Genomic DNA, 288358 nt, shown 5'->3' on the forward strand with positions numbered 1-288358 from the left:
ATCATAGGTATTCACACATCATGGCCATTGTGGTGTCATAGCCATTTTGATGTCATAGACATTGTAACGTCATAGCCATTATAATGTCGTAGCCATTGCAATGTCATAGCAATTGTGATTTCATAGCAATTGTAATGTCATAGCCATTGTGATGACATTGCCATTGTGACATCACTGCGACTGTATTATCATATATATTATAATATCAAAGCCACTGTACTTTCATAGACATTGAAACATCATTTCCATGGACGTTATTGCTATCGTGACGTCAAAGACGTTGTGACCTCAGAGCCACTATAATGTCACAGCCATTGTAAAACCATAGGCACTATAATGTCATCGATGTAGTAGAGTCATTGCTACTGTATTGTCATAGCCATGGTGACGTCATAGCAACTGTAACATCGTAGACATTGTGAACTTATAGCCATTTTCAAGACATAACCACTGTGACATCAGTCATTTTATCGTCATTGCGATTGTGATGACATAGCAGTTGAAATGTCATAGCCACAGTAGTGTAATAACCATTGTGACGTCATTGCCATTGTAATGTCATAGGCATTGTGCCATGTTGGCCACTGTAACCTCATAGCCACTTTAATCTCACAGCCATTGAAACGTCGTAGCATTTGTAAGGTCATATATATGGTAAAGTAATAATATTTGTAATATCATAGCCATTGTGTCGGCATAGACATTTTCAATATAACCATCATCACATCATAGTCATCATAACATCATAGCCACTGTAACATCATAGCCCTTGTGATATCATAGTCATTGTGAAGTCATCAATTTTGACTTCATAGAAATTGTGATGTCATAGCCATTGTAATGTTATAGCCATAATGGCATAGACATTTTGACATCGTAGGCACAACATCTATTGTAGAGTCATAGCTCTTGTAATATCTTAGATATTGTAATGTCTTAGCCAGTGTAACATCGCATCCACAGTAATGAAATAGCAACTCTAGTGTCATACCATTGTGCCTTCATTGGCATTGTGACATCATAGCCATTGTAATCTCACAGCCACTTTAAAGTCATAGCCAATGAAATGTCACAGCTACTATAATGCCACAGGCACTGTACCATCATAGCCACAATAAGGTGATAGACATTGTAACATCATTTCCTTTGTGACATCATATCCATCATAAAATCGTAGCCATTGTGAGGTCATAGCAACTATAATGTCACAGCCATTGTAAAATCATTGGCACCCTAATGACATAGACATAGTTAGGTCAGTGCAAATGTAATGTCATAAATATTTTGACGTCATAGCCATTCAAATGTCATAGCCATTGTGATGTCATAGCCATTGTGATGGCATAGCCACTGTGACATGACAGTGAGTATCACATCACATATATTGTAATGTCATAACCACTGTATTTTCATAGACATTGTAACGACATTGCGGTTGACTTCATAGCCATCATGACGTCATAGATATTGTGACGTCATAGCCCCTATAATATCAGAGCCATTGTTACATGATAGGCACTATAATGTCATAGATATAGTAAAGTCATTGCCACTGTCTTGTCATAGCCGTTGTGATGTCATAGCCATTGTGACGTCGTAGCCCTTGTGACGTCGTAGCCATTGTAACATCATAGCCCTTGTGGGATCATAGTCATTGTGAAGTCATATCAATTGTGACTTCATAGCAACTGTAAGGTCATAGCCATTGTAATGTTATAGCCATGATAGCATAGCCATTGTGACATCATAGCCACTATAACATCACATCACTTTTAAAGTCATAGCTCTGGTAAAGTCATAGCTATTGTAATGTCATAGCCATTATAACATCGCATCCATAGTAATGGCATAGCAACTCTAGTGTCTTAACCATTGTGCCTTCATACCCATTGTGACATCATAGCCATTGTAACCGCACAGCCAGTTTAATGTCACAGCCAAAGAAATGTCACAGCTACTATAATGCCACAGGAATGGTACCGTCATAGCTACAATAAGGTGATAGGCATTGTAACGTCATTGCCTTTCTGCCATCATATCCATTGTAAAATCGTAGCCATTGTGAGATCATAACCACTATAATGTCACAGCCATTGCAATATCATTGGCACCATAATGACATAGACATAGTTAAGTCACTGCAAATTTAAAGTCATAGACATTTTGACATCATAGACATTCAAACATCATGGCCATTGTGATGTCATAGCCATTTTGATGTCATAGACATTGTAACGTCATAGCCACTATAATGTCACAGCCATTGTGAAACCATAGGCACTATAATGTCATCGATGTACGAGAGTCATTGCCACAGTATAGTCATAGCCGTTGTGATGTCATAGCCATTGTGATGTCGTAACCATTGTAACATCATAGCCTTTGTGGTATCATAGTCATTGTGAAGTCATATCAATTGTGATTTCATAGCAATTGTGATGTCATAGCCATTGTAATGTTATAGCCATAATAGCATAGCCATCGTGACATCATAGCCACTATAACATCATATCTCTTTTAAAGTCATAGCTCGTGTAAAGCCATAGCTATTGTAATGTCATAGCCATTATAACATCGCATCCATAGTAATGGCATAGCAACTCTAGTGTCATAAACATTATGCCTTCATACCCATTGTGACATCATAGCCATTGTAACCTCACAGCCACTTTAATGTCACAGCCAACGAAATGTCACAGCTACTATAATGCCACAGGCATTGTATCGTCATAGCTACAAGAAGGTGATAGGCATTGTAACGTCATTGCCTTTCTGACATCATATCCATCGTAAAAATCATAGCCATTATGAGATCATAACCACTATAATGTCACAGCCATTGTAACATCATTGGTACCATAATGACATAGACATAGTTAAGTCACTGCAAATTTAAAGTCATAGGCAATTTGACATCATAGATATTCAAACATCATGGCCATTGTGATGTCATAGACATTTTAAAGGCATATCCATTGTTACATCATAGCCTTTGAAAGCTATGTCATAGCCTTTGTAAGATCCTAGTCACGATAATGTCACTGCCATGGAAAGGTCATATCCATTGCACCATCATAGTTCTTTTAACATCATATTCGTTTTGATGTCATAGCTATTGAAATGCTATAGCCACTCTAGTGTAATAACCATTGTGACGTCATAGCCATTGTCATGTCATAGGCATTGTGACGTCATAGCCATTGTAACCTCATAGCCACTTGAATGTCATAGCCATTGAAACGTCGTAACCTTTGTAATGACTTATACATTGTAAAGTTATAGCCTTTGTAATATCCTAGCCATTGTGTCAGCATAGTCATTGTCATCATAGCCATCGTCAAGTCATGGCCATCATAACATCAGAGCCATAGTAACGTCAGAGCTACTGTGACGTCATAATCACTATGATGTCATAGCCTATGTAAAGTCAGAGTCACAATAATGTCACAGACATTTTAACGTCATAGCCATTGTGTCCTCGTAGCCATTGTGACATCATAGCCACTGTAACATCATAGCCCTTGTGATATCATAGTCATTGTGTAGTCATATCAATTGTGACTTCATAGTAATTGTGATGTCATTGCCATCATGATGTTACAGCCATTGTGACGTCATAGCCACTATAATGTCAAAGCCATTGTAGTATCTTAGGCATTATAATGTAATAGACATAGTAAAGTCAAACCCACTGTATTGTCACAGCCATTGTGAGGTCATTTCAATTGTGACATCATAGCAATTGTAACATCATAGCCCTTGTGATATCATAGTCATTGTGAAGCCTTATCAATTGTGACTTCATAGCAATTGTGCTGTCATAGCCACTATAATATCATATCCATTGTAGAGTCATAGCTATTGTAACATCATAGCTACTGTAATGTCATAGCCATTGAAACATCATATCCGTAGTAATGGCCTAGCCACGCTAGTGTCATAACCATTGTGCCTTCATGCCCATTGTGACATCATAGCCATTGTAAACTCATAGCCACTTTAATGTCACAGCCATTGAGACGTCATAGCTAGTATAATTCCACAGGTATTGTACCGTCATAGCCACCATGTTATAGACATTGAAACGTCATTGCCTTTGTGACATCATAGCCATCGTGAAATCATGGCCATTGTGATGTCATAAGCACTAAAATGTCACACCCATTGTAACATCATAAGGAACATAACGCAAAGACATAGTTAAGTCATTGCAAATGTAATGTCATAGCCATTGTGACCTCATAGTCATTGTGATGTCATAGCCATTTTGATGTCATAGCCATTGTGATGGCGTAGCCATTGTGACGTCATAACCATCGTAACCTCAGAACAATTGTAACATCATAGCCACTGTGATGGCATAGCCATTGTAACTTCGTAGACTTTGTGATGTCATAGCCATTGTGACGTCATAGCAGTTGTGACATCATAGCCCTTGTGGTATCATAGTCATTGTGAAGTCATATCAATTGTGACTTCATACCAATTGTGATGTCTTAGCCCTTGGAATGTTATAGCCATAATGGCATAGACATTTAGACATCATAGCCACTATAACATCTATTGTAGAGTCATAGCTATTGTAATATCTTAGATATTGTAATGTCTTAGCCAGTGTAACATCGCATCCATAGTAATGAAATAGCAACTCTAGTGTCATACCATTGTGCCTTCATATCCATTGTGACATCATAGCCATTGTAATCTCACAGCCACTTTAATGTCACAGCCAATGAAATGTCACAGCTACTATAATGCCACAGGCACTGTACCATCATCCCCACAATAAGGTGATACACATTGTAACGTCATTTCCTTTGTGACATCATATCCATCATAAAATCGTACCCATTGTGAGGTCATAGCAACTATAATGTCACAGCCATTGTAAAATCATTGGCACCATAATGACATAGACATAGTTAGGTCACTGCAAATGTAATGTCATATACATTTTGACATCATAGCCATTCAAATGTCATAGCCATTGTGATGTCATAGCCATTGTGATAACATAGCCATTGTAATGTCATAGCCATTGTGATGGCATAGCCATTGTGACATCCCAGTGATTATAATATCACATATATTGTAATGTCATAGCCACAGTAGTTTCATAGACATTGTAACATCATTGCCGTTGACGTAATAGCCACCATGAGGTCATAGATATTGCGACGTCATACCCCTAAAATGTCACAGCCATTGTTACATGATAGGCACTATAATGTCATAGATATAGTAAAGTCATTGCCACTGTGTTGTCATAGCCATTGTGATGCCATAGCCATTGTGACATCGTAGCCATTGTGATGTCGTAACCATTGTAACATCATAGCCTTTGTGGTATCATAGTCATTGTGAAGTCATATCAATTGTGATTTCATAGCAATTGTGATGTCATAGCCATTGTAATGTTATAGCCATAATAGCATAGCCATCGTGACATCATAGCCACTATAACATCATATCTCTTTTAAAGTCATAGCTCGTGTAAAGCCATAGCTATTGTAATGTCATAGCCATTATAACATCGCATCCATAGTAATGGCATAGCAACTCTAGTGTCATAAACATTATGCCTTCATACCCATTGTGACATCATAGCCATTGTAACCTCACAGCCACTTTAATGTCACAGCCAACGAGATGTCACAGCTACTATAATGCCACAAGCATTGTATCGTCATAGCTACAAGAAGGTGATAGGCATTGTAACGTCATTGCCTTTCTGACATCATATCCATCGTAAAAATCATAGCCATTATGAGATCATAACCACTATAATGTCACAGCCATTGTAACATCATTGGCACCATAATGACATAGACATAGTTAAGTCACTGCAAATTTAAAGTCATAGGCATTTTGACATCATAGACATTCAAACATCATGGCCATTGTGATGTCATAGACATTTTAAAGGCATATCCATTGTTACATCATAGCCTTCGAAAGCTATGTCATAGCCTTTGTAAGATCCTAGTCACGATAATGTCACTGCCATGGAAAGGTCATATCCATTGCACCATCATAGTTCTTTTAACATCATATTCGTTTTGATGTCATAGCTATTGAATTGCTATAGCCACTCTAGTGTAATAACCATTGTGACGTCATAGCCATTGTCATGTCATAGGCATTGTGACGTCATAGCCATTGTAACCTCATAGCCACTTGAATGTCATAGCCATTGAAACGTCGTAACCTTTGTAACGACTTATACATTGTAAAGTTATAGCCTTTGTAATATCCTAGCCATTGTGTTGGCATAGTCATTGTCATCATAGCCATCGTCAAGTCATGGCTATCATAACATCAGAGCCATAGTAACGTCATAGCTACTGTGACGTCATAATCACTATGATGTCATAGCCTATGTAAAGTCAGAGTCACAATAATGTCACAGACATTTTACCGTCATAGCCATTGTGTCCTCGTAGCCATTGTGACATCATAGCCACTGTAACATTATAGCCCTTGTGATATAGTCATTGTGTAGTCATATCAATTGTGACTTCATAGTAATTGTGATGTCATTGCCATCATGACGTTACAGCCATTGTGACATCATAGCCACTATAATGTCAAAGCCATTGTAATATCTTAGGCATTATAATGTAATAGACATAGTAGAGTCGTACCCACTGTATTGTCACAGCCATTGTGAAGTCGTAGCAATTGTGACATCATAGCAATTGTAACATCACAGCCCTTGTGATATCATAGTCATTGTGAGGCCTTATCAATTGTGACTTCATAGCAATTGTGCTGTCATAGCCACTATAATATCATATCCATTGTAGAGTCATAGCTATTGTAACATCATAGCTACTGTAATGTCATAGCCATTGAAACATCATATCCGTAGTAATGGCCTAGCCACGCTAGTGTCATAACCATTGTGCCTTCATACCCATTGTGACATCATAGCCATTGTAAACTCATAGCCACTTTAATGTCACAGCCATTGAGACGTCATAGCTACTATAATTCCACAGGTATTTTACCGTCATAGCCACAATGTTATAGACATTGAAACGTCATTGCCTTTGTGACATCATAGCCATCGTGAAATCATGGCCATTGTGACGTCATAAGCACTAAAATGTCACACCCATTGTAACATCATAAGGAACATAATGCAAAGACATAGTTAAGTCATTGCAAATGTAATGTCATAGCCATTGTGATGTCATAGCCATTGTGATGTCATAGCCATTTTGATGGCATAGCCATTGTGATGGCGTAGCCATTGTGACGTCATACCCATCGTAACCTCAGAACAATTGTAACATCATAGCCACTGTGATGGCATAGCCATTATAACTTTGTAGACTTTGTGATGTCATAGCCATTGTGACGTCATAGCAGTTGTAACATCATAGCCCTTGTGGTATCATAGTCATTGTGAAGTCATATCAATTGTGACTTCATACCAATTGTGATGTCTTAGCCCTTGGAATGTTATAGCCATAATGGCATAGACATTTAGACATCATAGCCACTATAACATCTATTGTAGAGTCATAGCTATTGTAATACCTTAGATATTGTAATGTCTTAGCCAGTGTAACATCGCATCCATAGTAATGAAATAGCAACTCTAGTGTCATACCATTGTGCCTTCATATCCATTGTGACATCATAGCCATTGTAATCTCACAGCCACTTTAATGTCACAGCCAATGAAATGTCACAGCTACTATAATGCCACAGGCACTGTACCATCATCCCCACAATAAGGTGATACACATTGTAACGTCATTTCCTTTGTGACATCATATCCATCATAAAATCGTACCCATTGTGAGGTCATAGCAACTATAATGTCACAGCCATTGTAAAATCATTGGCACCATAATTACATAGACATAGTTAGGTCACTGCAAATGTAATGTCATATACATTTTGACATCATAGCCATTCAAATGTCATAGCCATTGTGATGTCATAGCCATTGTGATAACATAGCCATTGTAATGTCATAGCCATTGTGATGGCATAGCCATTGTGACATCCCAGTGATTATAATATCACATATATTGTAATGTCATAGCCACAGTAGTTTCATAGACATTGTAACGTCATTGCCGTTGACGTAATAGCCACCATGAGGTCATAGATATTGCGATGTCATACCCCTAAAATGTCACAGCCATTGTTACATGATAGGCACTATAATGTCATAGATATAGTAAAGTCATTGCCACTGTGTTGTCACAGCCGTTGTGATGCCATAGCCATTGTGACATCGTAGCCATTGTGTTGTCGTAACCATTGTAACATCATAGCCTTAGTGGTATCACAGTCATTGTGAAGTCATATCAATTGTGATTTCATAGCAATTGTGATGTCATAGCCATTGTAATGTTATAGCCATGATAGCATAGCCATTGCGACATCATAGCCACTATAACATCATATCTCTTTTAAAGTCATAGCTCTTGTAAACTCATAGCTATTGTAATGTCATAGCCATTATAACATCGCATCCATAGTAATGGCATAGCAACTCTAGTGTCATAACCATTGTGCCTTCATACCCATTGTGACATCATAGCCATTGTAACCGCACAGCCAGTTTAATGTCACAGCCAAAGAAATGTCACAGCTACTATAATGCCACAGGCATTGTACCATCATAGCTACAATAAGGTGATAGGCATTGTAACGTCATTGCCTTTCTGACATCATATCCATCGAAAAATCGTAGTCATTGTGAGATCATAACCACTATAATGTCACAGCCATTGTAACATCATTGGCACCATAATGACGTAGACATAGTTAAGTCACTGCAAATTTAAAGTCATAGGCATTTTGACATCATAGGTATTCACACATCATGGCCATTGTGGTGTCATAGCCATTTTGATGTCATAGACATTGTAACGTCATAGCCATTATGATGTCGTAGCCATTGCAATGTCATAGCCATTGTGATATCATAGCAATTGTAATGTCATAGCCATTGTGATGACATTGCCATTGTGACATCACTGCGACTGTATTATCATATATATTATAATATCAAAGCCACTGTACTTTCATAGACATTGAAACATCATTTCCATGGACGTCATTGCTATCGTGACGTCAAAGACGTTGTGACCTCAGAGCCACTATAATGTCACAGCCATTGTAAAACCATAGGCACTATAATGTCATCGATGTAGTAGAGTCATTGCTACTGTATTGTCATAGCCATGGTGACGTCATAGCAACTGTAACATCATAGACATTGTGAACTTATAGCCATTTTCAAGACATATCCACTGTGACATCATAGTCATTTTATCGTCATTGCGATTGTGATGACATAGCAGTTGAAATGTCATAGCCACAGTAGTGTAATAACCATTGTGACGTCATTGCCATTGTAATGTCATAGGCATTGTGCCATGTTGGCCACTGTAACCTCATAGCCACTTTAATCTCACAGCCATTGAAACGTCGTAGCATTTGTAAGGTCATAGATATGGTAAAGTAATAATATTTGTAATATCATAGCCATTGTGTCGGCATAGACATTTTCAATATAACCATCATCACATCATATTCATCATAACATCATAGCCACTGTAACATCATAGCCCTTGTGATATCATAGTCATTGTGAAGTCATATCAATTTTGACTTCATAGAAATTGTGATGTCATAGCCATTGTAATGTTATAGCCATAATGGCATAGACATTTTGACATCGTAGGCACAACATCTATTGTAGAGTCATAGCTCTTGTAATATCTTAGATATTGTAATGTCTTAGCCAGTGTAACATCGCATCCACAGTAATGAAATAGCAACTCTAGTGTCATACCATTGTGCCTTCATTGGCATTGTGACATCATAGCCATTGTAATCTCACAGCCACTTTAAAGTCATAGCCAATGAAATGTCACAGCTACTATAATGCCACAGGCACTGTACCATCATAGCCACAATAAGGTGATAGACATTGTAACATCATTTCCTTTGTGACATCATATCCATCATAAAATCGTAGCCATTGTGAGGTCATAGCAACTATAATGTCACAGCCATTGTAAAATCATTGGCACCCTAATGACATAGACATAGTTAGGTCAGTGCAAATGTAATGTCATAAATATTTTGACGTCATAGCCATTCAAATGTCATAGCCATTGTGATGTCATAGCCATTGTGATGGCATAGCCACTGTGACATGACAGTGAGTATCACATCACATATATTGTAATGTCATAACCACTGTATTTTCATAGACATTGTAACGACATTGCGGTTGACTTCATAGCCATCATGACGTCATAGATATTGTGACGTCATAGCCCCTATAATATCAGAGCCATTGTTACATGATAGGCACTATAATGTCATAGATATAGTAAAGTCATTGCCACTGTCTTGTCATAGCCGTTGTGATGTCATAGCCATTGTGACGTCGTAGCCCTTGTGACGTCGTAGCCATTGTAACATCATAGCTCTTGTGGGATCATAGTCATTGTGAAGTCATATCAATTGTGACTTCATAGCAATTGTGAGGTCATAGCCATTGTAATGTTATAGCCATGATAGCATAGCCATTGTGACATCATAGCCACTATAACATCACATCACTTTTAAAGTCATAGCTCTGGTAAAGTCATAGCTATTGTAATGTCATAGCCATTATAACATCGCATCCATAGTAATGGCATAGCAACTCTAGTGTCTTAACCATTGTGCCTTCATACCCATTGTGACATCATAGCCATTGTAACCGCACAGCCAGTTTAATGTCACAGCCAAAGAAATGTCACAGCTACTATAATGCCACAGGAATGGTACCGTCATAGCTACAATAAGGTGATAGGCATTGTAACGTCATTGCCTTTCTGGCATCATATCCATTGTAAAATCGTAGCCATTGTGAGATCATAAGCACTATAATGTCACAGCCATTGCAATATCATTGGCACCATAATGACATAGACATATTTAAGTCACTGCAAATTTAAAGTCATAGACATTTTGACATCATAGACATTCAAACATCATGGCCATTGTGATGTCATAGCCATTTTGATGTCATAGACATTGTAACGTCATAGCCATTATAATGTCGTAGCCATTGCAATGTCATAGCCATTGTGATTTCATAGCAATTGTAATGTCATAGCCATTGCGATGGCATAGCCATTGTGACATCACTGCGACTGTATTATCATATATATTATAATATCATAGACACTTTACATTCATAGACATTGAAACATCATTTCCATGGACGTCATTGCCATCATGACGTCATAGACGTGACGTCATAGCCACTATAATGTCACAGCCATTGTGAAACCATAGGCACTATAATGTCATCGATGTACGAGAGTCATTGCCACAGTATAGTCATAGCCGTTGTGATGTCATAGCCATTGTGATGTCGTAACCATTGTAACATCATAGCCTTTGTGGTATCATAGTCATTGTGAAGTCATATCAATTGTGATTTCATAGCAATTGTGATGTCATAGCCATTGTAATGTTATAGCCATAATAGCATAGCCATCGTGACATCATAGCCACTATAACATCATATCTCTTTTAAAGTCATAGCTCGTGTAAAGCCATAGCTATTGTAATGTCATAGCCATTATAACATCGCATCCATAGTAATGGCATAGCAACTCTAGTGTCATAAACATTATGCCTTCATACCCATTGTGACATCATAGCCATTGTAACCTCACAGCCACTTTAATGTCACAGCCAACGAAATGTCACAGCTACTATAATGCCACAGGCATTGTATCGTCATAGCTACAAGAAGGTGATAGGCATTGTAACGTCATTGCCTTTCTGACATCATATCCATCGTAAAAATCATAGCCATTATGAGATCATAACCACTATAATGTCACAGCCATTGTAACATCATTGGCACCATAATGACATAGACATAGTTAAGTCACTGCAAATTTAAAGTCATAGGCATTTTGACATCATAGACATTCAAACATCATGGCCATTGTGATGTCATAGACATTTTAAAGGCATATCCATTGTTATATCATAGCCTTTGAAAGCTATGTCATAGCCTTTGTAAGATCCTAGTCACGATAATGTCACTGCCATGGAAAGGTCATATCCATTGCACCATCATAGTTCTTTTAACATCATATTCGTTTTGATGTCATAGCTATTGAAATGCTATAGCCACTCTAGTGTAATAACCATTGTGACGTCATAGCCATTGTCATGTCATAGGCATTGTGACGTCATAGCCATTGTAACCTCATAGCCACTTGAATGTCATAGCCATTGAAACGTCGTAACCTTTGTAATGACTTATACATTGTAAAGTTATAGCCTTTGTAATATCCTAGCCTTTGTGTCGGCATAGTCATTGTCATCATAGCCATCGTCAAGTCATGGCCATCATAACATCAGAGCCATAGTAACGTCAGAGCTACTGTGACGTCATAATCACTATGATGTCATAGCCTATGTAAAGTCAGAGTCACAATAATGTCACAGACATTTTAACGTCATAGCCATTGTGTCCTCGTAGCCATTGTGACATCATAGCCACTGTAACATCATAGCCCTTGTGATATCATAGTCATTGTGTAGTCATATCAATTGTGACTTCATAGTAATTGTGATGTCATTGCCATCATGATGTTACAGCCATTGTGACGTCATAGCCACTATAATGTCAAAGCCATTGTAGTATCTTAGGCATTATAATGTAATAGACATAGTAAAGTCATACTCACTGTATTGTCACAGTCATTGTGAGGTCATTTCAATTGTGACATCATAGCAATTGTAACATCATAACCCTTGTGATATCATAGTCATTGTGAAGCCTTATCAATTGTGACTTCATAGCAATTGTGATGTCATAGCCACTATAATATCATATCCATTGTAGAGTCATAGCTATTGTAACATCATAGCTACTGTAATGTCATAGCCATTGAAACATCATATCCGTAGTAATGGCCTAGCCACGCTAGTGTCATAACCATTGTGCCTTCATACCCATTGTGACATCATAGCCATTGTAAACTCATAGCCACTTTAATGTCACACCCATTTTAACATCATAAGGAACATAATGCAGACATAGTTAAGTCATTGCAAATGTAATGTCATAGCCATTGTGACGTCATAGCCATTGTGATGTTATAGCCATTTTGATGTCATAGGCATTGTGATGGCATATCCATTGTGATGTCATAGCCATCGTAACCTCAGAACAATTGTAACATCATAGCCACTGTGAAGGCATAGCCATTGTAACTTCGTAGACTTTGTGATGTCATAGCCATTGTGACGTCATAGCAGTTGTAACATCATAGGCCTTGTGGTATCATAGTCATTGTGAAGTCATATCAATTGTGACTTCATACCAATTGTGATGTCTTAGCCATTGGAATGTTATAGCCATAATGGCATAGACATTTTGACATCATAGCCACTATAACATCTATTGTAGTGTCATAGCTATTGTAATATCTTAGATATTGTAATGTCTTAGCCAGTGTAACATTGCATCCATAGTAATGAAATAGCAACTCTAGTGTCATACCATTGTGCCTTCATATTTATTGTGACATCATAGCCATTGTAATCTCACAGCCACTTTAATGTCACAGCCAATGAAATGTCACAACTACTATAATGCCACAGGCACTGTACCAGCATAGCCACAATAAGGTGATAGACATTGTAATGTCATTTCCTTTGTGACATCATATCCATCATAAAATCGTACCCATTGTGAGGTCATAGCAACTATAATGTCACAGCCATTGTAAAATCATTGGCACCATAATGACATAGACATAGTTAGGTCACTGAAAATGTAATGTCATATACATTTTGACATCATCGCCATTCAAACGTCATAGCCATTGTGATGTCATAGCCATTGTAACGTCATAGCCATTATAATGTCGTAGCCATTGTGATGGCATAGCCATTTTGACATCACAGTGAGTATAACATCACATATATTGTAATGTCATAGCCCCTGTAGTTTCATAGACATTGTAATGTCATTGCCGTTGACTTCATAACCATCATGACGTCATAGACATTGTGATGCCATAGACACTATAATGTCACAGCCATTGTAACATGATAGGCATTATAATGTCATAGAGATAGTAAAGTCATTGCCACTGTCTTATAATAGCCATTGTGACGTCATAGCCCTTGGGATATCATAGTCATTGTGATGTCATATCAATTGTAACTTCATAGCAGTTGTGATGTCAAATCCATTGTAATGTTATTGCCATAATCGCATAGCCATTGTGACATCATAGCCACAATAACATCTTATCTATTGTAAAGTCATAGCTATTGTAATATAACTATTTTAATGTCATAGCCATTGTAACATCGCCTCCATCGTAATGAAAAAGCAACTCTAGTGTCATAACCATTGTGCCTTCATAGCCATTGTAACCTCACAGCCACTTTAATATCACAGCCAATGAAAAGTCACAACTACTATAATGCCACAGGCATTGTAGCGTCATAGCCATAATAATGTGCTAGACATTGTAACTTCATTGTCTTTGTGACATCTTTTCCATCATAAAATCGTAGCAACTGTGAGGTCATAGCCATTTTAACTTCACATCCATTGTGACATCATAGCCATTTTAACGTCATATCCATTGTGACATCATAGCCATTGAACTCTAATAGCCTTTGTAACGTCATGGTCATGATAATGTCAGCCATTGTAACGACATATCCATTGTGACATCATAGTCCTTTTAATGTCATAATCGTGATGTCATATCTATTGAAATGTCAAACGCACTCCTGTGTAATAACCATTATGACGTCATAGCCATTGTTATGTCATAGGCATTGTAATCTCATAGCCATTGTATCCTAAAATCCACTTTAATGTCACAGCCATTGAAATGTAGTAACCTTTGTAATGTCATATCCTTTGTAAAGTCATAGCATTTTTAATATCCTATCCATTGTGTCGGCATAGTAATTGTCATCATAGCCATCATGTTGTCATGGCCATCATAACATCAGTGCCATTGTAAAGTCATAGTCACTCTGATGTCATACCCACTATAATGTTATAGCGTTTGTAAAGTCATAGTCAGGGTAATGTCACAGCCATTGTAACTCATAACCATTGTGACGTCGTAGCCCTTGTGAAGTTATAGCTATTGTACCATCATAGCCCATGTGACATCATAGTCATTGTGAAGTCATATCAATTGTGACTTCATAGCAATTGTGATGTCATAGCCCTTGTGATGGCCTAGCCATTATGAAGTCATAGCCACTATACCATCATATCCATTGTAAAGGCATAGCTATTTTAGTATCATAGCTGTTGTAATGTCATAGCCATTGTAACATTGTATCTATTGTAATGGCATAGCCACTCTAGTGTCATAACCATCGTGCCTTCTTAGCCATTGTGACATCATAGCCATTGTAACATCATAGACACTTCAATGTGACAGCCATTTAACCTTCATAGCCACAATAATGTTATAGACATTGTAACATCATTGCCTTTGTGACGTCATAGCCATCGTAAAATCATAGCCATTGTGACAACATAGCCACTATAATGTCACAGCCATTGCAACATCATAGGCAGCATATGACATAGACATAGTTAAGTCATTGCAAATTTAATGTAATAGCCATTGTGACATCATAGCCATTGAAACGTCATGACCACTGAAACGTCATAGCCATTGTGATGGCATAACCCTTGCGATGTCATAGCCATAGTAACGTCACAGCCACTGTAATGTCATAGAAACTCTGATGGCATAACCATTGTAACTAGATAGCCATTGTGATGTCATAGCCATTGTAACCTCTTAGCCACTATAATTTCATAGCCATTTTGATGTCATAGCCATTGTAATGTCATAGACTATAATGTCATAGGCATTTTGATGTCATGACCATTGTAATGTCATTACCATTGTGATGGCATACCATTGTGACATCACAGCGATTATAACATCATATATATTGTAATGTCATAGCCACTGTAGTTTCATAGACATTGCAATGTCATTGCCATTGACCTCATAGCCATCGTGACGTCATAGCCATTGTGACATCATAGCCACTATAATGTCACTTTTATTTTCACATCATAGGCACTATAATGTGATAGACATAATAAAGTCATTGCCATTGTATTGTCATAGTCATAGTGACGTCTTAGCATCTATATCATAGCCATTGAGAAGTAATAGCCATTTTAAAGTCATATCCATTGTAACATCAAAGCTATTTAATGTCATAGCCATTGAGACGACATAGCTATTGAAATTTCATTGTCCCTGTAGTGTAATAAGCATTGTGACGTCATAGCCATTGTAATGTCATAGGCATTGTGCTGTCATAGTCATTGTAACCTCATAGCCACTTTAATGTCACAGCCATTGAAACGCCGTACCTTCTATCATGTCATAGACATTGTAAAGTCATAGCATTTGTAATTTCATAGCCACTGTGTCGGCATACCATTTTCATCATAGCCATCATCACATCATAGCCATCATAACCAGAGCCATTGTGAGGTCTTAGCCATTGTAACATTGCCACTATAATGTCATAGCCTTTGTAACATCATCGTCACGATAATGTCACAGCCATTGAATCGTCATTACCATGGTGACGTCGTAGCCATTTTGACGTTGCAGCCATTGTGATGTCATAGCCATTCTAATGTCATAGCTAATGTGATGGCATCACCATTGTGATGTCATAGCCACTATAACCTCATATCAATTGTAAAGTCATAGCATTGTAATATCAAACCTTTTGTAATGTTGTAGCCATTGTAACATTATATCCATAGTAATGTCATAGCCATTCTAATGTCATAACCATTGTGCCTTCATAGCCATTGTGACATCATAGCCATTGTAACCTCATAGCCACTTTCATGTCACAGCCATGGAAACGTCATAGCTACCATCATGCCACAGGCATTGTACCGTCATAGCCACAATAATGTTATAGACGTTGTAACGTCATTGCCTTTGTGATGTCATAGCCGTCGTGAAATCATAGCCATTGTGATGTTATAGCTACTATAATGTCAGAGCCAGTGTAAAGTTATTGGAACCATAATGATATAGACGTAGTTAAGTCATTGCAAATTTAACATGATAGCCATTGTGACGTCACAGTCATTGTGAAGTCATCTCATTTGTGACATCATAGCAATTGTGATGTCATAGCCATTGTAATGTTATAGCCATTGTGAAGGTATAGCGATTGTGACGTCATAGCCACTATAACATAATATCCATTGTTAAGTCATAGCTATTGTAATATCATAGGTATTGTAATGTCATAGCCATTTTAATATAGAATCCATAGCAATGGCATAGCCACTCTAGTGTCATAACCTTTGTGACTTCATAGACATTGTGACATCATAGCCATTGTATCCTCATAGCCACTTTAATGTCACAGCCATTGAAACATTGTAGCTATTATGCCACAGGCATTGTATTGTTATAGCCACAATAATGTTATAGACATAGTAACGTAATTGCCTTTGTGACATCATAGCCATCATAAAATTGTAGCAGATGTGACTACATAGCCACTATAATGTCACAGCCATTGTAAAATTATAGGCACCATTTGACAAAGACATAGTTAAGTCACTGCAAATTTAATGGCATAGCCATTGTGACATCATAGCCATTGCAACGTCATAGCCATTGAAATGTCATAGCCATTGTGATGTCATAGTCATTTTGATGTTATAGCCATTGTAATGTCATAACCATTGTGATGGCATAGCCATCGTGATCTCATAGCCATCGTGATGTCATAGCCATCGTAACATCAGAACCATTGTAACGTCATAGCCACTCTGATGGCATAGCCATTGTCACTAGATAGCGATTGTGATGTCATAGCCATAGTAACCTCTTAGCCACTATAATGTCATAGCCATTGTGATGTCATAGCCATTGTAATGTCATAACTATTGTTATGGCATAGCCATTGTGACATCACAGTGACTATAGCATCATCTAAATTGTAATGTCATAGCCACTGTAGTTTCATAGACATTGAAATGTCATTGCCTTTGATGTCATCGCCATTGTGACATCATAGCAATTGTGACGTCACAGCAACTATAATGTCAGTTTTTACATCAAGGCACTATAATGTCATAGACATAATAAAGTCATTGCCACTCTATTGTCATAGTCATAGTGACGTCATAGCAACTATAACATCATAGCCAATTTGCAGTCATAGTCATTTTAAAGTCATATCCATTGTAATATCAAAGCTATTTTAACGTCACAGCCATTGTGATGACATAGCCACCATAATGTCACAGCCATTGCAGTATCATAGGCACCATAATGACATAGACATAGTTAAGTCATTGCAAATTTAATGTCATAGTCATTGTGACATCATAGTCATTGTGAAATATCAATTGTGACTTCATAGCATTTGTGATGTCATAGCCATTGTAATGTTACAGCCATTTTGATGGCACAGCTATTGTGACATCATAGCCACTATAACATCATATCCATTGTAAAGTCATAGCTATTGTAATATCATAGCTATTGTAATGTCATAGCCATTGAAAAATAGTAGCCATTGTAATGTTATAGCCATTGTGAAGGTATAGCGACATTACAATGTCATTGCAACTGTAGTTTCATAGATATTGCAACGTAACTGCCTTGACATCATAGCCATCATGACGTCATAGCCATTGTAACATCATAGCCACTATAATGTAACAGTTATTTTCACACCTTAGGCACTATAATGTCATAGACATAATAAAGTCATTGCCACAGTATTTTCATAGTCATAGACACGTCATAGAAACTATAACATCATAGCCATTGTGAAGTTATAGCAATTTTAAAGTCATAGCTATTTTAAAGTCATATCCGTTGTAACATCAAAGCTATTTTAATATCATAGCCATTGTGAAGACATAGCCATTAAAATGTCATAGCCACCATAGTGTAATAAGCATTGTGACATCATAGCCATTGTGATGTCATAGCCATTTTAAAGTCATAGCCATTGAGATAGCATAGCCATTGTCACATCACAGCAACTATCACATCATATATATTGTAATGTCATAGCCACTGTAGTTTCATAGACAATGTAACATCATTGACTGACGACATGATAGTCATTCTTAAGTCATATCAATTGTGACTTCATAGCAATTGTGATGCCATAGCCACTGTAATGTCATAGGCATTGTGATGGCATGGCCATTGTGACGTCATTGCCACTATAACATCATATCCATTGTAAAGTCATAGCTATTGTTATATCATAGCTATTGTAATGTCATAGCCATTGTAACATTGTATCCATATTAATGTCATAGCCACTCTAGTGTCATAAACATTGTGCTTTCATAGCCATTGTGACATCATAGCCATTGTAACCTCATAGCCACTTTAATGTCACAGCCATTGAAACGCCATAGCTATTGTAATGCCAAAGGCATTTTACCGTCATAGCCACAGTAATGTTATAGACATAATAAGGTCATTGCCTTTATGACATCATAGCCATCGTGAAATCATAGCCATTGTGACGTCATACCCACTATAATGTCATAGCCTTTGTAATGTCATAGTCCCGATAATGTCACAGCCATTGTAACATCATAGCCATTGTGATGTTGTAGCCATTGTGACGTCATAGCCATTGAAATGTCATAGCCACTGTAGTGTAATAACCATTGGGATGTCATAGCCATTGTTATGTCATAGGCATTGTGCCATCATAGCTATTGTAACCTCATAGCCACTTTAATGTCATAGCCATTGAAACGTCATAGCCTCTGTAATGTCATAGACATTGTAAAGTCATAGCAATTGTAATATCATACACATCGTGTCAGCATAGCCATTTCATCATAGCCATCGTTACGTCATAGCCATCATAACATCAAAGCCATTGTAACGTCATAGCCACTGTGACATCATACCCACTATAATGTCATAGACTTTGTAATATCATAGTCACGATAATGTCACAGCCATTGTAACGTCATAGGCATTGTTACGTCGTAGCCATTTTGACATCATAGTCATTGTAGCATCATAGCCCTTGACATTATAGTCATTGTGAAGTCATATCAATTGTGACTTCCTAGCAATTGTAATGTCATAGCCATTGTGATGGCATAGCCATTGTGATGGCATAGTTATTGTGACGTCATATCCACTATAACATCATATCCATTGTAAAGTCATAGCTATTGTAATGTCATATTGATTGTAACATCATCGCTTCTCGGCCTTTTGGCTAAGATCAAGTGATTGTAACATCGTATCCATAGTAATGTCATAGTCATTGTGACGTCATAGCCATTGTGATACCATAGCCATTGTAATGGCATAGCCATTATGATGTCATAGCCATCATAACGTCAAAGCCATTGTTATGTCATAGCCACTGTGATGGCATAGCCATTGTAACTAGATAGCCATTGTCATATCATAGCAATTGTAATGTCATAGCCACTATAATGTCATAGCCATTGTAATGTCATAGCTATTTTGATAGCATAGCCATTGTGACATCACAGCGACTACAATATCATATATATTGTGATGTCATAGCCACTGTAGTTTGATGGACATTGTAACGTCATTGCCGTTGATGGAGGAAGCCATGCTCTCCTCCTCTTGCGGCCCGGCTCTGAGCCCGAAAGCAACAATGTTCAATTATAAAAGCTAAATAAAACCCAGATACCTGCTTTCAGCAGGCCGTGGCCACGGATCTGGAGCCAACTCTCATCTCCAGTGACAGCAACAAAGCTTCAATTATTGAAGGTAAGCAAATCCCAGAAAAATAAAGTAACGATAAGAAAGGAGAGGCTGGTAGTTTGAGTTGCCGGCCATCTTGAAAACGGCCCTCAGCCCCTCACCCAGACTGGCCAGGCACCCCAGTGGGGACCCCCACCCCGAAGGGGGTGTGACACGCTGCAAACAGCCATCAGCTCCTCACCCAGGCTGGCCAGGCACCCAAGTGGGAACCCACCCTGATCCGGGACATCCTTCAAGGCAAACCAGCCGGCCCCCTCCCGTGCACCAGGCCTCTATCCTATATAATAAAAGGGTAATATGAAAATTGACCCTAACAGCAAAAAGACTGGGAATGATTGGTCACTATGACACACACTGACCACCAGGGGGCAGACACTCAATGCAGGAGCTGCCCTCTGGTTGTCAGTGCGCTCCCACATGGAGGAGCTCTGCTCAGCCACAAGCCAGGCTGATGGCTGCCAGTACAGTGGTGGTGGTTGGAGCCTCTCCTGCCTCCTCAGCAGCGCTAAGGATGTCTGACTGCAGGTTAGGTCTGCTCCCTGCTGGCAAGTGGTCACCCCCTTAAGGTTGCTGGGCTTCCAGAGGGATGTATGATTGCCATCTTAGGCCATATACCTCGGGGAGCAGGCCTAAGCCAGCAGGTGGTCATCCCCCGAGGGGTCCCAGACTGCGAGAGGGCACAGGCCTGGATGAGGGACCCCCCCACCCAGTGCACAAATTTTTGTGCACCGGGACTCTAGTCAGTTTATAATGGTCTTAATTATCCATAAATGAGTGAAATCATTTGGTATGTTTCTTTCATTGACTGGCTTATTTCACTAAGCATAGTGCTCTCCAGTTCCATCCATGCTGTCACAAATGGTAAGAATTCATTCTTTTTTACAGCAGCGTAGTATTCCATCGTGTAGATGTACCACAGTTTTCTAATCCATTCATCTGCTGATGGGTACTTAAGCTGTTTGCAGATCTTAGCTATGGTGAATTGTGCTGCTATGAGCATAGGGGTGCATATATCCTTTCTGATTGGTGTTTCTGGTGTCTTGGGATATATTCCTAGCAGTGGGATCACTGGGTCAAACGGGAGTTCCATTTTTAACTTTTTGAGGAAACTCAATACTGTCTTCCAGAGTGGCTGCACCAGTCTGCATTCCCACCAGCAGTGCACGAGTGTTCCTTTTTCTCCACATCCTCTCCAGCACTTATCATTTGTTGATTTGTTGATGATAGCCATTCTGACAGGTGTGAGATGCTACCTCATTGTTGTTTTGATTTGCATCTCTCGGATGATTAGTGACTTTGAGCAAGTTTTCATATGTCTCTTGGCTTTCTGAATGTCCTCTTTTGAAAAGTGTCTATTTAGGTCCGTTGCCCATTTTTTTTTGGATTGTTTAATTCCCTTTTGTTAAGTTGTATGAGTTCCCTATAAACTTTGGAGATTAGGCCCTTATCAGATATAACATTGGCAAATATGTTCTTCCATGAAGTGGGCTTTCTTGTTGTTTTGTTGATTGTTTCTTTTGCTGTGCAGAAGCTTTTTATTTTGATGTAGTCCCATTTGTTCAATTTCTCTTTAGTTTCCAATGCCCTAGGAGCTGTATCAGTGAAGAAATTGTTCGGCATATGTCTGAGATTTTGTTGCCTTTGGATTCCTCAAGTATTTTTATAGTTTCCCGTCTTACATTTAAGTCCTTTATCCATTTTGAGTTTATTTTTGTGTATGGCGTAATTGGTGATCTAGTTTCATTTTTTTGCATGTATCTGTCCAATTTTCCCAACGCCATTTATTGAAGAGTCTGTCTTGACTACAATGTATGTTCTTGTATCCTTTGTCAAATATTAATTGAGCATATTGGTTCGGGTCGATTTCTTGGCTCTCTAAACTATTCCATTGATTTTATGTCTGTTCTTGTGCCAGTACAAGGCTGTTTTGAGAACAGTGGCTTTGTAATACAGCTTGATATCTGGTATTGAGATCACACCTACTTTGTTCTTCTTTCTCAGGATTGCTGAAGCTATTCGGGGTTTTCTTTTATTCCAGATGAATTTTTGCAGAGTTCGTTCTAGTTCTGTGAAATATGCCGTAGTTATTTTCATGGGAAGTGCGTTGAATTTATAGGTTGTTTTGAGGAGTATGGACATTTTAATGATGTTGATTCTACCAATCCAAGAACATGGTATGTTATTCCATCTGTTTATGTCTTCCTCTATCTCTTTTTTCAACGTCCTATAGTTTTCTGAGTAAAGGTCTTTTACCTCCTTAGTTAAGTTTATTCCTAGGTATCTTAATTTTTTTTGGTGCGATGGTAAATGGGATTTCTCATTTAGTGTCTCTTTCTGTAAGTTCACTATTGGTGTATAGAAATGCCATAGATTTCTTGGTGTAATTTTGTATCCTGCTACATTGCCAAATTCATTTATTAAGTCTAATAGTTTTTTTATGGAGTTTTTAGGGTTTTTTATCTATAATATCATGTCATCTGAGAATAAGGAGAGTTTTACTTCTTCTTTTACAATTTGGATGCCTTTTATTTTTTCTTCTTGTCTAATTGCAATGCCTAATACTTCCAGTACTATATCGAACAGGAGTGGTGACAGTGGGCATCCCTGTCTTGTTCCTGTTCTTAGGGGGAAATGGTGTTAGTTTTTGTCCATTGAGTATGATGTCGGCTGTGGGTTTGTCATATATGGTTTTATTATGTTGAGGTATGATCCTTCTATTCCCACCTTGCTGGGAGTTTTTATCAAAAATGGGTGTTGGATTTTGTCAAAGGCTTTTCTTGCGTCAATTTACATGACTGTGTGTTTTTTTTTTTCTTTCAATTTGTTTATGTGATGTATCACATTTATTGATTTGCAGATATTGAAACATCCTTGCATTACTGGGATAAATCCTACTTGGACATGGTGTATGATCTTTCTGATGTACTGCTGGATCCGATTTGCTAAGAATTTGTTGAGGATTTTGGCATCTATGTTCATGAGAAATATTGGCCTGTAATTCTCTTTCATTGTGTTGTCTTTACCTGGTTTTGGTATTAGGGTGATGCTGCCTTCATAGAATGAGCTTGGAAGTTTTCCTTCCTCTTGGATTTTTTGTAGTAGTCTGAGGAGGATAGGTTTTAATTTTTCCTTGAATGTTTGGTAAAACTCCCCTATGAAGCCATCTGGTCCTGGGCTTTTGTTTGCTGGAAGCTTTTTGATGACTGCTTCAATTTCTTCCATAGTTATTGGCTTGTTGAAATTTTTAGATTCTTCCTGATTGAGTTTTGGAACGTTGTATTTTTTTTCTAGGAATATGTCCATTTCCTCCAGGTTGTCTAATTTGTTGGAGTAGACTTGTCCATGGTATTGTTTAACAATCATTTGTATTTCTGTGGGATCTGTTGTTATTTCGCCTCTATCATTTCTGATTTGGATTATTTGGGTCCTCTCTCTTTGCTTCTTGGTGAGCCTGGCTAGAGGTTCATCAATCTTGTTTATCCTTTTGAAGAACCGGCTCTTGGTTTCAATGATTTTCTGTATTGTTTTTTTGGTCTCTATATCATTTATTTCTGCACTAATCTTTATTATCTCCTTCCTTCTGCTTACTCTAGGCTTTTCTTATCGCTCTCTTTCTAATTCTTTGAGTTGTAGAGTTAGATGATTTACTATCATTTTTTCTTGTGTTTTTTTGAGATGGGCCTGTAGAGCTATAAACTTCCCTCTCAGCACTGCTTTCATTGTGTCCCATAGGTTTTGGATTGTTGTGTTTTCATTGTCATTAGTTTCCAGGATGTTTTAAATTTCTTCTTTGATCTCATTGGTAACCCAATCAATATTTAATAACATGCTATTCAGCTGCAAAGTGTTTGAGTATTTGGGGTTGTTTTTATTGTAGTTTATTTCTAATATTATGCCCTCGTGATCTGAGAAGATGCTTGGTATGATTTCAATCTTCTTGAATTTGGGGAGACTTTGTTTTTGACCTAATATGTGGTCTATTTTTGAATATGTCCCATCAGCACTTGAGAAGAATGTATATTCCATGGCTTTGGGGTGAAGTGTTCTGAAGATGTCAATTAAGTCCATGTGATCTAGTGAGTCATTTAGGGTTGCTGTTTCTTTGCTGATTGTTTGTCTAGAGGGTTTTTCCAGTGATGTCAGTAGTGTATTAAAGTCCCTTACTGTAGGAGCTCCAGTGGCGCAATCGGTTAGCGCATAGTACTTATACATCATAAAGTTCCCTACTATGATTGTATTGTTGTCAATCTCTCCTTTGATATCTTCCAGGAGTTTTTTTTATGTATGTGGGTGCTCCTGCATTGGGTGCGTATATGTTTATCAGGGTTATATCTTTTTGTTGTATTGATCCCTTTAGTATTATGAAGTGGCCTTACTTATCTCTTGTTATGGCCTTCACTTTGAGGTCTATTTTGTCAGATATAAGTATTGCTACCCAGCTTTTTTTCATTTCCATTTGCCTGAAAGATATTTTTCCATCCTTTCACTTTCAGTCTGTGTGAGTCCCTTCTTCTGAGGTGAGTCTCTTGTAGACAGCAAATGTATGGGTCATGTTTTTTTACCATTCAGCCACACGATGTCTTTTGGTTGGAGCATTTAGTCCATTTATGTTTAAAGTTATTATTGAAAGGTCCTTGTTTGTAGCCATTTCTTTATTTGTGTGCCTGTTTTCTTTCTGAGCTTTTTATTTCTTCTTTTTACACAAGTCGCTTTAGCATTTCTTCCATTGGCGGCTTGGTGGTGATAAACTCTCTTAGCCTTTTTTTTGTGTGTGTGTGAAGATTCTTATTTCCCCTTCAATTTTGAATGATACCCTTGTTGGATAGAGTATTCTTGGATTCAGTCCTTTGTTTTGCATCTCTTTGTAAATTTCAATCCATTCTTTTCCAGCCTAATGTGTTTTTGTTGAGAAATCATTTAATAATCTAATGGGAGATCCCTTGTATGTAACTTTCCGTCTCTCTCTTGCAACCTTTAAGATTCTCTCTTCGTCCTGAACATTTGCCATGGTAATTATGATGTGTCTTGGTGTGGGTCTTTTTGGATTCACCTTGTTTGGGATTCTCTGTGCTTGTATGATTTTTTTCTTCCCCACCTCTGGGAAGTTTTCTGGTATTATTTCTTCAAATAGTTTTTCTAACCCTTGTTCCCCTTTCTGTTGTTCTGGCACCCCTATTATTCGTATGTTGTTTCGTTTCTGTTGTCACAAAGCTCCCTTAGGCTCTCCTCCTGTCTTTTAATTTTTTTCTCCAATTGTTGTTCAGTTTGGGTGTGTTCTGTTTTCCTGTCTTCTAATTCGCTAATTCGGTCCTCCGCTTCTCCTAGTCTACTATTGAAACTTTCAATTGTGTTTTTTATTGCAGCTATTTCAGTCTTCATTTCTTCTTGCTTCTTGTATAAATTGTTGATTTTTTTTCCTCCATCCGGTTTATGCACTCCAGGACCCTTAATCTGAATTCTTTTTCTGTCATGTTGCATGCCTCTGTATCACTTAGCTGCTTTTCTGGTAAGGCCTCCTTTTCTTTCCTTTGGGGGTTTCTTTGTCTACCCATGTTTGATTGTACCGCCATATCTAGATGTTGAGTCATTCAGTAGTTGCTCCTTGGGTGGCAGTGGCTCCTCGGGCTGGGGTTGCTCCTCGGGCAGTTGTTGTAGCAGCTGCTCCTCAGTTGGTAGCAGCTCCTGTGGTGGGTGCTGTTCACCACTGTGGTTGCTCCTCTGGCTGGTGGGGGGAGGCTTCACACACAGCTTTTGTTCCTCAGACAGAGGGTGTGGTCATCAGGAGGCTGCTGTTCCTTGGATGGGGGCGGGCTACCCAAGCAGCTGCTACTCCTTCGAATTGTTACTTTTAATCTCTTAAGTGGCCTCAGGGCATGGTGTTTTCCCATAGAGTATGTCAGCTGTCTTCCCCCCAGGTAAGTTATATGTCTATCCCCCAGGCAAGGCAGATGTCTATTTGGCTGTGTGAGGGAATGACTGAGCCGAGGAGACTTGGGGTGTCTGCCTTCTGAGCTCTGTCCCCCGAGTTCCCTGTGCTGGATTCTGCTCTCACAGGTCCAGTCCACTTCATCCTCCCTCTACCAAGGTACAAGGTGGGTTGCTCCACAGGGAATGTTTGTGCATTGGCCCTTTAAGAGGGTGCCTGAACTTTCAGCTCCCACTCCCTGGCAGACAGCACCACACTGCTTTTCACAGCTTGATGTTATGTGGATACCTTCCTCAGTTTGTTGCTCTCTGCTGGGGAGCCAAGCTCTGGGATTAGATCCCAGAATTCTCAGTGGCACCTCCCCTCCCTCCACCACCGGCTGAGATATCTCTCTGGTACTTCAGTTCCCCTCTGTGGGTCATGTCTCTTCCCCTCCTACCTGTCTCTATGACGGCTCCACTTTCAGTCTTTGGGTATCTGCTTTCTCTCCTGTGAGTTTTCCATTGATTATTCGGGAAGCCTTCTCATATTTCAGTTGTAATTCCAGCTTGTTCCTGGGAGCATGACCATGCAGCATCCTCCTACTCTGCTGCCATTTTTAATCTCCTTCATGGTTCTTTATAGAATCTGCCTCATCTTTCCTCCGAGCTGCCTCTCTCCACCAGCCTGCCCTCTGCTCACCTGGCCCCAGGCCGGCTCTCTGACTCTGAGGTTTAAATAGAACCAGCACTAGGACATAAACACTGTAGTCATAGTGAGTGGGAAAGATTGCATTAGATGAAAAGTGCCTCTTATGAATGTATTCCACATATGATCAATGGTTTCTGGCTTTGTGATCTTTGCATACAGTAATTCTCAGGACTTCCAAAATGTTCCTGTGGCTGAAGTCATGGGCAGAAAAAATAAACTCACAGAGTTTTGGATTCCCCTGGATCATTCACCTAAAGGTTTCCTGATCAGGCAAAATCTCAAAGCTAGAGGAAGGATAATCCTGTACTCACTCTAAGGATGTATCTTTTGTAACCATTCAACATCCTCATTGATTCTGATGTCAATAGTCTTCATGCTTGCAATATTTGCTGCCAATGAGGCAAGGCTGGTCTTACCAGGAAATTAGGAGAGAGATAGTAGGGCCCATATAGTGTTGCTATTTTAATTTTCTAGCAAGACAGAGATATCTAGGTATTCATTTGAAAGCACTTTTTTAGTGCTTTATTTAGATATATTTATAACTTACATGCAACAAAATGCACTTTTCTAATGTGTACTATTTGTTGAGCTTGGACAAATGGATCAAACTTTAAAACCATCATATGTGAAATAAATTTATCTCTCACCCATATACAGGTTAGGGCAAAAGCAGAGTTACAGAAGTGAGTATATAAAACAAAGAGCTTACTCTCTATTTTAAATAAATATTTTATATATTTAAAATATATTTATCGACTTTCTAAAAAGAAAGGAAGGGAGAGAGAAAGAGAGAGAGAGAGAGAGAGAGAGAGAGAGAGAGAGAAATGATGACATGAGAAACATCAAATAGCTGCCTCTTGTCTGCCACATACAGGGCATCCAGGTAGGCACATGCCCTGACCTGGACTGGAACCAGTGACCTCAAGGCAAGGAATGGTGCCCAACCAACTGAAGTACAATGGCCAGGGAAAAGTGTATATTTGTATTATTATTTATTTATTATTGAATTAATTTCCATACAACTCTAAAGCTAATTACCACACCCTATATTTACCTCCTGCCCTTTATAATCTGTCTCCTGCCTTCCCCATCCCTAAATGCATTCATTGATTGCCTTCCTTTACAAGATTTGTTCATATTTTCCATAATATTGTAAGCACTACAAGGTGTCTATTCTTTAACAAATATTGGTCTCTTTCTTGCTACACAGTTATTTTGAGATTGAACACTAATGCTTATGTGAAATGCTATTTTTTATTGCTGAGTAATATTTTGCTCTGTCTATAAAAAATTTATCTATTGATCTGTCTATGATTTTTGTTATTTCCAGGTTTAGGGTATTATAAAGAAATTATCTGGAAATGTTGTGTTCAGTTCTTTATATAAATGTATGTTTTACTTATCTAATTGTTATGGTGTAGATGAGTGTTTTGCTTTTGAAGACATGCAAAACTGTGATCTAAAATAGTCATTCCCTTTGTCTTCCCAGTTACACACAATAATGAAAATTCTAGTGTTTTTTTTTTATCCCTATAAACATATGCAATGTTTAATATGTTTAAACTGTAGGCCAAAAAATCAGTTTAGTGTTAACTTGTTTTAAATCCATTTCCATAAGAAATTTTTAAGGTGAGCATTTCTTTATGCATTTATTTACACTGTCTTTATCTATTTTGTTGAAAGTTTTGGTCAGAAACTTTTGCAATTTTTAAAATGAATTTAGGATTTAACCAATAGGAGGACAATTCAGCGTTAAGAAATCTGTATTCACTACACTATTCCTTAAAGACCCAAATGATTTCATTGGCAATTGGAACTATATGTTTTCAATACTGGAAGCAAAATTGTTTTTCTCAACTTTTATCTTATGCACAATTTAATGCCCACTTGCATGATACACTTTTAAGTTAAATCTACGTTGCTATCATTCTCCACCATTTTTTTCAAGTCAAAGCATTCTATAGTAAATTAAGTGATGTTAAGTTGTGTACTATTTGTCAATTTTCCTGGTGGTAAATACTCTCATCATGATAAGTTTCAAAATGGGAAAATGTTGGCACTGAACATGGGCCTGCTAGGATATTTCACTAGCACATCATTATATTTTATTTCCAACATGCTGATGCAGTAGGTACAAATATACTCAGGAACATTCATGATAAAATAGTAAATTAATGGGAAGTGCAACTTTTAATCATTTTTTAAAACTTTGATGCAAGTGGAATTGATTTAAAATATACATTCAAAAATATATTTTTATTGATTTCAGTGAGGAAGGGAGGGGGAAAAGAGAGAGAGAAATATGAATGATGAGAGAGAATCACTGATAGGCTGCTTCCCCCAGGCACCACAATATGAATCCAGCCCACCACCTGAGCATTTGTCCTAACCAGGAATTGAACAGTGACGTGTAGTGTCATAGGTAAACACTCAACCACTGAAGCACACTTGTCCAGCTCTCCTAAGATTTTCAGGGATCCCGGTCAACCTGTAACCAGGGTTGCAATGAGCAGTGGCAGCTCATCCTGGCCTAGCCCCCTGAATCTGCAGTCACGGCCTCCTTTACAGTGAATGCCCAGTGAGTCAACAGCAGTTAACTCACTTTTCTAGAGAGTTAAAGGAGCCTGGTTTAATCTCTCTGCTGTTCCCTATTCTATCATAAGGCCTATATTTTTTTTCATTATCTCCAGCTCCAATTAATGTACTCTCAAAATCTTCTGAACTCGTGTTGTGAAATATTTTCTAACATGAAGTAATGAACTTAAACACAACAGACCAAGCTGAGGCAGATCCACTCCAGGGTGCTTCCTGTTCTTGAGCACAGTTATGCCTGGGACATCCTCTATAAAGATCAACTAGGCATGCTTTTGCTTAGAAGACTTGGGAGAAAACGTGATGGTCCTCATTCACATTGGTGTTGTTGAGTCAAATCAATTATAACACGATTCTTTTTTTATTGATTTTTTTAGAGAGAGTGGGAGATGGAGAAACATCTATGATGAGAGAAGAGTCATTGATCAGCTCTCTCCTGCATGGCCCCTACAAGGATGGAGCTCCCCAACCTAGGCATGTGCCCTGACCTGGACCAACCAAAGAAACCTTGATTCATGGGTCCATGCCCAACCACTGAGCGATGCCATGTGACAAACTATTGTTTTTTATTGTTGACTCTGTTACAAATAGACCTAATTTTCCCACCCGCATCACCCTTTGCCTCCCAATACCCTGCCCCCACCGTGTCTAGGCACTCAGCACATTATTGCCTATGACCATAGACTATGCATAGATGGATATATTTTTTAAAATATATTTTTATTGATTTTTGGAGAGAGGAAGAGGGGGGAGAGATAAATACATCAATGATGAGAGAGAATCACTAATTAGCTGCCTGCTGTATGTCCCCACCCCCACCCAACTGAGAATTGAAGTTAAAATCCATGTTTGTTCCCTAATCTGGAATAGTACCATGATCTCATGGATCAGTGGTCAACATTCACCCATTGAACGATATCACGTGGGCTATATTATTTTTCAAAAAAAATTTTAATATGTATTTTTGATCAGTGCTAGTATTACAGATGTCTCCCATTTTTTGCTTGTGAATATATTCTTTGGGGGATCTCTCCCAGTTCTCCCCACACACCACACAGCTCTTCTGGGAGATCTGCCAGTCTGTTCCTGTTACCAGACTCTGGCCCCATGTTGTCCTTCCCCAGGGCCACTTGCTGAACCACATCACCTTTATTCACCAATGTCATTGGCTGAGATGCTAGTCCTCCCCTTGGTGTTGAGAAAACTACATTACCCAGAAAGCACTGCGGCCCCCATGGGCGGAGCTAAAGGGCAATTTTGGATTCCGCGCATTTGGTTAGGGCGGGACTTCCGCTTTCCTCCTCCCGGTGGGCAATTTGACCCATTCAGTTTCTTCATGGGCTCACAGGCTTCAGCCCACTGCTAGTGAGTAGGAGGAGGCCTAGGAGGGAAAGTCCTTGCTGTGCAGGGTGTGTCTGCGGCTGGTTGAGCACCAACAGGCTGGGAGTGGGGCTTCCGTGCTTCCCAGGCACTTCTCGGCTCACAGTATTCAGTCAGCCTGACCCCATTTAACCCCCAGCCTTGGGGACCGGCGCCTCTCTGGTCCTGCCGCCCAGGTTGCAGCGTTCAGAAGAGTAAGTCACTCGGGGGTGACACGTGGTTGATGGGGGAAGAGGGTGAAAGGCTGCAGTGCCACCTTGTAAGGACACGGTGGTGGGGCTGAGCCTGGAGGATTAGAAAAACCCGGGACTCCTTTGGGTCCAAAGGCAACAAAGAGATGAGGTGTGGTTTTGCACGAGGAGTTTTACTTTCATTCTCAGGAAGCTGGGAGCATAGATGGTTGTGAAAAAAAAGAGGACATTGTCTGAGGCCGGATACTAACTTTTCCTAACGTTGCTCAGAGGAAGGACAGACTGGAAGACAGAGGACAGCAGCTGTGGACAGGAAGGGGAAGTCCTGTAAATGATAAGGTAACTGGCAGAGTGAGCCCTGAGGACTGAGTCCTGAGATAATACAGGCATCTGGGGGGCACCTGGCCTCTGGGCTGGGCAAGGGCACTGAGCAGCCTAAGCCTATAGATCCCAGCAGTGTTTGCCAGGCTCTCAACCGACCATTTTCATTCCACAAATTCCTGCAAATGCAGAATGAATTAGGTGTACCTGACGGTGAAGATTATTTCAGAGCCTCACACACTTGTGGCCTCTGAGAGAATGGTGTCCTGGGACTGTCAGCCGCTCTTGTATCCCTTGGACCTGGGTACTTTGAACAGATAATAAGCCCAGAATCCTAAGACCATGACGCGGGCTTCATGAAGTGGACCTTGTTTCTGCAACCAGTGTAAGAGTGGGAGGTCTCATAGATCAAAGGTTCCAGAATGTACAAAGGCTTGTAGTGAAGAGTGAGCAGAATCAGGAACTGGCAGGTATATTTTTGGGGAAAGAAAAGAAACATATATATATATATATATATATATATATATGTTGATTTTAGATGTAGGAGAGAGAGGGAGAGAGACAGAGAAACAGTGATGAGTCACAAACAAGGATTGGTTGCTTCCTACACAACCCCTACTCTGGATCCAGCCCACAACCCAGGCATGTGACCTCACCAGTGCATGGGTCTATGCTCAACCAACTGAGACACATCAGCCAGGACTGTGGATCACTTTAATACAGGGAATCATGGTCAGGTTGGTCATGGTAGTATTAGCTCAGAAGGGACATTTTGAGCCTGGGGACTGGCTTTTCTGCTGGGGCCACTGTTTGTGGGAGGTGGGTGTCACAACTAAGCGTAGGGACAGAAATTGTCATATAGAGTTTGGGGAGTGATAATCGTTTTTGCAGTGGCCAGGGCCTTTAAAAGATGAGTGGACTTGAGATTAATTGGAGGCTGAAGAGTAATTCAAACAAGACGAGACAGGGGTTGGTACATATTTATTTCTCTGAACACTCACCAGGATTTTGTTGTGACTCTTGATGTGGCCTGGCTGTGGGGAGTTGCAGTCAGGCTTGTGGATTAGCTCAGAGGCTTGAGTGGTCCTCTGTGAGACTCACTGGGCATAGTGTAGAGGGCCATCGGGGCTAGGACTTGAGTGAAGGTTAAGTAGATGTTGTCTGTGAGTAGTGAAGTGACATCAAGTGCGGCTCCAGGGGAGGTGGGCTTTGGATATCTCAGACCAGACTGTGGTTATTCAGAGGTTAGATTGAAGGAAAAATCAGTCATGGAGAGAGGCCTTCATAGCAGGACTCAAGCCTGCCTTTATGAGGTGGACGATCAGAATCTGGGCAGTACTTGATCCTGTTTGAATTTGGCAAACATTGTCTGGACCACACATGCTGAGTAATAAGTAAGAGAATGAGGAAATGACTATGGGGGCTGTGACGTAGGAGTGCAGGTGTGAGAGAGGTATGATAGAAAGTGGGATGTGCACTTGAGGAGGGAGTGTGACGGCATGGTCAGAGCACCCTGACACTGACATAAGAATGAATGAAGAGCCCTAGCTGTTTTGGCTCAATGGATAGAGCGTCGGTCTGGGGACTGAAGGGTCCCAGGTTTGATTCCGGCCAAGGGCACATGCCTGGGTTGCGGCTTGATCCCCAGTAAGGGGCGTGCAGGTGGCGGGCAATCAATGATTCTCTCTTATCATTGATATTTCTATCTCTCTTTCTCTCTTCCTCTCTAAAGTCAATAAAACATATTAACAACAAAAAACAAGAATGAATGAAAGGAGAGTTCATTTCTGCTGGAGTCTGGATGATAAAATAAGGGTAATTTTTGGGTAATTGCCTGAAAAGGGAGGTGTTTTGATGCTACCTGCCAGGGCTTAGATGACATTTATGTACCCATGTGCCTTTTGTTGCTGGGGGTGACACACTGATTGTTAGGAATGAGATAGCATACATCAGTGGTACCCAGTCTCGAAAATCTCCACAGGCGTGGGTAAGGGAAAAGGCTAAGAGAGAAATGGATTATGGAGCTGGTAACCTATAATTTTGGAAAATAAGATAATTAGGAAACAACCGGTCCTCACCATGGCAAATTTGTGTTACCTTTGAAGTTGTGCCTCTGGGAATGAAGCTGTTTGAGAGAGGTATTGTTTGAAGAAGTATGTGCAGCAGGTAGTACAAAGCTATGGCCTCAGCACCCTGGTATCTGGTTGTAGGGTTGAAGTGTGGTGTCATGTTCTTGGTATGTTTGAGGAACAATCTGAGCGACTACAAAGGTATTGCCTGACAGGACCATATCAAATCATTCACACTCCATTTCTGGCCAACATCTCTTCCTACCCTATACACTTGACACCCACTCTACTGTCAAGAGGAAGTGTGGCGTACGTGTGAATCCCAGAGCTCAGTTATTTTCTATCTGCTCAACTGCCTTTATTGTGGGAAGACAAAATATCAGTAGAAATATAAGATGACAGTGACTTTCATGTGATGAAGACCTGGTATCTTCTCTGGTGTGTGCAGTGGAGGGAGCAGATTGATGTGGAGGGTGGGACTATGAGAGATTTGGAATCTTAGGACTGAATCTGATCCCGGGCTGTACTGTCCCCATTATGAGAGTATATCAACTTTGAGGATGTGGCCATTGCCTTCTCTCAGGAGGAATGGGGGCTCCTTGATGAGCCTCAGAGACTTCTCTATTGCAATGTGATGCTGGAAGTTTTTGCACTTGTGTCATCTGCAGGAAAGACCTTCACATTCTACCTATGTCCTGAGGTGATGTCCACTCTTTATTTATTGCTCTGATGTAGCTTTCGCTCTTCTACAGTGAGACCATGGGCTCTGCTCATTTCCCCCACTGTCATGTCAAATGTGCTGTGGCTGCCATGAGTGAGGTCTGTGGAAAGCCCTGAGCGAAGGACTCCACAAACATTGCCTCAAACGGTGCAGGATGTGTCTGGGAGTCAGGAATCTTACAGACAACTCAATGCGTCCCATCTGCTATTCCTCTCCCTAGCAGGAGATCCATGGCTTCCATTTCTACCTCCTTCCTCTAGCCAAAGGTCCTTGGTGACTGCCTGTGCCAGGTTATGGTCTTTACTTACATGAACCTTGAACTGTTCTTACAAGATCACACTTCAGTTGTTTGTAAAATTATCTTCTGTAAATACGATTGCAAGCCAAATTGCCCTAGGCCAGTGCTGGCTGCCTATCTCTGTCATCTTTCATTAATACTTGGAATATTTCTGTTGTACATATTTGTAGAGAAGAGTGTGCAGGATGAGCCTTGATTTTTTTACAGGATGAACATGCAGGATAGTCTCAGAAGAGGCCCTGCCCAGTTGAGTTGCAACTATGGTCTAGATATGATGTAAGGGTGGTCTTTAGATGATACCAAGCACCTGTTCATTGCCATCAGTGTTTAGGTGCAAGTACCATGGGCAACAGCACATTTCTACCTTTTCTTTGCCTTACTTGACACTGTGCTAACTTGTCATTTCACCTGTGACTTCCTGGCCTTTGACTACCTTCAACTGTGTGTCCTTTTTGGGGTTTCTGGCTTGTCACTGTTTCTCTGTCTCTCTCCCTCTCTCTACCACCTCACCTGTTCCTCTGCATTACTCCATCTTCAGTATTCTAACATCGACCTGTATATGTGTTATGAGATGCACATATAAGCTTAAATAGTTTTTGAAAACCAGCTACTAATTTATTGAATACTAGAGGCTCCGTGCCTGAAATTTGTGCATGGGTAGGGTCCCTATGCCTGGCTGGCGATCAGGGCCAATCAGATTCCCTGCCTCCCCACTTCCACCATCCCTTGCCACAGACACACTGCCACCTCATGGTTCCCCCTGCCTCCTCACTTCCTCCTTCCCTAGAATTCTCCCTCCCTCAACTCCCTGCTGCTGCTGCTGCCATTGATCACCCACCATGGTCCACACCGCCCCCTGTTGGTCAGTGCTCGTCATGGCAAGTGATGGTTCTCGTAGAACTCCTGAGGGGACACTATATATATAATATATATGAATTTATAAATTTGTGTAAATAAATTTATATATTTATATAAATAAAAATATATATAATTTCTTGGAATGAGACATAACTATATTTCAGCACAGCTTTCCATGTCACCAGCACACAAACCATGCTGAACACTCTTAGGAGAAGAGTCAGATGATGATACTGCTTTTCTTCCACATGCTGCTTGCCGCGTGTATGATATTTTGTTTGAGGTCTTCCTTGTTTTGTGATCTTCAGTAGCCCAGACCTTCATCGCAGTATCTTATAATCCTTCCTACAGATCTTTTATTGTCAATCAATTGAACAGAACCAACGTGTTAAGTGCCACACACTTTTGTAAAGGAACTTCCACCTGTCACCACAATCACCATTCAGTTCCTCACCATTTATTTTATTTTCACTTTGTTGCCATAAAACAGATGAGGAAGCCAATTCTGAGCAGAGTGTGTATGTTCCAGGAGAGTCACAGGCCTGGACTTTTAAGAGAGCTCCTGCAACCCAGAAGACCCATCTTTTTCTCAGTCTTAAAAGATATTTTGCACCTGGTTGAGTTACAAGCAGCATACTTTGAGCCGAAAGCCTTCATTAGTGATACGCTTGTGAGAATCTTCTGTTTCAGTGCGAACCCACACCAGCAATAGAGAGATGCCAGTTGACAGAAGCCCTAGAAAGAAGATATGGACAGGGCCTCATTTGTGTCCCAGTGCAGCTTTTACTTAATATGAGTGCCTTCAACCACTACAGATGTTGGGAACGACTTGCCAGCCAATCAGGCATTCTCCAGCACCAGGACACTTTTATTTTATTTTATTTTTTAAATATATTTTTATTGATTTTTTACAGAGAGGAAGGGAGTGGGATAGAGAGTTAGAAACATCAATTAGCTGCCTGCTGCACACCTCCCACTGGGGTTGTGCCCATAACCAAGGTACATGCCCTTGACCAGAATCGAACCTGGGACCTTTCAGTCCGCAGGCCGACGCTCTATCCACTGAGCCAAACCGGTCAGGGCTAGGCCACTTTGAACACTGGGGAGCCACACAGTGGTACTGATATTTCAGAGGAATTTCTCAGTGGAAGAGGTCATGACGAGTGGGGTGAATGTGAAAAAGCTGCCAGCCACAACCAGAAAGTTGTTCAACATCAGGTTGTCTGCTCCAGAGAAGTGATTTATAAGTGTAAAAAATATGGGAAAGCTTTTAGATAAACCTTTAACCCCATTCATCATAGAAGAGTTTACACTGTAGAAAAGCCATACAAGTGTAGTGATGGTGGGATGTCCATCATCCTGAGGTCCAATCTCATTCAACAGCACAAAGGCCACACTGGAGAAAAGCTATATGAGTGTCGTGATTGCAGGAAGCCCTTTAATCAAAGAAGTATCATCACTCCACACCAGAGGGTTCACACTGGTGAAAAACCTTATGAGGGAAATCTTATGTGGGAAATCTTTTACTCACAATATTCACCTCCTTACCCACAGGAGAGTTCACACTGGAGAAAAGCCCTAAGAGTGTAGTGATTATGGAAAGTCCTTTAGGCTACACGGGAACTTCACTCAATATACCAGAGTTTACAGTGCTGCAAAACCTTATAGGAGTAGTGAATGTGATTATTTACCTGCAATAGTCACCTCTTTATCCATAAGAGAGTTCACACTGGTAAAAAGCTATGTGTGTGTTCTGGTTATGGGAAGTTTGTAATCTTTATTAATATCCCCGGTGTAAATACTCATCGTTAGGCGGTTCAAATGGCCAAAATGATGGCTCTGAACATGGACATGATAAGATATTTCAGTAGCACCTCATTATATTTTGTTTCCAATATGCTGATACAGTGTGTTCAAATATGTTCAAAAATTTTCACAATAAAACAGTAAAATTATTGGGAAGCATCAAGTTTAAACCTTTTTTTAAAGATTGATTTCAGTAGAATTGATTTAAAGTGGACATAAAAAAATACACTTTTGGTGTTTCCCTGCATGCCTGCATTGCTGATACCAAGTTCCTCCTGCCCTTATCAGTTCTTCATTCTCGGCCTATAAAATAATTGATGCAATAATTCAGTCTGACACTGAAATAGCTTACTTTATGTTCTTGTAAAATAGACACTTATGAAATCCCATGAATCCTAATCTAGCCTTCCACCACTATCAGTCATCAGGATGGTTTCTGTATCTACCTATTCTCAGGTACATTATTGGGTAATTTTACTTAAAATGTCACATATGTCTGATCGAGGGCAAACAGCTAAGTGGGTCAGCGAATAATTTCAATAATGGAAGGTTGCAAGTTCCAACGCTGGTCACATCAATTACAAGAGTTACTCAAAGAATGTCTAAAATTAATGGAACAAAGAAATAGATCTCTCTCTTTCTCTCTACACAGACAGTCCTCGGGTTACTTCGTACTGGACATATGTTGTTTCATGGTTACGTGACCTTCTGCAATTTATTGATATAAAAAAAGTTCCGTCATTTCAATGTAAGGCGTTTGCAAGAAGTTCATTTGGGAACTAGTTGGCCGGTGGAGCGGATGAATAAGTCCTCACGCGGCGCTATAGGAGGAAGACGCTGTCCTTCAGTCGCCATTTATAAGCCATTTTGGATTGTGCTTCATTTGCTCTCTTTCTTTTGTGTTGTTATTTTGAACACTTTTTGCCCTTCCTTATGGCTCCTAAGCGAAAGGCAGATTCTTCTGATGGCAGTGCTACGAAAAGAAGGAAAACCACAATGGAAGTGAAAGTAGATGTAATAAGACGCTCAGAAAAGGGCGAAACACCAAGAAACATTGGCCAGTTGCTTGGCCTCAGTCCTACGACTGTCTCGACGATCATCCGCGATAAAAAGCGTGCACTTGACCATGTGAAAGGATCTGCTCCTATGAAATCAACTGTGATTACAGAGCAGCGCAGTGGTCTCATGATTGAGATGGAAAGATTGTTAGTGCTTTGGCTGGATGACCAGCATCAACGGCGTATCCCAGTTAGCCTGATGCTGATTCAGGAGCAGGCTAAAAGATTGTTTGAGGCCTTGAAAAAAGAAAAGGGGGATGGGAGTGAAAGGGAAGAGTTTGTGGCTAGTAAAGGCTGGTTGATGCGTTTTCAGGCTCCTGGTAATTTGCATAATCTTAAGGTGCCAGGGCAAGCTGCTAGTGGTGATGCGAAAGCAGCAGGTGATTTTCCTAGTGCGTTGGCTGAGATAATTAGGGAGGGGGGTTACTGTGATAAACAGGTGTTTAATGTGGACAAGACAGGCTTGTTCTGGATGCCTATGCCTACACGTACGCACATTGCCAAGGAGGAGAAGACAGCATCAGGCCATCAAGCCAGCAAGGAGAGACTGACTTTGCTACTTGGGGCTAATGCTGCTGGTGACTTCAAGCTGAAGCCCTTGGTATGTCTGGCCGAGAATCCAAGGGCACCCAATGGCATATGGAAGGGTCAACTACCTGTCATCTGGAAATCTAACAAGAAGGCCTGGGTGACACTTGGCGTATTTGAGGACTGGTTCACCAACCATTTTGTGCCAGAAGTGAAGGACTACTGTGCTTCCAGGGGGCTTCCCTTTAAGGTGTTGCTAGTGCTGGGCAGTGCCCCTGGTCACCCTGCTGATCTGAATGACTTTCATCCAAATGTCAAGGTGGTTTACCTTCCACCTAGCACCACCTCCCTTTTACAGCCTATGGACCAAGGTGTCATTGCTTTTTTCAAGGCCTACTACCTCCGAAGGACATTTGCTATGGCTTTTAGGGCAACTGAGGATAAAGAGTTGACTCTCAATGACTTTTGGAAATCTTACAATGTTCTTGCTGCTGTAAAGAACATTTCTGATTCTTGGGATGAAGTTAAGCAATCGAACCTGAATGGTGTTTGGAAAAAATTGTGTCCCCAGTTTGTGAATGATTTCCATGGCTTTGAGGATTCAGTTGAGGTTGTCATCCAGAATGTTGTTGAGTTGAGTAAGCAGCTTGATTTGGAGGTGGAGGCTGAGGATGTCACAGAGCTGCTGGCATCTCATGGAGAGGAGCTATCTACAACGGACCTCATTCAACTGAAACAGCAGCTAATTGAAGAGGAAGACACACCAACCCCAGAGCCCAAGAGATTTACAAGCAAGGAACTGGCAGGGGCCTTTGCCATGATAGAGGATGCCTTGGCAAGGTTTGAGGCTCAGGACCCCAACATTGATAGGTACACTAAGGTTGCCAGAGGGGTCATGGATAGCCTGCAGTGTTACAAGGAAATTTGGGAGGACAAGAAGAAGGCATCCTTCCAGACAAGCCTTGAACATTATTTTAAGAAGGTAGAGAGGCCTGCAACAGATCCTGTACCCTCTGCCTCATATGCCTCTCCAGACTCACCTGACCCAGTATCTCCAGCACCTTTTGCAGGTCCTGCCTCTACAGCCTCAGCTGACCCAGTATCTCTAGCACCTTCTGCAGGTTCTGCCTCTACAGCCTCACCTGACCCAGTATCTCTAGCACCTTCTGCAGGTTCTGCATCTCCAGACTCACCTGACACAGTATCTCCAGCACCTTCTGCAGGTTCTGCCTCTCAAACCTCCTCCTCCCAGCAGCCCAGTGTAAGCCTGTCTCTCCCTCCTTTACAACGTCCAGTGTGCAAGCCAACAACAGTAATAAAGGTAAGGATAAGACCATATTTACCCTTGTGTGTACATATGTTCTTTATGTTTTTTATTATTTACTTACCACAAGGTCAGGAATTGTTATCTTTCTTTTAATTTTTTTTTAATATTTCACTTCATTACTGCTTTGTATGTGTGCCATGTGAGTGACATAGGTGCTTATGTAGGTGGGTTCTGACTTATGGCGAAAATTGCATTATGTCACGCCGTAGAACCAGATATATGTGTGTGTGTGTGTGTGTGTGTGTGTGTGTGTGTATATATATATATATATATATATAGATTACAACAGTTAATCAAATAATGTATAAAATTAATGGGACAAAAATCGATCTCTCTATATATATGTGTGTGTGTGTGCAAATATATATATATATATATATATACACACACACACACACACACATACACATACACATACACATACATACATACATACTAGTAGCCCGGTGCACAAAATTTGTGCACTTGGGTGGGGGGTCCCTCAGTTATTAAACATTTTAGGGCACAACACTGACCACATTGGTGGTGGTGGTGGTCTTGTCAGAATGTGTTCTATTATGCAGATGAAAATCTATTTAAACAGATTTGATGTAGATATTTTCAAAGATGGAAGAATTGTCCCTGTCAACTATTTTAGTTGATTCATATCTTCAGTAATTGTCATCATTGCAAAGTTTTCAGTCCCCATATGGATTGCTGGATATAATAGGTCATGCACTGTCCCTGTCCTTGGTAGCCTTTGTTACCTTAAGGACTCTAGTTTTCCATTTATATGTTTAAGTACCAATCTTACCGGCTTAAAAATGTAAGCTTTTAACACTGCTCTCTCTGTTCTGTATCCTTCCAATGAAAAGTGGAGTTGGGTTGCAGCACAGGAGAGAAATTCAAAGGGGAATATTGAAGTAATGACTACAGTAGGAGAAGAGGGAACTTTTTTCCCTGGCCACAGGCGCTGGCGCCCTGGACCACAGGGCTAGCAGCTTCTCCGGTTGGTGCAGCCTGGGACCTCTGGCCGGTAGCTTATCCATCTCCTGGGCTGCATCCAGCCCCAGGCGCTGGCGCCTGGACCAAAGGTGGGTGGCTTCTACTTCTGGGGGCTTCTTTGTCTTCTTCTGTGCTTCCAGGGAGGGCAGTCAGTTATGTGTCATGCAAAAATAGGCATCACCAATCGCAGAAGTCGGGTGCGGGGCAGGGAAGCCACTGCCGGGATGCTGGCAGCAGCTGCTTCCCTGCCCACGCACCTGAGTTCTGTGATAGCCCCTGCACCCGGCTTCTGTGGTCACCGATCGCAGAAGCCGGGTGCGGGGCAGGGAAGTCGTGGCCGGGGACGCTGGCAGAGGCTGCTTCCGTGACCCCTAGCACCCGGCTTCTGTGGTCACCGATCGCAGAAGCCATGTGTGGGACAGGGAAGCCGTGGCCCGGGGGACACTGGTGGCGTCCACTTCCCTGACCCGCACCCGGCTTCTGCAATGGCCCCTGCACAAGGCTTCTGTGGTCACCGATCGCAGAAGCCGGATGCGGGGCAGGGAAGCTGCAGCCGGGGGATGCTGGTGGCGGCCGCTTCCCTGACCCGCACCCAGCTTCTGCGATCGCCCCTGCACCCGGCTTCTGTGGTCACCGATTGCAGAAGCCGGGTGCGGAGCAGGGAAGCCATGGCCGGGGACGCTGGCGGTGGCCGCTTCCCTGACCCCCAGCACCCGGCTTCTGCGGTCGCAGTCGCTGTCTGTGTCTGCTTCCCAGCCCCACTACCCAGGCTTCTCTGATCACCCGCTGGTGGCAGGGCAAAGGTGGCCTCCAGGGCCGACCTTTGCCCTGCTCCCTGGCTCTTGCCTGTGCCTGGGTTTCTGATCGCTGTCTTCCATCCTTCCCCTTTCGCTTCCCATCATTGCGAGTATGCAAATTAACTGTCATCTTTGTTCGCAATTAACCGCCATCTTAGTTGGCAGTTAATTTGCATATCGCCCTGATTAGCCAATGGGAAGTGTGTCGGAGCTACGGTTAATTACCATGTTTGTCTATTATTAGATAGGACATATATATCCCTATTTCTCTTTCTCTCTAAAATCAATATCTCTGTTTTAATCACTTAGTAAATCCACAGACATGTGAACACCAGCACAGCCTAGGGACCTGTGATGACAAGCAGCCAAGGTTCTCTTGAGGGCAGAGCATACAGTGACCCAGAGAACAGTATGGGAGGTGCCATCTATGTCAGTGTGTACGAGCTGAGCTGCATAATCACCCACAGAGGATGATGACATCAGTGTGGTCACTGGGACTAAAAGCAAAGCGGCCAGGCACTAACATTGACAGACGAGTGAATGAAAAGGGAGTCCATTTCTTTTTTTTTAATTTCTTTATTGATTAAGGTATAATATATGTGTCCTTATCTCCCTATTACCCCCCCTACCCCACCACACACTGATGCTCTCACCCGCCTGTTGTCGATTTCCATTGGTTAGGCTTATATGCATGCATACAAGTCCTTTGGTTGATCTCTCCTCCTTACCCCCACCCTCCCCTACCTTCCCTCTGAGGTTTGACAGTATGATCGATGCTTTTCTGTATCTGGATCTGTTTTTGTTCATCAGTTTATGTTGTTCATTATATTCTATAAATGAGTGAGATCATGTGATATCTATCTTTCTCTGACTGGCTTATTTCATTTAGCATAATGCTCTCCAGTTCTATCCATGCTGTTGCAAATGGTAAGAATTCCTTCATTATTATCACAGTTTAGTATTCCATTGTGTAGATACCACAGTTTTTTAATCCATTCATCTACTGATGGGCACTTAGGCTGTTTCCAAATCTTAGCTATGGTGAATTGTGCCACTATGAACATAGGGGTGCATATATCCTTTCTGATTGGTGTTTCTAGCTTCTTGGGATATATTCCTAGAAGTGGGATCACTGGGTCAAATGGGAGTTCCATTTATAGTTTTTTTGAGAAAACTCCATACTGTTCTCCACAGTGGCTGCAGCAGTCTGCATTCCCACCAACAGGGCATGAGGGTTCCTTTTTCTCCGCATCCTCGACAACACTATTGTTTGTTGATTTGTTGATGATAGCCATTCTGACAGGTGTGAGATGGTACTGCATTGTGGTTTTGATTTGCATCTCTCTGGTAATTAGTGACTTTGAGCATGTTTTCATATGTCTCGTGTCCTTCCTTTTGTCTTCTTTCGGAAAGTATCTATTTAGGTCCATTGCCCATTTTTTTTATTGGATTGTTTATGTTCCTTTTGTTAAGTTATATGAGTTCCCTGTAAATGTTGGAGATTAAAGCCTTATTGGTGATAACATTGGCAAATATGTTCTCCTATGCAGTGGGCTTTCTTGTTGTTTTTTGGATGTTTTCCTTTGCTGTGCAAAAGCTTTTTATTTTGATGTAGTCCCGTTTGTTTATTTTCTCTTTAGTTTCCATTGTCCTAGGACAATGATGGCGAACCTTTTGAGCTCAGCATGTCAGCATTTTGAAAAACCCTAACTTATCTCTGGTGCCATGTCACATATAGAAAATTTTGGATATTTGCAACCATAGTAAAACAAAGTTTCATATTTTTGATATTCATTTTATATATTTAAATGTCATTTAACAAAGAAAAATCAACCCAAAAAAATGAGTTCGCGTGTCACCTTTGACACGCATGTCATAGGTTCGCCATCACTTCCTTGGGAGCAGTCTCAGTGAATACATTCCTTTGGCATATGTCTTAGATTTTGCTGCCTGTGGATTCCTCTAGTATTTTTATGGTTTCCCATCTTATGTTTAAATCCTTTATCCATTTTGACTTTATTTTTGTGTATGGTGTAAGATGGTGGTCTAGTTTCATTTTTTTGCATGTATCTGTCCAATTTTCCCAACATCATTTATTGAAGAGGCTGTCTTGATTCCATTGTATGTTCATGCCTCCTTTGTCGAATATTAATTGGGCATAGTGGTTTGGGTCAATTTCTGGATTCTCTATTCTATTCCATTGATCTATATGTCTGTTCTTGAGCCAGTACCAGGCTGTTTTGAGAACAATGGCTTTGTAATACAGCTTGATATCTGGTATTGAGATCCCACCTACTTTGTTCTTCTTTCTCAGGATTGCTGCAGCTATTCGAGGTCTTTTTTTTTATTCCAGATGAATTTTTGGAAAGTTCGGTCTACGTCTGTTAAACATGCCATTGGTATTTTAATGGGGATTGCATTGAATCTATAGATTGTTTTGGGTAGTATGGACATTTTGATGATGTTGATTCTACCAATCCATGATCAAGGTATGTTCTTCCATCTTTTCATGTCTTCCTCTATCTGTTTTTTCAGTGTCCTGTAGTTTTCCGCATATAGGTCTTTTACCTCCTTAGTAAAGTTTGTTCCTAGATATCTTAATTTTTTTGGTGCAATGGGAAATGGGATTGCTTTTTTAGTCTCTCTGTAAGTTCACTATTGGTGTATAGAAATGCCATAGATTTCTTGGTGTTAATTTTGTATCCTGCTACATTGCCAAATTTATTTATTAAGTCTAATAATTTTTTGATGGAGTCTTTAGGGTTTTCTTTGTACAGTATCATGTCATCTGCAAAAAAGGACAGTTTTACTTCTTCTTTTTCTTCTTGTCTGATTGCAATGGCTAATACTTCCAGTAGTAGGTCAAACAGGAGTGGTGAGAGTGGGCATCCCCATCTTGTTTCTGTTCTTAGGGGAAATGGTTTTAGATTTGTCCATTGAGTATGATGTTGGCTGTGGGTTTGTCATATATGGCTTTTATTATGTTGAGGTATGATCCTTCTATTCCCACCTTGATGCGAGTTTTTATCAAGAAAGGGTGTTGGATTTTATCAAATGCTTTTTCTGCTTCAGTTGATATGACTGCGATTTTTATCTCTCAATTTGTTTATGTGATGTATCACGTTTATTGATTTGCAGATATTGTACCATCCTTGCATCCCTGGGATAAATCCTACTTGATCATGGTGTATAATCTTTCTGATGTACTGCTGGATCTGACTTGCTAGAATTTTGTTGAGTATTTTTGAATCATTGTTCATGAAGGATATTGGCCTATACTTCTCTTTCATTGTGTTGTCTTTATCTGGTTTTGGTATTAGGGTGATGCTGGCTTCATAGAATGAGCTTGGAAGTGTTCCTTCCTCTTGAAATTTTTGGAAGAGTCTGAGGAGGATAGGTTTTAGTTCTTCCTTGAATGTTTGGTAAAACTCCCCTGTGAAGCCGTCTGGCCCGGGCTTTTGTTTGCTGGGAGCTTTTTAATGACTGCTTCAATTTCTTCCATAGTTATCAGTCTATTGAGATTTTTAGAGTCTTCTTGATTGAATTTTGGAAGGTTGTATTTTTCTAGGAATATGTCCATTTCCTCCATGTTGTCTAGTTTGTTGGAATAGAGTTGTTCATAGTATTTTTAACAATCCTTTGTATTTCTGTGGAGTCTGTGGTTATTTCACCTCTTTCATTTCTGATTTTATTTATTTGGATCCTCTCTCTTTGCTTCTTGGTGAGCCTAGCTAGAGGTTCATCGATGTTGTTTATCCTTTCAAAGAACCAGATCTTGGTTTTATTGATCTTTTGTATTTTTTTTTTTTTTTGGTCTCTATGTCATTTATTTCGGCTCTGATCTTTATTATCTCCTTCCTTCTGCTCACTCTGGGCTTTTCTTGTTGCTCTCTTTCTAATTCTCTGAGATGTTGAGTTAGATGATTTACTACCATTTTTTATTGTTTTTTGAGGTAGGCCTGTAAAGCTATAAACGTCCCTCTGAGGACTGCTTTCATTGTGTCCCATAGATTTTGGATTGTTGTGTTTTTATTGTCATTATTTTGCAGGATGTTTTTAATTTCTTCTTTGATCTCATTTGTAACCCAATCATTGTTTAATAGCATGCTTTTCAGGTTCCAAGTGTTTGAGTTTTTTGGATTGTTTTTATTGTATTTATTTCCAATATTATGCCATTGTGGTCTGAGAAGATGCTTGGTATGATTTCAATCTTCTTGAATTTGGAGAGACTGTGCTTGTGACCCAATATGTGGTCTATTTTTGAAAATGTCCCATGTGCACTTGAGAAAAATGTATATTCCATGGCTTTGGGGTGAAATGTTCTGAAGATGTCAATTAAGTCCATCTGATCTAGTGAGTCATTTAGGATTGCTATTGCTTTGCTGAATTTCTTGTCTATAGCTGTGGTTCTCAACCTGTGGGCCACGACCCCTTTTTCCATCAAACGACCCTTTCACAGGGTTTGCCTAAGACCATCCTGCATATCAGATATTTATATTACGATTCATAACATTAGCAACATTACAGTTATGAAGTAGCAATGAAAATAGTTTTATGGTTGGGTCACAACATGAGGAACTGTATTTAAAGGGCCAGAAGGTTGAGAAACACTGGTCTAGAGGATTTATCCAGTGATGTCAGTGGTGTATTAAAGTCCCCTACTATGATTGTATTGTTGTCTATCTCTCCCTTGATATCTTCCAGGATTTTGTTTTTTTTTTTAATGTATTTAGGTGCTCTTCCGTTGGGTGCATATATGTTTATCAGGGTTATATCCTCTTGTTGTATCAATCCGTTTAGTATTATGAAGTGGCCTTCTTATCTCTTGTTATGGCCTTCACTTTGAGGTCTATTTTAAGTATTGCTACCCCAGCTTTTTTTTTTTTTTTCATTTCCATTTGCCTGTAAGATATTTTTTCAATCCTTCAGTTTCAGACTATGTGAGTCCCTTGTTCTGAGGTGGATCTCTCTCTCTCTCTCTCTCTCTCTTTTTTTAATATATTTTATTGATTTTTTTACAGAGAGGAAAGGAGAGGGATAGAGAGTCAGAAACATCGATGAGAGAGAAACATTGATCAGCTGCCTCCTGTACACCACCCACTGGGGACGCTCCTGCAACCAAGGGAACCGAACCCAGGACCTTTCAGTCCGCAGGCCGACTCTCTATCCACTGAGCCAAACCGGTTTCAGCTGGATCTCTTGTAGACAACATATATATGGTCATGTTTTTTTTTAAATATATTTTATTGATTTTTTACAGAGAGGAAGGGAGAGAGATAGAGAGTTAGAAACATCGCTGAGAGAAACATCGATCAGCCGCCTCCTGCACATCTCCCACTGGGGATGTGCCCGCAACCCAGGTACATGCCCTTGACCAGAATCGAACCTGGGACCCTTCAGTCCGCAGGCCGACGCTCTATCCACTGAGCCAAACCAGTTTCAGCTGGTCATGTTTTTTTATCCATTTAGCCACTCAATGTATTTTGATTGAAGCATTTAATCCATTTGCATTTAAAGTTATTATTGAAAGGTACTTGTTTGTAGCCATTTTTATTTTTGTGTGCCTGTTGTTCCTGCTTACCTTTTTATTTCTTCTTTTTGCAGCATTCCCTTTAGCAGTTGTTGCATTGCTGGCTTGGTACTGATAAAGTCCCTTAGCCTTTTTTTTGTCTGTGAAGCTCCTGATTTCCCCTTTAATTTTGATTGATAGTCTTGCTGGATAGAGTATTCTTGGATTCAGTCCTTTGCTTTCCATCACTTTGTATACCTCCTTCCATTCCCTTCTAGCTTGATGTGTTTCTGTTGAGAAATCTTTTGATAACTGATGGGGGATCCTTTGTAGGTAACTCTCTGTCTCTCCCTTACAGCCTTTAAGAGTCTCTCTTTGTCACTAACATTTGCCATTGTGATTATGACTTGTCTTGGTGGGGGTCTTTCGGGATTCATCTTACTTGGGACTCGCTGTACTTGTGTAACTTTTTTCTTCCCCATATCAGGGAAGGTTTCTGTCATTATTTCTTCAAAGAGATTTTCTAATCCTTGCTGCTCTTCTTGTCCTTCTGGAAGCCCTATTATATGTATGCTACTTCGTTTTGTGTTGTCCCAAAGCTCCCTTAGGCTGTCCTCCTGCTTTTTAATCTTTTCTCCAGTTGCTGTTCAGATTGGGCTTGTTTCTGTACTTTTTTGTAACTCAGTAATTCGGTCCTCTGCTTCTTCTAGTCTACTGTTGCAACCTTCCATGGTGTTTTTGATTGTAGCTATATCACTTTTCATTTCTTCCTGATTTTTGCATAGGTTATTGATTTTCTCATCCATCAGGTGAATGAACTCTATGACCATTACTCTGAATTCTTTTTTTCTTTTTTTTTTGTCATGTTGCATGCTTCTGTTTCACTTATTTCCTTTCTTGGTGATCTCTCTTTTTCTTTCCTCTGGGGATTGTTTCATTGTCTCTTCATTATATCACCAGAAGGTTCAAATGTCAAGTAACGGGCCATGTGTAGTTGGAGCCATGTGTAGTGGAAGCTTTGCACCCCGCAAGTGTCACTGAAGAGCTCTGACACCAAGATGTGTGGCTACCTTGGGTTGGGGAGCCACGCTCACCCAGGATCACATTCACAGGCACTTAATGTGGCCTCATGTGCGCACCTAGAATTAGGTACCCTGCCTGTGCCATCCTGAAACAGATCCCAATGGCATGTGCCAAAAATCAAAGTCTCCTGGTGCGTGGTAGGAGTCAGAGACCCCCTGTGTCTGCACCGAGAATTGAGTATCAGAGTCTCTGTTGCTTGGTGTGGTCTCGAGCCGAGAATCAGGGTTTCTGTTTAGGCATGTGCCATGTATTGGAGTTACTGGCTCTTAGTGTGAATGCACTGGGAATCAGGGATCCCAAGTGTGTGCAGTGAGAAACAGATTCAAGTCACTGGTGCTGCCTCTTGCATGGAAAATCAGGGTCCCCGGTGTTATGCCCAGATTGCAAGGTTCCCAAGAGCCCACCAGGGAGCCAGCCAGTCCGATGCAAAAGCAATGAGTCCTTTATTTCAAGCGAGCTTGAGCTCCCTTACCCTCCTTACTGACGCAGCAGCAGGTGGCAGAGAGGGAGTGGCCTGATAGAACCAGGAGTTTTATAGAGGGTTGGAATAGGGGCAGGAGAGGAGACTGTGGGCCCCGCCGATTGGCCAGGTTTGAGTTGGTGTCCCATTACACAGGATGTGGTCATAGTGATGGCGTGCACTTCCCTTGATTATCATTGGTTAGTCCAGAGAAATCCTGGGTGTGGCTCCTTCCGGGAAGAAGCCTTTGCTGAGCACATGGCCCTGTCCAAAATGGAGGTCCCTTAATGGACGGGGAGCCGGCCACTCGGCTCCAATGCAAGGCCTGCTGCCGCAGGCGTTGCCAGAAAGCGGGCCGATCCCCCACCACCGGGCGCCCACCACCCGGCCTGGCCTTTGGGTCACCCGGTAGCTCAGCAGGAAAGTGACGCAGACGCCGATGAGGGCGGCCTGGTCCGTCTGGGCGTCCGCGGGCCCTCGCCTATCCTGTCGGGCGCTGCCTCGGCTTTTGCTGCCCGTCCCTCTCTCGCAGCTCCTCTCGGTGGCCTGTCGGGCCCAGCCAGCGCGCTGGCAGTGGTGGAGGTGGAGCGGAGCCTCCGAGCCTCGGAGCCCCAGCCCGGCGGCTACGAGCTGTGTCCGAGCCACGCGCCCCGCTGGCGGACGTCCTCGCTGGCCTCCATGCCACCCCCGGAGGCCGCGCATCGCAGGCAGCGTGGCGTCCGGAGCCACCTTCTGCCTGCGCTCCTGCTCCGCCCGGCACCGCGGGGCGGGAGGAGGTGCGCCTGACCCCGAGTGACCCGAGGCGTCGGCGGCTGAGATGTGGTCTCCACTGTGACCGGCGGCTCCGGGGCGCCCTTCGCGCCAGGAGGCACGATGATGCGGCCCCCAGTGCCAAGGCACCTCAGGGGCCGGGGAGGGGGGCCTTCGGCCAGTCGTCCTCCCTGCCGGAAGCCTGCGGGCCTCGGGGAACTGACTGTCCGCGCCACGTGCCTCGCCAGCCCTTTCACCTGGTCTGCTTGGGGGACCGAGTTGCACAATCGCACTGTGTCAGCAGAATGACCACTCCTGCCCAAAAGCCTTCCTGTGTGCTTTCCCTGAATCAAAGTCAGGTGGCACTGCCCCCCAGTGTGGGCCTGGGATTTGGTCATGTGAGTGTGCACTGCAAGAAACAAACTCCCCTTGTAGGTCACCCAGGCTCACATTCAGCACTACCTCCCTCTGTGGGCACCGGGTCTGGTTGCCAGAAACAGACTTCCGGAGTTCACGCCCCCAGGCTCAGATTCAGCTCTGCCTCACTGGTTGGGTGCAGGGTCTCCTGTGGGAAACAAGTTCCCTGAGTTCATGCCCCCAGGCTCAGATTCAGCGCTGTCTCCCTGCATGGGTGTGGGATCTGGTTGCGGAAAACAAACTCCCCAAGATTGTGCAACCAAGGCTCAAATTCAGCACAGCCTACCTGCTGGGGTGCAGGGTCTGGTCACAGAAAACAACTTTCCCGAATCTGCGCCCCTAGGCTCAAATTCAGTGCAGCCTCCTTGCTTGGGCGTGGATTCTGGTCACGGGAAACAAACTTCCCGTGTCCACACACCCAGGCCCGAATTCAGGTAGAGCTGCCACTGTTGTGTATGGGCAAGAGGCCTGTTTGAGCAGAGAGCTTCTGTCAGTTCCTATGCCACTGCCGTGGGGGTGGCCGGGAGGGGGTTTGGCTCTGTAACTCACAGGAATCTGCGTCATGGGTTCCTGGGGTCTTGGTGTCCGTGGGTCTGCAGCTGTGTTCACAGATCTTTTTCCCGAGTGGCTTTAGTCTCCTGGTTTGCAACTGAGACCAGATTGGGTAATAGTGAGGCTAGGATTCAGCGCTGTCTCCCTGCGTGGGTGTGGGATCTGGTTACGGAAAACAAACTCCCCAAGATCACGCACCAAGGCTCAAATTCAGCACAGCCTACCTGCAGGGGCGCACGGTCTGGTTGCAGAAAACAAATTTCCCGAATCTGCTCCCCTAGGCTCAAATTCAGCGCAGCCTCCCTGTTTGGGCACGGATTCTGGTCACGGGAAACTAACTTCCTGTGTCCACACACCCAGGCACAAATTCAGGTAGAGCTGCCGCTGCTGTGTGTGGGCAAGAGGTCTGTTTGAGCAGAGAGGGACTGGCAGTTCCTATGCCTCTGCTGTCGGGATGGTGGAGAGGGGGATTGGCTCTGTAACACACAGGAATCTGCGGCCTCGATGCCTGGGGTCTTGGTGTCCGTGGGCCTGCAGCTGTGGTCGCAGATCTTTTACCTGAGTGGCTGTAGGCTCCTTGTTTGCCACTGAGACCAGATTGGGTAATAGCGAGGCTAGGATCCTAGTCTCAAGCAGTTCTGTTCTTCAAGATGGTGCAGCCTCTGTGCCGGGGGTGTTCTCCCAGAGTGTTTGTGGTGGCAGCAGGTTTTGACGTCTAACACTGCCCATTAAGGCATCCCCTTGAAAGACCTGTAGGATCTAGCTGTCCCTAGCTCTCACTCACACACATCACACACGCCCACACACTCCTCTATCGCTCCCTCACTCTCTCACAAACCCGCCCTACCTTCTTGTTGCTCTCCATCTTTTTTTCGGGAGTCCATTTCTGATGGTGTCTTTATGATATGATATGGGGAATTTTAGGATAATTCCTAACAATATGGGTTGCTGTGGTGCTACATGGCAGGTCCAGAGCTTAGGTGCCATATATGTGCCCACCTGCCATTTCTTATTGAGGGCTGACCCAGTGAACAATAAGAAAGAGATAGAAGACATCAGTGTCACTTGCACTTGAAAATTCCCACCAGGATGGGGAAAGGAGAAGAGAGAAGGGTGAGAGAGAAGTGTATTACAGAGGTGGTGAACTAGAGTTTTAAGAAAGAAGCTGATTAGAAAACACCCTGTCCTTGTCATGGCTTATTTGTGTTACCAGTGAAGTTGTGCCTTTGAGAATGAAGCTGTGAGACAAGTGCGGATCAAAGAACTATGGGCAGCAGGTAATGCAAAGTGATGGCCTCAACAAACTGGGATTGGAGTCAGAAGTGTAATGGGCATTACCATGTTGTTTGGTGTCTTGGAGGCACAATTTGGAGAACAACATGAGTATTGCCTGACAACACCAGTGTCAGATCCATCACATTCCCATTATGTGCAACATCTCTTCCTCCCCTGTGTGCCTAACACCCACTGTTATTAAAAGGGGACAGTGTGACTCACATTTGAGGATCAGAAGACAGGTATCTTGTATCTGTTCATCTGCCGTTATTGTTGTGAGAAGACACAGCATCAGTATAAGGGGAGATTGACTTTAATGGGATGAAGGGCTGCTATCTTCTCTGATGTGGGGAGTAGGGAAGCATATGGATGTGCAGGGTGGGGAGTATGGCAAACTTGGAATCTCAAAAGAGAATCTTATCGTGGGATGTACTGTCTCCATTATGACAGGATATGAACTTTGAGGATGTGGCCATTGCCTTCTCTCAGGAGGAGTGGGGGCTCCTTGATGATGCTCAGAGACATCTGTACTGTGATGTGATGCTGGAAGTGTTTGCACTTGTATCATTCATAGGTAAGACCTTCACATCCCTCCTAGTGTCCTGAGGTGATGCCCACTCTTTTTTTATTCTCCAGACTTAGCACTCTCTCTCTCTCTCTCTCAAAGCTAGACCATGGGCTCTGCTAATTTTCCCCACTGTCTTTTCTAATGGGCTCTGGCTGCCTGTGCTGACCTCTGCAGAGAGCCCTGAGCAATAGATTCCATAAACCTCCCTAAACAGGTTGCCTCATAAACTGCAAGAAGTGTGTGGGTGTCAGCAGTCTTGCAGACAGCTTAATGGGACCCTCCTGCTATTCCACTCCCGGGAGGGTGACTATATCCACATCTATGACTTCCACTTCTGCACCTTTCCTGTAGATAAGGACCTTGATGAATGCCTGGGCCAGGTATCGTCTTTACATACATGCACCAGAGACTGTTCTTTTAAGACCCTCCTTCCATTGTTGTTTGTAATATTACCTTCTGTGAATACTATTGCAAACCGAATGCTGTTGGCAAGTGATGGCTGCTCACCTCTGTTGTCTTTCATTGATACTTGGAATATTTAGTTTGTACGTATTTCTAGAGAAGGAGGAGTAGGGAGAACCTCGGTTTTTTCCAGAGTGAACGTACAGGATGGTCCTAGAGGAAGGCTGGCCTGGCTGAGTGGCAACTGTGGGGAGGTATGACATAAAGATGGTGTTCAGATTGTACCAGGAACCTGCTCCTGTCCAACAGTGTTTGGTGCAGGTTCCAGTGGCCACACCTCATTGATACCTTTCCTTTTCCACACTTGACACTTTGCTGACTTGTCATTTCATCAATGACTTCTTAGTTTGGCCGTCTTCTCCTTTGTGTCATTTTTACATCACCTATTCCTCTGCACACCTCTTTCTGCAGTATTCTACAACATGGACCTATGCAAGTGTTATGAGGATCACATACATGCTTAAACACCCCTCATACACCATTTGCTTATGTATTGAATTTTACTTGGAAAGTGATGTAACCAACCTTCTGCACATCTTGCCAATGTCACCAGCAGAGAAGATGTACTGAATGCTGTTAGGAGCAGAATGAGCTGGACATTCCACTTATCTTTCATGTGGTGCTCGCCATGTTTTGCTCTATTTCTGTTGAAATGTCCACTGTTTTGTGATCTTCAGTAATCAAGAACTTCACAGGGGCCTCTTATTAAGCCATCCTATAGGTCTTTTCTTTTCAGCCAATTGCATGAAACCAAGGTAGTATGTGCAATACAGTTTTATATAGGGACTTCCCCCTGTCACCAGAGTCACCATTCATTTTTTCATCATTTCTCTGTTTTCAGGTCACTGCCATAAAATGGATGATGTGGAGGCCTATTCTGAACGCAGTATATCTGTAGGAGATTCTCACGTCAGGGCTTCCAAAACAGCTGCAGCCACCCAGAGGACCCATCTGTGTAAGCCGTGCTTCTCAGTGTTAAAAGATATTTTGCACCTGAGTGAGTTACAAGTGGTTTACTTTGAGAAGATTGTGTTCTTAAGTGATGCGTGTGTGAGAGACTTGTGTTTCAGTGCGAACCCTCACCAGCAACAGAAGGATGGCACTGGAGAGAAGCCCTGGAAAGAAGATATGGAGAGTGCCTCCCTTGTGACAAGTTGCTGCTTCTACTTATCTGGAGTGCCTGAAGCCACTATGGAGGTTGGTGAAGACTCCCCAGCCATCTCCGGGTTTCTCCAGCACCAGGCCACTCTTAACACTGAGGAGCCACACAGTAACAATGAGATTTCACAGGAATTTCTCAGTGGAAAAAGACATCACCAGTGGGTTGAATGTGAAACAGCTGTCAGCCAGAAACAGAAAGTTGCTTATGAGAAAGGTCTCTGCTCTGGAGATATGACTGATGAGTATAATAAATGTGGGAAAGTGTGTAGACGAATATTCAACCACCTTCAACACAAGAGAGTTCACACTAGAGAAAAGCCCCACGAGTGTACTGATGGTGGGGAGGTCTTCAGTGAAAACATTGCTCTCGTTAAACACAACAGAGCTCACACTGGAGAAAGGCCATATGAGTGTAGTGAATGTGGGAAGTCCTTCAGTTACTGGTCTGACTTCACTAGACACCACAGAGTTCACACTGGGGAAAAGCCATATGAGTGTAGTGAATGTGGGAAGCATTTTAGTCGAAGGTGTTACCTCACTGTACACCATAGAGTTCACAATGGAGAGAAGCCATATGAGTGTAATGAATGTGGGAAGCATTTTAGTCGAAGGTCTTACCTCACTATACACCACAGAGTTCACACTGGCGAGAAGCCATATGAGTGTAGTGAATGTGGGAAGCATTTTAGTCAAAGGTCTTACCTCACTATACACCACAGAGTTCACACTGGAGAGAAGCCATATGAGTGTAGTGAATGTGGGATGTCCTTCAGTCAAAGGTGTCACCTCACTGTACACCACAGAGTTCACACTGGAGAAAAGCCATATAAGTGTAGTGAATGTGGGAAGCATTTTAGTCAAAGTTCTGACCTCACTATACACCGCAGAGTTCACACTGGAGAAAAGCCATATAAGTGTAGTGAATGTGGGAAGCATTTCAGTCAAAGTTCTGACCTCACTATACACCACAGAGTTCACACTGGAGAAAAGCCATATAAGTGTAGTGAATGTGGGAAGCATTTCAGTGAAAGGGCTGCCCTCACTATACACCACAGAGTTCACACTGGAGAAAAGACATATATGTGTAGTGAATGTGGGAAGCATTTCAGTGAAAGGGATTCCCTCAGTAAACACCACAGAGTTCACACTGGAGAAAAGCCATATGAGTGTAGTGAATGTGGCAAGTCCTTCAGTCAAAGGCCTACCCTCATTAAACACCACAGAGTTCACTCTGGAGAAAAGCCATAAATGTGCAGGGAATGTTTTATTTTTCTCACTTATTATAAGAACCCTTAAGGGGCTCTATGGGAACCTTTATATGAATGTAAATCCCTTTTATGGGAACGTACACCCTGCTAGATTCCTCATAAATTTGAGGTACAAGTGAGACTTGAAGGAGTTGCATTGTACTTGCTCACGTGCCCAGACCTACAACCCAAATGATGTCACCATCTGTTTGTCGCTCAAGAGATTTCACCTCTAACACCTGGCTCACCTGAGGAGTGTACATCGGTCATCATCCCTGGCTGCTCAGGGGACTGTATTCTGTGTTCTCACTTCTGCTTGAAGTAATTATGGTTCCTCCAAGCTCTTGGCAGTGTCTTCATTTATTTCTCTATGACTAGAAAATTGACCTGACCCAGGATTCATCCAGAGCACTCCTTTTCAGCTAAGAAGTGCTACCTCTTTCAGGATCATAGTGGTACTCACATTATGCTTTGATAAATTTGGGGGGATTCTTAGTCACCAACCCGCAAACCACTTGCTCTCCTGTGCTCTGGTTTATGATCTTTTTTAAAAGTTGTTGTTACATTTGTACCTTTATTTTTGATTTTATTCTCGGCCACAGATGATTTGGAAACACAAATGTGATTTGTCAGCATGCAGAGATGAATAGATGTTGTGTTTATCCCAAAATTTACGTGGTTTGGAAGGGAGAGCATAATGGCAAGAAATCACTTTTTTTTCCAATATTGGCTTATTATTTACTGCAGCCCATGGCCTTGAAATAAAGAACACATGACTGTGCATTGAATCTGCAGCCTAGTGCCTCGATTATTGGTGAGGGCAAAGGTCACTCTGAAGGTCGCTCTGCTTCTGTGACCAATATGAATCATGTTCTCTGTTCACAGTATGTATTGCATAAGCTTCAGCAATGTTTAGAGAGCCTGCTCTCCCTGTACTGCAAAGGAGCCATGTGCTAGGACATATGGAATTTCATAGGCTGGTGTCATTTGTTGTAAGACTTTGAGGTGGAACCACAATTACGACAGAAACTGTTTCAATAGTGAGTGGGAAAGCCTGCAGTAAATTAAATGATAGGTGCCTCTTCTGAACATAAAGCCACCAAGGTCTAGGGTCTGTGGTTTGTGTGACCTTTATGTTCAGACAGTCTCAGGACCTCCAGAACTGTTTCGTGTAGCTGACGTCATTGGCACACAAAATAACCTAATGCTATTGGGTATTCCCTGGCCCCTCTAGAGTGTTTACATAAGGTAGTTGCTCAACAGGCAAGAAGTCAAAGCTAGAGGAAGAATAATCCTGCAATCTGTCCCAGGATGTGTCTTTTGTAGGCAGTCAGCATTCCTGTTGAATTTCATGGCAATAGTTTTTTTTTTTTAATATATACTTTTATGATTTTGGAGAGAAAGAGAGAGAGAGCAAAATATCAATGATGAGAGATAATCATTGATCACTTGCCTCCTGCACGCCCTGCTCTGGGGATCAAGCCGACAGACAACCTGGGCATGTGACTCGACCAGGAATTGAACCTTGACTTCTTGGTTCATAGGTCGATGCTCGACCACTGGGCCACACCGGCTGGGCTGATGGCAATAGTCTTCACTGCTTGCCAATATTTGCTGTAACTGAGGCTAAGCTGGTCCTCCCAAGAAATGAGGAGAGGGATGGTCCTGTGTATATAGGGTTGCTGTCTTAATTTTCTAACACAGGGATATCTAGGATTTACATGAAACCACCTTTCAAGACTTTACTTAGGTATATGTGTAACTGATGAGCAAGGGAATGCAGTTTTCTAATGTGTAGTATTTGGTGAGGTTGAACATGCAGATAAAGCTGAGAAACCATCACAGGTAAAATAGGCTTCTCTGTTACCCACATCCATGTTGGGGAAAAAGTAGGCTTACTGTTGTGAGTATGCCAAAACACACGGTTAATTCTCCTTTTCAAGTAACTATTTTATGTATTTTAAAATGTATTTTCTATTAAATTTTGCAGGGAAGGGAGAGGGAGAGAACAGCAATCATCTGCCTCCCGTGTGACCAATTATTGGGGATTCAGGAAGGCATGTGCCCTGATCTGGAAGCAAACCACTGGCTTTCAGTGCACATGATCACAGTCAACAACATGAGGCACAAAAGGCCATGCAGAATTTATATTTGGGTTGTTATTTGTTAATCGTTGTATTATTTCCATACCAACAACTCTAAACCTACTTTTGCCACACCGTGTATTTACCTCCAGTCCTTTTGTCAGCTTTCTGCCTCCCGGCCCTCCATGCAGGCATCGATTTACCTTCCTGTACAGTAGAGTAGTTTACATTTTTCATAATTGTATTGGCACTATAAGGTGCATTCTCTTTAACAAACACTGGCTTCCTTCATGCTACACAGATATTTTGAGATTCGACACTATTGTTTATGTAAATAGTTAATTTTTTTATTTCTAGGAAATAATGTATTCTGTGGATAACCACTTTAACTACTGAGCTGTCTATGATTTCAGTTATTTGTGCGTTTGGGGTTTTATAAATAAAACACCTGGGCTCTAACCGGTTTGGCTCAGTGGGTAGAGCGTCGGCCTGTGCAGGAGGCAGCTGGTCAAGGTTTCTCATCGATGTTTCTAACACTATCCCTCTACTTTCCTCTCTGTGAAAAATCAATAAAATATACTAAAAACAAAAGTTAAAATATAAATAAAAATAAAACGCTGGGAATGTTGTATTTCGTTCTTTCTACAGGTGTATGTCTTAGGGATCAAACTGTTCCAGTGTCAGTGAATGTGTTACATTTTAACATGTGGAGAACTGTGATCTAAAATGGTCAATCACTTGGCCTTCCCACCCACCCACAGTAATGAAAATTCCATTTTTCTGCAACCCTGCCAGCACATGTGAAGGTTAATCTTTTTAAATATTAGCCCCATCAATGAGTGTACTGTTAACTTGCTTTTGTTTTAATTCCATTTCCGTAAAAATGTTTGATGGCGATCATTTCTTCATGCATTTCTTTACACTGTCTTTATCTCCTTTGTTTAAATGTCTGCTCAGGGTTTTTGTTTACTTTTAAAGTTAATTTATGAATCTAACCAATAGGAGGATAGTGCAGCCTCTAAGACATATGTTTGAGTTTCACTCATTCCTCAGTAACTCCACTGACTTCTTTGCCGTGTGGAATTCTTGGTTTGGAATTCTATATACAAAATATTTTTTTCTCAATTTTTATTTTACATATGATTTATATTCCACTTGTGCCTTACACTTATAAGTTTAATCTGCATTGTTCACATTCTCTACTGGTGGTCTTTAAGTCTAAGCATTTAACAATACATGAAGTAAAGTCTAGGTTGTAGTATTTTACAAATTTGCTGGTATAAATACTCTCATCAACACCATAGTTTGGCATGTCAAACTGCCAGAATGATGCCATTGAGCATGGACATAAGATATTTCAGTATACCTCATTATAGTTTATTTTCAGCATACTGAGACAGTAGCAATGAATATACTCCAGAACATTCATGAGTTATTGGAAAGTGACAAGTTTTAAACATTTTTAAAAGTTTGATATAAGTATAATTGACTTAAAACAAATTTAAACTAAATAAATATATACTTAAAACATGTTTTTATTAGAGGAAGGGAAAGAGATTGAGAATCATCAGTGTACAGCTCCTAGGGCACTTGAAACTAAAGAGAAAATGAACAAATGGGACTACATCAAAATAAAAAGCTTTTGCACAGCAAAAGAAACCATCAACAAAACAACAAGAAAACCCACTGTGTGGGAAAACATATTTGCCAACGTCATATCTGATAAGGGCCTAATCTCCAAAATTTATAGGGAACTCATACAACTTAACAAAAAGAAGATAAACAATCCAATCAAAAAATGGGCAAAGGATCTAAATAGACACCTTTCAAAAGAGGACATTCAGAAAGCCAAGAGACATATGAAAACATGCTCAAAGTCACTAATCATCCGAGAGATGCAAATCAAAACAACAATGCGGTACCTTCTCACACCTGTCAGAATGGCTATCATCAACAAATCAACAAACGACAAGTGCTGGAGAGGATGTGGAGAAAAAGGAACACTTGTGCACTGCTGGTGGGAATGCAGACTGGTGCAGCCACTATGGAAGACAGTATGGAGTTTCCTCAAAAAGCTGGAAATGGAACTCCCATTTGACCCTGTGATCCCACTTCTAGGAATATATCCCAAGAAACCAGAAACACCAATCAGAAAGGATATGTGCACCCCTATGTTCATAGCAGCACAATTCACCATAGCTAAGATCTGGAAACAGCCTAAGTGCCCATCAGTAGATGAATGGATTAGAAAACTGTGGTATATCTACACGATGGAATACTATGCTGCTGTAAAAACGAAGGAACTCTTACCATTTGCAACAGCATGGATGGAACTGGAGAGCATTATGCTTAGTGAAATAAGCCAGTCAATGAAGGAAAAATACCACATGATCTCACTCATTCATGGATAATAAAGACCATTACAAACTTTTGAGCAATAATAGATACAGAGGCAGAGCTGCCTCAAACTGATTGTCAAACTGCAGCGGGAAGGCCAGAGAGGGTTGGGGGGCAGAAGGGAGGAGAGTAAGAGATCAACCGAAGGACTTGTATGCATACATATAAGCATAACTAATGGACATAAGACACTGGGGGGTAAGGGAGGGCAGGGACTGGCGGGGGGTGGGGGAAGGACACATATGTAATACCCTTTGTAATACTTATTATAATATTTTTTAAAAAAAAAGAAATTAAGAAAAAAAAAAGAGAATCATCAGTGATGTGAGAGAATCATTGATCAGCTGCCTCCGGAAGACCTACACTGGGTATCATGCCTGCAACCTGGATATTTGCCCTGACAGTAATCCAACTGTAACTTCCTGGTTCATAGCTTGATCCTGAACCACTGAGGAACACCAGCCAGATAAAACACATTTCTTAACATGCACTTTTATGTTTCCATACATGTCTGCATCCCTGAAACCAAATCCTCCTCCCCTTTTCAGTGCTTCCTAATTGGCACATGAAATTACTGATGCAAGGACATAATCCACCTTTGTAACAGCTTATTTCAAATATATCCATATAAAGAGAACACAAGACATACTGAATTTTAGTCACTATCTCTCCTCACAGCGGTTATAGTATCTACCTATTCATAGATACATTAGTTATTTTACTTAAAACCCCTGGTAAGTATTTCCCTGGCCAGATAGTTCAGTTGACTCAATAATGCCAAGGTTGCAGATTCCATCCTCAAGGACAATGCAAGAATCAAACAATGAATATAAAATTAGTGGAACAACAAATGGATGTCTCTCCCTATTCTATCTCTCCCTAATCAATATATTTGTGGGTTTTCCCCCCGCCAAATGAGTCAACTAATGTGAACACCATCACAGACCAGGAACCCTGTGGTGAACCAACCATAAGGGTTCTCATGAGGGCAGAGCACACAGTAAGGGAGAGAACAGGAGGGGAGAGGCCCTGCTGTCAGTGTGGAGGGTGGGGAACTGGGGCTGAGCTGCACAGACAACCACAAGTAATTATGACATCTGTGCTTTCTGAGACTAACCCCTAGGGGGCTGGGGAAAGCTCGGCCTGGACATGGGCCTTGTGGTCTCAGCACCATCCAGCCAGGGGTTGAGACTGGGGCTATTTTGGATTCAGGTAGTGGAAGAGCCCAGATCCTTCCCAGGTGTTCCAGAGCAGTTCCTGATACTTGAGGCCCTCAAATCAGCTCACCTACCTCTGAGCGGCGCACACACTCACCTGAGCTCCACAGGCATTGTTAGAATCTCTCTGCTTTTGCATTTCTAGGTAATTTTCCACTTCAATTTTATTAAAAATTCTACTGCGCGACCAGTCCTGGGTGTAGCACGGATTCTCCAGGAAACGGTGCTGTGTTTTTTCAATGGTGAGACCATTTTGCAATCTAAGTATTTCCAGAAGGAGAGGCTTGGTCTGAACATGATACCACATTGGGGGGATGCATTACATGTGGTCTCCACCCTCCACAAGTTTGGCCTGTGCAAAGCAGACCCTTGCACCCGAGGTGATGGAGCCTGGGCTCTGAGAGACAATGCACTGTGGGATGTGAGGTTGAGGGGGCAGGGAGTTTGGGTGTTGGGACAGGATTGGTGATAGGATTTCCTGCCAGCATATGGGGGTGTGTCCATTGTCTGTGTATCCTGTGGCACTGTCTGGGTGGCCGCAATTATTTGTGTGTGTGTGCGTGTGTGTGTGTGTGTGTGTGTTCCCCATGTCTACAGTGTGGGTCTGTGTAAACCTGTACATAAGCCCAGCACCTGAGTGCCCAGCAGAGGCTGGGAGTGTTCTGTACCTGTGTGTTTCTGTGCTTGGGTTATCTGTATGTTTCTCTCTGAGTCTGTGCACCCCCACAATGGGCAAGTGCATAGGCAATCTTCGGTGAGGCGTTGTAGAGGCACCTTCCTCTGCATCAATATGTTCCTCTTCCCCACCCCCAGGTGAGCCCCTTCTTCTCTTCCAGGCATCTGGTTTCCCTATGGAGGTCTCATCTAAGTCTCAAGGATGGATTAAGCATGATGTCAGTTCAGAGAATTCCAGCCTATGGGAAGATGGGGAATTGAAGAAGACTCTGATTGCAGACAGGAGATATAGAGTGTGGATTGGGATCATTTGGTAAGGACAATAGTCTCTGTGAAGGAGGTGGAGGATCCAGGATTTTTGTGAAGGAATATGAGGATGAGTTCATGTGGGGGGAAGCTGAGGGGGAAGACTTCTGGGCTCCTAAGTCCCCACTGATAATGAGGAACTGGACATCCCAGGAGAGGGGTGTCCCTTGATATGTCAAAGCTAGGCTGACAACTAATACAGGAAGCTGCCTGGGCTCCATGAAGCGTCACTCCTGGACTTCTGGGCTCTGGTCATTAACTGGGTGTGCATGGCCCACCCAACACTGGGGCCAGGAGGGAGAATTAGGACCAGTGTGTAGAACCATCCAGGGACCGTGTAGCACACATTCATACACAGAACAAATGGAAAGCACAGGATCACCATTGATGTTAACGTCAGCTTTTTTTCACCATCATCCTCACTGGGAGCTCTTACCAGGGCAATGCACAAGATAAGGAAACTTGGAAGCAGGTACTGACTGATGTTAATTGAAAAAAAACAACAGGTGTGTTGGGATGCTCACAGTCCTGTACCCTTCCCAGTAAACACTCAACATGTGGGTCTTCACCTTGACCATAGTGCTGGAATCCAGGCAGCCAGGGATTTACCCAAAGTCACACTCAGAATTGGTGTTGAGGTTACTGCCCTTGAGATCTTACCAAACTCCTTTTTTGGAAGTTCACCCCTTTGAATCTTGAAAGTGATGGTTTTGGGGCAGCTTGGGGAGAAAATCCATCTCAATGAGGAGAAAGCGGACTATCCTGACTCATTACTACTGTCATTTCCTACCTGTCCCACTATTCTCTTTTGCCCTTGCACAGCCCAAGAGGTTGGCACCATATGTTCACCTTAATGAGGCCCATCAAGTATACCTGGTTCTGCAGCCAACCCCCTGAGGTTGGCTGCAGCTCTGTGATGTGCTTTGACCAATGAAATGTGTTGGGAGTGAAGCCTGTCACCACTAACACAAGACTCTGGAAACACTGAGACTGGCCACCCTCTCTGTCCATCTCTGATAATGTCAACAGGTACCTACATGGTGGATCCTCCTTTATCCCGGTCCCTGGAGAACCGGGGTATACATATGGTATGAACAAGAAAGATACCTTCTTTATGCTAAGCTACTAAAGCTTTGGGACTGTAACATCTAGCCAATCCTAATGGTTATGAAGTACCAACTCTACTCTCTAGGAGGCATTGATGTTAATGTCAGCCTAACTTTAAAGTCTGTTGTTATAGACACATGATTTTTACTTCTAGTCCTGTCTTTTATTTACTCTACAATCAGGCAATCTACATTGAGTCTCTGAACCTGGATTTCCTCACTAGAAATAGACTTTTAAACCATCTCAGGTTGACACATCACCTGGTTGCCTCCTGTACGCATCCTAACCAGTACCTGTGAGGAGCTCTGTAATGGAGGTACATACACTTGACCGGAATCAACCCACAACCCTTTAGTCCTAGGGCCGTCACTCTATCCACTGAGCCAAACGAGGGAAGGCTCACATGTACACTTTTTAAACATGCCCTTTTGATGTTTCCACTCATGCCTGTATTCCTGAAACCAAGTTCCTTCTGCCCTCCTCAGTGCTTCTTTCTTGGCAAATAAAATATCTGATGCATGGACACATTCTGCCTTTGAAATAACTTATTTGAAATATATCCGTATGAGGAAAACACTTATGAAAGCCCATAAATCCTATTCTAGCCTTCCAACATTATCTACCATGATGGTTGTTCTTGTTTCTATTTATCCATACGTACATTAGTGGGTTACTTAACATAAAATCCCCAATATGTCGGGCTGTGCCCAGATAGTTCAGTTGGTCAGAGAATCATCTCAATAACACCAAGATTACAGCTTCCATCTCCAGTCAGGGCACATGAAAGAAAATTTTTGACCCAGGAAGGCCAAATCTAATCTACTGTAGGAAATTACAGGAACAAAAATTAGTAAATCTCTCTGTCTCCCTATTTCTCTCTCTCAAATCAATATACATGTTTCATTCACCTAGTCAGTCCACACACATGTGAACACCAGCACAGGTCTGGGACTCCATGGTGACCTGCAGCCAGGGTCCTCGTGAGGGTCATGCATGCAATGATCCAGAGAACAGTGTGGGAGGTGCCCTTGCTGTCAGGGTGGACGGTGGGAACCTGAGCTTCATAATCCTCCCCAGGGGATGATGACATCTGTGCTCCCTGAGCTGAAACCTAAGGAGCCGGGAGTAGATCTGAGTCTTGACATGCCTCTTGTGGTCTCTGCACCTTCAGCCAGGGGTTGAGACTGGGCTGTTTCAGAATTCAGGTAGTAGAAGAGCTCATATTCCTCTCAGGTGTCAAGGCTGGGAGCAGCCATGCCAGCTGGGAAGGTGTTTGGGGGCAGGAAAAAGCCCAGGACAGATTCCAGGGAGAGTTGGTGCTGGGCCATATAAGTGGCACTGAGGCCTCCTCTAGTCCCAGTTCAGTCTGGTGTCCTCTCTGTTCCTTGGGGCCATGGTTAGTGGGAAACGGAACATAAGTTACCAGGGTAGTCATGACCTGGGATCAGCATGTCCTTCAAGAAAACTTGTGACCCAGAAGGGCTAACCTAGTCCACAGTAATGAGGTGCTCCAGCCATTGCCCTGCCCAGGGAGGGAGAGGAGCTGTCTCTGCAGAGGCTGATTCCCTATCTGCCCGGCAGGAGGGGTTGCAGGCTGCTGAGCCAGGTGGTCCTGGGTTACCAGTGTCTTGAAGTTTAGCCACTAAGGAGGTTCCAGATATTTATCAATCCAGAGAGAGAAAGTATCCCTGATCTTTCCTTCATGGGTAAGCATCCACCCTGCTGCACTGAGACTGCTCTATTGTCTGCACAGACCACCCTCTACACCCTTTCCTGGCTGTGCCTGTGATGTTCCCACTGAAGGTGAGACATGCTCCTGAAGTGAGTTGATGGACCCTGAACACTGGGCATAGTGTGCTGCTGGGGTGTGTGAGTGAAGGAGCAGAAAGGTTGGGGTCTGGGACAGGGCTGGGGGGCAGGGTCCTTGAGAAGGTGGACTGAGGGAAGGCTCTAGGAATGAGAATTGTAATCAGACTGGATGTAGAGGCAGCACCCAAGGGCGGGTACATCTGAGACCTGTAAGGACCGGGGGCATGGACACTGTTGACCGAACTGTCCGAGACTCCGGAGATACAGAGTCCCCTTCCCTTAGGAGCTGGAGTTCTAGTGGAGGACAGCCCACAGAGAGTGAACAGGACAGCTGTGACAGGCGATAGGAGCCCAGGCATAAGATGAAGCTGGTGGTGGTCAGTGGGGGCCTCCCTGAGACAATCCGGGAAGGGGTGGCAGAGTCCAGTTGGAAGGCCTGCTGGGAGCATGCCCCCTCCCCCCATTTGGGAGATTAAGGGAGGTCACTGGGGCTGATTTGGAAACTGAAATTAGAAAGGGGGTCCTGGGGAATGTGGGCGCTGTGGCAGGATTGACCTTCTCCTCAGGAGGCATCAGAGTTTGCCTCCAGGCCCAGGCTGCCTTCAGAAGGGCTGATGGGCATCCCCTTCAGAAAAATCATTGCCAGAGGGAAATTTGACTTTGCCTATTGGTCTGTCTATGACTATGGTTATTTCCAGGTTTGGAGTATTATAAGTAAGTCTTCTGGGAATATTTGTGTTCAGTTATCTCTATTTATGTATATGTTTTACTTCTCAAACTGTTCTTGTGTGGGTGAATGTTAAACACATTAAGATATGCAGAAATGTGACCCAAAATGGTCATTGTTTTTGCCTTCCACAAAGCCACAGTATAAAATAAATCCAGTTTTATGCAACTCTGCCAGCACACGCAATGGTTAATCTTTTTAAAGTGCACCCAGAATTGAGTCTAGTGTTAACTCACTTTTGTTTTAATTCTATTTACCTAAGAATTTTTTATGGTGAACAGTTTTTCACACATTATTTAAACTGTCTTTATCGCCTTTGTTAACAAAGTCAGCTTCTAATCTCTTTCAAATTGTTTAAATAAATTCATTATTTTAACTTGAAAGAGGACTGTGTAGCATCTAAGAATATGTTTGAATTTCACTCATTCCTCAATGACTCAAGTGACTTCTTTGCCATATGGAACCACAGATTTTGAATACTGGAAGGAAACTTGTTTTTATTCATTTTTTTATCCTATGTTCAATTTAAGGAAACTTGTAGCATATACTTATACATTTAATCTTCATTGTTCACATTCTCCAGTACCCTTTCTTTACATTTAAGCATTGAATAATACATTAAGTGAAGTCTGGGTTTATAATATTTGTTAATTTTCGTGGTGTAAATACTCTCATCATTGTCCGTAGCAAATTGCTAAATTGATGGCACTGAACATAGACATGTTAAGATATATCAATAGCACATCATTATATTTTATTTGCAACATGCTGATACAGTAGCAACAAATACGCTCCAGAACTTTGATAATAAAATAGAATTATTGGGAACTGTCAATTTTTAAAACTTTCTTAAAGTTTGATGTAAGAATATTTGATTTAAAGTACATATATTTTAAAGCATATGCCTTTGGTGTTTCCATGCATTCCTGCATTGCTGAAACCAAGATCCTCCTGCCCTTATCAGTGCTTCATTTTTGGCACATAGAACTGATGCAAAAATACAGCCTGCCTTAGAAATAGCTTACCTGAAATTTGTCCATATAAACGACACTTATGGAACCCCATGAATCCTATCTTGCCTTCCACCACTCTGTCATCATGATGGTTTTTGTATGTATCTATTCATACATGATTGGGTATTTTACCTAAATTACTGCGTAGGTCTTGCCATGGCCAAATAGCTCAGTGGGTCAGAGAATCATCTCAATACGCCAAGGTTGCAAGTTCCATCACCGGTCGGGGCAATTACAAGAATCAACCGCTGAAGGTATGAAAGTAACAGAACAAAAGAACTGTGTGTGTCTGTCTCTCTATCCCTATTTTCCTCTCACTCTAAAATCAATATATGTGTTTATTCACCAGTCAGTCCACCTGTGTGAACACCAGCACAGCCCAGGGCCCCATGGTGACCAGCAGCCAGGATTCTCAGGCAATGGTCCAGAGAACAGTATGGGAGGTGCAGTTGCCGTAAGTGTGGCAGGTAGGGAACCTGGGCTGAGCTGCACAATAACCCACAGGGGATGATGACATCTCTGGGACTAAAGCCAAGAAGCTGACAGAAGCTTTGAGCTAGGACATGCCCCTGTGATCTCTGCAACTTCCAGTCAGGGGTTTTAGGCTGGGACATTTCACATTCAGATGGTTGAGAATCCCAGATTACTCTCAGGTTGTAAGGCTGGGAGCAGCAGTGGCACCTGGGCAGGTGGGTGGGTGTGGGCAGGCAAAAGCCCAGGGCAGTGGCCTGGGAGAATTGGTGCTGGCCAGGTGTGTGGCTCTGAGGCCCAGCAGGAGAGTGGAGAAGCTCCATCAAGTCCCCACCTGGGACCGAAAGCCCCAGTGAGAGTCCAAGAGCCCCAGTGCGGGCTCCTTCCTTGTGCACAGCTGGGCCCCTGTCATTCCAGTACAGGTTGCATGTTCTCCCTGGACCTGGATGAGTGGTGGCTGCTGCGCTGACAGGAGGCAGCTGGGGACAGAGTTCCAGCCAGACCCCAGCAGGGCCCCATGTCTATTCAGCCAGGCAGTGAGGGGTCCTGCTTCTCCAGAGCTTGTGTCTCAAGCCAGGGGACAAGACCGATCTGTAGTCCCAAGAAAGTTAACTACCTGGTCAAACAGGATGTAGATGTGTTTGGAAGGGAGGGGTTGTGTTAAGGGGGTGGAGTGAAGGGACTGGGCAAGGATAGAGCTTATTCCAGACTCTTATAATGTGTGTCTAGGAGGGAAGTCACCTCATGAGCTCATATACAACTTGGTGTTCATTCAGCAGTGACTTGAGTGAAAGAGTGATTATTAAATTTTGGTTCGGAGGGTGGTTGGTTTGGTTTCAGAAGAAATAAGAGGGAAAGACAATTGTCAGTTTTACTTGGAGCCCAGTACTGGCCTGACTGGGTCTTGGCTGGTAGGGCTTGTCCTTCTCAGGCTGAGTTTGGAACTGTTCTGAGAGAGATGGCAGCACTTCTACCACCTGTGAGCTGAGGCTGGCATCCTTGCTGCCTAACAGGCTGGCTGTCCAACGGGCTTAGTGGCAGGAATGATTCACACACAGCTCCCTTCCTCACTGGAGAGAATAGGTGACTTGTGGCTCTCAATCCTTGCGCTAATCTAATGTCAGCATTGAGCAGACCCTACATGAAAGTATTTCAGCTTCACAAACCATTGGTGTGAGTTAAATCACACCTATTATGTTTTTAACTTTTAAGGAAGAAGATATAGTCAGATTTTAATTTGATATTTTCAACAGTTGATTTTTACCCAAAGAAAATTAATTGACTTCACCTGATGTTTTCATACCTGGAAAGTTACATATTGAATTTTAATAAATGTGACATATAATGCTCAACACATCTGTATTTACTGAGCCTTTTCAAACAACCTTTTCATACCAACATGAAGAATATGCAATTGATGTTTTAAAAAGATAATGCTAAATTTACTATTTTGAGTTACTGGACAGTTACTAAGAAATGTTTAATAGTATCTACCAAACTGTTATAGGATAAGTTTTATAGAGATTGTATAGTTTTAAAATGAGTATTATAAGAGAAACCAAGATGGCAGCATAGGTAAACACCGGAGTTTGCTGCCTCACAAAACCACTTCAAAAATACAACTAAAAGACGGAACGGACATCACCCAGAACCACAGGAAGGCTGGCTGAGAGGAAATTCTACAACTAGAAGGAAAGAGAAAAGCATACCAAGACTCAGAGAAGGTGCGGTGCGGAAGTGAAATACTAAGGTACAGAGGCGCATGCAGAGCGTGCTGGCAGCTGAGGGCGCGGTTTTCTTTTTCAATTGGAAGGTAGTCTCAGGCTCTGAGCTCCAGTTCCGGGCGAGTCTCTGGGGACCTAGACTCATATGGGAGAGGCGGGACTGTCTGGCATTGGTTGGAACTCTAGGGCAGCTTTATCTCGGAGGTACTTGCAGCAATTGCTGGGACACTGAGAAGCGGGGTCTCTGAAGGCAGGACTGAGAGCAGCCATAACTGCTTGCTTCACGCGCCCTGTTGATCCCCTGGGACCTGCCCCGCCCAAGTCTTGCACAGAGGCATTTGCTGGATAGCCTCAGGCAGAGGCTAGATTAACACCTCCCTAGAGCTCTAGGACAGAAGTTCACCCACTGCAGACACAGTTGATTCTCATGGCCAATTGACCTGAAGGCCAATCCCTCCCAGTGTTACTTACAACAATCAAGGCTTAACTACAAGACTATGCACAAAGACCACAAGGGGGAGCACCAAGAGTGTCCTCCTCAGCTAATTGGGGAGGCTGAACCACTGGGCCCCAGAGACACTTAGCACAGAAAACCACTTTATCAACACAAGGAAGCATAAAAAATGCGGGGACAAAGGAACAGGACACAAATGACAGAAATGGAGGAAAGCAAACTGCTGGATATAGAGTTCAAAACCACACTTTTAAGGTTTTTCAAGTATTTTCTAGAAACCGCCGATAAATGTAGTGAGATCCTCAAGAAATCTAGTGAGACCCTTGATGTTGTGATAAAGGACCAACTAGAAATTAAGCATGCACTGACTGAAATAAAGAATATTATACAGACTCCCAACAGCAGACCAGAGGATTGCAAGAATCAAGTCAAAGATTTGAAATACAAAGAAGCATAAAACACCCAACCGGGGAAGCAAAATGAAAAAAGAATCCAAAAATACGAAGATAGTGTAAGGAGCCTCTGGGACAGCTTCAAGCATACCAACATCCAAATTATAAGGGTGCCAGAAGAAGAGAGAGAGCAAGATATTGAAAACCTATTTGAAGAAATAATGACAGAAAACTTCCCCTACCTCGTGAAAGAAATAGACTTACAAGTCCAGGAAGCGCAGAGAACCCCAAACAAAAGGAATCCAAAGAGGACCACACCAAGACACATCATAATTAAAATGCCAAGAGCAAAAGACAAAGAGAGAATCTTAAAAGCAGCAAGAGAAAAAAAAGTCAGTTACCTACAAGGGAATACCCATACGACTGTCAGCTGATTTCTCAACAGAAACCATGCAGGCCAGATGAGAGTGCCAAGAAATATCCAAAGTGATGAATGCCAAGAACCTACAACCAAGATTACTTTATCCAGCAAAGCTATCATTCAGAAGTGAAAGTCAGATAAAGAGCTTCACAGATAAGAAAATGCTAAAGGAGTTCATCACCACCAAACCAGTATTATATGAAATGCTGAAAGGTATCCTTTAAGAAGAGGAAGAAGAAGAAAAAGGTAAAGATACAAATTATGAACAACAAATACACATCTATCAACAAGTGAATCTAAGAATCAAGTGAATAAATAATCTGATGAACAGAATGAACTGGTGATTATAATAGAAACAGGAGCATAGAAAGGGAATGGACTGACTATTCTTGGGGTTGGGGAAGGGGTGTGGGGGATGCGGGAAGAGACTGGACAAAAATCGCGCACCTATGAATGAGGACAGTGGGTGGGGAGTGAGGGCGGAGGGTGGGGTGGGAACTGAGTGGAGGGGAGTTATGGGAGGAAAAAAGAGGAACAAGTGTAATAATCTGAACAATAAAGATTTAATAATAAAAAAATAAAAATAAAATGAGTATTATAAAAAAGTGCTTACAATTTTGTGAACTGTTGCTAACAGAAAGGTTAATCCAAGGACAAGTTTATTATTGCTGAGATATTTAGGAAGATTGTAGAAATCTGAACCTAGAGTTATTTTTTTGAGAGTTTGTGGAAACCTTAATTAAGTGGTCTAATTTTACCCTCATTCTATAGATGTAGCTAGGAGTCCCAGAAAGTTGAAGTGAAATCCCTAAGACCACAAAGCTAATTAGTAGCAGAGATCAAATGAGAACCCAGGGCCAATGCTCCTTCTACGTTTCCTGGCGGCCTCTGTAGAGCCAGTTGAGGTTAGAACCATAGAGTTGTGACTTAGGAGATCTTAATCCTTTAAAAATATCTACACTAATAAAAGAGAAACATGGTAATTGGTGTACGACCGCTACCCTTTTCATTGGCTAATCAGTGAGTATATGCAAATTAACTGTCAGTCAAGATGGCGGCCGGCAGCCAGGCAGCTGGAAGCGAACATGAGGCTTGCTTGCTTCAGTGACTGCAGACTCCAACGTTCCCCGCCTGACTTGCCGGCCTCTGAGATGGCAGTTTGGAACATTCTAACAAATATACAGAAGCTAAACAAAACCCCGGGATCTCAGAGCTGGAGTTATACATTGTTTCAATTATAGAACGCAAACAAACCAGCAGAAGCCTCAGAGCTAGAGCCAGAGTTAAAGCTGGCCCAGAATAAAAAAAAAAAGAGAGAAAAAAAAGGAGCGGTTGGGAGCTTCAGTCAACCCACCAGCCTGAAAACAGCCCTCAGCCCCTCAGACTGGCCAGGCACCCCAGTGGGGACCCCCACCCTGATCCACGACACCCTTCAGGGCAAACCAGCCAGCCCCCAGGCCTCTATTCTATATAGTAAAAGGGTAATATGCCTCCCAGCACCGGGATCAGCCAAGCCACGAGGCCTCCTGGCACTGGATCAGCGTGACAGGGGGCAACGCCCAAACCCCCTGATTGCCCTGCGGCTCTGTGTGTGACAGGGTGCGGAGTCCCAACCCCCCGATCAGCCCTGCTCTGTGTGTGACAGGGTGTGTCGCCCCAACCCTTCCCCCCCTACCCCCGCCACAGGCCCTGCTCTGTGTGTGACAGGGTAGAGCCATAACCTCCCCATCAGCCCTGCCCTGAGTGTGACAGTGGCAGAGCCCCAACCCCCTGATCTGCCCTGCTCTGTGTGAGACAAGGGGCGGTGCCCTAACTCCCCTATCGACCCTACTCTGTGCGTGACAGGGGGGAGCTCCCCAACCCCCTGATGGGCCCTGCTCTGTGCATGACAGGGGGCAGCGCCCCAACCCCCTGATTGGCCCTGCTCTGTGCGTGACAGGGGGTGGTGCCCCAACCCCCCAATCGGCCCTGCTCTGAGCCTGACCAGGGGCTGCACCTAGGGATTGGGCCTGCCCTCTGCCACCCAGGAGCAGGCCTAAGCCAGCAGGTCATTATCTCCCAAGGGGTCCCAGACTGCGAGAGGGCACAGGCCCGGCTGAGGGACCCCCCCCTCCCAGTGCACAAATTTTTGTGCACCGGGCCTCTAGTTTTCTGTATAAATACGCTCCTCTTATGAGTCTTGATAGTATTATTTAATCACTAGAGGCCCGATGCAGGAATTTATGACATTGAAAGGAAATTAATTTGAAGAAATATTTTAATATCGCTATTCACCCTTTCTTATAATAGAAGTGTCAACCAAATTCACGATCAACAATTACAGAATGAAACACATGGGTACGACTGGCACACTGAGAGCTTTATATATGTTGATAAACTTGCTTTCTGATTAGGTAAACTTTTTCCAGCCCAGTGAAGCACCCCAATTTTTCTTTCAGGATATTGTCAGAAAAACAGCAGTAAATACCAATACGAAGCAGATTATTATTGTAGATCATGCAGGGAGAATAAAGGGTGAAATATTTAACTATAGCACTGTTTGACTATACTCTGTGAAGTGACAAAACCTGAAGTCATGTTCAAGTTTTACCGTTTATTACTTCTTTTCAGTTGAGTCAATTTTCAAACATTCTAAATCTCCATTTACTAGCGAATGAAAACAAAACAGGAGTCTACTGAGTCTCCTCTCTACCTATCCCAGGACTTCTGTGAGGATCAAATGAGATGAGTCATATGAAAACACTTCAAAGATATTTGGTTAAAGTGTAAAATGTTTGCACCTGGCTATAAAGCAAGTGGGATGAAGATAATCCAAGGAGGCTCGTTGCTAGGGAGAGGAAGCCTGGCATCGCTATGTAACATCATTACCCGGTGCCCACAACCAGCATTTCCCTGCTGGGCTGTGGGCTTTGCACCATGGGGTTGTAGCTCGGCCTGTGTCCCACTTGGGAAAAGCTGAATGTTGCTTTTGGACCCCAGGAGCGCAGTGCCCTTTCTCTGTAAATGGTCGGTTCAGGTCACAGCAGCTCCAGTATTGAACATCTGCCCCTGGTGCTCAGTGCTCATCATAGTGACTGGTCGGATGGTAGAATCCTTAGGACATTAGCCTTTTATATATATAGATTTTGCAATAAGAATGGCAAAAACCATTTTAAAAGAAAATTTACTGTGGCTCATGTCTAAAGTTTATCAAATCTGAACTTTGACTGTAGATATCAGCCTTCCAATGAGGAATTCTTCAAATACAGCCTGAGCTGTGGACTCTGAGGCATCCTGCCTAGGAGCCTCTCTTCAGGGTTCCTGAACCGCTCCATCCCCTGCCCCACCCCAAGCTCCTGCCCCATCATTTTACCAATCAGACCCAGCACCTCCCAAGCCCAGTGTTCTCATTCATAAGCTGTTAGTGTGCAAGAATGCATTTTAAAGGATATTTCACACCCAAAGCACTTTTTAAGTTTCTCAAAGATAAGTAGATGATCACAGAACATGGAAGCAAAATGCATTTTACACCAAAAAAAGACTTACTTAAATGTTTTTTTAGAAGATTATTTTTCTCCTTATCAAAATAATATGGGCAAAGGACCTAAATAGACACTTTTCTAAAGAGGACATTCAGAAAGCCAAGAGACATATGAAAACATGGTCAAAGTCACTAATTACCAGAGAGATGCAAATCAAAACAACAATGAGGAATCATCTCCAACCTGTCAGAATGGCTATCATCAACAAATTAACAAATGACAAGTACTGGAGAGGATGCGGAGAAAAGAGAACCCTCGTGCAGTGCTGGTATGAATGCAGACTGGTGCAGCCACTATGGAAGACAGTATGGAGTTTCCTCAAAAAGTTAAAAATGGAACTCCCATTAGACCCAGTGATTCCACTTCTAGGAATATATCCCAAGAAACCAGAAACACCAATCAGAAAGGATATATGCATCTCTATGTTCACAGCAGCACAATTTACTATAGCTAAGATCTGGAAACAGCCTAAGTGCCCATCAGCAGATGAATGGATTAGAAAACCGTGGTACATCTACACAATGGAATACTATGCTGCTGTAAAAAAGAAGGAATTCTTACCATTTGCAACAGCATGGATGGAACTGGAGAGCATTATGCTAAGTGAAATAAGCCAGTCAATGAAAGAAAAATACCACATGATTTCACTCATTTATGGATAATAAAGACCAATATAAACTGATGAACAAAAGTAGATATAAGGCAGGGCACCATTGAACAGACTGTCAAACTACAGCAGAAAGGCTAGGAAGGGTTGTGGGGGTGGGGACGGGAAGGCGAGGTAAAGATCAACCGAAGAACTTGTATGCATGCAGATAAGCATAATCAATGGACACAAGACACTGGTTAGGTGGGTAGAGGAGGCTGGGCGAATTTTTAGGGGCGGGAAAGGAGACATATGTAATACTCTTTGTAATGTTTTAAGCAATAAAAAAATAAAATTATAAAAAATAATATAGGATCATTAGTAGAAATTTAAAAAAGAATAGTATGAATTAAAAGAAATCACTTCTTCCCCTGACCGGTTTGGCTCAGTGGATAGAGCGTCAGCCTGAGGACTGAAGGGTCCCAGGTTCAATTCCAGTCAGGGGCATGTACCTTGGTTGCAGGCACATCCCCAGTAGGGGGTGTGCAGGAGGCAGCTGATCCATATTCCTCTCTCATGGATGTTTCTGACTCTCTATCCCTCTCCCCTCCTCTCTGTAAAAAAAAAAAATCAATAAAATATGTTTTTTTAAAAAAGAATAAAAAGAAATCACTTCTTTCTACTATCCAAGGTTAACCACTGGCAACAATTCAAAGTATTGTCTTTTGTCTTTCCTACATTTATATATCCAGATAAATTTTTGAAGTGACACTATTGATTTATTTTTTTTAATATCTGTTGTAGAAAAAAAAAAAAAAACCAAGATGGCGGCATAGGTAAACACCGGAAATTGCTGTCTCCAACAACAATTTCAAAAATACAACTAAAAGACAGAACGGTCATCATCCAGAACCACAGGAAGGCTGGCTGAGTAGAAATTCTACAACTAGAAGGAAAGAGAAGAGCACACACACTCAGAGGAGCTACGAAAGTAAAGTACAGAGGTACGCGGAAAGAGGCAGGCACCTGAGGATGCGGCTGTCTTTTTGAATCGGGAGGGAGTCAAAAGCTCCCGACTGCTCTGAACTCTGGTTCCGGGAACTCTCTGGGGTCCCAGGGCTCATACGGGGAGAAACTGGATGGTCTGGCAGCAGGCAGAACTCAGAACTTGAGGACGGCTTTCCCTCAGAGGTGCTGGCAGCAATTACCAGGACACTGAGACGTGCAGCCCCTTAGGGCAGGGCTGAGAATCAGCCATAGCTGCTTACTCCACCCTGTTGATTCCGAGACCCCACCCCATCCAGGCTGCTGCAAAGGCTTTTGCATATGAATGCCCGGGTCCTTGGCAACCTGAAAATTACCTAACAAATTGCAGCTGGGCCAGACAGACCCAGAACTTCCAAGAGAAGGCCCAAGGCCCCACAGCAGCTTGCATTGCTTCACAGCTGGGCCTCATCTGGGCAAGACCCCCCAAAAAAGGAAGGGGAATCTGCATATCTCTTCGTAGCTCCTGCTGGGTAACCTCAGGAAGAGGCTTAATTAACACCTCCTTAGATCCAAGAGCCAGTGTACCCAGTGGTCAGAGAGGGACCATCCAGATTACAACTCCTCAGATTCATAAGGACCACACTCAGGGGGCAGACTCAGTGAGCACCAAAGCCCCACTGAAGCAAGTCTTGCCCCAGAAGGGTGTCTTCAGCACAGAAGTTCTCCCACTGCAGACACAGCTGATTCTCACTGCCAATTGGCCTGGAGGTCAATTCCTCCCAGTGACACCTAAAACAATCAAGGCATAACTACAACAAGACTGTGCACAAAGCCCACGATGGGGTGCACCAAGAGTGTCCACCTCAGGTACTGGGGAGGCTGAGCCACTGGGCCCTGTAGGACACCTAGCACACAAAACTACTCTACCAACACAGGGAAGCAGTCAGAATGTGAAGACAAAGAAACAGGTCACAAATGACAGAAATGGAAGACAGAAAACGACTGGATATAGAGTTCAAAACCACGTTTCTAAGATTTTTCAAGAATTTTATGGAAACCGCCAATAAATGTAGTAAGATCCTCAAGCAATCTAGTGAGACCCTCGATGTTGTGATAAAGGACCAACTAGAAATTAAGCATACACTGACTGAAATAAAGAATATTATACAGACTCCCAACAGCAGACCAGAGGATTGCAAGAATCAAGTCAAAGATTTGAAATACAAAGAAGCATAAAACACCCAACCGGGGAAGCAAAATGAAAAAAGAATCCAAAAATACGAAGATAGTGTAAGGAGCCTCTGGGATAACTTCAAGCGTACCAACATCAGAATTATAGGGGTACCAGAAGATGAGAGAGAGCAAGATATTGAAAACCTATTTGAAGAAATAATGACAGGAAACTTCCCCTTCTTGGTGAAAGAAATAGACTTACAAGTCCTAGAAGCGCAGAGAACCCCAAAGAAAAGGAATCCAAAGAGGACCACACCAAGACACATCATAATTAAAATGCCAAGAGCAAAAGACAAAGAGAGAATCTTAAAAGCAGCAAGAGAAAAAAAAGTCAGTTACCTACAAGGGAATACCCATACGACTGTCAGCTGATTTCTCAACAGAAACCATGCAGGCCAGATGAGAGTGGCAAGAAATATTCAAAGTGATGAATAGCAAGAACCTACAACCAAGATTACTTTATCCAGAAAAGCTATCATTCAGAATTGACGGTCAGATAAAGAGCTTCACACACTCTGTGGAGCAGGAGGTCAGCTAAGAGGACGACACTCTAAAGAGGAAGGAAAAGGGAAGGAGACAGAAGCATCAACGATGAGGGAAAATGATTAATCGGCTGCCTCCTGCACACCCGATACTGGGCATCGAACCAGTAACCCGGGCATGTGCCCTGACTGGGAATTGAACTGTGACCTCTTTGTTCATATTAGCCACACCGGCTGGGCCAAAAATATATTTTAAATGTGTGACACAATAAATTTTACTTAAAAATACAATATTGGCAAAAAGTATTAAAATTAATAATATTTTCGAGAGAAACCAAGATGGCAGCATAGGTTAACACCAGAGTTTTCTGCCTTGAACAACCACTTCAAAAATACAACTAAAAGAAGGAACGGACATCATCCAGAACCACAGGAAGGCTGGCTGAGTGGAAGTTCTACAACTAGGAGGAACCAAGAATCAGAGGAGGCGCAGTGCTGAAGTAAAATACTAAGGTGCGGAGTGTGCATGGCCCGGGCTGGTGGCTGAGGGTGGACTTGTCTGTTTCAATCCGGAGGGAGCCTCAGACTCTGAGCTCCAGATCCGGGTGAGTCTCTAGGGACCCAGACTCAAACGGGAGAAGCGGGACTGTCTGGCTTTGGTCCCTCCGAGGTTTGCAGCAATTGCTGAGACAGAGAGGCAGAGCCCCCTGGGTACTGACTGAGAGCAGCCATAACTGCTCCCTCCTCCGCCCTGTTGATCCTGTGGGACCCGCCCTGCCCAAGCCCTGCACAGAGCCATTTGCCGGATAGCCTCAGGCAAAGGCTAGATTAGCACCTCCCTAGAGGACAGAAGTTCTCCCACTGCAGACACAGCTGATTCTCACAGCCAGTTGGCCTGGAGGTCAAGTAGTAATTACGTACAACAATCAAGGCTTGACTACAACAAGACTGCTCACAGAGACCAGAGGGGGTGCACCAAGAGTGTCTACCTCAGGTAATTGCGACACTTAACATGGAAAGCCACTCTATTGACACAGCGAAGCATAAAAAAAAGCCGAGACAAAAAAACAGGCCACAAAGGACAGAACGGGAGGAAAGCAGGCTACTGGATATAGAATTCAAAACCACAATTTTGAGGTCTCTCAAGAGGCTTCTAGAGTCTGTCGATAAACTTGATGAGATGTACAGGAAATCTAATGAGACCCTCGATGGTGTGATAAGGACCAACTAGAAAGTAAGCATACACTGACTGAAATAAAGAATATTATACAGACTCCCAACAGCAGACCAGAGGAGTGCAAGAATCAAGTTAAAGATTTGAAATGCGAGGAAGCAAAAAGCACCCAACCGGAAAAGCAAAATGAAAAAAGAATCCGAAAGTGCGAAGACAGTGTAAGGAGCCTCTGGGACAGCTACAAGCATACCAACATCAGAATTATAGGGGTGCCAGAAGATGAGAGAGAGCAAGATATTGAAAACCTATTTGAAAAAATAATGACAGAAAACTTCCCCTACTTGGTGAAAGAAATAGACTTAGAAGTCCAGGAAGCTCGGAGAACCCCAAACAAAAGGAACCCAAAGAGGACCACACCAAGACACATCATAATTAAAATGCCAAGAGCAAAAGACAGAGAATCTTAAAAGCGGCAAGAGAAAGAAACTCAGTTACATACAAGGGAATACCCATACGACTGTCAGCTGATTTCTCAACAGAAACTTTGCAGGCCAGAAGGGAGTGGCAAGAAATATTCAAAGTGATGAATACCAAGAACGTACAACCAAGATTACTTTATCCAGCAAAGCTATCATTGAGAATTGAAGGCCAGATAAAGAGCTTCACAGATAAGGAAAAGCTAAAGGAGTTCATCACCACCAAACCAGTATTATATGAAATGCTGAAAGGTATCCTTTAAGAAGAGGAAGAAGAAGAAAAAGGTAAAGATACAAATTATGAACAACAAATACACATCTATCAACAAGTGAATCTAAAAATCAAGTGAATAAATAATCTGATGAACAGAATGAACTGGTGTTTATAATAGAATCAGGGACATAGAAAGGGAATGGACTGACTATGCTTGGGGGGGAAAGGGGTGTGGGAGATGCGGGAAGAGACTGGACAAAAATCATGCACCTATGGATGAGGACAGTGGGTGGGGAGTGAGGGCGGAGGGTGGGGTGGGAACTGGGAGGAGGGGAGTTATGGGGGGGAAAGAGGAACAAATGTAATAATCTGAACAATAAAGATTTAATTATCAAAAAAAAGAGCTTCACAGATAAGAAAAAGCTAAAGGAGTTCATCACCACCAAACCAGCATTATATGAAATGCTGAAAGGTATTCTTTAAGAAGAGGAAGGAGAAAAAGGAACTCTTACCATTTTCCACAGCATGGATGGAACTAGAGAGTATTATGCTAAGTGAAATAAGCCAGACAGAGAAGGATAAATACTACATGATCTCACTCATTCCTGGAATATAATGAACAACATAAACTGATGAACAAGGACTGATCCAGAGACGGAGAGGCATTGATTGGACTGTCAGGCCTTGGAGGGAAGGTAGGAGAGGGTGGGGGTGAGGGGGAAAGATCAACCAAAGGACTTACATGCAAGCATATAGGTCTAACCAATGGACACGGACAATGGGGAGCTGAGGGCATGAGCTGAGGGGGGGGTTTAGGGGGTAACGTGGGTATAAGGACACATATGTAGTATCTTAATCAATAAAATATATATTAATAATAATTAAAAAAAATAAAAATATATATGTTGTATTGACTTCAGAGAGGAAGGGAGAGGGAGAGAGAGATATTAACATCAATGATGAGATAGAATCATTCATCATCTGCATCCTACATGCCCCCTACTGGGAATGGAGCCCACAACCAGGGCATGAGCCCTGAGGGGGACTCCATGCATGACTTCCTGGTTCATAGATCAATGCTCAACCACTGAGCACACCTTTCGGGCAAGATGATATTATTTATTACATGTGTATCCTGATTTGTTTTCATTTATGGTGTATGCATTTCACTATATCTATAATCACTATCCCCCCCATTTATTAAGGTAGTGTTTATTTCTCCCAGCTTTATTGAGAAATAATTGATATACACCACTGTAAAAGTTTAAGGCACACATCACAATGGTTTGATTTGCATACATTGTGAAATGATTACCACATTGGGTTCAGATAACATCCATCGAAGATGTGACAAACAAAAATTGAAATCTCTAATGCAATTTGAGGTGTTTTTTTTTCTTCAAAGTCAAACCTACAATTGTTACTATTGCAAAAAAGAGCTTGTACTTGGAACTAAGTGCAGGATGTGGTGTGTCTGCAGGCTGGGGCACTTGACCCTTGTGCCTGTTCACATGCAGTTCCTTTCTCCCTCCAGAGTTCACATGAGGCTGGGGATGGATGTGCTGCCCCTACTGGACAAGCTCCCCAGTCCGACTTCCCACCACTGAGTGGCAGAGGTGAGAGCCCACTGTGTAAGGCTGTGGGGCCTATAAAGTTCGGACCTCACTTTTGTCTCGGCGGGTCTGGTGGTGACCTCAGCATCAGCGTGCGCAGAGCCTATGCTGGCCTCTGGGGTGTGCTCTGTGCGGGTCCAGCTCACGCATGGCTCCTCTCCCCCTGAATCTCAGCCACCTTCCCAGTCCTTCTGCTAGAAGCTCTGGTTCTCTCAGAACCTTAGACTCTTCTCCCCCCATGAGCTGTGTGGTAGCTTCATATTACAGGATGGCTTTCAGGGAAAACTGGCAAGAGAAAAAGAAGAAAAAACTAAGCAGGATTCCCCCCAATACTTTGGAGTCCAGGGCCCCATTTTCCCAGGTTCTCGTCATAGATGGGCTTTTCCTCAGCATTTGAGGGGCTTATACACAGGCCATGGCTTTAGAGCCCAGTCAAGAGAGAAGGGGGAAGGGTCCAGTGTAGCCCCCACTCTGACTCCGACAGGCCCTTGGACCAGGCCTCTCTGAGTCATTCCTGTCCTGCTCACAGTGCAGGGATAAGACTCACTGCCTTCAAGACAAATCAGCTCACCACCATGCTGGTCACTTGTCAAGTTCTCACTTCTCTCCCCACTCAGCCCACTGCTGCTCTCTCTGGAGTCCGCAGTTACTATTCTCCCTGAGACCGTGGTTGTCATCACTGGGTGGACAGCTGGCCATTGACCTGCTCCATCTCGGTGGCTCCAGAATGATGTGTTTTCTTCTTTTGAGAAGAAGAATAAAGAGCAAGAATATGGGTCTGGACAGCAGGTAGCCTTTCTGTAGAAAAACATGGACAGTGAGTTATTTCAGTCACAGTCCTTTGAAGTGCTATGTGGATTGGCATGAGGTACTTTTATTTTATTATTCTTTCTGGATGTTCTTCCTGGAGGTGACTGAGTTGGCTGGCTGCACAGGTACAGGAACAAGAGGGTGAGTGTGCTGTCCTATGTGCCAAGTAGCATGGAGTTTGTGCTGTTCTGCATTTCTGAGCCTCTCTCACCATGTGAGTGAGGTCTGGCCAGAGGCAAGGACAGCCATGAGTGGCTGCTCCCAGGCCATCTTGACACCACTCGTCTGTGCTCATTGCCAGCTGAATCTGCAAGCCAGGGGAGCCCTGGAGCCCTGAGTCACTGTGTGGAGAGGATGTGCTTTGGTGGCCCCCTGGCCCACATCATGGACCAAAAAGAGCAAGATTTTATGGGGTACAGACAATGAAAAGGCCTTCATGGCAGCCCTACATCATTACCCTAATGATACAGGTTTTGATGGACAATTAGAAACTCCCTACTTGACCACAGAGTAAAGTATCAAACCTTTAGTGAGTGACACTCTGTCTCTCATCTTCGTTTAACCCCTTAAAAATGGGATGTGTTGATTTCACTCACCAGCATTACTTCTTCCATCTCGCAATCAGGTTGACAGGAAAATTGGAGCCATCTCTGGAAGGAGAGAGCATATGAAGACAGGGTATTATTTTTACCTTAATTTTAAGCACCACTCTGTCGAGTACAAAGAGAAAAATTATTTATTTTCCTGACTTTTAGCAGAGCATAGGTGTCTTTTCTGCAGTTGAGATCTGTAGATGATTAAAAGGCACGTGCTTCCAATGACAGTGCTGCCTTTCTTGATCCTTGTCCTTGGGTGGCGTCACTCCTGGGCCCTGGGCCCAGGTCACAAACAAGACACCGAGAAGTGAATCTGCTCTGTCGACAAGACCCTGGCCCAGCGTTCCTGAAATGGCACCATAGGCCCATCCTTGTCACTTGGTGAATGTGGTTTAATGAAGCAGGGGGTCACTGTGGGAGGATTGCGCTGCCCATGTTGTGTTTTGTGAGATGCTTAAAAGGTTTGAAGCTCCTTTAAGAAACCAGGTGGTACAGTGAAGGAGCTGCTCCCCCTAGTGATCGCCTTAGAAACGGCTGAGACACAGCAGCTGTACTAAAGGCTGTGGAAGCTCCGTGATCGGAGGAAAACGTAGCTGTGTAGGTCACTGGTCTGGATGGTGGCCCTCAATCCCACTGACCACCAGTTCCTGTGGGTAATTCCTTATACTCAGCCCTGACCCCAACTGGACCTGCAGGACCAGATTCTGTGGGGCAAAACAACCAAATCTGGGTCGCCCCTTTTATTTTTTAACCTTTAAAAAATATAATTGTAGATTCACATTATTTGTAAGAGATAATGCAGAGGTGGCCCATGGAATCTGACCTGTTTTCCCTCAATAATATCTTATAAAAATCTCACAACCAGGATATTGACAGTGGCCCAACCACCCATGTAGGGCGAAGAGACAACAGCTCTACCCAATTCTCCTGCACCCAGGAGAGTGCCTTCTATTTTTTGTATACTTTTATCACAGTAATTTATACACAATGTAATTTACCATTTTAACTATTTCAGAGCGCTGTCCAATGGTGGTAAGTACATTCATATTGTTGTGCTGCCCTCACCATCATCATCTCCATCACTGTTCTCATCTTCTCCAACTGAAGCTCTGTCCCCACTAAACAACAACTCTGCATCCACTCCCCCAATAATGATACCCTCCATCTTACCTCTGTCTCTATGACTCTGATGGCTCTAGGGATGTCATGTGAGTGACATTTGTCCTTTTGTGATTGGCTTATTTCATTGAGCCACTCAGGGTCCATCCAGGTTGTAGCATGTGTCACAATGGCCTATTTTTCTAAATTGAATATATTGGGGTGAGATTGGTAATGAAATCATGTAGCTTTCAGGTACACAGTTCTATAGTACATCATCTGAATGTTGAATTATGTCTCACCGCCCTCCCCCCACCCACCCCCCCGCTCCCAGGTCAGGTCTCCTTCCATCACAATTTATCCTTTCTAAACCCTCTTCTACCCACACCCCTCTCACTCTGATAATCACCAAAATGCTGTCTGTGTCTATAAGTCTTTTCTTTGCTTAATCCCTTCACCTTATTCCCCTAGTTTCCCAACCTCCCTCCCCTCTGACAGTTGTCAGTCAGTTTTCTGTATCTATGAGCCTGTGTCTATTTTGATTGTAGTTTATTTTGTTCATTAGATTCCACATATAAGTGAAACCATAAGGAACTTGTAATTCTCTGACTGGCTTACTTCACTTCACTTAGCATAATACTCACCAGCTCCGTCCACGCTGTTGTAAAAGGTAAGATTTCCTTCATTTTCTTTCTCTGTGTGTGGGTGAGTAGTATTCTGTTGTGTTAATGTACCACAGCTTCTTCTCCACTCATCTGCTGCTGGGCCCTTGGGCTGCGGTGAAATCTTCACTATTGTAAATAATGCGGCAGTGAACATAGCATTGCATATATCCTTTCCGATCAGTGTTTCAGGTTTCTGCAGATATATTCTCAGAAGTGGAAATGTTAGGTCTATTTTTAATTTTGGAGGGAACTTCATACTGCTTTTCACAGTGGTTGCACCAATCTGCATTCTTACCAAGAGTACACGAGAGTTCCCTTTTCTCCACATATTCACCAGCACTTGATGTTTATTGATTTATTGATGACAGCCATCCTGACAGATGTGAGGTCATGCCTCACTGTGATTTTAATTTCTATTTCTGTGATGATGAGTGATGCTCAGCATATTTTATTTGTGTAATACTCATGTGCACATCCTCGTCGGAAACGTGTCTATTTAGGTTCTTTGCTCATTTTTAAATTGGATTGTTTAATTTTTTCTGATATTGAGTTTTGAAGTTCTTCATGAATTTTGGATATTTAGCCCTTATCACATGTATCCTTGGCAAATATGTTCCCCCATTCTGTGGGCTGTCTTTTCATTTTGTTGATGGTTTCCGTTGCTGTGCAACAATATTATAAAGTGATGTAGTCCCATTTGTTAAGTTTTTCTATGAAAATTTATAGCCTTTACTTTCTTCTAGAATTTGTACATTTTCAAATCTCATTTTAAGTCTTTAGTGCATTCTGAGTTTATTCTTCAATGTGGTGTAAGAAGGTAATCTGCATTCATTTATTTTTCTACATTTCCAATTTTCCCAACAGCATTTATTGAGTAATCTATCCTACAACATTGTATGTTCTTGGGTCCTTCGTCAAATATTAATTGACCATAAATTTATGGGTTTATTATTTCCCAGAAGGCACAGGTCACCTGCACAAGGATGACACAGTGATTTCCCAAACCCTAGTCTCCCCTCAGCCAGCCCATGTCCCAACACCACAGCGCAAGTCCTGGCCATCTCCCGCCTCCAGCAGCCCAAGTCCCAACACCGCCCTCCCCCCAAGACCTAGTCCCGCCAGTCTCCCTACCCCCCCCCAGCCCAGTCCCGCCCTTCTCCCTCCCACCCCCAGCCCAGGCCCGCCCGTCTCCCTCCCCCCCCCCAGCCCAGGCCCGCCCATCTCCCTCCCCCCCCCAGCCCAGGCCCGCCCTTCTCCCACCCCCCCCAGCCCAGGCCCGCCCGTCACCCTCCCCCCCCATCCCAGTCCCGCCCTTCTCCCTCCCCCCCCAACCCAGTCCTGCCCGTCTCCCTCCCCCCCAGCCCAGTCCCGCCCTTCTCCCTCCCCCCCCAGCCCAGTCCCGCCCTTCTCCCTCTCCCCCAACCCAGTCCCACCCTTCTCCCTCTCCCCCAACCCAGTCCCGCCCTTCTCCCTCCCCCCCCAGCCCAGGCCCGCCCTTCTTCCTCCCCCCCTAACCCAGTCCCGCCCTTCTCCCTCCCCCCCCCAGCCCAGTCCCGCCCTTCTCCCTCCCCCCGAACCCAGTCCCGCCCTTCTCCCTCCCCCCCACCCAGTCCCGCCCTTCTCCCTCCCCCCCCAGCCCAGTCCCGCCCTTCTCCCTCCCACCCCAGCCCAGACCCGCCCGTCTCCCTCCCACCCCAGCCCGGTCCCGCCCGTCTCCCTCCCACCCCAGCCCGGTCCCGCCCTTCTCCCTCCCACCCCAGCCCAGGCCCGCCCTTCTCCCTCCCCCCCCCAACCCAGTCCTGCCCGTCTCCCTCCCCCCCAGCCCAGTCCCGCCCTTCTCCCTCCCCCCCCAGCCCAGTCCCGCCCGTCTCCCCCCCCAGCCCAGTCCCGCCCGTCTCCCTCCCGCCCCATCCCAGTCCCGCCCGTCTCCCTCCCCCCCAGCCCAGGCCCGCCCTTCTCCCTCCCCCCCAACCCAGTCCCGTCCTTCTCCCTCCCACCCCAGCCCAGGCCCGCCCTTCTCCCTCCCCCCCCAACCCAGTCCTGCCCGTCTCCCTCCCCCCCAGCCCAGTCCCGCCCTTCTCCCTCCCCCCCCCCAGCCCAGTCCCGCCCGTCTCCCCCCCCAGCCCAGTCCCGCCCGTCTCCCTCCCGCCCCATCCCAGTCCCGCCCGTCTCCCTCCCCCCCCAGCCCAGGCCCGCCCTTCTCCCTCCCCCCCAACCCAGTCCCGCCCTTCTCCCTCCCACCCCAGCCCCGGCCCGCCCTTCTCCCTCCCCCCCCAACCCAGTCCCGCCCTTCTCCCTCCCCCCCCATCCCAGTCCCGCCCTTCTCCCTCCCCCCCAACCCAGTCCCGCCCTTCTCCCTCCCCCCCCCATCCCAGTCCCGCCTTTCTCCCTCCCCCCCAACCCAGTCCCGCCCTTCTCCCTCCCCCCCCAACCCAGTCCCGCCCTTCTCCCTCCCCCCCCAACCCAGTCCCGCCCTTCTCCCTCCCCCCCCAACCCAGTCCCGCCCTTCTCCCTCCCCCCCAACCCAGTCCCGCCCTTCTCCCTCCCCCCCCAGCCCAGGCCCGCCCTTCTCCCTCCCCCCCAACCCAGTCCCGCCCTTCTCCCTCCCCCCCCCAGCCCAGTCCCGCCCTTCTCCCTCCCCCCCCCAGCCCAGTCCCGCCCTTCTCCCTCCCCCCGAACCCAGTCCCGCCCTTCTCCCTCCCCCCCCGACCCAGTCCCGCCCTTCTCCCTCCCCCCCAACCCAGTCCCGCCCTTCTCCCTCCCCCCCAACCCAGTCCCGCCCGTCTCCCTCCCCCCCAACCCAGTCCCGCCCTTCTCCCTCCCCCCCCAACCAGGTCCCGCCCTTCTCCCTCCCACCCCAGCCCAGGCCCGCCCTTCTCCCTCCCCCCCAACCCAGTCCCGCCCTTCTCCCTCCCGCCCAGCCCAGTCCCGCCCGTCTCCCTCCCGCCCCATCCCAGTCCCGCCCGTCTCCCTCCCCCCCAGCCCAGGCCCGCCCTTCTCCCTCCCCCCGAACCCAGTCCCGCCCTTCTCCCTCCCACCCCAGCCCAGGCCCGCCCTTCTCCCTCCCCCCCCCAACCCAGTCCCGCCCTTCTCCCTCCCCCCCCAACCCAGTCCCGCCCTTCTCCCTCCCACCCCAGCCCAGGCCCGCCCTTCTCCCTCCCCCCCCAACCCAGTCCCGCCCTTCTCCCTCCCCCCCCATCCCAGTCCCGCCCTTCTCCCTCCCCCCCAACCCAGTCCCGCCCTTCTCCCTCCCCCCCCAACCCAGTCCCGCCCTTCTCCCTCCCCCCCCAACCCAGTCCTGCCCTTCTCCCTCCCCCCCCAACCCAGTCCCGCCCTTCTCCCTCCCACCCCAGCCCAGGCCCGCCCTTCTTCCTCCCCCCCCAACCCAGTCCCGCCCTTCTCCCTCCCACCCCCAGCCCAGTCCCGCCCTTCTCCCTCCCCCCGAACACAGTCCCGCCCTTCTCCCTCCCCCCCCCGACCCAGTCCCGCCCTTCTCCCTCCCCCCCCAGCCCAGTCCCGCCCTTCTCCCTCCCACCCCAGCCCAGGCCCGCCCGTCTCCCTCCCACCCCAGCCCGGTCCCGCCCGTCTCCCTCCCACCCCAGCCCGGTCCCGCCCTTCTCCCTCCCACCCCAGCCCAGGCCCGCCCTTCGCCCTCCCCCCCCAACCCAGTCCTGCCCGTCTCCCTCCCCCCCAGCCCAGTCCCGCCCTTCTCCCTCCCCCCCCCAGCCCAGTCCCGCCCGTCTCCCCCCCCCAGCCCAGTCCCGCCCTTCTCCCTCCCCCCCAGCCCAGTCCCGCCTGTCTCCCTCCCCCCCCAGCCCAGTCCCGCCCTTCTCCCTCCCCCCCCAGCCCAGTCCCGCCCGTCTCCCTCCCCCGCAGCGCGAGCCCACCCTCCCCCACCCCCCGCCCAGGAAATATGGAATGCTTCAGGAATTTGTGTGTCACCCTTGCGCAGGGGCCATGCCAATCTCGTCTGTATCATTCCAACTTTAGTATATGTGCTGTTGCCGAGTCGAAGACTGGGCTTTTTATTCAGTTCCGTACTATATTTCTTACTATTGCCTTGTAGTATAGTTTGATATCAGGTAGCATGATTCCTCCAACTTTGTTCTTCTTTCTCATGATTACTGTGGCTATTGGTTTGGTTTTCTTTTATTTGTTTTTGTTGTGTGTGTGTGTGTGTGTGTGTGTGTGTGTATTTGTTTATGTGTTGGGGTTTTTTTTGTACATCCATATAAATATTTCTGATATTTGTAGTCGCTCTCTGAAGTACGTCATTAGACATTTCAATGTTCTTAATTCTTCCTATCTTAGAACATCATTTATGCTTTGACTTATTTGTATCTTCTTCAACATCTTCCTTCCATCCTTCCTTTCTTTCATTTTCTTTCTTCTTTCTCTCTTTTCCTTTCTTACTTCTTTCTTCTTACTTACTTCTTTCTTTCTTTTCTTCTTTCTTTCTTCCTGCCTTCTTTTTTCTTTCTTTCTTTCTACATGATATTTATTATGTTGACGTGTATTCATTCCATTCACCCTTTGCTGAGAGTTGTTACAATGAATAGGTGCTGTGTTTTGTTGACTGCTCTTTCTGCATCTATTGTTATAACCATGTGATTTTTTATTCTTTATTTTGTTTATGCTGTATCATGTTGTTTATGAGCAGATACTGTACCAAAGTTGCATCCCTGGAATAAATCCCACTTCATCATGGTTGTGTCATCTTTTGAATATATTACTGGATCCAGTTTGCCAATATTTTGTTGAGGATTTTAGCATCTACATTCATCAGGGATATTGGCCTATGCTTTTCTTTCTTTGTAAAGTCTTATTCTGATTTGGGAATTAGGATAATGCTGGACTCATAAAATGAGCTTGGGAGTCTTCCCTTGCCTTGAGTGTTTTGGAGGAGTTTGAAGAGAACAGGTACTAGTTCTTCTCTGACTGTTTGATGAAATGCACTGTGAAACTATCCAGTCCATCACCTGCGTTGGTTGAGAAGTTATTTTTTCTTTTAATCCTCACCAAGGATATATTTTCCAATGAATTTTTATTTATTTATTTATTTTTTTTTTAGAGAAGAGGGAGTAAGGGAGGGAAGGGCTGAGGGAGGGGAAATAGAAAGAGAGAGAGACATCAATGTGAGACACACACATCAAATGGTTGTCTCACACACACCCCCCTCAACAGAGGTCTGGGGTGAATCTGAAATCCAGGTATGTGCCCTTGACTGGGAATTATTCCCATGATGCTTTGGTGCATGGACCATAGCTCTAACCACTGACTCACAATCGCTGGTGCTTCATTGATCTCTTGTTTGTTTTTTACTGTTTTGTTTATTTCTCCTCTGATATTTATTATTTCCTTTATTCTTCTTACTTTGTGGTATCTTTGTTTTTCTTTTGCACTAGTTTCTCTAAGTGTAAAGTTAGATGATGTATTTCAGATGTTTCTTGTTTCTGGAGGTAGGCCTGTAATGTTATGAATTTCCCTCTTAGGATTGCTTATGCTGTGCTCCATAGAGTTAGGATTGTTGTGCTCTCATTTCCATGTGTTTTAAGGTATTATTTCACTATTTCCTTGATCTCATTGTTAACCACTCATTGTGTAGTAACATGTTAATTAGCCTCCAAGACTTTCTCTGTTTTACAGTTTTTTCTTTCTTTTAAATCCTATAATTACTCATTTTTATTGTGGTCAAATAAATATGAGATTTAGAGTTTTAACCACAGTTAAGTATACATTAAGTATATTGACAGCAATTCTCACCACCATGTATCTCCCGATTTATATATATTTTGCTTTTCATTGATTTTATTTCTCTGTTAATAAATTTATCGGGGCAGGGTGGTTTTAGGTGTGTATCATTCAGTAATAGATCACTTGTAGATCAGTTTTTTCTAATTCTAGTTTTATATAGTTATGATCAGAAAAGTTTCTTGATATGATTTCAATCTTCTTAAATTTACTGAGACTGTTTTTGTGCCCTAACATGTAGTCTATCTGGATAATGTGGAACGTCCACTTAAAAAGAATGTATATTCTATTGCTTCAGGGTGAAATGCTCTGAAGATACCAATTAAATCCATTTGATCTAGTGTGCTATTTAAGGCCACTCTTTCCTTCTTCATTTTCTGTGTGGAAGATCCAGCCATTGATGCCAAGGGGGTGTGAAAATCCCCTACTATGACTCTCTTATTGTTGACCTCTCCATTTATGTACATCAGGATTTAGGTTACACATTTACTTGCTCTGATGTTGTGGAAACACATGTTTGCAAGGGTTAAATCCTCTTGTTGGATTGCTCTCTTTATCATTATGTGGTAGCCTTCCTTATCGATCAATATAGCCTTTGTTGTTGTTGTTGTTATTTTTAAACATTTTCCATTGGTTTCTCACATAGAGGAGGGGAGAAGGCCAGAGAGTTAGAAACATCAGATCAGTTGCCTTCTGCACAGCCCCTACTGGGGATGTGCCTGCAACCAAGGTACATGCCCTTGACGGGAATCGAACCCGGGATCCTTCAGTCTGCAGGCCGACGTTCTATCCACTGAGCCAAACCAGTTAGGGCTATAGTCTTTGTTTTAAAGTCTATTTTGTCTGCTATAGGTATTACCTCCCCAGCCTTTTTTTTTCTATTTGTATTTGCATGAAATATCTTTTGCCATCTCCTTGCTTTTTGTCTGTATATCTTTCATTCTGAGGTAGGTCTCTTGTTGACTGCATATATATGGTTATTGTCTGCTTATCGATTCAGCTGCCATGTCTTTTAATTGCAGCAGTTAAGCCACTTACATTTAAAGTGATTATTCATAGATATGTTTTATTCTTTTAACTCTGATTCCCTTTGATTCCTTCTTGATAGTTCTTATACTAATGGTTTGGTGGTAATACACCTCTTTTTCTGCTTCTTGTCGGGAAGCTCTTTATTTCTCCATCAATTTTAAATGATAGCCTTGCTGAGTAGAGTAGTCTTGGTTGAAAGTCCTAGGTTTTCATTACTTTGAATATTTTGTGCCAATTCCTACTGCCATGGTATGTTTCTGTAGAGAAATAAGCCGACAATCTTATGGGACCTCCCTTTTAGGTAACTGACCATCTTTAACTTGTTGCTTTTAAAATGTCCTGTCTTTTATCTTTGTCCTTTTAATTATGACGTGTCCTGGTGGCGGGCCTTTTTGGGTTCATCTTCTTTGGGACTCTGGGCTTCCTGGACTTGTGTGTCTCTTCCTTCACCAGGTTCTGTCATTATTTCTTTTAATAGGCTGTAGTCACTTAATCTCTCTTTTCTCCTTGTACTCCTATAAGGTGGATGTTGTTCATGTTTCCTATTGTCCCAAAAGTCTCTTAGTCCTCATTTTTAAAGTTTTCTTTTTGATGCTTTTGTCTTCTCTGACCTTGTCTTCCAAATCACTAATTTGATTCTCTGCTTCATTCAACTATTTATTTTCTGTAGTGTATTCTTCATTTCAGAGATTGTACTCTTTATTTCTGACGGGATCTTTTATATGGCTTAAATGTTCTTTTTCATGCCTACTACCAGTTTTCAAGTCCCACTGATTTCATCCACTCTTTGCCTAACTTCTATTAACATCCTTACAACCACTTTTTTTAAACATGCTGTATCTGGAATATTGCTTGCCTTCACTTTGTTTAGCATTTTCTGGGTGTGTCTCCTGTTCTTAAATTCGGGGCATATTTCTTTGCATTTTGGCTGCCTCTGTATGTTTGTTTCTTTGTATTAAAATCCAGGTCTTGGTAGTGTGGCTTTGTGTAGTAGATGTCGTGTGGAACCCAGTGGCAAGGTCTTCTTGATCACCTGAGTTGAGTGCTCCAGGGATGTTCCGTGTGTGTGACGTGAACCTTCCTGTGGTAGTTGATTCATGATGGCTATTGGCCCATGCATGTATTGAGTCGATGCTCAGGCTAGTTGGCTGGGACCACAGTTACCCTGCCTACAGCGTAGTGTATGAGCTGCTGACAGGTGTTGACCAGGTGGAGCGCAATTCATCTCAGCAGGTTATGGTGCCTGCCTAGATCTCTCTTTGGATATGCCTCTTGTGAGGCTAATTGTATCCTGCTCTGATGTGCTCTGAAGCTGGCCACTGGGCTTGTTGGTCCTGGGGCTTCCTGGGAGGGACTCTGGTGCTGAACAATGTCAGATGTTTTAAGTGACTGGCGCAGGGCAATCTATTTGGATCTACAAAGCAATTCACAATTTGTGACAGCCTCTGCTGAGGCTGAGTGAGCACCGGAAGGTCCAAGCAGAGCACCAAAGCTGGCTTTTACTAGCATTGAGCCTGGGGACAGGTCAGCAAAAGTCCCAGAGCACACCACATTCTGCCTCTCTGTCTGCCTCCATCTGCTGGGTACCTGTGAGTCTCAGTTAATGAAAGAGTCTCTGGAAGCACTCAAGTGGCATGAGGTAGGTTCTCAGGGAGTCCCCAGGTAGAGGTGAGTGGTGTTCACCAGATTAATGCAGGTTCAAGCTCAGTGTCAGTGTTGGGTGTGAGGCCACTCAGCAAATTCCCCATTGTATACCAGGTCCAGCTGCCACCCGCTGGGTCCTCACACATCTTTGAGCAGTGTACAGAAGACACAGACCTAGCATTGTTTGTAGGAGGGGAATGAAAAAGTCAAAAGAGGCTGCTTTCCAGGATGAAGATGTCTGGGATCTGTAGTCTGAGATCAGCCGTGTGAGCTGAAGGGCTTTGCAGAGGGTCTGTGCATTCTCAGAGGCCAGAGAACTGCTTCCTGTGGTGGATGATTCATGGGTCCCCTGGGATGCCACAGGGGAGCAAGAGCATGGCGGATCATGCAGGTGTGATGTCCTCCTCAAGTAGTGAAAAGTAGAGTCCCCTCATGGGTGGCTGATTTCAGCAGATTCATCCCTCCATTTCTATCCTAAGAGAACTGGAGCTCTCTCCAGACTCTGACCACATGCACGCTCATGGGCTTCCTGAGCAGCACTATCCCTGCCTTCTTTCTTCACGGCTGGATGAGCCAGGCTGGCTGGAGTGTAGGGAAGGGAGGATAGAGGTCCGTTTGGTGGGTTGAAATGCTGTTAGAACCTTTAAGGCTTAAATTTATTTTTCCTGTGTCTGCTCCCACACAACAACTGAGCAGCCAAAGTGCTGCTTAGCTCACTCTCAAGGAAGCACAGTATTGCCTTGCACCAGTGCCACGCGTCAACAGAGCAGTGAAGGGAGCAACTGGAGGAAGAAGACAAGGCGTTCCTCTCCCAGCGGTGTAACACCCTCACAGGCATGATTCTGTCTGGAGAGCTGACCCCTGCTGGAGTGCTTAAGGCTTTTAGGCACAGAGTGAAATGATCTGATTTATATTTTTTAAAGATCACTCTGATTTTCATTTTTATTTGTATTAAAAATTGTTTTACTAATTTATTTTTTTTCAATTAGGGATGACATTCAATATTAGTTTCAAGTGTACAAAATAGTGGTTAGACATTTATATAACATATAAAGTCATCTCCTGATAAGCTTAGAATAGGATATCTTTGAAAAGGGTATTAATCCTATTCATGCGGGGTCCACCCTCATAACCTAAGCAACCTCAGAAGACCCACTTTTTCTTTATTTTTAATCAACCTTATTTGGGTGACATTCATTAATAAAATTGCTTCGGTCAGGCATGCAATTCTATAATGCATTATCAGTATATTGTATTGTGTGTTCACTGCCTCCAAGTCAAGTCTCCTTCCATCATCATTTATCCTCCCTATGCCCTCTTCTCCCTCCCCCACCACTCACCCAGCAACCGTTCGCCCCACTCCCCACATGCCACCCCCACCTGCCACCATAAACTCCACTCCCCTAGCTCCCACCTGCCACCTCATACCGCACACCCCACACATCCAGCCCCCATCTGCCTCACCGCACTCCACACCCACTGCCCCAACCTGCCACCCCAACCCCCCACCCACCAGCTCCCATCCCCCACCACTATCCCTCACCCCTACCTCCCACTCTTACTCCCCAATACTACCCACCATCCACCACCCTACATCCCACACCCCACACCACCCACCCTCACCTCCTACTCCCCACCCCCCACTCCCCACCTCCCTTCCCTGTTTGTGATTTGACATTTGAAATATTTGAGATGTGTCTTGAGAGCAAGGGTAGGATGTAGACAGATGAAGAAGATGAGAATGTGCTTCAGGTACAGAGAGTGGACACGCAGCCTGGAGGCAGGAGAGACGAACACTGGAGAGACCAGAGCATATGCCCCTCAGATGCCTGTGAGTGAGGGGTCGGGGCAGGGAAACAGAAGACCTTCCATGGAGGGAAAGGCAGAGGGATAAGGGCACCAACCACAGCGTGGTCAGAGCAGGGGAGACAGCGGCCCCTCCATGAGAAGGCAGGGCAGCGGGGGTAGGGGACCATGGGAGGGGGCCGATAGACAGGTAGGACAGGGAATGCTGGGAAGGGGCAGGGCTGGGGAACAAGGGCCCCACCCTGGGGAAACAGGGGACTCTCCAAGGAGGGTCTGTTTCCCCTGTTACCTATCTCTACTCCCATGTCCCCCCTTCCCTGGCCCCTCCATGGATGGTGCCCTCACCCCACTATCCTGCTCAGACTATGTGGGGTCCTTTGTCCTCCCTGCTCTGCTACTTCCATGGAGGATGCCCTCTCCCTGCTGCCCTGCCATCTATTTAAGGACATGTGCCAAAATCCTTGCTGTCTCAAAGTAGGGTTCCCTATCCCCCGAGTCTCTCCCCTCCATGAAGGATTCTCTGTTCCCTCTCCTGTAAGACCTGTCCCTCCATGTAGGTTTCTGTCTCCTCCCTGCCCTTCTCCCTCAAACAGGGGTTCCCTTTCCCCAATGCTTGCCCCATACAAGTAAGGTTCTCTGTCCCCCTGCCCTGCCCCCTCCATGAAGGAAACCTTCTCCTCCCTGCCACTCCCACTCAACGTGGGGTTCTCTACTCCCCTGCCATGCCCCGTCCATGGAGGGTACCTTCTCCTCCATGCCCCTCCCCCTATAGTTGGGATTCCCGTTCCCCAGCCCTGCTCCAAAATGGATAGATCTGTCTCCTCCCTGCCCTGCTCTCCCAAAGTGAGGTTTCCCTTTCTCCTGCCCTCCCCCTGCATGGGGTTCCCTGTCCAATTACCCTGCTCCCTCCCCATAGAGGGTTCCTGGTCTCCCCTCTCCTCCCTGCCCTGCCCCTCTTTCATTGGGGTTTCCTTTACTCCTGCCCTCCCCACTGCACGGAGGGGTTTCTGTACCCACTATTCCGTCTCTCCCTCCAAGTGTAGTTCCCTGTCCCCCAGCTCTAACTCCTTTCTGAAGGGTTCCCTGTCCACACTGTCCTGTCCCCCTGCCTGTAGGTTCTCTGTCCCCTTGCACTTTCGCCTCCCAGGAGGGTTCCATGTCCCCATGCTCTGCCCCTCCATGAAGGTTTTTCTGTCTGCTGCTCTCCACCCTGTATGGAGAGTCCCTTCTATTCCATGTCCTACTTCATCCATGGAGGGTCCCCTTTTCTCCCTGCCCTGTCCCCTCCATGAAAGTTTCCCTCTTCCCCTGCCCTCCACCCTTTATAGAGTCCCTTCTCCTCCCTGACTTGTCCTCTCCAAGGAGGGTCCCCTCTCCTTCCTGCCCTGTCCCCTCCATGGAGTGTTCCCTCTCCTTCCTGCCCTGTCCCCTCCATGGAGGGTCCCCTCTCCTTCCTGCCCTCTCCCCTCCATGGATGGTTCCATCTCCTTCCTGCCCTGTCCCGTCCATGGAGTGTTCCTTCTCCTTCCTGCCCTGTCCCCTCCATGGAGGGTCCCCTCTCCTTCCTGCCCTCTCCCCTCCATGGATGGTTCCCTCTCCTTCCTGCCCTGTCCCCTCCATGGAGGGTCCCCTCTCCTTCCTGTCTTGTCCCCTCCATGGAGGGTTCTCTGTCCCCACCCCGCCCTGCCGCCTCTATGGAGGGCTCCCTGCCCCACTTGTCCTCTAGCCTCCATAGAGTGATCCCTATCCCCACTGTTCTGCCCCCTCCCTGGAGGGTACCCTCTACTCCCTGCCCAATCCCCTCAAATGAGGGTCCTCACTTTCTCTTCCCTCACTCCTCCATGGAGAGTCCCCTCTCCTCCCTGACCGGCCAATTCATGGAATGTCCTGTGTTCCCCATCCCCACTGCCCTGCCCCATCAATGGAGAGTTCCCTGTTCCCCACACCCCCTGCACTTCCCTCTCCATATAGAGTACCCATTCCCACTAACCTTCCCTTCCATGGAGGGTCCCATCTCCTCCCTGCCCTTCTTTACCATGGAGGTCCCTTCTCCACCCTGCTCTTCCTCTCCATGGAGGGATCCTTCTCCTCCCTCAACTGTCCCCTTTATTGAGGGTCCCTTCTCCTCCCTGCCCTGCCCCCTCCATGGAGGGTCCTTTCTTTTCCCTGACCCGTCCCATCCATAGAGGGTCTCCTCTCCTCGCTGCTGTCCCCTCCATAAGGGATTCCCATCCTTCTACAGTCCCCTCTCCATGGAGGGTCCCTTCTCCTCCCTGACCCATGCCCTCCATGGAGGGTCCCCTCTCCTACCAGCCTTGTCCTCTCCATGGAGTTCCCCTCTACTGCCTACCTGTCCCTCCATGTAGGGTCCCATCTCCTCCCTGCCCTTCCCCTCCATGAAGGGCCCCCTCTCCTCTATACCTGTCCCCTCCATGGAGGGTTCACATCCCCCTACGGTCTCCCCTCCATGGTGGGTCCCTTCATTGCCCTGACCCGTTCCATCCATGGAGGGTCCTTTTGCTCCCTGACCCATCCCTTCCATGGAGGGTCCCAACTACTCCCTGCCCTTCCCCTCCATGGAGGGTCCCCTCTCCTCTCTGCCTGTCCCTCCATAGAGGGTTCCCATCCTTCTACAGTCCCCTCTCCATGGAGGGTCCCTTCTCCGCCCTGCCCTTCCTATCCATGGAGGGATCCTTCCCCTCCTTGACCATCCCCTCCATGGAGGATCCCCTCTCCTCCTACCCTGTGCCCCCATGGAGGGTTTCCTTCCCCCTACAGTCCCCCCTCCATGGAGCGTCCCCTTTCCTCCGTGACCCATGACCTCAATGGAGGGTCCCCTCTCCTCCCTGCCCTGCCCCCTCCATGGAGGGGTAATTGCCTCCCCTTCCCTGCCCTGCACTCTGTATGGAAGGTCCCCTTTCCCCTGCCCTGTCCCCTCCATGCAGGGTCTTCTGTTTCCCTGCCCTGTCCCATCACTCACAGGCTCTGCGAGGCATGTGCTCCGGTCCCCAGTGTTCATCTGTCCTGCCTCGAGGCTGTGTCCACTGTCTTCACCTGAAGCACATCTCACCATCTTCTTCTGCCCAAATCCTCCCGGACTCTCAGGACACATGTCAAATATCATTTCAAATGTCAAATCACCCAGTGATCTTTAAAAAATATAAATCAGATCCCCCTATTCTGGTGCCTAAAAGCCTTCATGCTGTGGCAGTAATTTCAACCCACACTAGGGCACTCTATGTGCCCCCTGCCTTCTGCTGTTCCCATCTAGCCTGGCTCTCCTTGCCTGGGGCACTGTCTCTCCTTTGGGGGTGGCTTCCCCAGGTCTCCATGGGGCTAGGTCTGTCTCAACAGCCATGTTTGAGTTTAAATATATTGGGGACCCCTTCCCTGAGCCTGCTTGGGAGTCACCCTACTGGGGAGCCCCCATCCAGACCTAAGGGGTACACCTGGCATTAGGTCACAGTACTAACAGAGGTCAGAAAATAAGACAGGTCATAGAGGTAACCTAGCAACCCTGCCAGGTCAGCCATGTGGGCCAACCTCTCCAGCTTTCTTGTGTTCTTGTTGTTGAAAATCAGTGAATAAACATTATTGACACCAACACACCCCAGACCTCTACAGAAAGCACAGGAGGTGTGGCTCATCACCAGGTCCTGGCCCTCCATAACCAGGTGTTCTTGACAGTGAAAACTGGGTGGGAGGGTGGGTCAGAGAAGCCAGGGAGGGACTCCACTTGAGTTGCTGGCTTTGAGGCTGGAGGAAGGATCAAAGGCCAACATGTTTGGGAGCCCCCAGGAAGCTGGGAGTGCCATTGGCAGGGACACAGAAGGGAACTGTCCCATAAGGAATGGGTTCTGGCACCTCCCCTTGAGCAGCCCCCACCCCCTGGAGGACTCCTGGGAGGAGGGCAACCCAATGAACTGCCTCGGGTTTCTGACCCACAGCACCTGAGATCCCACACTTTGTCCTGTGAACCACTGCATTTAAGGTCATTGGTCAGGGCACCAACAGAAATCCTTTGTGTCCCTGTGGCTCCCTAGTCATGTAAGCTCAGTCTGTTTTCTTCATGGCTCTTCCTGTCTTCTGAAATAAAGTGTTGGCTTGTTTCTTGTTCACCTGTCTGTCTCTCAGTCCCTCTCAGTGCCTGAAAGGTGACCTGTGAAGGCCCCGCCCCTGAGACCCAGGTAGACAGCACACACTTGCTGAGTGAATTCTTGCGCAAGGAGCTCTTTTCAGATTTCATATATTTTATATTTGTAATAAACCTGATTCATTAACAGGTACATACATATGATATCTTAATCCACTTTAGGACATCCCACATGAATTCAGAAAGTTTTAAAATATCTTATTATTAATTTTTTTTTTTTTTGTCAAAACCTGTGTCTCAATTTCTTATTCAGAAATGCAGGAGCTGCTTTGTGAACTGCCTCGGGGAGGAGAGGGTTCTGACTGCAGACCAGGTTCACCCCAGGGTGTTGCTCCTGTCCCTGGTCCTTCACAGGCCAGCCCTTTGGCCTCTGGTGGCCTTTTGACCCATGATTCGCCTTTACACCTCATCTCCTGTTCACCAGCCTGGTGTTGCTTCCTGCGTTGGGCACAGGGTGCAATATACAGATCCTGTAACATAGAAACCCACACCTGAAACCTGTATGTTCATGTTGACCAATGTCACCCCAATGGATTTAATAAATAAAAATATCTTTTTAAAAAACACGCATTACTTGTTTTGCAGATTGAAACTGGTTCAGGGAGATGAAATGACTGGTCTGAGCTTCCTCAATATTCCTACTGCCCATGGTTCTGAACTCAGCACTTTCTTGTCTTTCTCCCATTAGACTTCAAAGGTCCTGCCTCTTAAAAATCCAAAGAAGCTAAAAAACACGGCAGGAAGCCTCAAACCTCCTTTTGAATACAAACTTTAAATCAGCAGAGTGGAACATCTTCTCTATCAGTGTTTCTTTGCTTCTTTGTTCATTCATTTGCCAAATGTTTATTTTACAGACATTTCTAGAACTGACTTTCTCAGTAAGTGCCTAGGCCTGTGCTAGGACCAAAGTGTCCCCAGTGCTGAGTGGCAATTCAGCAATTACTTTTGAAGGTTTCTTTTTAAGAAATATATACAAATTCGGAAGTTTACTTTTATCACTAGATACTAGGAAGTGTTCTCTCCTCCCAAGAACCTTTATGCTATTTTCACAAGATCCCTGGTCAGTATCTGGTGAAAGGAAGCTCAGCTTATTTCTCAGAAATACAATAGCTGAAATCACAGCACTATGTTTATAATAAGAAATGTCGGAGTCGACCAAGATGGCGGCGTAGGTAAACACCGGAGACCGCTGCCGCAAACAACCATTTCAAAAATACAACTAAAAGACTGAACGGACATCACCCAGAACCACAGGAAGGCTGGCTGAAGAGAGACTCTACAACTAGAAGGAAAGAGAACAGCAAATCGAGGCTCAGAGGCGGCGCAGTGTGGAAAATACAAAGGTACCGAGGTGCGCGCGCAAAGCGGGCTGGTGGCTGAGGGCGCGGTTGTCGTTTTCTGTCGGGAGTGAGTCTCAGACTCTGGGCTCCAGATCCGGGCGAGTCTCTAGGGACCCAGACTCAAACGGGAGAAGCGGGATTACCCGGCATCAGTTGGAACCTGAGGGCAGCTTTCTCTCCGAGGTTTGCAGCGGCTGCCGGGGTTCTGAGAAGCAGAGCCTCTGGGAACGGGACTGAGCGTGGCCATAACTGCTCCCTCCGCCCGCCCTGTTGATCCCGCCCCGCCCAAAGCCTGCGCACAGCCATTTGCCGATCGCCTCAGGCAAAGGCTGGATTAGCGCCTCCCCAGAAGACAGACGTTTTCCGCACAGCTGATTCCTATAGCCAGTCGGCCTGAGGGTCAAATCCCTCTAGTGTTAACTACAACAATTAAGGCTTGGCTAGAACAAGACTGCGCACAGAGACCACAAGGGGGTGCACCAAGAAAGCATAAAAGATGCGGAGACAAAAAAACATGACAGAAATGGAGGATATGGAGCTAAGAATCGCAATTTTGAGGGCTTGCCATAAATTTGTGCAGAACCTCACGAAAACTAATGAGACCCTCGATGCTACAATAAAGAAATTAGAAAGTAAGCATACACGGACTGAAATAAAGAATATTATACCCAATAGCAGACCAGAGGAGTACAATAATCAAACCAAAGATTCGACAAAAAACACCCAATTGGAAAAGCAAAATGAAAAAAGAATCCGAAAGTGTGAAGATAGTGTAAGGAGCCTCTGGGACAGCTTTAAGCGGTCTAATATCAGAGTCATTGGAGTGCCAGAAGATGAGAGACAGCAAGATATTGAAAACCTATTTGAAGAAATAATGGCAGAAAACTTCCCCCACCTGGTGAAAGAAATGGACCTACAGGTCCAAGAAGCGCAGAGAACCCCAAACAAAAGGAATCCAAAGAGGACCACACCAAGACACATCATCATTAAAATGCCAAGAGCAAAAGACAAAGAGAAAATCTTAAACGCAGCAAGAGAAAGAGGCTCAATTACCTACAAGGGAATACCCATACGACTGTCAGCTGATTTCTCAACAGAAACTTTGCAGGCCAGAAGGGAATGGCAAGAAATATTCAAAGTGCTGAATACCAAGAACCTACAACCAAGATTACTTTATCCAGCAAAGCTATCATTGAGAATTGAAGGTCAGATAAAGAGCTTCACAGATAAGGAAAAGCTAAAGGAGTTCATCACCGCCAAACCAGTATTATATGAAATGCTGAAAGGTATCCTTTAAGAAGAGGAAGAAGAAGAAAAAGGTAAAGATACAAATTATGAACAACAAACATGCATCTATCAACAAATGAATCTAAGAATCAAGTGAATAAATAACCTGATGTACAGAATGAACTGGTGATTATAATAGAATCAGGGACATAGAAAGGGAATAGACTGACTATTCTTGGGGGAAAAAGGGGTGTGGGAGATGCGGGAAGTGACTGGACAAAAATCATGCACCTATGGATGAACACAGTGGGTGGGGAGTGAGGGTGGAGGGTGGGGTGGGAGCTGGAAGGAGGGGAGTTATGGGGGGAAAAAAGAGGAACAAATGTAATAATCTGAACAATAAAGATTTAATTAAAAAAAAAAAAAAAAAAGAAATGTCCTTTGCACATTGTAGCGAGGAAGAAAAACGTTTAAGAAGAAAAACGTTTAAGAAGAAATGCCAGATATAGTTACGGTTTTGTATGAATAAGGATAAGTAAGGATCAAAGTGGCAAATGTGCTCAGTATGTTACATGTGCAGAGGAAACATAGCTTATTCATTTATTTCTAAATGAACTTTCTCTTGAGTTCCCCACCAGAGGATAGAGGGGAGAGGAGCAAAAGATAATATTTAGCCCAATTTAATATCTGAGTTCAGCCTCATGAACTGAATCCTGTCTATAAATGAACCCAGTGCCTTTTCCATTGGTGTTATATGGGACTGGAGGCGGAGCTATTTTGTTGTTATGGCAACAGGGGCAGAGTCTTTGTATCTCCTATGGTCTCTTGGGGAGTAGGTAGCCTGGGTCCATGCCTGGGGCCCTACTCCAAGTTTACCTCTGGGGTTCTACTCACCCAGAGAGAGTGAGGACATGCAGCATCCTTCCTGGGGGCTCCCAGTCTGCCCCGCTAATCTCAGGGGAGCAGTCTACAGCCCTCCAATAGTAACCCCAGTGTCTGCGTGTCCCCCTCTCCCCTCTGAGAGTCCTGGCTGCAGAGGAGGGAATAGGAGGCATCTGCAGTTCTCTGTCCTCAGTCTCTTTATTTGTTCCCACAGTTACCAGAGCTCAGAAGGCGTTGCTGCTACTTCCTATCCATGCAGACCTTCCCTGATGGAAAATTCGACAACATTGAAAAACAGGGCACCTAAAGACTTTTCAAGAGTATGTAAGTGTATACAAAGTATTTGAGAAAATTAATTTTCAAATTCTCCATTTCTTTTAGGTGCTCTTTTCAAATTTGATCTGCCTGAGGAGTCATCTGTGATTTTGTTTTCCATCTCACCTTTCACAGTCTCTCCTCTCATTTTAGTAAAGAAAACCATGCATTTCCCACCTCCTCCCAGAAATCTTACCATTGTTCCTGGGTGTGACACTCTCCAGCCCTCTGGACTATGACTGCATGCCAACTAATCGCCATGGCATGAAGCCAACCCTATCTGAGAAGGAATTCTTAGGGTAATCTGAAGGCAGCAGGGAAAACAAAAGGCCAGACTTCAGAGGAAGTCGGAGCCTCTGACACTTCCAGCTACACAAATGTTAAACACAGCCTGACACCTGGCCAGACAGTGTAAAATCTCACAGTACTCAAAATGGTTGGTAACAGGGAAAAATGGATTATTTTGTTAAATAAACATCTGCATAATAAGAACTAAAAAAACCTAGCTTTCTCCCGTAAGTCAGGCACGTTACATGTATTGTTCTTATCCCACAATGGTCCCCATGTGCCTCCCATTTTAGAAAGCAGAGAACTGAAGACAGGAGGCCAGAATTGGTGGGGCTCCAAATCCAGCCAAGTCGGCTCCCCCACAACAAGCTGCCTCCTGTGTCCAGGAGTTTCCTCGTCCCCCCTGATGGAGAGTCGGAGCTTCCGTTCCTAAGACACATACTGGTGCTTTCATGAATTTCAACCAATTTCCAAAAGCACCAGTGGGAAAAGAATGTTTACGGGTAAGGACTAGCAATAGGGACACAGAAGAGACTCTCATTCAGAACAATTCGAGCACAGAAAACGTCTGACAGGTCTGCTTCCCAATAAATGAATGAATGCTACACTGGGCTCAGCGTTTAGACAGGTGTAGCTACAGAGAGAATCCAGAGACCGCTCAGCTGCTCTGTAGACATGGGAGCATCCTACGAATGACACTTGCCTTGACAACTGCCTTAGTGACAAGAATTATGCAGATGCTTGAGCAGATATACAAAACTTTATATAAATTGAAAAAAATTTTAGTTTTTTTTTTTAAGTGAATTACTGAATCTTCTGAAACGTATTTTGGCTTTTGCAAAAGTTCAAAAAATTCTACATTCTTTTTATAGTTTCTTCTTTTATTGATTTTTTTCTCCATAATATTGGAAAAAGATAAAAAATAAAGGTATATTGAAAGAAGAACATAAAATGCTCCATAATTTCACATCCCTCAGCTACCAGATAATAGTATAATCTTTTTCCTTTGTTTCATATACATATATGTGTGTGTGTGTGTGTGTGTGTGTGTGTGTGTATACAGTATAAAATTGCCAAATTTGGAATTATATTTTCAAATGTGTATATATATGTATTTATAAAAATATATGTATACATACTTTTTGCTTCCTCTTGTTCTTAAAATTATACCATAAACCTTCCCTCACATTCTAATAAAAGACTATTTTAATGGCTTTGTATTATTCCAGCATATGTTTAAATCACAATTCAGATAACCAAAATTCTATCACTGGACATTTCAGTTTTTTCCACTTGTTCAGCGTTATGAATAATAGGAAGAATCAGCACTTTCTAAAATTTTCTTCGTTTTTTAAATTAAAGGAAACTAATTTTAAAATAACTAGAAAATCCTGTGAGAATAGAACTGTTTTATTTTGCACTGCTCAGAAGAGTAGCCAGTAGCCACATATGGCTACTGAGCTCTTGATAGGTGGTTATTGTAACTTAGGAGCGTGATTTCTCCTTTTACTTCATTCTAAATTAGCCACATGTGGGCAATGACTACCTTATTGGTCAAAGCAGAACTTGAGAGCGCCGAATCCTAACCACTAGACCACCAGGGACTGTGGCACATATGATGAACCACATAAACTGATGAACAAAAACAGATCCAGAGACAGAGAAACATCTATCTGACCATCAAACCTCAAAGGGAAGGTAGGGGAGGGTGGGGGTAAGAGGGAGACATCAACCAAAGGACTTATTTGCATGCATGTAGGCCTCACCAATGGACACAGACAACAGGGGATTGAGGGCATGAGTGGGGAGGATGGGGAGGGTAATGTGGGGATAAGGACACATATGTAATAACTTAATCAATAAAGACATTTTAGAAAGACACACAAACAAACAACAAAGCAGAACTTGAAACTTGGGAGCTCAGTGCACTGCTTTGAGAATTTGCTTGTATGCAGGAATACCCCCATCTTGTGGTCTTTTAGAATATTGCTTCTGAAATATTGGGAACTAAGGTGTATTTGCAAATATAAGCAAGTATTTTTTTCGTGTAACTTCAGAATGTTCATAAACCATAAGAGTCATCTGGTAGATTACATAAATTATCTGAAAGTTTAAAGACTGGCGTGGCTAAAAGACAGTCAGCACACAGGGCAAATGAATTGCAGGGGACAGTAAATATTTAGAAAAACACTAAGAATAGAGTCACTCTTTTGATTGGGACACAGGGAGGATTTTAAACAGAGGGACCTTGGTATCTTCCAAGTCCAACAATATTACTATTTGCAGATAAGGCTCTGTATGGTTATTCCTAGAAATTAGTACAATTGGGAAATGATCACTTTTAGGCATTGAGGATATCTTTTTCCAAGAATGGCAAAATGTGAAGAGTTCCTGGAAGTTGGTTCATCCTTGAAATACCCTTGAAACATATTTTATTGGAGATTTATCCCTAAAGCACACTGCTTTGGGGCATGTTAACCAAATATCCAGGATGCTACTTTAGTCCTTCGGGCTCATCCTGAGCTTAGCAGAAGACATGGGAAAAGGGCAATACAGTGAGGCCAATGTACTTTGTGAAACAAGGCAGAACGGCCAAACCTCAAAATCCCTGAAACAAAGAAGGTAAATTATCAAGCATTGGAGAGCTAATCCCATAGCTAGTTACTGGAATTTATTTAGCCATATGTAAGTAATGAGCAGCAACTATCTTGTGATCTGTAATTATTGGGAACAATAACGTTTTTATAAGGAAGCTCAGTTTTTATTTGTTTTCGATGTCTCACATTGGCCTTGAAACAGTTCCCTGTTGCATTAGAAGAACTAATATATCTATTGTGTATTCTATAAAAGCTATTGGCTGTTATTTATTTTTCTTTTAGGATAAGCTAGTCATAAATTAGTATGGTGGGCGTGCTGGGGCTGTGGTCTCTTCTCCGCATCCCACACGGAGGGGGAGACTTGAACCGGTTCGAGCAAGTTAGGAGGCTCTTTCGGGTTTAAAGAATAATGAAAGACAGGCATAGAATAGATGAAAAGCTTGGGCTGGGTGTGGTGTCTGCCCTCTGACTCCAGGGACAGAGGGAGAGAGTCTGCCCTCTGGAGGGACAGGCACAGAGAGACCCAGCTCTGAAAGCTGTTTATTACAGACTCGAATTACAGGAAGTTACATCACATCTGGCTGGGCCTGTGACATCATGAGATCCATCCCCTTAACACTGGGCGGGAGAGTCAGACTGAGTGACATCCAATCTTTTGACTGGTCCCGCCCTCCGGGCATGGCTCTGACCTCGCCCTGAGTCCCAGCTGATGTCAATTAAGCCAAGTGTATTCTAACAGCCCTTAACAAATTAGTGATTCTCTGATAAATAATCAGAACCCAATGATTACCATCAATTTTATTTATTTTTTGGTGGTATGTGAAGATTTGATCTGCATTTACACTATTCACATTTCTCTTGTCAACAAATAAAAATAAATACTTCCATAGCCATGTTGCCTTCCTTTTTTATGATAAGTTATATTTATGGTACAGAAAACATTTAATAGATGTAGAATAAACAGTGTAGAATAAACAGTGATCACATCTTGCCCTCTTTCTTTCTATTTTCATTTTTTAAGAAATAAGGAAACAGTAGGGCTTGGTAGCTCAGTTGTTTGGAGCATCGTCCCATACACCAAAAAGTTTCAGGTTCGATTCCCAGTCAGGGCACATACCTAGGTTGCTGTTCAATCCCCAGTCATGGCACATACAGAAGGCAGCGTTCAATGATTCTCTCTCACATAGATGTTTCTCTCTCTCCCTCTGCCCCTCTCTCTCTTTCTCTCCCTCTAAAATCAATAAACATATCGTCAGGTGAGGATTAAAAGAAAAAGAAAAAACATAATACAATAATAAAGAAATAATACGATACAGTAATAGTCTATATCATTTTCAGTCCAATTTCTCTCTTTATATTTACATTATAAATTTTCTAATCATTTTTCTAATTTAGGTATTTAATCATTTATTACATACTAGAGGCCCAGTGCACAAAAATTTGTGCACTCGGGGGGGGGGGGTCCCCCAGCCCGGCCTGTGCCCTCTCACAGTCTGGGACCCCTCGGGAGATAACGACCTGCGGGCTTAGGCCTGCTCCAGGGTGGCAGAGGGCAGGCCCAATCCCTAGGTACAGCCCCTGGTCAGGCTCAGAGCAGGGCCGATTGGGGAGTTGGGGTGCCGCCCTGTCATGCATAGAGCAGGGCAGATTGGGAGGTTGCAATGCCACCCTCAGTCACACTCAGGGTAGACTGATTGGAGGGTTGGGGCACCGCCCCCTGTCACACTCAAGGCAGGGTTGATGGGGAGGTTGCGGTGCCACCCCCGTCACGCACAGAGCAGGGCCCATCAGGGGGTTGGGGCGCTGGCCCCTGTCACTCACAGAGCAGGGCCAATCAGGGGGTTGGGGCGCTGCCCCCTGTCACTAACAGAGCAGGGTCCATCAGGGGGGTTGGGGCACTGCCCCCTGTCACTCACAGAGCGGGGCCCATCAGGGGGTTGGGGAGCTCCCCCTGTCATGCACAGAGCAGGGCCGATCAGGGGGTTGAGGAGCTCCCCCCTGTCACTCACAGAGTAGGGCCGATAGGGGAGTTGGGGCACCGCCCCCTGTCACACACGGAGCAGGGCAGATCAAGGGGTTGGGGCGCTGCACCCTGTCACACTCAGGGCAGGGCCAATGGGGAGGTTATGGCTCTACCCTGTCACACACAGAGCAAGGCCCGTGGAGGGGGGTTGGGGCACCACCCTCTATCACCCACAGAACAGGGCCGATCAGGGGGTTGGGGCGCCGCCACTGTCACACTCAGGGCAGGGCCGATGGAGAGGTTATGGCTCTACCCTGTCACACACAGAGCAGGGCCCGTGGGGGGAGGGGGGGGGGCGGTTCGGGCGCCTCACCCTGTCACACACAGAGCAGGGCCGATCAGGGGGTTGGTGAGCTGCACCCTGTCACACACAGAGCCGCAGGGCAATCGGGGGATTGGGGAGCTCCCCCCCATCAGGCACAGAGCAGGGCTGATCAGGGGGTTTGGGCGCTGCCCCCTGTCATGCTGATCCCGGTGCCGGGAGGCATATTACCCTTTTACTATATAGGATAGAGGCCTGGTGCACGGGTGGGGACCGGCTGGTTTGCCCTGAAGGGTGTCCTGGATCAGGGTGGGGGTCCCCACTGGGGTGCCTGGCCAGGCTGGCTGAGGGGCTGAGGGCTGTTTTCCCGCTGGCAGTTGACTAAAAGCTCCCAACCGCTCCTTGTTTTCTTTTTTTTTTTTTTTTTAATTCTGGGCCAGCTTTAGCTCTGAGGCCTCGCTGCTGAAAACATGGATACAATGTTGCGGTCCGGGGATGACTGAAAGCCGGTTCTGTTTAGCTTCTTATTTGCAACATAGTAATAGTTGCTTAGAGTTGCAGTTGAGGGTCGGGCAAGTGAGGCGGGGAACGTTGGAGTCTGCAGTCCCTGGAGGAAGCAAGCCTCCCTGCTCGCTTCAGTGCATGGCTGCCGGCTGCCATCTTGGCTGACAGTTAATTTGCATAAGGATACGCTGATTAGCCAATGGGAAGGGTAGCGGTCGTACGCCAATTACCATGTTTCTCTTTTATTAGTGTAGATACTAGAGGCCCGATACATGAAATTCAGCAAGAGTAGGCCTTCCTTCCCCCAGCTGTCAGCACCAGCTTCCCTCTGGGACCCGGGAACCAGGCTTTCCTCTCCCCGCTCCCGCCCCCAGCCCCAGCCACCATCAGGCACCCGGGACCCGGGCATCCCTTGAAGCCCTGGCTTTGTCCGGAAGGTCTTCCAGAAGGATGTTTGCTCTAATTAGCATATTATGCTCTTATTATTATGGGTATATATCAATCAACCATATGTAGTATTAGTTCATCTTTCTGGATTTATATACAGGTATATTTTATGTAACATTCTGGAACTTTTTTGTTTTTATATTATCATAAATTTTAAAATCTATCTACTTTGAGACAAATAGTTCTTTATTGATTTTAACTGCCCTGTAATATTTACTCATATAAGTATTTCAGAACTATGTATGTATTCCTTCTCTGGTGACTATTTACCATATTTTGTTTATTATTGTTTAAATTTTTTTTTTTTTTTTACTTCAGAGAGGAAGGGAGATAGAGAGAAACTCAATGATGAGAGAGAATCATTGATCGACTGCCTCCTGCACACCTCACACTGGGGATTGAGCCTGCAACCCAGGCATATGACTAGGTTTCAGAGCAGACCGTGACTTCCTAGTTCATTGGTTGATGCTCAACAACTGAGCAACACTAGCTAGCCATATTTTGTTGATTTTAAAATGTGTAATAAGCGACATTTAAAATCATTTGAAATCCAAATACAGTGCTAATAATAACGCACATGACCTTCATGTACTCTGTGTAGGACAAGGGTCCACAAACTTCCTGTGTAAAGGGTTTGGTAGTAAATGGTTTGGGCTCTGTAGACAATACCACCTTGGTCATAACTACTCAAGTCTGCCATTGTAACCCGCAAGTAGCCAAAGACAATGTGTAAATGAATGTACATGTCTGTCTTCCAGTGAAACGGTAATTATGGACACCAAAATGTTAATTTCATGTTTATGTATCAAAAATATTCTTTTCATTGTTTTCTAACTTTTAAAAAGTGAATAAAAATGATTCTTATCTCATGTGACAGATAGAAACAGGCAACAGTCCAGATTTCACCCACTGACTATAACTTCCTGACACCTGGTATACAGATAATATAATGACATACCCTCCTTTATAACATCTAGAAAAAGTATTTCCTTCTTTAATATAAGACATTGAATAAAATAAGTCAAAAATTAAAAGCTCAGATATTCTACATGATGATGAGCAAACCAGTGACCTAATGAAAAATTCTGGCTCTCGACACTGACTTGGTCAGAATGCAGAAATGTCCTATGTTGAAGTTATTCTGCAGGGACAGACTGTCAGTAAGCAATGCTGGGTGGATGAACTAACTACTGAGCACAGGAGGATGGCAGCAAGGAGCCCAGGGTGGCCTCCTGGTACTGCGCAGAGGCGCCACGAGGGGGCGCAGCAGCGGCAGACGCGCCTGGCAGGCCAGCCTGACACATCTGGCCACAGGCGCCCACGTGGGTGAGGGGGACAAGCCTGGACCGCGAGTCACAGGACACACTGGGCTTCCTGGCTCGCGCTGCTGCCTCGTGCGGGTCCGCCAGGGTCCCGCGGGCGGAGGAGCCGTTGGAGGCCGAACGCAGTTGGTGTGGATGGAGCCCCCGCCACCAGACCAAGTGCATCTGCCTGGAGTCCAGGCCACCATCCTGCAGGCGCTCCTCTCCAGCCTGTGGGCTGGGTCCACTTGCTCATCTGAGGAAGGAGCTGGAGCTGAAGCTGGTGAGGGGCAGTGCTGGACCAGACCACCTTCCTCAATGTCACCAAGGTGAGTGCCCTCCTGCTCATCTGCCCAGACCCTCCTGCCTAAAAGCCCTGTCGAACCCCGCCACCCCGCCCCCTTCCTCTGCCCAACTGAGTGCGTGTTCCAGTCTATCTGGCACCTCCCCGGGCCCGGACTTGGAGTGTCCCACGTGGTAGTGGCTGTTGTGGGCATGAAAGGCTCATTCCAAGGGTGAACTTGGGCTTGCCACGTATTTAAAACACTTGGTGGATCGGGGTTTCCCTGGGACTGGTTCTGTAGGGGCAGCCAAGGAGTCACTTTCCCAAAGGGTGGGACTTGGAGAGCCCCTGGGTCCTGGGAGAAAGCAGGAGAGTGGAGAGGCCCCATCAAAGTCGCCACCTGGGAAAAAGAGCCCCAGTGGGAGACCAAGAGCCCCAGTGTGGCAGTGTGGGCTCCTTCCCTGTGCTTGGCTGGTCCCCTGTCATTCTGGTGCAGGTTGCATGTGCTCCCTGGACCTGGAGGAGTGGTGGCTGCTGAGCTGACAGGAGGCAGCTGGGGACAGAGTTTCAGCCAGACCCCAGCAGGGCCCCCTGTCTATTAAGCCAGGCAGTGAGGGGTCCTGCTTCTCCAGGGCTTGTGTCTCAAGCCAGGAGACAAGACGGATCTCTAGTTCCCAGAAAGTTTTAACTACCTGATCCAACAGGGTGTGTGTTTTGTGTGTGTGTGTGTGTGTGTGTGTGTGTGTGTGTGTTGGGGGTGAGGGTGTGAGAGGGTGAGGGTGGAGAGGAGAGCTGAGGGAAGGGGATGGGCAGGGGTAGAGCTTATTCCAGGCTTGGGAATATGTGTCTTGGAGGGTAGTCACCACGTGAGCCCATATACAGCTTGGTGTTTATTCAGCAGTGGCTTCAGTGCAAGGATGATAATTAAATTTTGGTTGGTTGGTTGGTTGGTTGGTTTGGAGGTTGTTTGGTTTGGTCTCAGAAGAAATAAGAGGTAGAGACAATCATCTGTCTTTCCTAGAGCCCAGCACTGGCCTGACTGGGTCTTGGCTGGTAGGGCTTGTACTTCTCAGGCTGAGTTTGGAACTGTTCTGAGAGAGATGGCAGCACTTCTTGAAAGGGCGTGGGCTAAGCCCTCCATCTTGCCCGTATCCTCCATGTTGGGGCAGCAGCCATGTGCTACCTTCTTCCCGGAAGCCCAGGCCTCTGCTGGCCACACCCGGGATTTTAAACTAACCAATGACAATCAAGGGACATGCGCACCATAGAGATGACCACATCCTGTGTAACAAGACCCGACTTGTGCCTGGCCAATCGGCAGGGCCCACAGTCAGCTCCCCTCCCCTCACTCCACCCTCTATTAAAACCCTGTTTTTCCCAGGGGGTTACACTCTGCTTCCGGTCGCTGCGTCGGCCAGGGGAGGGAGTCGGGCTAGCTAGCTCAATAAAGGACCTTCTGCTTTTGCATCGGACTGGCTGGCTCCTGGTGTGGTCTTTTGGGGATCTTGAGATCTGGGCATAACACTTCTCCCACCTGAGAGCTGAGGCTGGCATCCTGGCTGCCTCGCAGGCTGTCTGCCCAACGGGCTCAGTGGCAGGAATGATTCACACACAGCTCCCTTCCTCACTGGACACAATAGGTGACTTGTGGCTCTCAGTCCTTGCACTAAGCTAATGTCAGGATGGGGCAGACCCGACATGGAAGTATTTCAGCTTCACAAGCCATTTGAGTGAGTTAAATAACATCATGTTTTTTAACTTTTAAGGCAGAAGATAAAGCCACATTTTAATTTGATGTTTACAAGAGTTCATTTTCACCCCCCGCAAAATTGGCTTCAGCTGAAGTTTTTCATACCTGGGAAGTTACTTGTTGAAATTTAATAAAAGTGACATACAGTGCTCAACACATCTGTATTTTCTGAGCCTTTTCACACCAATACAAAGAATATGCAATTGACGTTTTAAAAAGATAAAGCTAAATTTACTAATTTGGGTTATAGGACAGTTACTAAGAAATGTTGAATAGTAACTACCAAAATGTTATAGGATAAGTTTTATAGAGATTGTATATTTCTGAAATGAGTAGTATTATAAAAATGTGTTTACATTTTTGTGAAGTTTTGTACCACAAAGTTTAAAACAAGGAAAAGTTTATTATTGCTGAGATATTTAGGAAGATTGTAGAAATCTGAACCTACAATTATTTTTAAGAGTTTGTAGAAACCTTATTGAAAAGGTCTAATTTTACCCTCATTCTATAGATGTAGCCAGGATCCCAGAAAGTTGAAGTGAAATCCCTAAGACCACAAAGCTAATTAGTAGCAGAGATCAAATGAGAACCCAGGGCCAATGCTCCTTCTACTTTTCCTGTCGGCCTCTGTAGAGCCAGTTGAGGTTAGAACCATAGAGCTGTGACTTAGGAGATCTTAATCCTTTAAAAATATTTTCTGTATAAATATGCTCCTCTTATGAGTCTTGATAGTATTATTTAATTACTAGACGCTGGCTGCATGAATTCATGCACATTGAAAGAAAATTAGAAGAAATATTTTAAGATCACTAGTTGCCCTTTCTCTATAATAGAAGTGTATACCAAATTCATGATCAACAATGACTGATGGAAACACATGCAACTGGCGCCAGTGATATATATATATATATATATATAAACTTGCTTACTGAGACCTGCTTTCTGATTTAGCTAAACTTTTTCCAGCCTAGTGAAGTGCCCCAATTTTTTTTTAGGATATTGACTGGAAAACAGCAGTGAACACCACTATGAAAGCAGATTATTATTGTGGATCATGCAGGGATAACAAAGGGAGAAATATTTAACTATAGCACTGTTTGACTATATTTTCTGTGCAGTGAGGAAACCTGAAGTCATGTTCAAGTTCTACCATTTCTTGCTTTTTTTTCAGTTGGGTCAATTTTTAGACATTCTAAATCCCCATTTTCTGGCTAATGAAATGAAAAGAGGATTCTACCGAGTCTCCTCTCTACCTATTCCAGGACTTCTGTGAGGATCAAATGAGATGAGGCACAAGAAAACACTTCAAAGACCTTTGGCTAAAGTGTAAAATGTTTGCACCTGGCTGTAAAGCAGGTGGGATGAAGAAACTCCAAGGAGGCTAGTCGCTAGGGAGAGGAAGCCTGGCATTGCTATGTGACATCATTACCCGGTGCCCACAGCCACCATTTCCCCGCTGGGCTGGGCTGTGGGCTTAGTGCCATGGGGTGGTGGTGGGGGCCTCTGCCCCACTTGGGGAAAGTGCAGTGTTGCTTGTAGACTCGGGGAGCGCAGTGCCGTTTCTCCATAAATGGCCAGTTCATGTCCCAGCAGCTCCAGTATTGAACGTCTGCCCCTGGTGTGGTCAGTGCTCATCATAGCGAGTGGTCAGATGGTGGAATCCTTAGCACATTAGCCTTTTATATATATAGATTTTGCAATTAGAACGTCAAAAACCGTTTTAAAAAAATTTACTGTGGCTCATGTCTGAAGTTTATCAAATCTGAACCTTGACTGTAGATGTCAGCCTTCCAAAGAGGAATTCTTCAAATACAGCCTGAGCTGTGGACCCTGAGGCATCCTGCCTAGGAGCCTCTCTTCAGGGTCCCTGACCCGCCCCATCCCCTACCGCGCCTCCAACCCCTGCCCCATTATTTTTCCCAAGCAGACGCAGCATCTCCAAAGCCCAGTGTCGCATTCAGGAGCTGTTGGAGTGCAAGAACGCATTTTTTTTTCCTTTTTCTTTTTTGTGCCTCCCGGAAACCGCTGCCATGGCCCGGAAGCGTCCTCACCCCACAACACCCTTCATCGGGGCCCGCGACCGGTCGCTGCCCGGCGGGACGGGCTGCGGGCGTCCGTCCGTCACCCGGAGCCCGGCCTGGGCACCCCGGCCTGGGCACCGCGGCCCGGGGGCGGCCCCGCCCGGCCCGGAGGGAGAGCTCCCGCCCGCCCGGCGCCCTTACCTTCGAGTCGGGGTCCGCGGGGAGGGCGTCGCTGGTGGTGGCCAAGGCTTCGGGCTCCGGACGGAGCAGGCCGACCTGCGCGGGCAGCAGCGCCCCGGGGTCCTGCGCGTCCTCGGCCTCCCGGGTGTCCAGGGACACAATATGCGTTTTGTTCCTGGCGATGCTCGCTGCGCAGCCCATGCTGGCGGCGGCCGCTCTCCGCTCAGCAAACGGTCAGCAAACGGCCCGCCCGGCGCCCGCGGCCCCCGCCAGCGCCGTGTCCTCGCCGCCCGGGCGCGCGGGCGCGCGGACGGCGGGAGCGCGGGGCTCAGGTCAGGAAGCGCGGCCGCCGCTTTGATCCCGGGGCGGCGGCGCGGAGGGGGCGCTGGGGCGGGGGCGCCGCGGACGCCCCGCCGAACATGCCCGCCCCGGGCGCCCGGCCGTCCTCCCATCGGCCGCTCGCCGGCCGCGCTCGGGGAAACGCCGGGGAGGAGGTTCGCGCTCTCCCCGCCGGGAGCCCCGCGGCGCCCGACACGTCGCGGCTCCGACCCCCGAAAGAAGCGCCCCGGCGGCCTGGCCGCGCCCGCCCTGAGGCCGGGGACTGAGGGGAGCCCGTGGGGCGGCCGCCCGCTGAGAGGCAGGGAGCGCGGATCCAGGCGGCCCGGCCCGCGCCCTGGAGAACCATAGACCAAGAATGCATTTTAAAGGTATTTCACAACCCAAAGCACATTTGAACTTTCTCAAAGTTAAGTGGATGGTCACTGAACATGGATGCAAAATGCATTTTGCACCCAAAAAAAGTTACTGAAATGTTTTTTACAAGATTTTTTCTCATTATCAAAATATATAGGATTATTAGTAGAAATTTAAAAAGAATAGTATAAAGTAAAAGAAATCACTTCTTTCCACTATCCAAGGTTAACCACTGGCAAGAATTCAAAGGATTTCCTTTTGTCTTTCGTACATTTATATATTCAGATACATTTTTGAGGTGATACTACTAATTGATTTATATTAATATATGTTGTATTGGCTTCAGAGAGGAAAGGAGAGGGTGAGAGAGGTAGCAACATGAATGATAAGAATCATTCATCAGCTGCATCCTACATGCCCCCTACGGGGGATGGAGCCCACAACCAGGGCATGTACCATGACAGGGACCCCATGCATGACCTCCTGGTTCATAGATCAATGCTCAACCACTGAGCATGCCTCCAAGACAAGATGATACTATTTGTTATGTGTGTATTCTGACTTGTTTTCTCTTAGTTATGGTGTATTCACTCCACTGCATCTATAACCACTTTTTTCCCATTTATTAAGGCACTGTTTATTTTTCCCAGCTTTATTGAGAAATAATCAATATACACCACTGTCTAAGTTTAAGGCAGACAGAACGATGGTTTGATTGACCTACATTGTGAAATGATTACCACAATGGGTTCAGCTAACATCTATTGAAGATGTGACAAACCAAAATTGAAATTTCTAATGTATTGTGAGTTATTTTTTCTTCAAAGTCAAATCTACAATTCTTACTATTGCCAAAAAGAGCTTGTACTTTGCACTAAAGTGCAGGGTGTGGTGGGTCTGCAGGCTGGGGCTCTACTGCCCTGGCCTCTTGCACTTGACCCTTGTGCCTGTTCACATGCAGTTCCTTTCTCCCCCCAGACTTCACATGACACCGGGGATGGATGTGCTGCCCCTACTGGACAAGCTCCCCAGTCTGTCTTCCCACCACTGAGTGGCAGAGCCGAGAGCCCACTGTGTAAGGCTGTGGGGCCTATAAAGTTCAGACCTCACTTGTGTCTCGGCAGGTCTGGGAGTGACCTCAGCATCAGTGTGCGCAGAGATAGTGATGGAAGGCAACGGCGATTCTCTGATGACCATCCTGGAGCCAGAAAGGAGGGAGCCTGATTCTGGGTTGCATCACCTGAGAACTGCCTTCTCATAATCCAGGACCCCTTGGCAGATATAGGAGAGCCGGTTTCGGCCCGATTCCCTGAAGGCCAGGCTGAGGGACCTCACCTGCCAGAGGGAGCCCACTCACTCCACAGACACCCTTGAAGCCAAGGCGCTGCCCCAGGTGCGGCCTACTGGGAGAGGGATTGGGGGAGGTTGGCACTAGGGTGTGGGGGACCCCTCTCAGCCAGTCCCACCCCACTGGTCACTTTCTAATTAATTTTCTTTCAATGTGCACAGTCCATGTACCCAGTCTCTAGTAAAATATAATGATGTACTACTGAAATATCTTATGTCCATGTTCAATGCCATCATTTTGGCAGTTTGAACGTGGTGATGATGAGTATCTACACCAGGGAAACTTTCAACTACTACGAACCTAGACTTCATTTAATGCATCATGAAATGCTTAGACTTAAAGCACACTGGCGGAGAAAGTTAACAATGCAGATTAAATTTATAAGTGTATGGTACAAGTGGGCTATAAATCGTACATAGGGTAAAAACTGAGAAAAACTATTTTGTTTATAGAATTCAAAAACCAAGAATTCCATATAGCCAAGAAGTCAGTCGAGTCACTGAAGAATGAGTGAAACTCAAACATATGTCGTAGAGGCTGCACTGCTCTTCTATTGGTTAGAATAGAATAATAAATTAACTTTAAAAGTAAACAAAAATCCTGAGCAGACATTTTAACAAAGAAGATAAAGACAGCGAAAGAAATGCATGAAGAAATGATCACCATCAAACATTTTTATGGAAATGGAGTTAAAACAAAAGTAAGTTAACAGTACACTCATAAGTGATTGACCATTTTAGGTCACAGTTCCATATGTTGAAATGTACCACATTCACTGACACTGGAACAGTTTGATAAGTACGACATACACCTGTAGGAAGAATGGAATACAATAGTCCAAACTGTTTTATTTACAAAACAACAAAAGTAGAAATAACTGAAATCATAGGCAGCTCAATAGTTAAAGTGATTATCCATAGAATACAATATTTTCTAGAAATAAAAAATTCACTATTTATATAAATGTTTGTGTTGAATCTCAAACTATCTGTGTAGCATGAAGGAAGCCAGTGTTTGTTAAAGAGAATTCACCTTATAGTGCCAATAAAATTATGAACAATATGAACTACTCTATTGTAAAGGAAGGTAAATCAATGTCTGCATGGAGGGTTGGGGAAGCAGAAATATTACAAAATGACTGGAGGTAAATACAGAGTGTGGCAAAAGTAGGTTTAGAGATGTTGGTATTGAAAATAATACACTAGTGAATAACAACACAAATATAAAAACACCTTTAAAAGAAGATCATAAACCAGAGCAGAGGAGAGCACGGACATTGCAGGTTAGTGAATAAGAAACCCCCAAAATGTATCAAAGCACAATGTTAGTTCCACTATGTCCCTGAAAGAGGTAGCACTTCCTAGCTGAGAAGGGGTGCTCTGAAGGAATCCTGGGTCAGGTCCATTTTCTACTCATAGAGAAATGAATGAACATACTGCCAAATTCCCTGAAGCAGAAGTGAGAACACAGAATACATTCCCCTGAGCACCCAGGGACTGTGACCGATGCACACTCCTCAGGTGAGCCAGGTGTTAGAGGTGAAATCTCTTCAACGATAAACACTCACAGTGACATCATTTGGGTCGTAGGTCTAGGCATGTTAGCAAGTACAATGCAGCTCCTTCAAGTTTCACTTGTACCTCAAATTTATGAGGAATCTAGCAGCGTGTATGTTCCCATAAAAGGGGTTTACATTCATGGGAATGGTCCTATAGAGCCCCGTAAGTATTCTTATAAGTGAGAAAAATAAAACATTCCCTGCACATTTAAGGCTTTTCTCCAGTGTGAACTCTGTGGTGTGTAGTGAGGTGAGACCTTTGACTGAAGGACTTGCCACATTCACTACACTCATATGGCTTTTCTCCAGTGTGAACTCTGTGGTGTAGAGTGAGGTAAGACCTTTGACTAAAGGACTTCCCACATTCACTACACTCATATGGCTTACCTCCAGTGTGAACTCTATGGTGTGTAGTGAGGTGAGACCTTTGACTGAAAGACTTCCGACATTCACTACACTCATATGGTTTATCTCCAGTGTGAACTCTGTGGTGTTTATTGAGGTTAGCTCTTTGACTGAAATGCTTCCCACATTCCCTACACTCATATGGCTTTTCTCCAGTGTGAACTCTGTGGTGTTCAGTGAGGGAAGCCCTTTCACTGAAATGCTTCCCACATTCACTACACTCATATGGCTTTTCTCCAGTGTGAACTCTGTGGTGTATAGTGAGGTTAGCTCTTCGACTGAAATGATTCCCACATTCCCTACACACATATGGCTTTTCTCCAGTGTGAACTCTGTAGTGTAGAGTGAGGTAAGACCTTTGACTAAAGGACTTCCCACATTCACTACACTCATATGGCTTTTCTCCAGTGTGAACTCTGTGGTGCATAGTGACTTGAGACCTTTTCCTGAAGGACTTCCCACAGTCACTACATTCACACTGCTTTTCTCTAATGTGAACTCTGTTGTGTTTAATGAGAGCAGTACTTTCATTGAAGACCTTCCCACAATCAGTACACTCATAGGGCTTTTCTTCAGTGTAAACTCTCCCATGTTGAGGGTGGTTAAATATTCGTCTACACACTTCCCCACATTTATTATACTCATCAATCATATCTCCAGAGCAGAGACCTTTCTGATAAGCAACTTTCTGTTTCTGGCTGGCAGCTGTTTCACATTCTACCCACTGGTGACGCCTTTTTCCACTGAGAAATTCCTGTGAAATCTCATTGTTACTGTGTGGCTCCTCAGTGTTAAGAGTGGCCTGGTGCTGGAGAAGCCCTGAGATGGCTGGGGAGTCTTCACCAACCTCGGTATTGGCTGCAGGCATCCCAGATAAGTAGAAGCAGCAACTCCTCACAAGCAAGGCACTCTCCATATCTTCTTTCCAGGGCTTCTCTCCACTGGCATCCTTCTGTTGCTGGTGACGGTTTGCACTGAAACACAAGTCTCTCACACACGCATCACTTAAGAACACATTCTTCTCAAAGTAAACCACTTGTAACTCACTCAGGTGCAAAATATCTTTTAACACTGAGAAGCACAGCTTACACAGATGGGTCCTCTGGGTGGGTGAAGCTGTCTTGGAAGCCCTGACATGAGAATCTCCTACAGATACACTGTGTTCAGAATAGGCCTCCACATCATCTATTTTATGCCAAGGACCTGAAAACAGAGAACTGATGAGAAATGAATGTGGACTTTGGTGATAGGAGGAAGTCCCATTATAAACGTGGGTTGCTCATACTACATTGGTTTCATTCAACTGGCTGAAAATAAAAGACCTGAAAGATGGATTAAGAAGAGGCCCCTGTGTCAGGGGATAGAGCGTTGGCCTGCGGACTGAAAGATCCCAGGTTCGATTCTAGTCAAGGGCATGTACCTGGGTTGGTCACACTCCCAGTTGGAGGTGTGCAGGAAGCAGCTGATTGATGTTTCTCTCACGTAAATGTTTCTAACTCTCTATCCCTCTCCCTTCCTCTCTGTAAAAAATCAATAAAATATATATTTTAAAAAAAAATAAGAGGCCACTGTGAAGTACTTGACCACTGAAGATCACAAAACAAAGGAGACTTCAAGAGAAATAGAGCAAAAACATGGCAAGCACCACATGGAAGAGAAGCGGACTGTCCAGCTCATCCTGCTGCCAGCAGCATTCAGTACATCTCCTCTGGTGGTGACATGGGTAAGCTGTGCGAAGGTTGGTTACATCTCATTCCAAGGAAAACTCAATAAACAAGCAGCTGGTATTTTCGGGGTATTTAAGCATGTCCACTGAGTGGCCAGATTATTATGACCGGCCAGATTATCATGACCACCCCATCAGTACAATGAAATGAATTAGTTATGCAAATAATAATAATAATAAAACTTTGAGAGTATCTGCTTAGGAAGTTTTCAATATTCAGTATTTTGGAAGCGTCAATGAAGTACTGATGGGGTGGTCATAATAATCTGGCCACTCAGTATATGTGCACCTTATAACACTTGCACAGGTCCATGTTGTAGTATACTGCAGAAAGAGATGTGCAGAGAAATACGTGATGTAAAAAGGACACAAAGGCGAAGATAGCCAAAGCTAAGAATTCATTAATGGAATGAGAAGCCAGCAAAGGGTCAAGTATGGAAAGGGAAATGTATAAATGAGGGGTGGCCATTAGAACCGGCACCAAACACCACTGGACAGGAGCAGGTTCCTGGTACAATCTGAACACCATCCTTATGTCATACCTCCCCCCCAGTTGACACTCATCCTCTGAGATCATCCCGTACATTCACCCTGGAGAAACCCAGGGTTCTCCCTGCACCTCCTTCTCTAGAAATATCTACAAACTAAATATTCTGAGAATCAATGAAAGACAACAGATTTGAGTGGCCATCACTTGCCCATATCATTCCGTTTGCAATAATATTCACAGAAGGTAATATTACAAACAAGAATGGAAGGAGGGTCTTACAAGAACAGCTCCTGGTTCGTGTAAGTAAAGAAGATACCTGGCACAGGCATTCGCCAAGGTCCTTATCTACAGGAAAGGTGCAGAAGTGGAAGCCATGGATCTGGATATAGTCACCCTCCCTGGGAGAGGAAGAGCAGGAGGGACCCATTAAGCTGTCTGTAAGACTGCTGACACCCTGACATTTCCTGCAGTTTCTGAGGCAACTGGTGTTAGGGAGGCTTATGGAGTCTATTGCTCAGGCCTCTCTACAGAGCTCAGCACTGGCAGCCACAGCCCATTCGACAAGACAGTGGGGGAAATGAGCAGAGCCCATGGTCTTGCTTTGAGAGAGAGAGAGTGCTATGTCTGGAGAATAAATAAAGAGTGGGCATCACTTCAGGACACTAGGAGAGTTGAAGGTCTTACCTACGAATGATACAAGTGCAAACACTTCCAGCATCACATCACAGTACAGACGTCTCTGAGCCTCATCAAGGATCTCCCACTCCTCCTGAGAGAACGCAATGGCCACGTCCTCAAAGTTCATATCCTGTCATAATGGAGAAAGTACATCCCATGATAAGATTCTCTCTTGAGCTGCCAAGTTTATCACACTTCCCACCCTGCACATCCATCTGCTTCCTCTACTCCCCACATCAGAGAAGATAGCAGGCCTTGGTCCCATCAAAGTCAATCTCTCCTTATATTCCTATTGATGCTGTATCTCCCACAACAATAAAGGCAGATGAGCAGTTAGAACATACCTGTGCTCTGATCCTCAAATGTGAGTCACACTGCCCCTTTTCAATAACAGTGGGTGTCAGTAACGTAGGGTAGGAAGAGATGTTGCACATAAAGGGAGTGTGAGTGACTTGACACTGGTCTTGTCAGGCAATACCCATGTTGTCCTCCTATTGTCCCTCTAAGACACCAAAATGGTAATGCCCATTACACTTCCGACTCCAATCCCAGTTTGCTGAGGCCATCACTTTGCATTACCTGATGCCCATAGTTCTTGGATCCACACTTGTCTCACAGCTTCATTCCCAGAGGCACATCTTCACTAGTGACATGAATAAGCCATCACAAGGACAGGTTGTTTTCTAACCAGCTTCTTTTCTAAAATTCTCGTTCACCACCTCTGTAATGTATTTCTCTCTCAACCTTCTCTGTTCTCCCTTCCCCATGCTGGTGGAGATTTTCAAGTGCAGGTGACACTGATGTATGCTATCCCATTCCTATTGCTCACTGGGTCAGCCCTCAACTAGAAATGACAAGTGGGCACATATATGTCACCTAAGCTCTGGACCTGGCATGTAGCACCACATCAGCCCATCTTGTTAGAAATTATCCTAAAATTTCCCATATCATATCATGAAGACACCATCAGAAATGGACTCCCTTTTCATTCACTCGTCTGTCAGTGTTAGTGCTGAGGCCATTGTTTTGTACTACCTGCTGCACACAGTTCTTTGAAAAACACTTCTCTCACACAGCTTCGTTCCCAGAGGCACAACTACAAAGGTAACACAAATTTGCCATGGCGAAGACGGGTTGTTTCCTAATTACCTTATTTTCCAAAATTACAGATTACCACCTCCATCATCCATTTCTCTTTGACCCTGCTCTCTTACCCAGGCTCGTGGAGATTTTCAAGCCCAGGGAACACTAATGAATACTATCTTATTTGTAACCATCAGTATGTCACCCCCCACAACAAAAGGCAGGTAGGTACATAAATGTCATCTTGCAGATAGCCCCAAACACCCCTCTTTTCAGGCAAATACCCTAAAATTACCCTTGTTTTATCATCCAGACTCCACCAGAAATGGACTCTCCCTTCATTCACTCTTATGTCAATGTCAGGGTGCTCTGGCTATGAAGTCACATTCCCTCTCCAAGTGCACATCACTCTGTCTTCCACACCTCTCTCACACCTGCACTCCTACAGTCCCGGCCTCCATAGTCATCTGCTCACCCTCTTACTTATTACTCGGCATGTGCGGTCCAGAGAACGCTTGCTAAATTCAAACAGGATCAAGGACTGCCTAGACTCTGATAGTCCACACTCAGAGAGGCAGCCTTGAGTCCTGCTATGAAGGCTTCTCTCCATGACTGTTTTTTCCTGCAATCTAAACTATGAAGAACAACAATCAGATTTCAGATACCCAGAGCCCACCTCCCGTGGTGCTGCACTTGATGTCCCTTCACCAGTCACAGACAACATCTCTCCACTTAATTGTTATTCAGTCCCAGCTGCGCTAGCCCTCTACACATGCTTAGTGAGTCTCACAGATGACCATTCAAGCCACTAAGCTAATCCACAAGACTGACTGTTATTCCACCAGCTAGGCCACATTGAGGGACACAACAATAGCCTGGAGAGGGTTTAGAGAAATAGATATGTACCAATCCAATCTCATCTTGTTTGAATTACTCTTTGGCCTCCAATTAATTTCAGGTCCACTCATCTTTTAAAGGCCTTGCCCACTGCAAAGCCATTCTCTCTCCCCGACACTCTATATGACACCCCTGTCACTATGCTGTGTTGTGACACCCACCTCCCACAAACAGTGGATCCAGCAAGAAAGCTAGCACTCAGACTCACACTGTCCCTTCTGAGCTACTACTACCATTACCAACCTGACCATGATTCCCTTCCCTGTATTAAAGTGATCTACAGTCCTGGCTGATGTCTGAGACGGTTGAGCATAGTCTCATGCACTGGTGAGGTCACAAGCCTGGGTTGTGGGCTAGAGCCACAGTAGGGGTTGTGCAGGCAGCAACTGATCCTTCTTTCTTGCTCATCACTGTTTCTCTGTCTCTCTACCTCTCCCTTCCTTTCTACATCTAATATATATATGAACCATACCTGTCAGTTCCTGAATCAGCTTACTCTTCACTCCCAGTCTTGGCATATTCTGGAACCTATGCCCTGAAGGACCGCCCACTCATTACACTGGTTGCCAGAAACAAGGTCCACTTCATAAAGCCCTGGTGGTGGACTTAGGATTCTGGGCTTAGTGTCTGTTCAAAGTATCCAGGTCCCAGGGCTACAAGAGCAGCTTGGCTAGGCCAAGGACTCCACTCTATCAGAGGCCACAAGTGTGTCAGACCCTGAAACAAGTTCCACAAACCCGTACACCTAATCGATTCTGCATTTGCAGCAATTTGTGGATAGAAAATGGTCTGTGAGAGCCTGGCAAAAACCAGGCTCTATGGGCTCAGGCTGCTCAGTGCCTTTGTCCAGCCCAGAGGCCAGGTGCCCTCCAGATGCCTGAATTATCTCAGGGCTCAGTGCTCACTCTTGCCAGTTCCCTTATCATTTACAGGACTCCCCTCCCTGTCCACAGTGCTGTCCTCTGTCCTCCAGTCTGTTCTTCCTCTGAGCAATGTTAGGAAAAGTTAGAATCCTACCTCAGAAAATGTCCCTCTATTTTCACAACCATCTATGGCCCCAGCGTTCTGAGAATGAAATTAAAACTCCTCGTGCAAAACCACACCTCGTCTTCTCTGTTGCCTTTAGACCCCAAACAGGCAAGGGGTCTCCTATGCCTCCAGGCTCAGCCCCACCCCGTGTCCTTAGAAGGTGGCATTGCAGCCTGTGGCCCTTTCCCATCACACCCTGTGTCATCCACGATCGACTCACTGTTCTGGATGCGGCTTCCTGGGCTGCAGTAACTGAGAGGCTCCAGTCCCCAAGGCTGGAGGGTTAATTGGGGTGAGGCTGCGGGAAGGCTGTAAGCAGAGGAGTCTGGGAGGCACGGAGGCCCCAATCCCCGCCTGTTGATGCTCAACAAATCTCAGACACACCCTGCACAGCAAGGACGCTGCCTCCTAGGCCTCCTCTTACTCACGACCAGTGGGCTGAAGCCTCTGAGTCCTTGAAGAAACTAAAGAGGTCAAAATGCCCGCCAGGAGGAGGAAGGCGGAAGTCCCGCCCCAACCGGATGCACTGACACCAAAGTGCCTTTTAGCTCCGCCCACGTGTACGCATTACTATCTGGGTAATGTAGTTTTCTCACACCAAATGTGCCTCTTAGCTCTGCCCACGTGCACGCATTGCTTCCTGGGTAATGTAGTTTTCTCCAAGTTCAAGGGGCGGGCTAGCATCCCAGCCAATGACATTGGTGAATAAAGGTGATGTGGTTCAGCAAGTGGCCCTTGGAAGGACAAGGTGGGACCAGATACCTGGTTAACAGGAACAGACTGGAAGATCTCCCTGGAGAAGGGTGCGGGAGGACTGGGAGAGATCCCCCTAAGAATATATGCACAGCCATAACCGGTTTGGCGCAGTGGATGGGTTATCCGCCTGCGGACTGAAGGGTCCCAGGTTTGATTCCAGTCAAGGGCATGTACCGTGGTTGCGGGCACATCTCCAGTGGGGAGTGTGCAGGAGGCAGCTGATCGATATTTCTATCTCATCGATGTTTCTAACTCTCTATCTCTCTCTCTTCCTCTCTGTGAAAAATCAATAAAATATATTTACAAAAAAAAAGAATATATGCACAGAGGAAAATGGGAGACATCTGTAATACTATCAACGATAATAAATGCATTAAATTTTTTTTGGTTTTGAGGTTTTTGCTTATTTTATTAAAAAATACAGAATCCAAAGTTGATTGTGACGGGAGAGGGGAGGCCCTGTCACCAGCTCCAGGCGTGGCAACACCACCACCCACGCCAAAACCTACAAAAGTCCCTTCCAACCCCCCACCCCACACCCTGCCAGCTGGAATGCCTGGTGGTCTCCAAGCAGCTGTGCACCATATGTATTTATATATAATATCTATAAAACACAGACCAGGAAAGGTGGGTAGAAATATGAAATCTGTATGAATGTGCTGTTTACTTCATTAAAGTGTCTTTGGGAGGGGGGTTTCTTTTTGGCAGGCCCACCCCCATCTTGTAGTGTCCTGTTTTCTTTTTTCTTATAAACATTCTTAGTCACGGAGTAGAGTAAGAAGGCTCTGACAGACGAACAAGCTTATTGCAAAGTGTGGCTTCTACTCTAAAAAGTCCACCCACCCTCCCACCAAAATAAAAGATGCCCCTGAAGATGTGAGAAAAGAAGAAACTGTCCAGTTCGTCCTCAGGAATGCAGTAAAAATAAACCACAGTATATACTTCCTGGCCCTATTTACAGAAATGTAAGGTCTTCTTGGGCTCAGGGGTGATGGAGAGAGGCTGTGGAGCACAGTGGGGAGCTGTAATTCGGAATGGCTGGAACTCCAGGGGCCTCTGGTGAAACAGCATGGGTTTCCACTCTGGGAGACAATCACCATGCATGCGGAGAGTGGGGCTGAGGGGATGAGAATTTGAGGTGGGTTCAGAGTCCTGGGCCAGAATCCAGGGGTCTCATCTTTACCCTTCTGCCTCATGCGGGCCTGTCCTGGGGCATCTGGGGGGTCTGCAGTGGTCTGCAGCCAGGACCCAACAAATGGAGCAACCAGACTAGAGGTCACCCATCCCCATCCCCCAGGGGGCCAAGGACCTCCCTCAAAACTAATGTGTTTCCTTTCAAAGTCACTGGCAACAGCAAGGAATAAATTAAATTAAAAATTCAAGCCTTTCTGATCCAACCATGAAAAATAAACAAACAAAAAACCTAACATCACTGATAGTTTGTCAGGATCTCCAGTGCCCCTGAGGAGATGGTCTGCTCAGGGGCTGTACTGACACCCTGCCCCTCAGGCATCAGGGGCTGTTGGCTGTCCCCGTCACTGGGGCAGGTTCTGGAGCGGGCAGAAACCCCCTGTAGGTGGGGGCAGCACCAGTCGAGGGAGAGCCAGGCGCCTCTATTTGGTCTTGGATTCGGTCGTCCAGGTGGGGCCGGCATCATGTGGGCTAGAACTAGGAGCCCAAAAGGGTCCAGAGTACCGGGACAGTGCTGAGGAAGAGCTGACAGCTGCCCAGGCTACTGCACGAATTATTGCTGGTGAAGATGGCGCAGGGGCCTCACACAGGGTCTCGTTGGTTGGCCGCACATAAACCTTTAGCCGAAGGCAGGGCCGGTCAACAGCATTGGGTGGTGTGGCAGAGGTGTAGTAATACTCGTGGCCCGGGCGGAACTCGAAGCCCAGCGAGAAGGGCGTGAAGAGCTGGAACTTCTCGGAGAACTTGAGTGGCCCCCGGGCTCTGCGAGCATGTTGCACTCCCAGCGCTCGAAGCCGCGCTGCTGGTGGTCGCAGGAGGCGTGGCCCTCGCCTTGACCATGTACAGCACATACTGCTCCATGCGCTCAGCTGGAAGGAGCCGCGCCCCGTAGCGCGGCAGTAGATGTCCAGGTAGTCACTGATGCTCACCTCCACCGTGCAGCCCCCACGGTCGTCCCCCGAACCCGTGTGGAACCTGGGGTTGCTGCGGTTCCAGTAGACTGTGTAGCGGTCCGAGTTGGCTCTGGAGGCGCCCTCGGCGGCGGCGGCAGGAGCAGCAGAAGTAAGCACAGGCAGCAGCGGGCGCCATGGCCAGGTCCAGCCACCACCTGCCAGCCTTATCTCCTCCTCTGCTGCCGCCGCCGCCGCTGCAACCGCCGAGCCATTTTTTAAAAAAAATTTAAATACTAGTAATATAGCCCAGCTGGTGTGACTCAATGCTTGAGCATTGACCTATGATCCATGAGGTCACCGTTTTACTCCTGGACAGGGAACACACATGGGTTGTAGGTTCAATTCTCAGTTGGCTGGGGTTGGGGACGTGCAGGAGACAGCTAAGAGGCCACAGGTCTCACTGTCCCAGTAATCACTGCAAGCCCCTCTGAGAGAAAGCTGCCCTCGAGTTCCAACCGATGCCAGACAGTCCAGTTTCTCCCCATATGAGTCTGGGTTCCCAGAGACTCTCCTGGAACTGGAGTTCAGAGCAGTCAGAAGCTTGTGTCTCCCTCCCAATTTCAAAAGACAACTGTATCCTCAGTTGCTAGCCCTTTCAGCGGGCACCTCCGTACCTCTGACCTTTACTTCCACACCTCCTCTGAGTCTCAGTGTGCTTTTCTCTTTCCTTCTAGTTGTAGAATTTCCACTCAGCCAGCTTTCCCGTGGTTCTGGATGATGTCCGTTTTGTCTTTTAGTTGTATTTTTGAAGCAGTTGTGCGAGGCAGCAATTTCCAGTGTTTACCTATGTCGCCATCCTGGTTTCTCTCATGGGCTACTACTTTCATCCATCAGGCTACTCCTATTACGAGACTTAACAAAATTCATCACTGAGAACAAAGATTCATAAGCGTATTTGGATGAAAACATGGAGAGTAACGCTGTTGCAAAGTTTTTTAAACAGAAAAAATTTTCTGGAATGGCATTCCAAGTCCTCAATAGTTTGTTTTCGACATTATTGAAATTGGTCTTCCCCTCTTTCGTCAATCCATGTCTATGGCCTTTAAGATAACTTGTTATGTAAAATTATTTATTTATCTAAGATGCGCCTACAATGAATTTATCTGAAAAATAAAAAAGTCGATATTAAGAAAAAAATTGTAAATAGATTATAAGAGAGCGTTTCGTGTGCCAGCAAGTTACTGGCGTGCCATGTTTGGCACGCATGCCAGGGGTTGCCTACCCCTGACTTAGGTGAATTAAGGTGTTGTGGCCCAGCAAGTGACTCCTGGGAAGGGACTAGATGGGACCAGAGGCCTGGCTAACTGGAGTCGACTAACGGATCTCTGAGGGGAAGGAGTGGAGAGAAATGCAAGAGATCCACCAAAGAATATACACAGAGGGGGAAATGGGAGACATTGATAATATGTCAACAATAAAAAATATGTACTTTGGTAAATTTTAAAATAATGCAGCCCAGCTGGTGTAGCTTAGTGGTTGAGCTTCAACCTAGAATCAGGAGGTCATGGTTCCTTTTATTTTATTCCTATTTTTTAAATAATTTATTGTGTAAAGTATTACATATAGTATTACATATAACTCCTTTTTCCCCCATGGAGTTCTGCCCAGCCACCCCCACGCCTCAGCACATGCCCTTACCCACTAGTGCCTGTGTCCATTGAGTACGCTTATATGAATGCATATAAGTCCTTTGGTTGATCCCTTATCCCCTCCTTCCCCTGACTTCCTTCTGAAGTTTGACAGTCTGTTGGAGGCTGGTGTTGAAATTATAAAGATGATTTCCTGAGACAAATGTATTGTAAATGCCTAAGGCATTATCTCACATAGTATTTCATCTATTGTATATCCTGCCCCATTACAGTGTCCTCCAGCCAGTTTTTGAAATTCTGTGGAAGCTTACCATCATCACTGTTTCCTTGGACATTTCTGTCTTTGTCATTTTGCCCTGGAGAACTATCCTTGTGGTGAGTAAACTAAAGTAATTTACAAATGCACTTTTACTCATAAATAAGCAAACATGTTTAAGCCCCTGGATTTTTTATGTGCTTTCAGGACTGTGAATTTTCCTCTGGCAATGATTTTTCTGATGGGGCTGCCCATAAGCTCTTCTGAAGACAGCCTGGGGCTGGAGGCAAACTGTGAGGCCTCCTGAGGAGAAGGTCAAGTCCTGCCACAGCGCCCACATGCCAGCCAGGATCCCCCTTTCTAATTTCAGTTGTCCAAAGCAGCCACAGTGACCTGCCTTCATCTCCCAAATTGGGGGAACACCAGCACAGCCCATGGGGCCCCTGGGCTGTGCTGGTGTTCACATGTGTGTGGACTGACTGGTTAATAAACACATATACTGACTTTAGAGTGAGATTAAAATGGGGATTGAGAGATACACACACACCAGTTCTTTTGCTCCATTACTTTCATACCTTCAGTAGTTGATTCCTGTAATTGCCCCAACCGGTGATGGGGCATCTCCCAAATGGAAGCCTAAATCCAGCAGGCCTTCCAACTGGACTCTGCCACCCCTTCCCGGATTTTCTCAGGGAGGCCCCACTGCCCACCAGCGGCTTCATCTTATGCCTGAGCTCCTGTCGCCTGTCACAGCTGTCCTGTTCACTGTCTGTGGGCTGTCCTCCACTAGGACTCCAGCTCTTAAGGGAAGGGGACTCTGTATCTCCAGAGTCTGGAACAGTTGGGGTCAATAGTGTCCATGCCCCCGGTCCTTAAAGGTTTCAGCTGTGCCCGCCCTTGGCTGCTGCCTCTATATCCAGTCTGATTCCAATTCTCATTCCTAGAGCCGTTCCTCAGCCCAACCACTCAAGGACCCTGCCCCTCTAGAGCCCTGTCCCAGACCCCAACCTCTCTGCTCCTTCACCCACACACCCCAGCAGCACACTATGCCCAGAGTTCAGGGTCCATCAACTCACTTCATGAGCATGTCTCACCTTCAGTGGGAACATCACAGGCACAGCCAGGAAAGGGTGTAGAGGGGTGGGTTGTGCAGGCAGTAGAGCAGTCTCAGTGCAGCAGGGTGGATGCTTACCCATGAAGGAAAGATCAGGGATACGTTCTCTTTCTGGATTGATAAATATCTGGAACCTCCTTAGTGGTTAAAGTTCAAGACACTGGTAACCCAGGACCACCTGGCTCAGCAATCTGCACCCCTCCTGCTGGGCAGATAGGGAATCAGCCTCTGCAGAGACAGCTCCTCTCCCTCCCTGGGCAGGGCAATGGCTGGAGCACTTCATTACAGTGGACTAGGCTGGCCCTGCCTGGGTCAAAGTTTTCTTGTAACACATGCTGATCCCAGGTCATGACATCCCAGGAACACCTGCAACAGAGCTTGTTCCATTTCCCACTAATCATGGCCCCAAAGAACAGAGCCGCCACCAGCCTGGACTAGGATTAGGGAGGGACCGAGAGCCACATACTCGGCACAGCACCAACTCTCCCTGGCAACTGCCCTGGGTTATTCCTGCCCACACACACCCACCAGCCCAGCTATCACTGCTGCTCCCAGCCTTAACACCTGAAAGGTTCTGGGCTTCTCAACCATCTGATTGTGAAATAACCCAGTCTCAGCCCCTGACTGGAGGTGCCGAAACCACAAGTGGCATGTCCTAGACCCATGGTCGGCAAACCGTGACTTGCGAGCCACATGCGGCTCTTTGGCCCCTTGCACAAAATACCATGTGCGGGCGCGCACATACAGTGTGATCGAAACTTCGTGGCCCATGCGCAGAAGTCGGTATTTTTGTGGAAGAGCCACACTGAAGGTGCCAAAGAGCCTCATGTGGCTCGCGAGCCTCGATTTGCTGAGCGCAGTTTGCCCACCACTGTCTTAGACCAAAGCTTTTTCCAGCTTGTTTTTAGTCCCAGGGTTGCCATCATCCCCTGTGGGTGATTGTGCAGCTCAGCCCAGGATCCCCACCTGCCACACTTACAGCAACAGCACCTCGCATACTGTTCTCTGGACCATTGCCTGCTCTACCCTCATGTGAACCCTGGCTGCTGGTCACTATGGGGCCCCTGGGCTGTGCTGGTGTTCACATGTGTGTGGACTGACTGGGTGAATAAACACATATATTGATTTTAGAGTGAGAGGAAAATAGGGATAGAGAGACAGACACACACAGTTCTTTTGTTCCATTACTTTCATACCTTCAGTGGTTGATTCTTGTAATTGCCCGACCGCTGATAGAACTTGTAACCTTGGCATATCATTGAGATGATTCTCCGACCCACTGAGCTATTTGGCCACAGCAAGACATATGTAGCAATTTATGTATGATACCCAATAATGTGTGAATAAATAGATACAAAAACCATCATGATGACAGAGAGTGGTGGAAGGCAAGCTAGGATTCATGGGGTTTCATAAGTATCTTTTACATGGGTATATTTCAGGTAAACTGTTTCTAAGGCAGACTGCATTTTTGCATCTGTTTTTTTATATGCCAAGAATGAGGCACTGATAAGGGCAGGAGGAACTTGGTTTCAGCCATGCAGGAATTCATGGAAACAACAAAGGCATATGCTTAAAAATATATACATTAAATCAAATATACTTACATCAAACTTTAAGAAAGTATTAAAAGTTGACAGTTCCCAATAATTCTATTTTACTTTGAGAGTTCTTGAGCATATTTGTTGCTACTGTATCAGTATGTTGCAAGTAAAATATAATGATGTGCTACTGATATATCTTAACATGTCTATGTTCAATGCCATCATTTTAGCAGTTTGAAACTGACAATGATGAGAGTATTTACAACAGGAAAATTAACAAAGATTATAAACCTAGTCTTCACTTAATGTATTATTCAATGCTTAAACTTAAAAAAGTGGTACCGGAGAATGTAAACAATGCAGAATAAATGTATAAGTATATGCTACAAGTTTGCTTAAATTGAACATAAAATAAAAATGAAGAAAAACAAGTTTCCTTCCAGTATTCAAAACCTGTGGTTCCATATAGCAAAGAAGTCACTTGACTCATTGAGGAATGAGTGAAATTCAAACATCTGTCTTAGATTCTACACAGTCCACCTTCAGGTTAAAATAATGAATTTATTTGAACAATTTGAAAGAGATTAGAAGCTGACTTTGTTAACAAAGGCGATAAAGACAGTGTAAATAAATGTGTGAAAAACTGTTCACTATCAAAAATTCTTAGGTAAATTGAATTAAAAGAAAAGTGAGTTAACACTAGTCTCAATTTTGGGTTCTCTTTCAAAAGATTAACCATTGCGTATGCTGGCAGAGTTGCATACAAACTGGATTTATTTTATACTGTGGTTTTGTGGAAGGCAAAAACAATGACCATTTTGGGTCACACTTCCACATACGTTAAGGTGTGAAACATTCACCTACACAACAACAGTTTGATAAGTAAAACATATACATAAATAGAAATAACTGAACAATAATATTCCCAGAAGATTTATTTATGATACCTGAAACCTTGAAATAACCATCATCATAGACATATCAAAGGCAAAGTCATTATCCATAGAACACAATTCTACTCACCAATCAAAAAGTAACTATTCACATAAGGATAAGTGTTGAATCTCAAAATAACTGTGTTGCATGAAGAAAACTACTATTTGGTAAACAACACACCTTATAGTGCCTATAAAATTATGAAAAATATGAACTAATCTATTGTATAGGAAGGACTATCAATGACTGCATTGAGGGCTGAGGAGAACAGAGATTATAAAAGGGCAGGAGGTATCAAAAATAGGTTTAGATTTTATGGTATGAACAAATATAATTAACAAATAATAATACAAGAATATACTCGGCCCTGGCCAATATGGCTCAGTTGACTGGGTGTGGTCCCATTCACTGAAAGGTCGCTGGTTCCATTCCATGTCAGGGCACATGACCATCTCCATCACCTGTAGGTGGCAGGGAAGAGGCAAGAGAACATCCTATCTCCCTCTCCCTTTTCCTTTCCCCTCCCTAAAACAAACAAACAAACAATAAAACTAATTATTCAAATATTTTTTTAAAATATATTTTATTGATTTTTTATAGAGAGGAGGGGAGAGGGATAGAGAGTTAGAAACATCGATATGCTGCCTCCTGCACAACCCCTACTGGGGATATTCCCGTAACCAAGGTACATGCCCTTGACCGGAATCAAACCTGGGACCCTTCAGTCCGCAGGCCGACGCTCTATCCACTGAGTCAAACCAGTCAGGGCTATTCAAATACTTTTAAAAGAATCTCTGTTTAGTATTCTTAGAACTGTTAAATCAATTTTTGCCTCACCTGGTATATTGGTGACAGATAATCATATTTCATGTGTGACAGTTTCACAGTTTTATCCTTATGTCAAAGCTCACCAAGTAGTACACATTAGAAAAGTGCACTTTGTTGCATGTCAATTCTCATTTCCTGGGCAGAACAGCCTTGTCTCAGTGGCAGCAAACACTGGCAAGCAGTGAAGACTATTGCCATCAGAATCAACAGGAATTCTGACTGGTTACAAAAGACACATTTTTAGACTGATTACAGGATTATCCTTTCCCTATCTTTTAGGTCTTGACTGATGAGCAAATTTTGAGCTGAACAACCCAGAAGGGCCAGAGGAATAGAAAAAACCTGTTAGATTATTTTTTTTCTGCCAATGACGTCAGCCACAGGAAACAGGTGGAGGTCCTGAGAACTGTACACAAAGGTCACATAAGCCACAGTGCTGGAAGCCGGTCCATCCTTGCTGCTTGACACAGTCGCTGCAGGGAAGAAACATCTGCACAGCATATGTTTCAAGGGACTTGGTGTATATGGCATACTCTTCCTAATGTTTGCTCACCTTCTTTTCGCTATGTGTTTTAACCAAGGTCACCTCTCTGAGAAAGGTTGTTGCCCCAGGCAGGGATTTTTCCCTGAAGTTAAGGAGGGAATAAAACCCCTTAACTAAGTGCCAGGCGGGTAGTTAATCACTTTAACTACAAACAATCACGCTTAAGCTACATAATCTTTACTCCCTGGAATGGAGGTAAGAAATGCCCTGACCTTTGGAATAGAAATTGATAGGATTAAAATCAACTGGTATAAATACAGATGTAACAAGACAATAAAAGACAGAACCTGGTGAGAGAACCTGCTGGAGAACCTAGACAGAACTTGGCTGGAGATCCTGGCTAGGCTGCTGATCAACTGAATGCTGTCTCTGTGTCATTCCTTCTTCTCCGACTCTGTCCACACCTTTGGGGACCCCTGGACCTGTTGGGGTTTGACCCCAACACCACAGACCTTTGATCATTTGTGGAAAATATTCAGAAGAGGCACTTTTCATCTAAGTCACTGTAGTCTTTCCCATTCACTAGGAATACAGTGTTTCTGTCCTAATGTTGGTTCCATCTAAACATCAGAGTCTTACAACAAATGACACCAGCATATGAAATTTCATACATCACGGCACATGGCACCTTTACAGTATGTGGGGAGGATTTCCCCTAACATTGCTGAGACTGAGGTAATACATACTGTGATGGAGAATATAATTCACATTGTTCACGGAACGATAGCGAAGGCCTTCTCTTCATGGAAAACATTGACCTCACCAATAAAAGAGGCACCAGACTGCAAATTAGAACCAGAAAGTACTGCAGTCTTTCTTTTAAGACCTTGGGCAGCAATACAAAATAAGCCAACATTTGACAAAGAGAAATGTTCTGTTATCATGCTGTGCCTTCCAAAGCACAGAAAGTTTAGGAGCCACTATATTTGTTTATCCTACATGCTGACAGATCACAAGTTTTTCCATTTATCTCAGGGTGTGAATAGAACCAACAAAACTAATGGTACAAAAGAAAAAACACCTTTACAAAAAGGTCATAAACCAGAGCAAAGGACAGCAAGAGGTTTGCAAGTTAGTGAATTGGAATCTGAAACAATTCATCACATGATGTGAGAAGCACAATGTCCCTGAGAGAGGTAGCACTTCCTGGCTAAGGACAGGTGCCCTGGATGAAACCTGGGTCAGAAAAATCCTCTAGTCATAGAGAAAGGAATGAAGATCCAGCCAGGAGCTCAGAGTATTCATAATTTTCTCAAGCACAACTTCTGAACAAGGAGGGGTTGTGAATGCTGCATACTCTTCGGGTGAGCCAGGTGGTAGAGGTGAAATAGCTTCTGCACAAATACTCACAGTGACATCAGTAGGCTTGTGGGCCCAAGGAGGTTAGCAAGTGCAACGCAGCTCCTTAAAGCCCCACTAGATCCTGAAACTTATGAGGAATCTGGCAGAGTGTATGTTCTGACAAAAAGGTTTTTATATTTAGGTAAATGGGTCTAAAACCTTCTCTGTAGTTGTTGTTATGCTGAGTCAGAAAGATAAAATAATCCCTGCCCATTTAAAGCTTTTCTCCTGTGTGAACTCTATGGTGTTTAATGAGGTTAGAGCTATCACGGAAGTACTTCCCACAATCACTACACTCCTAAGGCTTTTCTCCGGTGTGAACTCTGTGGTGCTGAATTAGGGTAACTTTTTCTAAAGAACATTCCACAATCACTACACTGATACGGCTTTTCTCCCATATGAATACTATGGTGTTGAGTACTGGTGAGGCTTGTCACTCAAAGAGAACACTTTCACACATGAATCCCCAAAGAATGCTGCTTCTAACTAAGTCAGGTGCAGGGTATATTTTACCACTGAGAAACGACACTTACACAGAAGGGCTTTCTGGCTTGCCGGAGCTGTGTTAGAGGCCCTGACCTGTGACTGTCCTTCCACAGATACACTCTACACAGAAGTTGCCACCTTATCTTCCATTTTCTGACAAAAACCTAAAAACACAGAATGATAAGGAAATGAATGTTGACTGTGGTCCCATGGGGATGATCTGATTCAAACATGTATTCTACAAAATACACTGTTTCCATTCAATTGTCTGAAAGTAAGCAGTGTACAGGAAAGATTAATAAGAGGTTCCAGTGCCCCAGGTCCAAGGACTAGAAGAGGTGTAAGACAGTCCCAGGACACCACTATTTCAGCGGTCATAATATCAGGATTGAAGAGTGGTTAGGGGCACTCAGGCAGGAAGGCAAGCATTTAAGGGCATCAGGCAGGCAGGAAGAGGGTTTAGGGGCAATCAGGCAGGCAGGCAGGCAGGCAAGCGGTTAGGAGTCAGCAGCCCCGGATTGCAATAGGGATGCCCAACTGCCAGTTTAGGCCCAATTGGACCTTACTGGCAGTTGGACATCCCCGGAGGGGTCCTGGATTGTGAAAGGGTGCAGGCCGGGCTGAGGGACCTGCTCCCTCCCCACTGCCCTGTACACAAATTTCATAAACTGGGCCTCTAGTAAAATATAATGATTTGTTACTGAAATATATCCTTGTTCAGTGCCATCATTTTGGCAGTTTAAAACTAACCACAATGAGGGCATTTATATGATGGAAATTAACAAAGACTATGAACTTAGAATTCACTTAATGTATTTTTGAATGCTTAGACTTATAGAGGAATGGTGGAGAATGTTAACCATGCATATAAAACCTGTAAGTATAAGGTACACACGGGCTTAAATTGTACATAGAATAAAAATTGAGAAAATCAGTTTTCCTTACGGTATTAAAAACCTATAGTTGCATACAGGAAAGAAGTCAGTTGAGTTATAGAGGAATGAGTGAAATTCAAATATATATCTCAGGCTGTGAAGTGTCCTCATATAGGTGAAAATAATAAGTTATTTTAAAAAAGGCAAAAATCCTGAGCCAACATTTAACAAAGGAGATAAAGACAATATAAAAAAATGTCCACCATCAAAAATTCTTATGGAATAGAATTAAAACGAAAGCAATTTCACATATAGGCTATTCCAGGTCTACCATTTAAAAGGATTAACCACCAAATGTGATGGCAGTGTTGAAAAAAACTGGAATTTTTATATACTGTGCCTGGGTGGGAAGACAAAGTGCACGACCATTTTAGATCACAGTTCTGCAAATGTTAAGGTGTGAAATATTAACCTAGATTGCAAATGTTTGACTAGTAAAAGATCTATTAAATAACTGAACACAAATATTCCAAACAGATTGATTTATAATACCCCAAATCTGGAAATATCCAATTTTATAGAGAGATCAATATATAAAGTTGTTATCAATATAACACAATATTCAGCAATAAAACAAGTTCAATATTCACATAATAAGTTTGTATTGGATCTCAAAATATCTGTGGCATTAAGGAAAGCAGTATTTGTAAAAAAAATATACACCTTATAGTGCACAAAAAATTATAAAAAAATATGAACTAATCTAAAGGATGGAAAATGAATGATTGCATGGAAAACTGGGTAAGTCAGAAAGAGAGATTATAAAAGGGAGGGAGGAAAATGTAGTGTGGGAAATGTAGGATTAGAGTTGTTGGTATGAAAAATAAATAATACGTAAATATAGCAGAATAAACTCTGCTTTAACCATGTACCTCATCTGGGTGGGTGTCATCCAGTGCACTGAAATGTCAACTTCAGTGTTGTTATTCTGAGTAAGAAAAAGGAAACATTCCCTAATCATTTAAGGCTTTTCTCCACTGTGAAGTCTCAGGTGTCTTATAAGGTTACATTTTTGGGTAAATGATTTCCCACAATCTGTACACTCAGAAGGCTTTTTTCCAGTGTGAATTCTGATGTTGAATGAGGGTGGAACTCTTACTGAATCACTTCCCACAATCTGTACATTCATATGGCTTTTCTCCAGTGTGAACTTGCTGGTGCTTATTGACATCAGACCTATATCTGAAAGATTCTCTACAATCACTACACACATAAGGCTTTTCTCCAGTGTGAATTCTCTGATGGCGAATGAGGGTAGAACGCTCATGGAAGGACTTTTCACAACCTGTACACTCATATGACTTTTCTCCAGTGTGAACTCGCTGTTGTTGATTGACATAAGACATATCTGCAAGACTTCCCACATTCACTACATTTATAAGGCTTTTCTCCAGTGTGACTTCTCTGATGTTGAATGAGGGTGGAACTGTTACTGAAGGACTTCCCACAATCTGTACACTCATGTGGCTTTTCTCCAGTGTGAACTCTCTTATGTATAATGAGGTTAAAGTTTCATCTGAAAACTTTCCTACATGTGTCACACTCATAAACCAGTTCTCCAGAACAGACATCCTGAGATTCAACAACTTTCTGTTTCTGTCTGGCAGCTATTTCACATTCAGCCCACTGGTGATGACATTTTCCACTGAGATATTCTTGTGAAACCTCACTGCCACAGTGTGGTTCTTTAGTGTTCTGAGAAGCCTGGGGCTGGAGGAGCTCTGAGGGAGCTTGGATGTCTTTCCCAACCTCCTTGCTCTTTGAAGTCACCTCTGAGAAGTAGAAGCTGCACCTGGTCACAAATGAGGGCATGTCCATAGCTTCTTTGCAGGATGTCTCTCCACTGACATCCTTCTGTTGCTGGTGAGGGTTTTCACTGAAACAGAAGTCTCTCACACATGCCTCACTGAAGAAGCATTTGTGCTCAAAGTATTCAGCTTGTGACTGAGTCAGGTGCAAAATATCTTTTAACACTGAGAAACACCGTTTACAGCAATGCGACTTCTGGGTTGCTGGAGCTGTCTTAGAAGCCCTGACACGTGACTCTCCTTGCACAGAAACACTCTGATCAGAATAGGCCTCCTCATTATCCATTTTATGCCAACAACCTGAAAACAGAAAAAAGGTGAGGAAATGAATGAAGACTGCAGTGACAGGGGGAAGTTCCATTACAAAGTAGGTGGCCTATGACAGCTGGGCTCCATGCAATTTTCAGAAAAGAAGAGATGTGCAGGAAGCATTAATAAGAGGCTTCTGGCCGAAACCGGTTTGGCTCAGTGGATAGAGTGTTGGCCTGCAGACTGAAAGGTCCTGGGTTCGATTCCGGTCAGGGGCATGTACCTGGGTTGCGGGCACATCCCCAGTAGGAGATGTGCAGGAGGCAGCTGGTCGATGTTTCTCTCTCATCGCTGTTTCTGACTCTCTATATCTCTCCCTTCTTCTCTGTAAAAAATCAATAAAATATATTTAAAAAAAAAAGAGGCTTCTGTGAAGTTCTGGGCCTATGCAGATCATAAAAGAAAGAAGACTACCCCGGGAATATGACACAAAGATGAAAAGCACCACATGGGAGAGAGGTAAGACTTCCAGCCCTTTCTTAGGCTAACAGTGTTCAGTAGGGCTTGTCTGCAGGTGACATAGGCAAACTGTGCAGAATTTTGCTTATGTCTTATTTAAAGAAAAATTCAATAAATGAGTAGCTGGTGTTTGAAACCTGCTTAAGCATATATGTGCACTTCATAACACATGTGAAAATCAGTGTTAAAGAATACTGCAGAGGCAGCAATCCAGAGGAACAGGTGATGTAAAAATGCCACAATGTTAACATAGCACAAAGCCAGGAAGTCACAGGTGAAGTGACATGTCAGATAGAGTAAAGTAGGTAAAAGATAAGGTAGGAATGTGGTGTAGCAAGTGGCACTTGCATCTGAACACTGATAGGAAAGAGCTGGTTCCTGGTATGAAGGAGGGTCTTACAAGAACAACCCATGGTTAATGCAAGTAAAGACCATAGTCTGGCACGGATAGTCACCCAGGAGTTTAGCTATAGGAAAGGAGCAGAGGTGGCAACCATGGATCCAAATATAGTCACCTTCCCAGGAAGAGAAACAGCAGGTGGGATCCATTAAGCTGTCTGTAAGACCCATGACTTCCAGAAATTTCCTGCACTTCCTGAGGCAAATGTTGTCAGAGAAGTTTGTGGAGTCTATTGCTCAGGGCTCTCCACAGTGCTCAGCACTGGCAGCCATAGCACATTTGAAAAGACAGTGAGGAATATTTGCAGAACCCATGGTCTGGCTGTGAGAGATAGAGTGCTATGCCTGGAGAATAAAGTAAGAGAGAACATCACCTCAGGACACAAGGAGAGATGTGAAGGTCTTACCTACAGATGCTACAAGTGCAAACACTTACAGCATCACATCACAGTACAGATGTCTCTGAACCTCATCAAGAAGCCCCCACTCCTCCTGAGAGAAGGCAATGACCACGTCCTCAAAGTTCATATCCTGTCATAGTAGGGACAGTACAGACCATGATCAGATTCTCTCCTAATATTCCATGTCTGTCAAACTCTTACCCCACCACATCCATCTGCTCCCTCTACTCCTCACATCAGAGAAGATAGCAGGCCTTGGTCCCATCAAAGTCAAACTCTCCTTACATTCCTTCTGATGCTGTGTCTTCCCACAACAATAAAGACAGTTGAGCAGATAGAAGATACCGGTACTCTGGGTCTCAATGTGAGTCACATTGCCCCTACTCGATAACAGTGGGTGTCACGTGTTAGGGTAATGAGAGCTGTTGCACATAAAGGGAGTGTGAGTGATTTGTCACTGGTCTTTTTAAGTAATATGCTTTTTTTCTCTCAATTTTCCCTCCAGGACACCAAAAAACATGGTGTCACACTTCAGCCTTCTGAGTCCAAACCCAGATTGCTGAGGCCATTACATTTCACTACATCATTTTTTCCCCACAGAATTCTTTGAACCACACTCCTCTCATGCAGCTTCATTCCAAGAGGCACAACTTCACTTGCTCTGCATACTCCCTACTGGGGATGTTCCTCACTCTTTTCACACAAATATGCTGTGAAAACGACAGGTTGTTTCCTAATTAGGTTGTATTGTTCTAAAATGTTAAAATGTATTGTTCTGCAAATGTTCAACTGTGAAGTGTCCTCATATAAGTTAAAATTTGGACTGAGGCCCTCAGTGCTTCCAGGTTTTTCTGCTGGAAGTGACAGCTTCATTCCCAGGGCCTCAGTCCAAATGTTTACTACATGTGCCAGTCCCTGCTTTCAATGCTTCACATGCATTATTATTTCAAGGTAAATAATAAAAGAGATGATTCTCCTATGAACGTAACACTTCCTACTACGAATTTCTCCATCTGAGTTTATGGTGCTTTCATACATTCAGGTGCTAATCCAAACCAATTAGCTTGTTTTTCAAAATTCTAATTGATTATCTCTATAATGTATTTCTCTCTTACCGTCTCCCTTCCTCATGCCAGTGGAGATTTTCTTTTTTTTAAAGAATATATTTTATTGATTTTTTTTGCAGAGAGGAAGGGAGAGGGACAGAGAGTTAGAAACATCGATGAGTGAGAAACATTGATCAGTTGCCTCCTGCACACCTCCTACTGGGACTGTGCCCGCAACCAAGGTACATGCCCTTGACCGGAATCGAACCTGGGACTCTTGAGTTCGCAGGCCAATGGTCTATCCACTGAACCAAACGGGTTAGGGCGCCAGTGGAGATTTTCAAGCACAGGTGACACTGATGTCTGCTATCTCATTCCTATTGATCAGTAAGGCAGCCCTCAACAAGAAACGGCAGTTAAGCATATATAGTTTAAGCTCTTCATCTGGCATGTCAAACCACAACAAATGTTCTTTTCAGGAATTACCCTAAAATTCCCCATATATCATCCAGTCCCCACTAGAAATGGACTCACCCTTCTTTCATTCTTATGTTAATGTAAGGGCCCTGCAGCCTTGGATTCACATACCCTCTCCAAGTGCACACCATTTTTTTCTACCACACCTGTCTCACACCAGCACTCCCACAGCCTAAGCACCCATGTCATCTCCTTGGCCTCATACACATTATTGTGTATGTGTGACCCAGAGAATGCCTAGAAAATTAAAACTGAGTGATGTACTACCTGTAAATCATAGTCCACAACCATAGAGGAAGGGTTGTGTCCTGCTATGAAGGCCTCTGTCCCTGCTTGTTTTTTTCCTTCAACCTCACCTAATGTGAACCACATGAGATCTCAGATATTCAGAGCTCACCTTCACTGTTACTGCACTTGATGTCTCTTCACCAGTCACAACCTTTCCTCACTTATGGCCCTCTACCCATGCCCAGTGAGTCTCTGAGGGGATCACTCATGCCCCTAAGCCAGTGGTCAGCAAACTCATTAGTCAACAGAGCCAAATATCAATGGTACAATGATTGAAATTTCTTTTGAGAGCCAATTTTTTAAAACTTAAACTATATAGGTAGGTACATTGTTATTAACTTAATTAGGGTACTCCTAGGCTTAGGAAGAGCCACACTCAAGAGGCCAAAAAGCCACATGTGGCTCTCAAGCCTCAGTTTGACGACCATGGCTCTAAGCAATCCCACCAAACTGACTGCAACAACTCAGCCACAGCAATGGTAATCAGAAACCCCAGTAAGTGTTTAGAAAAAAAACACCAACCAGTCTCATCTTACTTACAATATTCTTTGCCATCCAATTCAAAACAAACAAACAGAAAATGGTGATCTACACCTCCTATCTGGTCTATACATTTTCCACTACATTTAAGGAAGTATTCCTATTGAACTGCTCATCAGAATTCTAGACGCTCTTGAACTGCTCTCTGAAATGCCCTAACAGGCCAGAAAATAAAAGTTTTTGTATCTCCTATGAACATAACACTTCCTACTACGAATTTCTCCATCTGAGTTTATGGTGCTTTCATACATTCAGGTGCTGAATCCAAGCCTTAATGTCAACTCTGACTATTACCTCTCTGTCTCTCTCAACCCCAACATTAGAAAATCCAGGTGGTCACACCTAAATCACCGATCCGGAATGCCACTGCTCCTTCCATCTCCACAGCCACCATCATGAGCCAATTACCATCACACTCACCCAGTCTATCACAGCTGCTTCTTTCCTAGTCTTTCTACCTCCTACCTCACAGGCATATTGTTCATCATGCTGCAGCCACAAGGAGTCTAATGAGATCTGGGTCAGATCACCTGCCACCACTGTTGCAAATCTGCCATGCTCCCATCATCTGTAGAGCAGACTCCAAAGTTGTCACAAAGCTCCTCTAGACCTGATTTTCTCCCATTTTTAATAATTCCCTCTTTTTATTTATTTTACTTTATTTTTTAAAGACTTTTTTATATTTTATTGATTTTTTACTGGGAGGAAGGGAGAGAGATAGAGAGTTAGAAACATCAATGAGAGAAACATCAATCAGCTGCCTCCTGCACAGTCCCTACTGGGGATGTGCCTGCAACCAAGGTAAATGCCCTTGCCCGGAATCAAACCTGGGACTCTTCAGTCCACAGGCTGATGCTCTATCCACTTAGCCAACCTGGTTAGGGCTACTTCCCTCTTTTTAAAAAGAGGATGCCTCTAAGTCCCTGAAGTGGTCTGGTCTTTCCTCCATGTGTTCACACATTCTGGGAGGACCTCCCACATCTCATTCCTCTAATTGACAAAATCAGGGAGCACTTCATACAACCCTAGACCTGGACTTAGGATCTGGGCTTAGTGTTTGTTCAAACTTCCCAGGCCCAAAGGCTGGGGGAGTGGCAGCAGAGTCCCAGGACTCCACTATCTCAGAGGCCACAAGAGTGTGAGGCCCTGAAATAAGCTCCACAAACCAGTAACCCTAAGCCAGTGGTCGGCAAACTGCGGCTCGCGAGCCACGTGTGCCTCTTTGGCCCCTTGAGTGTGGCTCTTCCACAAAACACCACATGCGAGCGCACATGTACAGTGCGATTGAAACTTCGTGGCCCATGCACAGAAGTCAGTATTTTGTGGAAGAGCCACACTCAAGGGGCCAAAGAGCCACATGTGGCTCACGAGCTGCAGTTTGACGACCACTGCCCTAAGTGATGTTGCATTTGTAGGAATTTGTGGAAAGTAAAGGTCTGTTGAGAGCCTTGCAAACACTGCCAGGATCCATGGGCTCTGGCCACTCAGTACCTTTCCCTGGGCCCAGAGCCAGATGACCTGGAGATGAGCACATTACATCAGGGCCTCAGTCCCAAAGGCACACGCTTGCCTAGTTTGCTATCTTTCAAAGGACTTCTCATTCCTGCCCCCTACTGGTATCTTTTCCCTTCTAGTTTCTTGTTCCCCTGAGCAGGTGGGAAATTTAGAACCCTACTTCAGATAATATCCCTCGTTTATTCTCCACCATCACTGGCCCTAGGTTCCTGAGAATGAAACTAAAACTTCTCACGCAATATTTCGCCTTGTTTTCTTTGTTGCCTTTAGATACAAAACAAGCCCAGGATTCCTGAATTCTTTCATCTCAGCCACACCAACCAAAACCATACAGTGTGGCATTGCAGCCTGTCACTCTCTTTCTTCCATTACACCATGTATCACACACATCACTGTTCTGGATGCTGTGACCTTGGCTTCAGGACCTGACAGGCACCCAAGGATGGAGGGTAAATGGAATGAGGCTGAATAGAACTCTGCAAGCAAAACAGAGTCAGGGAGGCACATAGGCCTCAATACTGGCCGTTGCTGCTCACCAAGCCACAGACAAACCACTGCACAAGGTGAACACTGCCTCTGAAGCCTCATCCTCTTGTGATCCAGCGCTGGAACCTATGAATATGTTAACAGAACAAAGAGTTCAAAATGCCCACCTTGAGAAAGAAGCTGAAAGTAATACACAAGCCAATCACCACGAGTAAATACACCTGTCCTGGGCTTTCATTGGCTAAATACAGCCATCATTGGGCGCATTGCCCTTTGGGTAACTTCATTTTTCTGGCCCAACAAGTGGCATTAGGATCCCAGTCACTGACTGATCATTACAAACATTGGTATTGGGGCACCCAAGTGCCCCGGGGAAATGCCAACTTTAGGATTTGGTGGCTGGTCCCAGGTTTCTGGGAAGTGTTTTCTGCAACTGATCTCTTATTTCGAGATATTATTTCAGATTCCATGAGCATTTCAGAATGCTCCCTGAGGTGAAAATCATTATTTCAATTATTTCTGAAGACCAGAAATCAGGATGGATATATTGTTTTTAAGTTTTTATTTGATTTTTAGCATAGATAGTAAAGGGGAAAGGGAAAGAGAGAAACACTGATTTGTGCCTGCTGCATGGCCCCTTCCACCTACTGGGAATCCACCAAGAAAGCTTGGCTTGTGCCTCACCAGCAATCAAACTGGTAACCTTTCTGTTCCTGGGACTACGCTCAAAAAAAGACCCACTCCAGTCGTCACATGTTTTTAGTTTTATTTAAAAAAAAATCACAGTATTAAGATAAATATATATAATCCTATCATATTTGTTTAAAAACAAAATTTGAAAACATACATAGGTGAACAAGTTGACATTTCCTAGTTTGTCTACAAGTTTATAGTCAGTACACATTGTGAAGCTATGGAGTTAAGAGTTATTGAATGTTTAGTACATGTGCCAGGCCCTGGATTCAATGCTTCACATGCATTATTATTTCAAGGTAAATCAACTGCTTGTAGAGTTAATAAAAGGCAGGGCTGGAAGTCAAACCCCTGTATCCAACAACAGAGCTCTGGATTCTAATGTTAGGCTCTGCTGCCTCCTAGAGGGTAGAGATGGTAATGCATAACCGTTAGGATGGGCAAGATATTGTTGTGGATAACAAACAGCTCGAAAGCTTTGGTAGATTATATTAAAAAAGGTATCTTTCTTGGTCATACTACATGTCCTCCCTGGTTCTCCTGGGATTGGTATAAAAGGAATCCATCACGTAGATGCCTCCTACATATATCAGAGATGGACAGCGACAGCGGCACTTTCAGTGCTTCTAGATTTTTCTGCTAGAAGTGACAGTCATTGCCAATTTAATATCATAGGAATTGTGACATCATAGCCATTGAAACGACATAGCAATTGAAATGTCATAGCCATTGTGATGTCATAGCCACTTTGATGTTATAGCCATTGTAATGTCATAGGCATTGTGATGGCATAGCCATTGTAGCTAGATAGCCATTGTGATGTAATAGTCATTGTAACATCATAGCCACTATAATGTCATAGCCATTGTGAGGTCATAGCCATTGTGACACCACAGCAACTATAACATCATATATATTGTAATGTCATAGCCACGGTAGTTTCATATACATTGTAACGTCATTGCTGTTTACTTTATGGCCATCATGACGTCATAGCCACTGTGACATCATAGCCACTATAATGTCATAGCCTTTGTAACATCATACGTACTATAATGTCACAGCCATTGTAAAATCTTAGCCTTTATGACTTCATAGCCATTGTAATATCATAGCCCTTGTGACATCATAGTCATTGTGAAGTCATATCAATTGTGACTTCATAGCAATTGTGATGTCATAGCCAATATAACATCATGGCCATTGTAGTCATAGCTATTGTAGTATCATAGATATTGTAATGTCATAGCCAGTCTAGTGTCATAACCACTGTGCCTTCATAGCAATTGTGACATCATAGTCATTGTAACCTCAGAGCCACTTTAATTTCACAGCCATTCAAACTTCATAGCCACTAAAATGTCACAGCCATTGTAACATCATAGGCAGCATAATGTCAGACATACTTAAGTCATTGCAAATTTAATGTCATAGTCACTGAGACATCATAGCTATTGAAACATAATAGCCATTGTGATGTTATAGCCATTTTGATGTCACAGCTATTCTAATGTCATAGCCATTGTGATGGCATAGCAATTGAGATGTCATATCCATTGTGACATCAGAACCATTGTAACGTCATAGCTACTGTGATGGCATAGCCATTGTAACATCATAGCCATTGTTACGTCATAGCCATTGTGACGCCTTAGCAATTGTGATGTCATAGCAATTGTAACATCATAGCTCTTGTGATATCATAGTCTTTGTGAAGTCATATCAATTGTGACTTCATAGCAATTGTGATGTCATAGCCTTTGTGACGTCATAGACACTATAACATCATATACATTGTATAGTCATAGCTACTATAATATCATAGCAATTGTAATGACATAGCCATTGTGACATCATAACCACTATGACATCACATCTATTGTAAATTCATAGCTATTGTAATATAATAGCTATTATAATGTCGTAGTCATTGTAACATCGCATCCATCGTGATGAAATAGTAACTCTAGTGACATAACCATTGTGCTTAATAGCCATTGTGACATCATAGTAATTGTAACCTCATAGCCACTTTAATTTCAAAGCCATTGAAACGTCATAGCCACTATAATGTCACAGCCATTGTAACATCGTAGGCAGCATAATGCGAGACATATCTAAGGCATTGCAAATTTAATGTCATAGCCATTTTAACATCATAGCTATTGAGACATAATAGCCATTGTGATGTTATAGCCATTTTGATGTCAAAGCCATTGTAATGTCATAGCCATTGTGATGGCATAGCAATTGAGATGTCATATCCATTGTGACATCAGAACCATTGTAACGTCATAGCTACTGTGATGGCATAGCCATTGTAACTTCATAGCCATTGTTACGTCATAGCCATTGTGACGTCTTAGCAATTGTGATGTCATAGAAATTGTAACATCATAGCCATTGTGACATCATAGTCTTTGTGAAGTCATATCAATTGTGACTTCATCGCAATTGTCATGTCATAGCCATTGAGATGACATAGCCATTGTGTTGTCATAGCCACTATTATATCATATCCATTGTATAGTCATAGCTATTGTAATATCACAGCAATTGTAATTTCATAGCCATTGTAACATCATATCAATAGGAATGTCACAGCAACTCTAGTGTCATGATCATTGTGCCTACATAGCCATTGTGACATCATAGCCATTGTAACCTCATAGCCATTGTAACCTCATAGCCATTGTAACCTCATAGCCACTTTAATGTCACAGTCATTGAAAAGTCATAGCAACTATAATGCTACAGGCATTGTATCATCATAGCCAGAATGATGTTATAGACATTGTAATGTCATTGCTTTTGTGATGTCATAGCCATCGTGAAATCATTGCCATTGTGCCAATATACCCATGATAAGGTCACAGCCATTGTGACATCATAGGCACCAGAATGACACAGACAGTGTTAAGTCATTGCACATTTAACGTCATAGCCATTTTGATGTCATAGCCATTTAAATGTGATAGCCATTGTGATGGCATAGATATTGTGATGTCATAGCCATGGTAATATCAGAGCCATTGTGACGTCATATCCACCTTGTTGGCATAGAAATTGTAACTAGATAGCAATTGTGATCTCAGGCCCATTGTAACATCATAGCCACTATAATGTCATAGCCATTGCGATATCATAGCCATTATAATGTCATAGCCATTGTGCTGGCATAGCCATTGTGACATCACAGCGACTATAACATAATATATATTGAAATGTCATAGCCACTGTAGTTTCATAGATGTTGTAATGTCATTGTTGTTTACTTTATGGCCATCAGGATGTCATAGACATTGTGAAGTCATAGCCACTATAATGTCACAGCCATTGTAACATGATAGGCACTATAATGTCATAGACATAGTAAAGTCATTGCCACTGTATTATCATAGCCATTGTGATGTCATAGCCATTTTAAAATCATACCCATTGTACCATCATAGCCATTTTAACCTTATAGCCACTTTAATGGCCCAGGCATTGAAAGGTTGTAGACATTGTAAAGTCATAGCATTTGTAATATCATAGCCAATGTGTCAGCTTAGCCATTGTCATCATAGCCATCCTCACGTTATAGCCATCCTAACATCAGAGCCATTGTAACATCATATCCATTGTATGGTCAAAGGAATTGTAATATCATAGCTATTGAAAGGTCATAGCCATTGTAACAGTGCATCCATAGTAATGGCCTAGCCATTCTAGTGTCATAACCATTGTGCATTCATAGGCATTTTGACATCATAGCCATTGTAACATCATATCCACTATAATGTCATAGCCATTGTAATGTCATAGCCAATGAGATGTAATAGCCATTGTAATGTCATAGCCTTTGTGATTAGATAGCCATTGTGACATCTCAGCAACTATAAAACCATATATATTTTAATGTCATAGCCACTGTATTTTCATAGACATTGTAAAGTCATTGCCATTTACATCAATGCCATCATGACGTCATAGACATTGAGACGTCATAGCCACTATAATATCACAGCCATTGTAACATGATAGGCACTATAATGTCATAGACAAAGTAAAGTCATTGCCACTATCTAGTCATAGCCATTGTGCCTTCATAGCCATAGTAACATCATAGCCAATGTGAAGTCATAGCCATTTTAAAGTCATATCCATCATTACATCATAGCCTTTGAAATGTCATAGCCGATGTAATGTCCTAGTCATGATAATGTCACAGCCAAGGGAACGTCATATCCATTGTGACATCATAGTCCTTTTCACGTCATATTCATTTTGATGTCATAGCTATTGAAATGTTATAGCCACTCTAGTGTAATAACCATTGTGACGTCATAGCCATTGTTATGTCATAGGCATTGAGACGTCATAGCCATTGTAACCTCATAGCCACTTTAATGTCATAGCCATTGAAACGTCGTAACCTTAGTAATGTCATACACATTGCAAAGTCATAGCATTTGTAATGTCCTAGCCATTGTGTCGGCATAGTCATTGTTATCATAGCCATCGTCAAGTCATGGCCATCATAACATCAGAGCCAAGGTAACGTCATAGCAACTGTGACGTCTTAGCCACTGTAATGTCATAGATTTTGTAAAGTCATAGTCACAATAATGTCACAGACATTGTAACGTCATAGCAATTGTGTCCTCGTAGCCATTGTGACATCATAGCCACTGTAACGTCATAGCCCTTGTGATATCATAGTCATTGTGAAGTCATATCAATTGTAACTTCATAGCAATTGCGATGTCATTGCCATCATGAGGTTACAGCGATTGTGACATCATAGCCACTATAATGTCACAGCCATTGTAATATCTTAGGCATTATAATGTAATAGACATAGTAAAGTCAAACCCACTGTATTGTCATAGCCATTGTGAGGTTGTAGCAAATGTGACTTCATAGCAATTGTAACATCATATCCCTTGTGATATCATAGTCATTGTGAAGTCTTATCAATTGTGACTTCATAGCAATTGTGGTGTCATAGCCACTATAACATCATATCTATTGTAAAGTCACAGCTATTGTAATATCATAGCTATTGTAATGTCATAGCCATTATAACATTGCATCCATAGTAATGGCCTAGCCACTCTAGTGTCATAACAATTGTGCCTTCATACCCAATGTGACATCATAGCCACTTTAATGTCACAGCCATTGAGACGTCATAGGTACTATAATGCCACAGGTATTGTACCATGATAGCCACAATGTTATAAACATTGTAACGTCATTGCCTTTGTGACATCATAGCCATCGTGAAATCATAGCTATTGTGACATCATAACCACTAAAATGTCACAGCCATTGTAACATCATAGGGAACATAATGAAAAGACATAGTTAGGTCATTGCAAATGTAATGTCATAGCCATTGTGAAGTCATAGCCATTTAAATGTCATAGCCATTGTGATGTCATAGCCATTGTTAAGTCATAGCCATTGTAACATCATAGCCCTTGTGGTATCATAGTCATTGTGAAGTCATATCAATTGTGACTTCATAGCAATTGTGATGTCATAGCCATTCTAATGTTATAGCCATAAGAGCATAGCCATTGTGACATCATAGCCACTATAACATCATATCGCTTCTAAAGTCATAGCTATTGTAAACTCATAGCTATTGTAATGTCATAGCCATTATAACATCACATCCATAGTAATGGCATAGCAACTCTAGTGTCATAACTATTGTGCCTTCATAGCCATTGTGACATCATAGCCATTGTAACCTCACTGCCACTTTGTCACAGCCAATGAAAAGTCACAGCTACTATAATGACACAGGCATTGTACCGTCATAGCTACAATAATGTGATAGACATTGTAATGTCATTGCCTTTCTGACAACATATCCACCGTAAAATCGTAGCCATTGTGAGGTCATAACCACTACAATGTCACAGCCATTTTAACATCATTGGCACCATAATGACATAGACATAGTTAAGACACTGTAAATTTAAAGTTATAACCATTTTACATCATAGCCATTCAAACGTCATAGCCATTGTGATGTCATAGCATTTTGATGTCATAGACATTGTAACATCATAGCGATTATAATGTCGTAGGCATTGCAATGTCATAGCAATTGTGATTTCATGGCCATTGTAATGTCATAGCCATTTTGATGGCATAGCAATTGTGACATCACAGCGACTATATTATCATATATATTATAATATCATAGCCACTTCAGTTTCATAGACATAGAAACGTCATTTCCATTGACATCATTACCATCGTGATGTCATAGATATTGTGACGTCATAGCCACTATAATGTCACAGCCATTGTAATACCATAGGCAGTATAATGTCATCAATATAGTAGAGTCATTGCCACTGTAATGTCATAGCCATTGTGACGTCGTAGCAATTGTGACATAGCAATTGTAACATCATAGCCCTTGTGACATCATAGTAATTGTGAAGTCATATCAAGTGTGACTTCATAGCAATTGTGATGTCATGGCCATTATAAGGTCATAGCCATAGTGATGACGTAGCTATTGTGACGTCATACCCACTTTAATGTCACAGCCATTGAGAAGTCATAGCTACTACAATGCCACAGGAATTGCATCATCATAGCCACGATAAGGTCACAGCCATTGTAACGTCACAGGCACCATAATGACACAGACATAGTTAAGTCATTGCAAGTTTAACATCATAGCCATTTTGATGTCATAGCCATTTTGATGTCATAGCCATTGTGATGTCATAGCCATTGTAACCTCAGAGTCATTATAACGTCATTGCCACTCTGATGGCATAGGCATTGTATCCAGATAGCCACTGTGATCTCATAGCCACTGGGACGTCATAGCCACTATGATGTCATAGAAATTGTAATGTCACAGCCACTGTAGTTTCATAGACTTTGTAACATCATTTCCATTGACGTCATTGCCATCGTGACATCATAGACATTGTGACGTCATTGCCACTATAATGTCAGAGCCGTAACATGATAGGCACTATAATGTCATAGAGATAGTAAAGTCATTGCCACTGTCTTGTAATAGCCATCGTGACATCATAGCCATTCTGACATCACAGCCCTTGTGATAATATAGTCATTGTGAAGTCATATCAATTGTGACTTCAAAGTAGTTGTGATGTCAAAGCCATTGTAATGTTATAGCCATAATGGCATAGCCATTGTGACATCATAACCACTATGACATCACATCTATTGTAAATTCATAGCTATTGTAATATAATAGCTATTGTAATGTCGTAGTCATTGTAACATCGCATCCATCGTGATGAAATAGCAACTCTAGTGACATAACCATTGTGCCTTCATAGCCATTGTGACATCGTAGTCATTGTAACCTCATAGCCACTTTAATTTCAAAGCCATTGAAACGTCATAGCCACTATAATGTCACAGCCATTGTAACATCGTAGGCAGCATAATGCGAGACATATCTAAGGCATTGCAAATTTAATGTCATAGCCATTTTAACATCATAGCTATTGAGACATAATAGCCATTGTGATGTTATAGCCATTTTGATGTCAAAGCCATTGTAATGTCATAGCCATTGTGATGGCATAGCAATTGAGATGTCATATCCATTGTGACATCAGAACCATTGTAACGTCATAGCTACTGTGATGGCATAGCCATTGTAACTTCATAGCCATTGTTACGTCATAGCCATTGTGACGTCTTAGCAATTGTGATGTCATAGAAATTGTAACATCATAGCCATTGTGACATCATAGTCTTTGTGAAGTCATATCAATTGTGACTTCATCGCAATTGTCATGTCATAGCCATTGAGATGACATAGCCATTGTGTTGTCATAGCCACTATTATATCATATCCATTGTATAGTCATAGCTATTGTAATATCACAGCAATTGTAATTTCATAGCCATTGTAACATCATATCAATAGGAATGTCACAGCAACTCTAGTGTCATGATCATTGTGCCTACATAGCCATTGTGACATCATAGCCATTGTAACCTCATAGCCATTGTAACCTCATAGCCATTGTAACCTCATAGCCACTTTAATGTCACAGTCATTGAAAAGTCATAGCAACTATAATGCTACAGGCATTGTATCGTCATAGCCAGAATGATGTTATAGACATTGTAATGTCATTGCTTTTGTGATGTCATAGCCATCGTGAAATCATTGCCATTGTGCCAATATACCCATGATAAGGTCACAGCCATTGTGACATCATAGGCACCAGAATGACACAGACAGTGTTAAGTCATTGCACATTTAACGTCATAGCCATTTTGATGTCATAGCCATTTAAATGTGATAGCCATTGTGATGGCATAGATATTGTGATGTCATAGCCATGGTAATATCAGAGCCATTGTGACGTCATATCCACCTTGTTGGCATAGAAATTGTAACTAGATAGCAATTGTGATCTCAGGCCCATTGTAACATCATAGCCACTATAATGTCATAGCCATTGCGATATCATAGCCATTATAATGTCATAGCCATTGTGCTGGCATAGCCATTGTGACATCACAGCGACTATAACATAATATATATTGAAATGTCATAGCCACTGTAGTTTCATAGACGTTGTAATGTCATTGTTGTTTACTTTATGGCCATCAGGTTGTCATAGACATTGTGAAGTCATAGCCACTATAATGTCACAGCCATTGTAACATGATAGGCACTATAATGTCATAGACATAGTAAAGTCATTGCCACTGTATTATCATAGCCATTGTGATGTCATAGCCATTGTAACATCATAGCCATTGCGAAGTCATAGCCATTTTAAAATCATACCCATTGTACCATCATAGCCATTTTAACCTTATAGCCACTTTAATGGCCCAGCCATTGAAAGGTTGTAGACATTGTAAAGTCATAGCATTTGTAATATCATACTCATTGTGTCAGCTTATCCATTGTCATCATAGCCATCCTCACGTTATAGCCATCCTAACATCAGAGCCATTGTAATATCATAGCCACTGTGACATCCTACCCACTATAATGTCATAGCTTTTGTAACATCATAGTCACGATAATGTCACAGCCATCGTAATGTCACAGCCATTGTGACGTCTTAGCTATTGTAACATCATGGCCCTAGTGAGATCATAGTCATTGTGAAATATCAATTGTGACTTCATAGCAATTGTGATGTCATGGTCACTGTAATCTTATAGCCATAGTGATGGCATAGCCATTGTGACATCATAGCCACTGTAACATCATATCTATTGTATAGTCAAAGGAATTGTAACATCATAGCTATTGAAAGGTCATAGCCATTGTAACAGTGCATCCATAGTAATGGCCTTGCCATTCTAGTGTCATAACCATTGTGCCTCCATAGTCATTGTGACATCATAGCCATTGTAACATCATTGCCACTATAATGTCATAGCCATTGTGATGTCATAGCCATTGAGATGTCATAGCCTTTGTAATGTCATAGCCATTGTGATGGCATAGACATTGTGATGTCATACCCATGGTAACATCAGAGCCATTGTGACGTCATATCCACCTTGTTGGCACAGAAATTGTAACTAGATAGCAATTGTGATCTCAGAGCCATTGTAACATCATAGCCATTATAATGTCATAGCCATTGTGATGGCATAGCCATTGTGACATCTCAGCGACTATAAAATCATATATATTTTAATGTCATAGCCACTGTATTTTCAAAGACATTGTAAAGTCAATGCTATTTACATAACTGCCATCGTGACGTCATAGACATTGTGATGTCATAACCACTATAATGTCAAAGTCATTGTAACATGTTAGGCACTATAATGTCATAGACATAGTGAAGTCATTGCCACTGGCTTGTCATAGCAATTGTGACGTCATAGCCATTGTAACATCATAGCCAAAGTGAAGTCATAGCCATTTCGAAGTCATATCCATTGTTATATCAGAGCCTTTGAAATGTCATAGCCGTTGTAAGGTCCTAGTCACGATAATGTCACAGCCATGGAAACGTCATATCCATTGTGACATCATAGTCCTTTTAACGTCATATTCGTTTTGATGTCATAGCTATTGAAATGTTATAGTCACTCTAGTGTAATAACATGGTTACGTCATAGCCATTGTTATGTCATAGGCATTGTGATATCATAGCCATTGTAACCTCATAGCCACTTTGATGTCATAGCCATTGAAATGTCGTAAATTTGGAATGTCAAATACATTGTAAAGTCATAGCATTTGTAATGTCCTAGCCATTCTGTCGGCATAGTCATTGTCATCATAGCCATCATCAAGTCATGGCCATCATAACATCAGAACAATAGTAAAGTCATAGCTATTGTGATATCATAACCACTATAATGTCATAGCCTTTGTAAATTCATAGTCACAATAATGTCACAGACATTGCAACATAGCCATTGTGTCCTCGTAGCCATTGTGACATCATAGCCACTGTAACATCATAGCTCTTCTGATATCATAGTCATTGTGAGGTCTTATTAGTTGTGACTTCGTAGGCATTGTGATGTCATAGACACTATAACATCATATCTATTGTAAAGTCACAGCTATTGTAATATCATAGCTACTGTAATGTCATAGCCATTGAAACATCGTATCTGTAGTAATGGCCTAGCCACTCTAGTGTCATAACCATTGTGCCTTCATACCCATTGTGACATCATAGCAATTGTAACCTCATAGCCACTTTAATGTCACAGCCATTGAGACGTCATAGCTACTATAATGCCACAGGCATTGTACCGTCATGGACACAATGTTACAGACATTGTAACGTCATTTCTTTTGTGACATCATAGCCATCGTGTAATCTTAGCCATTGTGAAGTCATAAGCACTAAAATGTCACAGCCATTGTAACATCATAGGGAACATAATGCAAAGGCATAGTTAAGTCATTGCAAATGTAACGTCATAGCCATTGTGACATCATAGCCATTATGATGGCCTATCCATTGTGATGTCATAGCCATCGTTACCTCAGAACAATTGTAACGTCATAGCCACTGTGATGGCATAGCCATTGTAACTTCGAAGCCTTTGTGATGTCATAGCCATTGAGACATCATAGCAGTTGTATCATCATAGCCCTTGTGGTATCATAGTCATTGTGAAGTCATATCAATTGTGACTTCATAGCAATTGTGATATCATAGCCATTATACTGGTATTGCCATAATGGCATAGCCATTGTGACATCATAGCCACTATAACATCTTATCTATTGTAAAGGCATAGCTATTGTAATATCATAGCTATTGCAATGTCTTAGCCATTGTAACATCGCATCCATAGTAATGAAATAGCAACTCTAGTGTCATACCATTGTGCCTTCATAGCCATTGTGACATCATAGCCATTGTAACCTCAGAGCCACTTTAATATCACAGCCAATGAAACCTCACAGCTACTATAATGCCACAGGCATTGTACCGTCAGAACCACAATAATGTGATGGACATTGTAACATCATTGCCTTTGTGACATCATCTCCATCATAAAGTCTTAGCCATTGTGAGGACATAACAAGTATATTGTCACAGGCATTGTAAAATCATTGGCACCATAATGACATAGAAATAGTTAGGTCACTGCAAATGCAACCTGATAGACATATTGACGTCATAGCCATTCAAACGTCATAGCCATTGTGATGTCATAGCCATTGTGATGGCAAAGCCATTTTGACATCACAGTGAGTATAACATCACATATATTGTAATGTCATAGCCACTGTAGTTTCATAGACATTGTAACGTCATTGCCGTTAACTTCATAGCCAACAAGACGACATAGACATTGAGAAGTCATGGCCACTATAATGTCACATTGTAAGTTGATAGGCACTATAATGTCATAGAAATAGTAAAGTCATTGCCCCTGTCTTGTCATAGACATTGTGAGGTCATAGCCATTGTAACATCATAGCCCTTGTGGTATCATAGACATTGTGAAGTCATATCAATTGTGACTTCATAGCAATTGTGATGTCATAGCCATAGTAGCATAGCCATTGTGACATCATAGCCACTATAACATCATATCTATTTTAAAGTCACAGCAATTGTAAGGTCATTGCTATTGTAATGTCATAGCCATTGTAACATCGCATCCATAGTAATGGCATAGCAACTCTAGTGTCATAACCATTGTGCCTTCAAACCCATTGTGACATCATAGCCATTGTAACCTCACAGCCACTTTAATGTCACAGCCAATGAAATGTCACAGCTACTATAATGCCAGAGGCATTGTACCATCATAGCTACAATAAGGTGATAGGCATTGTAACGTCATTGCCTATCTGATATCATATTCATAGTAAAATCGTAGCCATTGTGAGATCATAACCACTATAATGTCACAGCCATGGTAACGTCATTGGCACCATAATGACATAGACATAGTTAAGTCACTGCAAAATTAAAGTCATAGCCATTTTGACATCATAGACATTCAAACATCATGGCCATTGTGATGTCATAGCCATTTTGATGTCATAGACATTGTAACGTCATAGCCATTATAATGCCGTAGCCATTGCAATGTCATAGCCATTGTGATTTCATACCAATTGTAATGTCATAGCCATTGTGACATCACTGCGACTATATTATCATATATATTATAATATCATAGCCACTGTACTTTCATAGACATTGAAACATCATTTCCATTGACGTCATTGCCATCGTGACATCATAGACGTTGTGACGTCATAGCCACTATAATGTCACAGCCATTGTAATAGCATAGGCACTATAATGTCATCGATATAGTAGAGTCATTGCCACTGTATTGTCATAGCCATTGTGACATCATAGCAACTGTAACATTATAGACATTTTGAACTTTTAGCCAGTTTCAAGACATATCCACTGTAACATCATAGCCATTTTAACGTCATTTCGATTGTGATGACATAGCATTTGAAATGTCACAGCCACTGTAGTGTAATAACCATTGTGACGTCATTGCCATTGTAATGTCATAGGCATTGTGCCATCTTAGCCACTGTAACCTCATAGCCACTTTAATCTCACGGCCATTGAAACGTCGTAGCATTTGTAAGGTCATAGACATTGTAAAGTAATAATATTTGTAATATCATAGCCATTTTGTTGGCATTGAAATTTCCAATATAGCCATCGTCAGGGCATAGCCATCATAACATGAGAGCCTTTGTAACCTCATAGGCACTGTGATGTCCTACCCACTATAATGTCATAGCTTTTGTAACGTCATAGTCACTTTAATGTCACAGCAATTGTAACGTCACAGGCACCATAATGACACAGACATAGTTAAGTCATTGCAAATTTAACATCATAGCCATTTTGATGTCATAGCCATTGCAATGTCAGCCATTGTGATATCATAGCTATTGTAACGTCAGAGTCATTATAACATCATTGCAACTCTGATGGCATAGCCATTGTAACCAGATAGCCACTGTGATCTCATAGCCATTGGAACGTCATAGACACTATGATGTCATAGAAATTGTGATGTCATAGCCTTTGTAATGTCATAGCCATTGTGATGGCTTAGGCATTGTGACATCACAGCGACTATAACATCATATATATTGTAATGTCATAGCCACTGTAGTTTCATAGACATTGTAACGTCATTGCCGTTGACTTCATAACGATCATGATGTCATAGACATTGTGATGTCATAGCCACTATAATATCAGAGCCATCGTAACATGATAGGCACTATAATGTCATAGAGATACTAAAGTAATTGCCACTTTCTTGTAATAGCCATTGTGACCTCATAGCCATTGTAATATCACAGCTATAGTAATGTCATAGTCATTGTAACATCGCATCCATCGTAATGAAATAGCAACTCTAGTGTCATAACCATTGTGCCTTCATAGCCATTGTGACATCATAGTCATTGTTACCTCATAGCCACTTTAATTTCACAGCCATTGAAACGTCATAGCCAGTATAATGTCACAGCCATTGTAATATCATAGGCAGCATAATGCCACACATATTTATGTCATTGCAAAATTAATGTCATAGCCATTGTGAAATCATACCTATTGACACATAATAGCCTTTGTGATGTTATAGCCATTTTGATGTCAAAGCCATTGTAATGTCATATGAATTGTGATGGCATAGTAATTGAGATGTCATATCCATTGTGACATCAGAAACATTGTAACATCATAGCTACCGTGATGGCATAGCCATTGTAAATTCATAGCCATTGTTATGTCATAGCCATTGTGACGTCTTAGCAATTGTGAGTTATAGCAATTGTAACATCATAGCTCTTCTGACATCATAGTCTTTGTGAAGTCATATCAATTGTGACTTCATAGCAATTGTGATGTCATAGCCATTGTGATGACATAGCCATTGTGACGTCATAGCCACTATAACATCATATCCATTGTACAATCATAGCTACTGTAATATCATAGCAATTGTAATGTCATAGCCGTGGTAACATCTTATCCATAGGAACGTCACAGCAACTCTAGTGTCATGACCATTGTAACCTCATAGCCATTATAACCTCATAGCCACTTTAATGTCACAGCCATTGAAAAGTCATGGCAACTATAATGCCAAAGGCATTGTATCGTCATAGCCACAGTAATGTTATAGACATTGTAATGTCATTGCCTTTGTGATGTCATAGCCACTGTGAAATCATTTGCCATTGTGCCGATATAGCCACGATAATGTCACAGCCATTGTAACATCATAGGCACCATAATGACACAGAAAGAGTTAAGTCATTGCAAATTTAACGTCATAGCCATTTAAATGTCATAGCCATTGTGATGGCATAGACATTGTGATGTCATACCCATGGTAACATCAGAGCCATTGTAACATCATATCCACCTTGTTAGCATAGAAATTGTAACTAGATAGCAATTGTGATCTCAGAGCCATTGGACCATCATAGCCACTATAATGTCATAGCCATTGTGCTGGCATAGCCATTGTGACATCACAGCGACTATAACATAATATATATTGAAATGTCATAGCCACTGTAGTTTCATAGATGTTGTAATGTCATTGTTGTTTACTTTATGGCCATCAGGACGTCATAGACATTGTGACGTCAGAGCCACTATAATGTCACAGCCATTGTAACATGATAGGCACTGGAATGTAATAGACATAGTAAAGTCATTGCCACTGTATTATCATAGCCATTGTGATGTCATAGACATTGTAACATCATAGCCATTGCGAAGTCATAGCCATTTTAAAATCATACCCATTGTACCATCGTAGCCATTTTAACCTCATAGCCACTTTAATGGCCCAGCCATTGAAAGGTTGTAGATATTGTAAAGTCATAGCATTTGTAATATCATAGCCATTGTGTCGGGTTAGCCATTTTCATCATAGCCATCCTCACGTTATAGCCATCCTAACATCAGAGCCATTGTAATATCATAGCCCCAGTGACATCATACCCACTATAATGTCATACCCTTTGTAACATCATAGTCACAATAATGTCACAGCCATCGTAATGTCATAGCCATTGTGACGTCGTAGCTATTGTAACATCATGACCCTTGTGAGATCATAGTCATTGTGAAGTCATATCAATTGTGACTGCATAGCAATTGTGATGTCATGGTCACTGTAATCTTATAGCCATAGTGATGGCATAGCCATTGTGACATCATAGCCACTGTGACATCATATCCATTGTATAGTCAAAGGAATTGTAATATCATAGCTATTGAAAGGTCATAGCCATTGTAACAGTGCATCTGTAGTAATGGCGTAGCAATTCTAATGTCATAACCATTGTGCCTTCATAGGCATTGTGACATCATAGCCACTATAATGTCATAGCCATTGTGATGTCATAGCCATTGAGATGTCATAGCCATTGTAATGTCATAGCCTTTGTGATGAGATAGCCATTGTGACATCTCAGCGACTATAAAACCATATATATTTTAATGTCATAGCCACTGTATTTTCATAGACACTGTAAAGTCGTTGCCATTTACATGACTGCTATCGTGATGTCATAGACATTGTGACACCTTAACCACTACAATGTCAGTCATTGTAACATGTTAGGCATTATAATGTCATAGACATAGTAAAGTCATTGCCACTGTCTTGTCATAGGTATTGTGACGTCATAGCCATTGTAACATCATAGCCATTGTGAAGTCATAGCCATTTTAAAGTCATATCCATCATTACATCATAGCCTTTGAAATGGCAACGCCTTTGTAAGGACCTAGTCACGATAATGTCACAGCCATGGAAACGTCATATCCATTGTGACATCATAGTCCTTTTCACGTCATATTCGTTTTGATGTCATAGCTATTGAAATGTTATAGCCACTCTAGTGTAATAACCATTGTAACGTCATAGCCATTGTTATGTCATAGGCATTGTGACTTCATAGCCATTGTAACCTCATAGCCACTTTAAGGTCATAGCCATTGAAACGTCATAACCTTTGTAATGTCATATACATAGTAAAGTCATAGCATTTGTAATATCCTAGCCATTGTGTCGGCATAGTCTTTGTCATCATAGCCATCGTCAAGTCATGGCCATCATGACATCAGAGCCATTGTAACGTCATAGCTACTGGGATGTCATAACCACTATAATGTCATAGCCTTTGTAAAGTCATAGTCACAATAATATCAAAGACATTTTAACGTCATAGCCATTGTGTCCTCGTAGCCATTGTGACATCATAGCCACTGTAACACCATAGCCCTTGTGATATCATAGTCATTATGAAGTCATATCAATTGTGACTTCATAGCAATTGCGATGTCATTGTCATCATGACGTTACAGCCATTGTTACGTCATAGCCACTATAATGTCACAGCCATTGTAATATCTTAGGCATTATAATGTAATAGACATAGTAATGTCATTCCCACTGTATTGTCATAGCCATTGTGATGTCGTAGCAATTGTGACGTCATAGCAATTGTAACATCATAGCCCTTGTGATATCATAGTCATTGTGCAGTCTTATCAGTTGTGACTTCATAGCAATTGTGATGTCATAGCCACTATAACATCATATCTATTTTAAAGTCATAGCTATTGTAACATCATAGCTACTATAATGTCAAAGCCATTCAAACATTGTATCCACTGTAATGGCTTACCCACTCTAGTGTCATAACCATTGTGCCTTCATACCCATTGTGACATCAGCCATTGTGACGACATAGCCACTATAATGTCACAGCCATTGCAACATCATAGACACCATATGACATAGACATAGTTAAGTCATTGCAAATTTAATATAATAGCCATTGTGACATCATAGCCATTGAAATGTCATGACCACTGAAACGTCATAGCCAATGTGATGGCATAACCATTGTGATGTCATAGCCATAGTAACGTCACTGCCATTGTAATGTCATAGAAACTCTGATGGCATAACCATTGTAACTAGATAGCCATTGTGATGTCATAGCCATTGTATCGTCTTAGCCACTATAATTTCATAGCCATTTTGATGTCATAGCCATTGTAATGTCATAGACTATAATGTCATAGGCATTTTGATGTCATGACCATTGTAATATCATTACCATTGTGATGGCATACCATTGTGACATCACAGCGATTATAACATCATATATATTGTAATGTCATAGCCACTGTAGTTTCATAGACATTGCAATGTCATTGCCATTGACCTCATAGCCATCGTGACGTCATAGCCATTGTGACATCATAGCCACTATAATGTCACATTAATTTTCACATCATAGTCACTATGTCATAGACATAATAAAGTCATTGCCATTGTATTGTCATAGTCATAGTGACGTCTTAGCAACTATAACATCATAGCCATTGAGAAGTAATAGCCATTTTAAAGTCATATCCATTGTAACATCAAAGCTATTTAATGTCATAGCCATTGTGACGACATAGCTATTGAAATTTCATCATCCCTGTAGTGTAGGAAGCATTGTGCTGTCATAGCCATTGTAACCTCATAGCCACTTTAATGTCACAGCCATTGAAACGCTGTAGCCTCTATAAGGTCATAGACATTGTAAAGTCGTAGCATTTGTAATTTCATAGCCACTGTGCCGGCATACCATTTTCATCATAGCCATCATCACATCATAGCCATCATAACCAGAGCCATTGTAAGGTCTTAGCCACTGTAACATTGCCACTATAATGTCATAGCCTTTGTAACATCATCGTCACGATAACGTCACAGCCATTGAATCGTCATTACCATGGTGATGTCGTAGCCATTGTAATAACATAGCCTTTGATACATCATAGTCATTGTGAAGTCATATCAATTGTGACTTCATAGCAATTGTGATATCATAGCCATTCTAATGTCATAGCTAATGTGATGGCATCACCATTGTGATGTCATAGCCACTATAACATCATATCAATTGTAAAGTCATAGCATTGTAATATCAAAGCTTTTGTAATGTTGTAACCATTGTAACATTATATCCATAGTAATGTCACAGCCATTCTAGTGTCATAATCATTGTGCCTTCATAGCCATTGTGACATCATAGCCATTGTAACCTCAAAGCCACTTTCATGTCACAGCCATGGAAACGTCATAGCTACTATAATGCCACAGGCATTGTACCGTCATAGCCACAATAATGTTATAGACGTTGTAACGTCATTGCCTTTGTGATGTCATAGCCATCGGGAAATCATAGCCATTGTGATGTCATAGCCACTATAATGTCAGAGCCAGTGTAACTTTATTGGCACCATAATGATAAAGACGTAGTTAAGTCATTGCAAATTTAACATGATAGCCATTGTGACGTCATAGTCATTGTGAAGTCATCTCATTTGTGACATCATAGCAATTGTGATGTCATAGCCATTGCAATGTTATAGCCATTGTGAAGGTATAGCCATTGTGACGTCATAGCCACTATAACATAATATCCATTGTTAAGTCATAGCTATTGTAATATCATAGATATTGTAATGTCATAGCCATTTTAATATAGAATCCATAGCAATGGCATAGCCACTCAAGTGTCATAACCTTTGTGCCTTCATAGACATTGTGACATCATAGCCATTGTATCCTCATAGCCACTTTAATGTCACAGCCATTGAAACATCGTAGCTATTGTGCCACAGGCATTGTACCATCATAGCCACAATAGTGTTATAGACATAGTAACATAATTGCCTTTGTGACATCATGGCCATCATGAAATTGTAGCAGATGTGACGACGTAGCCACTATAATGTCACAGCCATTGTAAAATTATAGGCACCATTTGACAAAGACATAGTTAAGTCACTGCAAATTTAATGGCATAGCCATTGTGACATCATAGCCATTGCAACGTCATAGCCATTGAAATGTCATAGCCATTGTGATGTCATAGCCATTTTGATGTTATAGCCATTGTAATGTCATAACCATTGTGATGGCATAGCCATCGTGATCTCATAGCCATCGTGATGTCATAGCCCTCGTAACGTCAGAACCATTGTAATGTCATAGCCACTCTGATGACATAGCCATTGTCACTAGATAGCGATTGTGATGTCATAGCCATAGTAACCTCTTAGCCACTATAATGTCATAGCCATTGTGATGTCCTAACCATTGTAATGTCATAACTATTGTTATGGCATAGCCATTGTGACATCACAGTGACTATAGCATCATCTATATTGTAATGTTATAGGCACTGTATTTTCATAGACATTGAAATGTCATTGCCTTTGACGTCATAGCCATTGTGACATCATAGCAATTGTGACGTCATAGCCAATATAATGTCAGTTTTTACATCAAGGCACTATAATGTCATAGACATAATAAAGTCATTGCCACTCTATTGTCATAGTCATAGTGACGTCATAGCAACTATAACATCATAGCCATTGTGCAGTCATAGTCATTTTAAAGTCATATCCATTGTAACATCAAAGCTATTTTAACGTCACAGCCATTGTGACGACATAGCCACCATAATGTCACAGCCATTGCAATATCATAGGCACCATAATGACATAGACATAGTTAAGTCATTGCAAATTCAACGTCATAGCCATTGTGACGTCATAGTCATTGTGAAATATCTATTGTGACTTCATAGCATTTGTGATGTCATAGCCATTGTAATGTTACAGCCATTTTGATGGCATAGCTATTGTGACATCATAGCCACTATAACATGATATCCATTGTAAAGTCATAGCTATTGTAATATCATAGCTATTGTAATGTCATAGCCATTGAAAAATCGTATCCATAGTAATGTCATAGCCACTCTAGTGTCATAACAATTGTGAATTCACAGCAATTGTATCGTCATAGCCACTTTAATATCACAGCCATTGAAACGTCATAGCTACTATAATGCCACAGCCATTGTACCGTCATAGCCACAAAAATGCTATAGACATTGTAACGTCATTGCTTTTGTGACATCATAGCCATCGTGAAATCATAGCCATTGTGGCGATATAGTCACTATAATGTCACAGCCATTGTAACATCATAGGCACCATGCGACATATAATTAAGTCATTGCAAATTTAACGTCATAGCCACTGTGACATCATAGCCATTGAAATATCTTAGCCATTGAAACCTCATAGCCATTGTGATGTCATAGCCATTTTGATGTTATAGCCCTTGTAATGTCATAGCCATTTTGAAGGCATAGACATTGTGACATCATAGCCATTGCAACGTCATAGCCATTGAAATGCCATAGCCATTGTGATGTCATAGCCATTTTGATGTTATAGCCATTGTAATGTCATAACCATTGTGATGGCATAGCCATCGTGATCTCATAGCCATCATGATGTCATAGCCATCGTAACGTCAGAACCATTGTAACGTCAGAATCATTGTAACATCAGAGCCATTGTATCATCATATCCACTCTGATAGCATAACCATTGTAACTTGATAGCCATTGTAGTGTCATAGTCATTGTAACCTCTAAGCCAATATAATGTCATAGCCATTGTGATGTCATAGCCATTGTAATGTCATAGACTATAATGTCATAGACATTGTGATGTCATAACCATTGTACTGTCATTGCCATTGTAATGGCATACCCTTGTGACATCACAGCAATTATAACATCATATATATTATAATGTCATTACAACTGTAGTTTCATAGACATTGCAACATAACTGCCTTGACATCATAGCCATCATGACGTCATAGCCATTGTAACATCATAGCCACTATAATGTAACAGTTATTTTCACACCTTAGGCACTATAATGTCATAGACATAATAAAGTCATTGCCACTGTATTTTCATAGTCATAGACACGTCATAGAAACTATAACATCATAGCCATTGTGAAGTTATAGCAATTTTATAGTCATAGCCATTTTAAAGTCATATCCGTTGTAACATCAAAGCTATTTTAATGTCATAGCCATTGTGATGACATAGCCATTAAAATGTCATAGCCACCATAGTGTAATAAGCATTGTGACATCATAGCCATTATAATGTCATAGGCATTGTTCCATCATAGCCATTGTAACCTCATAGCCACTTTAATGTCACAGCCATTGAAACGTCGTAGCCTCTGTAATGTCATAGACATTGTAAAGTCATAGCATTTGTAATATCATACCAATTGTGTGGGCATAGCCATTTTCATCATAGCCATCGTCACATCATAGCCATCATAACATCAGAGCCATTGTGACGTCAAAGCCACTGTGATGGCATAGACATTGTAACTTCATCACCATTGTTTTGTCATAGCCATTGTAACATTATAGCCACTATAAAAATTAGCCATTTTGTTGTCATAGCCATTGCAATGTCATTACCATTTTGATGGCATACCATTGTGACATCACAGCAATTATAACATCATATATATTGTAATGTCATAGCAACTGTAGTTGCATAGGCATTGTAATATCATTGCCATTGAGGTCGTAGCGATCCTGATTTCATAGCCATTGTAATGTCATAGCCATTGTGATGGCATAGCCATTGTATTGTCATAGGCATCATAAAGTCAGAGCCATTGTACCGTCATAGGCACTGTGATATAACCATTGTGTCTTCGTTGCCATTGTGGTGTCATAGCCATTGTAACATCAAAGCCACTATAACAAAATAGCCATTGTGATATCATAGCCATTGTGATGTCATAGCCATTTTACTGTCATAGCCATTGTGATAGCATAGCCATTGTCACATCACAGCAACTATCACATCATATTGTAATGTCATAGCCACTGTAGTTTCATAGACATTGTAACATCATTGACTGACGACATGATAGTCATTCTTAAGTCATATCAATTGTGACTTCATAGCAATTGTGATGTCATAGCCATTGTAATGTCATAGGCATTGTGTTGGCATGGCCATTGTGACATCATAGCCACTATAACATCATATCCATTGTAAAGTCATAGCTATTGTTATATCATAGCTATTGTAATATCATAGCCATTGTAACATTGTATCCATATTAATGTCATAGCCACTCTAGTGTCATAAACATTGTGCTTTCATAGCCATTGTGACATCATAGCCATTGTAACCTCATAGCCACTTTTATGTCATAGCCATTGAAACGTCATAGCCTCTGTAATGTCATAGACAATGTAAAGTCATAGCAATTGTAATATACACATTGTGTCAGCATAGCCATTTCATCATAGCCATCGTCAAGTCATAGCCATCATAACATCAAAGCCATTGAAACGTCATAGCCTCTCTAATGTCATAGACAATGTAAAGTCATAGCAATTGTAATATACACATTGTGTCAGCATAGCCATTTCATCATAGCCATCGTCAAGTCATAGCCATCATAACATCAAAGCCATTGTAACGTCATAGCCACTGTGACGTCATACCCACTATAATGTCATAGACTTTGTAACATCATAGTCACGATAATGTCACAGCCATTGTAACGTCGTAGGCATTGTTACGTAGTAGCTATTTTGACATCATAGTCATTGTAACACCATAGCCCTTGTGACACTATAGTCATTGTGAAGTCATATCAATTGTGACTTCCTAGCAATTGTAATGTCATAGCAATTGTAATGTCATAGCCATTGTGATGGCATGGTTATTGTGACGTCATATCCACTATAACATCATATCTATTGTAAAGTCATAGCTATTGTAATGTCATATTGATTGTAACATCGTATCCATAGTAATGTCATAGTCATTGTGACGTCATAGCCATTGTGATGCCATAGCCATTGTGATGGCATAGCCATTATGATGTCAGAGCCATCGTAACATCAAAGCCATTGTTACATCATAGCCACTGTGATGGCATAGCCATTGTAACTAGATATCCATTGTCATGTCATAGCAATTGTAATGTCATAGCCACTATAATGTCATAGCCATTGTAATGTCATAGCTATTTTGATGGCATAGCCATTGTGACATCACAGCGACTACAATATCATATATATTGTGATGTCATAGCCACTGTAGTTTGATGGACATTGTAAGGTCATTGCCATTGGTGGCGGAAGCCATGCTCCCGCCTCTTGCAGCCCGGCTCTGAGCCCGAAAGCAACATTTCAATTATAAAAGCTAAATAAAACCCAGATACCTGCTTTCAGCAGGCTGTGGCCACTGATCTGGAGCAAAATCTCATCTCCAGTGAAAGCAACAAAGCTTCAATTATTGAAGGCAAGCAAATCCAAGAAAAAAAAAAATAACGAAAAAAAAGGAGAGGCTGGTAGTTTGAGTTGCGAGCCATCTTGAAAACGGCCCTCAGCCTCTCACCCAGACTGGCCAGGCACCCCTGTGGGGACCCCCACCCTGATCTGGGACACCCTTCAAGGCAAACCAGCCGGCCCCCTCCCGTGCACCAGGCCTCTATCTTATATAGTAAAAGGGTAATATGAAAATTGACTCTAACAGCAGAAGGACTGGGAATGATTAGTCACTATGACACACACTGACCACCAGGGGGCAGACACTCAATGCAGGAGCTGCCCTCTGGTGGTCAGTGCGCTCCCAGATGGAGGAGCTCTGCTCAGCCACAAGCCAGGCTGATGGCTGCCAGTACAGCGGTGGTGGTTGGAGCCTCTCCTGCCTCCTCAGCAGCGCTAAGGATGTCTGACTGCAGCTTAGGTCTGCTCCCCGCTGGCAAGTGGTCATCCCCTTAAGGTTGCTGGGCTTCCAGAGGGATGTCTGATTGCCAACTTAGGCCCAATACCTCGGGGAGCAGGCCTAAGCCAGCAGATGGTCATCCCCCGAGGGGTCCCAGACTGTGAGAGGGCACAGGCCTGGCTGAGGGACCCCCTCACCCAGTGCACAAATTTTTGTGCACCGGGCCTCTAGTCAGTTTATAATGGTCTTAATTATCCATAAATGAGTGAGATCATTTGGTATTTTTCTTTCATTGACTGGCTTATTTCACTAAGCATAATGTTCTCCAGTTCCATCCATGCTGTCACAAATGGTAAGAATTCATTCTTTTTTACAGCAGTGTAGTATTCCATCGTGTAGATGTACCACAGTTTTCTAATCCATTCATCTGCTGATGGGTACTTAAGCTGTTTGCAGATCTTAGCTATGGTGAATTGTGCTGCTATGAACATAGGGGTGCATATATCCTTTCTGATTGGTGTTTGTGGTTTCTTGGGATATATTCCTAGCAGTGGGATCACTGGGTCAAATGGGAGTTCCATTTTTAACTTTTTGAGGAAACTCAATACTGTCTTCCAGAGTGGCTGCACCAGTCTGCATTCCCACCAGCAGTGCACGAGTGTTCCTTTTTCTCCACATCCTCTCCAGCACTTATCATTTGTTGATTTGTTGATGATAGCCATTCTGACAGGTGTGAGATGGTACCTCATTGTTGTTTTGATTTGCATCTCTCGGATGATTAGTGACTTTGAGCATGTTTTCATATGTCTCTTGGCTTTCTGAATGTCCTCTTTTGAAAGGTGTCTATTTAGGTCCGTTTCCCATTTTTTTTTATTGGATTGTTTAATTTCCTTTTGTTAAGTTGTATGAGTTCCCTATAAATTTTGGAGATTAGGCCCTTATCAGATATAACATTGGCAAATATGTTCTTCCATGCAGTGGGCTTTCTTGTTGTTTTGTTGATTGTTTCTTCTGCTGTGCAGAAGCTTTTTATTTTGATGTAGTCCCATTTGTTCATTTTCTCTTTAGTTTCCAATGCCCTAGGAGCTGTATCAGTGAAAAATTGTTAGACATATGTCTGAGATTTTGTTGCCTTTGGATTCCTCAAGTATTTTATAGTTTCCCGTCTTACATTTAAGTCCTTTATCCATTTTGAGTTTATTTTTGTGTATGGCGTAATTGGTGATCTAGTTTCAATTTTTTTGCATGTATCTGTTCAATTTTCCCAACACCATTTATTGAAGAGACTGTCTTGACTACATTGTATGTTCTTGTGTCCTTTGTCAAATATTAATTGAGCATATTGGTTCGGGTCGATTTCTTGGCTCTCTAAACTATTCCATTGATTTTATGTCTGTTCTTGTGCCAGTACAAGGCTGTTCTGAGAACAGTGGCTTTGTAATACAGCTTGATATCTGGTATTGAGATCATACCTACTTTGTTCTTCTTTCTCAGGATTGCTGAAGCTATTCGGGGTTTTCTTTTATTCCAGATGAATTTTTGCAGAGGTCCTTCTAGTTCTGTGAAATATGCCGTAGGTATTTTAATGGGAAGTGCGTTGAATTTATAGGTTGTTTTTAGTAGTATGGGCATTTTAATGATGTTGATTCTACCAATCCATGAACATGGTATGTTCTTCCATCTATTTATGTCTTCCTCCATCTCTTTTTTCAACGTCCTATAGTTTTCTGAGTAAAGGTCTTTTACCTCCTTAGTTAAGTTTATTCCTAGGTATCTTAATTTTTTTGGTGCGATGGTAACTGGGATTGCTCATTTAGTGTCTCTTTCTGTAAGTTCACTATTGGTGTATAGAAATGCCATAGATTCCTTGGTGTAATTTTGTATCCTGCTACATTGCTAAATTCATTTATTAAGTCTAATAATTTTTTAATGGAGTTTTTAGGGTTTTTTATGTATAATATCATGTCGTCTGCAAATGAGGACAGTTTTACTTCTTCTTTTACAATTTGGATGCCTTTTATATTTTCTTCTTGTCTAATTGCAATGCCTAATACTTCCAGTACTATATTGAACAGGAGTAGTGAGAGTGGGCATCCCTGTCTTGTTCCTGTTCTTAGGGGGAAATGGTGTTAGTTTTTGTCCATTGAGTATGATGTTGGCTGTGGGTTTGTCATATATGGTTTTATTATGTTGAGGTATGATCCTTCTATTCCCACCTTGCTGGGAGTTTTTATCAAAAATAGGTGTTGGGTTTTGTCAAAGGCATTTCTTGCATCAATTGATATGACTATGTGTTTTTTTCTTTCAATTTGTTTATGTGAATATCACATTTATTGATTTGCAGATATTGAAACATCCTTGCATCACTGGGATAAATCCTACTTGGACATGGTGTATGATCTTTCTGATGTACTGCTGGATCCGATTTGCTAAGAATTTGTTGAGGATTTTGGCATCTATGTTCATGAGAAATATTGGCCTGTAATTCTCTTTCATTGTGTTGTCTTTACCTGGTTTTGGTATTAGGGTGATGCTGGCTTCATAGAATGAGCTTGGAAGTGTTCCTTCCTCTTGGATTTTTTGTAGTAGTCTGAGGAGTATAGGTTTTAATTTTTCCTTGAATGTTTGGCTCCCCTATGAAGCCATCTGGTCCTGGGCTTTTGTTTGCTGGAAGTTCTTTGATGACTGCTTCAATTTCTTCCATAGTTATTGGCCTGTTGAAATTTTTAGATTCTTCCTGATTGAGTTTTGGAACGTTGTATTTTTCTAGGAATATGTCCATTTCCTCCAGCTTGTCTAATTTGTTGGAGTAGAGTTGTCCGTGGTATTGTTTGACAATCATTTGTATTTCTGTGGGGTTTCTTGTTATTTCGCCTCTATCGTTTCTGATTTGGATTATTTGGGTCCTCTCTCTTTGCTTCTTGGTGAGCCTGGCTAGAGGTTCATCAATCTTGTTTATCCTTTCGAAGAACCGGCTCTTGGTTTCAATGATTTTCTGTACGGTTTTTTTGGTCTCTATGTCATTTATTTCTGCACTAATCTTTATTATCTCCTTCCTTCTGCTCACTCTAGGCTTTTCTTGTAGCTCTCTTTCTAATTCTTTGAGTTGTAGAGTTAGATGATTTACTATCATTTTTTCTTGTTTTTTTTTTTTTGTTTGTTTGTTTGTTTGTTTGAGATAGGCCTGTAGAGCTATAAACTTCCCTCTCAGGACTGCTTTCATTGTGTCCCATAGGTTTTGGATTGTTGTGTTTTCATTGTCATTAGTTTCCAGGATGTTTTTAATTTCTTCTTTGATCTCATTGCTAACCCAATCAATATTTAATAACATGCTATTCAGCTGCCAAGTGTTTGAGTATTTTGGGTTGTTTTTATTGTAGTTTATTTCTAATATTATGCCCTCGTGGTCTGAGAAGATGCTTGGTATGATTTCAATCTTCTTGAATTTGGGGAGACTTTGTTTTTGACCTAATATGTGGTCTATTTTTGAATATGTCCCATGAGCACTTGAGAAGAATGTATATTCTGTGGCTTTGGGGTGAAGTGTTCTGAAGATGTCAATTAAGTCCATCTGATCTAGTGAGTCATTTAGGATTGCTGTTTCTTTGCTGATTGTTTCTCTAGAGGATTTTTCCAGTGATGTCAGTGGTGTATTAAAGTCCCTTACTATAGGAGCTCCAGTGGCGCAATCGGTTAGCGCACAGTATTTATACATCATAAAGTTCCCTATTATGGTTGTATTGTTGTCAATTTCTCCTTTGATATCTTCCAGGAGTTTTTTTTATGTATTTGGGTGCTCCTGCATTGGGTGCGTATATGTTTATCAGGGTTATAACTTTTTGTTGTATTGATCCCTTTAGTATTATGAAGTGGCCTTACTTATCTCTTGTTATGGCCTTCACTTTGAGGTCTATTTTGTCAGATATAAGTATTGCTACCCCAGCTTTTTTTCATTTCCATTTGCCTGAAAGATATTTTTCCATCCTTTCACTTTCAGTCTGTGTGAGTCCCTTCTTCTGAGGTGAGTCTCTTGTAGACAGCAAATGTATGGGTCATGTTTTTTTATCCATTCAGCCACTCGATGTCTTTTGGTTGGAGCATTTATTCCATTTATGTTTAAATTTATTATTGAAAGGTACTTGTTTGTAGCCATTTCTTTATTTGCGTGCCTGTTTTCTTTCTGAGCTTTTTATTTCTTCTTTTTACACAAGTCCCTTTAGCATTTCTTCCATTGGTGGCTTTGTGGTGATAAATTCCCTTAGCCTTTTTTTGTGTGTGTGTGAAGCTTCTTATTTCCCCTTCAATTTTGAATGATAGCCTTGCTGGATAGAGTATTCTTGGATTCAGTCCTTTGTTTTGCATCACTTTGTAAATTTCAATCCATTCTTTTCCGGCCTAATGTGTTTTTGTTGAGAAATCATTCGATAATCTAATGGGAGATCCCTCAAATGTAACTTTCCGTCTCTCTCTTGCAACCTTTAAGATTCTCTCTTTGTTCTGTACATTTGCCATGGTAATTATGATGTGTCTTGGTGTGGGTCTTTTGGGGTTCACCTTGTTTGGGACTCTCTGTGCTTGTATGATTTTTTTCTTCCCCACCTCTGGGAAGTTTTCTGATATTATTTCTTCAAATAGGTTTTTTAACCCTTGTTCCTCTTTCTGTTGTTCTGGCACCCCTATAATTCGTATGTTGTTTCATTTCTGTTGTCACAAAGCTCCCTTAGGCTCTCCTCCTGTCTTTTCATTTTTTTCTCCACTTGTTGTTCAGTTTGGGTGTGTTCTGTTTCCCTGTCTTCTAATTCGCTAATTCGGTCCTCCGCTTCTCCTAGTCTACTGTTGAAACTTTCAATGGTGTTTTTTATTGCAGCTATTTCACTCTTCATTTCTTCTTGCTGCTTGTATAAGTTGTTGATTTTTTCTCATTCCGGTTTATGCACTCTGGGACCCTTAATCTGAATTCTTTTTCTGTCATGTTGCATGTCTCTGTATCACTTAGCTGCTTTTCTGGCAAGGCCTCCTTTTCTTTCCATTGGGGGTTTCTTTGTCTACCCATGTTTGATTGTACCGCCATATCCAGATGTTGAGTCATTCAGTAGCTGCTCCTTGGGTGGCAGTGGCTCCTCGGGCTGGGGTTGCTCCTCGGGCAGTTGTTGTAGCAGCTGCTCCTCAGTTGGTAGCAGCTCCTATGGTGGGTGCTGTGCACCACTGTGGTGGCTGCTCTGGCTGGTGGGGGGAGGCTTCACACACAGCTGCTGTTCCTCAGACAGAGGGTGTGGTGATCAGGAGGCTGCTATTCCTTGGATGAGGGCGGGCTACCCAAGCAGCTGCTACACCTTCGAATTGTTACTTTTAATCTCTTAAGCGGCCTCAGGGCATGGTGTTTTCCCATAGAGTGTGTCAGCTGTCTTCCCCCCAGGCAAGGTATATGTCTATCCCCCAGGCAAGGCAGATGTCTATTTGGCTGTGTGAGGGAATGACAGAGCCGAGAAGACTTGGGGTGTCTGCCTTCTGAGCTCTGTCCCCTGAGTCCCCTGTGCTGGATTCTGCTCTCACAGGTCCAGTCCACTTCATCCTCCCTCTGCCAGAGCACAAGGTGGGTTGCACCACAGGGAATGATTGTGCATTGGCCCTTTGAGAGGGTGCCTGAACTTTCAGCTGCCACTCCCTGGCAGACAGCACCAGACTGCTTTTCACAGCTTGATGTAACATCATTGGCACCATAAAGACATAGACATACTTAAGTCACTGCAAATTTAAAGTCATAGGCATTTTGACATCATAGACATTCAAACATCATGGCCATTGTGATGTCATAGCCATTTTGATGTCATAGACATTGTAACGTCATAGCCATTGTGATGGAAGAGCCATTGTGACAAAACTGCGACTATATTATCATATATATTATAATATCATAGCCACTGTACTTTCATAGACATTGAAACATCATTTCCATTGACATCATTGCCATCGTGATGTCATAGATGTTGTGACCTCATAGCCACTATAATGTCACAGCCATTGTAATATCATAGGCACTATAATGTCATTGATATAGTAGAGTCATTGCCACTGTATTGTCATAGCCATTGTAACGTCATAGCAACAGTAACATCATAGACATTGTGAACTTATAGCCATTTTCAAGACATATCCACTGTAACATCATAGCCATTTTATCGTCATTGCGATTGTGATGACATAGCAGTTGAAATGTTATAGCCATTGTAATATCATAGCCATTGTGATGGCTTAGCCATTGTGACATCACAGCAACTATAACATCATATATATTGTAATGTCATAGCCATGTGGTTTCATAGACCTTGTAACGTCATTGCCGTTGGCTTCATAACCATCATGACGTCATAGACATTGTGATGTCATAGTCACTATAATGTCACAGTTATTGTAACATGATAGGCAATATAATGTCATAGAGATAATAAAGACATTGCCACTGTCTTGTCATAGCCATTGTGACGTCATAGCCATTGTAACATCATAGCCATTTTGAAGTCATGGACATTTTAAAGTCATATCCATTGTTACATCATAGCCTTTGAAATGTCATAGCCTTTGTAAGATCCTAGTCACGATAATGTCACTGCCATGGAAACGTCATATCCATTGCGCCATCATACTTCTTTTAACGTCATATTCGTTTTGATGTCATAGCTATTGAAATGTTTTAGCCACTCTAGTGTAATAACCATTGTGACGTCATAGCCATTGTATGTCACAGGCATTGTGACGTCATAGCCATTGTAACCTCATACCCACTTTAATGTCATAGCCATTGAAACGTCGTAACCTTTGTAATGACTTATACATTGTAAAGTTAATAGCATTTGTAATATCCTAGCAATTGTGTCGGCATAGTCATTGTCATCATAGCCATTGTCAAGTCATGGCCATCATAACATCACAGCCATAGTAACGTTATAGCTACTGTGACGTCATAATCACTATAATGTCATAGCCTATGTAAAGTCAGAGTCACAATAATATCAGACATTTTAACGTCATAGCCATTGTGTCCTCGTAGCCATTGTGACATCATAGCCACTGTAACATCATAGCCCTTGTGATATCATAGTCATTGTGAAGTCATATCAATTGTGACTTCATAGAAATTCTGATGTCATTGCCATCATGACGTTAGTCATTGTGACGTCACAGCCACTATAATGTCAAAGCCATGGTAATATCTTAGGCATTATAATGTAATAGACATAGTAAAGTCATACCCACTGTATTGTCACAGCTATTGTGAAGTCGTAGCAATTGTGACATCATAGCAATTGTAACATCATAGCCCTCGTGATATCATAGTCATTGTGAAGTCTTATCAATTGTGACTTCATAGCAATTGTGATGTCATAGCCACTATAACATCATATCTATTGTAAAGTCATAGCTATTGTAATATCATAGCTACTGTAATGTCATAGCCATTGAAACATGATATCCGTAGTAATGGCCTAGCCACTCTAATGTCATAACGATTGTGCCTTCATACCCATTGTGACATCATAGCCATTTTAACCTCATAGCCACTTTAATGTCACAGCCATTGAGACGTCATAGCTACTGTAATTCCACAGTTATTGTACCATCATAGCCACAATGTTATAGACATCCTAAAGTCATTGGCTTTATGACACCATAGCCATCGTGAAATCATAGCCATTGTGATGTCATAAGCACTAAAATGTCACAGCCATTGACATCATAGGGAACATAATGCAAAGACATAGTTAAGTCACTGAAAATGTAATGCCATAGCCATGTTGATGTCATATCCATTGAAACTTCATAGCCATTGTGATGTCATAGCCATTTTGATGTCATAGACATTGTAATGTCATAGCAATTGTGATGGCGTATCCATTGTGATGTCATAACCATCGTAACCTCAGAACAATTGTAACGTCATAGCAACTGTGATGGCATAGCCATTGTAATTTCGTAGACTTTGTGATGTCATAGCCATTGTGACATCATAGCAGTTGTAACATCATAGCCCTTGTGGTATCATAGTCATTGTGAAATATCAATTGTGACTTCATACCAATTGTGATATCATAGCCATTGTAATGTTATAGCCATAATGGCACAGACATTGTGACATCATAGCCACTATAACATCTATTGTAGAGTCATAGCTATTGTAATATCTTAGATATTGTAATGTCTTAGCCAGTGTAACATCGCATCCATAGTAATGAAATAGCAACTCTAGTGTCATACCATTGTGCCTTCATAGCCATTGTGACATCATAGCCATTGCAATCTCACAGCGACTTTAATGTCACAGACAAGCAAATGTCACAGCTACTATAATGCCACAGGCATTGTACCATCATAGCCACAGTAAGGTGATAGACATTGCAACGTCATTTCCTTTGTGACATCATATCCATCATAAAATCGTAGCCATTGTGAGGTCATAGCAACTATAATGTCACAGCCATTGTAAAATCATTGGCACCATAAAGACATAGATATAGTTAGGTAACTGCAAATGTAATGTCATATACATTTTGACGTCATAGCCATTCAAATGTCATAGCCATTGTGATGGCATAGCCATTGTGACATCACAGTGAGTATAACATCACATATATTGTAATGTCATAGCCACAGTAGTTTCATAGACCTTGTAACGTCATTGCCGTTGACTTCATAGCCATCATGATGTCATAGATATTGTGAAGTCATAGCCCCTATAATGTCACAGCCATTGTTACATGATAGGCACTATATTGTCATAGGTATAGTAAAGTCATTACCACCGTCTTGTCATACCTGTTGTGATGTCATAGCCATTGTGACGTCGTAGCCCTTGTGACATCATAGCCATTGTAACATCATAGCCCTTGTGGTATCATAGTCATTGTGAAGTCATATCAATTGTGACTTCATAGCAATTGTGATGTCATAACCATTGTAATGTTATAGCCATAATAGCATAGCCATTGTGACATCATAGCCACTATAACATCATATCTCTTTTAAAGTCATAGCTATTGTAAATTCATAGCTATTGTAATGTCATAGCCATTATAACATCACATCCATAGTAATGGCATAGCAACTCTAGTGTCATAACAATTGTGCCTTCATAGCCATTGTGACATCATAGCCATTGTAACCTCACAGCCACTTTAATGTCACAGCCAATGAAATGTCACAGCTACTATAATGCCACAGGCATCGTACCGTCATAGCTACAATAAGGTGATAGGCATTGTAACGTCATTGCCTTTCTGACATCATATCCATAGTAAAATCGTAGCCATTGTGAGATCATAACCAGTATAATGTCACAGCCATTGTAACATCATTGGCACCATAATGACATAGACATATTTAAGTCACTGCAAATTTAAAGTCATAGGCATTTTGACATCATAGACATTCAAACATCATGGCCATTGTGATGTCATAGCCATTTTGATGTCATTGACATTGTAACTTCATAGCCATTATAATATTGTAGCCATTGCAATGTCATAACCATTGTGATTTCATAGCAATTTTAATGTCATAGCCATTGTGATGGCATAGCCATTGTGACATCACTGCGACTATATTATCATATATATTATAATATCATAGCCACTTCACTTTCATAGACATTGAAACATCATTTCCATTGACGTCATTGCCATCGTGACATCATAGACGTTGTGACGTCATAGCCACTATAATGTCACAGCCATTGTAATACCATAGGCACTATAATGTCGATATAGTAGAGTCATTGCCACTGTATTGTCATAGCAATTGTGACATCATCCAACGGAGACATCATAGACATTGTGAACTTATAGCCATTTTCAAGACATATCCACTCTAACATCATAGCCATTGTATCATCATTGCGATTGTGATGACATAGCAGTTGAAATGTCATAGCCACTGTAGTGTAATAACCATTGTGACGTCATTGCCATTGTAATGTCATAGGCAATGTGCCATCTTAGCCACTGTAACCTCATGGCCACTTTAATCTCACAGCCATTGAAACGTCGTAGCATTTGTAAGGTCATAGACATGGTAAATTAATAATATTTGTAATATCATAGCCATTGTATCGGCATAGACATTTTCAATATAACCATCATCACATCATAGCCATCATAACATCAGAGCCATTGTAACGTCATAGGCATTGTGATATCCTACCCACTATAATGTCATAGCTTTTATAACGTCATAGTCACGATAATGTCAAAGCCATTGTAATGTCATAGCCATTGTGACGTCGTAGCAATTGTGACATAGCAATTGTAACATCATAGCACTTGTGACATCATAGTAATTGTGAAGTCATATCAAGTGTGACTTCATAGCAATTGTGATGTCATGGCCATTATAAGGTCATAGCCATAGTGATGACATAGCCATTGTGACGTCATACCCCCTTTAATGTCACAGGCATTGAAAACTCATAGCTACTACGATGCCACAGGGATTGCTTTGTCATAGCCACGATAATGTCACAGCCATTGTAATGTCACTGGCACCATAATGACACAGACATGGGTAAGTCATTGCAAATTTAATATCATAGCCATTTTGATGTCATAGCCATTGTAATGTCATAGCCATTGTGATGTCATAGCCATTTTAACGTCAGAGCCATTATAACGTCATTGCCACTCTGATGGCATAGCCATTGAAACTAGATAGCCACTGTTCTCATAGCCATTGGAACGTCATAGCCACTATGATGTCACAGAAATTGTGATCTCATAGCCATTGTAATGTCATTGCCATTGTAATGGCATAGCCTTTGTGACATCACAGCGACTATAACATCATATATATTGTAATATCATAGCCACTGTGGCTTCATAGATATTGTAACGTCATTACCATTGACTTCATAACCATCATGACGTCATAGATATTGTTATGTTATAGCCACTATAATGTCAGAGCCATTGTAACATGATAGGCACTATAATGTCATAGAGATAGTAAAGTCATTTGCACTGTCTTCTAATAGCCATTGTGACATCATAGCCATTGTGATGTCATAGCCCTGGTGATATCATAGTCATTGTGAAGTCATATCAATTGTGACTTCATAGCAGTTGTGATGTCAAAACCATTGTAATGTTATAGCCATAATGGCATAGCCATTGTGACATCATAACCACTATAATATCATATGTATTGTATAGTCAAAGGAGTTGTAATTTCATAGCTATTGAAAGGTCATAGCCACTGTAACCCTGCATCCATAGTAATGGCCTAGCCATTTTAGTGTAATAACCATTGTGCCTTCATACCCATTGTGACATCATAGCCATTGTAACCTCATACCCACTTTAATGTCACAGCCATTGAGACGGCATAGCTACTATAATTCTACAGGTATTGTACCATCATAGCCACAGTGTTATAGACATTGTAACATCATTGCATTGTGACATCATAGCCATCATGACATCATAGCCATTGTGACGTAATAGGGAACATAATGCAAAGACATAGTTAAGTCATTCCAGATGTAATGTCATAGCCATTGTAACGTCATAGCCATTGTGATGTCATAGCCATTTTAATGCCATAGCCGTTGTGATGGCGTATCCATTGTGATGTCATAGCCATCGTAACCTCAGAACAATTGTAACGTCATAGCCACTGTGATGGCATAGCCGTTGTAACTTCGTAGACTTTGTGATGTCATAGCCATTGCGACGTCATAGCCGTTGTAACATCATAGCCCTGTGGTATCATAGTCATTGTGAAGTCATATCAATTGTGACTTCATACCAATTGTGATGTCATAGCCACTGTAATGTTATAGACATTGTAACGACATTGCCGTTGACTTCATAGCCATACTGACGTCATAGATATTGTGACGTCATAGCCCCTATAATGTCACAGCCATTGTTACATGATAGGCACTATATTGTCATAGGTATAGTAAAGTCATTGCCACTGTCTTGTCATAGCCGTTGTGATGTCATAGCCATGGTGACGTCGTAGCTCTTGTGACGTCATAGCCATTGTAACATCATAGCTTTTGTGGTATCATAGCCATTGTGATTTCATATCAATTGTGACTTAATAGTAATTGTGATGTCATAGCCATTGTAATGTTATCGCCATAGTAGCATAGCCATTGTGACATCATAGCCACTATAACATCATATCTCTTTTAAAGTCATAGCTATTGTAAAGTCATAGCTATTGAAATGTCATAGCCATTATAACATCACATCCATAGTAATGGCATAGCAACTCTAGTGTCATAACCATTGTACCTTCATACAAATTGTGACATCATAGCCATTGTAACCTCATAGCCACTTTAATGTCACATCAAATGAAATGTCATAACCATTGTGCCTTCATAGGCATTCTGACATCATAGCCATTGTAACCTCATAGCCACTTTAATGTCACAGCCAATGAAATATCACAGCTACTATAATGCCACAGGCATTGTATCGTCATAGCCACAATAATGTTATAGACATTGTAATGTCATTGCCTTTGTGATGTCATAGCCATCGTGCAATCTTTGCCATTGTGCCGATATAGCCACGATAATTCCACAGCCATTGTAACATCATAGGCACCATAGACATTGAGACATCATAGATACTATAGTGTCACAGTCATTGTAACATGATAGGCACTGTAATGTCATACACATAGTAAAGTCATTGCCACTGTCTTGTCATAGCCTCATTGTGCTGTCATAGCCATTGGAACATCATAGCCCTAGTGGTATCATAGTCATTATGAAGTCATATCAATTGTGACTGCGTAGCCATTGTGAGGTCATAACCACTATAATGTCACAGCCATTGTAACATCAATGGCACCATAATGACATAGACATAGTTAAGTCACTGCAAATTAAAGTCAAAGCCATTTTGACATCATAGCCTTTCAAACGTCATAGCCATTGTGATGTCATAGCCATTTTGATGTCATAGACATTGTAACGTCTTAGCCATTATAATGAGGTAGCAATTGCAATGTCATAGCCATTGTGATTTCATAGCCATTGTAATGTCATAGCCATTGTGACATCACAGCCACTATATAGTCATATATATTATTAGATCATAGCGACTGTAGTTTCATAGACATTGAAATGTCAATTCCATTGACGTCATTACCATCATGACCTCATAGACATTGTGACTTCATAGCCACTATAATGGCACAGCCATTGTAATACTATAGGCACTTTAATGTCATCAATATAGTAGTCATTGCCACTGTATTGTCAGTCATTGTGACGTCATAGCAACTGTAACATCATAGACATTGTGAACTTATAGCCATTTTCAAGACATATCCACTGTAACATCATAGACATTTTAACGTCATTGCAATTGTGATGTCATAGCAGTTGAAATGTCATAGCCACTGCAGTGTAATGACAATTATTACGTCATTGCCATTGTAATGTCATAGGCATTGTGCTGTCATATCCGCTGTAACCTCATAGCCACTTTAATCTCACAGCCATTGAAACGTCGTAGCAGTTCTAAGGTCATAGACATTGTAAAGTAATAATATTTGTAATATCGTAACCATTGTGTCGGCATAGCCATTTTCAATATAGCCATTGTCTGGTCATAGCCATCAAAACATCAGAGCCATTGTAACGTCATAGCCACTGTGATATCCGACCCACTATAATGTCATAGCTTTTGTAACGTCATAGTCACGATAATGTCACAGCCATTGTAATTTCATAGGCATTGTGACATAGCAATTGTGACATAGCAATTGCAACATCATAGCACTTGTGACATCATAGTAATTTTGAAGTCATATCAAGTGTGACTTCATAGCAATTGTGATTCCATGGCCATTACAAGGTCAGAGCAATAGTGATGACAAAGCCATTCTAACGTCATACCCACTTTAATGTCACAGACATTGAAAATTCATAGCTACTACAATGCCACAGGAATGGCATCGTCATAGCCACAATAATGTCACAGCCATTGTAACATCATAGCCATTTTGATGTCATAGCCATTTTGATGTCATAGCCATTGTCATGTCATAGCCATTGTAACGTCAGAGTCATTATAAAGTCATTGCCACTCTGATGGCATAGCCACTGAAACTAGATAGCCACTGTGATCTTATATCCATTGGAATGTCATAGCCACTGTGATGTCACAGAAATTGTGATCTCATAGCCATTGTAATGTCATTGTCATTGTGAGGGCATAGCCATTGTGACATTACAGCGACTATAACATCATATATATTGTAATGTCATAGCCACTGTGGTTTCATAAATATTGTAACGTCATTACCGTTGACTTCAAAACCATCATGACGTCATAGATATTGTGATGTCATAGCCACTATAAGGTCAGAGCCATTGTAACATGATAGGCACTATAATGTCATAGAGATAGTAAATTCATTTCCACTGTCTTGTAATAACCATTGTGACATCTTATCCATTGTGACGTCGTAGCCCTGGTGATATCATAGTCATTGTGAAGTCATAATAATTGTGACTTCATAGCAATTGTGATTACAAAGCCTTGGAATGTTATAGCCATAATGGCATAGCCATTGTGACATCATAACCACTATAACATCATATCTATTGTATAGTCAAAGGAGTTGTAAATTCATAGCTATTGAAATGTCATAGCCATTGTAACAGTGCATCCATAGTAATGGCCTAGCCATTCTAGTGTCATAACAATTGTGCCTTCATAGGAATTGTGACTTCATAGCCATTGTAACATCTTAGCCACTATAATGTCATAGCCATTGTGATGTCATAGCCATTGAGATGTCATAGCCATTGTGATGGCATAGCCATTGTGACATCACAGCGACTATAACATCATATATATTATAATGTCATAGCCACTGTAGTTTCATAGACATTGTAACGTCATTGCCGTGGACTTCATAACGATCATGATGTCATAGACACTGTGATGTCATAGCAACTATAATGTCAGAGCCATTGTAACATGATAGACACTATAATGTCATATAGTAAAGTATTTGCCACTGTCTTCTAATTGCCATTGTGACGTCATAGCCATTGTAATATCACAGCTATAGTAATGTGATTGTCATTGTAACTTCGCATCCATCGTAATGAAATAGCAACTCTAGTGTCATAACCATTATGCCTTCATAGCCTTTGTGACATCATAGTCATTGTAACCTCATAGCCACTTTAATTTCACAGCCATTGAAACGTCATAGCCAGTATAATGTCACAGCCATGTTAACATCATAGGCAGCACAATGCCAGACATATTTAAGTCATTGCAAATTTAATGTCATAGCCATTGTGACATCATAGCTCTTGACACATAAAAGCCATTGCGATATTATATCCATTTTGTTTTCACAGCCATTGTAATGTCATATGAATTGTGATGGCATAGCAATTGAGATGTCATATCGATTGTGACATCAGAACCATTGTAACGTCATAGCTACTGTGATGGCATAGCCATTGTAACTTCATAGCCATTGTTACGTCATAGCCATTGTGACGTTTAGCAATTGTGATGTCATAGCAATTGTAGCATCATAGCTCTTGTGACATCAGTCTTTGTGAAGTCATATCAATTGTGACTTCAGAGCAATTGTGATGTCATTGCCATTGTGATGACATAGCCATTGTGACGTCATAGCCACTATAACATCATATCCATTATATAGTCATAGCTATTGTAATATCATAGCAATTGTAATGTCAAAGCCATGGTAACATCATATCCATAGGAATGTCACAGCAACTCTAGTGTCATGACCATTGTGCCTTCATAGCCATTGTGACATCATAGACATTGTAACCTCATAGCCATTGTAACCTCATAGCCACTTTAATGTCACACCCATTGAAAAGTCATTGCAACTATAATGCCAAAGGCATTGTATCCTCATAGCCACAATAATGTTATAGACATTGTAATGTCATTGCCTTTGTGATGTCATAGCCATCGTGAAATCATTCCCATTGTGCCGATATAACCACGATAATGTCACTACCAGTGTAACATCATAGGCACCATAATGACACAGACAGTGTTAAGTCATTGCAAATATAATGTCATAGCCATTTAAATGTCATAGCCATTGTGATGGCATAGACATTGTGATATCATAACCATGGTAACATCAGAGCCATTGTAACATCATATCCACCTTGTTGGCATAGAAATTGTAATTAGATAGCAATTGTGATCTCAGAGCCATTGTAACATCATAGCCACTATAATGTCATAGCCATTGTGATGTCATAGCCATAGTGACAGCAGAGCGACTATAACATAATGTATATTGAAATGTCAGAGCCACTGTAGTTTCATAGACGTAATGTCATTGTTGTTTACATTATGGCCATCAGGACGTCACAGATATTGTGACGTCACAGCCACTATACTGTCACACCCATTGTAACATGAGAGCCACTATAATGTCATAGCATAGTAAAGTCACTGCCACTTATTATCATAGCCTTTGTGATGTCATAGCCATTGTAACATCATAGCCATTCTGATGTCACAGCCATTGTGATATCATAGCCATTGTAATGTCATAGCCGTTGTGATGGCATAGCCATTTTGACATCACAGTGAGTATAAAATCACATACATTTTAATGTCATAGCCACTGTAGTTGCATAGACATTGTAACGTCATTGCTGTTGACTTCATAGCCATCATGACAACATAGACATTGAGATGTCATAGCCACTATAATGTCACAATCATTGTAACATGATAGGCACTATAATGTCATACACATAGTAAAGTCATTGCCACTGTAGTTTCATAGACGTAATGTCATTGTTGTTTACTTTATGGCCATCAGGACGTCATAGACATTGTGACGTCACAGCCACTCTATTCTCACAGCCATTGTAACATGATAGGCACTATAATGTCATAGACATAGTAAAGTCACTGCCACTGTATTATAATAGCCATTGTGATGTCATAGCCATTGTAACATCATAGCCATTGTGATGTCATAGCCCTTGTGATATCATAGCCATTGTAATGTCATAGCCATTGTGATGGCATAGACATTTTGACATCACAGTGAGTATAACATCACATACATTGTAATGTCATAGCCACTGTAGTTTCATAGAAATTGTAACATCATTGCCGTTGACTTCATAGCCATCATGACAACATAGACATTGAGATGTCATAGCCACTATAATGTCACAGTCATTGTAACATGATAGGCACTATAATGTCATACACATAGTAAAGTCATTGCAACTGTCTTGTCATAGCCCCATTGTGATGTCATAGCCATTGGAACATCATAGCCCTAGTGGTATCATAGTCATTGTGAAGTCATATCAATTGTGACTTCATAGCAATTGTGATGTCATAGCCATAATAGCATAGCCATTGTGACATCATAGCCACTATAACATCATATCTATTTTAGTCATAGCTATTGTAAAGTCATAGATATTGTAATGTCATTGCCATGGTAACATCGCATCCATAGTAATGGCATAGCAACTCTAGTGTCCTAACCATTGAGCTTTCATAGCCATTGTAACCTCACAGCCACTCTAATGTCACAGCCAATGAAATATCATAGCTACTATAATGCCACAGGCATTGTACCATCGTAGCTACAATAATGTGATAGACGTTGTAACCTCATTGCCTTTCAAAAATCATATGCATCGTAAAATCATAGCCATTGTGAGGTCATAACCACTATAATGTCACAGCCATTGTAACATCATTGGCACCATAATGACATAGACATAGTTAAGTCACTGCAAATTAAAGTCATAGCCATTTTGACATCATAGCATTTCAAACGTCATAGCCATTGTGATGTCATAGCCATTTTGATGTCATAGACATTTAACGTCATAGCAATTTTAATGAGGTAGCCATTGCAATGTCATAGCCATTGTGATTTCATAGCCATTGTAATGTCATAGCCATAGTGACATCACAGCCACTATATAGTCATATATATTATTATATCATAGCCACTGTAGTTTCATAGACATTGAAACCTCAATTCCATTGACGTCATTACCATCATAGACCTTGTGACGTCATAGCCACTATAATGGCACAGCCATTGTAATACTACAGGCACTAAAATGTCATCGATATAGTACAGACATTGCCACAGTATTGTCATAGCCATTGTGACGTCATAGCAACTGTAACATCATAGACATTGTGAACTTGTAGCCATTTTCAAGACATATCCACTGTAACATCATAGCCATTTTAACATCATTGTAATTATAATGTCATAGCAGATGAAAAGTCATAGACACTGCAGTGTAATGACCATTGTGACGTCATTGCCATTGTAATGTCATAGGCATTGTGCCGTCATATCGGCTGTAAACTCATATCCACTTTAATCTCACAGCCATTGAAACATAGCAGCATTTTTAAGGTCATAGACATTGTAAAGTTCTAATACTCGTAATATCATATTATCATAGCCATTGTGTCAGCATAGCCATTTTCAATATAGCCATCATCAGGTCATAGCCATCAAAACATCAGGGCCATTGGAACATCATAGCCACTGTGATGTCCTACCCACTATAATGTCATAGCTTTTGTAACATCATAGTCACGATAATGTCACAGCCATTGTAACGTCATAGCCATTGTGACGTCATAGCAATTGTGACATAGCAATTTTAACATCATGGCACTTGTGACATCATAGTAATTGTGAAGTCATATCAATTGTGACTTCATAGCAGTTATGACGTCAAAGCCATTGTAATGGCATAGCCATTGTGGCATCATAACCACGATAACATCATATCTATTGTATAGTCAAAGGAGTTGTAATTTCATAGCTATTGAAAGGTCATAGCCATTGTAACAGTGCATCCATAGTAATGCCCTAGCCATTCTAGTGTCATAACCATTGTGCCCTCATAGGCATTGTGACATCATAGGCATTGTAACATCTTAGCCAATATAATGTCATAGCTATTGTGATGTCATAGCCATTCAGATGTCAGAGCCATTGTGATGGCATAGCCATTGTGACATCACAGCGACTATAACATCATATATATTGTAATGTCATAGCCACTGTAGTTTCATAGACATTGTAACGTCATTGCCGTTGACTTCATAACGATCATGATGTCATAGACATTGTGATGTCATAGCCACTATAATTTCAGAGCCATTGTAACATGATAGGCACTATAGTGTCATAGAGATTGTAAAGTCATTGCCACTGTCTTGTAATAGCCATTGTGTCGTCATAGCCATTGTAATATCACAGCTATAGTAATGTGATAGTTATTGTAACATGTCATCCATCGTAATGAAATAGCAACACTAGTGTCATAACCATTATGCCTTCATAGCCATTGTGACATCATAGTCATTGTAACCACATAGCCACTTTAATTTCACAGCCATTGAAACGTCATAGCCAGTATAATGTCACAGCCATTTTAACATCATAGGCAGCATAATGCCAGACATATTTAAGTCATTGCAAATTTAATGTCATAGCCATTGTGACATCATAGCTATTGACACATAAAAGCCATTCTGATGTTATATCCATTTTGTTGTCACAGCCATTGTAATGTCATAGCCATTGTGATGGCATAGCAATTGAGATGTCATATCAATTGTGACATCAGAACCATTGTAACGTCATAGCAACTGTGATGGCATAGCCATTGTAACTCCATAGCCATTGTTACGTCATAGCCATTGTGACGTCTTAGCAATTGTGATGTCATAGCCATTGTAGCATCATAGTTCTTGTGACATCATAGTCTTTGTGAAGTCATATCAATTGTGACTTCATAGCGATTGTGATGTCATAGCCATTGTGATGACATAGCCATTGTGACGTCATAGCCACTATAACATCATATCTATTTTAAAGTCATAGCTATTGTAAAGTCATAGATATTGTAATGTCATAGCCATGGTAACATCATATCCATAGGAATGTCACAGCAACTCTAGTGTCATGACCATTGTGCCTTCATAGCAATTGTGACATCATAGCCATTGTAACCTCATAGCCATTGTAAACTCATAGCCACTTTAATGTCACAGCCATTGAAAAGTCATGGCAACTATAATGCCAAAGGCATTGTATCGTCATAGCCACAGTAATGTTATAGACATTGTAATGTCATTGCCTTTGTCATGTCATAGCCATCGTGAAATCATTGCCATGGTGCCAATATAGCCACGATAATGTCACAGCCATTGTAACATCATAGGCACCATAATGACACAGACAGAGTTAAGTCATTGTAAATTTAACGTCATAGCCATTTAAATGTCATAGCCATTGTGATGGCTTAGACATTGTGATGTCATACCCATGGTAACATCAGAGCCATTGTAAAATCATAACCACCTTGTAGGCATAGAAATTTTAAGTAGATAGCAATGTGATCTCAGAGCCATTGGAACATCATAGCCACTATAATGTCATAGCCATTGTGATGTCATAGCCATTGTGACATCACAGCGACTATAACATAATATATATTGAAATGTCATAGCCACTGTAGTTTCATAGACGTTGTAATATCGTTGTTTACTTTATGGCATGTCAGGATGTCATAGACATTGTGACGTCACAGCCACTCTATTCTCACAGCCATTGTAACATGATAGGCACTATAATGTCTTAGACATACTAAAGTCATTGCCACTGTATTATCATAGCCATTGTGATGTCATAGCCATTGTAACATCATAGCCATTCTGATGTCATAGCCATTGTGATATCATAGCCATTGTAATGTCATAGCCGTTGTGATGGCATAGCCATTTTGACATCACAGTGAGTATAACATCACATACATTGTAATGTCATAGCCACTGTAGTTTCATAGACATTATAACATCATTGCCGTTGACTTCATAACCATCATGACAACATAGACATTGAGACGTCATAGCCACAATAATGTCACAGTCATTGTAACATGATAGGCACTATAATGTCATACACATAGTAATGTCATTGCCACTATCTTGTCATAGCCCCATTGTGATGTCATAGCCATTGGAACAACATAGCCCTAGTGGTATCATAGTCATTATGAAGTCATATCAATTGTGACTTCATAGCAATTGTGATGTCATAGCCATAATAGGATAGCCATTGTGACCTCATAGCCACTATAACATCATATCTATTTTAAAGTCATAGCTATTGTAAAGTCATAGATATTGTAATGTCATAGCCATGGTAACATCGCATCCATAGTAATGGCATAGCAACTCTAGTGTCATAACCATTGTGCCTTCATAGCCATTGTGACTTCATAGCAATTGTAACCTCACAGCCACTTTAATTTCACAGCCAATGAAATATCGTAGCTACAATAATGCCACAGGCATTGTACCGTCATAGCTACAATAATGTGATAGATATTGGAAACTCGTTGCCTTTCTGACATCATATCCATTGTAAAATCGTAGCCATTGTAAGGTCATAACCACAATAATGTCACAGCCTTTGTAACATCATTGACACCATAATGACATAGACATAGCTAAGTCACTGCAAATTAAAGTCATAGCCATTTTGACATCATAGCATTTCAAACGTCATAGCCATTGTGATGTCATAGCCATTTTGATGTCATACACATTGTAACGTCATAGCCATTATAATGAGGAAGCCATTGTAATGTCATAGCCAATGTGGTTTCATAGCCATGGTAATGTCATAGCCATTGTGACATCACAGCCACTATATAATCATATATATTATTATATCATAGCCACTGTAGTTTCATAGACATTGAAACATCAATTCCATTGACGTCCTTACCATCATGACCTCATAGACATTGTGACGTCATAGCCACTATAATGGCACAGCCATTGTAACACTATAGTCACTATAATGTCATCAATATAGTAGTCATTGCCACAGTATTGTCATAGCCATTGTGACGTCATAGCAACTGTAACATCATAGACATTATGAACTTACAGCCATTTTCAAGACATATCCACTGTAACATCATAGCCATTTTAACGTCATTGCAATTGTGATGTCATAGCAGTTGAAATGTCATAGCCACTGCAGTGTAATGACCATTGTGACGTCATTGCCATTGTAATGTCATACGCATTGTGCCGTCATATCTGCTGTAACCTCATAGCCACTTTAATCTCACAGCCATTGAAACATCGTAGCATTTGTAAGGTTATAGACATTATAAAGTACTAATACTCGTAATATCGTAGCCATTGTGTCTGTATAGCCATTTTCAATATAGCCATCATCAGGTCATAGCCATCATAACATCAGAGCCACTGTAACGTCTTAGCCACTGCGATGTCCTACCAACTATAATGTCATAGCTTTTGTAATGTCATAGTCACGATAATCTCACAGCCATTGCAACGTCATAGCCATTGTGACATCGTAGCAATTGTGACATAGCTATTGTAACATCATAGCACTTGTGACATCATAGTAATCGTGAAGTCATATCAAGTGTGGCTTCATAGCAATTGTGATGTCATGGCCATTAGAAGGTCAGAGCCATAGTGATGACATAGCCTTTGTGACGTCATACCCACTTTAATGTCACAGACATTGAAAAGTCATAGCTCCTACAATGCCAAGGGATTGCATCATCATAGCCACGATAATGTCACAGCCATTGTAATGTCACAGGCAGCATAATGACACAGACATAGGTAAGTCATTGCAAATTTAACATCATAGCCATTTTGATGTCATAGAAATTGTGATGTCAAAGCCATTGTAACGTCAGAGAAATTATAAAGTCATTGCCAATCTGATTGCATAGCCATTGAAACTAGATAGCCACTGTGATCTCATAGCCATTGGAACGTCATAGCCACTATGATGTCACAGAAATTGTGATCTCATAGCCATTGTAATGTCATTGCCATTGTGAGGGCATAGCCATTGTGACAATACAGCGACTATAACATCATATATATTGTAATGTCATAGCCACTGTGGTTTCATAGACATTGTAACGTCATTACCGTTGACTTCATAACCATCATGACGTCATAGATATTGTGATGTCATAGCCACTATAATTTCAGAGCCATTGTAACATGATAGGCACTATAATGCCATAGAGATAGTAAAGTCATTTCCACTCTCTTCTAATAGCCATTGTGACATCATAGCCATTATGACGTCATAGCCATGGTGATATCATAGTCATTGTGAAGTCATATCAATTGTGACTTCATAGCAATTGTGATTACAAAGCCATTGTAATGTTATAGCCATAATGGCATAGCCATTGTGAAATCATAACCACTACAACATCATATCTATTGTATAGTCAAAGGAGTTGTAATTTCATAGCTATTGAAAGGTCATAGCCATTGTAACAGCGCATCCATAGTAATGGCCTAGCCATTCTAGTGTCATAACCATTGTGCCCTCATAGGCATTGTGACATCATAGCCATTGTAACATCTCAGCCACTATAATGTCATTGCCATTGTGATGTCATAGCCATTGATATGTCACAGCCATTGTGATGGCATAGCCATTGTGACATCACAGCGACTATGACATCATATATATTGTAATGTCATAGCCACTGTAGTTTCATAGACATTGTAACGTCATTGCCGTTGACTTCATAACGATCGTGATGTCATAGACATTGTGATGTCATAGCCACTATAATATCAGTCATTGTAACATAATAGGCACTATAATGTCATAGAGATAGTAAAGTCTTTGCCACTGTCTTGTAATAGCCATTGTGACGTCATAGCCATTGTAATATGACAGCTATAGTAATGTGATAGTCATTGGAACATCGCATCCATCGTAATGAAATAGCAACTCCAGTGTCGTAATAATTATGCCTTCATAACCATTGTGACATCAAAGTCATTATAACCTCATAGCCACTTTTATTTCACAGCCATTGAAACGTCATAGCCAGTATAATGTCACAGCCATTGTAACATCATAGGCAGCATAATGCCAGACATATTTAAGTCATTGCAAATTTAATGTCATAGCCATTGTGACATCATAGCTATTGACACATAAAAGCCATTGTGATGTTATATCCATTTTGTTGTCACAGCCATTGTAATGTCATAGCCATTGTGATGGCATAGCAATTGAGGTGTCATATCCACTGTGACAGAACCATTGTCACATCAGAGCTACTGTGATGGCATAGCCATTGTAACTTCATAGTCATTGTTACGTTATAGCCATTGTGACGTCTTAGCAATTGTGATGTCATTGCAATTGTAGCATCATAGCTCTTGTGACATCATAGTCTTTGTGAAGTCATATGAATTGTGACTTCATAGCAATTGTGATGTCATATCCATTGTGATGACATAGCCATTGTGACGTCATAGCCACTATAACATCATATCCGTTATATAGTCATAGCAATTGTAATATCATAGCAACTGTAATGTCATAGACATAGTAAAATCATATCCATAGGAATGTCACAGAAACTCTAGTGTCATGACCAATGTGCCTTCATAGCCATTGTGACTTCATAGCCATTGTAACCTCATAGCCATTGTAAACTCATCGCCACTTTAATGTCCCAGCAATTGAAAAGTCATAGCAGCCGAAACCGGTTTGGCTCGGTGTATAGAGCGTCAGCCTGCGGACCGAAAGGTCCCAGGTTCGATTCCCGTCAGGGCATGTACCTGGGTTGCGGGCACATCCCCAGTAGGAGGTGTGCAGGAGGCAGCTGATGGATGTTTCTCTCTCATCGATGTTTCTAACTCTGAATCCCTCTCCCCTCCTCTCTGTAAAAAATCAATAAAATATATTTTAAAAAAATAATAAGAATAAGAAAAGTCATCGCAACTATAATGCCAAAGGCATTGTATCGTCATAGCCACAGTAATATTATAGACATTGTAATGTCATTGCCTTTGTGATGTCATAGCCATCATGAAATCATTGCCATTGTGCTGATATAGCCACGATAATGTCACAGCCATTGTAACATCATAGGCACCATAATGACACAGACAGAGTTAAGTCATTGCAAATTTAACGTCATAACCATTTAAATGTCATAGCCATTGTGATGGCATAGACATTGTGATGTAATACCCATGGTAACATCAGAGCCATTGTAACATCATATCCAGCTTGTTGGCATAGAAATTGTAACTAGATAGCAATTGTGATCTCAGAACCATTGTAACCTCATAGGCACTATAATGTCATAGCCATTGTGACATCACAGCGACTATAACATAATATATATTGAAATTTCATAGCCATTGTAGTTTCATAGACGTTGTAATGTCATTGTTGTTTACTTTATGGCCATCAGGACGTCACAGATATTGTGACGTCATAGCCACTATAATGTCACAGCCATTGTAACATGATAGGCACTATAATGTCATAGACATAGTAAAGTCATTGCCAGTATATTATCATAGCCATTGTGATGTCATAGCCATTGTGATATCATAGCCATTGTAATGTCATAGCCATTGGGATGTCATAGCCATTTAGACATCACAGTGAGTATAACATCACATACATTGTAATGTCATAGCCACTGTAGTTTCATAGACATTGTAAAGTCATTGCCGTTGACTTCATAGGCATCATAACAACATAGACATTGAGACGTCATAGCCACAATAATGTCACAGTCATTGTAACATGATAGGCACTATAATGTCATACACATAGTAAAGTCATTGCCACTGTCTTGTCATAGCCACATTGTGATGTCATAGCCATTGGAACATCATAGCCCTAGTGGTATCATAGTCATTGTGAAGTCATATCAATTGTGACTTCATAGCAATTGTGATGTCATAGCCATAATAGCATAGCCATTGTGACATTATCGCCACTATAACATCATATCTATTTTAAAATCATAGCTACTGTAAAGTCATAGATATTGTAATGTCATAGGCATGGTAACATCACATCCATACTAATGGCATAGCAACTATAGTGTCATAACCGTTGTGCCTTCATAGCCTTTTTGAATTCATACTAATTGTAACCTCACAGCCACTTTAATGTCACAGCTAATGAAATACCATAACTACTATAATGCCACAGGCATTGTACCGTCATAGCTACAATAATGTGATAGACGTTGTAACTTCGTTGCCTTTCTGACATCATATCCATCGTAAAATCGTAGCCATTGTGAGGTCATAACCACTATAATGTCACAGCCCTTGTAACATCATTGGCACCATAATGACATAGACATAGTTCAGTCACTGCAAATTAAAGTCATAGCCATTTTGACATCATAGCCTTTCAAACGTCATAGCCATTGTGATGTCATAGCCATTTTGAAGTCATAGACATTGTAAGGTCATAGCCATTATAATGAGGTAGCCATTGCAATGTCATAGCCAATGTGATTTCATAGCCATTGTTATGTCATGGCCATTGTGACATCACAGCCACTATATAATCATATATATTATTATATCATAGCCACTGTAGTTTCATAGACATTGAAACGTCAATTCCATTGACATCATTACCATCATGACCTCATAGACATTGTGAGGTCATAGCAACTATAATGGCACAGCCATTGTAATAATATAGGCACTATAATGTCATCAATATAGTAGTCATTGCCACTGTATTGTCATAGCCATTGTGACGTCATAGCAACTGTAATATCATAGACATTGTGAACTTATAGCCATTTTCAAGACATAGCCACTGTAACATCATAGCCATTTTAACGTCATTGCAATTGAGATGTCATAGCAGTTGAAATGTCATAGGCACTGCAGTGTAATGACCACTGTGACGTCATTGCCATTGTAATGTCATAGGCATTGTGCCGTCATATCCGCTGTAACCTCATAGCCACTTTAATCTCACAGCTTGTGAAACGTCGTAGCATTTGTAAGGTCATAGATATTGTAAAGTAATAATACTCGTAATATCATAGCCATTGTGTCGGCATAGTCATTTTCAACATAGCCATCTTCAGGTCATAGCCATCATAACATCAGAGCCATTGTAACGTCATACCCACGGTGATGTCCTACCCACTATAATGTCATATCTTTTGTAACGTCACACTCACGATAATTTCACAGCCATTGTAACGTCATGGCCATTGTGACGTCGTAGCAATTGTGACATAGCAATTGTAACATCATAGCACTTGTGACATCATAGTAATTGTGAAGTCATATCAAGTGTGACTTCATAGCAATTGTGATGTCATGGCCATTACAAGGTCAGAGCCATAGTGATGACATAGCCATTGTGACATCATACCCACTTTAATGTCACAGACATTGAAAAGTCATAGCTACTACAATGCCACAGGAATGGCATCGTCATAGCCATGATAATGTCACAGCCATTGTAACGTCACAGGCACCATAATGACACAGACATAGGTAAGTCATTGCAAATTTAACATTATAGCCATTTTGATGTCATAGCCATTGTAATGTCATTGCCATTGTGAGGGCATAGCCATTGTGACATCACAGCGACTATAACATCATATATATTGTAATGTCATAGCCACTGTGGTTTCATAGACATTGTAACATCATTACCGTTGACTTCATAACCATCATGACGCCATCAATATTGTGATGTCATAGCCAGTATAATGTCAGGGCCATTGTAACATGATAGGCACTATAATGTCATAGAGATAGTAAAGTCATTTCCACTGTCTTGTAATAGCCATTGTGACACCTTAGCCATTGTGACGTCGTAGCCCTTGTGATATCATAGTCATTGTGAAGTCATATCAATTGTGACTTCATAGCAGTTGTGATGTCAAAGCCATTGTAATGTTATAGCCATAATGGCATAGCCATTGTGACATCATAACCACTATAACATCATATGTATTGTATAGTCAAAGGAGTTGTAATTTCACAGCTATTGAAAGGTCATAGCCACTGTAACAGTGCATCCATAGTAATGGCCTAGCCATTCTAGTGTCATAACCATTGTGCCTTCATAGGCATTGTGAAATCATAGCCATTGTAACATCTTAGCAACTATAATGTCATAGCCATTGTGATGGCATAGATATTGTGACATCACAGCTACTATAACATCATATATATTGTAATGTCATAGCCACTGTAGTTTCATAGACGTTGTAACGTCATTGCCGTGGACTTCATAATGATCATGATGTCATACACATTGTGATGTCATTGCCACTATAATTTCAGAGCCATTGTAGCATGATAGGCACTATAATGTCATAGAGATAGTAAAGTCATTGCCACTGTCTTGTAATAGTCATTGTGACGTCATAGCCATTGTAATATCACAGCTATAGTAATGTGATAGTCATTGTAACATGTCATCCATCGTAATGAAATAGCAACTCTAGTGTCATAACCATTATGCCTTCATAGCCATTGTGACATCATAGCCATTGGAACCTCATAGACACTTTAATTTCACATCCATTGAAACGTCATAGCCAGTATAATGTCACACCCATGGTAAATTAACATCATAGGCAGCATAATGCCAGACATATTTAAGTCATTGCAAATTTAATGTCATAGCCATTGTGACATCATATCTATTGACACTGAAAGCCATTGCGATGTTATATCCATTTTGTTGTCACAGCCATTGTAATGTCATAGCAATTGTGATGGCATAGCAATTGAGATGTCATATCCATTGTGACATCAGAACCATTGTAACGTCATAGCTGCTGTGATGACATAACCATTGTAACTTCATAGCCATTGTTACGTCATAGCCATTGTGACGTCTTAGCAATTGTGATGTCATTATAATTGTAGCATCATAGCTCTTGTGACATCATAGTCTTTGTGAAGTCATATCAATTGTCACTTCATTGCGATTGTGATGTCATAGCCATTGTGATGACATAGCCATTGTGACGTCATAGCCACTATAACATCATATCCATTATATAGTCATAGGTTTTGTAATATCATAGCAATTGTAATGACATAGCCATGGTAACATCATATCCATAGGAATGTCACAGCAACTCTAGTGTCATGACCATTGTGCCTTCATAGCCATTGTGACATCATAACCATTGTAACCTCATAGCCATTGTAACCTCATACCCAATTTAATGTCACAGCCATTGAAAAATCATAGCAACTATAATGCCAAAGGCATTGTATCATCATAGCCACATTAATCTTATAGACATTGTAATGTCATTGCCTTTGTGATGTCATAGCCATCGTGAAATCATTGCCATTGTGCTGATATAGCCACGATAATGTCACAGCCATTGTAACATCATAGGCACCATAATGACACAGACAGAGTTAAGTCATTGCAAATTTAACGTCATAGCCATTTAAATGTCATAGCCATTGTGATGTCATACCCATGGTAACATCAGAGCCATTGTAACATCATATCCACCTTGTTGGCAAAGAAATTGTAACTAGATAGCCATTGTGATCTCAGAGCCATTGTAACATCATAGCCACTATAATGTCATAGCCATTGTGATGTCATAGCCATGGTGACATCAAAGCGACTATAAGATAATATATATTGAAATGTCATAGCCACTGTAGTTTCATAGATGTTTTAATGTCATTGTTGTTTACTTTATGGCCATCAGGACGTCACAAACATTGTGATGTCATAGCCACTATAATGTCACAGCCATTGTAACATGATAGGCACTATAATGTCATAGACATAGTAAAGTCATTGCCAGTATATTATCATAGCCATTGTGATGGCATAGCCATTTTGGCATCACAGTGAGTATAACATCACATACATTGTAATGTCATAGCCACTGTAGTTTCATAGACATTGTAACGTCATTGCCGTTGACTTCATAGCCATCATGACAACATAGACATTGAGATGTCATAGCCACTATAATGTCACAGTTTTGTAACATGATAGGCACTATAATGTCATACACATAGTAAAGTCATTGCCACTGTCTTGTCATAGCCCCATTGTGATGTCATAGCCATTGGAACATCATAGCCCTAGTGGTATCATAGTCATTATGAAGTCATATCAATTGTGACTTCATAGCAATTGTGATGTCATAGCCATAATAGCATAGCCATTGTGACATCATAGCCACTATAACATCATATCTATTTTAAAGTCATAGCTATTGTAAAGTCATAGATTTTGTAATGTCATAGGCATGTTAACATCGCCTCCATAGTAATGGCATAGCAACTCTAGTGTCATAACCATTGTGCCTTCATAGCCATTGTGACTTCATAGCAATTGTAACCTCACAGCCACTGTAATGTCACAGCCAATGAAATATCATAGCTACTATAAAGCCACAGGCATTGTACCTTCAGAGCTACAATAATGTGATAGACAATGTAACTTCATTGCCTTTCTGACATTGTATGCACCGTAAAATCGTAGCCATTGTGAGGTCGTAACCACTATAATGTCACAGCCCTTGTAACATCATTGGCACCATAATGACATAGACTTAGTTAAGTCACTGCAAATTAAAGTCATAGCCATTTTGACATCATAGCCTTTCAAACGTCATAGCCATTATGATATCATAGCCATTTTGATGTCATAGAAATTGTAACGTCATAGCCATTATAATGAGGTAGCCATTGCAATGTCATAGCCATTGTGATTTCATAGCCACTGTAATGTCATAGCCATTGTGACATCACAGACATTATATAATCATATATATTATTATATCATAGCCACTATAATTTCATAGACATTGAAACGTCAATTCCATTGACGTCATTACCATCATGACATCATAGACATCGTTACGTCATAGCCACTATAATGGCACAGCCATTGTAATACTATAGGCACTATAATGTCATCAATATAGTAGTCATTGCCACTGTATTGTCATAGCCATTGTGACATCATAGCAACTGTAACATCATAGACATTGTGAACTTATAGCCATTTTCAAGACATATCCACAGTAACATCATAGCCATTTTACGTCATTGCAATTGTGATGTCATGGCAGTTGAAATGTCATAGTCACTGCAGTGTAATGACAATTGTGACGTCATTGCCATTGTAATGTCATAGGCATTGTGCTGTCATATCCGCTGTAACCTCATAGCCACTTTAATCTCACAGCCATTGAAAAGTCGTAGCAGTTCTAAGGTCATAGACATTGTAAAGTACTAATACTCGTAATATCATAGCCATTGTGTCGGCATAGCCATTTTCAATATAGCCATCGTCAGGTCATAGCCATCATAACATCAGAGCCATTGTAACGTCATAGCCACTGTGATGTCCTACCCACTATAATGTCATAGCTTTTGTAATGTCATAGTCACGATAATGTCACAGCCATTGTAACGTCATAGCCATTGTTACTTCATAGCCATTGTGACGTCTTAGCAATTGTGATGTCATAGCAATTGTAGCATCATAGTACTTGTGACATCATAGTCTTTGTGAAGTCATATCAATTGTGACTTCATAGCGATTGTGATGTCATAGCCATTGTGATGACATAGCCATTGTGACGTCATAGCCACTATAACGTCATATCCATTATATAGTCATAGGTATTGTAATATCATAGCAATTGTAATGTCATAGCCATGGTAACATCATATCCATAGGAATGTCACAGCAACTCTAGTGTCATGACCATTGTGCCTTCATAGCCATTGTGACATCATAGACATTGTAACCTCATAGCCATTGTAACCTCATAGCCACTTTAATGTCACGGCCATTTAAAAGTCATAGCAACTATAATGACAAAAGCATTGTATCGTCATAGCCACAATAATGTTATAGACATTGTAATGTCATTGCCTTTGTGATGTCATAGCCATCGTGAAACCATTGTCATTGTGCCGATATAGCCACGATAATGTCACAGCCATTGTAACATCATAGGCACCATAATGACACAGACAGAGTTAAGTCATTGCAAATTTAAAGTCATAGCCATTTTAATGTCATAGCCATTGTGATGGCATAGCCATTGTGATGTCATACCCATGGTAACATCAGAGCCATTGTAACATCATATCCACCTTGTTGGCATAGAAATTGTTACTAGATAGCAATTGTGATCTCAGTTCCATTGTAACATCATAGCCACTATAATGTCATAGCCATTGTGATGTCATAACCATTGTGACATCACAGCGACTATAACAAAATATATATTGAAATGTCATAGCCACTGTAGTTTCATAGACGTTGTAATGTCATTGTTGTTTACTATATGGCCATCAGGACGTCACAGACATTGTGACGTCATATCCACTATATAATCATATATATTATTATATCATAGCCACTGTAGTTTCAGAGACATTGAAACGTCAATTCCATTGATGTCATTGCCATCATGACATCATAGACACTGTGACGTCATAGCCACTATAATGGCACAGCCATTGTAATTCTATAGGCACTATAATGTCATCAATATAGTAGTCATTGCCACTGTATTGTCATAGCCATTGTGATGTCATAGCAACTGTAACATCATAGACATTGTGAACTTATAGCCATTTTCAAGACATATCCACTGTAACATCATAGCCATTTTAAAGTCATTGCACTTGTGATGTCATAGCAGTTGAAATGTCATAGCCACTGCAGTGTAATGACCATTGTGACGTCATTGCCATTGTAATGTCATAGGCATTGTGCTGTCATATCCGCTCTAACCTCATAGCCACTTTAATCTCACAGCCATTGAAACGTCGTAGCATTTGTAAGGTCATAGATATTGTAAAGTACTAATACTCGTAATGTCATAGCCACTGCGATGTCCTACCCACTATAATCTCATAGCTTTTGTAACGTCATAGTCACGATAATGTCACAGCCATTGTAACGTCATAGCCATTGTGACGTCATAGCAATTGTGACATAGCAATTGTAACATCATGGCACTTGTGACATCATAGTAATTGTGAAGTCATATCAAGTGTGACTTCATAGCAGTTATGATGTCAGGGCAATTACAAGGTCAGAGCCATAGTGATGACATAGCCATTGTGACGCCATACCCACTTTAATGTCACAGACATTGAAAAGTCATAGCTACTACAATGCCACAGGAATTGCATCGTCATAGCCACGATAATGTCAAAGCCATTGTAACGTCAGAGGCACCATAACGACACAGATATAGTTAAGTCATTGTAAATTTAACATCATAGCCATTTTGATGTCATAGCCATTGTAATGTCATAGCCATTGAGATGTCATAGCCATTGTAACGTCAGAGTCATTATAAAGTCATTGCCACTCTGATGGCATTTCCATCGAAACTAGATAGCCACTGTGATCTCATAGCCGTTGGAACGTCATAGCCACTATGATGTCACAGAAATTGTGATCTCATAGCCATTGTAATGTCATTGCCATTGTGATGGCATAGCCATTGTGACATCACAGCGACTATAACATCATAAATGTTGTAATGTCATACCAGTGTGGTTTCATAGACATTGTAACGTCATTACCGTTGACTTCATAACCATCATGAAGTCATCGATATTGTGATGTCGTAGCCAGTATAATGTCAGAGCCATTGTAACATGATAGGCACTATAATGTCATAGAGATAGTAAAGTCATTGCCACTGTCTTGTAATAGCCATTGTGACATCTAATCCACTGTGACGTCGTAGCCCTTGTGATATCATAGTCATTGTGAAGTCATATCAATTGTGACTTCATAGCAGTTGTGATGTCAAAGCCATTGTAATGTTATAGCCATAATGGCATAGCCATTGTGACATCATAACCACTATAACATCATATCTATTGTAAGGTCAAAGGAGTTGTAATTTCATAGCTATTGAAAGGTCATAGCCACTGTAACCCTGCATCCATAATCATGGCCTAACCATTCTAGTGTCATAAACATTGTGCCTTCTTAGGCATTGTGACATCATAGCCATTGTAACATCTCAGCCACTATAATGTCATTGCCATTGTGATGTCATAGCCATTGAGATGTCACAGCCATTGTGATGGCATAGCCATTGTGACATCACAGCGACTATAACATCATATATATTGTAATGTCATAGCCACTGTAGTTTCATAGACATTGTAACGTCATTGCTGTTGACTTCATAACGATCATGATGTCATAGACATTGTGATGTCATAGCCACTATAATGTCAGAGCCATTGTAACATGATAGGCACTGTAATGTCATAGAGATAGTAAACTCATTGCCACTGTCTTGTAATAGCCATTGTGACATCATAGCCATTGTAATATCACAGCTATAGTAATGTGATAGTCATTGTAACATGTCATCCATCGTAATGAAATAGCAACTCTAGTGTCATAACCATTATGCCTTCATAGCCATTGTGACATCATAGCCATTGGAACCTCATAGCCACTTTAATTTCAAAGCCATTGAAACGTCATAGCCACTATAATGTCACAGCCATTTTAACATCATAGGCAGCATAATGCCAGACATATTTAAGTCATTGCAAATTTAATGTCATAGCCATTGTGACATCATAGCTATTGACACATAAAAGCCATTCTGATGTTATATCCATTTTGTTGCCACAGCCATTGTAATGTCATAGCCATTGTGATGGCATAGCAATTGAGACGTCATAGCCATTGTGACATCAGAACCATTGTAACGTCATAGCTGCTGTGATGGCAAAGCCATTGTAACTTCATAGCCATTGTTACTTCATAGCCATTGTGACGTCTTAGCAATTGTGATGTCATAGCAATTGTAGCATCATAGTACTTGTGACATCATAGTCTTTGTGAAGTCATATCAATTGTGACTTCATAGCGATTGTGATGTCATAGCCATTGTGATGACATAGCCATTGTGACGTCATAGCCACTATAACGTCATATCCATTATATAGTCATAGGTATTGTAATATCATAGCAATTGTAATGTCATAGCCATGGTAACATCATATCCATAGGAATGTCACAGCAATTCTAGTGTCATGACCATTGTGCCTTCATAGCCATTGTGACATCATAGCCATTGTAACCTCATAGCCATTGTAACCTCATAGCCACTTTAATGTCACGGCCATTTAAAAGTCATAGCAACTATAATGCCAAAGGCATTGTATCGTCATAGCCACAATAATGTTATAGACATTGTAATGTCATTGCCTTTGTGATGTCATAGCCATCGTGAAACCATTGTCATTGTGCTGATATAGCCTAGATAATGTCGCAGCCATTGTAACATCATAGGCACCATAATGACACAGACAGAGTTAAGTCATTGCAAATTTAAAGTCATAGCCATTTTAATGTCATAGCCATTGTGATGGCATAGCCATTGTGATGTCATACCCATGGTAACATCAGAGCCATTGTAACATCATATCCACCTTGTTGGCATAGAAATTGTAACTAGATAGCAATTGTGATCTCAGAGCCATTGTAACATCATAGCCACTATAATGTCATAGCCATTGTGATGTCATAGCCATTGTGACATCACAGCGACTATAACATAATATATATTGAAATGTCATAGCCACTGTAGTTTCATAGATGTTGTATGGCCGTCAGGACGTCATAGACATTGTGACGTCACTGCCACTCTAATGTCACAGCCATTGTAACATGATAGGCACTATAATGTCATAGACGTAGTAAATCATTGCCACTGTATTATCATAGCCATTGTGATGTCATAGCCATTGTAACATCATAGCCATTCTGATGTCATAGCCATTGTGATATCATAGCTATTGTAATGTCATAGCCATTGGGATGGCAGAACCATTTTGACATCACAGTGAGTATAACATCACATATATTGTAATGTCATAGCCACTGTAGTTTCATAGACATTGTAACATCATTGCCGTTGACTTCATAGCCATAATGACAACATAGACATTGAGACGTCATAGCCACTATAATGTCACAGTCATTGTAACATGATAGGCACTATAATGTCATACACATAGTAAAGTCATTGCCACTGTCTTGTCATAGCCACATTGTGATGTCATAGCCATTGGAACATCATAGCCCTAGTGGTATCATAGTCATTATGAAGTCATATCAATTGTGACTTCATAGCAATTGTGATGTCATAGCCATAATAGCATAGCCATTGTGACATCATAGCCACTATAACATCATATCTATTTTAAAGTCATAGCTATTGTAAAGTCATAGATATTGTAATGTCATAGCCATTGTAACATCGCATCCATAGTAATGGCATAGCAACTCTAGTGTCATAACCATTGTGCCTTCATAGCCATTGTGACTTTATAGCAATTGTAACCTCACAGCCACTTTAATGTCACAGCCAATGAAATATCATAGCTACTATAATGCCACAGGCATTGTACCGTCATAGCTACAATAATGTGATAGACGTTGTAACTCGTTCCCATTCTGACATCATATCCATCGTAAAATCGTAGCCATTGTGAGGTCATAACCCCTATAATGTCACAGCCCTTGTAACATCATTGGCACCATAATGACATAGACATAGTTCAGTCACTGCAAATTAAAGTCATAGCCATTGTGACATCATAGCCTTTCAAACGTCATAGCCATTGTGATGTCATAGCCATTTTGATGTCATAGACATTGTAACATCATAGCCATTATAATGAGGTAGCCATTGCAATGACATAGCTATTGGGATTTCATAGCCATTGTAATGTCATAGCCATTGTGACATCACTGCCACTATATAATCATATATATTATTATATTATAGCCACTGTAGTTTCATAGACATTGAAACGTCAATTCTATTGACGTCATTACAATCATGACATCATAGACACTGAGACGTCATAGCTACTATAATGGCACAGCCATTGTAATACTATAGGCACTATAATGTCAATAAAGTAGTCATTGCCACTGTATTGTCATAGCCATTGTGACTTCATAGCAACTGTAACATCATAGACATTGTGAACTTATAGCCATTTTCAAGACATATCCACTGTAACATCATAGCCATTTTAACGTCATTGCACTTGTGATGTCATAGCAGTTGAAATGTCATAGCCACTGCAATGTAATGACCATTGTGACGTCATTGCCATTGTAATGTCATAGGCATTGTGCTGTCATATCCGCTCTAACCTCATAGCCACTTTAATCTCACAGCCATTGAAACGTCGTAGCATTTGTAAGGTCATAGATATTGTAAAGTACTAATACTCGTAATATCATAGCCATTGTGTCGGCATAGTCATTTTCAATATAGCCTTCGTCAGGTCATAGCCATCACAACATCAGAGCCATTGTAACGTCATAGCCACTGTGATGTCCTACCCACGATAATGTAACAGCCATTTTAACGTCATAGCCAGTGTGCCGTCATAGCAATTGTGACATAGCAATTGTAACATCATGGCACTTGTGACATCATAGTAATTGTGAAGTCAAATTAAGTGTGACTTCATAGCTATTGTGATGTCATGGCCATTACAAGGTCAGAGCCATAGTGATGACATAACCTTTGTGACGTCATACCCACTTTAATGTCACAGATATTGAAAAGTCATAGCTGCTACAATGCCACAGGAATTTCATCGTCATAGCCACGATAATGCCAAAGCCATTGTAACGTCAGAGGCACCATAATGACACAGACATAGGTAAGTCATTGCAAATTTAACATCATAGCCATTTTGATGTCATAGCCATTGTAATGTCATAGCCATTGAGATGTCATAGCCATTGTAACGTCAGAGTCATTATAAAGTCATTGCCACTCTGATGGCATTTCCATCGAAACTAGATAGCCACTGTGATCTAATAGCCATTGGAACGTCATAGCCACTATGATGTCACAGAAATTGTGATCTCATAACCATTGTAATGTCATTGCCATTGTGATGGCATAGCCATTGTGACATCACAGCGACTATAACATCATAAATGTTGTAATGTCATACCAGTGTGGTTTCATAGACATTGTAACGTCATTACCGTTGACTTCATAACCATCATGATGTCATAGATATTGTGATGTCATAGCCAGTATAATGTCAGAGCCATTGTAACATGATAGGCACTATAATGTCATAGAGATAGTAAAGTCATTGCCACTGTCTTGTAATAGCCATTGTGTCATCTTAGCCATTGTGACATCGTATCCCTTGTGATATCATAGTCATTGTGAAGTCATATCAATTGTGACTTCATAGCAGTTGTGATGTCAAAGCCATTGTAATGTTATAGCCATAATGGCATAGCCATTGTGAAATCATAACCACTACAACATCATATCTATTGTATAGTCAAAGGAGTTGTAATTTCATAGCTATTGAAAGGTCATAGCCATTGTAACAGCGCATCCATAGTAATGGCCTAGCCATTCTAGTGTCATAACCATTGTGCCTTCATAGGCATTGTGACATCATAGCCATTTTAACATCTTAGCCACTATAATGTCATAGCCATTGTGATGTCATAGCCATTGAGATGTCATAGCCATTGTGATTGCATAGCCATTGTGACATCACAGCGACTATAACATCATATATATTGTAATGTCATAGCCACTGTAGTTTCATAGACATTGTAACGTCATTGCCGTTGACTTCATAATGATCATGATGTCATAGACATTGTGATGTCATAGCCACTATAATGTCAGAGCCATTGTAACATGATAGGCACTATAATGTCATAGAGATAGTAAAGTCATTGCCACTGTCTTGTAATAGCCATTGTGTCGTCATAGCCATTGTAATATCACAGCTATAGTAATGTGATAGTCATTGTAACATTGTATCCATCGTAATGAAATAGCAACTCTAGTGTCATAACCATTATGCCTTCATAGCCATTGTGACATCATAGCCATTGTAACCTCATAGCCACTTTCATTTCACAGCCATTGAAACGTCATAGCCAGTATAATGTCACAGGCATTGTACCATCATAGGCATAATGTTATAGACATTGTAATGTCATTGCCTTTGTGACATCATAGCCATCGTGAAATCATAGCCATTGTGACGTCATAACCAGTATAATGTCACAGTCATTGTAACATTATAGGGAACATAATGCAAAGGCATAGTTAAGTCATTGCAAATGTAACATCATAGCCATTGTGACATCATAGCCATTGAAACGTTATAGCCATTGTGATGTCATAGCCATTGTAATGTCATAGCCATTGTGATGGCGTATCAATTGTGATGTGATAGCCATCGTAACCTCAGAGCAATTGCAACGTCATAGCCACGGTGATGGCAAAGCCATTCTAACTTCGTAGCCTTTGTGATGTCATAGCAATTGCAACATCATAGCCCTTGTGGTATCATCGTCATTGTGAAGTCATATCAATTGTGACTTCATACCAATTGTGATATCATAGCCATTGTAATGTTTTTGCCATAATAGCATAGCCATTGTGACATCATAGCCACTATGACATCTTATCTATTGTAAAGTCATATCTATTTTAATATCATAGTTATTGTAATGTCTTAGCCATTGTAACATCGCATCCATACTAATGAAATAGCAACTCTAGTGTCATACCATTGTGCCAACATAGCCGTTGTGACATCATAGCCATTGTAACCTCACAGCCACTTTAATGTCAAAGCCAATGAAACGTCACAGCTACTATGCCACAGGCATTGTACCGTCATAGCCACAATGAGACATTGTAACGTCATTTCCTTTGTGACATCATATCCATCATAAAATCGTAGCCATTGTGAGGATATAACCACTATAATGTCACAGCCATTATAAAATCCTTGGCACCATAATGACATAGACATAGTCAGGTCACTAAAAATGTAATGTCATAGATATTTTGACGTCATAGCCATTCATACATCATAGCCATTGTAATGTCATAGCCATTGTAACGTCATAGCCATTATAATGTCGTAGCCATTGTGATGGCATAGCCATTTTGACATCACAATGAGGATAACATCACATATATTGTAATGTCATTGCCCCTGTAGTTTCATAGACATTGTATTGTCATTGCCGTTGACTTCATAACCATCATGACGTCATAGACATTGTGATGTCATAGACATTATAATGTCACAGCCATTGTAACATGATAGGCACTATAATGTCATAGAGATAGTAAAGTCATTGCCACTGTCTTCTAATTGCCATTGTGACATCATAGCCATTGTGACGTCGTAGCTCTTGTGATATCATAGTCATTGTGAAGTCATATCAATTGTGACTTCATAGCAGTTGTGATGTCAAAGCCATTGTAATGTTATAGCCATAATGACATAGCCATTGTGACATCATAGCCACAATAACATCTTATCTATTGTATAGTCATAGCTATTGTAATATCATAGCTATTGTAATGTCATAGCCATTGTAACATCGCATCCATCGTAATGAAATTGCAACTCTAGTGTCACAACCATTGTGCCTTCATTGCCATTGTGACAACATAGCCATTGTAACCTCACAGCAACTTTAATATCACAGCCAATGAAACGTCACAACTACTATAATGCCACAGGCATTGTACCTTCATAGCCACAATAATGTGCTAGCCATTGTAACATCATTGCCTTTGTGACATCATTTCCATCATAAAATCGCAGCAACTGTGATGTCATAGCCATTTTAACTTCACATCCATTGTGACATCATAGCCATTTTAACGTCATATCCATTGTGACATCATAGCCATTGAACTCTAATAGCCTTTGTAATGTCATGGTCATGATAATGTCATAGCCATTGTAACGACATATCCATTGTGACATCATAGTCCTTTTAATGTCATAATTGTGATGTCATATCTATTGAAATGTCAAACGCACTCCTGTGTAATAACCATTGTGATGTCATAGCCATTTTTATGTCATAGGCATTGTAACCTCATAGCCATTGTATCCTAAAAGCCACTTTAATGTCACAGCCAGTGAAATGTAGTAACCTTTGTAATGTCACATACATTGTAAAGTCATAGTATTTTTAATATCCTATCCATTGTGTCGCCATAGTAATTGTCATCATAGCCATCATCTTGTCATGGTCATCATAACATCAGAGCCATTGTAAAGTCATAGTCACTCTGACCTCATACCCACTATAATGTCATAGCCTTTGTAAAGTCATAGTCAGGGTAATGTCACAGCCGTTGTAACGCATAACCATTGTGACGTCGTAGCCCTTGTGAAGTCAAAGCTATTGTACCATCATAGCCCTTGTGACATCATAGTCATTGTGAGTCATATCAATTGTAACTTCATAGCAATTGTGATGTCATTACCCTTGTGATGGCCTAGCCATTATGAAGTCATAGCCACTATACCATCATATCCATTGTAAAGGCATAGCTATTGTAGTATCATAGCTGTTGTAATGTCATAGCCATTGTAACATTGTATCTATTGTAATGTCATAGCCACTCTAGTGTCATAACCATCATGCCTTCTTAGCCATTGTGACATCATAGCCTTTGTAACATCATAGACACTTCAATGTGACAGCCATTTAACCGTCATAGCCACAATAATGTTATAGACATTATAACATCATTGCCTTTGTGACGTCATAGCCATCGTGAAATCATAGCCATTGTGACGACATAGCCACTATAATGTCACAGCCATTGCAACATCATAGGCACCATAGGACATAGACATAGTTAAGTCATTGCAAATTTAATGTAATAGCCATTGTGACATCATAGCCATTGAAATGTCATGACCACTGAAAAGTCATAGCCATTGTGATGGCATAACCATTGTGATGTCATAGCCATAGTAACGTCACAGCCATTGTAATGTCATAGAATCTCTGATGGCATAACCATTGTAACTAGATAGCCATTGTGATGTCATAGCCATTGTAACCTCTTAGTCACTATAATTTCATAGCCATTTTGATGTCATAGCCATTGTAATGTCATAGACTATAATGTCATAGGCATTTTGATGTCATGACCATTGTAATGTCATTACCATTGTGATGGCATACCATTGTGACATCACAGCGATTATAACATCATATAGATTGTAATGTCATAGCCACTGTAGTTTCATAGACATTGCAATGTCATTGCCATTGACCTCATAGCCATCGTGACGTCATAGCCATTGTGACATCATAGCCACTATAATGTCACATTAATTTTCACATCATAGGCACTATAATGTCATAGACATAATAAAGTCATTGACATCGTATTCTCATAGTCATAGTGACGTCTTAGCAACTATAACATCATAGCCATTGAGAAGTAATAGCCATTTTAAAGTCATATCCATTGTAACATCAAAGCTATTTAATGTCATAGCCATTGTGACGACATAGCTATTGAAATTTCATCATCCCTGTAGTATAATAAGCATTGTGACGTCATAGCCATTGTAATGTCATAGGCATTGTGCTGTCATAGCCACTGTAACCTCATAGCCACTTTAATGTCACAGCCATTGAAACGCCGCAGCTTCTATCATGTCATAGACATTGTAAAGTCATAGCATTTGTAATTTCATAGCCACTGTGTCGGCATACCATTTTCATCATAGCCATCAACACATCATAGCCATCATAATCAGAGCCATTGTGAGGTCTTAGCCATTGTAACATTGCCACAATAATGTCATAGCCTTTGTAACATCATCGTCACGATAATGTCACAGCCATTGAATCGTCATTACCATGGTGACGTCGTAGCCATTTCGACGTTGCAGCCATTGTGATGTCATAGCCATTGTAAGATCATAGCCTTTGATACATCATAGTCATAGCAATTGTGATATCATAGCCATTCTAATGTCATAGCTAATGTGATGGCATCACCATTGTGATGTCATAGCCACTATAACATCATATCTATTGTAAAGTCATATCATTGTAATATCAAAGCTTTTGTAATGTTGTAACTATTGTAACATTATATCCATAGTAATGTCATAGCCATTCTAGTGTCATAAACATCGTGCCTTCATAGCCATTGTGACATCATAGCCATTGTGACATCATAGACATTGTAACCTCATAGCCACTTTCATGTCACAGCCATGGAAACGTCATAGCTACTATAATGCCACAGGCATTGTACCGTCATAGCCACAATAATGTTATAGACGTTGTAACGTCATTGCCTTTGTGATGTCATAGCCATCGTGAAATCATAGCCATTGTGATGTCATAGCCACTATAATGTCAGAGCCAGTGTAACGTTATTGGAACCATAATGATATAGACGTAGTTAAGTCATTGCAAATTTAACATGATAGCCATTGTGACATCATAGTCATTGTGAAGTCATCTCATTTGTGACATCATAGCAATTGTGATGTCATAGCCATTGTAATGCTATAGCCATTGTGAAGGTATAGCCATTGTGACGTCATAGCCACTATAACATCATATCCATTGTTAAGTCATAGCTATTGTAATATCATAGGTATTGTAATGTCATAGCCATTTTAATATAGAATCCATAGCAATGGCATAGCCACTCTAGTGTCATAACCTTTGTGCCTTCATAGACATTGTGACATCATAGCCATTGTATCCTCATAGCCACTTTAATGTCACAGCCATTGAAACATTCTGGCTATTATGCCACAGGCATTGTACCGTCATAGCCACAATAATGTTATAGACATAGTAACGTAATTGCCTTTGTGACATCATAGCCATCATGAAATTGTAGCAGATGTGACAACATAGCCACTATAATGTCACAGCCATTGTAAAATTATAGGAACCGTTTGACAAAGACATAGTTAGGTCACTGCAAATTTAATGGCACAGCCATTGTGACATCATAGCCATTGCAACGTCATAGCCATTGAAATGTCATAGCCATTGTGATGTCATAGCCATTTTGATGTTATAGCAATTGTAATGTCATAACCATTGTGATGGCATAGCCATCATGATCTCATAGCCATCGTCACGTCATAGCCATCATAACATCAAAGCCATTGTAACGTCATAGCCAGTGACGTCATACCCACTATAGTGTCATAGACTTTGTAATATCATAGTCACGATAATGTCACAGCCATTTTAACGTTGTAGGCATTGTTACGTCGTAGCCATTTTGACATCATAGTCATTATAACATCATAGCCCTTGTGACATTATAGTCATTGTGAAGTCATATCAATAGTGACTTCATAGCAATTGTAATGTCATAGCCATTGTGATGGCATAGTTATTGTGACGTCCTATCCACTATAATATATCCATTGTAACGTCATAGCTATTGTAATGTCATATTGATTGTAACATCGTACCCATAGAAATGTCGTAGTCATTGTGACGTCATAGCCATTGTGATGCCATAGCCATTGTGATGGCATAGCCATTATGATGTCATAGCCATCGTAACGTCAAAGCCATTGTTATGTCATAGTCACTGTGATGGCATAGCCATTGTAACTAGATAGCCATTGTCATGTAATAGCAATTGTAATGTCATAGCCACTATAATGTCATAGCCATTGTAATGTCATTGCTTTTTTGATGGCATAGCCATTGTGACATCACAGCGACTACAATATCATATATATTGTGATGTCATAGCCACTGTAGTTTGATGGACATTGTAACGTCATTGCCGTTGATGGAGGAAGCCATGCTCCCCGCCTCTTGCGGCCCGGCTCTGAGCCTGAAAGCAACAATGTTTCAATTATAAAAGCTAAATAAAACCCAGATACCTGCTTTCAGCAGGCTGTGGTCACGGATCTGGAGCCAACTCTCATCTCCAGTGACAGCAACAAAGCTTCAATTATTGAAGGTAAGTAAATCCCAGGGAAAAAAAGTAACGAAAAAAAAGGAGAGGCTGGTAGTTTGAGTTGCCGGCCATCTTGAAAACGGCCCTCAGCCCCTCACCCAGACTGGCCAGGCACCCCATTTGGGACCCCCACCCTGATGGGGGTGTGACCAGCTCCAAATAGCCATCAGCCCCTCACCCAGGCTGGCCAGGCACCCAAGTGGGACCCCCACCCTGATCCGGGACACCCTTCAAGGCAAACCAGCCGGCCCCCTCCCGTGCACCAGGCCTCTATCCTATATAGTAAAAGGGTAATATGAAAATTGACCCTAACAGCAGAAAGACTGGGAATGATTGGTCACTATGACACACACTGACCACCAGGGGGCAGACACTCAATGCAGGAGCTGCCCTCTGGTGGTCAGTGCGCTCCCACATGAAGGAGCTCTGCTCAGCCACAAGCCAGGCTGATGGCTGCCAGTACAGGGGTGGTGGTTGGAGCCTCTCCTGCCTCCTCAGCAGCGCTAAGGATGTCTGCCTGCAGCATACGTCTGCTCCCCGCTGGCAAGTGGTCATCCCCTTAAGGTTGCTGGGCTTCCAGAGGGATGTCTGATTGCCATCTTAGGCCCAATACCTCAGAGAGCAGGCCTAAGCCAGCAGATGGTCATCCCCGGAGGGATCCCAGACTGCGAGAGGGCACAGGCCCGGCTGAGGGACCCCCCGACCCAGTGCACAAATTTTTGTGCACCAGGCCTCTAGTCAGTTTATAATGGTCTTAATTATCCATAAATGAGTGAGATCATTTGGTATTTTTCTTTCATTGACTGGCTTATTTCACTAAGCATAATGTTCTCCAGTTCCATCCATGCTGTCTCAAATGGTAAGAATTCATTCTTTTTTACAGCAGCATAGTATTCCATTGTGTAGATGTACCACAGTTTTCTAATCCATTCATCTGCTGATGGGTACTTAAGCTGTTTGCAGATCTTAGCTATGGTGAATTGTGCTGCTATGAACATAGGGGTGCATATATCCTTTCTGATTGGTGTTTGTGGTTTCTTGGGATATATTCCTAGCAGTGGGATCACTGGGTCAAATGGAAGTTCCATTTTTAACTTTTTGAGGAAACTCAATACTGTCTTCCAGAGTGGCTGCACCAGTCTGCATTCCCACCAGCAGTGCACGAGTGTTCCTTTTTCTCCACATCCTCTCCAGCACTTATCATTTGTTGATTTGTTGATGATAGCCATTCTGACAGGTGTGAGATGGTACCTCATTTCTGTTTTGATTTGCATTTCTCAGATGATTAGTGACTTTGAGCAAGTTTTCATATGTCTCTTGGCTTTCTGAATGTCCTCTTCTGAAAAGTGTCTATTTAGGTCCATTGCCCATTTTTTTATTGGATTGTTTAATATCCTTTTGTTAAGTTGTATGAGTTCCCTATAAATTTTGGAGATTAGGCCCTTATCAGATATAACATTGGCAAATATGTTCTTCCATGCAGTGGGTTTTCTTGTTGTTTTGTTGCTTGTTTCTTTTGCTGTGCAGAAGCTTTTTATTTTGATGTAGTCCCATTTGTTCAATTTCTCTTTAGTTTCCAATGCCCTAGGAGCTGTATCAGTGAAGAAATTGCTTTGGCATATGTCTGAGATTTTGTTGCCTTTGGATTCCTCAAGTATTTTTATAGTTTCCCGTCTTACATTTAAGTCCTTTATCCATTTTGAGTTTATTTTTGTGTATGGCGTAATTGGTGATCTAGTTTCATTTTTTTGCATGTATCTGTCCAATTTTCCCAACACCATTTATTGAAGAGACTGTCTTGACTACATTGCATGTTCTTGCGTCTTTTGTCAAGTATTAATTGAGCATATTGGTTCGGGTCGATTTCTTGGCTCTCTAAACTATTCCATTGATTTTATGTCTGTTCTTGTGCCAGTACAAGGCTGTTTTGAGAACAGTGGCTTTGTAATACAGCTTGATATCTGGTATTGAGATCACACCTACTTTGTTCTTCTTTCTCAGGATTGCTGAAGCTATTCGGGGTTTTCTTTTATTCCAGATGAATTTTTGCAGAGTTCATTCTGGTTCTGTGAAATATGCCATAGTTATTTTAATGGGAAGTGTGTTGAATTTATAGGTTGTTTTGAGTAGTATGGACATTTTAATGATGTTGATTCTACCAATCCAAGAACATGGTATATTCTTCCATCTGTTTATGTCTTCCTCTATCTCTTTTTTCAACATCCTATAGTTTTCTGAGTAAAGGTCTTTTTTTTTTTAAATATATTTTATTGATTTTTTACAGAGAGGAAGGGAGAGGGACAGAGAGCCAGAAACATCAACGAGACAGAAACACTGATCAGCTGCCTCCTGCACATCCCCTACTGGGGATGTGCCCGCAACCAAGGTACATGCCCTAGACCGGAATCGAACCCGGGACCCTTGAGTCCGCAGGCCGACGCTCTATCCACTGAGTCAAACGGGTTCTGGCCTGAGTAAAGGTCTTTTACCTCCTTAGTTAAGTTTATTCCTAGGTATTTTAATTTTTTTGGTGCGATGGTAAATGGGATTGCTCATTTAGTATCTCTTTCTGTAAGTTCACTATTAGTGTATAGAAATGCGATAGATTCCTTGGAGTAATTTTGTATCGTGTTACATTGCCAAATTCATTTATTAAGTCTAATAGTTTTTTTATAAAGTTTTTAGGGTTTTTTATGTATAATATCATGTCATCTGAGAATAAGGACAGTTTTACTTCTTCTTTTACAATTTGGATGCCTTTTATTTTTTCTTCTTGTCTAATTGCAATGCCTAATACTTCCAGTACTATAGCGAACAGGAATGGTGACAGTGGGCATCCCTGTCTTGTTCCTGTTCTTAGGGGGAAATGGTGTTAGTGTTTGTCCATTGAGTATGATGTTGGCTGTGGGTTTGTCATATATGGTTTTATTATGTTGAGGTATGATCCTTCTATTCCCACCTTGCTGGGAGTTTTTATCAAAAATAGGAGTTGGATTTTGTCAAAGGCTTTTCTTGCATTAATTGATATGACTATGTGTTTTTTTTCTTTCAATTTGTTTATGTGATGTATCACATTTATTGATTTGCAGATATTGAAACATCCTTGCATCACTGGGATAAATCCTACTTGGACATGGTGTATGATCTTTCTGATGTACTGCTGGATCCGATTTGCTAAGAATTTGTTGAGGATTTTGGCATCTATGTTCATGAGAAATATTGGCCTGTAATTCTCTTTCGTTGTGTTGTCTTTACCTGGTTTTGGTATTAGGGTGATGCTGGCTTCATAGAATGAGCTTAGAAGTATTCCTTCCTCTTGGAATTTTTGTAGTAGTCTGAGGAGGATAGGTTTTAATTTTTCCTTGAATGTTTGGTAAAACTCCCCTGTGAAGCCATCTGGTCCTGGGCTTTTGTTTGCTGGAAGTTCTTTGATGTCTGCTTCAATTTCTTCCATAGTTATTGGCCTGTTGAAATTTTTAGATTCTTCCTGATTGAGTTTTGGAACGTTGTATTTTTCTAGGAATATGTCCATTTCCTCCAGCTTGTCTAATTTGTTGGAGTAGAGTTGTCCGTGATATTGTTTAACAATCATTTGTATTTCTGTGGGGTCTGTTGTTATTTCGCCCCTATCGTTTCTGATTTGGATTATTTGGGTCCTCTCTCTTTGCTTCTTGGTGAGCCTGGCTAGAGGTTCATCAATCTTGTTTATCCTTTCAAAGAACCAGCTCCTGGTTTCAATGATTTTCTGTATGGTTTTTTTGGTCACTATGTCATTTATTTCTGCACTAATCTTTATTATCTCCTTCCTTCTGCGCACTCTAGGCTTTTCTTGTTGCTCTCTTTCTAATTCTTTGAGTTGTAGAGTTAGATGATTTACTATCATTTTTTCTTGTTTGTTTGTTTGTTTGTTTTTGAGATAGGCCTGTAGAGCTATAAACTTCCCTCTCAGCACTGCTTTCATTGTGTCCCATAGGTTTTGGATTGTTGTGTTTTCATTGTCATTAGTTTCCAGGATGTTTTTAATTTCTTCTTTGATCTCATTGGTAACCCAATCAATATTTAATAACATGCTATTCAGCTGCCAAGTGTTTGAGTATTTTGGGTTATTTTTATTGTAGTTTATTTCTAATATTATGCCCTCGTGGTCTGAGAAGATGCTTGGTATAATTTCAATCTTCTTGAATTTGGGGAGACTTTGTTTTTGACCTGATATGTGGTCTATTTTTGAATATGTCCCATGAGCACTTGAGAAGAATGTATATTCCGTGGCTTTGGGGTGAAGTGTTCTGAAGATGTCAATTAAGTCCATCTGATCTAGTGAGTCATTTAGGATTGCTGTTTCTTTGCTGATTGTTTCTCTAGAGGATTTTTCCAGTGATGTCAGTGGTGTATTAAAGTCCCTTACTATAGGAGCTCCAGTGGCGCAATCGGTTAGCGCACAGTATTTATACATCATAAAGTTCCCTATTATGGTTGTATTGTTGTCAATTTCTCCTTTGATATCTTCCAGGAGTTTTTTTTTATGTATTTGGGTGCTCCTGCATTGGGTGCGTATATGTTTATCAGGGTTATAACTTTTTGTTGTATTGATCCCTTTAGTATTATGAAGTGGCCTTACTTATCTCTTGTTATGGCCTTCACTTTGAGGTCTATTTTGTCAGATATAAGTATTGCTACCCCAGCTTTTTTTCATTTCAATTTGCCTGAAAGATATTTTTCCATCCTTTCACTTTCAGCCTGTGTGAGTCCCTTCTTCTGAGGTGAGTCTCTTCTAGACAGCAAATGTATGGGTCATGTTTTTTTATCCATTCAGCCACTCAATGTCTTTTGGTTGGAGCATTTATTCCATTTATGTTTAAAGTTATTATTGAAAGGTACTTGTTTGTAGCCATTTCTTTATTTGCGTGCCTGTTTTCTTTCTGAGCTTTTTATTTCTTCTTTTTACACAAGTCCCTTTAGCATTTCTTCCATTGGTGGCTTGGTGGTGATAAACACCCTTAGCCTTTTTTTGTGTGTGTGTGAAGCTTCTTATTTCCACGTCAATTTTGAATGATAACCTTGCTGGATAGAGTATTCTTGGATTCAGTCCTTTGTTTTGCATCACTTTGTAAATTTCAATCCATTCTTTTCCGGCCTAATGTGTTTTTGTTGAGAAATCATTTGATAATCTAATGGGAGATCCCTCAAATGTAACTTTCTGTATCTCTCTTGCAACCTTTAAGATTCTCTCTTTGGGGGGAGAATCAAGATGGCGGCGTAGGGAGCGGACCTGTGTGTGCTGCTCTCTCACAGCATCATTGAAACTATCAACTATGAAGTAAACAACCGCCACTCAGAACCATGGGGAAGTTGGCCCAGTGGGAGATCTACAACTGGAAGAAAAGAAAGAAGCGCAGTGAGACTGAGTGGGAGCTACGGAGGCACCAAAACCAGAGGTACGCAGTCACACGCCATGCGGGCTGCAAATGGATTCTCGGTTTTTTACGAACCCTCGAATCCTCTGGGCTTGCTCGGGGCGGGTCTCTGAGGCCCCAGATCCCACAGGGAGAGGCGGCCACGGCCTTGCAGTGGTCGGAGAGCGAGGGAAGCTCTGACACTTGGCTGCTCGCCGGCACTGAGGGACAAGAAGTCCTGGTGTCCCGGGGAGGCGAGGGGCGCGGAGACGCCGCCATTTCTATTTCCTCCACGCTGGCGACTCCCTGTGACCCCGCCCTACCCTCAGGGCTGTGCCAGAGGCACAAGAGGGAATGACTGTGCTTTTACAAACTCTCAAATCCCCCCGGTGTGGTAGGGACATCCCCGGTGAGGTTGAAACGGCCTCCGTGAGGTAGGGACGACCCCGGTGAGGTTGAAACGGCCCCCGTGAGGTAGGGACGACCCCAGTCAGGTCGAAACGGCCCCGGTGTGGTAGGGACAACCCCGGTCAGGTTGAAACGGCCCCGGTGTAGTAGGGAAAACCCCAGTGAGGTTGAAACGGCCCCCGTGAGGTAGGGACGACCCCGGTGAGGTTGAAACGGCCCCCGTGAGGTAGGGACGACCCTGGTCAGGTCGAAACGGCCCCGGTGCGGTAGGGACAACCCCGGTCAGGTTGAAACGGCCCCGGTGTGGTAGGGACGACCCCGGTGAGGTTGAAACGGCCCCCGTGAGGTAGGGACGACCCGGGTGAGGTTGAAACGGCCCCTGTGAGGTAGGGACGACCCCAGTCAGGTCGAAACGGCCCCGGCGTGGTAGGGACAACCCCGGTCAGGTTGAAACAGCCCCGTGTGGTAGGGACAAGCCCGGTGAGGTTGAAACGGCCCCCGTGAGGTAGGGACGACCCTGGTCAGGTCGAAACGGCCCCGGTGCTGTAGGGACAACCCCGGTCAGGTTGAAACAGCCCCGGTGTGGTAGGGACGACCCCGGTGAGGTTGAAACGGCCCCCGTGAGGCAGGGACGACCCTGGTGAGGTTGAAATGGCCCCCGTGAGGTAGGGACGACCCTGGTCAGGTCGAAACGGCCCCGGTGTGGTAGGGACAACCCCGGTCAGGTTGAAACGGCCCCGGTGTGGTAGGGACGACCCCGGTCAGGTTGGAACGGCCCCCGTGAGGTAGGGACGACCCCGGTGAGGTTGAAATGGCCCCCGTGAGGTAGGGACGACCCTAGTCAGGTCGAAACGGCCCCGGTGTGGTAGGGACAACCCCGGTCAGGTTGAAACAGCCCCGGTGTGGTAGGGACAACCCCGGTCAGGTTGGAACGGCCCCCGTGAGGTAGGGACGAACCTGGTCAGGTCGAAACAACCCCGGTGTGGTAGGGACGACCCCGGTGAGGTTGAAACGGCCCCCGTGAGGTAGGGACGAACCTGGTCAGGTCGAAACAACCCCGGTGTGGTAGGGACGACCCCGGTGAGGTTGAAACGGCCCCTGTGAGGTAGGGACGACCCCGGTGAGGTTTAAACGGCCCCCGTGAGGTAGGGACGACCCCGGTCAGGTTGAAACGGCCCCGGTGTGGTAGGGACATCCCCGGTGAGGTTGAAACGGCCTCCGTGAGGTAGGGACGACCCCGGTGAGGTTGAAACGGCCCCCGTGAGGTAGGGACGACCCCAGTCAGGTCGAAACGGCCCCGGTGTGGTAGGGACAACCCCGGTCAGGTTGAAACGGCCCCGGTGTGGTAGGGACAACCCCAGTGAGGTTGAAACGGCCCCCGTGAGGTAGGGACGACCCCGGTGAGGTTGAAACGGCCCCCGTGAGGTAGGGACGACCCCGGTGAGGTTGAAACGGCCCCTGTGAGGTAGGGACGAACCTGGTCAGGTCGAAACAACCCCGGTGTGGTAGGGACGACCCCGGTGAGGTTGAAACGGCCCCCGTGAGGTAGGGACGACCCCGGTCAGGTTGAAACGGCCCCTGTGAGGTAGGGACGATCCCAGTCAGGTCGAAACGGCCCCGGTGTGGTAGGGACAACCCCGGTCAGGTTGAAACAGCCCCGTGTGGTAGGGACAAGCCCGGTGAGGTTGAAACGGCCCCCGTGAGGTAGGGACGACCCTGGTCAGGTCGAAACGGCCCCGGTGCGGTAGGGACAACCCCGGTCAGGTTGAAACAGCCCCGGTGTGGTAGGGACGACCCCGGTGAGTTTGAAACGGTCCCCGTGAGGTAGGGACGAACCTGGTCAGGTCGAAACAGCCCCGGTGTGGTAGGGACAACCCCGGTCAGGTTGGAACGGCCCCCGTGAGGTAGGGACGACCCTGGTCAGGTCGAAACGGCCCCGGTGTGGTAGGTACAACCCCGGTCAGGTTGGAATGACCCCCGTGAGGTAGGGACGACCCCGGTGAGGTTGAAACGGTCCCCGTGAGGTAGGGACGAACCTGGTCAGGTCGAAACAACCCCGGTGTGGTAGGGACGACCCCGGTGAGGTTGAAACGGCCCCTGTGAGGTAGGGACGAACCTGGTCAGGTCGAAACAACCCCGGTGTGGTAGGGACGACCCCGGTGAGGTTGAAACGGCCCCCGTGAGGTAGGGACGACCCCGGTCAGGTTGAAATGGCCCCTGTGAGGTAGGGACGACCCCAGTCAGGTCGAAACGGCCCCGGTGTGGTAGGGACAACCCCGGTCAGGTTGAAACAGCCCCGTGTGGTAGGGACAAGCCCGGTGAGGTTGAAACGGCCCCCGTGAGGTAGGGACGACCCTGGTCAGGTCGAAACGGCCCCGGTGCGGTAGGGACAACCCCGGTCAGGTTGAAACAGCCCCGGTGTGGTAGGGACGACCCCGGTGAGGTTGAAACGGCCCCCGTGAGGCAGGGACGACCCTGGTCAGGTCGAAACAGCCCCGGTGTGGTAGGGACAACCCCGGTCAGGTTGGAACGGCCCCCGTGAGGTAGGGACGACCCCGGTGAGGTTGAAATGGCCCCCGTGAGGTAGGGACGACCCCGGTCAGGTCGAAACGGCCCCGGTGTGGTAGGGACGACCCCGGTGAGGTTGAAACGGCCCCCGTGAGGTAGGGACGACCCTGGTCAGGTCGAAACGGCCCCGGTGTGGTAGGGACGACCCCGGTGAGGTTGAAACGGCCCCTGTGAGGTAGGGACGACCCCGGTGAGGTTGAAACGGCCCCCGTGAGGTAGGGACGACCCCGGTCAGGTCGAAACGGCCCCGGTGTGGTAGGGACATCCCCGGTGAGGTTGAAACGGCCTCCGTGAGGTAGGGACGAACCCGGTGAGGTTGAAACGGCCCCCGTGAGGTAGGGACGACCCCAGTCAGGTCGAAACGGCCCCGGTGTGGTAGGGACAACCCCGGTCAGGTTGAAACGGCCCCGGTGTGGTAGGGACAACCCCGGTGAGGTTGAAACGGCCCCCGTGAGGTAGGGACGACCCCGGTGAGGTTGAAACGGCCCCCGTGAGGTAGGGACGACCCTGGTCAGGTCGAAACGGCCCCGGTGCGGTAGGGACAACCCCGGTCAGGTTGAAACGGCCCCGGTGTGGTAGGGACGACCCCGGTGAGGTTGAAACGGCCCCCGTGAGGTAGGGACGACCCCGGTGAGGTTGAAACGGCCCCTGTGAGGTAGGGACGAACCTGGTCAGGTCGAAACAACCCCGGTGTGGTAGGGACAACCCCGGTGAGGTTGAAACGGCCCCCGTGAGGTAGGGACGACCCCGGTCAGGTTGAAACGGCCCCTGTGAGGTAGGGACGACCCCAGTCAGGTCGAAACGGCCCCGGTATGGTAGGGACAACCCCGGTCAGGTTGAAACAGCCCCGGTGTGGTAGGGACAAACCCGGTGAGGTTGAATCGGCCCTGGTGAAGTCGGGACGGCCCCGGTGAGGTTGAAACGGCCCCCGAGGTAGGAACGACCCCGGTGAGGTTGAAACAGCCCCCGTGAGGTAGGGACGACCCCGGTCTGTAGGGACAACCCCGGTCAGGTTAAAACGGCCCCAGTGTGGTAGGGACAACCCCGGTCAGGTTGAAACGGCCCCGGTGTGGTAGGGACGACCCCGGTGAGGTTGAAACGGCCCCCGTGAGGTAGGGACGGCCCCGGTGAGGTTGAAACGGCCCTGGTGAGGCTCAGACGGCCCTGGTTATGTTGAGACTTCTTCAGTGAGGTTGGGACAAATAAAGGGGACCAGTATGGACTGATGTACAGGGGTAGATACAGAAGCAGAGCAACATTGAACAGAATGTTAAACTACAGTGGGAAGCCTGGGGAGGGTTGGGGGGGGGATTAAGAGACCAACTGAAGGACTTATATGCATGCATATAAGATTAACCAATGGACACAAGCCACGGGGCGGGGGGGGGCGGGGGGTAGGGTCGGGGGGAATGTCAAGGGGGGAAAAAGGAGACATATGTAATACTCTTTGTAATACTTTAAGAAATAAAAATTATTAAAATAAAAAATAAAAAAAAATAAAAAAAACAAAAAAACTCTCAAATCCACTGAGCTGGTTCGGGCGGGTCTCTGAGGCCCCAGGCCCCAAGGCAAGAGACGGCACGGCCTTCCAGCGGTCAGAAAGCGAGGGAGGCTCTGGCACTTGGCTGCTCGCCGGCAGTGGGGGACGCAAAGTCCTGGTGTCCTGGATAGACAAGGGGCCGCTGAGTCTATGCCCCGGCGACTCCCTGTGACCCCGCCCTACGCAATTTACATTCCCATCTGGGCTGTGCCAGACTCACAAGTAGAAACGCCTTTGCTTCTGCAAACTTTCAAATCCACTGAGCTGGTTCAGGAGGGATCATGAGGCACCAGACTCTACGGGGAGAGGCAGCACGGCCTTGCAGCCATCAGAAAGTGAGGGAGACTCTGTTGCACAGCTGCTAGCCGGCACTGGGGGACACAAAGCCCTGGCAGAGATTCAAGGGGCCGCGGAGACTCAACCAGTGCTATTTGCTCCGCCATGGCGACTCCCTGAGACTCAGCCCTAATCAATTTACATCCCCATCCAAGCTGTGCCAGGTGCACAAAAAGACCCACCTGCGCTTTTGCAGCCTATCCCAACAAATTGCAGACTTCAACTGCTCGCAGCCATGGGAGACACACTCAAGAAGCAGACCCAGGAGAACCAGGATGGCGGCATAAGGAAGAGACCTGTGCGTGCTACCTCACACAACAACATCGAAACTACCAAATATCAAACACCTATCATACAGAACCATAGGAAAGTTGGCCCAGTGGAAGCTCTACAACTGGAAGGAGAGAAAGAACATTGAGACTGAGTAGGATGTGACACCAAGTACAGAGCCCAACCCAACAAACTGCAGATTTCAACTCCTCGCATAGAAAGAAGCGCATTGAGACTGAGTAGGATGTGCAGAGGCACCAAGTACAGAGCCCATCCCAGCAGGCTGCAGATTTCAGCTCCTTGCATCTGGGAGGGACGCAATCGGGGGGCAGAGTCGGGTCCGGGGCCGGCCAGGGCTGGGCCTGACTGGGCCGGCACTGTGGAACTGCTATACCAGCAAGCGCACAAACATGCCCACTGGTCCCAGTCTCTTGTGGGGCACTGGGGGACAGCAGACAGGCAGTCTGTGCACTTGGTGGAGGGCAGGAGTGCTGGATGTTCAGCCACCAGGAACGCCTGGAGATTTTGTCTGGTGGGGAGCCGCCGGCAGGAGACAGAGGGCCAAACTTTCTGTTTCCCCGGTAAGGCTGGGATGGCCCCGGTGAGGTCGGGATGGCCCCGGTGAGGTTGAAACGGGCCCGGTGTGGTAGGGACGACCCCTGTCAGGTCGAAACGGCCCCGGTGTGGTAGGGACAACCCCGGTCAGGTTGAAACGGCCCCGTGAGGTAGGGACGACCCTGGTCAGGTCGAAACGGCCCCCGTGAGGTAGGGACGACCCCGGTCAGGTCGAAACGGCCCCGGTGTGGTAGGGACGACCCCGGTGAGGTTGAAACGGCCCCCGTGAGGTAGGGACAGCCCCGGTCATGTTGAAACGGCCCCCGTGAGGTAGGGACGACCCCAGTGAGGTCGAAACGGCCCCGGTGTGGTAGGGACAACCCTGGTCAGGTTGAAACAGCCCCGGTGTGGTAGGGATGACCCTGGTGAGGTTGAAATGGCCCCCGTGAGGTAGGGACGGCCCTGGTCAGGTTGAAACGGCCCCCGTGAGGTAGGGACGACCCCGGTGAGGTTGAAACGGCCCCTGTGAGGTAGGGACGACCCCAGTCAGGTTAAAACGGCCCCGGTGTGGTAGGGACAACCCCGGTCAGGTTGAAATGTCCCCGGTGTGGTAGGACGACCCCGGTGAGGTTAAAACGGCCCCCGTGAGGTAGGGACGACCCCGGTGAGGTTGAAACGGCCCCCGTGAGGTAGGGACGAACCTAGTCAGGTCGAAACGGCCCCGGTGTGGTAGGGACAACCCCGGTCAGGTTGAATCGGCCCCGGTGTAGTAGGGACAACCCCGGTGAGGTTGAAACAGGCCCCGTGAGATAGGGACGACCCCGGTGAGGTTGAAACGGCCCCCGTGAGGTAGGGACGGCCCCGGTCAGGTCAAAACGGCCCCGGTGTAGTAGGGACAACCCCGGTGAGGTTGAAACAGGCCCCGTGAGGTAGGGACGACCCCGGTGAGGTTGAAACGGCCCCCGTGAGGTAGGGACGGCCCCGGTCAGGTCGAAACGGCCCCGGTGTGGTAGGGTCAACCCCGGTCAGGTTGAAACGGCCCCGGTGTGGTAGGGACAACCCCGGTGAGGTTGAAACGGCCCTGGTGAGGCTCAGACGGCCCTGGTGAGGTTGAGACTACTCCAGTGAGGTTGGGACAAATAAAGGGGACCAGTATGGACTGATGAACAGGGGTGATACAGAAGCAGAGCAACATTGAACAGAATGTTAAACTACAGTGGGAAGCCTGGGGAGGGTTGGGGGGGGGATTAAGAGACCAACTGAAGGACTTATATGCATGCATATAAGATTAACCAATGGACACAAGACACGGGGCGGGGGGGGCGGTGGGTAGGGGCCGGGGTAATGTCAAGGGGGAGAAAAAAGGAGACATATGTAATACTCTTTGTAATACTTTAAGAAATAAAAATTATTAAAATATTTAAAAAAAATTCTCTCTTTGTCCTGAACATTTGCCATGGTAATTATGATGTGGGTCTTTTGGGGTTCACCTTGTTTGGGACTCTCTGTGCTTGTATGATTTTTTTCTTCCCCACCTCTGGGAAGTTTTCTGATATTATTTCTTTAAATAGGTTTTCTAACCCTTGTTCACCTTTCTGTTGTTCTGGCACCCCTATTATTCATATGTTGTTTCGTTTCTGTTGTCACAAAGCTCCCTTAGGCTCCCCTCCTGTCTTTTAATTTTTTTCTCCAATTGTTGTTCAGTTTGGGTGTGTTCTGTTTCCCTGTCTTCTAATTCGCTAATTCGGTCCTCCACTTCTCCTAGTCTACTGTTGAAACTTTCAATGGTGTTTTTTATTGCAGTTATTTCACTCTTCATTTCTTTTGCTTCTTGTATAAGTTGTTGATTTTTTCCTCCATCCGGTTTATGCACTCTAGGACCCTTAATCTGAATTCTTTTTTTCTGTCATGTTGCATGTCTCTGTATCACTTAGCTGCTTTTCTGGCAAGGCCTCCTTTTCTTTCCTTTGGGGGTTTCTTTGTCTACCCATGTTTGATCGTACTGCCGTATCTAGATGTTGAGTCATTCGTTAGCTGCTCCTTGGGTGGGAGTGGCTGCTTGGGCTGGGGTTGCTCCTCGGGCAGTTTTTGTAGCAGCTGCTCCTCAGTTGGGAGCAGCTCCTATGGTGGGTGCTGTTCACCACTGTGGTGGCTGCTCTGGCTGGTGGGGGGAGGCTTCACACACAGCTGCTGTTCCTCAGACAGAGGGTGTGGTGATCAGGAGGCTGCTGTTCCTTGGATGGGGGCGGGCTACCCAAGCAGCTGCTACTCCTTCAAATTGTTACTTTTAATCTCTTAAGCGGCCTCAGGGCATGGTGTTTTCCCATAGAGTGTGTCAGCTCTCTTCCCCCCCAGGCAAAGCATATGTCTATCCCCCAGGCAAGGCAGATGTCTATTTGGCTGTGTGAGGGAATGACTGAGCCGAGGAGACTTGTCCCTCAGGGTGTCTGCCTTCTGAGCTCTGTCCCCCGAGTCCCCTGTGCTGGATTCTGCTCTCACAGGTCCAGTCCACTTCATCCTCCCTCTGCCATAGCACAGGGTGGGTTGCTCCACAGGGAATGTTTGTGCGTTGGCCCTTTAAGAGGGTGCCTGACCTTTCAGCTGCCACTCCCTGGCAGACAGCACCACACTGCTTTTCACAGCTTGATGTTATGTGGATACCTTCCTCAGTTTGTTGCTCTCTGCTGGGGAGCCAAGCTCTGGGATTAGATCCCAGAATTCTCATTGGCACCTCCCCTCCCTCCACCACCGGCTGAGATATCTCTCTGGTACTTCAGTTCCCCTCTGTGGGTCATGTCTCTTCCCATCCTACCTGTCTCTATGACGGCTCCACTTTCAGTCTTTGGGTATCAGGTTTCTCTCCTGTGAGTTTTCCGTTGATTATTCAGGAAGCCTTCTCATATTTCAATTGTAATTCCAGCTTGTTCCTGGGAGCATGACCATGCAGCATCCTCCTACTCTGCTGCCATTTTTAATCTCCTTCATGGTTCTTTATAGAATCCGCCTCATCTTTCCTCTGAGCTGCCTCTCTCCACCAGCCTGCCGTCTGCTCACCTGGCCCCAGGCCCGCTCTCTGACTCTGAGGTTTAAATAGAACCACCACTAGGACATAAACACTGTAGTCATAGTGAGTGGGAAAGATTGCATTAGATGAAAAGTGCCTCTTATTAATGTATTCCACATATGATCAATGGTTTCTGGCTTTGTGATCTTTGCATACAGTAATTCTCAGGGCTTTCCAAAATGTTCCTGTGGCTGAAGTCATGGGCAGAAAAAATAAACACACAGAGTTTTGGATTCCCCTGGACCATTCACCTCAAGGTTTCCTGATCAGGCAAGATCTCAAAGCTAGAGGAAGGATAATCCTGTACTCACTCTAAGGATGTATCTTTTGTAACCATTCAACATCCTTGTTGATTCTGATGTCAATAGTCTTCATGCTTGCAATATTTGCTGCCAATGAGGCAAGGCTGGTCTTACCAGGAAATTAGGAGAGAGATAGTAGGGTCCATATAGTGTTCTATTTTAATTTTCTAGCAAGACAGAGATATCTAGGTCTTCATTTGGAAGCACTTTTTTAGGGCTTTATTTAGATATATTTATAACTGACATGCAACAAAATGCACTTTTCTAATGTGTACTACTTGTTGAGCTTGGACAAATGGATCAAACTTTAAAACCATCATATGTGAAATAAATTTATCTCTCACCCATATACAGGTTAGGGCAAAAGCAGAGTTACAGAAGTGAGTATATAAAACAAAGAGCTTACTCTTATTTTAAATAAATATTTTATATATTTAAAATATATTTATCGACTTTCTAAAAAGAAAGGAAGGGAGAGAGAGAGAGAGAGAGAGAGAGAGAGAGAGAGAGAGAAATGATGACATGAGAAACATCAAATAGCTGCCTCCTGTCTGCCACCTACAGGCCATCCAGGTAGGCACGTGCCCTGACCTGGACTGGAACCAGTGACCTCAGGGCAAGGAATGGTGCCCAACCAACTGAAGTACAATGGCCAGGAAAAAGTGTATATTTGTATTATTATTTATTTATTATTGAATTAATTTCCATACAACTCTAAAGCTAATTACCACACCCTATATTTACCTCCTGCCTTTTATAATCTGTCTTCAGCCTTCCCCATCCCTAAATGCATTCATTGATTTCCTTCCTTTACAAGATTAGTTGATATTTTCCATAATATTGTAAGCACTACAAGGTGTCTATTCTTTAACAAATATTGGTCTCTTTCATGCTACACAGTTATTTTGAGATTGAACACTAATGCTTATGTGAAATGCTATTTTTTATTGCTGAGTAATATTTTGCTCTGTCTATAAAAAAATTATCTATTGATCTGTCTATGATTTTTGTTATTTCCAGGTTTAGGGTATTATAAAGAAATTATCTGGAAATATTGTGTTCACTTCTTTATATAAATGTATGATTTACTTATGTAATTGTTATGGTGTAGGTGAGTGTTTTGCTTTTGAAGACATACAAAACTGTGATCTAAAATAGTCATTCCCTTTGTCTTCCCAGTTACACACAATAATGATAATTCTAGTTTTTTTATCCCTATAAACATATGCAATGTTTAATATGTTTAAACTGTAGGCCCAAAAATCAGTATAGTGTTAACTTGTTTTAAATCCATTTCCATAAGAAATTTTTAAGGTGAGCATTTCTTTATGCATTTATTTACACTGTCTTTATCTATTTTGTTGAAAGTTTTGGTCAGAAACTTTTGCAATTTTTAAAATGAATTTAGGATTTAACCAATAGGAGGACAATTCAGCGTTAAGAAATCTGTATTCACTACACTATTCCTTAAAGACCCAAATGATTTCATTGGCAATTGGAACTATATGTTTTGAATACTGGAAGCAAAATTGTTTTTCTCAACTTTTATCTTATGCACAATTTAATGCCCACTTGCATGATACACTTTTAAGTTAAATCTACGTTGCTATCATTCTCCACCATTTTTTTCAAGTCAAGGCATTCTATAGTAAATTAAGTGAAGTTAAGTTGTGTACTATTTGTCAATTTTCCTGGTGGTAAATACTCTCATCATGATAAGTTTCAAAATGGGAAAATGTTGGCACTGAACATGGGCCTGCTAGGATATTTCACTAGCACATCATTATATTTTATTTCCAACATGCTGATGCAGTAGGTACAAATATACTCAGGAACATTCATGATAAAATAGTAAATTAATGGGAAGTGCAACTTTTAATCATTTTTTAAAACTTTGATGTAAGTGGAATTGATTTAAAATATACATTCAAAAATATATTTTTATTGATTTCAGTGAGGAAGGGAGGGGGGATAGAGAGAAACATGAATGATGAGAGAGAATCACTGATAGGCTGCCTCCCCCAGGCACCACAATATGAATCCAGCCCACCACCTGAGCATTTGTCCTAACCAGGAATTGAACAGTGACGTGTAGTGTCATAGGTAAACACTCAACCACTGAAGCACACTTGTCCAGCTCTCCTAAGATTTTCAGGGATCCCAGTCAACCTGTAACCAGGGTTGCAATGAGCAGTGGCAGCTCATCCTGGCCTAGCCCCCTGAATCTGCAGTCACGGCCTCCTTTACAGTGAATGCCCAGTGAGTTAACACCAGTTAACTCACTTTTCTAGAGAGTTAAAGGAGACTGGTTTAATCTCTCTGCTGTTCCCTATTCTATCATAAGGCGTACATTTTTTTTCATTATCTCCAGCTCCAATTAATGTACTCTCAAAATCTTCTGAACTCGTGTTGTGAAATATTGTCTAACATGAAGTAATGAACTTAAACACGACAGACCAAGCTGAGGCAGATCCACTCCAGGGTGCTTCCTGTTCTTGAGCACAGTTATGCCTGGGACATCCTCTATAAAGATCAACTAGGCATGCTTTTGCTTAGAAGACTTGGGAGAAAACGTGATGGTCCTCATTCACATTGGTGTTGTTGAGTCAAATCAATTTTAACACGTTTCTTTTTTTATTGATTTTTTAGAGAGAGTGGGAGATGGAGAAACATCTATGATGAGAGAGAGTCATTGATCAGCTCTCTCCTGCATGGCCCCTACAAGGATGGAGCTCCCCAACCTAGGCATGTGCCCTGACCTGGACCAACCAAAGAAACCTTGATTCATGGGTCCATGCCCAACCACTGAGCGATGCCATGTGACAAACTATTGTTTTTTATTGTTGACTCTGTTACAAATAGACCTAATTTTCCCACCCGCATCACCCTTTGCCTCCCAATACCCTGCCCCCACCGTGTCTAGGCACTCAGCACATTATTGCCTATGACCATAGACTATGCATAGATGGATATATTTTTTAAAATATATTTTTATTGATTTTGGAGAGAGGAAGAGGGGGGAGAGATAAATACATCAATGATGAGAGAGAATCACTAATTAGCTGCCTGCTGTATGTCCCCACCCCCACCCAACTGAGAATTGAAGTTAAAATCCATGTATGTTCCCTAATCTGGAATAGTACCATGATCTCATGGATCAGTGGTCAACGTTCACCCATTGAACGATATCAGGTGGGCTACATTATTTTTTTAAAAAAATTTTAATATGTATTTTTGATCAGTGCTAGTATTACAGATGTCTCCCATTTTTTGCTTGTGAATATATTCTTTGGAGGATCTCTCCCAGTTCTCCCCACACACCACACAGCTCTTCTGGGAGATCTGCCAGTCTGTTCCTGTTACCAGACTCTGGCCCCATGTTGTCCTTCCCCAGGGCCACTTGTTGAACCACATCACCTTTATTCACCAATGTCATTGGCTGAGATGCTAGTCCTCCCCTTGGTGTTGAGAAAACTACATTACCCAGAAAGCACTGCGCCCCCCCATGGGCCGAGCTAAAGGGCAATTTTGGATTCCTCGCATTTGGTTAAGGCCGGACTTCCGCCTTCCTCCTCCCTGCGGGCATTTTGACCCATTCAGTTTCTTCATGGGCTCACAGGCTTCAGCCCACTGCTAGTGAGTAGGAGGAGGCCTATGAGGGAAAGTCCTTGCTGTGCAGGATGTGTCTGAGGCTGGTTGAGCACCAACAGGCTGGGAGTGGGGCTTCCTTGCTTCCCAGGCACTTCTAGGCTCACAGCATTCAGTCAGCCTGACCCCATTTAACCCCCAGCCTTGGGGACCGGCGCCTCTTTGGTCCTGCCGCCCAGGTTGCAGCGTTCAGAAGAGTAAGTCACTCGGGGGTGACACGTGGTTGATGGGGGAAGAGGGTGAAAGGCTGCAGTGCCACCTTGGAAGGCTGACACGGTGGTGGGGCTGAGCCTGGAGGATTAGAAAAACCCGGGACTTCTTTGGGTCCAAAGGCAACAAAGAGATAAAGTGTGGTTTTGCACGAGGAGTTTTACTTTCATTCTCAGGAAGCTGGGAGCATAGATGGTTGTGAAAAAAGAGAGGACATTGTCTGAGGCCGGATTCTAACTTTTCCTAACGTTGCTCAGAGGAAGGACAGACTGGAAGACAGAGGACAGCAGCTCTGGACAGGAAGGGGAAGTCCTGTAAATGATAACGGAACTGGCAGAGTGAGCCCTGAGGACTGAGTCCTGAGATAATACAGGCATCTGGGGGGCACCTGGCCTCTGGGCTGGGCAAGGGCACTGAGCAGCCTAAGCCTATAGATCCCACCGGTGTTTGCCAGGCTCTCAACTGACCATTTTCATTCCACAAATTCCTGCAAATGCAGAATGAATTAGGTGTACCTGATGGTGAAGATTATTTCAGAGCCTCACACACTTGTGGCCTCTGAGAGAGTGGTGTCCTGGGACTGTCAGCGACTCTTGTATCCCTTGGACCTGGGTACTTTGAACAGATACTAAGCCCAGAAACCATGAGGAGCACATACATGCTTAAACACCCCTCACTAACCAACTAATTATGTATTGAATTTTACTTGGAAAGTGAACCAACCTTCTGCACAGCTTGCCCATGTCACCGGCAGAGAAGATCTACTGAATGCTGTTAGCAGCAGAATGAGCTGGACATTCCACTTATCTTTCATGTGGTGCTCACCATGTTTTTGCTCTATTTCTGTTGAAATCTCCACTGTTTTGTGATCTTCAGTGGGCAAGAACTTCACAGGGGCCTCTTATTAAGCTATCGTATAGGTCCTTTATTTTCAGCCAATTGCATGAAACCAATGTAGTCTGTATAATACTGTTTTATATTGCGACTTGCCCCTTGTCACCAGAGTCACCATTCATTTTCTCATCATTTGTCTGTTTTCAGGTCATTGGCATAAAATGGATGATGTGGAGGCCTATTCTGAGCACTGTTGTATCTGCAGGAGATTCTCAGGTTAGGGCTTCCAAGACAGCGGCAGCCACCCAGAAGACCCATCTGTGTAAGCTGTGCTTCTCAGTGTTAAAAGACATTTTGCACCTGAGTGAGTTACAAGTGGTTCACTTTGAGAAGAATGTGTTCTTAAGTGATGCGTGTGTGAGAGACTTGTGTTTCAGTGCAAACCCTCACCAGCAACAGAAGGATGCCAGTGGAGAGAAGCCCTGGAAAGAAGATATGGAGAGTGCCTCGCTTGTGACAGGTTGCTGCTTCTACTTATCTGGAGTGCCTGAAGCCAATATGGAGGTTGGTGAAGACTCCCCAGCCATCTCAGGGTTTCTGCAGCACCAGGCCACTCTTAACACTGAGGAGCCACACAGTAACAATGAGATTTCACAGGAATTTCTCAGTGGAAAAAGACATCACCATTGGGTTGAATGTGAAACAGCTGTCAGCCAGAAACAGAAAGTTGCTTATGAGAAAGGTCTCTGCTCTGGAGATATGATTGAGGAGTATAATAAATGTGGGAAAGTGTGTAGATGAACCTTCAACCACCTTCAACACAGGAGAGTTCACACTACAGAAAAGCCCTACGAGTGTACTGATGGTGTGGAAATCTTCAGTGAAAGTGTTGCTCTCATTAAACACAACAGAGTTCACACTGGAGAAAAGCCATATGAGTGTAGTGAATGTGGAAGTCCTTCAGTCAAAGGTCTGACTCCACTAGACACCACAGAGTTCACACTGGAGAAAAGCCATATGAGTGTAGTGAATGTGAGAAGCATTTCAGTGAAAAGGATTCCCTCACTAAACACCACAGAGTTCACACTGGAGTAAAGCCATATGAGTGCAGTGAATGTGGCAAGTCCTTTAGTCAAAGGTCTCACCTCACTAAACACCACAGAGTTCACACTGGAAAAAAGCCATAAATGTGCAGGGAATGTTTTATTTTTCTCACTTATTATAAGAACCCTTAAGGGTATCTATGGGACCTTTTATATGAATGTAAATCCCTTTTATGGGAAGGTACACCCTGCTAGATTCCTCATAAATTTGAGGTACAAGTGAGACTTAAGGAACTGCATTGTACTTGCTCACATTCCCAGACCTATGACCCAAATGATGTCACCCTCTGTCGCTGAAGAGATTCCACCTCTAACACCTGGCTCACCTGAGGAGTGTACATCGGTCGTCATCCCTGGCAGCTCAGGGGACTGTATTCTGTGTTCTCGCTTCTGCTTGAAGTAATTATGGTTCCTCCAAGCTCTTGGCAGTGTCTTCATTCATTTCTCTATGACTAGAAAATGGACCTGACCCAGGATTCACCCAGAGCACTCCTTTTCAGCGAAGAAGTGCTACCTCTTTCAGGATCATAGTGGTACTCACATTATACTTTGATAAATTTGGGAGGATTCTTAGTCACCAACCCGCAAACCCCTTGCTCTCCTGTGCTCTGGTTTATGATCTTTTTTAAAAGGTGTTTTTTACAATTGTACCTTTAATTTTGATTTTATTCACGGCCACAGATGATTTGCAAACACAAATGTGATATGTCAGCCTGCAGAGATGAATAGATGTTGTGTTTATCCCAAAATTTATGTGGTTTGGAAGGGAGAGCATAATGGCAAGAAATCACTTTTTTTTCCAATATTGGCTTATTATTTACTGCAGCCCATGGCCTTGAAATAAAGAACACATGACTGTGCATTGAATCTGCAGCCTAGTGCCTCGATTATTGGTGAGGGCAAAGGTCACTCTGAAGGTCACTCTGCTTCTGTGACCAATATGAATCATGTTCTCTGTTCACAGTATGTATTGCATAAGCTTCAGCAATGTTTAGAGAGCCTGCTCTCCATGTACTGCAAAGGAGCCATGTGCTAGGACGTATGGAATTTCATAGGCTGGTGTCATTTGTTGTAAGACTATGAGGTGGAACCACAATTATGACAGAAACACTGTTTTAATAGTGAGTGGGAAAGCCTGCAGTAAATTAAATCATAGGTGCCTCTTCTGAACATAAAGCCACCAAGGTCTAGGGTCTGTGGTTTGTGTGACCTTTATGTTCAGACAGTCTCAGGACCTCCAGAACTGTTTCGTGTAGCTGACCTCATTGGCACATAAAATAACCTAATGCTATTGGGTATTCCCTGGCCCCTCTAGAGTGTTTACATAAGGTAGTTGCTCAACAGGCAAGAAGTCAAAGCTAGAGGAAGAATAATCCTGCAATCTGTCCCAGGATGTATCTTTTGTAAGCAGTCAGCATTCCTGTTGAATTTCATGGCAATAGTTTTTTATTAATATATTCTTTTATGATTTTGGAGAGAAAGAGAGAGAGAGCAAAATATCAATGATGAGAGAGAATCATTGATCACATGCCTCCTGCACGCCCTGCTCTGGGGATCAAGCTGACAACCTGGGCATGTGACTTGACCAGGAATTGAACCTTGACTTCTTGGTTCATAGGTCGATGCTCGACCACTGGGCCACACCGGCTGGGCTGATGGCAATAGTCTTCACTGCTTGCCAATATTTACTGTCACTGAGGCTAGGCTGGTCCTCCCAAGAAATGAGGAGAGGGATGGTCCTGTCTATATAGGGTTGCCATCTTAATTTTCTAACAACAGCGGAATATCTAGGATTTACATGAAACCATCTTTCAAGACTTTACTTATGTATATGTATAACTGACGAGCAAGGGAATGCAGTTTTCTAATGTGTAGTATTTGGTGAGGTTGAACATGCAGATAGAGCTGAGAAACCATCACAGGTAAAACAGGCTTCTCTGTTACCCACATCCATGTTGGGGAAAAAGTAGGCTTACTGTTGTGAGTATGCCAAAAAACATGGTTAATTATCTTTTTAAAGTAACTATTTTATGTATTTAAATGTATTTTGTATTAAATTTTGAAGGGAAGGGAGAGGGAGAGAACAGCAATCATCTGCCTCCCGTGTGACCAATTATTGGGGATTCAGGAAGGCATGTGCCCTGACCTGGAAGCAAACGACTGGCTTTCAGTGCACATGATCACAGCCAACAACATGAGGCACAAAAGGCCATGCAGAGTTTATATTTGTGTTGTTATTTATTAATCATTGTATTATTTCCATACCAACAACTCTAAACCTACTTTTGCCACACCCTGTATTTACCTCCAGTCCTTTTGTCAGCTTTCTGCCTCCCGGCCCTCCATGCATGTACCTTCCTGTACAGTAGAGTAGTTTACATTTTTCATAATTGTATTGGCACTATAAGGTGCATTCTCTTTAACAAACACTGGCTTCCTTCATGCTGCACAGATATTTTGAGATTCAACAGTATTGTTTATGTAAATAATTAATTTTTTATTTCTAGGAAATAATGTATTCTGTGGATAACCACTTTAACTACTGAGCTGTCTATGGTTTCAGTTATTTGTGCGTTTTGGGTTTTATAAATAAAACACCTGGGACCCAACCGGTTTGGCTCAGTGGGTAGAGCGTCGGCCTGTGCAGGAGGCAGCTGGTCAAGGTTTCTCATCGATGTTTCTAACTCTATCCCTCTACTTTCCTCTCTGTGAAAAATCAATAAAATATACTAAAAACCAAAATTTAAAAAATAAATAAAAATAAAACGCTGGGAATGTTGTATTTCGTTCTTTCTACAGGTGTATGTCTTAGGGATCAAACTGTTCAGTGTCAGTGAATGTGTTACATTTTAACACATGGAGAACTGTGATCTAAAATGGTCAATCACTTGGCCTTCCCACCCACCCACAGTAATGAAAATTCCATTTTTCTGCAACCCCGCCAGCACATGTGAAGGTTAATCTTTTTAAATATTAGCCCCATCAATGAGTGTACTGTTAACTTGCTTTTGTTTTAATTCCATTTCCGTAAAAATGTTTGATGGTGATCATTTCTTCATGCATTTCTTTACACTGTCTTTATCTCCTTTGTTTAAATGTCTGCTTGGGATTTTTGTTTATTTTTAAAGTTAATTTATGAATCTAACCAATAGGAGGACAGTGCAGCCTCTAAGACATAAGTTTGAGTTTCACTCATTCCTCAATGACTCCACTGACTTCTTTGCCATGTGGAATTCTTGGTTTGGAATTCTATATACAAAATATTTCTTTCTCAATTTTTACTTGATATATGATTTATATCCCACTTGTACCTTACACTTAGAAGTTTAACCTGCATTGTTCACATTCTCTACTGGTGGTCTTTAAGTCTAAGCATTTAATAATACATTAAACCGAAACCGGTTTGGCTCAGTGGATAGAGCGTCGGCCTGTGGACTGAAGGGTCCCAGGTTCGATTCCGGTCAAGGGCATGTACCTGGGTTGTGGGCACATCCCCAGTGGGAGATGTGCAGGAGGCAGCTGATCGATGTTTCTCTCCCGTCGATGTTTCTAACTATCTATCTCTCTCCCTTCCTCTCTGTAAAAAATCAATAAAATATATTAAAAAAATAATAATACATTAAGTGAAGTTTAGGTTGTAGTTCTTTGCAATTTTGCTGGTGTAAATACTCTCATCAACACCACAGTTTGGCATGTCAAACTGCCAGAATGATGCCATGGAGCATGGACATAAGATATTTCAGTATACCTCATTATAGTTTATTTTCAGCATACTGATACAGTAGCAATGAATATACTCCAGAACATTCATGAGTTATTGGAAAGTGACAAGTTTTAAACATTTTTAAAAGTTTGATATAAGTATAATTGACTTAAAGCAAATTTAAACTAAATATATACTTAAAATCTGTTTTTATTAGAGGAAGGGAAAGTGATTGAGAATCATCAGTGATGTGAGAGAATCATTGATCAGCTGCCTCCTGAAGACCTACACTGTGTATCATGCCTGCAACCTGGATATTTGCCCTGACAGTAATCCAACTGTAACCTCCTGGTTCATAGCTTGATCCTGAAGCACTGAGGAACACCAGCCAGATAAAACACATTTCTTAACATGCACTTTTATGTTTCCATACATGTCTGTATCCCTGAAACCAAATCCTCCTCCCCTTTTCAGTGCTTCCTAATTGGCACATGAAATTACTGATGCAAGGACATAATCTACCTTTGTAACAGCTTATTTCAAATATATCCATATAAAGAAAACACAAAACCTACTGAATTTTAGTCACTATCTCTCATCACAGCAGTTATAGTATCTACCTATTCATAGATACATTATTTATTTTACTTAAAACCCCTAGTAAGTTTTTCCCTGGCCAGATAGTTCAGTGGACTCAATAATGCCAAGGTTGCAGATTCCATCCTCAGGGACGATGCAAGAATCAAACAATGAATATAAAATTAGTGGAACAACAAATGGATGTCTCTCCCTATTCTATCTCTCTCTAATCAATATATTTGTGGGTTTTTCCCCCCGCCAAATGAGTCAACTAATGTGAACACCATCGCAGACCAGGAACCTTGTGGTGAACCAGCCATAAGGGTTCTCATGAGGGCAGAGCACACAGTGAGGGAGAGGACAAGAGGGGAGGGGCCGCTGCTGTCAGTGTGGAGGGTGGGGAACTGGGGCTGAGCTGCACAGACAACCACACGTAATTATGACATCTGTGCTCTCTGAGACTAAACCCTAGGGGGCTGGGGAAAGCTCTGGCCTGGACATGGGCCTTGTGATCTCAGCACCATTCAGCCAGGGGTTGAGACTGGGGCTATTTTGGATTCAGGTAGTGGAAGAGCCCAGATCCCTCCCAGGTGTTCCAGAGCAGTTCCTGATACTTGAGGCCCTCAAATCAGCTCACCTACCTCTGAGCAGCCCACACACTCCCCTGAGCTCCACAGGCATTGTTAGAATCTCTCTGCTTTTGCATTTCTAGGTAATTTTACACTTCAATTTTATTAAAAATTCTACTGCCCGGGTGTAGCACGGATTCTCCAGGAAATGGTGCTGTGTTTTTTCAATGGTGAGACCATTTTGCAATCTAAGCATTTCCAGAAGGAGAGGCTTGGTCTGAACATGACACCACATTGGGGGGATGCATTACAGGTGGTCTCCACCCTCCACCATTTGGCCTGTGCAAAGCAGACCCTTGCACCCGAAGTGAGGTGATGGAGCCTGGGCTCTGAGAGAAAATGCACTGTGGGATGTGAGGTTGAGGGGGCAGGGAGTTTGGGTGTTGGGACAGGATTGGTGATAGGATTTCTTGCCAGCATATAGGGGGTGCGTCCATTGTCTGTGTATCCTGTGGCACTGTCTTGGTGGCCGCAATTATTTGTTTGTTTGTGTGTGTGTGTGTGTGTGTGTGTTCCCCATGTCTACAGTGTGGGTCTGTGTAAACCTGTACATAAGCCCAGCACCTGAGTGCCCAGCAGAGGCTGGGAGTGTTTTGTACCTGTGTGTTTCTGTGCTTGGGTTATCTGTATGTTTCTCTCTGAGTCTGTGCACCCCCACAATGGGCAAGTGCATAGGCAATCTTCGGTGAGGCGTTGTAGAGGCACCTTCCTCTACATCAATACGTTCCTCTTCCCCACCCCCAGGTGAGCCCCTTCTTCTCTTCCAGGCATCTGGTGACCCTATGGAGGTCGCATCTAAGTCTCAAGGATGGATTAAGCATGGGGTCAGTTCAGAGAATTCCAGGCTGTGGGAAGGGGGGGAATTGAAGAAGACTCTGATTGCAGACAGGAGATATAGAGTGTGGATTGGGATCATTTGGGAAGGACAATAGTCTATGTGAAGGAGTTGGAGGATCCAGGATCCTTGCAAAGGAATATGAGGATGAGTTCATGTGGGAGGAATCTGAGGGGGAAGACTTCTGGGCTCCTAAGTCCCCACTGGTAATGAGGAACTGGACTTCCCAGGAGAGGGGTGTCCCTTGATATGTCAAAGCTAGGCTGACAACTAATACAGGAAGCTGCCTGTGGCTCCGTGAAGTGTCATTCCTGGACTTCTGGGCTCTGGTCATTAACTGGGTGTGCATGGCCCATCCAACACTGGGGCCAGGAGGGAGAATTAGAACCAGTAGGTAGAACCATCCAGGGACCATGTAGCACACGTTCATACAGAGAACAAATGGAAAGCACAGGATCACCATTGATGTTAACGTCAGCTTTTTTTCACCATCATCCTCACTGGGAGCTCTCACCAGGGCAATGCAAAAGATAAGGAACCTTGGAAGCAGGTACTGACTGATGTTAATTGAAAAAAAAAACAACAAGGGTGTTGGGATGCTCGCAGTCCTGTACCCTTCCCAGTAAACACTCTTAACATGTGGGTCTTCACCTTGACCATAGTGCTGGAATCCAGGCAGCCAGGGATTTACCCGAAGTCACACTCAGGATTGGTGTTGAGTTTACTGCCCGTGAGATCTTACCAAACTCCTTTTTTGGAAGTTCACCCCTTTGAATCTTGAAAGTGATGGTTTTGGGGCAGTGTGGGGAGAAAATCCATCTCCATGAGGAGAAAGCGAACTATCCTGACTCATTACTACTGTCATTTCCTACCAGTCCCCACTATTCTCTTTTGCCCTTGCACAGCCCAAGAGGTTGGCACCATATGTTCACCTTAATGACGCCCATCAAGTATACCTGGTTCTGCAGCCAACCCCCTGAGGTTGGCTGCAGCTCTGTGATGTGCTTTGACCAATGGAATGTGTTGGGAGTGAATCCTGTCACCACTAACACAAGACTCTGGAAACACTGAGACTGGCCACTCTCTCTATCCATCTCTGATAGTGTCAACAGTTACCTACATGGTGGATCTTCCTTTATCCCGGTCCCTGGAGAACCGGGGTATACATATGGTATGAACAAGAAAGATACCTTCTTTATGCTAAGCTACTAAAGCGTTGGGACTGTTACATCTAGCCAATCCTAATGGTTATGAAGTACCGACTCTACTCTCTAGGAGGCATTGATGTTAATGTCAGCCTAACTTTAAAGTCTGTTGTTATAGACACATGGTTTTTACTTCTAGTCCTGTCTTCTATTTACTCTACAATCAGGCAATCTACATTGAGTCTCTGAACCTGGATTTCCTCACTATGAGATAGATGTTTAAACCATCTCAGGTTGACACATCACCTAGTTGCCTCCTGTATGCACCCGAACCAGTACCTGTGAGGAGCTCTGTAATGGAGGTACATACACTTGACCGGAATCAACCTACAACCCTTTAGTCCTAGGACCGACACTCTATCCACTGAGCCAAACCAGGGAAGGCTAACATGTACACTTTTTAAACATGCCCTTTTGATGTTTCCGTTCATGCCTGAATTCCTGAAACCAAGTTCCTCCTGCCCTCCTCAGTGCTTCTTTCTTGGCAAATAAAATATCTCATGCATGGACACATTCTGCCTTTGAAATAACTTATATGAAATATATCTATATGAGGAGAACACTTATGAAAGCCCATAAATCCTATTCCAGCCTTCCAACATTATCTACCATGATGGTTGTTCTTGTTTCTATTTATCCATACGTACATTAGTGGGTTACTTAACGTAAAATCCCCAATATGTCTGGCTGTGCCCAGATAGTTCAGTTGGTCAGAGCATCATCTCAATAACACCAAGATTACAGGTTCCATCTCCAGTCAGGGCACATGAAAGAAAATATTTGACCCAGGAAGGCCAAATCTAATCTACTGTAGGAAATTACAGGAACAAAAAAATTAGTAAATTTCTCTGTCTCCCTATTTCTCTCTCTCAAATCAATAGACATGTTTTATTCACCCAGTCAGTCCACACACATGTGAACACCAGCACAGCTCTGAGACTCCATGGTGACCTGCAGCCAGGGTCCTCTTGAGGGTCATGCATGCAATGTTCCAGAGAAAAGTGTGGGAGGTGCCCTTAATGTCAGGGTGGACGGTGGGAATCTGAGCTTCATATTCACCTCCAGGGGATGATGACATCTGTGCTCCCTGACACTAAAACCTAAGGAGCCGGGAGTAGATCTGAGTCTTGACATGCCTCTTGTGGTCTCTGCACCTTCAGCCAGGGGTTGAGACTGGGCTGTTTCAGAATTCAGGTAGTAGAAGAGCTCATATTCCTCTCAGGTGTCAAGGCTGGGAGCAGCCGTGGCAGCTGGGAAGGTGTTTGGGGGCAGGAAAAAGCACAGGACAGTTTGCAGGGAGAGTTGGTGCTGGGCCATATGAGTGGCACTGAGGCCTCCTCTAGTCCCAGTTCAGTCTGGTGTCCTCTCTGTTCCTTGGGGCCATGGTTAGTGGGAAACGGAACATAAGTTACCAGGGTAGTCATGACCTGGCATCAGCATGTTCTTTGAGAAAACTTGTGACCCAGGAAGGGCTAACGTAGTCCACTGTAATGAGATGCTCCAGTCATTGCCCTGCCCAGGGAGGGAGAGGAGCTGTCTCTGCAGAGGCTGATTCCCTATCTGCCCAGCAGGAGGGGGAGCAGGCTGCTGAGCCAGGTGGTCCTGGGTTACCAGCGTCTTGAAGTTTAGCCACTAAGGAGGTTCCAGATATTTATCAATCCAGAGAGAGAAAGCGTTCCTGATCTTTCCTTCATGGGTAAGCATCCACCCTGCTGCACTGAGACTGCTCTATTGTCTGCACAGCCCACCCTCTACACTCTTTCCTGGATGTGCCTGTGATGTTCCCACTGAAGGGATGCTCCTGAAGTGAGTTGATGGACCCTGAACGCTTGGCACAGTGTGCTGCTGGGGTGTGTGAGTGAAGGAGCAGAAAGGTTGGGGTCTCGGACAGGGCTGGGGGGCAGTGTCCTTGAAAACGTGGACTGAGGGAAGGCTCTAGGAATGAGAATTGGAATCAGACTGGATGTAGAGGCAGCACCCAAGGGCGGGTACATCTGAGACCTGTAAGGACCGGGGGCATGGACACTGTTGACCCAACTGTCCGAGACTCTGGAGATACAGAGTCCCCTTCCCTTAAGAGCTGGAGTCCTGTGGAGGACAGCCCACAGACAGTGAACAGGACAGCTGTGATAGGCGATAGAAGCTCAGGCACAAGGTGAAGCCAGTGGTGGTGAGTGGTGGCCTCCCTGAGACAATCTGGGAAGGGGTGGCAGAGTCCAGTTGGAAGGCCTCCTGGGAGCATGCCCACCTCCCCCCATTTGGAAGATGAAGCCAGGTCACGTGGCTGCTGTGGAAACTGAAATTAGAAAGGGGGTCCTGGGGCATGTGGGCACTGTGGCAGGACTTGACCCTCTCCTCAGGAGGCCTCACAGTTTGCCTCCAGGCCCAGGCTGCCTTCAGAAGGGCTGATGGGCATCCCCTTCAGAAAAATCATTGCCAGAGGGAAATTTGACTTTGCCTATTGGTCTGTCTATGATTATGGTTATTTCCAGGTTTGGAGTATTATAAGTAAGTCTTCTGGGAATATTTGTGTTCAGTTATCTCTATTTATGTATATGTTTTACTTCTCAAACTGTTCTTGTGTGGGTGAATGTTAAACACATTAAGATATGCAGAAATGTGACCCAAAATGGTCATTGTTTTTGCCTTCCACAAAGCCACAGTATAAAATAAATCCAGTTTTATGCAACTCTGCCAGCAAACGCAATGGTTAATCTTTTTAAAGGGCACCCAGAATTGAGTCTATTGTTAACTCACTTTTGTTTTAATTCTATTTACCTAAGAATTTTTTATGGTGAAACAGTTTTTCACACATTATTTACACTGTCTTTACCTTCTTTGTTTAAAAAGTCAGCTTGTAATCTCTTTCAAATTGTTTAAATAAATTCATTATTTTAACTTTAAAGAGGACTGCGTAGCATCTAAGAATATGTTTGAATTTCACTCATTCCTCAATGACTCAAGTGACTTCTTTTCCATATGGAACCACAGATTTTGAATACTGGAAGGAAACTTGTTTTTATTCATTTTTTTATCCTATGTTCAATTTAAGGAAACTTCTAGCATATACTTATACATTTAATCTTCATTGTTCACATTCTCCAGTACGCTTTCTTTACATTTAAGCATTGAATAATACATTAAGTGAAGTCTGGGTTTATAATATTTGTTAATTTTCCTGGTGTAAATACTCTCATCATTGTCCGTAGCAAATTGCTAAATTGATGGCACTGAACATAGACATGTTAAGATATATCAATAGCACATCATTATATTTTATTTGCAACATGCTGATACAGTAGCAACAAATACGCTCCAGAACTTTGATAATAAAATAGAATTATTGGGAACTGTCAATTTTTAAAACTTTCTTAAAGTTTGATGTAAGAATATTTGATTTAAAGTACATATATTTTAAAGCATATGCCTTTGGTGTTTCCATGCATTCCTGCATTGCTGAAACCAAGATCCTCCTGCCCTTATCAGTGCTTCATTTTTGGCACATAGAACTGATGCAAAAATACAGCCTGCCTTAGAAATAGCTTACCTGAAATTTGTCCATATAAACGACACTTATGGAACCCCATGAATCCTATCTTGCCTTCCACCACTCTGTCATCATGATGGTTTTTGTATGTATCTATTCATACATGATTGGGTATTTTACCTAAATTACTGCGTAGGTCTTGCCATGGCCAAATAGCTCAGTGGGTCAGAGAATCATCTCAATACGCCAAGGTTGCAAGTTCCATCACCAGTCGAGGCAATTACAAGAATCACCCGCTGAAGGTATGAAAGTAACAGAACAAAAGAACTGTGTGTGTCTGTCTCTCTATCCCTATTTTCCTCTCACTCTAAAATCAATATATGTGTTTATTCACCAGTCAGTCCACCTGTGTCAACACCAGCACAGCCCAGGGCCCCATGGTGACCAGCAGCCAGGATTCTCAGGCAATGGTCCAGAGAACAGTATGGGAGGTGCAGTTGCCGTAAGTGTGGCAGGTAGGGAACCTGTGCTGAGCTGCACAATAACCCACAGGGGATGATGACATCTCTGGGACTAAAGCCAAGAAGCTGACAGAAGCTTTGAGCTAGGACATGCCCCTGTGATCTCTGCAACTTCCAGTCAGGGGTTTTAGGCTGGGACATTTCACATTCAGATGGTTGAATATCCCAGATTACTCTCAGGTTGCAAGGCTGGGAGCAGCAGTGGCACCTGGGCAGGTGGGTGGGTGTGGGCAGGCAAAAGCCCAGGGCAGTGGCCTGGGAGAATTGGTGCTGGCCAGGTGTGTGGCTCTGAGGCCCAGCAGGAGAGTGGAGAGGCTCCATCAAGTCCCCACCTGGGGGAATTCTGCTCAGAGTCTGCCCAGGGAACCCAGCCGGAGCTCCCAGCTGGAGGGTCTCAGCCTCAAGCCTTCACAGAACCCCCGCCCCGCCTTTCTGCCACGCCCGCCCTGCGGAGGGCGGCTTCCAGCCCCAGGAGCCCGGGCAGTCCCTGAAGGCACCTTCTCTACTGCACACCCTGCGGGCTCATTTCCCTGGGGAACCCCAGCTGTTGGGATGGGTATGTCTTCGTCTCTCAGAGCCGCCAGCGGGGAGTTCAGGGTGCATTGCCATGTCTGTAGCTAACTTCCACTGGCTCCGAGCGGGGAGGGGGACACGACACAGTGGTAGCGGTTGAGCCCCGGTGGCCACACTCTGTTCACTGTGCCCCTCTCAGGCTCCCAGGAGGTGTGCACTCTCCTAATGAGAGCCGGGCCCTCCCTCCTGGGTGGGGGCGGCGCGGGGGCCGGTCACACACGTGCTCTGCCTGAACCAGCAGAGGGATGAGTGTGGGTGGGAGGGAAGTGGCGGCAGCAGCCCAGTCTGCGGGCCTGCCCTCGCTGAGCCCGGGCGGCTCCTCCCTAGCGTGTGAGCCGCAGCGGTGACGCTGAGGAGGAGCTCAGGGCACAGGATGCAGGGGGTGCCGAGCGCCTCACCTGGGAAAACTCCCCCAGAGCACGTGTGTGCGGAAGCAGCACCGATGTTGCCACGCAAGGAGAGATGGGCCTGGCATGGCTCCAACGTCTTAGGTCCTGGCGGCTGTCCCTGGCAGAGCAGCGGCAGGTGCACCCACTGCCAGGTCCCTGGGGCGCCTCTCTGGCCTCAGCTCCCATTCTGTGCAGAGGCAATGCCCCGTCCCATCCTAGGCTTCCCACAAAACCCGTCCAGAAAGCCCTCAGCAGGAAGCCTGCTCGGGGTCTGAGCACCTGAAAGGTGATCTTCCTTCTCTCCATGAAAATACGTGCGTCTGGGGAATCGTTATTCTAAAGCGCAATGAGGCGTGAGGCCCGGCCAGGCCAAGCAGCGGTGCCTGGCGTCTCCAGGTGCGTGAGAGAGACATGCGGGCAGGGGCAGGCCTGGTTGGAGAAGATGTGGAGACTTCAGTTCAGCTGAGCAGAGCTCCAGCCGATAATGGTGCAGCGTCGCTCAGTCCACGCTTTGCTGGCCTGTCCCTGGGGAAAGTGTCCATTGCTTCGCCCTTTCTGCAGGACCTCGGACACACAGCACGTGTGTGCGGCTGCGGCTGGAGGAGACGCAGTGCCCACCTCTGTCTCCAGCTGCTGCTGCCAGAGGTGCTCCCCGCCGGGTGGCTGCTTGGGCAGCTTCCCTGGAGCACTTCCTGTGCCTTTCTCTAGAGACGGCCTGCCTTCCCCTGCCTGACTGACATGGCGGCATCAGGTGACTTCCCGTGGGGAACCAGGGAAAGAAGCACAGAGGTGCTCAGAGGGACATGCAACGGGAAGAGCGAGAAAGCCTGGGCTTGGCCCTCCGTTCCCTAAGGTGGACTAGAGGCACACGTCTTCATTGGCCTCTTTAAAGACACCGTGAGGACATCAGGGTCCAGCTCCCTGCATCAGAGGGAAGGCACTGCTGTGTTGGGGCCAGTGCAGAAGCGGAGGGACATGGCTGCCCACCCCTCCATGTAGTCTCGGTCCTCCGAGGCCGCGTGCTCGGGAAAGGCAGCATCCGCTCAGTTCCAGGGACAGCGAGAGAGTCCCAACCTTGATGCAGCCACACCAAATGGACAGGGCACAGGCCATCTGCAGGAGAGCACTGTGCTTCACCTCTTCCCAGAGCAGCAGAGGGGAGGAGGAGGGGGAGGAGCACTGCTTTAGAGGGGAGGGGGAGGAGCACTGCATCAGAGGGGAGGAGGGGGAAGAGAAAAAAAAAAAAAAAAAAAAAAAGTCCCCACCTGGGACCGAAAGCCCCAGTGAGAGTCCAAGAGCCCCAGTGCGGGCTCCTTCCCTGTGCACAGCTGGGCCCCTGTCATTCCAGTACAGGTTGCATGTTCTCCCTGGACCTGGATGAGTGGTGGCTGCTGCGCTGACAGGAGGCAGCTGGGGACAGAGTTCCAGCCAGACCCCAGCAGGGCCCCATGTCTATTCAGCCAGGCAGTGAGGGGTCGTGCTTCTCCAGAGCTTGTGTCTCAAGCCAGGGGACAAGACCGATCTGTAGTCCCAAGAAAGTTAACTACCTGGTCAAACAGGATGTAGATGTGTTTGGAAGGGAGGGGTTGCGTTAAGGGGGTGGAGTGAAGGGACTGGGCAAGGATAGAGCTTATTCCAGACTCTTATAATGTGTGTCTAGGAGGGAAGTCACCTCATGAGCTCATATACAACTTGGTGTTCATTCAGCAGTGACTTGAGTGAAAGAGTGATTATTAAATTTTGGTTCGGAGGGGGGTTGGTTTGGTTTCAGAAGAAATAAGAGGGAAAGACAATTGTCAGTTTTACTTGGAGCCCAGTACTGGCCTGACTGGGTCTTGGCTGGTAGGGCTTGTCCTTCTCAGGCTGAGTTTGGAACTGTTCTGAGAGAGATGGCAGCACTTCTACCACCTGTGAGCTGAGGCTGGCATCCTTGCTGCCTAACAGGCTGGCTGTCCAACGGGCTTAGTGGCAGGAATGATTCACACACAGCTCCCTTCCTCACTGGAGAGAATAGGTGACTTGTGGCTCTCAATCCTTGCGCTAATCTAATGTCAGCATTGAGCAGACCCTACATGAAAGTATTTCAGCTTCACAAACCATTGGTGTGAGTTAAATCACACCTATTATGTTTTTAACTTTTAAGGAAGAAGATATAGTCAGATTTTAATTTGATATTTTCAACAGTTGATTTTTACCCAAAGAAAATTAATTGACTTCACCTGATGTTTTCATACCTGGAAAGTTACATATTGAATTTTAATAAATGTGACATATAATGCTCAACACATCTGTATTTACTGAGCCTTTTCAAACAACCTTTTCATACCAACATGAAGAATATGCAATTGATGTTTTAAAAAGATAATGCTAAATTTACTATTTTGAGTTACTGGACAGTTACTAAGAAATGTTTAATAGTATCTACCAAACTGTTATAGGATAAGTTTTATAGAGATTGTATAGTTTTAAAATGAGTATTATAAGAGAAACCAAGATGGCAGCATAGGTAAACACCGGAGTTTGCTGCCTCACAAAACCACTTCAAAAATACAACTAAAAGACGGAACGGACATCACCCAGAACCACAGGAAGGCTGGCTGAGAGGAAATTCTACAACTAGAAGGAAAGAGAAAAGCATACCAAGACTCAGAGGAGGTGCGGTGCGGAAGTGAAATACTAAGGTACAGAGGCGCATGCAGAGCGTGCTGGCAGCTGAGGGCGCGGTTTTCTTTTTCAATTGGAAGGTAGTCTCAGGCTCTGAGCTCCAGTTCCGGGCGAGTCTCTGGGGACCTAGACTCATATGGGAGAGGCGGGACTGTCTGGCATTGGTTGGAACTCTAGGGCAGCTTTATCTCGGAGGTACTTGCAGCAATTGCTGGGACACTGAGAAGCGGGGCCTCTGAAGGCAGGACTGAGAGCAGCCATAACTGCTTGCTTCACCCGCCCTGTTGATCCCCTGGGACCTGCCCCGCCCAAGTCTTGCACAGAGGCATTTGCTGGATAGCCTCAGGCAGAGGCTAGATTAACACCTCCCTAGAGCTCTAGGACAGAAGTTCACCCACTGCAGACACAGTTGATTCTCATGGCCAATTGACCTGAAGGCCAATCCCTCCCAGTGTTACTTACAACAATCAAGGCTTAACTACAAGACTATACACAAAGACCACAAGGGGGAGCACCAAGAGTGTCCTCCTCAGCTAATTGGGGAGGCTGAACCACTGGGCCCCAGAGACACTTAGCACAGAAAACCACTTTATCAACACAAGGAAGCATAAAAAATGCGGGGACAAAGGAACAGGACACAAATGACAGAAATGGAGGAAAGCAAACTGCTGGATATAGAGTTCAAAACCACACTTTTAAGGTTTTTCAAGTATTTTCTAGAAACCGCCGATAAATGTAGTGAGATCCTCAAGAAATCTAGTGAGACCCTTGATGTTGTGATAAAGGACCAACTAGAAATTAAGCATGCACTGACTGAAATAAAGAATATTATACAGACTCAAAACAGGAGACCAGAGGAGCGCAAGAATCAAGTCAAAGATTTGAAATGGGAAGAAGCAAAAAACACCCAACCAGAAAAGCAAAATGAAAAAACAATCCAAAAATACGAAGATAGTGTAAGGAGCCTCTGGGACAGCTTCAAGCATACCAACATCCAAATTATAAGGGTGCCAGAAGAAGAGAGAGAGCAAGATATTGAAAACCTATTTGAAGAAATAATGACAGAAAAGTTCCCCTACCTGGTGAAAGAAATAGACTTCCAAGTCCAGGAAGCGCAGAGAACCCCAAACAAAAGGAATCCAAAGAGGACCACACCAAGACACATCATAATTAAAATGCCAAGAGCAAAAGACAAAGAGAGTACCCTAAAAGCAGCAAGAGAAAAAAAGTCAGTTACCTACAAGGCTGTACCCATACGACTGTCAGCTGATTTCTCAACAGAAACTTTGCAGGCCAGAAGGGAATGGCAAGAAATATTCAAAGTGATGAATGCCAAGAACCTACAACCAAGATTACTTTATCCAGCAAAGCTATCATTCAGAAGTGAAAGTCAGATAAAGAGCTTCACAGATAAGAAAAAGCTAAAGGAGTTCATCACCACCAAACCAGTATTATATGAAATGCTGAAAGGTATCCTTTAAGAAGAGGAAGAAGAAGAAAAAGGTAAAGATACAAATTATGAACAACAAATACACATCTATCAACAAGTGAATCTAAGAATCAAGTGAATAAATAATCTGATGAACAGAATGAACTGGTGATTATAATAGAAACAGGAGCATAGAAAGGGAATGGACTGACTATTCTTGGGGTTGGGGAAGGGGTGTGGGGGATGCGGGAAGAGACTGGACAAAAATCGCGCACCTATGAATGAGGACAGTGGGTGGGGAGTGAGGGCGGAGGGTGGGGTGGGAACTGAGTGGAGGGGAGTTATGGGAGGAAAAAAGAGGAACAAGTGTAATAATCTGAACAATAAAGATTTAATAATAAAAAAATAAAAATAAAATGAGTATTATAAAAAAGTGCTTACAATTTTGTGAACTGCTGCTAACAGAAAGGTTAATCCAAGGACAAGTTTATTATTGCTGAGATATTTAGGAAGATTGTAGAAATCTGAACCTAGAGTTATTTTTTTAAGAGTTTGTGGAAACCTTAATTAAGTGGTCTAATTTTACCCTCATTCTATAGATGTAGCTAGGAGTCCCAGAAAGTTGAAGTGAAATCCCTAAGACCACAAAGCTAATTAGTAGCAGAGATCAAATGAGAACCCAGGGCCAATGCTCCTTCTACTTTTCCTGGCAGCCTCTGTAGAGCCAGTTGAGGTTAGAACCATAGAGCTGTGACTTAGGAGATCTTAATCCTTTAAAAATATCTACACTAATAAAAGAGAAACATGGTAATTGGTGTACGACCGCTACCCTTTTCATTGGCTAATCAGTGAGTATATGCAAATTAACTGTCAGTCAAGATGGCGGCCGGCAGCCAGGCAGCTGGAAGCGAACATGAGGCTTGCTTGCTTCAGTGACTGCAGACTCCAACGTTCCCCGCCTGACTTGCCGGCCTCTGAGATGGCAGTTTGGAACATTCTAACAAATATACAGAAGCTAAACAAAACCCCGGGATCTCAGAGCTGGAGTTATACATTGTTTCAATTATAGAACGCAAACAAACCAGCAGAAGCCTCAGAGCTAGAGCCAGAGTTAAAGCTGGACCAGAATAAAAAAAAAAGAGAGAAAAAAAAGGAGCGGTTGGGAGCTTCAGTCAACCCACCAGCCTGAAAACAGCCCTCAGCCCCTCAGACTGGCCAGGCACCCCAGTGGGGACCCCCACCCTGATCCACGACACCCTTCAGGGCAAACCAGCCAGCCCCCAGGCCTCTATTCTATATAGTAAAAGGGTAATATGCCTCCCAGCACCGGGATCAGCCAAGCCGCGAGGCCTCCTGGCACTGGATCAGCGTGACAGGGGGCAACGCCCAAACCCCCTGATTGCCCTGTGGCTCTGTGTGTGACAGGGTGCGGAGTCCCAACCCCCCGATCAGCCCTGCTCTGTGTGTGACAGGGTGTGTCGCCCCAACCCTCCCCCCCCTACCCCCGCCACAGGCCCTGCTCTGTGTGTGACAGGGTAGAGCCATAACCTCCCCATCAGCCCTGCCCTGAGTTTGACAGTGGCAGAGCCCCAACCCCCTGATCTTCCCTGCTCTGTGTGTGACAAGGGGCGGTGCCCTAACTCCCCTATCGACCCTACTCTGTGCGTGACAGGGGGGAGCTCCCCAACCCCCTGATGGGCCCTGCTCTGTGCATGACAGGGGGCAGCGCCCAACCCCCTGGTTGGCCCTGCTCTGTGCATGACAGGGGGCAGCGCCCCAACCCCCTGATTGGCCCTGCTCTGTGCGTGACAGGGGGTGGTGCCCCAACCCCCCAATCGGCCCTGCTCTGAGCCTGACCAGGGGCTGCACCTAGGGATTGGGCCTGCCCTCTGCCACCCAGGAGCAGGCCTAAGCCAGCAGGTCATTATCTCCCAAGGGGTCCCAGACTGCGAGAGGGCACAGGCCCGGCTGAGGGACCCCCCCCCCCCCCCCAGTGCACAAATTTTTGTGCACTGGGCCTCTAGTTTTCTGTATAAATACGCTCCTCTTATGAGTCTTGATAGTATTATTTAATCACTAGAGGCCCGATGCAGGAATTTATGACATTGAAAGGAAATTAATTTGAAGAAATATTTTAATATCGCTATTCACCCTTTCTTATAATAGAAGTGTCAACCAAATTCACGATCAACAATTACAGAATGAAACACATGGGTACGACTAGCACACTGAGAGCTTTATATATGTTGATAAACTTGCTTTCTGATTAGGTAAACTTTTTCCAGCCCAGTGAAGCACCCCAATTTTTCTTTCAGGATATTGTCAGAAAAACAGCAGTAAATACCAATACGAAGCAGATTATTATTGTAGATCATGCAGGGAGAATAAAGGGTGAAATATTTAACTATAGCACTGTTTGACTATACTCTGTGAAGTGAGAAAACCTGAAGTCATGTTCAAGTTTTACCGTTTATTACTTCTTTTCAGTTGGGTCAATTTTCAAACATTCTAAATCTCCATTTACTAGCGAATGAAAACAAAACAGGAGTCTACTGAGTCTCCTCTCTACCTATCCCAGGACTTCTGTGAGGATCAAATGAGATGAGGCACATGAAAACACTTCAAAGACATTTGGTTAAAGTGTAAAATGTTTTCACCTGGCTATAAAGCAAGTGGGATGAAGATAATCCAAGGAGGCTCGTTGCTAGGGAGAGGAAGCCTGGCATCGCTATGTAACATCATTACCCGGTGCCCACAACCAGCATTTCCATGCTGGGCTGTGGGCTTTGCACCATGGGGTTGTGGCTCGGCCTGTGTCCCACTTGGGAAAAGCTGAATGTTGCTTTTGGACCCCAGGAGCGCAGTGCCCTTTCTCTGTAAATGGTTGGTTCAGGTCACAGCAGCTCCAGTATTGAACATCTGCCCCGGTGGTCAGTGCTCATCATAGTGAATGGTCGGATGGTCGAATCCTTAGGACATTAGCCTTTTATATATATAGATTTTGCAATAAGAATGGCAAAAACCATTTTAAAAGAAAATTTACTGTGGCTCATGTCTAAAGTTTATCAAATCTGAACTTTGACTGTAGATATCAGCCTTCCAATGAGGAATTCTTCAAATACAGCCTGAGCTGTGGACTCTGAGGCATCCTGCCTAGGAGCCTCTCTTCAGGGTTCCTGAACCGCTCCATCCCCTGCCCCACCCCAAGCTCCTGCCCCATCATTTTACCAATCAGACCCAGCACCTCCCAAGCCCAGTGTTCTCATTCATAAGCTGTTAGTGTGCAAGAATGCATTTTAAAGGATATTTCACACCCAAAGCACTTTTTAAGTTTCTCAAAGATAAGTAGATGATCACAGAACATGGAAGCAAAATGCATTTTACACCAAAAAAAGACTTACTTAAATGTTTTTTTAGAAGATTATTTTTCTCCTTATCAAAATAAAATGGGCAAAGGACCTAAATAGACACTTTTCTAAAGAGGACATTCAGAAAGCCAAGAGACATATGAAAACATGGTCAAAGTCACTAATTACCAGAGAGATGCAAATCAAAACAACAATGAGGAATCATCTCCAACCTGTCAGAATGGCTATCATCAACAAATTAACAAATGACAAGTACTGGAGAGGATGCGGAGAAAAGAGAACCCTCGTGCAGTGCTGGTATGAATGCAGACTGGTGCAGCCACTATGGAAGACAGTATGGAGTTTCCTCAAAAAGTTAAAAATGGAACTCCCATTAGACCCAGTGATTCCACTTCTAGGAATATATCCCAAGAAACCAGAAACACCAATCAGAAAGGATATATGCATCTCTATGTTCACAGCAGCACAATTTACTATAGCTAAGATCTGGAAACAGCCTAAGTGCCCATCAGCAGATGAATGGATTAGAAAACCGTGGTACATCTACACAATGGAATACTATGCTGCTGTAAAAAAGAAGGAATTCTTACCATTTGCAACAGCATGGATGGAACTGGAGAGCATTATGCTAAGTGAAATAAGCCAGTCAATGAAAGAAAAATACCACATGATTTCACTCATTGATGGATAATAAAGACCAATATAAACTGATGAACAAAAGTAGATATAAGGCAGGGCACCATCGAACAGACTGTCAAACTACAGCAGAAAGGCTAGGAAGGGTTGCGGGGGTGGGGACGGGAAGGCGAGGTAAAGATCAACCGAAGAACTTGTATGCATGCAGATAAGCATAATCAATGGACACAAGACACTGGTTAGGTGGGTAGAGGAGGCTGGGCGAATTTTTAGGGGCGGGAAAGGAGACATATGTAATACTCTTTGTAATGTTTTAAGCAATAAAAAAATAAAATTATAAAAAATAATATAGGATCATTAGTAGAAATTTAAAAAAGAATAGTATGAATTAAAAGAAATCACTTCTTCCCCTGACCGGTTTGGCTCAGTGGATAGAGTGTCAGCCTGAGGACTGAAGGGTCCCAGGTTCAATTCCAGTCAGGGGCATGTACCTTGGTTGCAGGCACATCCCCAGTAGGGGGTGTGCAGGAGGCAGCTGATCCATATTCCTCTCTCATCGATGTTTCTGACTCTCTATCCCTCTCCCCTCCTCTCTGTAAAAAAAAAATCAATAAAATATGTTTTTTTAAAAAAGAATAAAAAGAAATCACTTCTTTCTACTATCCAAGGTTAACCACTGGCAACAATTCAAAGTATTGCCTTTTGTCTTTCCTACATTTATATATCCAGATAAATTTTTGAGGTGACACTATTGATTTATTTTTTTTAATATCTGTTGTAGAAAAAAAAAAAAAAAACCAAGATGGCGGCATAGGTAAACACCGGAAATTGCTGTCTCCAACAACAATTTCAAAAATACAACTAAAAGACAGAACGGTCATCATCCAGAACCACAGGAAGGCTGGCTGAGTAGAAATTCTACAACTAGAAGGAAAGAGAAGAGCACACAGACTCAGAGGAGCTACGAAAGTAAAGTACAGAGGTACGCGGAAAGAGGCAGGCACCTGAGGATGCAGCTGTCTTTTTGAATCGGGAGGGAGTCAAAAGCTCCCGACTGCTCTGAACTCCGGTTCCGGGAACTCTCTGGGGTCCCAGGGCTCATACGGGGAGAAACTGGATGGTCTGGCAGCAGGCAGAACTCAGAACTTGAGGACGGCTTTCCCTCAGAGGTGCTGGCAGCAATTACCAGGACACTGAGACGTGCAGCCCCTTAGGGCAGGGCTGAGAATCAGCCATAGCTGCTTACTCCACCCTGTTGATTCCGAGACCCCACCCCATCCAGGCTGCTGCAAAGGCTTTTGCATATGAATGCCCGGGTCCTTGGCAACCTGAAAATTACCTAACAAATTGCAGCTGGGCCAGACAGACCCAGAACTTCCAAGAGAAGGCCCAAGGCCCCACAGCAGCTTGCATTGCTTCACAGCTGGGCCTCATCTGGGCAAGACCCCCCAAAAAAGGAAGGGGAATCTGCATATCTCTTCGTAGCTCCTGCTGGGTAACCTCAGGAAGAGGCTTAATTAACACCTCCTTAGATCCAAGAGCCAGTGTACCCAGTGGTCAGAGAGGGACCATCCAGATTACAACTCCTCAGATTCATAAGGACCACACTCAGGGGGAAGACTCAGTGAGCACCAAAGCCCCACTGAAGCAAGTCTTGCCCCAGAAGGGTGTCTTCAGCACAGAAGTTCTCCCACTGCAGACACAGCTGATTCTCACTGCCAATTGGCCTGGAGGTCAATTCCTCCCAGTGACACCTAAAACAATCAAGGCATAACTACAACAAAACTGTGCACAAAGCCCACGATGGGGTGCACCAAGAGTGTCCACCTCAGGTACTGGGGAGGCTGAGCCACTGGGCCCTGTAGGACACCTAGCACACAAAACTACTCTACCAACACAGGGAAGCAGTCAGAATGTGAAGACAAAGAAACAGGTCACAAATGACAGAAATGGAAGACAGAAAACGACTGGATATAGAGTTCAAAACCACGTTTCTAAGATTTTTCAAGAATTTTATGGAAACCGCCAATAAATGTAGTAAGATCCTCAAGCAATCTAGTGAGACCCTCGATGTTGTGATAAAGGACCAACTAGAAATTAAGCATACACTGACTGAAATAAAGAATATTATACAGACTCCCAACAGCACACCAGAGGATTGCAAGAATCAAGTCAAAGATTTGAAATACAAAGAAGCATAAAACACCCAACCGGGGAAGCAAAATGAAAAAAGAATCCAAAAATACGAAGATAGTGTAAGGAGCCTCTGGGATAACTTCAAGCGTACCAACATCAGAATTATAGGGGTACCAGAAGATGAGAGAGAGCAAGATATTGAAAACCTATTTGAAGAAATAATGACAGGAAACTTCCCCTTCTTGGTGAAAGAAATAGACTTACAAGTCCTAGAAGCGCAGAGAACCCCAAAGAAAAGGAATCCAAAGAGGACCACACCAAGACACATCATAATTAAAATGCCAAGAGCAAAAGACAAAGAGAGAATCTTAAAAGCAGCAAGAGAAAAAAAAGTCAGTTACCTACAAGGGAATACCCATACGACTGTCAGCTGATTTCTCAACAGAAACCATGCAGGCCAGATGAGAGTGGCAAGAAATATTCAAAGTGATGAATAGCAAGAACCTACAACCAAGATTACTTTATCCAGAAAAGCTATCATTCAGAATTGACGGTCAGATAAAGAGCTTCACACACTCTGTGGAGCAGGAGGTCAGCTAAGAGGACGACACTCTAAAGAGGAAGGAAAAGGGAAGGAGACAGAAGCATCAACGATGAGGGAAAATGATTAATCGGCTGCCTCCTGCACACCCGATACTGGGCATCGAACCAGTAACCCGGGCATGTGCCCTGAATGGGAATTGAACTGTGACCTCTTTGTTCATATTAGCCACACCGGCTGGGCCAAAAATATATTTTAAATGTGTGACACAATAAATTTTACTTAAAAATACAATATTGGCAAAAAGTATTAAAATTAATAATATTTTCGAGAGAAACCAAGATGGCAGCATAGGTTAACACCAGAGTTTTCTGCCTTGAACAACCACTTCAAAAATACAACTAAAAGAAGGAACGGACATCATCCAGAACCACAGGAAGGCTGGCTGAGTGGAAGTTCTACAACTAGGAGGAACCAAGAATCAGAGGAGGCGCAGTGCTGAAGTAAAATACTAAGGTGCGGAGTGTGCATGGCCCGGGCTGGTGGCTGAGGGTGGACTTGTCTGTTTCAATCCGGAGGGAGCCTCAGACTCTGAGCTCCAGATCCGGGTGAGTCTCTAGGGACCCAGACTCAAACGGGAGAAGCGGGACTGTCTGGCTTTGGTCCCTCTGAGGTTTGCAGCAATTGCTGAGACAGAGAGGCAGAGCCCCCTGGGTACTGACTGAGAGCAGCCATAACTGCTCCCTCCTCCGCCCTGTTGATCCTGTGGGACCCGCCCTGCCCAAGCCCTGCAAAGAGCCATTTGCCGGATAGCCTCAGGCAAAGGCTAGATTAGCACCTCCCTAGAGGACAGAAGTTCTCCCACTGCAGACACAGCTGATTCTCACAGCCAGTTGGCCTGGAGGTCAAGTAGTAATTACGTACAACAATCAAGGCTTGACTACAACAAGACTGCTCACAGAGACCAGAGGGGGTGCACCAAGAGTGTCTACCTCAGGTAATTGCGACACTTAACATGGAAAGCCACTCTATTGACACAGCGAAGCATAAAAAAAGCCGAGACAAAAAAACAGGCCACAAAGGACAGAACGGGAGGAAAGCAGGCTACTGGATATAGAATTCAAAACCACAATTTTGAGGTCTCTCAAGAGGCTTCTAGAGTCTGTCGATAAACTTGATGAGATGTACAGGAAATCTAATGAGACCCTCGATAGTGTGATAAAGGACCAACTAGAAAGTAAGCATACACTGACTGAAATAAAGAATATTATACAGACTCCCAACAGCAGACCAGAGGAGTGCAAGAATCAAGTTAAAGATTTGAAATGCGAGGAAGCAAAAAGCACCCAACCGGAAAAGCAAAATGAAAAAAGAATCCGAGAGTGCGAAGATAGTGTAAGGAGCCTCTGGGACAGCTACAAGCGTACCAACATCAGAATTATAGGGGTGCCAGAAGATGAGAGAGAGCAAGATATTGAAAACCTATTTGAAAAAATAATGACAGAAAACTTCCCCTACTTGGTGAAAGAAATAGACTTAGAAGTCCAGGAAGCTCGGAGAACCCCAAACAAAAGGAACCCAAAGAGGACCACACCAAGACACATCATAATTAAAATGCCAAGAGCAAAAGACAGAGAATCTTAAAAGCGGCAAGAGAAAGAAACTCAGTTACCTAGGAGGGAATACCCATACGACTGTCAGCTGATTTCTCAACAGAAACTTTGCAGGCCAGAAGGGAGTGGCAAGAAATATTCAAAGTGATGAATACCAAGAACGTACAACCAAGATTACTTTATCCAGCAAAGCTATCATTGAGAATTGAAGGCCAGATAAAGAGCTTCACAGATAAGGAAAAGCTAAAGGAGTTCATCACCACCAAACCAGTATTATATGAAATGCTGAAAGGTACCCTTTAAGAAGAGGAAGAAGAAGAAAAAGGTAAAGATACAAATTATGAACAACAAATACACATCTATCAACAAGTGAATCTAAAAATCAAGTGAATAAATAATCTGATGAACAGAATGAACTGGTGTTTATAATAGAATCAGGGACATAGAAAGGGAATGGACTGACTATGCTTGGGGGGGAAAGGGGTGTGGGAGATGCGGGAAGAGACTGGACAAAAATCATGCACCTATGGATGAGGACAGTGGGTGGGGAGTGAGGGCGGAGGGTGGGGTGGGAACTGGGAGGAGGGGAGTTATGGGGGGGGAAAGAGGAACAAATGTAATAATCTGAACAATAAAGATTTAATTATCAAAAAAAAGAGCTTCACAGATAAGAAAAAGCTAAAGGAGTTCATCACCACCAAACCAGCATTATATGAAATGCTGAAAGGTATTCTTTAAGAAGAGGAAGGAGAAAAAGGAACTCTTACCATTTTCCACAGCATGGATGGAACTAGAGAGTATTATGCTAAGTGAAATAAGCCAGACAGAGAAGGATAAATACTACATGATCTCACTCATTCCTGGAATATAATGAACAACATAAACTGATGAACAAGGACTGATCCAGAGACGGAGAGGCATTGATTGGACTGTCAGGCCTTGGAGGGAAGGTAGGGGAGGGTGGGGGTGAGGGGGAAAGATCAACCAAAGGACTTACATGCAAGCATATAGGTCTAACCAATGGACACGGACAATGGGGAGCTGAGGGCATGAGCTGAGGGGGGGGGGGTTTAGGGGGTAACGTGGGTATAAGGACACATATGTAGTATCTTAATCAATAAAATATATATTAATAATAATTAAAAAAAAATAAAAATATATATGTTGTATTGACTTCAGAGAGGAAGGGAGAGGGAAAGAGAGATATTAACATCAATGATGAGATAGAATCATTCATCATCTGCATCCTACATGCCCCCTACTGGGAATGGAGCCCACAACCAGGGCATGAGCCCTGAGGGGGACTCCATGCATGACTTCCTGGTTCATAGATCAATGCTCAACCACTGAGCACACCTTTCGGGCAAGATGATATTATTTATTACATGTGTATCCTGATTTGTTTTCATTTATGGTGTATGCATTTCACTATATCTATAATCACTATCCCCCCCATTTATTAAGGTAGTGTTTATTTCTCCCAGCTTTATTGAGAAATAATTGATATACACCACTGTAAAAGTTTAAGGCAGACATCACAATGGTTTGATTTGCATACATTGTGAAATGATTACCACATTGGGTTCAGATAACATCCATCGAAGATGTGACAAACAAAAATTGAAATCTCTAATGCAATTTGAGGTGTTTTTTTTTTCTTCAAAGTCAAACCTACAATTGTTACTATTGCAAAAAAGAGCTTGTACTTGGAACTAAGTGCAGGATGTGGTGTGTCTGCAGGCTGGGGCACTTGACCCTTGTGCCTGTTCACATGCAGTTCCTTTCTCCCTCCAGAGTTCACATGAGGCTGGGGATGGATGTGCTGCCCCTACTGGACAAGCTCCCCAGTCCGACTTCCCACCACTGAGTGGCAGAGGTGAGAGCCCACTGTGTAAGGCTGTGGGGCCTATAAAGTTCGGACCTCACTTTTGTCTCGGCGGGTCTGGTGGTGACCTCAGCATCAGCGTGCGCAGAGCCTATGCTGGCCTCTGGGGTGTGCTCTGTGTGGGTCCAGCTCACGCATGGCTCCTCTCCCCCTGAATCTCAGCCACCTTCCCAGTTCTTCTGCTAGAAGCTCTGGTTCTCTCAGAACCTTAGACTCTTCTCCCCCCATGAGCTGTGTGGAAGCTTCATATTACAGGATGGCTTTCAGGGAAAACTGGCAAGAGAAAAAGAAGAAAAAACTAAGCAGGATTCCCCCCAATACTTTGGAGTCCAGGGCCCCATTTTCCCAGGTTCTCGTCATAGATGGGCTTTTCCTCAGCATTTGAGGGGCTTATACACAGGCCATGGCTTCAGAGCCCAGACAAGAGAGAAGGGGGAAGGGTCCAGTGTAGCCCCCACTCTGACTCCGACAGGCCCCTGGACCAGGCCTCTCTGAGTCATTCCTGTCCTGCTCACAGTGCAGGGATAAGACTCACTGCCTTCAAGACAAATCAGCTCACCACCATGCTGGTCACTTGTCAAGTTCTCACTTCTCTCCCCACTCAGCCCACTGCTGCTCTCTCTGGAGTCCACAGTTACTATTCTCTCTGAGACCGTGGTTGTCATCACTGGGTGGACAGCTGGCCATTGACCTGCTCCATCTCGGTGGCTCCAGAATGATGTGTTTTCTTCTTTTGAGAAGAAGAATAAAGAGCAAGAATATGGGTCTGGACAGCAGGTAGCCTTTCTGTAGAAAAACATGGACAGTGAGTTATTTCAGTCATAGTCCTTTGAAGTGCTATGTGGATTGGCATGAGGTACTTTTATTTTATTATTCTTTCTGGATGTTCTTCCTGGAGGTGACTGAGTTGGCTGGCTGCACAGGTACAGGAACAAGAGGGTGAGTGTGCTGTCCTATGTGCCAAGTAGCATGGAGTTTGTGCTGTTCTGCATTTCTGAGCCTCTCTCACCATGTGAGTGAGGTCTGGCCAGAGGCAAGGACAGCCATGAGTGGCTGCTCCCAGGCCATCTTGACACCACTCATCTGTGCTCATTGCCAGCTGAATCCACAAGCCAGGGGAGCCCTGGAGCCCTGAGTCACTGTGTGGAGAGGATGTGCTTTGGTGGCCCCCTGGCCCACATCATGGACCAAAAAGAGCAAGATTTTATGGGGTACAGACAATGAAAAGGCCTTCATGGCAGCCCTACATCATTACCCTAATGATACAGGTTTTGATAGACAATTAGAAACTCCCTACTTGACCACAGAGTAAAGAATCAAACCTTTAGTGAGTGACACTCTGTCTCTCATCTTCGTTTAACCCCTTCAAAATGGGATGTGTTGATTTCACTCACCAGCATTACTTCTTCCATCTCGCAATCAGGTTGACAGGAAAATTGGAGCCATCTCTGGAAGGAGAGAGCATATGAAGACAGGGTATTATTTTTACCTTAATTTTAAGCACCACTCTGTCGAGTACAAAGAGAAAAATTATTTATTTTCCTGACTTTTAGCAGAGCATAGGTGTCTTTTCTGCAGTTGAGATCTGTAGATGATTAAAAGGCACGTGCTTCCAATGACAGTGCTGCCTTTCTTGATCCTTGTCCTTGGGTGGCGTCACTCCTGGGCCCTGGGCCCAGGTCACAAACAAGACACCGAGAAGTGAATCTGCTCTGTCGACAAGACCCTGGTCCAGCGTTCCTGAAATGGCACCATAGGCCCATCCTTGTCACTTGGTGAATGTGGTTTAATGAAGCAGGGGGTCACTGTGGGAGGATTGCGCTGCCCATGTTGTGTTTTGTGAGATGCTTAAAAGGTTTGAAGCTCCTTTAAGAAACCAGGTGGTACAGTGAAGGAGCTGCTCCCCCTAGTGATCGCCTTAGAAACCGCTGAGACACAGCAGCTGTACTAAAGGCTGTGGAAGCTCCGTGATGGGAGGAAAACTTAACTCTGTAGGTCACTGGTCTGGATGGTGGCCCTCAATCCCACTGACCACCAGTTCCTGTGGGTAATTCCTTATACTCAGCCCTGACCCCAACTGGACCTGCAGGACCAGATTCTGTGGGGCAAAACAACCAAATCTGGGTCGCCCCTTTTATTTTTTAACCTTTAAAAAATATAATTGTAGATTCACATTATTTGTAAGAGATAATGCAGAGGTGGCCCATGGAATCTGACCTGTTTTCCCTCAATAATATCTTATAAAAATCTCACAACCAGGATATTGACAGTGGCCCAACCACCCATGTAGGGCGAATAGACAACAGCTCTACCCGATTCTCCTGCACCCAGGAGAGTGCCTTCTATTTTTTGTATACTTTTATCACAGTAATTTATACACAATGTAATTTACCATTTTAACTATTTCAGAGCGCTGTCCAATGGTGGTAAGTACATTCATATTGTTGTGCTGCCCTCACCATCATCATCTCCATCACTGTTCTCATCTTCTCCAACTGAAGCTCTGTCCCCACTAAACAACAACTCTGCATCCACTCCCCCAATAATGATACCCTCCATCTTACCTCTGTCTCTATGACTCTGATGGCTCTAGGGATGTCATGTGAGTGACATTTGTCCTTTTGTGATTGGCTTATTTCATTGAGCCACTCAGGGTCCATCCAGGTTGTAGCATGTGTCACAATGGCCTATTTTTCTAAATTGAATATATTGGGGTGAGATTGGTAATGAAATCATGTAGCTTTCAGGTACACAATTCTATAGTACATCATCTGAATGTTGAATTATGTCTCACCGCCCTCCCCCCACCCACCCCCCCGCTCCCAGGTCAGGTCTCCTTCCATCACAATTTATCCTTTCTAAACCCTCTTCTACCCACACCCCTCTCACTCTGATAATCACCAAAATGCTGTCTGTGTCTATAAGTCTTTTCTTTGCTTAATCCCTTCACCTTATTCCCCTAGTTTCCCAACCTCCCTCCCCTCTGACAGTTGTCAGTCAGTTTTCTGTATCTATGAGCCTGTGTCTATTTTGATTGTAGTTTATTTTGTTCATTAGATTCCACATATAAGTGAAACCATAAGGAACTTGTAATTCTCTGACTGGCTTACTTCACTTCACTTAGCATAATACTCACCAGCTCCGTCCACGCTGTTGTAAAAGGTAAGATTTCCTTCATTTTCTTTCTCTGTGTGTGGGTGAGTAGTATTCTGTTGTGTTAATGTACCACAGCTTCTTCTCCACTCATCTGCTGCTGGGCCCTTGGGCTGCGGTGAAATCTTCACTATTGTAAATAATGCAGCAGTGAACATAGCATTGCATATATCCTTTCCAATCAGTGTTTCAGGTTTCTGCAGATATATTCTCAGAAGTGGAAATGTTAGGTCTATTTTTAATTTTTGAGGGAACTTCATACTGCTTTTCACAGTGGTTGCACCAATCTGCATTCTTCCCAAGAGTACACGAGAGTTCCCTTTTCTCCACATATTCACCAGCACTTGATGTTTATTGATTTATTGATGACGGCCATCCTGACAGATGTGAGGTCATGCCTCACTGTGATTTTAATTTCTATTTCTGTGACGATTAGTGATGCTCAGCATATTTTATTTGTGTAATACTCATGTGCAGATCCTCGTCGGAAAAGTGTCTATTTAGGTTCTTTGCTCATTTTTAAATTGGATTGTTTAATTTTTTCTGATATTGAGTTTTGAAGTTCTTCATGAATTTGGTATATTTAGCCCTTATCACATGTATCCTTGGCAAATATGTTCCCCCATTCTGAGGGGTGTCTTTTCATCTTGTTGATGGTTTCCGTTGCTGTGCAACAATATTATAAAGTGATGTAGTCCCATTTGTTAACTTTTTCTATGAAAATTTATAGCCTTTACTTTCTTCTAGAATTTGTACATTTTCAAATCTCATTTTAAGTCTTTCATCCATTCTGAGTTTATTCTTCAATGTGGTGTAAGAAGGTAATCTGCATTCATTTATTTTTCTACATTTCTAATTTTCCCAACAGCATTTATTGAGTAATCTATCCTACAACATTGTATGTTCTTGTGTCCTTCGTCAAATATTAATTGACCATAAATTTATGGGTTTATTTCTGGGCTTTTTTATTTCCCAGAAGGCACAGGTCACCTGCACAAGGATGACACAGTGATTTCCCTAACCCTAGTCTCCCCTCAGACAGCCCATGTCCCAACACCACAGCCCAAGTCCTGCCCATCTCCCGCCACCAGCAGCCCAAGTCCCAACACCGCCCTCCCCCCAAGACCTAGTCCCGCCAGTCTCCCTCCCCCCCCAACTTAGTCCCGCCCGTCTCCCTCCCCCCCCAGCCGAGTCCCGCCCGTCTCCCTCCCCCCCCCAGCCCGGTCCCGCCCTTCTCCCTCCCCCCCCAGCCCAGTCCCGCCCATCTCCCTCCCCCCCCAGCCCGGTCCCGCCCATCTCCCTCCCCCCCAGCCCAGTCCCGCCCGTCTCCCTCCCCCCCAGCCCACTCCCGCCAGTCTCCCTCCCCCCCCAGCCCAGTCCCGCCCATCTCCGTCCCCCGCAGCGCGAGTCCCGCCAAACTGCCGCGCCCCAACCCCGAAGTGGCGCCCATCTCCCTCCCACCCAGCCCAGGCCCGCCCGTCTCCCTCCCCCCCCAGCCCGGTCCCGCCCTTCTCCCTCCCCCCCCAGCCCGGTCCTACCCGTCTCCCTCCCCCCCGAACCCTGTCCGCCCGTCTCCCTCCCCCCCAACCCTGTCCGCCCGTCTCCCTCTCCCCCCAGCCCGGTCCCGCCCATCTCCCTCCCCCCCCAGCCTGGTCCCGCCCGTCTCCCTCCCCCCCCCAGCCCGGTCCCGCCCGTCTCCCTCCCCCCCCAGCCCGGTCCCGCCCTTCTCCCTCCCCCCCCAGCCCGGTCCCGCCCGTCTCCCTCCCCCCCCAGCCCGGTCCTGCCCGTCTCCCTCACCCCCAACCCTGTCCCGCCCGTCACCCTCCCCCCCCAGCCCGGTCCCGCCCTTCTCCCTCCCCCCCCAGCCCGGTCCCGCCCGTCTCCCGCCCCCCCCCAGCCCGGTCCCCGCCCTTCTCCCTCCCCCCCCCAGCCCGGTCCCGCCCTTCTCCCTCCCCCCCCAGCCCGGTCCCGCCCTTCTCCCTCCCCCCCCAGCCCGGTCCCACCCGTCTCCCTCCCCCCCCAGCCCGGTCCCGCCCTTCTCCCTCCCCCCCCAGCCCGGTCCCACCCGTCTCCCTCCCCCCCCAGCCCGGTCCCACCCGTCTCCCTCCCCCCCCAGCCCGGTCCCGCCCTTCTCCCTCCCCCCCCAGCCCGGTCCCGCCCTTCTTCCTCCCCCCCCAGCCCGGTCCCGCCCTTCTCCCTCCCCCCCCAACCCTCTCCGCCCGTCTCCCTCCCCCCCCAGCCCAGGCCCGCCCGTCTCCCTCCCCCCCCAGCCCAATCCCGCCCGTCTCCCTCCCCCCCCCAGCCCAGTCCCGCCCATCTCCCTCCCCCCCCAGCCCAGTCCCGCCCATCTCCGTCCCCCGCAGCGCGAGTCCCGCCAAACTGCCGCGCCCCAACCCCGAAGTGGCGCCCATCTCCCTCCCACCCAGCCCAGGCCCGCCCGTCTCCCTCCCCCCCCAGCCCGGTCCCGCCCGTCTCCCTCCCCCCCCAGCCCGGTCCCGCCCTTCTCCCTCCCCCCCCAGCCCGGTCCCGCCCGTCTCCCTCCCCCCCCAGCCCGGTCCCGCCCTTCTCCCTCCCCCCCCAGCCCGGTCCTACCCGTCTCCCTCCCCCCCGAACCCTGTCCGCCCGTCTCCCTCCCCCCCAACCCTGTCCGCCCGTCTCCCTCTCCCCCCAGCCCAATCCCGCCCGTCTCCCTCCCCCCCCCCAGCCCGGTCCCGCCCGTCTCCCTCCCCCCCCAGCCCGGTCCCGCCCTTCTCCCTCCCCCCCCAGCCCGGTCCCGCCCGTCTCCCTCCCCCCCCAGCCCGGTCCTGCCCGTCTCCCTCTCCCCCAACCCTGTCCCGCCCGTCACCCTCCCCCCCCAGCCCGGTCCCGCCCTTCTCCCTCCCCCCCCAGCCCGGTCCCACCCTTCTCCCTCCCCCCCAGCCTGGTCCCGCCCGTCTCCCTCCCCCCCCAGCCCGGTCCCGCCCGTCTCCCGCCTCCCCCCAGCCCGGTCCCGCCCTTCTCCCTCCCCCCCCAGCCCGGTCCCGCCCTTCTCCCTCCCCCCCCAGCCCGGTCCCGCCCGTCTCCCTCCCCCCCCAGCCCGGTCCCGCCCGTCTCCCTCCCCCCCAGCCCTGTCCCGCCCATCTCCCTCCCCCCCCCAACCCTTTCCCGCCCGTCTCCCTCCCCCCCCAGCCCGGTCCCGCCCATCTCCGTCCCCCCCCAGCCCAGTCCCGCCCTTCTCCCTCCCCCCCCAGCCCGGTCCCGCCCGTCTCCCTCCCCCCCCAGCCCGAGTCCTGCCCATCTCCCGCCCACCCAGCCAGGCCAGCCTGTCTCTCACCCCCCCAGCCCTAGTCCCGCCCCCAGCCCAGGAAATATGGAATGCTTCAGGAATTTGTGTGTCACCCTTGCGCAGGGGCCATGCCAATCTCGTCTGTATCATTCCAACTTTAGTATATGTGCTGTTGCCGAGTCGAAGACTGGGCTTTTTATTCTCTTCCGTACTATATTTCTTACTATTGCCTTGTAGTATAGTTTGATATCAGGTAGCATGATTCCTCCAACTTTGTTCTTCTTTCTCATGGTTACTGTGGCTATTGGTTTGGTTTTCTTTTATTTGTTTTTGTTGTGTGTGTGTGTGTGTGTGTGTGTGTGTGTGTGTTTGTATTTGTTTATGTGTTGGGGTTTTTTTTGTACATCCATATAAATATTTCTGATATTTGTAGTCGCTCTCTGAAGTACGTCATTGGACATTTCAATGTTGTTAATTCTTCCTATCTTAGAACATCATTTATGCTTTGACATATTTGTATCTTCTTCAACATCTTCCTTCCATCCTTCCTTTCGTTCATTTTCTTTCTTCTTTCTCTCTTTTCCTTTCTTACTTCTTTCTTCTTTCTTCTTCTTTCTTTCTTTCTTTCTTTCTTTCTTTCTTTCTTTCTTTCTTTCTTTCTTTCTTTCTTTCTTTCTTCCTGCCTTCTTTTTTCTTTCTTTCTTTCTACATGATATTTATTATGTTGACGTGTATTCATTCCATTCACCCTTTGCTGAGAGTTGTTACAATGAATAGGTGCTGTGTTTTGTTGACTGCTCTTTCTGCATCTATTGTTATAACCATGTGATTTTTATTCTTTATTTTGTTTATGCTGTATCATGTTGTTTATGAGCAGATACTGTACCAAAGTTGCATCCCTAGAATAAATCCCACTTCATCATGGTTGTGTCATCTGTTGAATATATTACTGGATCCAGTTTGCCAATATTTTGTTGAGGATTTTAGCATCTACATTCATCAGGGATATTGGCCTATCCTTTTCTTTCTTTGTAAAGTCTTATTCTGATTTGGGAATTAGGATAATGCTGGACTCATAAAATGAGCTTGGGAGTCTTCCCTTGCCTTGAGTGTTTTGGAGGAGGTTGAAGAGAACAGGTACTAGTTCTTCTCTGACTGTTTGATGAAATGCACTGTGAACCTATCCAGTCCATCACCTGCGTTGGTTGAGAAGTTATTTTTTCTTTTAATCCTCACCAAGGATATATTTTCCAATGAATTTTTTTTTTTTTTTTTTAGAGAAGAGGGAGTAAGGGAGGGAAGGGCTGAGGGAGGGGAAATAGAAAGAGAGAGAGACATCAATGTGAGACACACACATCAAATGGTTGTCTCACACACACCCCCCTCAACAGAGGTCTGGGGTGAATCTGAAATCCAGGTATGTGCCCTTGACTGGGAATTATTCCCATGATGCTTTGGTGCATGGACCATAGCTCTAACCACTGACTTACAATCGCTGGTGCTTCATTGATCTCTTGTTTTTTACTGTTTTGTTTATTTCTACTCTGATATTTATTATTTCCTTTATTCTTCTTACTTGTGGTATCTTTGTTTTTCTTTTGCACTAGTTTCTCTAAGTGTAAAGTTAGATGATGTATTTCAGATTTTTCTTGTTTCTGGAGGTAGGCCTGTAATGTTATGAATTTCCCTCTTAGGATTGCTTATGCTGTGCTCCATAGAGTTAGGATTGTTGTGCTCTCATTTCCATGTGTTTTAAGGTATTATTTCACTATTTCCTTGATCTCATTGTTAACCACTCATTGTGTAGTAACATGTTAATTAGCCTCCAAGACTTTCTGTGTTTTACAGTTTTTTCTTTCTTTTAAATCCTATAATTACTCATTTTTATTGTGGTCAAATAAATATGAGATTTAGAGTTTTAACCACAGTTAAGTATACATGAAGTATATTGACAGCAATTCTCACCACCATGTATCTCCCGATTTATATATATTTTGCTTTTCATTGATTTTATTTCTCTGTTAATAAATTTATCGGGGTAGGGTGGTTTTAGGTGTGTACAATTCAGTAATAGATCACTTGTAGATCAGTTTTTTTCTATTTGACTTCTAGTTATATCCAGTGATGATCAGAAAAGTTTCCTGATATGATTTCAATCTTCTTAAATTTACTGAGACTGTTTTTGTGCCCTAACATGTAGTCTATCTGGATAATGTGGAACGTCCACTTAAAAAGAATGTATATTCTATTGCTTCAGGGTGAAATGCTCTGAAGATACCAATTAAATCCATTTGATCTAGTGTGCTATTTAAGGCCACTCTTTCCTTCTTCATTTTCTGTGTGGAAGATCCAGCCATTGATGCCAAGGGGGTGTGAAAATCCCCTACTATGACTCTCTTATTGTTGACCTCTCCATTTATGTACATCAGGATTTAGGTTACACATTTACTTGCTCTTATGTTGTGGAAACACATGTTTGCAAGGGTTAAATCCTCTTGTTGGATTGCTCTCTTTATCATTATGTGGTAGCCTTCCTTATCGATCAATATAGCCTTTGTTGTTGTTGTTGTTGTTTTTAAACATTTTGCATTGGTTTCTCACAGAGAGGAGGGGAGAAGGCCAGAGAGTTAGAAACATCAGATCAGTTGCCTTCTGCACAGCCCCTACTGGGGATGTGCCTGCAACCAAGGTACATGCCCTTGACGGGAATCGAACCCGGGATCCTTCAGTCTGCAGGCCGACGTTCTATCTACTGAGCCAAACCAGTTAGGGCTATAGTCTTTGTTTTAAAGTCTATTTTGTCTGCTATAGGTATTACCTCCCCAGCTTTTTTTTTTCTATTTGTATTTGCATGAAATATATTTTGCCATCTCCTTGCTTTTTGTCTGTATATCTTTCATTCTGAGGTAGGTCTCTTGTTGACTGCATATATATGGTTATTGTCTGCTTATCGATTCAGCTGCCATGTCTTTTAATTGCAGCAGTTAAGCCACTTACATTTAAAGTGATTATTCATAGATATGTTTTGTTCTTTTAACTCTGATTCCCTTTGATTCCTTCTTGATAGTTCTTATACTAATGGTTTGGTGGTAATACACCTCTTTTTCTGTTTCTTGTCGGGAAGCTCTTTATTTCTCCATCAATTTTAAATGATAGCCTTGCTGAGTAGAGTAGTCTTGGTTGAAAGTCCTAGGCTTTTCATTACTTTGAATATTTTGTGCCAATCCCTACCAGCATGGTATGTTTCTGTAGAGAAATAAGCCGACAATCTTATGGGACCTCCCTTTTAGGTAACTGACCATCTTTATCTTGTTGCTTTTAAAATGTCCTGTCTTTTATCTTTGTCCTTTTAATTATGATGTGTCCTGGTGGCGGGCCTTTTTGGGTTCATCTTCTTTGGGACTCTGGGCTTCCTGGACTTGTGTGTCTCTTCCTTCACCAGGTTAGGGAAGTGTTCTGTCATTATTTCTTTTAATAGGCTGTAGTCCCTGAATCTCTCTTTTCTCCTTGTACTCCTATAAGGTGGATGTTGTTCATGTTTCCTATTGTCCCAAAAGTCTCTTAAACAGTCCTCATTTTTAAAGTTTTCTTTTTGATGCTTTTGTCTTCTCTGACCTGGTCTTCCAAATCACTAATTTGATTCTCTGCTTCATTCAACTATTTATTTTCTGTAGTGTATTCTTCATTTCAGAGATTGTACTCTTTATTTCTGACGGGATCTTTTATATGGCTTAAATGTTCTTTGTCATGCCTACTGCCAGTTTTCAAGTCCCACTGATTTCATCCACTCTTTGCCGAACTTCTATTAACATCCTTACAACCACTTTTTTTAAACATGCTGTATCTGGAATATTGCTTGCCTTCACTTTGTTTAGCATTTTTTCTGGGTGTGTCTCCTGTTCTTAAATTCGGGGCATATTTCTTTGCATTTTGGCTGCCTCTGTGTGTTTGTTTCTTTGTATTAAAATCCAGGTCTTGGTAGTGTGGCTTTGTGTAGTAGATGTCCTGTGGAACCCAGTGGCAAGGGCTTCTTGATCACCTGAGTTGAGTGCTCCAGGGATGTGCCCTGTGTGTGATGTGAACCTTCCTGTGGTAGTTGATTCATGATGGCTATTGGCTCATGCATGTGTTGAGTCGATGCTCAGGCTAGTTGGCTGGGACCATAGTTACCCTGCCTACAGTGTAGTGTATGAGCTGCTGACAGGTGTTGACCAGGTGGAGCGCAATTCATAGCAGCAGGTTATGGTGCCTGCCTAGATCTCTCTTTGGATATGCCTCTTGTAAGGCTAATTGTATCCTGCTCTGATGTGCTCTGAAGCTGGCCACTGGGCTTGTTGGTCCTGGGGCTTCCTGGGAGGGACTCTGGTGCTGAACAATGTCAGATGCTTTATGTGACTGGCGCAGGGCAATCTATTTGGATCTACAAAGCAATTCACAATTTGTGACAGCCTCTGCTGAGGCTGAGTGAGCACCGGAAGGTCCAAGCAGAGCACCAAAGCTGGCTTTTACTAGCATTGAGCCTGGGGACAGGTCAGCAAAAGTCCCAGAGCACACCACATTCTGCCTCTCTGTCTGCCTCCATCTGCTGGGTACCTGTGAGTCTCAGTTAATGAAAGAGTCTCTGGAAGCACTCAAGTTACATAAGGTAGGTTCTCAGGGAGTCCCCAGGTAGAGGTGAGTGGTGTTCACCAGATTAATGCAGGTTCAAGCTCAGTATCAGTGTTGGGTGTGAGGCCACTCAGCAAATTCCCCATTGTATACCAGGTCCAGCTGCCACCCACTGGGTCCTCACACATCTTTGAGCAGTGTACAGAAGACACAGACCTAGCATTGTTTGTAGGAGGGGAATGAAAAAGTCAAAAGAGGCTCCTTCCCAGGATGAAGATGTCTGGGATCTGTAGTCTGAGATCAGCCGTGTGAGCTGAAGGGCTTTGCAGAGTGTCTGTGCATTCTCAGAGGCCAGAGAACTGCTTCCTATGGTGGATGATTCATGGGTCCCCTGGGATGCCACAGGGGAGCAAGAGCATGGCAGATCATGCAGGTGTGATGTCCTCCTCAAGTAGTGAAAAGTAGAGTCCCCTCATGGGTGGCTGATTTCAGCAGATTCATCCCTCCATTTCTATCCTAAGAGAACTGGAGCTCTCTCCAGACTTCTGACCACATGCACGCTCATGGGCTTCCTGAGCAGCACTATCCCTGCCTTCTTTCTTCACGGCTGGATGAGCCAGGCTGGCTGGAGTGTAGGGAGGGGAGGATAGAGGTCCGTTTGGTGGGTTGAAATGCTGTTAGAACCTTTAAGGCTTAAATTTATTTTTCCTGTGTCTGCTCCCACACAACAACTGAGCAGCCAAAGTGCTGCTTAGCTCACTCTCAAGGAAGCACAATACTGCCTTGCACCAGTGTCACGTGTCACCAGAGCAGTGAAGGGAGCAACTGGAGGAAGAAGACAAGGCGTTCCTCTCCCAGCGGTGTAACACCCTCACAGGCATGATTCTGTCTGGAGAGCTGACCCCTGCTGGAGCGCTTAAGGCTTTTAGGCACAGAGTGAAATGATCTGATTTATATTTTTTAAAGATCACTCTGATTTTCATTTTTATTTGTATTAAAAATTGTTTTACTAATTTATTTTTTTCAATTAGGGATGACATTCAATATTAGTTTCAAGTGTACAAAATAGTGGTTAGACATTTATATAACATATAAAGTCATCTCCTGATAAGCTTAGCATAGGATATCTTTGAAAAGGGTATTAATCCTATTCATGCGGGGTCCACCCTCATAACCTAAGCAACCTCAAAAGACCCACCTTTTCTTTATTTTTAATCAACCTTATTTGGGTGACATTCATTAATAAAATTGCATAGGTCAGGCGTGCAATTCTATAATGCATTATCAGTATATTGTATTGTGTGTTCACTGCCTCCAAGTCAAGTCTCCTTCCATCATCATTTATCCTCCTTATGCCCTCTTCTCCCTCCCCCACCAGTCACCCACCAACCCTACGCCCCACTCCCCACATGCCACCCCCACCTGCCACCATAAACTCCACTCCCCTAGCCCCCACCTGCCACCTCATACCCCACACCCCACACACCCAGCCCCCATTTGCCTCACCATACCCCACACCCACTGCCCCAACCTGCCACCCCGACCCCCCACCCACCAGCTCCCATCCCCCACCACTATCCCTCACCCCTACCTCCCACTCTTACTCCCCAATACTACCCCCGACCCACCACCCTACATCCCACACCCCACACCACCCACCCTCACCTCCTACACCCCACCCCCCACTCCCCACCTCCCTTCCCTGTTTGTGATTTGACATTTGAAATGATATTTGAGATGTGTCTTGAGAGCAAGGGTAGGATGTAGACAGATGAAGAAGGTGAGAATGTGCTTCAGGTACAGAGAGTGAACACGCAGCCTGGAGGCAGGAGAGACGAACACTGGAGAGACCAGAGCATATGCCCCTCAGATGCCTGTGAGTGAGGGGTCGGGGCAGGGAAACAGAAGACCCTCCATGGAGGGAAAGGCAGAGGGATAAGGGCACCAACCACAGCGTGGTCAGAGCAGGGGAGACGGCGGCCCCTCCATGAGAAGGCAGGGCAGCGGGGGTAGGGGACCATGGGAGGGGCCGATGGACAGGTAGGACAGGGAATGCTGGGAAGGGGCAGGGCTGGGGAACAAGGGCCCCACCCTGGGGAAACAGGGGACTCTCCAAGGAGGGTCTGTTTCCCCTGTTACCTATCTCTACTCCCATGTCCCCCCTTCCCTGGCCCCTCCATGGATGGTGCCCTCACCCCACTATCCTGCTCAGACTATGTGGGGTCCTTTGTCCTCCCTGCTCTGCTACTTCCATGGAGGATGCCCTCTCCCTGCTGCCCTGCCATCTATTTAAGGACATGTGCCAAAATCCTTGCTGTCTCAAAGTAGGGTTCCCTATCCCCCCAGTCTCTCCCCTCCATGAAGGATTCTCTGTTCCCTCTCCTGTATGACCTGTCCCTCCATGTAGGTTTCTGTCTCCTCCCTGCCCTTCTCCCTCAAACCGGGGTTCCCTTTCCCCACTGCTTGCCCCATACAAGTGAGGTTCTCTGTCCCCCTGCCCTGCCCCCTCCATGGAGGGTGCCTTCTCCTCCCTGCCACTCCCACTCAACGTGGGGTTCTCTACTCCCCTGCCATGCCCGTCCATGGAGGGTACCTTCTCCTCCATGCCCCTCCCCCTATAGTTGGGATCCCTGTTCCCCAGCCCTGCTCCAAAAAGGATAGATCTGTCTCCTCCCTGCCCTGCTCTCTCAAAGTGAGGTTTCCCTTTCTCCTGCCCTCCCCCGGCATGGGGTTCCCTGTCCAATTACCCTGCTCCCTCCCCATAGAGGGTTCCTGGTCTCCCCTCTCCTCCCTGCCCTGCCCCTCTTTAATTGGGGTTTCCTTTACTCCTGCCCTCCCCACTGCACGGAGGGGTTTCTGTACCCACTATTCCGTCTCTCCCTCCAAGTGGAGTTCCCTGTCCCCCAGCTCTAACTCCTTTCTGAAGGGTTCCCTGTCCAAACTGTCCTGTCCCCCTGCCTGTAGGTTCTCTGTCCCCTTGCACTTTCCCCTCCCAGGAGGGTTCCATGTCCCCATGCTCTGCCCCTCTATGAAGGTTTTTCTGTCTGCTGCCCTCCACCCTGTATGGAGAGTCCCTTCTATTCCATGTCCTACTTCATCCATGGAGGGTCCCCTTTTCTCCCTGGCCTGTCCCCTCCATGAAAGTTTCCCTCTTCCCCTGCCCTCCACCCTTTATATAGAGTCCCTTCTCCTCCCTGCCTTGTCCTCTCCAAGGAGGGTCCCCTCTCCTTCCTGCCCTGTCCCCTCCATGGAGTGTTCCCTCTCCTTCCTGCCCTGTCCCCTCCATGGAGTGTTCCCTCTCCTTCCTGCCCTGTCCCCTCCATGGAGGGTCCCTTCTCCTTCCTGCCCTCTCACCTCCATGGATGGTTCCCTCTCCTTCCTGCCCTGTCCCCTCCATGGATAGTTCCCTCTCCTTCCTACACTGTCCCCTCCATGGAGGGTTCCCTGTCCCCACCTCGCCCTGCCGCCTCTATGGAGGGTTCCCTGCCCCACCTGTCCTCTAGCCTCCATAGAGTGTTCCCTATCCCCACTGTTCTGCCCCCTCCCTGGAGGGTACCCTCTACTCCCTGCCCAATCCCCTCAAATGAGTGTCCCCACTTTTTCTTACCTCACTCCTCCATGGAGAGTCCCCTCTCCTCCCTGACCGGCCAATTCATGGAAGGTCCTGTGTTCCCCATCCCCACTTCCCTGCCCCATCAATGGAGAGTTCCCTGTTCCCCACACCCCCTGCACTTCCCTCTCCATATAGAGTACCCATTCCCACTAACCTTCCCTTCCATGGAGGGTCCCATCTCCTCCGTGCCCTTCTTTACCATGGAGGTCCCTTCTCCTCCCTGCTCTTCCTCTCCATGGAGGGATCCTTCTCCTCCCTCAACTGTCCCCTTTATTGAGGGTCCCTTCTCCTCCCTGCCCTGCCCCCTCCATGGAGGGTCCTCTCTTTTCCCTGACCCGTCCCATCCATAGAGGGTCTCCTCTCCTCGCTGCTGTCCCCTCCATAAGGGGTTCCCATCCTTCTACAGTCCCCTCTCCATGGAGGGTCCCTTCTCCTCCCTGACCCATGCCCTCCATGGAGGGTCCCCTCTTCTCCCGGCCCTGTCCCCTTCATGGAGAGTCCCCTCTCCTATCAGCCTTGTCCTCTCCATGGAGTTCCCCTCTACTGCCTACCTGTCCCTCCATGTAGGGTCCCAACTCCTCCCTGCCCTTCCCCTCCATGGAGGGTCCCCTCTCCTCTCTGCCTGTCCCTCCATGGAGGGTTCCCATCCTTCTACAGTCCCCTCTCCATGGAGGGTCCCTTCTCCTCCCTTCCCTTCCTATCCATGGAGGGATCCTTCCCCTCCTTGACCCATCCCCTCCATGGAGGATCCCCTCTCCTCCTACCCTGTGCCCCCATGGAGGGTTTCCTTCCCCTTACAGTCCCCCCTCCATGGAGGGTCCCCTTTCCTCCGTGACCCATGCCCTCCATGGAGGGTCCCCTCTGCTTCCGGCCCTGTCCCCTCAATGGAGGGTCCCCTCTCCTCCCTGCCCTGCCCCCTCCATGGAGGGGTAATTGCCTCCCCTTCCCTGCCCTGCACTCTGTATGGAAGGTCCCCTTTCCCCTGCCCTGTCCCCTCCATGCAGGGTCTTCTGTTTCCCTGCCCTGTCCCATCACTCACAGGCTCTGCGAGGCATGTGCTCCGGTCCCCAGTGTTCATCTGTCCTGCCTCGAGGCTGTGTCCACTGTCTTCACCTGAAGTACATCTCACCATCTTCTGCCCAAATCCTCCCGGACTCTCAGGACACATGTCAAATATCATTTCAAATGTCAAATCACCGAGTGATCTTTAAAAAATATAAATCAGATCCCCCTATTCTGGTGCCTAAAAGCCTTCATGCTGTGGCAGTAATTTCAGCCCACACTAGGGCCTTGTATGTGCCCCCTGCCTTCTGCTGTTCCCATTCAGCCTGGCTCTCCTTGCCTGGGGCACTGTATCTCCTTTGGGGGTGGCTTCCCCAGGTCTCCATGGGGCTAGGTCTGTCTCAACAGCCATGTTTGAGTTTAAATATATTGGGGACCCCTTCCCTGAGCCTGCTTGGGAGTCACCCTACTGGGGAGCCCCCATCCAGACCTAAGGGGTACACCTGGCATTAGGTCACAGTACTAACAGAGGTCAGAAAAGTAAGACAGGTCATAGAGGTAACCTAGCAACCCTGCCAGGTCAGCCATGTGGGCCAACCTCTCCAGCTTTCTTGTGTTCTTGTTGTTGAAAATCAGTGAATAAACATTATTGACACCAACACACCCCAGGCCTCTACAGAAAGCACAGGAGGTGTGGCTCACGCCCAGGTCCTGGCCCTCCATAACCAGGTGTTCTTGACAGTGAAAACTGGGTGGGAGGGTGGGTCAGAGAAGCCAGGGAGGGACTCCACTTGAGTTGCTGGCTTTGAGGCTGGAGGAAGGGATCAAAGGCCACCATGTTTGGGAGCCCCCAGGAAGCTGGGAGTGCCATTGGCAGGGACACAGAAGGGAACTGTCCCATAAGGAATGGGTTCTGGCACCTCCCCTTGAGCAGCCCCTGCCCCCTGGAGGCCTCCTGGGAGCAGGGCAACCCAATGAACCGCCTCGGGTTTCTGACCCACAGCACCTGGGATCACACACTTTGTCCTGTGAACCACTGCGTTTAAGGTCATTGGTCAGGGCACCAACAGAAATCCTTTGTGTCCCTGTGGCTCCCTAGTCATGTAAGCTCAGTCTGTTTTCTTCATGGCTCTTCCTGTCTTCTGAAATAAAGTGTTGGCTTGGTTCTTGTTCACCTGTCTGTCTCTCAGTCCCTCTCAGCGCCTGAAAGGTGATCTGTGAAGGCCCCGCCCCTGAGACCCAGGTAGACAGCACACACTTGCTGAGTGAATTCCTGCGCAAGGAGATCTTTTCTGATTTCATATATTTTATATTTGTAATAAACCTGATTCATTAACAGGTACATACATATGATATCTTAATCCACTTTAGGACATCCCACATGAATTCAGAAAGTTTTAAAATATCTTATTATTAATTTTTTTTTGTCAAAACCTGTGTCTCAATTTTTTATTCAGAAATGCAGGAGCTGCTTTGTGAACTGCCTCGGGGAGGAGAGGGTTCTGACTGCAGACCAGGTTCACCCCAGGGTGTTGCTCCTGTCCCTGGTCCTTCACAGGCCAGCCCTTTGGCCTCGGGTGGCCTGTTGACCCATGATTCGCATTTACACCTCATCTCCTGTTCACCAGCCTGGTGTTGCTTCCTGCGTTGGGCACAGGGTGCAATATACAGATCCTGTAACATAGAAACCCACACCTGAAACCTATATGTTCATGTTGACCAATGTCACCCCAATGGATTTAATAAATAAAAATATCTTTTTAAAAAACACGCATTACTTGTTTTGCAGATTGAAACTGGTTCAGGGAGATGAAATGACTGGTCTGAGCTTCCCCGATATTCCCACTGCCCATGGTTCTGAACTCAGCACTTTCTTGTCTTTCTCCCATTAGACTTCAAAGGTCCTGCCTCTTAAAAATCCAAAGAAGCTAAAAAACACGGCAGGAAGCTTCAAACCTCCTTTTGAATACAAACTTTAAATCAGCAGAGTGGAGCATCTTCTCTATCAGTGTTTCTTTGCTTCTTTGTTCATTCATTTGCCAAATGTTTATTTTACAGACATTTCTAGAACTGACTTTTTCAGTAAGTGCCTAGGCCTGTGCTAGGACCAAAGTGTCCCCAGTGCTGAGTGGCAATTCAGCAATTACTTTTGAAGGTTTCTTTTTAAGAAATATATACAAATTCGGAAGTTTACTTTTATCACTAGATACTAGGAAGTGTTCTCTCCTCCCAAGAACCTTTATGCTATTTTCACAAGATCCCTGGTCAGTATCTGGTGATAGGAAGCTCAGCTTATTTCTCAGAAATACAATAGCTGAAATCACAGCACTATGTTTATAATAAGAAATGTCCTTTGCACATTGTAGTGAGGAAGAAAAACATTTAAGAAGAAAAACGTTTGAGAAGAAATGCCAGATATAGTTACAGTTTTGTATGAATAAGGATAAGTAAGGATCAAAGTGGCAAATGTACTCAGTATGTTAAATGTGCAGAGGAAACATATCTTATTCATTTATTTCTAAATGAACTTTCTCTTGAGTTCCCCACCAGAGGATAGAGGGGAGAGGAGCAAAAGAAAATATTTAGCCCAGGAGTCTTTAAAATGGCGACCAGCAGGAAGGTAGGGAGGGAGAGAGTGTGAGAGTGCAAGGAAGTGATAGAGGCGTGTGTGGACATGTGTGGTGAGTGTGTATGAGCTAGGGACAGTTAGACTCTGCAGGTCTTCTAAGGGGCTGCTAAACCCGGCAGTCTTAGGCGGCGGAGTCCCGCTCCTGGCGCAGACACTCCTGGGCAGCCAGCAAAGGCACAGCGACCACGCCATCTTGGGAAACAGAGCTGCTTGAGACTAGGATCCTGGCCTCAGCACCACCCAGTCTGATCTCAGAAGGATACCAGGACCCTGCAGCTACTGGGGACAGAGACCTGCGACCACAGCTACAGACCTTCGGACACCAAAAGTTCAGAAATCCCTGCGGCAGATCCGTGAGTACCAGAGCCCATCCCCCCTTCCCCCAGGCTCGTGGGCAGCGCCAGAGTAACTAAATGATAGACCTACCCCTTGCCGGGGACTCAGCGCTGCAGGATCTTTGGCCTGGAAGTGCGCAAGCACCTTGGAACTGATCCTACGCGCACTGCGGGCTTCAGAGCCCTGGGCTGGGAGCAAAAGCGCGCACAGCACCAGGAACTAATCCTGCGCGCACTGCTGGCTTTGGAGCCCTGGGCTGGGAGCATAAGGGCACACACCACCAGGAACTGACCCTACACGCACTGGGCTTTGGAGCCCTGGGCTGGGAGCAAAAGTGCGCACAGCACCAGGAACTAATCCTGCGCTCACTGCTGGCATTGGAGCCCTGGGCTGGGAGCAATCACGCGAATGGGAGTTTGTCCGCCTAGCACAGGCCCAGGGACCCTGTTTCTCAGGGCAGGAGGCAGCACCAAGCACCACTGACTTGACTGTGTTTCTTATCACCTGCGCCTGAGATCCTGATTTCCTGTGCATTCATACGAAGAGCCAGTGAATCCAATTCCTGGTGCAAGGGCACACAGGGACCCTGATTCTCAAGGTGAGGTCGCACGAAGCAACAGAGACTCTGATACTGGGCTCTTGGGGAACTCTGACTCCTGGCGCAAGCTAGGGGGCTCTGCTCTGGTTTTCAACACGCTCCAGGGGGGCCTCTATTTCAGCACAGTGCAGGCAGGGTCCCTAATTCTAAGGGCACGTGCGAGGCCACATTGAGTGTCGGCAACACTGACACAGAGCGAGCCTGGTTCCCACCAACCAACAACAACCACACATCTTAGTGTCAGAGCTCTTCAGTGACACTAGGGTGGTGGGAGCCTCCCACTGCACACGGCCCAGGCCCACGCAACTCGACCTTTGAACCATCAGGAGATAATCAGAATGAAGAGACAACACAACACCCAGAGGAAAGACAATGAGGAATCACCAAGAAAGGAAATTAATGAAGTTGAAGCGTGCAACATGACAGAAAAAGAATTCAGAATAATGGTTGTACAATTTATTCACTGGATGGATGAGAAAATCAACAACCTATGCAAGAATCAGGAAGAAATGAAAAGTGATATAGCTACAATCAAAAACACCATGGAAAGTTTCAACAGCAGACTAGAAGAAGCAGAAGACCGAATTAGTGAGTTAGAAGATAAGGCAGAGAAACAAGCTCAATCTGAACAGCAACTGGAGAAAAAAATTAAAGAACAGGAGGAGAGCCTACGGGAGCTTCGGGACAACATGAAACGAAGTAACATACGCATAATAGGGCTGCAAGAAGGACAAGAAGAGCAGCAAGGATTAGAAAATCTATTTGAAGAAATAATGACAGAAACCTTCCCTGATATGGGGAAGAAAAAAGTTACACAAGTACAGAGAGTCCCAGGCAAGATGAACCCCAAAAGACCAACACCAAGACACGTCATAATAACGATGGCAAATGTACAAGACAAAGAGAGAATCTTAAAGGCTGCAAGAGAGAAACAGAGAGTTACCTACAAAGGATCCCCCATCAGATTATCAAACGATTTCTCAACAGAAACACATCAGGCCAGAAAAGAATGGACAGAAATTTACAAAGTGATGCAAAGCAAAGGACTGAATCCAAGAATACTCTATCCAGCAAGGCTATCATTCAAAATTGAAGGGGAAATAAGAAGCTTCACAGACAAAAAAAGCTAAGGGAGTTCATCACCACCAAGCCAGCAATGCAAGAAATGCTAAAGGGACTGGTGTAAAAAGAAGAAATAAAAAGCCCAGAAAGAAAGCAGCCACAAAAAAATAGAATGGCTACAAACATGTATCTTTCAATAATAACTTTAAATGTAAATGGACTAAATGGTCCAATCAAAAGACATCGAGTGGCTGAATGGATAAAAAAACATGACCCATACATTTGCTGTCTACAAGAGACCCACCTCATTAGAAGGGACTCACACAGACTGAAAGTGAAGTGATGGAAAAATATCTTTCAGGCAAATGGAAATGAAAAAAAAGCTGGGGTAGCAATACTTATATCCGACAAAATAGACCTCAAAGTGAAGGCCATAACAAGAGACAAGGAAGGCCACTTCATAATACTAAAGGGATCAATACAACAAGAGGATATAACCCTGATAAACATATATGCACCCAATGCAGGAGCACCCACATACATAAGAAAACTCCTGGAAGAAATCAGGGGAGAGATCGACAACAATACAATCATAGTAGGGGACTTTAATACACCACTGACATCACTGGATAAATCCGCTAGACAAAAACTCAGCAAAGAAACAGCAATCCTAAATGACTCACTAGATCACATGGACTTAATTGACATCTTAAGAACACTTCACCCCAAAGCCATGGAATATACATTCCTCTCAGGTGCTCATGGGACATATTAAAAAATAGACCACATATTGGGTCACAAGCAAAGTCTCCACAAATTCAAGAAGATGGAAATCATAAAAAGCATCTTCTCAGACCACGATGGCATAATGTTAGAAATAAACTGCAATAAAAACAACCCAAAATATTCAAACACTTGGAAGCTGAATAGCATGTTATTAAATATTGATTGGGTTACCAATGACATCAAAGAAGAAATTAAAAACATCCTGGACACTAATGACAATGAAAACACAACAATCCAAAACCTATGGAACACAATGAAAGCAGTCCTGAGAGGGAAGTTTATAGCTCTACAGGCCTATCTCAAAAAACAAGAAAAAATGGTAGTTAATCATCTAACTCTACAACTCAAAGAATTAGAAAGAGAGCAACAAGAAAACCCCAGAGTGAGCAGAAGGAAGGAGATAATAAAGATTAGAGCAGAAATCAATGAAATAGAGACCAAAAAAACAATACAGAAAATCAATGAAACCAAGAGCTGGTTCTTGGAAAGGATAAACAAGATTGACAAACCCCTAGCCAGGCTCACCAAGAAGCAAAGAGAGAGGTCCCAAATAAACCAAATCAGAAATGATAGAGGCGAAATAACAACAGACCCCACAGAAATACAAATGATTGTTAACCAATACTACGGGCAACTCTACTCCAACAAACTAGACAACCTGGAGGAAATGGACAAATTCCTAGAAAAATACAACATTCCAAAACTCAATCAGGAAGAATCTAAAAATCTCAATAGGCCAATAACTATGGAAGAAATTGAAGCAGTTATCAGAAAGCTTCCAGCAAACAAAAGCCCAGGACCAGACGGCTTCTCAGGGGAGTTTTACCAAACTTTCAAGGAAGAACTAAAACCTATCCTCCTCAGATTACTACAAAAAGTTCAAGAGGATGGAACACTTCCAAACACATTCTATGAAGCTAGCATCACCCTAATACCAAAACCAGGTAAAGACAACACAATGAAAGAGAATTACAGGCCAATATCCCTCATGAACATAGATGCCAAAATCCTCAACAAAATCTTAGCAAATCGGATCCCGCAGTACATCAGAAGGATCATACACCATGACCAAGTAGGATTTATCCCAGGGATGCAAGGATGGTACAACATCCGTAAATCAATAAACGTAAAACATCACATAAACAAATTGAAAGAAAAAAACCACATGGTCATATCAATTGATGCAGAAAAAGCATTCCACAAAATCCAACACCCATTTTTGATAAAAACTCTCAGCAAAGTGGGAATAGAAGGATCATACCTCAACATAATAAAAGCCATATATGACAGGCCCACAGCCAACATCATACTCAATGGTCAAAAACTAACACCATTTCCCCTAAGAACAGGAACAAGACAGGGATGCCCACTCTCACCTCTCCTGCTCAACATAGTCCTGGAAGTATTAGCCATTGCAATTAGACAAGAAGAAGAAATAAAAGGCATCCAAATTGGAAAAGAGGAAGTAAAACTGTCCTTATTTGCAGACGACATGATATTATACATACAAAACCCTAGAGACTCCATCAAAAAACTACTAGACTTAATACATGAATTTGGCAATGTAGCAGGATACAAAATTAACCCCAAGAAATCCGAGGCATTTCTATAAACCAATAGTGAACTTTCAGAAAGAGAGATTATAAAAACAATCCCATTTACCATCGCACCAAAAAAATTAAGATACCTAGGAATAAACTTAACTAAAGAGGTAAAAGACCTCTACTCAGAAAACTACAGGATGTTGAAAAAAGAGATAGAGGAAGACATAAACAGATGGAAGAACATACCATGTTCATGGATTGGTAGAATCAACATCATTAAAATGTCCATACTACCCAAAGCAATCTATACATTCAACGCACTTCCCATTAAAATACCAATGGCCTTCTTCAAAGATCTAGAACGAACTGTCCAAAAATTCATCTGGAATAAAAAAAGACCCCGAATAGCTGCAGCGATCCTGAGAAAAAACAAAGTAGGTGGGATCTCAATGCCAGATATCAAGCTGTATTACAAAGCCACTGTTCTCAAAACTGCTTGGTACTGGCACAAGAACAGACATATAGATCAGTGGAATAGAATAGAGAGTCCAGAAATTAGCCCGAACCAATATGCTCAATTAATTTTTGACAAAGGAGGCATGAACATACAATGGAGCCAAGATAGTCTCTTCAATAAATGGTGTTGGGAAAATTGGACAGATATATGCAAGAAAATGAAACTAGACCACCAACTTACACCATACACAAGAATAAACTCAAAATGGATAAAGGACTTAAATGTACGACAGGAAACCATAAAAATTCTAGAAGAATACAAAGGAAACAAAATCTCAGACATATGCCAAAGCAATTTCTTCACTGATACAGCTCCTAGGGCAGTTGAAACTAAAGAGAAAATGAACAAATGGGACTACATCAAAATAAAAAGCTTCTGCACAGCAAAAGAAACCATCAACAAAACAACAACAAAACCCACTGCGTGGGAAAACATATTTGCCAACGTCATATCTGATAAGGGCTTAATCTCCAAAATTTATAGGGAACTCATACAACTTAACAAAAAGAAGATAAACAATCCAATCAAAAAATGGGCAAAGGATCTAAATAGACACCTTTCAAAAGAGGACATTCAGAAAGCCAAGAGACATATGAAAACATGCTCAAAGTCACTAATCATCCGAGAGATGCGAATCAAAACAACAATGAGGTACCATCTCACACCTGTCAGAATGGCCATCATCAACAAATCAACAAACGACAAGTGCTGGAGAGGATGTGGAGAAAAAGGAACACTTGTGCACTGCTGGTGGGAATGCAGACTGGTGCAGCCACTATGGAAGACAGTATGGAGTTTCCGCAAAAAATTGGAAATGGAACTCCCATTTGACCCTGTAATCCCACTTCTAGGAATATATCCCAAGAAACCAGAAACACCAATCAGAAAGGATATATGCACCCCTATGTTCATAGCAGCACAATTCACCATAGCTAAGATCTGGAAACAGCCTAAGTGCCCATCAGTAGATGAATGGATTAGAAAACTGTGGTACATCTACACGATGGAATACTATGCTGCTGTTAAAAAGAAGGAACTCTTACCATTTGCAACAGCATGGATGGAACTGGAGAGCATTATGCTAAGTGAAACAAGCCAGTCAATGAAGGAAAAATGCCACGTGATCTCACCCATTCATGGATAATAAAGACCATTACAAACTTTTGAACAATAATAGATACAGAGGCAGAGCTGCCTCAAACTGATTGTCAAACTGCAGTGGGAAGGCCAGGGAGGGTTGGGGGACAGGAGGGAGGGGAGTAAGAGATCAATCGAAGGACTTGTATGCATCCTTATAAGCATAACTAATGGACATAAGACACTGGGGGGTAAGGGAGGGCAGGGGTTTGTCAAGGGCCGGGGGGGGGGGGGGGGGGAGGGAAGGACACTTATGTAATACCCTTTGTAATACTTTTAGCGAAAAATTAAAAAAAATAAATAAATAAAATAAAATACAAAAAAAAAAGAAAGAAAATATTTAGCCCAATTTAATATCTGAGTTCCGCCTCATGAACTGAATCCTGTCTATAAATGAGCCCAGTGCCTTTTCCATTGGTGTTATATGGGACTGGAGGCGGAGCTATTTTGTTGTTATGGCAACAGGGGCAGAGTCTTTGTATCTCCTATGGTCTCTCGGGGAGTAGGTAGCCTGGGTCCATGCCTGGGGTCTACTCCAAGTTTACCTCTGGGGTTCTACTCACCCAGAGAGAGTGAGGGCATGCAGCATCCTTCCTGGGGGCTCCCAGTCTGCCCCGCTAATCTCAGGGGAGCAGTCTTCAGCCCTCCAATAGTAACCCCAGTGTCTGCGTGTCCCCCTCTCCCCTCTGAGAGTCCTGGCTGCAGAGGAGGGAATTAGAGGCATCTGCAGTTCTCTGTCCTCAGTCTCTTTATTTGTTCCCACAGTTACCAGAGCTCAGAAGGCGTTGCTGCTACTTCCTATCCATGCAGACCTTCCCTGATGGAAAATTCAACAACATTGAAAAACAGGGCACCTAAAGACTTTTCAAGAGTATGTAAGTGTATACAAAGTATTTGAGAAAATTAGTTTTCAAATTCTCCATTTCTTTTAGGTGCTCTTTTCAAATTTGATCTGCCTGAGGAGTCATCTGTGATTTTGTTTTCCATCTCACCTTTCATAGTCTCTCCTCTCATTTTAGTAAAGAAAACCATGCATTTCCCACCTCCTCCCAGAAATCTTACCATTGTTCCTGGGTGTGACACTCTCCAGCCCTCTGGACTATGACTGCATGCCAACTAATCGCCATGGCATGAAGCCAACCCTATCTGAGAAGGAATTCTTAGGGTAATCTGAAGGCAGCAGGGAAAACAAAAGCCCAGACTGCAGAGGAAGTCGGAGCCTCTGACACTTCCAGCTACACAAATGTTAAACACAGCCTGACACCTGGCCAGACAGAGTAAAATCTCAAAATAAACATCTGCATAATAAGAACTAAAAAAACCTAGCTTTCTCCCATAAGTCAGGCACTTTACATGTATTGTTCTTATCCCACAATGGTCCCCATGTGCCTCCCATTTTAGAAAGCAGAGAACTGAAGACAGGAGGCCAGAATTGGTGGGGCTCCAAATCCAGCCAAGTCGGCTCCCCCACAACAAGCTGCCTCCTGTGTCCAGGAGTTTCCTCGTCCTCCCTGATGGAGAGTCGGAGCTTCCGTTCCTAAGACACATACTGGTGCTTTCATGAATTTCAACCAATTTCCAAAAGCACCAGTGGGAAAAGAATGTTTACGGGTAAGGACTAGCAATAGGGACACAGAAGAGACTCTCATTCAGAACAATTCGAGCATAGAAAACGTTTGACAGATCTGTTTCCCAATAAATGAATGAATGCTACACTGGGCTCAGCGTTTAGACAGGTGTAGCTACAGAGAGAATCCAGAGACCGCTCAGCTGCTCTGTAGACATGGGAGCATCCTACGAATGACACTTGCCTTGACAACTGCCTTAGTGACGAGAATTATGCAGATGCTTGAGCAGATATACAAAACTTTGTATAAATCGAAAAAAATTTTAGTTTTTTTTTTTTTGAGTGAATTACTGAATCTTCTGAAACTTATTTTGGCTTTTGCAAAATTCAAAAAATTCTACATTCTTTTTATAGTTTATACTTTTATTGATTTTTTTCTCCGTGATATTGGAAAGAGATAAAAAATAAAGGCATGTTGAAAGAAGAACATAAAATGCTCCATAATTTCACATCCCTCAGCTACCAGATAATACTATGATCTTTTTCCTTTGTTTCATATACGTGTGTGTGTGTGTGTGTGTGTGTGTAGTATAAAATTGCCAAATTTGGAATTATATTTTCAAATGTGTATATATATGTATTTATAAAAATATATGTATACATACTTTTTGCTTCCTCTTGTTCTTAAAATTATACCATAAACCTTCCCCCACATTCTAATAAAAGACTATTTTAATGGCTTTGTATTATTCCAGCATATGTTTAAATCACAATTCAGATAACCAAAATTCTATCACTGGACATTTCAGTTTTTTCCACTTGTTCAGCGTTATGAATAATAGGAAGAATCAGCACTTTCTAAAACTTTCTTCGTTTTTTAAATTAAAGAAAACTAATTTTAAAATTACTAGAAAATCCTGTGAGAATAGAACTGTTTTATTTCTCACTGCTCAGCAGAGTAGCCAGTCGCCACATATGGCTACTGAGCTCTTGATAGGTGGTTAGTGTAACTTAGTAGCGTGATTTCTCCTTTTACTTCATTCTAAATTAGCCACATGTGGGCAGTGACTACCTTATTGGTCAAAGCAGAACTTGAGAGCGCCGAATCCTAACCTCTAGACCACCAGGGACTGTGGCACATATAATGAACAACATAAAATGATGAACAAAAACAGATCCAGAGACAGAGAAACATCTATCTGACCATCAAACCTCAAAGGGGAGGTAGGGGAGGGTGGGGGTAAGAGGGAGACATCAACCAAAGGACTTATTTGCATGCATGTAGGCCTCACCAATGGACACAGACAACAGGGGGGTGAGGGAATGAGTGGGGAGGATGGGGAGGGTAATGTGGGGATAAGGACACATATGTAATAACTTAATCAATAAAGAAATTTTAGAAAGACACACAAACAAACAACAAAGCAGAACTTGAAACTTGGGAGCTCAGTGCACTGCTTTGAGAATTTGCTTGTATGCAGGAATACCTCCATCTTTCGGTCTTTTAGAACATTGCTTCTAAAATATTGCGAACTAAGGTGTATTCGCAAGTATAAGCAAGTATTTTTTTCTTGTAACTTCAGAATGTTCATAAACCATAAGAGTCATCTGGTAGATTGTATAAATTATCTGCAAGTTTAAAGACTGGCGTGGCTAAAAGACAGTCAGCACACAGGGCAAATGAATTGCAGGGGACAGTAAATATTTAGAAAAACACTAAGAATAGAGTCACTCTTTTGATTGGGACACAGGGAGGATTTTAAACAGAGGGACCTTGGTATCTTCCAAGTCCAACAATATTACTATTTGCAGATAAGGCTCTGTATGGTTATTCCTAGAAATTAGTACAATTGGGAAATGATCACTTTTAGGCATTGAGGATATCTTGTTCCAAGAATGGCAAAATGTGAAGAGTTCCTGGAAGTTGGTTCATCCTTGAAATACCCTTGAAACCTATTTTATTGGAGATTTATCCCTAAAGCACACTGCTTTGGGGCATGTTAACCAAATATCCAGGATGCTACTTTAGTCCTTTGGGCTCATCCTGAGCTTAGCAGAAGACATGGGAAAAGGACAATAAAATGAGGCCAATGTACTTTGTGAAACAAGGCAGAATGGCCAAACCTCAAATTCCCTGAAACAAATAAGGTAAATTATCAAGCATTGGAGAGCTAATCCCATAGCTAGTTACTGGAATTTATTTAGCCATATGTAAGTAATGAGCAGCAACTATCTTGTGATCTGTAATTATTGGGAACAATAAAGTTTTTACAAGGAAGCTCAGTTTTTATTTGGTTTCAATGTCCCACATTGGCCTTGGAACAGTTCCCTGTTGCATTAGAAAAACTAATATATCTATTGTGTATTCTGTAAAAGCTATTGGCTGTTATTTATTTTTCTTTTAGGATAAGCTAGTCATAAATTAGTATGGTGGGCGTGCTGGGGCTGTGGTCTCTTCTCCGCATCCCACACGGAGGGGGAGACTTGAACCGGTTCGAGC

General features: G+C 43.5%; 2 protein-coding genes, 4 non-coding genes and 1 pseudogene across 6 annotated transcripts; 2 read left to right on the forward strand and 5 right to left on the reverse strand.

Moving 5' to 3' along the window:
• Nucleotides 1-38625: 38625 nt before the first annotated feature.
• Nucleotides 38626-41957, forward strand: LOC138998566 (tigger transposable element-derived protein 1-like). Its single transcript, XM_070400715.1, has 2 exons — nt 38626-40599; nt 41730-41957. The coding sequence occupies exons 1-2, from the start codon at nt 38626-38628 to the stop codon at nt 41955-41957; spliced, it is 2202 nt and encodes a 733-aa protein (XP_070256816.1).
• Nucleotides 41958-42074: 117 nt separating this feature from the next.
• Nucleotides 42075-233932, forward strand: LOC138998567 (zinc finger protein 551-like). The gene is given in 7 exon segments (XM_070400716.1): nt 42075-42326; nt 43581-43699; nt 49971-50586; nt 52883-53006; nt 54304-55822; nt 233633-233697; nt 233700-233932. Coding segments are annotated over 7 exon segments (2928 nt in total).
• LOC138998756 (U6 spliceosomal RNA) lies at nt 88030-88139 on the reverse strand. The gene has a single exon (XR_011469256.1). It is a non-coding gene; the product is annotated as a U6 spliceosomal RNA (small nuclear RNA).
• Nucleotides 93213-93415, reverse strand: LOC138998739 (small nucleolar RNA SNORA74). Its single transcript, XR_011469240.1, has one exon. It is a non-coding gene; the product is annotated as a small nucleolar RNA SNORA74 (small nucleolar RNA).
• Nucleotides 126206-137768, reverse strand: LOC138998540 (ephrin-A2 pseudogene; annotated as a pseudogene).
• Nucleotides 233933-266537: 32605 nt separating the features above from the next.
• On the reverse strand, nt 266538-266647 carry LOC138998659 (U6 spliceosomal RNA). The gene has a single exon (XR_011469184.1). It is a non-coding gene; the product is annotated as a U6 spliceosomal RNA (small nuclear RNA).
• A 5129-nt stretch (nt 266648-271776) lies between these two features.
• LOC138998737 (small nucleolar RNA SNORA74) lies at nt 271777-271979 on the reverse strand. The gene has a single exon (XR_011469238.1). It is a non-coding gene; the product is annotated as a small nucleolar RNA SNORA74 (small nucleolar RNA).
• Nucleotides 271980-288358: the final 16379 nt, after the last annotated feature.

This window comes from Myotis yumanensis, unplaced genomic scaffold (genome assembly GCF_028538775.1).
Source record: "Myotis yumanensis isolate MYYU_CA2020_CCGP unplaced genomic scaffold, mMyoYum1.0.hap1 SCAF_20, whole genome shotgun sequence".
Classification (NCBI taxonomy): Eukaryota; Metazoa; Chordata; class Mammalia; order Chiroptera; family Vespertilionidae; genus Myotis; species Myotis yumanensis.

What these genes read in the sequence shown, in the direction of transcription:
- LOC138998566 (XM_070400715.1), top strand. Translation starts at nt 38,626, where the DNA reads ATGGCTCCTAAGCGAAAGGCAGATTCTTCTGATGGCAGTGCTACGAAA. An exon ending in AGCCAACAACAGTAATAAAG is followed by an intron (nt 40,600 to 41,729) that starts GTAAGGATAAGA and finishes CTGTGCTTCCAG; the next exon opens with GGAGGGCAGTCAGTTATGTG.